The 217,990-nt window shown below is 42.7% G+C and overlaps 2 protein-coding genes across 9 annotated transcripts; one reads left to right on the top strand and one right to left on the bottom strand.

Moving 5' to 3' along the window:
- Window positions 1-21,647: 21,647 nt before the first annotated feature.
- Window positions 21,648-167,295, bottom strand: ZDHHC14 (zDHHC palmitoyltransferase 14). Of its 4 annotated transcripts, none has more exons than XM_006114986.4 (9): window positions 165,892-167,295; window positions 80,808-80,980; window positions 69,364-69,522; window positions 52,222-52,359; window positions 46,451-46,499; window positions 37,233-37,335; window positions 35,228-35,337; window positions 33,811-33,913; window positions 21,648-22,886 (listed from the first exon to the last, which is right to left on the bottom strand). In XM_006114986.4, the coding sequence occupies exons 1-9, from the start codon at window positions 166,140-166,142 to the stop codon at window positions 22,485-22,487; spliced, it is 1,488 nt and encodes a 495-aa protein (XP_006115048.1). In that variant the 5' UTR covers window positions 166,143-167,295; the 3' UTR covers window positions 21,648-22,484. The 4 variants fall into 4 exon arrangements, with proteins under 4 accessions (XP_006115048.1, XP_006115050.1, XP_006115049.1 ...); XM_006114988.4 differs by having other exon boundaries at window positions 21,648-22,841; XM_006114987.4 differs by having other exon boundaries at window positions 80,820-80,980.
- Window positions 167,295-216,036, top strand: TMEM242 (transmembrane protein 242). Of its 5 annotated transcripts, none has more exons than XM_075924517.1 (5): window positions 167,407-167,425; window positions 168,382-168,553; window positions 173,043-173,143; window positions 180,214-180,351; window positions 214,820-216,036. In XM_075924517.1, the coding sequence occupies exons 2-5, from the start codon at window positions 168,409-168,411 to the stop codon at window positions 214,916-214,918; spliced, it is 483 nt and encodes a 160-aa protein (XP_075780632.1). In that variant the 5' UTR covers window positions 167,407-167,425; window positions 168,382-168,408; the 3' UTR covers window positions 214,919-216,036. The 5 variants fall into 5 exon arrangements, with proteins under 5 accessions (XP_075780635.1, XP_075780632.1, XP_075780634.1 ...); XM_075924519.1 differs by lacking the exons at window positions 167,407-167,425; window positions 214,820-216,036 and adding exons at window positions 188,106-188,153; window positions 189,079-189,566 and having other exon boundaries at window positions 168,260-168,553; XM_075924520.1 differs by lacking the exon at window positions 168,382-168,553 and having other exon boundaries at window positions 167,295-167,425.
- Window positions 216,037-217,990: the final 1,954 nt, after the last annotated feature.

Below are 217,990 nucleotides of genomic sequence, written 5' to 3'. Positions count from 1 at the left end.
CCCTTATCTTGATTGAGAAGGCCATCAGCCTGAGAACTGAACTTGTGGATGAATTGTAATTCCAACACCTTTCCATGTATTTGACTAGTAGAACTGGTTTGTGACAAGACAGCCACCTGGAGATCTTTTAAAGAGTGATTAGGGTAGACTGAAGTGCTTTCCAACAGGTTTCTGCATGTTCCCTTTACGTATATCTGATTTGTGTCCATTTCTTCTTTTCCGTAGGGATAGTCCAGTTTGTCCAATATATATAGCAGTGGGGCATTCCTGGCATTTGATGGCATAGATCAGCTGTGGCCAACCCATGGCTCTTCTCCCCCCCCCCCCCAAGAGTGTGGCTCATGAAGCCTTCCTGTGGCTCGTAAAGCTGCCCCCGCGCTGCCAAAAATGGTCCTCTTCTCCCGGCTCCCTGTGCTGACCTGGGCAGGGGAGCCATTCAGTATGGCCATTTAAGATGGAGAATTAAAGATAGCATCTGTCGGTGGGAGCCTGATGTGGCCAAAAAGCCTCTAAATGCATTTTCCTAAAGGGGCAGATCTTTTTTTTTTTTTTAATCTCGACAACTTTGCCTCAGCTCTTCACGCAGGATCCACTAATATCTTGGCTTTTTGCCCAGAATGGGTTGGCCACCCTAGGCATAGATCAAATTACTGGATGTGCAGTTGAATGATCCTCTCATTTGGCAGCTCATGTTGTTGGCTCCAGTAATGACTTCGCTTGTATAGATATGTGGGTAGAGTTGGCAGGGTATGGATATGTGGGTAGAGTTGGATATGTGGCTGATTGCAGGGCTGGATTCCTGGATGCTTATGATGTGGTTGTATAGCATTGTTATCTGAAAGAAACGAATTCTAATCAGAAGCCTATTCCGATGTTTGGTCTTGGTAGCAGTCATTGCAGAAAAACCCATTTCACAAAGGCATGTAGATGGAAACGGCAGCAAGGTCTTCAGAGTGCTGAGTTCTGAATAGTCACACTTTACTTTACTCCAGAAAGACGACAGAGATGAGGATGCATTAAACAAATTTTTAAGTTCTCTGTCACTTGCCAGCTCAATCAACTGATCCTCTTGTACCGGTGGCAAGGATGACTCCTTGTTGGCAGGAAGAAATGGATCAAGGATTCATGGATCCATTCTTTCCTGACTTTCGGATCTTTTGAATTTGGGAAATACCAGTCAAATGCAACCAAGAGCGACATCAGGTGCTCACTTAGTAGCTTGGAAAGCCCAACAGCTTCTGAAAAATCCACAAAAGTATGAAACATGTCAAAAATTCCTCCATCCACGTGTTTCCCTCAGCTTTCCAGCTTTGTTTTGAAGGCTGTGATTTTATCTGCCATTTTAAAAACGGATGCTATTCTCTCTTGTAGTGAGAGACTGAGTTTGTTCAGTGCAGTGAATCTGTTACTCAAACACAAACGTTTAGCGAGCCAAATCTTGTCATTAAAATGTGCAGCTAATGGTGAGTTTTTATCTGCGAGAAACCACTGCGGCTGTTCTCTTAACTTAAAGACTTTGGTCAGGACTTTCCCTCTCAACAGCCAATGAACTTCTGTGTGCAGGAGAAGCTGCTTGTGTTCGGCATCCATATCCTTGCACAAGAATTCAAATAAACATGAATTTAGTGGATGTGTTTTGATATAATTAACAATACGGATCACATCATGCAAAACATCAAGAAGTTCACGACAAAGTTTTCGGCTTGCCAAAATTTTGCAATGAATGACACAGTGGGTAGAGTCACATTCAGGCACCACTTCTTGCACGCTAGTTGTGAAACCAGAAAGCCTTCCAGTCATCATGGCAGTGCCATCAGTACAAACTCCAACACAGTAAGTCCAGTTGAGCTTGGCTGAAATGTAACCGATCAAAACTCTGAAAATTTCTGCCCCTGTTGTGTTGTTAAGGTAGGAGAAACACACACAGTAAATCTTCATGCATGTCATCTTCAAAACACACACACACACACACACACACACACACACACACACACACACACACACACACACACACACACACACACACACACCATTGCCTTGTTTTCAATATTGGTTGATTCATCCACCTGAACGGAAAAGGAGATCCATTTATCCTATCCAGCAACTGCTCCTCGATGTCCTCAGCTATTTTATCGATCATCTTGGAAACAGTGTTATCGGAAACAGAGACTTGTCCTACCTTGCAAGCTTACACTTCCCGAAACAACTCACTACAGATACCTTTTGCAGCAAGAAGAATCAGCTCTTTGGCAATTGTAAACGGCTTTTTAGCTTTGGCAATTTGATGAGCTACTAGAAATGATGCCTTCAAAGCAGCCACATTAGAGGACACACATGTGGTGTTGCGAAATAATTGTTTTTGTCCTTCAAATTCTTTTTTTTGTTAAAAAAAAAACCCTTTTTTTTTGAGAGCGGGATGTTTAGACTCTGAGTGCTGAAGGTTTGAAGGTTTCATTGCTTCATTGGACAACATTTTGGCACATAACACACACATTGTTTTTGGAGCCTGTGACTCGCCGCATGCAATAAAACCATATTTTAAATACAGGGAGTCGTACTTGCGATTGAACGTTGCTCTTTTTAGTTTTTTCTCATTTTCTTGGCATTGTATATCCTCTATATTGTACACAGAGTATACAACGTTCTCCTATTTATTCTTCGGAACAGCAGTGTCTTTTTTTGTATAAGCACTCTCTAAAAAAAATTTCATGGAAGTTTGCTTGATCATCTTTTAGCCATTGTATTTGACGGAAGTGACTAGACACAGTTACCGCTGTCCAATTTAAAGAGCTAATAGCACAGTCATTGGCTAAGCGAGGACATTCTTGCTGAGCCAATCATCAAGGCATGGGTGTGGCCCGTTATTATGCCATGGCCTGGCACCGTCCATGGACCAATGGTTGGGAACCACTACCCTAGTTTATCTGGCTAATAAAGCTCAGAGATTCCTTCATATTGCAGAGCAGCTATACTAAAAGAGGAGTGATAGCCATGGTCACCTTTGAAGGGCACATGGTCCCAGAGGTGTTCTGAAGGGTCTACCTCTGCAATATTCAGTGATTGGGAAGGAAGAGAAAATGTTTTGCTCAGCAACTGATTTGATGTGAATTCTAGAGAAAAAGTTCATGCAGCTGCTTTTGGGCTAAGGGCATCAGTGCCTGACCTGAGGTTTCTGCAAGGGGAAGTTGCATGTACGCAATCTGTTAGTACCCATTTTAAGGAATAGAATTTGTGCGCTGTACATAAGCAAATCACACTAAGCAAATGCCTGACTCTGCATCACTGCCTGCTATGTACAAGATTAGTATCAAGGGGCCTACCTGCCCTGTGAAATACCCTGCCTCAAATTTCCCTTCATACATTCTCAAGAATAATTCAGAGACTCACAGCCAATAACAAACCAGTTTCCATGGAAGGGGTTTATCATCATAACAGAAACCAAAAGTAAAGTCAAACCAAAGCCCAGTCTCTTCCGTTCTCACCTCTGACTGGTCACAGTCCTCTTCCCTGAGGGTCTGTCTGGCTCAAAGGTTCCCCACTTGGCACAATTTCCATTCCTCCTAGGCTCTACTGAGTCTCTCCACACAGCTCATCCTGAGCACATCCATTCCTAGGCCTGCAGTCTTTCTCCTTTGCAGTCAGAGGATAGCCTAAGTCTCTTGCCTGGGCCAGGGCTTCAGGAGTCTCACCATTCCTCAAAGCAGTCCCTTCTGCCTCCCTCCACTCATAGGTCTACCATCTACTGTCTCTCCCTTTACAAGGTTCAGGTACCTTCCCTAAAGCCCACCTGTAACTAATTGTCACAAGTGCACTAGACCTTGCTTTCTGTTAAAGGGGCCAGTCACCCTGTGATACTGATCACTTTAATTATGTACTCAGACACATCCAATTTGTCCCCAAACAGTTCAGTTCTTCAGGGCCAGCTGATCCACTGCTGAAATATCTAACAATACTTATAGCAGCAGACATGCTAAACAGTCAATTCTTTACTGTGTGAAGCTGGTCAATTAAAACTAACACTGTATTGGGGGGCTACACTAAATCAAGACCGTAATTTATCAAATAAAACATTATGCTCCAGATGTCCCCTCAAGCAAACCTGAAGGGACATGTTTCAGTAGGGTAGCCATGTTAGTTTGTTTCAGCAAAAACAATGGGAAATCCTGTAGCACCGTAAAAACGAACACATTTATTTGAGCATAATCTTTTGTGGGCTAGAACACACTTGTTGGATGCATGAAGTGAAAATTCAGTTTGGCAGGTATATATACACATACAAAGATGGATGTGTTCCATCACGATGCAGAGGATCAGTGTTAATGAGTTCTATTAAATCAGGGTGGTATTTTCAAATTTCTGCTGGCTGAAGTAAATGCTCACCCCCAAATGCCTCTGACTTTTAGGAAGTTTAGATGCTCAATCTCTACACAGTGGATTGAGGACCACATCCAGATGTGAAATTAAACCATAAAGAAACCTGGGGTACATTTTGTATCTCTTTATCCCTTCTCTCAAAACAGAAACAAGGAAAAAACTAATAGACAACAAATGTAAAACTGACAAAAGAATCCTTTTAAATGCAATATTAGACAGTGGAATTTACTGCCATGAGATATCATTGAAGCCAAGAGTCCTTGCAGGGATCAAAACCAGAATGGACATGTATAGGGCTAAAAATAATGTCCAGGTTATAATGGCAAGAGGAGTGGAACAGGGGGACCATCACACTACCACACACACAATCCAAGAGATTTGAAAAGTATATAAATCTTCATATTTTAAGGCTTATGGACTGCTGAAGCTAAGAGAAAACTTTCCTTGGGACAAGTATTCCATCCTATTGCATAATTTCTTGCACCATTCTCGGAATGATCTGTTGTACCCCCTCACTGACAGGATAATGACACCTAAAAGCAGGCATTTTTTATATGTCTAGCTTTTGTAGAATTTCCATGCAACTCTACTTTCAAGCTGTCTGTGCTGATTTTATGTTTTATAAAATGCACTGAGTGATTTCAAATGAAACACTAATTAAAAGTCTTCTGATTACTTTAATCAGAAAAATAAAGAAATTAAACTGTCTCCAGAAATCTCTTTATGCAATCTCCAGTGAGCTTGGGGCTAGCCTTGATTAAATGAGTCTGAATGATTTATTTGGCCAGTATGAATGCCACCTTCTGGCTCTGAGGGAATTGAATTAGAAGAAATAAATTTTTAAACCAGATTCCCTAGGAAAGAATTGGAGCCATTAGTTGATTACTAACAGAAGCAAACTTACAGCCTCACTCAAGTTTCTCTGCAAAATAGATTTTTTTTTCTGGCTTTCTACTAGTAACAGAAAAGGATGTAAAAAGGTAAAGGCTAATTCTTCCTGAAATTACATCCTAGATTAATCTAGAAAAGGGCATTGTTTTTCCTACCTTTTGATAGAATAATGTGATCAAAATTCATATTATTTCTAAAACGAATGTCTGTAGAGCTGGTGCTTCAGAACTCAATGGTAATTTAGTTATGGGACTTAGAAGATTACTCTCAAGAGAAATTCTGTAGTCCATACTGGAAAAGTTTGGGCCTAAACCTCAAGGACAAAGATTTAAAAGAGTCTCCTAATTTCTTTCCTTTTCAGTACATATTTGGTAAGGAAAATCTTGGGAATTCAGTAGCACTTGATTACTGCTGAGCAACTGTGGGACTCTTTCAACTTCTTCTCTTACCAGCCAACAGTAAATGTAATCGAAAATATCGCTGCCTTAAACCAATGTTGAGATTCATTTGACCGTGGCTTGACTCAAGGTAAAATGTTCCTGCATTTTGGTCTTGTGTTCCAGCCCAATGCATGGAAAAAGGTTTGCTGATTCTAGGCTGTGTTGAGGCTGCTTTGAGCTGTACCTAAGCAGAGCACTATTGGCTGTTGGAGGATCTCCACACTTCACAATGAAGAATAATTGTCCAGTGGCATAATGATGCTGGAAGGTCTCCTACACCAGTGGTTCTCAAACTTTTTTCTTCTGGTGACCCAGTTGGGAAAAATCATTTATACCCACGGCCCAATAATTATATCTTTTTAGAGTTTTCATAAATATTGCAATACATTCCAGTTCCCATACAGCTGCCAGGGAACTCCCCCTGCACAGAGAGCTCCCCAGTAGTTGCCAACCCAGTGCCTCGCATCCTGCAACCCAGTACTGAGTCGCAACCCATACTTTAGGAATCACTGTCCTACACCACACTCCCCTTTCTATGACCAGAGAATTGCACCCGGGCAATCCTCAGCGGCTATATCAGGCTCTTGAAGATACTGGCAGCTAGTGGTGGATAGAACAGCCTAAATGCCCATAGCTCTTACACATACAGAGAAGCACAGAATACAGCCAGCAGAGGCTGGAGGAGTGCAAAGAACGTTTAAAGTCACCTTTGCGCACCCTCCCTCCAGAGTAGTATGGGGAGGATTCTATTCAAATTCTTCTAAGAATGTGAGTTTCAAGTCCTCATAGCTGGTGTCAATTTGCCTCAGGGAACTCCTCAATTGCCACTGAGGAATAGTTACGAAGAGAGTCTCAGAATGTTTAAGCTCCTTGTGCACCTCTCAGACTCAAAGAAATATGTACAGTGGAGCAGATACCATTGTAGACTTTGCAAGTTCTGGGACTAAGAACACAATAGCTTTCTGTCCCCAAGGGACGCTGAAAGAACAGAGAATTGGGTTCAGTTAAATTTCAAAATGATCTGATTCAGAAGCATCACTCCCTGCATCAGACCCAGAGATACTCAATATTATCAAACCACATTTTATGGAACTGTTGTTGATGCAACCCTGGGGCACTCAATCCTTTACATAATACAGGGCATACCTTAATAGCAAGTCCCAGATTGTATTAGAGCAGTGGCTCCCAACCTATGGTCGGCACACTGCTGGTGGTCCGCGGTGGTAATATAGGGGGCCCGCAGAAAGTTTAAAATATTAAAATAAATGTAAGGAGCTTCTCACAGCCAGCACATCTTTCAACCTGCATTTAGCTGAGGGATGTACTGGCTGCCAGCAACCAGCAAGTCCCTCAGCCCATGCTGCTTCCCAAGTGGGCTGAGGGACACAGCTCGGGAAGCAGAGTGGGCTGAGGGACATGCAGGCTACAGGCACAGCTATATTGTTTGGGCAGTCCGTAACATTTTAATAGATTGAAAAGGGGTCCGTATGCTCAAAAAGGTTGGGAGCCACTGTATTAGAGACTGCCTCCCTTCCACTGGGGATTCAATAACATCGCTGGGGCAATTAATGCTACTGCTTGCTGGGAATAAAAGGAAACATTTCTTTTAGTTCAGTGGAGCAGCTGAAAACAATGCAAAGGGTCAGCCACCATGCACTCAACCAGCAGTCTATGGACAACCGGCACATGGTACAAGAACCACTGGTGGTCTACATCCGACAGTTTGAAAGCCACTGGAATTTACTCTTCTGACATTTTAGATTTGAGGCTACTGTATCTAATTAAGAGTCATGCCCCACTTAACCACACATTGTAATGAATCAAGGGAATGCATTCCATTTGTGTAGAGAAATGTCATTTCAGGTTAGTTAAGTGAACACTGATTTAATGTAAACTAATCAAGTTTTTGCTTCTAACAGTTTTCTGTTCTACACAATCCTACTTAACAGGAACAGTTTAACTATAGCCTCAACTATTCATGGCAGTGAGTTTCTTCTCTTTTGGGACTTTAACTACTGATTGAACCTCTAAAAACCCAGGACTCTCTGGTCCGGAAACATCCATGGTTCGACAGGACCACAGATGTTCCTGGGCAAGCGAGCCCCAGTGGCTGGAAGTAGGACACAGGAGGGCCTGCAGCTAGCAGCCCTCCTAGGGTGGTGGTGCTGGGGGCATCAGCCCCCGTCGGGCCAGGAGTCCGTCCAGAGGAGGCGGCTGCAGCAGGAGCAACAGCAGCCCCACTGGGGCCAGGAATTCAACAGCCATGTTGTGGTGGCATTGCCAGGGCCAGGAGTCTGGCTGGGGACAGCAGCCCGGCTGGGGATGACAGTCCCAACTGGGCCAGTGGTTGGGACCGCAAAGTGGGGCGGGTGGCAGTGGCCAGCCTGGGGGGCTGGCAGACAGAATGGGTGGCAGCTAGGGCCAGAAGCAGAGCTGGGCAGTGGGGCCAGAAAAGACCTCTCCTGGTCTGGCAAATTCCCTTGTTTGGGTCCAGTCATGTTCCAAGGGTGCTGGACCAGAGAGGTCCAACATATATTAGTTATTATTTAAATACAAACATTCTTTATTTGCATATTTATGTAATTGTATAGGATAGTTATAGTATCTGTGTTGTGTATGGAGACCCTAAAAAAACCAACCCAACCCTCCCCCCAAAAAACCCCCACAACTTTCTTAAGCATTGTAGACCAGAACTGCACACAGTATTCCAGATAAAGACACTCAATAATTGACAGATTTTCCTCAAATCTGGAAGAAACCTCCATAGACCAGGACTTAAATGGAGGACCAGGACATTAACACAGAGGTTTTTTGATGCAAAGTCCCACTACTTCCAGAACTCATATTGTGAAGTACAGCACCATGGAGGATAATGCTGACAGCATCAGACTCATCTTCCATCAGGCAAACCCTAGAAGGTGAGGAAAGAGGAAATGACATGGCTGCTACTGTCCATCATTGAGGCACCAATTCCAGCACATCCCTAAGAGCTACAGAGCATAAAGTTCTGTGGTCTTGGAGAGGGAGTAAAGGGTTCTGCAGAACTAGGAAAGGCTGATGCTGTTTCCTCTCCTGCATGCTCCACCTCCTCTGTTTTCTTCCAGAGTTGGCTTCTCTTTACTCCACTAGTATGATGTAAAAGATCAGGCAGTATCAACACAAATCAGTTGGAACTGGTCAAGTAGTTTTTCAGAGGCAGGTTTACATTTTGACTGGTGAGCTCCCTAACATCTCCATTATACTTTATTCACCAAAGGAGGAAAGCTGTCAGGGCACCTAGTATTTGTGATTTTTTTAAAAAAGTTGTATTTAGATTAACATTAAATAATATAAACAAGCACTGTCTGGAAATCACATCCCAGGATTTATTAACATTGTCACATTGTTGGTGCAATGTAATTATCACTACTAGTCTCTGGAGTCAGTAGCTCAGGGATTTACACTAAGTGTGGCAGTTCTTACTATTTGGAGCAACTGCAAATAGTACAGATTCTTCTGAGATAGATGTCAACATGCAATGCCTGTATTATTATTATAATTGCTTGTATTTAACCAACAACAGAAGGCATTCTAAAAACAGATAAATGGATAATTTTCCAATCCAAAGAGTTTTCAGTTCAACAAGACAGTGAAAAAACAAAAGTAAAGAGAACAAGAAGTAATGTAAAAACAGATAAAATAAAGAAGGTATTGCTGGATGAGCAAGTTTTAAAAAATTCAACTTAATAATTATGATTTTCTGTTATTCAGAAGAGTGGGAGGTAAAGATAGAGAGGGCGGGAAAAGTGCTAGAGGTTTATAAGGCAGGACTAAGAGAAGAAACAAAAGACAGACTGGACATAGAATGATTTCTCCATCTGTGTCAGGCAGTGTATTAGGAGGTTGGAGATAAGAGCAAGAGAAGGTCATTCAAAGGAGCAGTTAGTCTTACAGTTTGATCAGGAGACAAGAATAGAGACATATGTGGGAACACAGTTGTGCAGTCTCAAAAGTGAGGAAAAGGGATCTAGATTTACTCCTTCCTTTTCTGGCTTTGATCTAAAACTGACTAGTTTCTATACTCTATGCAGGTCTTAGCAGATAAGATGAAGATACCATGATTGTCGTGGTGGAGGCGACTGACCTTTTAATGCAGGGAGCAAATGTGGCTGGGGTAGGAAAGGTGACTATGTCAAAACAGAACCTCTGAATACAATAGAGGTGCTCTGAGTTAAGTTTATTACACTTCACTCCTCTTAGCCCCACAAAGCCAATCTCGCTAAGTCAGAGCTACCTGAACTCTGTTTTGGCTCATGAATTACTAACATAATTACTGATTAAATTCCACCTACAGAATCATAGGCCTGTTGTACACTAGAAAATTAGGTTGGGATAACTACGTTGCTCAGAGATGTGAAAACTCCGTATCTCTGAGTGGCATAGTTAAGCCAACCTAAGTCCCAGAGTAGACAGCGCTATAGGTCAATGGAAGAATTTTTCTGCCAACTAGCAATCACCAGCTAAGGAGATGGATGCAGCAGTGTCACTGTACCATTTTAAGCGTAAACAAGCTCTTAGTCTGGGACTGTATATATCAACAGCGCCCTGTAGGCCAAAGATACACAAGCCCAAAAGAAAACAAGACAGACATTCTGATCTCCATAGGATGTTGCAGCAGGATAGTTATTAGAAAACATTTTGTTTTACTTCTGATTTGATCTGAACTTTATTCAGATGCAATAAATATATGGGAACCTCACAAACCCTTTTTCACAGTTACTTTTTAGTGTACAAATGCACTCTAAGCCTCTTTGTACCATCTTCAGTAAATACATAAATACAGCTCAAACAAAGATTAGTGCAATTAACAGTCATCTACATTTTTTACGAGCAATATTATTCAGGCATATTCATGGTATATATATATATATATATATATATATAGGCAGTCCCCGGGTTACGTACAAGATAGGGACTGTAGGTTTGTTCTTAAGTTGAATCTGTATCTAAGTCGGAACTGGCGTCCAGATTCAGCCGCTGCTGAAACTGACCGCCAGTTCTGACTTACATACAGAATCAACTTAAGAACCCCAAGCTTCCCCAAGTCAGCTGCTGCTGAAACTGATCAGCAGCTGATTCCAGGAAGCCTGGGGCAGTGCAACTCTGCCTCGGGCTTCCTGTAGTCAGCGCTGGTCAGTTTCAGTAGCGGCTAAATCAGGACGCCTGGGGCAGAGCAGCTGGGGTGCTGCTGGGTTGCTCCAGTAGCGCCGCTCCTCGGCGCTACTGGACCAACCCAGCAGCACCCCATCTGCTCTGCCCCAGGCGTCCTGATTCAGTCGCTGCTGAAACTGACCAGCAGCGGCTGAATCAGGACCAGAGCAGCTGGGGTGCTGCTGGGTTGGTCCAGTAGCGCCCAGAGCGGCGCTGTAGGACCAACCGGCAGCGCCCCAGCTGCTCTGCCACAGGCGTCCGGAGAAAAGCCTAGTCTGCTGGGGGAGGGGGGCGTACTAGCTGCGCCCCCCCCACCCCAGCAGACCAGGAAGACGCGGGCGGCGGACCGAGACGCACCGCGGTCCCGCCGCCTGGGTCCTCCGCGGCTTTGCTCCCAGTCTCCCTGACGGGGAGCAAAGACTCTGAGGACGCCGGCAGCGGGACAGCCCAGGCGCACCTGGGTTGCCCCGCTGCCCGAGCCCCGCTCGGGGAAGCCGGCAGCGGAGCAGCCCAGGCGCGCTTGGGCTGCCTCGCTGCCCGAGCCCCCCCCGCGGCTTTGCAAAGTCTGGGGAAGCCGGCAGCGGAGCAGCCCAGGTGCGCTTGGGCTGCCTCGCTGCCTGAGCCCCCCCGCGGCTTTGCAAAGTCTGGGGAAGCCGGCAGCGGAGCAGCCCAGGTGCGCTTGGGCTGCCTCGCTGCCTGAGCCCCCCCGCGGCTTTGCAAAGCCGCGGGGGGGGGGGGGGGGGGGAGACTCGGGCAGCGGCTTTGCTCCGCGTCTTCCTGGTCTGCAGCTTTTCTCGCCCGGAGTACACGGGCGGCGGGACCTCCGGGGCGTGTACTCCGGGGCAGCCCCGTTCGTAACATAAGTCGGATCCGCGTAAGTCGGAGACTGCCTGTATATATTTAGATAGTCAGTTAATGAGATTTGCCTATGCTAAGTTGGTCAAGGTTTGTTTGTGTCCTCTGACCCACATGGAATTTCTGCTAGGAAAATAGCTTGGCAAAAAAATCTTTAGAGCCCTGAAGACAAATACAAAGGTTTGGTTTCATACAAAATTATTGTACATGCACTTAAGATTTTAAAAATTCATTGCAAGTTATGAGTCATCTTAAAAAGGAAAGATTTTATTTGATACTGTGTTCTTTATTATTGTTTGCTATAAATACATTAAAGTACTTACAAAGTCCTGTTTGGAGATTTATTTCAAGAGGCTATTTGCCTTACTTTTTTTTTCCCTTGTAGCTACAAAACAGCCAAGTATTATTTTGCAAGAATATGGTAATGCTCAGACAGAAATCCAGAACAGTGACTAATATTTCCTGTTTTCCTTAACATAGATTCAGCTGATCTCTCAGTTTCTCTAGTTACTGAGAACAGAAATATTTCTCTCAAAAGACATTTTATATCTATACTCTGATTACTGACCAGTTCTAGATTTTTCAGTTATAGTTTGCAAAAACCAAATCTTAGGGCATCTCTGCCTCAAAATGTAATTTTACAAAAATCAAGAAATTCTTATAAAACCTTTTTGCACACAGCTGGGACTCAAACTATGACTCTTTGTTGTTCCCCATGTGATCTCAGTTGCTCACCATTCATCTCATTAGTCCATAGCTACCACTCACAATTTCTTGATATGGGGAAGCAAAACCAAAAATATGTTAAAGGAAGAATTTAGCTATCCATAGAACACTATGTGCTAAAACTCAAGAGCCAATGAGATTGCAATGCTCATATGTAGCAAACCTAGGCAATAGCTTCCAGCGAACCCATTATCAGAGTAACTGGGTGGAGCTCAAGAAGATGTGCTGCAGCTGTTGAACTTAAGAACACTCGTACACTATAGGGATGCGAATGGTTAACTGGCAGGGGCCGGAACAGCTCCTTGCCTGATTCAGCTACATAGCCAATTTCCCCTGCCTTTGACATTCTCATTTTCACATCAAAAGCTATGAATGGGACACATCCAGTCCACTTAATTAGCTTCATTAACACAGATCCTACAATTGACAGGTAACTGTTTTCTGTACACATTTTTAAGGTTACAGACAAACACGGCTACCCCTCCGATACTTTTAAATGGATAATCCCTTTCTAAGAGGTAGTGCTTTCATGGGACCAGAGGGGAGGGCTAGCTCATAGTTCGACACTGTGACATGGACCACAACTATCTTTTCATTTTTAGATCTGTTGGCAACTCTGCCCTCCAAAAATCAAAAAGCACCATAATTGCCATTGCACCATAAGAACATGAACAGCAGGGGGTATGACGGGACAAGAATCTCTTAGCATCCTTTATAATTACCTACTCACAGTTGCACCTCAACTTTGAACCCAGGTGATTACTATAGCTGTCTGGTTAACACTGTCTCCTACAAATAACATTACTCTTTTGATAAAAAACTAGGATATTACCCCACAAAAAGACTACACAATGTAGAGCCAAGATTACACAGGGGTATCTTGTGTCATTCTAGAACATCAAGTTCAGCTACATTCAAACCTCTGAAAGCCAGGAAACACAGTGATTCTCCCAAACATTGTAACACACATATTAACACACTGCTTTTTCAGTGCAGAAAGGAACACAAAGGAAATAGGCAAATGACCTCTGTAGGACACAGTCTAACATGAGTTCTTTGCTAAGGCAAAACTAGTGTTAGGTGTATGAATAGGAACTACCTACACCTGGCCTATCCTTAAACACTTAGCCTAGCTCAGGGACACCACCATATTTTCCACCCTTTAATACCTTTTATAGTGCCCACAAGTTTACAGAGTGGATGGGATTTAACAATACTTTCCACTTACCTACCATTAAATCCACAGACCACTCTCATATCCCTGACTGCTGACAAACTCCATAGAAAGACACTTGTGCACCATTATTGACAAAACCCACAGAACTGAGCACCAGAATGATATGGGATCTCTCAAGTTACACCTGCACTTCTTTCTTTCACTCACTCACGCACATGAAGGGGAGACATCAGAGCAAAGTAGCTGCCTCCAATACCTCCACCCCACATAGGCAGTTTCTTCAGATCTTTTCAAATCACAGTGAACACTCTGCTAAGCTGCTCCAACCAATGCCCCTTATATTCCTTAAAGCTAGAGCTAACTCACTAATACAACTGCAGGATATGCAGATCACCCACCAGTGGCTATTGCCAGCTCCAAAGGATTAGAGTTAATGTCGTGTTGGCATGTACTTTATTTCCTGATTTTCAGAAGATAGACTTGAGGTAACTGAACTCAACCTTTTGGAAGGGCAAAAGTAAACTAGTGAACAACCTTAACTGTGGGTTAACTAGGCATCTTTTTGGTGAATTTTACTTTTTTTTAATATAGCAGAGCAATCAGAGAGTGACTCAGATTCTTATTATTTGTGCATCATCAGTAGAACAGTTAACCAAAATCCCATCAGTAGATTTTTTACTCCTGATTATGCTCAATCCAGAGAAACTAAACTTGAACTACAGAGCCCAAGCTGAGTTTGTAAGAATTGGTAAGGGAAAAAGTTTTCCTAAATACCAATGAGCAAATTTTATCTAGGAGACACGTAGGGGAAATTAAGAAGCAAATATGAAACATCATTATGCCAATGTAACAGTAGTTCATGATACAAAATATAAAATATCTATATAAAACTATTGTCTAATAATCACAGGATGAAATCTTGGCTATATTAGGGTACGTCTACACTAGCCCCCTAGTTCGAACTAGGGAGGCTAATGAAGGCAACCAAAATTGCAAATGAAGCGCAGGATTTAAATATCCCACGCTTCATTAGCATGTTCCCGGCCGGTCGCCATTTTGGAAATTGACTAGCCCGGAAGAACTGCCCGCGTCTACATGCGGCAGAGAAGGGCGATTCCAAAATAAACCCCTTACTTTGAATTAACAGTTAATGAGGCTCAGCAGATTTAAAAAATGAAAAAGGTATGAGAAGGGTGGTGATAGGGAGGACTACTGCAGGGGGGACAGGTCAGAGTTGTCTTAATGGGAGGATGTTAGTTCTCCTTTTCCTCTCCCTTCATGTGTCCTCTCCTCCAAGTCTGACCTTATTTGGTCCTCTTTTTTCTATATTTATAGTTGTTTCCACATTACTGATTCATGTTAGTATCAGAATACCTTTGTGCTCACTGTCTCCTGCAGTTCCATATTCTATTTTCTAGACTTTGCCTTCTGTTATTCTTCCTCACTTTCTCCTTTGTACATTCCATCTGTCTCCAGTTCACTCCTCCCTCCTCCCATTGTTATCTTCTTTCTTTTTCCATTTATTCACTACTATGTTCTCTCTTCTCTCAATCATCCCCTTACGTTCACTCTTTTCCTTCTTTGTTTTACCCCAGAATCACACACTATTTCATCCTTCGTGCCCTGATGCAAGCTTCTGTTCATATCTGTTGCAGGACAAATGCAAGAAATGAAACTAAATCTGATATAAGCTTTCCACTTGCAACAGAGTCAGAATTAATCTTTTCTATATTGGTTTGGTTTTGTGCAAGCTCAAGATGTTGTTAGGTGGGTTCACTCACAATAGGTCTGATGGCAGTCCTTGAGGTGCACATGTGTGCAGCCATTCAGCTGTCAACTGCAGTTTTAGCTGGCTGATTTCTCCTTCAGGCGGTCAAAGGGATAACCAAAAACTGAGACAGAAAACAAGTTTTTGTAAAGCTGATCAGCTAGGTCTTGAAAACAGGGACACATCCACTGCAAATGGTTTATGCATGCATAATAGAACCTAAATGTACTTATTTAAGGCCCAACTGTACCTGATTGAAATATCCTCTCCTTCCACTTGTGCTTTTTGAAAAATCAGTTGTTCAATAACTGATGTTAAAAATAACACTCAAAGTGGGGCTTACAGATAAATATATTTCTGTTCAAGATATAGATCCTGTTGAGTTTGTTCCCCCCGGCCCCCCATTACTAACATGGTGATAGTTGTTCCCTTCCACACTCCAAACTAGAAGTAGAATGAGGTACATGTTTTCCTATGTGAAACATCCAAGTTGTGTTGATTTTAGAGCCTAAATACATTGACAGATGAGAAATGGAGCTTTCAGTAGTCCCACCTTACTGGTTACTAGAGTGCTCCTCCTGAAGTTAGTAATGTGGTGTCAAGAACAATTAAGACAATTGTTCTTTTAAAGCCTAAAGTATTGTATAATGCATCTATTGTAAGATTTATGTAGGGAAAAATCTTTGTAGCATCACAAGTTTGTCATCTGCCTTATAACTCATGCTGCATGTAATTCCTTAGGTTTATGAGATCTAAAAATAATTGCAATTTGCCTGACCCACTCATCTATTAAGATCATCTGAAAAACATCTAATCTCTCTACACAAATTTTAATAACTTAATTAACATAGCAATCACTTGGATTTGGAAATACATCTTGCTTGTATTATTGGTAAAATGCACAATGTGCAAGTTGATAAAGGATTCGCTGATTTACAAAATGCAATCATCTCTGACATTTATTACAATGAGAACAACATTACTGTTTAATCATTAGTAACATAAAATTACTTTAAAAATAGAGAAGTTGTTGAGAAAACAAGAAAAAGGAGCCTAAAAACAGAGCTTTCATTGTACACAGTCTTGTACTGTATACCCACCTAGAGGGGAAAAACCCAAAGGAAGGAAGGGAAATTGCTGTCAGGTTAACAAGTATAGTGAATTTCTACACATATATAGGTACTTTAGTAAAAACACATGTTTACTTTTCTGTAAACATCAACTTCCATTTAAATTCTGCATTTATACAAATCAGAAGATATTAGTATGAAGAACGTTCATACTTTTTTATAAGATTAATTCAATATAATGTATTAAAGAGAAGGAAGATAAATGTAAGAAAATATAGCAAGTATGACTGGGAATATCAGTTTGAATCTCTGGTCCATGTGCTCTGCAATGCAAAGAAAATACAATCTAAGCTAAGACTCCTGCAAAACAATGAACGGTTGGTTACTTTGCTGAATAGTGCCATATATGTATGTGATTTCCATCTGAGGGAACTCACATGATGGAAAGCAGTTGTTGCTGGGGAAAAGTAAAACAGAAGAGATGCCCTATACAGGAACTTCAGTCATTTTGATGAGAGTCACTGATTTAAACCTGTTAATTGAGAACTGTTACTACAGAAACAATTAATTCAATTCCAGTATTTTCCAGCAGATGTCCTCACAAGTCAGTACTGTCAGAGAGACCAGAGATGCCACCATAACAAATTCTGGGGTGGGGAATGAAAGGAGAATAGATTTAAATGGAAGTGGTATGAAAAACCTTTAAACAAAAACAAGGTAATTGCAAAAATACACCATTTTATTTATCATTCTTAAATATAATATGGAAAGACTATAAAGGAAAAGTAAAAAACATATGGCCTATCACTGAAATATGAATGAATAAACAGCTCTAAAATGGGCATTCATGGTACTTCAGTTCTCTTGTTAGATTTTCTATCTCCTTCTCCAGCACTGAAAAAGCCAAAGGTTCTAAAGGCGATTTTCTATCATTTTAAACATTGACATGTGAAGAATGAACAGCATATTTCAGTTGAGGAACAGTATAAAACTCTGCACAATAATCCCCTTCTCCCAGGTAAGAATGTCAGTATAAACCTTGTTACAGGCACACAGTTCATGTTATTCTGCCTGCACTATTTGTTAGTAGTGGCAAGGACATACAAACGTTGTCACCAAACAGTTTCCTGTAAGCACAAGATGCCTTGGGTATTCTTGTAAAATTCCAAGCAGATGAATTTATAAACAAAGATGATCCCCAGAGCTAGCTCAATAACTGCGAAGTTTTAATACCACAGTAAAATATTTATCTTACTTGTTCTTTCACAAAGTGAACAATCAATTCTCGGTACATTGATATCTGTATAATTCTACAATAAAATATTAAGATCTGCTTAGCTACAGATTCACTGACTCAATCATGTATTGTTTCTGGAAAGTTATAAGTAATTTCCCAAGGGGGTATCTGATTACAAAGAACTTGACCTTCTATTAACAAAAAACAAAAACCAACCAAACCAGAAGTATTTCAGATTGTCATTATAGCCGCTCCCCGAGTTACAACCACCTCTACTTACGACCATCTGCACTTACAACCAAAGAGGTTGTAAATGCGGATCCGAGTTACAAACGGCGATCCGTGCTTACGAACAGCGTGGTCGCCATGTAACTCTATGGGATGTGAGTTATGAACACTTCGAGTTACAGACCAACTGTTGGTCCGTAACTTGTTCGTAACTCGGGGAGTGGCTGTACTATGAGGCCAGCTCCTCAAGCCACATACACAGGGAAAGCTTGGAATTACAATACATATGCAAATTCAATTCAATTACTAATGGACATAATCAAGATATGGGATGGTGGACCCTTTATCACTGAAGGTGCTAACAGCTTTCTGAATGAAACAAAAAACAGGACTATGTAGCACTTTAAAGACTAACAAGATGGTTTATTAGGTGATGAGCTTTCGTGGGCCAGACCTACTTCCTCAGATCAAATTGTGGAAGAAAATTGGCACGACCATATATACCAAAGGATACAATAAAAAAAATGAACACATATGAAAAGGACAAATCAAATTTCAGAACAGAAGGGGGATGGGGGGGAGGTAAATGTCTGTGAGCTAATGATATTAGAGGTGATAATTGGGGAAGCTATCTTTGTAATGGGTAAGGTAATTAGGGTCCTTGTTAAGACCTAGGTGTAAGGTGTCAAATTTTAGCATGAATGACAGTTCAGAGGATTCTCTTTCAAGTCTGGTGTTAAAAGGTCTTTGAAGCAGGATGCAGGTAATCAGGTTGTTGAGACAAAGCCCTTTCTGGTTGAAATGGCAAGAAACTGTTTTTTCTTTCTGATCCTGTCTAATATCTGTTTTGTGGGCATTGATTCTTTGGTGAAGTGTCTGAGACGTTTGTCCAATGTACATAGCAGATGGACATTGCCGGCACATGATAGGATAAATTATATTTCTGGATGAGCAGGAATATGTGTACTTGATCTTATAACTCACTTGGTTAGGTCCAATAATGGTATCAGCAGAGTGAATATGTGGACAAAGCTGGCAACAGGGCTTGTTGCAAGGGAAAGTTCCAGGGTTGGTGTTAGTGGGGTATGTCCTGTGGTTGTTGGTAAGAATCATCTTGAGGTTAGGTGGTTGTCTATAGGAGACTATGGGTCTGTCTCCCAGAGCCTCTCGGAGTTTAGTATCCTGTTCCAGTATAGGTTGTAGTTTATTGATAATGTGTTGGATGGGTTTAAGTTGGGGGCTGTAGGTGTTGACAAGTGGTGTTCTATTGTTGGTTTTCTTGGGTCTGTCTTGAAGTAGATGGTTTCTGGGTATTCGTCTGGCTCTTTCAATTTGTTTTTTTATTTCTCCAGGTGGGTAGTTGGGGTTTATAAATGCTTGGTAGAGATTGCTTCAAAGACCTTTTAAACCAAACTTTAAAGAGAATCCTCTGAACTGTCATTCATGCTAAAATTTGACACTTTATACCTAGGTCTTAACAAGGACCCTAATTACCTTACCCATTACCAAGATAGCTTCCCTAATTATCACCTCTAATATCATTAGCTCACAGACATTTACCTCCCCCCCCATCCCGCTTCTGTTCTGAAATTTGATTTGTTCTTTTCATATGTGTTCATTTTTTAAATTGTATCCTTTGGTATATATGGTCGTGCCAATTTTTTTCCACAATTTGATCCGAGGAAGTGGGTCTGGCCCACGAAAGCTCATCACCTAATAAACCATCTTGTTAGTCTTTAAAGTGCTACATAGTCCTGTTTTTTGTTTCAGCTACACCAGACTAACACGGCTACATATCTATTAGCTTTCTGAATGGTAACCTTCCTGCCTTACCAATCTATCCACTGACTTCGATCTTTACCTACTCAGATTCAGCAACCCTGTCTCCTGATACTTTATGTATAGAGGTAGAGGGGTGGGCGACAAAGCATCTTTCTCCCCCCCCTTCCTTCTCCTATTTATTTCGAGTTTTCTTATCCCCTAGTCATAACTCCAGTCATCTGAAGAAGTGGGCTGTGCCCACGAAAGCTCATGATACCATCTACATGTTTTGTTAGTCTATAAAGTGCTACCAGACAATTTGCTTGCTGTTTTTTTCTGTAAACTAAGTCGGCTACCCCCTGAAGCACTATGAGTAAAGGATATCCAATTAAATTTTAGTGCTTATGTAAGGGAAAGTTAACACTAACCAAAGCAAATTAAACGTTACAAAGTGGTGTGAATGTTTCACCCCAAACCTCACTTCATCCAAATTATAATCTTGATACAACCACTGCAGTGTTCTATTAAGCATTCATCACGAGCTAGGTTTAGAATACAAACTTTGCTGTTTCTGAACTGTTTTGTGTTTATCATGATTATTTGGGTGTTCTCAAATCACTCTGACATTCAATGTGCTTTGAGCACCTGATTCCCTTAGGCTTCTTTAAAAATCCTGCCTATAAGTAATAACGTTCTCCTTCCTCGCTATCAGAGCTACTGCTGTTAGTTTTGTGGAAATGCATGTATATCCATCTTCCTGAGTTTTTCTGTGGGCCCCATCTGCATAGTACCTGACTTTCTAGTTGTGGATTAGAATCTGCACAAAAGAAGTACTTCTTTGGAGAGGCCGTTTTCTCAAAGGAGAGAAAACATCTGATGAAAAATTTCTGAACCACCTTGTGAAAATGAATAGGAAAACAAATTGAGATGCTTTATCCTCTTGTGTGAAAGCTTGCAAACATTTTAATGGATCACTGTCTCTGATAATGGTGGAGCATACATAGGCTTGTTGAAATTTAGGGGATGAAGGGACTTCAAGAAGTCATTTAGTCCATCCATAGCCAACTGTTAAATGAAACTCAAGAAATCAGTTGATGTTGTCAACGTTCTCTCTTTTATATTTTCTATACCTACAACTATGTGAAAGTTGATGCTCTTGTCAGTATGTCATCTGACATTTCAATAGCATAGATGGCTGTATTCCAGGAGGCTTATTGTGCTTTTTAAAAAAATGGCAATTTTTTCACTTGATGTCCATGAATTACCTTGTTTTAATGAGGCAGAAATGTCATGCATCTTGAGCAATTAATAAAACATTTTACATAACAGCAGTTTGAAGTTGAAATAATATCCTTGGCTTGCTGGAGAGACTCTGAATATAATTTATCCTGAGAAGCTATTATTGCGGGTTCTAGAATCTGAAAAGCAAGTCAGAAATAGTAAATTACAATGTTTGAGTATTCTTAGCTTATGCACAGGGTCCTCTTCAATTGTCCCTGAGTGGACATATTCTTATTTTCCTTAATCACAGACTGAAGCCCAGAACAATTTGGTAATATAAATATTTCCAGTTTAAATAATGGATGAAAATACATGCATGAAAACTTACAACTAGATGGCAGCTACAGTTTATCGCTTGTTTGTTCAGATTTAACCCCTTGATTTCTCTCTTCCTTCTGAAGCAGATATTAAGAATGTTGTTTCCAAACACAGATCTGCTCTAGAAACACTATCACCAAAATATACAACTATACAAAGCCATACATAATACTAAAGCAAAATAATTCATGGTCAGATTTTCCTTGTGGTTCTGGGCTCATTATGCAAATGTGTCAAAGTAAAAAAAACATAACCCACTGATAGACTATGTCACCAAAATGTGACTGTTTCCCAGTAACTGTGTAAGGATAACTGTACGCATCTCCAAAGAAACAGAGGATGTTATTTTATTGGATGTCTGCAGGTAACCTTATCACACAAAGGAGCGGAAGAATCTGTGGTATGGCACAACACAATATCTTATTCTAAACAACTGAACAGAAGTTTAAATGATATGTAGCATGATAAAAATCAGCAGCCCTTCATATTTTAGGTACCACTGATTCATTTAAAATAAAATTTAATACATTGAAAAAATAACATTGACCATTGGTTAGTCTGTTGCACCATCTTTAAATGAAACAGTACTTTGAAATTCACAAATAAAAAAGCAGCACTCTCTTTTAATACCAACACCACTGTAACACATACCTTAGCGTGGCATGCAAATCCACATCTGCAGTCATTTTTTGTATTAACAAATGGAATGGATATTTTCTATTTCAATATTAGTAGCATAACATGTAAGTGCAGATCATTCTGGCCACAAGAGTGGTAAGCCTTAACAAGTGTGTATTACAAGAGCATAAAACACATAGCATGACACTTACATCCAAGAATCTCTCTTTTTTTATACTGTAACAAAGGCCATCCTACAGGAAGAATTCCAAGTTGCTGGACCCCGACCTTCAGTTAAGAGGATTACTGACCATTCCTGGTTTTATTTAAAAATAGAAGCAGTCATCAAAGCAGAACCACTAACAATCCAGTCAAAAGAATGCCATAGTTCCATTGAAAAAATAATGTGTCCATTTAGCAAACTCCATTACATGGGAAAGTTTTCATTATATAGGCATGTTAAAGTCTTACAGTGGTACTGTAAAGTCTTTCCTGTTGCATAAATGTTTGTACAACCACTATGATATGGTATAATAGCAATAAAAATTGGTCAAACTGAGCTAAGTTTCACAAGACCACGCACTGAGTCTTCATGCAATGAATCTTGGCTGGCTAGACTCAGGACGTGCATTGTATGGCTGTGAGTTATAGGGCTCCCTGCAGGCAGCATACCAGGAGGTGATGGAGCTTCTTCAGGAGTGAGAAACTGATGACCTTCATGTTCCTCTTTTAATGGTATCATGTCTGTCAAACCTGTTTCTGATGAGAGATTTGGCATGGAGGACGGTGGTGTCGGCTGCCCTAGGGTTAGCGTGGCACAAGGAGCACCGATAGTGGTCTTTCCTGGTAAAGACAGCTCTTCGCTAGTTATGCTGTGTTCACTCTGTAGTAGTGGTGTGGCAGCAGCCTGTAAAACGAATTTAGTGCTCTGAATGCACTGATCTTGATCACACTGAAGAGGGTCAAAACCCATATAGGGCAAACAAAACAGAAATGGGAGGATGTGGACAGAAGAGGCATGGAAAAAAAATGGGATGTGAGAAGAAAGAAGAGAGTCATTAGTATCATTCCATGGTTAGACAGCTGACAAAAAAAGAGCATGCATAATTAAACCAGCTGCATTCTAGGATAAAAATTAGAATAGATTACGATAAACATTACAGTATATGAGAGTCAGGTACTTCTATTAACTAAAGCGGTATTTTCTGAATAATTATTCCCATTTGAAAATCTTGGTAACGCCTACCGATCAGGTTTTGCTTGGTTCACTGCATATTTGGACAAAAGTGGCAAATCAAATGTCGCTGACTCCAAAAACACTTCAGCATGCAACAGGACAACTTTAACACAGCTCCTGTTACTTTAGGAAGCCAAGAAGTCAGACAAAAAATCCTAAGCCGTATTTCAAATATCTTTTTGAGTTTTAGAGCAGTAGGTTAGTCTCCTTTCTATTTATTCAATCAGTCCTAACATAACCTAAGAACTATTGTGCTATAGAAGAGTTTCTTCAGGGCAAACATCTCATTGCATGCAATCAGTTTTGTAAAAATTCAGCAAGTAACACTGTCTCATTGCCCAAGATTTTGCTTCCCAGGTTGTGTAAGTCATTAATATTCTTCAGCCAGGGGTTATGTACAAAACAATTATCAACCTGCAGCTTCACTACATGGACCCGATAGAAAAGTACATCTCCATGATTTGTTATGCTGCTTATTCATATGTTTAATTTTGACACTGTATAGGACCAAAATGTACCCGATTAAACCATTTTTTTCTTGCAAGCATTTCATATTTTTATAAACCTAATGGGCCAAATTCACACAGACGTAACCCTATCTAAGCCAGTCAAATTACACCAGGAATTAATGTAACCTAGAATACTTTACCAGCAGGGCATTTTTACAAAATTAGTAAGTGAATTGGGTGGCTGAGTGGTAAACCACAAAACTGGAATATTTCTAACTGAAAACTGAAACGCATTAATGGGCAAACCATTGATTGGCAAAGATATTGTCCCTTCTTCAAAAAATCTATATCAAGGCATCAGTTTTGATGTATATGCCTATTAAGAAGTATACTACCACTTACAGTCTAAGGGTAATCAAGGGAGCTCTGCCCAACTTAGCGCTTGGCTATGTAAACAAGAGGAGGTAGATGAGAGAGAGAGAGAGAGGCAGGAGAGGAAGCCATGTATGCTGTAGTGAGTGGTGATTTCTCTGTCTCCAGGAGACTAATTAAACTCAGATACTTGGTGTTATGTCAGGGACTTCTGAAAGAGTTCTGAGGTGACGGCCTTATGAACTGTTTGTTGTAATTGCTCCTTTCCCTATGATTTATTTAAGAGGACATGCTATTTTATTGTCCTAATCAGAGGAAATTAAGGTGGAGCATAGCACTATACTCACACTCCTGAGTGTAAGCTTTGCCAACATAAGCTATAGTGTAAACATAGCCTTAATTGCCTGCCACTACAATGGTCTTGGGCATTGGTATACCACTCAGATCCCCCACCAAGCAAAATGGTTCCACAGAAGCTACAATAAAATGTAGTGTATAATAACCATATAATCATGGTACAAATATTGTAAGTGGCTTAGGAGCATAACTCCCTTATTCTTTAGTATGACTTAGGCAATATTGAAACTTTCACTCATCCTTTAGTTTGTATACTCCTTATATAGTTTCATCTTCCAGAATGATGTTTCCATTGATTTTAAAATACATTCTTTTCTTTCTTACATTCTTCTTATTCAAGGCTTTATGGTGAGTATTCTGGCCTAGATCAAGCAAAGCACTGAAGCATTTAATTTGTGCCATATGACTTCAAAAGCTTAAACATGCTTCAGAGCTCTGCTGGGCAGGCACAAAGTGCTTATCACCTTGCAGGGTCAAATCCTTGGATTGATTATTCATAATGGCTCTTTTACCCCATCTCAAGTAATTAACTGAGTTATAACCCCTGCATCAATCTTATTACAAATTCCCAGCACAAATGGGATCAGCATTCTAATCCTTCCAAAGAGATATCAAATTCCATCTCCTCTGAGAAGTGCTTATCAAAGACTATATTGTGACACGAAGCCTATAACCACCAGAGCATATTCATAATAAAAAAAATTAGTAGCTGATTTATTGCCTTAGTGATGTTTCAGCATTTATCTTGAAAAGCAGAGCATTGCCTAATGTGTTCCAGCACCATAAGTATACAATTTAAAATAGCATGAAGGTAATTTATTTTGATTTATATAATAGTCTGTATTAAACCATTTTATTGAATTCTAATTCATTTTAACTGAATGTACACCTCAATGATACTAAGAAAATAGATTAATAAAGCTCCATTAAAAATAAAGGCATACACCTATCAGAGTTTCATGTGAGTAAAACAGAATTCTCTTTTTTTCCTTGTCTTCTATGGGTCCTCCCCTTATTTAAAACCACCTCCATCTTCTTTCAAGTCCCTCTTTAAAAAATACTCCTTCCAACAAGCCTACACACCCAAGACCTCCCTTCAGGGGAGCATTCATAACAATTATTGGGGAAAAAAAAAGGAATCTAACAAGATGCATATTATACTTCACTATTCATTCACACTGCTTTTGTTGATTCCTTGACTTTGTGTACTGTCTACTACCCTAGATTTCAAACTCTTCATGGCAGGCACTATGCCTTTTTACATGTTTGTAAGTCCCCTTGCTCATTGTTGGTGCTATATACAAAATATTACTAAAAACCAGTGTACTGCACTCACTTCTTACTCTGTTTTAAGATGGTTTCCTAGTGTAGTTAGGCCAGTTCATATATACACTACAATAATTATTAAAGATCTATACACTGTCCACTTGTGATAGCAATACATTATTTTCATGGGTTAACTAAAGGAAAGAGAACAGCTAGAACAGATCAATTAATCTATAGAGCTTTTTTGTTGTTCAGATGTGCCATTTCTTTACATGGCCTCTGTTCAGGTTTCCATTATTCTGTATGTCAATCAAATATGCAACTTCATTAGTAAAATATAACAGTAAACAGTTTTCCATAATCTCAAGCATACAAATCTTGGGACACACTAGTTTTTAAATTTTTCTCAGAATGGACTGTAGTGGGATTTATATTATAAAAGATAAATGCATGAAATGAATCTCTCCATTTTATAGCATTTTTATGCAAATATAGCACTCTGATTTGTGATATACACAAGCTACTAATCCTCTCACCCCCCCCAAAAAAGAAAAAGATTTGTCTATAAAGATATTATGATGGTGTTCCCTGATTACACGATACGTTTCCTGGGTTACACAAAGTACAGGGGGAAAATGTTAGTAGACAGTGCCCTCAAAGATATTTAATTTAATTTTTCAAAGTTAAAATTTTAGATGACCCCCCCCAAGAAACAGTAGCAATGGGGAATTAAACTATTTATAGCTCAATTTTCAAACAGATTCAAGTTAACCCCTTGACTGCTTCTTCCTCTAGATCCTATCATCTGAGTCTGTTTGCTTTACACATCTCCCCCCTTTTTACTGGAGCAGCTAACTGAGCATGAAAAATACTGGATTGAAGTGCTTGTAAGTACACAAGTTCAATTGTGTACATTATTTAAACACATCTATATGGAAATCTGTCATTTTGATATTTATTATACACCAACAGCCATGTACCAAATGCAAATTAGACAACATAAAAAAGCTAATTCTTTATTTTACAAATAATTGATACAAAGTATATAAACACAGCTTTTCTGAAGAAAATGTGATTTTTACGCCATACAATATTAGAATTCTTGTTCATATTAATACAGCTCTCACACTAATACCACCACCAGAAATTCTATTTGTTTTAAATGCAAAATTAACTTAATAGCTAAATTTCTCTAACAGCAATAATAGCTTTAAAAATGTTACAATTCTTGATTTACAAAAAGGCTGCACAAAAGAGTTCTCTAATGAGTTACAAGTAAAACACAACAATAACAAATGGTTAAGAGAAGGACTGATTGAACTGAATGGTGGAATTATAACCTAGTGGGCACTACTGAAACCTGGTGAGATTCAACACATAACTGGCATATCAGTTTAGATGGGCACAATCTATATATGAAAGATGGCGGGATGGAAGATGAAACTGTAAATCAATACATATAATGCCAGCAAGCTATATTTTGACAATAGGATGATGATACACTTGGTAAGATGGAAGGAATTGTGTTCCTGCAGTGCCCAGTACAGTGGGGCACCAATCTGATGCTATCATAACAGAAATATTTACTACTACTACTACTACTACTAATTATAATGATGGAAGAATGAAAAGCGAAGGGGGAAGTATAATGCTACAAATGGAGTAAGAATTACATTTTCATGGATCAAGTCTCAAAGTGCTAAAAAACATAAATCCTTTCATGACTATCCTTATCCAAACATCTTGAGGGAAACAAACAACTGTATATGTATAAAAATTATTCCTAGGATTTTTGGAGGGCAGCTTTATGACTCTAATCAGAGGCTCCATATCTTGCAAAAAGTAAGATAACAGAGGACTGAGAATAATAAAGGAACTTGGCACCAGTGATTGTAAACAGCCAAGGTACCAAAGAACAGATGCCTACAATGCAATAGTATCAATGTTAGATTTCAAAAAAGGAAGTTTTAGGGAAATTAAGAAATGGACCAACAATGATGTGAACAGTGGAAATGTTAAGATTTATAATTGGTAACAAGGTGTAGAATCGTAAGAGACACCATTTTTAACAACAAACCGCTATTCCTTGGGGAGGAGGCAGGTAAATGCACAGAATGAAAGTATTAAATGTTGCTTTATAATGGATTGCCAAAAGAACAGAAGCTAAAAATTCCCTGTATTAGATATCAAATAAGAAAACAAAGACTCAATTCAGGCTCATAAGGAAAAGAATAAAGACAAGAAAATGCAGACTGACTTAGTTGCAACCACAAATAGTAAGGAGAATAAAGAGCTTTTATAAATGTATGAGGGGAAAAAAGAGCTAACTAGAAAGTAGCAGGGCTGATGAGAGACTTTGCAGGGTGCTGGGGGGAGCTGGCTCTGGGACCCCTGGAATGGGCGAGTCCTTGGACAGAAAGGGTGACGCTGGGGGCTAGTCATCACCTTTACCCCCCTGCCCTCCAAGGCCCACAGGGGGCTCTGGCAGTGATTTAGAGGGCCCAGGTCTCTGGTCATTGCTGCTGCTCAGATAGCCCCCAGTACCCAGCTCTGGAAAGTAGAAATAAATGAGGAGAGGGGGTAACAGATGATTCCATCATGGCTGAGATACTGGAGTCTTTGCTTAAAAAATATAAGGAAAAGAAACATACCAAAGGAGAAAATGGATGAACTGCTGTTGGCTTGTCCCAGGCAGCGGGGTCAAGATCAGGAAATCAAATGTGATACCAACAGAAAAGAGTGAACCTGATAGTTACCATCTTTACTTTGTAACCATCTAGAAAATAATGGTGCCATACATTTGTGAAGAACAAATTACACCATTCTCAATGGTTTGAGAGGACTGCAAAATTAGTGAAGGGAATGCAGATGTAATTTATCAAGGTTTATTAAGGTTTAAGTAAATCTTTCAATTGATTACTATACAAAATCTCAATGGCAAAATTATTGCAAAAGCCCTTAAATATAAAAACAATGCCATAGACTGTAAGCAGAGTGAAGGATCGCAAACGAGGAGTGATAAAAGGCATTGTTTTGCATTGGAAAGAGATGTGTAGTGGGTTGGCGTGGAGACTGGTCTTAAAGTTATCTTAAAATCTTCAGTGATGATCCAGAAGAGGGGAAACACCACATTAATTTCACAGAAGATACTGAAGAAGATATGAAAAATGAGGATATAAAACAAAGCAGCCTAGACAGAATCAAAGATGGTAACTGGAATTAAAATGAGATTCTGCCTGTAAAGATGCAAGTCAATGGAGATATTATTCTAAATTCATATTGGAAAAAAATGAGGGAGACATAAAAGTGATAATGCAGAGGAAATTAGATGAGTGATCACTGAATTATGGCAGATAATTATTCACTGTGTGGTTTGCTGGGACTGCCTCTGGAATTCTACATCCACTTCTGGGATCACGGTCAACAACAGGAAAACAAAACAGACCAGGGAAAAATGGTAAGTGGGTACAAGGGCTTGACTTATGTGGAAAGATTTATGGCCTACTTCTACAAATTAACACAAGCGGTTAACTTTACGTGCTATGATTAGTCCTGCTGAGTTCAATGGGACTACTCAGGGTACATAAAAGTGAAGCCCACAGAAGTCTTTGAAGGGTTGAGGAATAAGAGAGCAAAATGTGCAGATAAATGCGAATAAAGAGGGTCATTAAAAAACCTGCCCATAAATGTTCAAGAACAGAGAAGAATATTTAGGTCAGTACGTGGATTAATTAGAATGTATACCCTGAAATTAATGCAAATTCAGAATGATATTGGGGCAAAGAGATACACTAGATACAGGTTTCTACCAAATAACCTCTTAAAAATGGCACCTGTAATTATTCTAAAATAGCACAATGATCCATGGCTGTATGTATATGAGCTTAACTGAACTCTCTGATGCAGAGCTAGTGCCCAAACATAACCTCAAGTCCTAAAGTAGGGCCTTAAAAAAATAAACTAACATCTCCACTACAACATGTGACTGAGCCTAAGCATCTTCTTTCAGCGTGGTTATTCCTTCAGAACCACCTGGTTGTCGTGCTGTGGAGAGAAACTCTTTCCATATTTAGTATATAGACATGTCTTTGGTCATCTCTATAAAGGGTCTTTTTTCTAATCTTCTTGCTGATCATAGCTTTTCCTAGTAAGGACAACTAGTGCTCAAAATCTGGTGCAATGAAATCTGTACCCTCCCAGGAAGACTTTCCATGTAATGTTCTAATATTATCAAATTCGCTAATTCTATTAACATCTGTGTCTTGAATTCAGTCCATAAATCACCAGATAAAGGCTGAAGTACCTAACTTCTTCTCCAAAACCCACAATCCATTCAAGGTAGCAGCCTTCAAACTAGAGATGTGAATGACTAGTTGACTATCCAATAAACAAATGCTTATTAGATAGTTGACAGTCTAGTCGACTAGTCATCTGCCCCCCCCCCCCTTGCTGACTATCAGAAAGAGGCAACAAAAGGGGGAGGAGAAGTGCAGGTGCTTCAAAGAGGCAGCGCCATGTGGAGCCTGGGGTTAGATCCTGGGCTACAGGGGGTGCTGCCGCTTTGAAACACCATGTGTAGCCTGGAGCAGCTGGGGTGTCCCCAGGCTGCTCACAGTGTTTCAAAGTGGCGGCGCCCTCTGGAGCATGGGAGCAGCTGGGGACTCCCCCGCTAATCCTGGGCTCCATGCAGCGCTGCCGCTTTGAAATACTGTGGGGAACCTGATGCCAGGATTCCCGCAGCATTTCAAAGTGGCAGCACCGCATGGAGTCCGGGGTTAGTGGGGGAGTCCCCAGCTGACCCCAGGCTCCATGCAATGCTTCCGCTTTGAAACACCATGGGGAGCATAGGGACAGCAGGAGATTGCCCCTCTGCGCTTTCATCTTTGAAGTGTAGCAAAGGTTGTTGCTATACTTCAAAGGCGGAGGCGCCATATTGACTAATTGAATAATCAATGCAAATTGCATCGACTATTTGATTAGTCAATTAATTGAAATTTAACATCCCTACTTCAAACAGTCCCAAAATCATTAGCACATTCTGATTTAAGAACTCACTATGTGTCTTTTCTGTTTGTCAAAAACACATAGGTCAGGATCACTTCTCTTACTGAGCTGCAGCAGCTATATATTCAAGAGTGATCAGAAAAGGCTCTGCATCATTATGCTCTTGGATTGCTTAGGAAAGTCTGAGGTTTACTAGTAGGTTGGCTGGATAAAGCTGGGTCAATAAACCCCTGAAACAGTTGTCCCAGGATCTACATTTGTTGTTGAGTTGCAAACCAGATTCGATCTGGACTGCAGTCTGAGTTTGTTGTTCCTGCAGCTGTAGTTCCACCAGCACCTACAGGCCTTTTTTCATTTCCTATTTTGCAGAGGGCACCTGGAGACAGATTCTGTTATGAAAGGGGAGCAGATTAACTCCATAACATCATTGTCTAAAAAGCATAGAGACCTAACTCCAGGCAGGAGATGAGTTTGGTGAGCAAACTCACCTCCTTGCTGGGATTAGGCTTCATAGAAGCATTGAATAACTGTCAAGTAAGCAGGGCTTACCCAAGGAGGAGACTGAGGTCAAGAATGGGGTCCATTGGAAGGTATGAGAGCATGCAGCGGAGGACAAGGAATATGATGGGTAAACGAAGGGTGGAAAAGGAGCTGTGAGAAGCAACAAATATATACTATTCTGTCTCTAGCCTATGAGACTGGCTACAGAAAGGAAGTTAAAACCCCTCTTCTAAACAATTTTGGATAGGTGAGGGTACATCTAGACAGCTGAGCAATTTCGGGATACCTCTGGTATCCCGAGATAGCTATCTTTTACACGTGTATTTTATTTCAAAATAGATTTCAAAATAACAGGCATGTTATTCCGGCATCCCTGAAACCCTCGTTCCCCGAGGGTTAAGGAATGTCTTAAAACCCCGTGTTATTTTGAAATTTGGTGCTAAATTTCAAAATAAGCTATTTTGAAATACATTTGAAATAAGCTATGCTGTCTAGACACACCCTAAGAGATATTACAGTGTGCTAAAGATCAGGATACTGAATAGCTCAACAAAAGCCAGAGAAGATTTTTGGAAGTTCAAACTTTGCTTAAGTAATTAACTCTCACTATAAGCCAATGAAAGGCAGGCACTTTACTCCCATTTGTGCATTTGAAAATCTTCCCATAACTTGTATATGATACATAGGTCTTTGACCTTTAAGTTCTAGGACTTGAAGGTATAGCATCTTCAGAAACAAGATGTCAGAGACTCTAAAAATATTTCTGTGTGTAAACGCATATCGTATTCAATTTTCCAAGTGACCCCTGTGAAGTCATTTTCAAGCATGAAGGCTGGACAGCTGTCATTAAGTGTTCTAAGTGACTATGCTCCCTTCTGTGGCTTATTTTCATCACATGTATTTCACATTTCAGATCCACTGAAATTCATTCCACCATAAAGAAAGTCCTAGAGCATTTGCTGATCTAATTCCAGTCCCTCACACTATAATATTATGTTTGCTATCACTCGTTAGACAGCAGCATTTATTGATTTGACTCAATTCCCTTTTTACATTTGATCATCTTAGTTTATTTCATGATCAGCGTTACAAGATCTTTCCACTTTTTCAAAAATATGAAAGCTGCAAAGTCACTTTGTTGACACTATTTGATCACAAATATCTGGTAGGTGATGAGTATTCTATTTTTATAAAACCTGTGTGTCTTAGCAACTTCACCAGCTTCAGAGGTCCTGAGTGCACAAATACGACTGTATTAGTTAATTGAATTAGGCATGAATTGAAGCATATAAACTATATTATGGGCATGTCTATGTCATAGAGAGTTCTAACAACTTGATGTTGAAAGCAAAGCCTAAATGCATAGATGGACTAGGATGATCAAAGAGATCTGCTGGAAGAGTCTCCACATTATGCCCATACAGTTGTTACAAAATAACAGTACAATATGACAGATCTATTGTAACTAATTTGTCTCCGTACATAAGAGTACTCGATGGAGTCTAAGGAAAGATATATTAAATTACTCCTGAAATTTGGCTGAGGCCATCCTGAAATAGTTTAATATATTCCCAGGATTTTACAATTTGAGGTAATTGTCTTGAATAGAACTTGTACTGAGACCTAGCATGGCCTGCCCTGTAGGTAGCTGACAAAAAGTTTAAGATTAAATACTGTGATTATTCTTGAAGTCACTCAGAGACTTTTTGTTAAAACTGTAAGGAATACTAAAACCTATTAAAATTAACATAAAGAAAACTGATAACCATTCCACTAAACATGTGCAGCAGTAAATGGAAACGATTTGAAAATCTTACAGCAGAATCTTTATAAAAGTTTAAGTGATAGTAAGGCTCAGAAAGTAATGAAAAATGTGCCTTCTCCAGTTAAAAAGGCAGACTGAAATTATGCTAGAAGGCTGGGTTAGAATTTATTTATCTCCCTTCCCTTTGAGGAAAGGGAAAAGTGCATTGAGTCCATACATTTAATGAATCCTCACAATCTACATACTGGAAGAACTACAGGTCAGAAGTAGACATCTTTGCTAATTATTCTCTTCTCCTTGGCGCTGGAAGTCATATTTTCCTGATGTGAGGTCCTTTGCCATCAAGGGGCACAACAGAAACCATTGGCACATTTTTGGAAGATTTTTTAAAGTTTTGAATATGGTATTGAGGTTGCCTGTTGTTCATTAGAAGTTCAATATCCCTCTCCTCCTCAAAATGCACCCCTACTCCATCTTAAACACCTTGTCTTTTTAACCTGTACTCTATTACATACGTGTCTGTCTAGACAAATCTGCACTGCACAGGCAAAGGAAGAAATAGTATGTGAGACGAATACGAAACCAAATGATACTCTCTTCTGAAAAACTGATGAATTAGGGTACATCCGTGATAATTGATTAGTCCAGTTCAAAGCAAGGCAGGTATCAACAGGATATGTCAAAGTGACACTCTATATTCAATAGCCAATGGATTTCACTTGTAGTAAAAACTATCATTATATAAATATTGATAAAAACTTGATTTTTTAACAGTATAAGCCTATTGCAGTTAATAATGAATAATTCCTCCTAAATGAGTGGTAGCTGTATCCAGTTAGTTTATTACTTGATTAGTTCACATGAAAGCAGAGAAGGGAAACATTCACAAGGATCCTGATGAACAACACTATGGGATGGTTCCTACCATGTTGCTCTGAGACTGTGTTGCCCCATACATAGTAATGCCATTTGATGGTGCTGTTGGCTGTGGTGTATCTGGCTGTATAAATCCTCTTCTGTCAATTAGACTACAGAATAATAAAAAAACCCACAAGATTGTTAGAAATTTCTGATTAGTAATACCCCCTCCCAATAAAAATAGGTTTCAACATTACATCAAATCTTAATGCATCATCACTACAGTCAAATATAACCTGTAACTCAGATCTGAGAAATGTGACTTCACGTCAACTTACCAATACCAAAAGAAAATGTTTTACTTGTAATTGCTTTCCTCCGTGGATTACGAGAAAAGAACATTTTTGGGTTTCTGCCTCAAATTTTATAAAATGCTGTAAAATTTGGATGCTGACAAGCAAATGAAAAAAGAATTTGGAACCCTTGAGGGAAAGACAAATTGCAAGACCCCCATAGTGCACTCTGCATCTGTGTCTCTTCTGAAGTGTCTACGTTATCTTCTCTTCATTTCAGAATCTGAATTTGTTGCCAAAGGCTGATACCCAGAAGTATGAATCTATTATAATTTATTTAACAACGAATTACCTTGAAAGAAATAGAAAGGAACACTAGTGTAGGAAATTTACCAGTAGTTTTAACAATCTACTTTATCTCTGTCCACATCAGAGCCTTCACTCTAGGGATCACAGACATTGCTGAACCCAGAGGAATAAGTAGGAAATTTTAAAAACTGAAGTCTAGCGTAGACACTGCCCTCAATTCAGATAGGTTTGTATAGAAACTGAACACAGATAGGTAAAAATAGAGGAAACTGCGTGAGTGACACACAACTTGAACAAAATGCTCTTTGCTGGAAAGCTGAGAAGAGCATCATCACGCTGTGTATTATAGGCTGCACTTTGATTTTGCCAGCTAATATCTATGTACATGACTCTATATACTTCTAAATAAACTAGACTTAAAACTCGCTGACATTGCCCAGTAGTTTGGACTAAAGGAGAGTGAACAGCAGTGTGCACTAATGTGCTGTGCTGCAACTCTGCTGTGTGGATGCTGTGAGCTCAAAGTAAAAGGGATATAACATAAAAGTGAAAGAATAATTACATTTTTCTGCTTAGTGTTCCTCACATCTAACAGCTATAAAGGCTGCAATGAAAAATTAAACAACCACCAAACAAGTTTATGTTTCCAGTGTGTGAACCTATAGTTTAACTGTTGTACGAGATCTAATTGCCTACTCACCCACAAAATAGAATCAGCAAGTTGCTGATAACCTTCATCTTAAAAAAGATCAGTTTCACTAAATCGTACAATGAAGCCCTGTTTTAGTTGAGCAAACTTAAGTAAGATATCACAAGCCAAATTTAGATCAGTAATTCTGTGGTCTCATCCTACACAAAACCAATACTTTTAGTTACTCTTACCTTGGAGAGATTGGCCCGCAAAGCGCAGCACAACAATTAGTAAAGATGTTGCCATAACTGTACGGATTGTAGTTCTCTTTTCCTCTTTTATTTGACCAAGATCCTTTAATCTGAAGAGACATGAACATAAAGTATCACATACTATGTCACATACAATTGCTCGGGCAAATTAAGGGTAATCATAGCAACAACAAATATGCTAATCATGATTTATGATTTGGAGAAGAAAAGAGGAAAAGCATATTTTAATTTTTTCTGTATCATCTGCATTCAGCAAAATACATGTCTATACTAACCTCATAGTCCAGAAAGGGCTTTGGGAGAATCTCTACGACATAACCACATACACTATTTCAATGTCAGCCCAGTAATTTCAATTTAGTGATTACTTAGCAAACCTGTAGCCCGTACATGGGTGGGAGAATGAATTTCATGTCTCCTGCTGTCTAGGGAGTTCCATGAATACAGACTGAATAATTCAGGCTTTTCATGGGAAAGAGGCAAGTTAAATTTTGTTAGTAACTCTGAGGAAGGGTCCTGACTATTTTGCCTTGAAAAAAATGATACCTTTGCTTAAAATAACTAATTAGTTTACTTAAGCACAGGCATGTTGCACTGTCATAATTCCCTGTTATCTTAGGGTTTTCCATGGAAAGTATTTTATTTAACAAAATGGAAGAACAATTAGTTCTGTTTAGATAGCCAAAGTTGACCCCAATGCAGAAACAGATAAGGACTGCTATTTCATCTCACCTGTCTTATTTAAAAAATATGGTGCATATTCTTCAGTCTCTGGCTATTTGCAAATATATTTATTACTGAAGAATGCTCTGCCCTGCAGCTTTATTCATTGTATTTTGTAAAATACACCATTACAACTTAGCCAATAATAAAAATATATTGGACAGACATAAAAGAGCTAGGTTTGGGGTGATCAATCAATCATGAAAATCTACAAAAATAAATAAAAATAAAAAGTAAATTTGGAGTAATTCCTTCAAAAAGCTTAAGTCAGTAAGTATATTGTGATTAAATGGCAAAACTAAAGAACTTATATCACCTGCTAGTCAGCTTTATTCTACCCTTTTGTCTCAAAAATTCATAATCGTTTTGTTAGGAGAGACATTAAATATCTGACCCCACAGTTAGTTAAATCAACTTTTGTGACACTGGAGCCAATGAAATAATTCCCTATACGGAACAGAGAATCTAAAAGTCGATAAGACTGATCTCTGAACTAATGATCTCTTCCTTACTGGGAGAACCTGTCCTCATTTGCCAGAGCACATTTTAGTTTAAAGAGCAGAAAGCCAAAGACAGAGAAGACACATGAAGGAACTTGTTTTCAAAACTAGACTGATGCTGATTGATATTTTTTGAAATTTTGTTCAAATCTGAGTTGGTTTTGAATGATAGATTATGTAGTGTTCCAGTGGAAAACATTGGAAAAAGGATGCTAAAGTCAGCTGGATACTTTTTCATGGAACAGAAGGGTATAAAATACAGAAACTTTGAAGGCTTGGCTTTCACTTGCATTGTGTTGTTTTTGTTTTGTTTCTCGTGTCTGTTTTGTGTTCCAAGAAACTCGTCCAATGGGCTGTATTGAACTTTGGGTTTAATAACCCAATCAATATTTTCCCAACAAATGTCAACAAGGATTACAATTATTTTTATAACTTACAATTCCCCTGCAAGTTTGAAGTGGATGGTTATTAAGTAGCTAAGCTTCATACTATGTGAAAACATTCTCAAGTTTTTAGAACTAAGGGCAGGTGCACTAAACATCTAATGAATAACAAAAAAACAGTAGTCACTGCATCAAGTGTTACCAGGTCACCTCCTTTCTCACCAATAAAAACCCATACAAATATGCACAGAGGGTTTTTTTCAGGGGCTACTCAGTGGGATCTACAAGAAAAACTGAAAAATTAGACAACAATTCTTTAATATTTACAAAATGAAAACAGGTATGCAACTACTGTACATCATGCAGTGAAGAACTTACATCTTCATTTGTTGTTTGATTGGAGCTGATCAAATATGTATGAAAACCTGAGAGACCAACAATAGACCAAACGGAAAAAAAACACACAACAGCCTCCAGCACAGTGATTAATAGTCAAGGAAGTACAAACATCTGTTTGAAATCTAACAATAATTAATAATAGTCCTCACACAGTGATCTGTGTCTTTAAAGTACTGCACTTTGAATTCTGCACAAACATTTGCTGAGTCATCCTCACAACACTCATAGTAGGAAATTATGTAAGTAAACAGGAGTACACAATTGCACTTATTAAGATCCTGACACAAAAAATGGTCATCTATGATTTAGGGATGTTAACTAGTGATTAATTTACTAGTCGAGTACTAGATGGAATTTCCACTGACTACTCGACTAACTGATAGGCACTTCCATGTTCCACCTTTGAAATGTACAAGAACCCCAGGAGGCGCTCTTGTGCATTTCAAAGTTGGAATGCTGTGTGGAGCCGAGGGCCAACAGGGGACTCAGAGTCCAGTGCTGGCCCCAGGCTCCATGCTGCACTCCCTTTTTGAAATGCACAACCACCACCGCTGGGGACTCTTGTACATTTCAAAGCTGGCATGCAGCACAGAGCCTGTGGTCAACTGAGCAGTCCCCAGCTGATCCCAGGCCCCAAGCGGCGCTGCCATTTTGAAATACCACACAGAGCCCGGAAGTCAGGTGGGGAGCTGACCCTCGGCTCAGTGCGGAGCTGCTGCTTTGAAATGCCAGTGGGAACCAGGATCAGCTAGGGACTCTCCAGCTGACCCCGGGCTCCAACTCGCATTTCAAAGTGGCTTGGAGCCTGGGATCAGCTGGGGATTCCCCAGCTGACCCTAAGCTCCACACGGCATTGCTGCTTTGAAACGCTGCAGCAGTGTTTCAAGGGGGCAGCGCCGCACAGAGCCTGGGGTCGGGATCAGCTATGTGGTGCTGCCCTTTTGAAATGCTGCTGTGATGTTTCAAAGTGGCAGCGCCACATGGAGCCCAGGGTCGGGATCAGTTGTGCGGCGCTGCCTCTTTGAAGTATCCCCCCTTTCCTCCCTCTTGCTGCCTCTGATAGAGGCAGCAAGAGGGGGAGGGGGGAGCGACTAGTTGACTATCCTGTAGACTAGTCTTTAACATCCCTACTATTATTAGGATTTCAAGGAGCTACAATAATTCAAATAAATAACAATGTTTAGGAGTTCCAGTGATACTCAGACTGAGACTTGGAAAGCCACAAGTGGCTCTTTAATGTGTTTCCTGAGACTCTTTGCAGCACATGATATTAAAACATGGCATGATTTAACTATTAACCAACCAGGATGCTTTTACTATGTTATTATCACCTGTGGTTGATAAAATAAAAAATATCGGTCAGTTCTATTCCTGTGAGAATAATATATACAAACTTCCCCACCATACTGTTTCTATATGAATATATAACATTATATTACATAAAACAATGAAGTCACACTACCGGGGCTTTTCTGGGTAATGCTGATTATTAAATTGAACCACTGAGGTCTGAGTGTAAACCATGCTGTCTGTCCTCTGTAACTGAAGCAGAGATGCTGATTATATGCATCCTACAAAATCATAATGACAGTGTATTTATCCAGGTATAGTACAAATTCTACTTGCTCTCCATTACCATCATTGAATTCACTTCTCTATTATAAACAAGCACACACTTGCCACAGGCAAGTAAAGTGACAGAGAAATTTACACTTTTACTTTTGTGAATTTTCCTATTGGAAACAATGCAGCTCAAAAGGACCACAAACTTTCTATTCATTACTACAGAATGAACATAAGAAAGATAACAAATGGTCTGGTAGCACTTTATAGACTAACAAAACATGTAGATGGTATCACGAGCATTCGTGGGCACAGCCCGCTTCTTCAGATGACTGGAGTTTCAATAGGAAATAAGAAAGATATTTCACTAGTCAACTGTGCCTCAACATTATTTTTAAGCTTTTATCTTATTAATGTTTCCTCTTTTTCTTTCCAATTTACCTTCCCATTCTTCCTTCCCCAGAGGCCTTATTAATTGAACTACGACCCCCAAAATCAGTAACTAGCCTTTTCCAGGACTGAAATCTCAATGAAAAGGCATCATATTTTGCTACTAAACCTTGTTTATTTCAGTAAGATGACAACCTACTACAACCAAAAGAACCAAATACAGCTGCTATTTATTCCAGTTTATGTACAACAGCTAAGAACTTGGAACTCTTGTCTTATTCTATATTAATATATTTATGTTTGATTGTCTATATATACATTACAGAGGAGGAAAAGCTTGGTCTCCTACCAAAATATAACATGGCAATTGGAAAAGAACATGATGACAATTCATCTATACAAGTCATTTTCCAAAATGACTGTTTCTCAGAATATTCACCAACAGGGTCACTGTAGGTCACAAAATGCACTATTCATATCCTCATGAATACCTGCATACATTAGAGAAAGAAATATGCACGGCTTCTTTGTACTACGAAAATAAAGAAGCCAGAAAAAGCAAATCCAGGAATGCCCTGGTCTCTTACCATTTAAAAATTACAACAAACATGCAGGCTGTGTCTACATTGGCACCCTTTTCCGGAAAAGGGATGCTAATGAGACAAGTCGGAATTGCAAATGCCGCGGGAGATTTAAATATCCCCCACGGCATTTGCATGAACATGGCTGCCGCTTTTTTCCGACTCGGGGCTTTGCCGGAGAAAAGCGCCAGTCTAGACGGGATCTTTCGGAAAATAAAGCCTTTTCCGGAAGATCCCTTATTCCTGATTTTAAGAGGAATAAGGGATCTTCTGGAAAAGGCTTTATTTTCTGAAAGATCCCGTCTAGACTGGCGCTTTTCTCCGGCAAAGCCCCGAGCCGGAAAAAAGCAGCAGCCATGTTCATGCAAATGCCGTGGGGGATATTTAAATCCCCCGCGGCATTTGCAATTCTGACTTGTCTCATTAGCATCCCTTATCCGGAAAAGGGTGCCAATGTAGACACAGCTGCAGAGTACAGTACTATAACACTTCCATGATCCAACAAACTCAAGAACTATACACTATATAACTGCATAAATAACTCTTTAAAATATTGCTGAAGTTGCAAAGTCATTAAAATGCCTGCTAGCCACCGGGAGTATCTTCACTCAAACACAACTACGTTTAAATGGCAGAAATTTCCAGAGCCAAGCAGAAATGGAAATGAGCCAACAATTCATTAGTATTGCTTAGGGTTTAAAATATTTATAATATGCAGCTCTTTAGAACTATCTCTTGCAGAAATAGGATGGACCATAATGTATTCCTGAGCAGCGGGTTAGCTACTTTTCTTCCTTTCCCTCAGGAGGGACTTGAAAGGTCACAGATGAGCAGCAGAGGAGCTTGCACTAGGGACGAAGCAGTAAGGGCAGCAGCAGGCAGCCTGTGAACTAAGACAAGGAAGCTAATGTGTAGAGGCTGGCAGGAGTTTGGCAGCAGCATGATACTGGCAGAAGAATCAGAGAACAGGAGGCAGAAGGCTGAAATTGACTGCTACAGGATAGCATGGTAGACTCTCTTAAATGAAACTGCCAACAGCACAACTGAACACTGGTTAACAGGATCTACAGACCAATATTTAAACTCTCCTCCGAGGCAGGGTTGGACTAGAAGACACCCCAGGTATCACTATGATGGACCCCTCCCCATGCTTTATGAAATGGACTTATGGACACAAGTGCACATAACTCAAAAGTTCTTGGGACAAATTGCTTCCTGTAACCTATCTTCATTTCGTAATCTGCTGGATCTGTCTTATTTTTGTATGTGTATCATTCTCGTGTGTAAAATTAGACATATGGAGTATGCAGTGCTTTATGGTTTTTACGTGTAAATGAACACCGTCATTGGTGTTACCCTCCAAGTCTTGATGACCAACTGTTAATCTCTTCTGTCCTTCAAGTCTTAGCACTAGTTAGTCTGGGGAAGTCACATGTCCACCCCAACCATGGAAGTTGACTTCCCATGCAAAAAGAGAATCTTTAAAAACAATAGGAAAGAGGAATGTGGGTCTTTTGGCTGGCTGGTGTGGAACACCCTAGGGAAAGAACCAGACCCCCCAGAGAGAAGGAGACTTCCCTGGTTTGGAAGGTTTGGCCAGGAAATAAACATTTTTAGAGTGAGTTTGTAGTAAGTTTGTCCTGAAGTTTTAGTGTACAGGCAGTCCCCGAGTTACGCGGATCTGACTTATGTCGGATCCGCAGTTACAAATGGGGCTTTTCTCGCCCTGAAGGATGGGAGCGGCGGAAGGCCCAGATGCGCCGCGGTCCGCCACCCCATCCTCCGGGGCGAGAAAAGCTCTCTGGTCTGCAGGGAGACGGGAAGCTAAGCCTTGGAGCACGCCCACAACGGGACAACCCGGGCACGCTTGAGCTATCCCCCTGTGGGCGTGCTCCGCGGCTTTGCTCCCCGTCCCCCGACCAGCAGACCAGGGAGATGGGGAGCAAAGCCTCGGAGCACACCAGCAGTGGGACAGCTGTGGCGTGACTTGACTGTCCCGCTGCCCGCGTGCTCTGCGGCTTTGCTCCGCGTCTCCCAGGTCAGCAGACTAGGGAGACGGAGCAAAGCCGTGGAGGACTTGGACGGTCCTGCCACCCCCGTCTCCCTCGTCTGCTGGGGTGGGGGGTGCAGCTAGTGCCCCCCCCAGCAGACCAGGCTTTTCTTGCCTACCCCTGGGGTAGAGCAGCTGGGGGCTGCCAGGTTGGTCCCGCAGCGCCGCTCTGGACCAACCCGGCAGCACCCCAGCTGATCTGCCCCAGGCATCCTGATTCAGCCGCTGCTGGTCAGCCACGCTACTGGAGCAACCCAGCAGCACCCCAGCTGCTCTGCCCCAGGCGTCCCCAAGTAAGCCGCTGCTGAAACTGACCAGCGGCTGACTACAAGAAGCCCGAGGCAGAGTTGCTCTGCCCCAGGCTTCCTGGAATCAGCCGCTGATCAGTTTCAGCAGCAGCTGACTTGGGGACGCCTGGGTTTCTTAAGTTGAATCTGTATGCAAGTCAGAACTGGCGTCCAGATTCAGCTGCGGTTGAAACTGATCATTTCAGCAGCGGCTGACGCTAGTTCCGACTTACATACAGATTCAACTTAAGAACAAACCTACAGTCCCTATCTTGTACGTAACCCGGGGACTGCCTGTATTAGTACCAAACTGTTTTCTGTCATTTTGAGTTTGTAATCTACTTTGCTCTGTCTGTTCTCACCTATTACCACCTTAATCCTACCGCTTGTACTTAATAAAATCACTTTTATTTTCTATTAAGCCGAGTGTAAATAATTCCTGGGGGAGCAATCAGTGTGTACATTCCCCCTTTCATTGTTAAAGGAGACTTACCCAAATAATTTATTGGAGGCTTTGATCCCATTCAGGGAGTGGTATTCCAGGAAGCTGGGTGCAAAACTGCATTTTTCTTCGACCTGAAGAGATTCAGTATCTGCATTGCTTCTTGGCGAGAAATGGGGGGTGGGAAAGAAGGGATTCTCAGTTCTGTGGCTTGGTTGTGAGAGACCAGGGTGCTTGCCCAGCAGGACAGGGTGGCGAGAAGCCCCAGAAAGCAAAAAGGAGAGAGGCAGTGGCCTTGTCAACACTCCAGGAATCACCCCCAAGAGATCATCTGTGACCTTACTCTGTCACAATCATGTCTGAGGAAATCAGTTATGCTCCTATCCTTATAGCAGACTGTTTCCTTGGGACAGAGTTAGGAAAAAATGTATTTGTCTTTTATTTCAACTGAAGACAAAGCCATTGTACCTAAAATATTTTCAGTCTTTTCTTTGTCAGCCCTACTGAATAATCCCTTTTAACAATGCATTGGAGGGTTAGGGTTAGGGTTTTTCAGGAAGTTAGCAGATTCTAGATCTCAAAGGGTCAGTGACTAAGTGCTCATAAGTACTCCCTTCTGAGTCTATTCTATACCTGGTATACCATCAAGTGTATGGAAAGTTTTGGAGCACAGTATCTCCCAGAGCAACCTACTGGGATGGGACCAATTACAGAACATTTCCTTATTAACTGTTGGTCATGGTTAATTAAGCAAACTGTTTTGCAACATCTCATATTGTAGGTATTCTTGAATAAGGTTTTCTAAGGTTTTTGCTATGTAGTTTCTGAGGACCTTAAGTTCATGGATGAATTTATGCTCATAGGACCTGAGTAAGGCAAGGAAGCATTAGGTCATCCTGACAGGCTTCACTATCTGTACCTGCCAGGGCTTCTGACTGAGGGAGAGAGACCTACCATTCTGGGCATATGTTAGCTTCTCACTTTCCAAGTGCCAGAGTGAACTGCTGAGCCTTGTGCTGGAGGACTCACTGAGCGTGAACTTAAGTTTTTTTTTTTATTCAAGTGATTTGGAATTTGCCTCTTTAGACAGTAAAAGGAATGAAGATAATTCACTTAAATAAGTGGTGTTTAAATGAAAATGCAGGAATTGTGAGGAAAACAGAGATATGGTGTAAAAGATTTGTCTTCAGTTTAATTTGTCAGGAACTCCCCATTCATCAAGATGAGCAAATAAAAAGGAAGCTCATTAGTTACTAAAATGTAATGGATTTATAACATTATGGTTCTGTGCAGTTAGGCTCTGTTACTGAATGATATTGATAATAATGTTGTCTACTACCACTAGATACCTGTAAAACTCGGTTTCTCACATAGTATTATTAGCAAGATATGAGTTGAATAGCACGGTTTCCTCTATTCACAAACCATCTTGCCCCAAGAAAAAATTCCCAGTACTGCTGATGCAATTTATTTTTTGGGGTTTAGGAATTGCAACCAATCTATTAAACTGTCCAACATGTCACATTCTAAAAGAGCTGCTTCTATAAAACACTCTATTGAGCCTCTCAAACTGGCATGACTTCGAATGCAAATTATGAATAAAAAGCCTATTGTTCCTGTACAAGATCCACAAGTATGGAATCAATTACCTTTTGATGTAAGAACAATTGAAAGCTTTTCCCATTTTGAGAGAACTGAAAGACCTATCTATTATTAGAAGTGACTAATTTTTTTAGGTGGAAATTACTGTTGTGCTATTTAGGATAGATTGCTTGTTTGTGCTTCCTAAAAATGTGGCTTAGCTTAAAAATTGGCTATGGCTCAAAGATTCTACCTCATGAATACACAAATCAATGAACATGATAGAAGTTATATCTGCAGAATTTAGCTAACTTGATATTTTAGATATATTCAGGTGACAATGCTCAGGGATCAAATCTTGTCACTTTAGCCTTTTACTTATTCTTCAGCAAAAATTATAAAATTCTGTCAATTAATAAACTGAAGCTTTTCCACAAATCCATCCCAACCGGTGTGTGTGGTGTGGTTGGTTTTTTGTTTTTAATAGGCAAAACTGTCATTTTTGTGTACTTCTGGGCAAAAATCTAGGCTTGTGCACAAAAGTAAGTTATCTATGGCAAAATAGAAAAAAGGCTTTTCTTCTACAGAACCAATGAAAGAATGATTTTTGCACTGGCTTTGTGAGTGATGCAAATTGTTTTATGTATCTATATATCAGTCATCTACACATGCAAATGGGGAATTGGAAAGGCTTCATACAGAAATGTAAGTAGGAAGTTATGGCAGCTTCCTAATCATTTCTGTCTTATCTGTTCTTAATTGGGAGCAGAAGTCCTATTTCACTTGTAGTTGAGAGGTTGTGAAAATGGCAAGAATCTGATGGTAAATACTAAAATAGCACAGCGATGATGATGGAATGTCTACACCAGCCTGGCACTTCAGATAAAAGGGGTGAAAACAACGGTGCATATGGAAGTGTTGCACTGCAACTCTCCTGTAAGATGCTGCATATGCAAATTTCAAAGTCCTGAGCTCACACTAATGTAGTCCTGGGATGTTAAAACTGTTAATTGTTTTAACTTAGGGACTGCTGCCTCTCCCCAAATGGCTGTGAGGATCTGCTGCCAGTCCTCTGCAGCTGGGGTTGCTCTGGCCCAATTTGGCTGTCCGCTGCTGGAGTTCACTGGCAATGTCAGTTAACCAGTTAACATATCACTAAGCCTCATGCTTACAAGTTAATTGTTTAACATACCTAATGCAATCCTCTTCAAAGAGAACTATATTAGTGCAAACTCAGGACCATTACATTCACACACACTGCCCACAAAAGTGAATTACAGCACAGCTCTTCAGTGCACTTTGCTATTTGTACCCTCTTAGTCCAAACTACAGGTCAGGGTAGAAATGTCTTGAGCTACATATATAAAGATAGTGGGTGGGTGGGGAAAGGAAATCTAACAAACAATTAGTTACCTGAATGTTATATAAGACAGTAAAATCTGTCTTAAAGGACAGACAAAATCAACATAAGAAATATTGTTCTGTTTGGTGCCTGTTAATATTTCAGTTATGTATTTTATAGTTAATTGGCTTTTTCTATCCCACCAAAAGTCAACAAATATCAAATATTTTCCTCTCATGAGAGTGTATGTGTTATTTACCAAATGCATCTCTTGAACGTGTGTGTGATTTCAATAAATGTTAAATGGACATTACATACGTTTACTTAGAAAATAATATACCACCCAAAAGATGAAAAATGGTAAAAAATGAGCTCTTTTCTTTCCTAGATTCAACACTGAGGCTATGTCTACACTGAGAACTTTTGTGGCAGAAAATATGCTGAGGGACTCCTTAGCATAAGTCACGATATCATTAGCATATTTTCTGTCATTTCTTTTTGTGCGAGGGGTTTTTGCACATAAAGAAGCAGTGGAGCTGCTTCCATTTTGCACAAAAACCCCATTTTGTGCAAGATCCTTATGCCTCTCCCAGACAGGCATAAGGATCTTGCGCAAAACAGAGTTTTTGTGCAAAAAGGAAACATCCACACTGCTTCTTTTTGTGTAAAAACGCTTGGGTAAAAAGAAACGACAGAAAATATGCTCATGATGTTGCGACTTATGTTCATGAGTCCCTCATTAGCATATTTTCTGCTGTAAAAACTCGTAGTATAGACAAAGCCTAAATGAGAAATGATGCAGAAATGCAAGACCAAGTGGTGAAACCTCTCCTAAGAATATCCCAATTCCATAATCCAAGAACTGTAAAAAGAAAAAAAACCACACACACCCAAAAACCCAGATACACCTTCCTTAATATGAATGTAACAAAATCTACAGTGTATTTTAATGAAAGGATATCTTGCTGGACTGTCTTTGAGGGCATTTAAGAATCCTGCTTGCTGTGATCCTGTGGAAACAAAAACCAAATTTTAAAAATGAGTAAGAATTTTCAGTATAGGCTGCTTTCATCATAGATCACATCCATAGCTCAAAAACTGTGGAGCCTGAAGACCAATTGCATGATTATATTTTGAAAGTACTATAGCATACAAATTACTAAGGTGAATTTGAGATTTTGCTGAAGTTATTCAACAAAAAAGTGGCAGAATTATAAATATATCTAACATCTGCAGGTTATTTCTCAATAATACCAGATTGATATCTGCATAATTTCTTATGAATAAATTTCTAATTATCCTTTTGTTCTTTTTCCATCCTAATATGGAAAAGAAAAGATTTTAAGTTATATTTTCTTGAGACTTTTTAAAAGTTACTTTTGGACTTGAAAATCCTATACAATATACACCTTGCTATGACCCAAATTTCAGTTGCCCCTAGTTTACACTGTGTGCAACCAGGCAAGAACGTGCAAAGGAGGCAAGTACAGCTTTCTGGTCCTTGGGCTAGTTCAATGCCACCTCCTGCCCTTTATCTACATTAGGGCAACTTGAGAAGAGCTCCAATGTATGCTGATTGGCTATGGCCACCAGGGAAACATCTACTAATTGGGAAGAGCCTGAGAACAGCATGTTCTACACTCACTCCCTACACCAAAAATTAAATTCCTGAAAGGTGCTGAAAGCGATAGCTATGCCAGCTCCATGATCATTAGGGATTCCCACACCGGGCACATCTGTCTTCTTTCCAGGTCCTATGCATTGAAATGATACCAAGGCAATAAAGAAAACTGAAGAGAGTGGCCCTTAATATGACACAAATTATAAATAAGTTTGCATTCTTCTGTATCATTTAGCCATCATTCATTTAATACTTTTTTTAAAATTTCCCTTTTAAGAAAACCCTCCCTCTTTACCCAAAGAAGATCTGATGGGGAAAAAAATAATCTTGATCATTTTTTTAAGAGACACCATTTCCATTGGCCACACCAGTGGTTTACAGTGGTCACTATTAAAAGAAGAAAAAATTACTTGCCTTATATTTTTCATTCTTGATTATTTTTGCAGGATTCTCACACTTTGGTGTTAGATTCCTGGCACAAGACTGGTATAATTGCCCAACTTCTCCAAGGCTTTGGGCCCTTAAGGATACCAGTAGCAGGTAGGTGTGTAACACTCCTTGTTGGTGGTCACATCCCTGTAGTGACTTCCTCCCAGAAACTGAAGGTTTCTCAAACCAAAAAAGTCAATCTCAAAAACAAAATACCTGAAAAATGAGTGCCTAAAAATGAATGACTATAAAGATAAAGTCCATATTGTAAAGGGTTTCCTGTCTGAAACTGAAAGAAGGTAGGTGGTTGAGCAAGAATCCTGCAAGAGGATGTCTTTGGAGGAGAAGAATTGCTAAGGAAGTAATTTTCTGTTCTCCAAAGATACTCATTATATAGAATTCTCACTCCAGGAGAGAAAACAGCGCACAGATGTTTATTTAAAAAGGCATCATCAAACAACTACAGCAGGCAGAAAGAACCAAGCCAAAGTTGCTAATGTATATTCTTTTTAAAGTATAAAGGTAAGACAGCTCTCCTTCAAAAAAGTGCACCTATGACAGCCTAAAGGATTATTAACAATAATAATAATTATTATTTTAAAAAAGAGAAAACTAACTTCACACCTTTGGCCAACTCAAGGGATATGCCCACAAAGTCACAACACTTTAGGTGCTAGAAATTTGGACTTCAAGGGAGGTTCTGAAGCATTGAGGGACTGAGGCAAGATTTCTCCAATGCTTTGTATATATATATATATATATGGAATAAGGACCATCTGACTATTTTGCATAAGCCTATAATGAAATTTTTCATGAGGTAGGCAGTGAAGGCTGAGGAAAATATTGTCAAGATAAATTAGCTCACGAAGGTAGAACTCCATAACTAACTTGCAAAAGCATCTCAGATGAGTCCAGAGCTCCTTATTCTTTTAAAATTGGCAAAGACTGATCAATCTAAAGAGCCTGAAGATAGCTCACTATAAGATAAAGTCAGTAACACTAGGAAAACCACCTTCCATATTAGAAACCTTGAACTAACAGATATGGAGTGGCTCAAAAAGAGCATTCCTGGAGCACATTAATATTCCATGACATCAGCAGCTTTTTAAATACCAGTTTCAAAAGCATCAGTCCACTGAGAACCACACAACAAATGGATAGACACATCTTTGACTAGCTCCTGACGGGTTGCTGCTAAATGAACCAAATGGGGTTATTCTTTAAATTAGATTAACACAGGAGAAGAAGATAAACAGTTTTTGAAAATCTTTATAAACCTTCAATATTAAGTCATTCTCTTAGCTTCCAAGATGGTAAGAAAACAAACCATTGGATCAAAACACTAATTCTACTGTGCTTTGTGCTCATCACACACAGAGCTTTCAGACTGGGATACAGAGAAGTATTATGGTTCTGAGTGATCTGTCGTGGCTAGGACTCTGAACTTGCTGAGAGAAGTTTGGCCATCCTTCTCAGTGCCTTCAGTAAAAGATGAGTGATTTCTCATTGGGGTGAATGGTGAAGGGAATCATGTTGACTATCCCATTGTGATAAAAGATTTGATTCACTACTTCCTGATCCAAGAGACCACTCATGAGGCTCTCACATATCTACTATGGAATATTTTTGGGTATCAGAGCGCTCTCTCTCTCATTGGAATGTCTTTCTGACACAAGAGACACAAACTTCTGCTGACTTGTTTATGTAAAACATGGTAGCCTGATTTTCCATTTGAATCAGTATAATCACAAGAGATATCAAAGAAATAGCCGTGTTTATCTTATCTTGGTAAAACAAAACCAACAGTCGCGTAGCACTTTAGAGACTAACAAGATGGCTTATTAGGTGATGAGCTTTCATGGGGCAGACCTGATCTGAAGAAGTGGGTCTACCCCACAAAAGCTTACAGCTAATAAATCATCTTGTTAGTCTTTAAAGTGCTATATGACTGTTGCTTTTTTTTTGTTTTACCAAGGGATATCAAGTCTCTTAAGCTCTTCATTGAGTTCAGAACCTTCCATGTGCAGTTGTTGCTCTTGGAGAGTTCAAGTTCCTAGATAGTGGCCTTGTCATTAGATGAAAACATCTGAGGTCACCGCTATCTGACTAGGATGATTTTTTATTCAGATTCCATTTTCTAGTTGAAGACTGTTTCTGGAGTATCAGGGAGGCCTAGAGGTTTGTAGTCCTCTGGGCCAGATGTAACATTCTTTCACTAGGCTCTCAGGGTATACTAGAAATAGTCTTTTGTGTAGACAGATCATGGGTTTTACGGCTACAGTTGTGGCCAGGAAAGTCAACAACTGTAGCATGGCAAAAGTGTCACCCACTATTCCTTGCATATCCTTTCTGCCAAACTGGCATTGTCCTGGATCCTACCACAGGGATAAGGCAGTGGAGAAACAGCCTGAAAAAAACAGAGGAAAGTATCTTTGAAGTTGCATGAATTCCAAAACACTGTAGAAAATCTAAAATTGCAAGGAAATGAACAGAAGCTTAGAAACACCAAAATTCAGAGATGCTTAAGTGAAGCACTCAGTGCCAAATACAAAGACAAGGATTAGGGAACTGAGATTCCTGGAGACTTCTCCTCTATCAACATTCATTGGCAAGCAGCAGCTAAACAACTGCAGGATTAAAAGAAGACAAAGATGATGATGAAAAAAAAATGGCTCTCGGAGGTAAGAAATACAGAAAAAATACCTGAAGCAGGACAGGCACTAAGGGAGCTGAAGAGTTGCAGCTGCAGTTAGATACAATTTTGGCAGAAAGCTCCTTCAAAGACTGCTGTCAGGAAAGGACTAGATACATCCAAAAGCTAAGGTTAAAGCAGTGGTGTAGCAATCAATCTTCAGTGCGGAGGTTGCTCAAATGCTTACCTGCTACCACTGCCTTTGGGGACCAAAAAAACTTTTGGTGTCTCATACTAGGGTGATGAAACTCCAGAGCAAGAATCCTGCACAGATGGTTCTTAATAAATGTCAGCATCTAATGTTTACTGAACAATATCTGCAACATCCAGAACGTGTTATGTGCTGTTCAAGCATATAGTGTGAAAATATCTGCCCCAATCTTAATCTATTTACCATGACTGTGGTAAATATTTTTTTTTCCCAATGGTGACCACTGTAAAGTAATAGTAAACTGGTAAATTCACCTGCTGTGTTGAAATCAAATACATGAGTTATCTCAGGGATTTCATGTTCTTTACAAAAAACACCCCAGTCTTTAGGAAGGAAAGGGAAATCAATTCATAACTGCAAAGGGTTTATACTCTCAGATAAGTCAGGTTTTAAAATACATTTAAAAAGGCAAACCAGAATAAGGGCATGGATAAAAACATTCCTCCTCATAACATGCTTTCCCTAAACATGCAAAATAAATGCCTCACAGGTTTAAATAATAAACAATAAAAATAATTCCAATAATTAATGTTTCCTTATTTAGGACTATGAATGCTTTTCTAATTATAATATTCCAAGTATTATTAATATAGAACTGATGCGCCTAGCAGAAAGGACACACTATAAAAGTAAGTGCTCCATATTTCAAACTGATCTTGGTTTTAGTCTATGCTATACATTTGAAAGGATCTTAAATACTGTACATTTTTAGGTATCTTGTGAAAAGTCTTTGATTCTTCCTCTAAAGTGCACATGCTGAGGCAGGTTTTGTTTTTGAAAGGAAAGCAGCTTCATTTTTGTAGGATTCAAATAATTAAAAAAATTATATGTAGGCAGGTTTTTCTGTAGAACCATGTCTGTGAGCAATGCCATTAAGAGGCTAGCTGTAAAATGTGTTACACCAAAAGCTGGAATGAACTATGTATAATGTTTGAACTAATACGCAGCATAAAGCAACCTTACCAAAAAGGCCCAATTTTGAAAGTGGCCTTAAAAAGAAAAAAAGGCAGTTCAAGGGAGGCTATCCTTCTCTCCCACAGATGATACCAGTAGTTTTTGAAAATGTACTGGAGTTTGAAACACTTTTTCAATTATAGGAAGCTGAGATATATATTGGGATTATTAGGATTTATCAGCAATAGAAACTCCCTCCCCACCCAAAATACCTCTAAACACAATCCAGCATATATATAAAAACCAGTATCAAACTCATGATTATAACACTCACACTATCTTATCACATACACCCTATAATGTGCAGGGATGTTTTAAGAATGTCTATCCATTCAAGAATCTCTATGCATGTCTATGTCTAGGCAAACTATCTGGAAAAAAAATGCAGAATAGAGGGAGATGTAAAACTAGAGAGGAAATCAACAGAGGTTGTAAAACAGTTAAAACATATTCCCTAATTACACTTTTTGAATGGATGGCAGGTCCTTACTGTGGAAGAGCACGCTTAAAAAATCCTCTTTGTCCAAATGGAATTAGCTGCAGTATAATATTGTGGGCACAAAGCATATGGCCTAGTCCTCAAGGGAACTGCCCACTAGATGACAAAGCTGAAAGAAAATTAAAAGTTGCTTTATAAGCTCTGCTACAGGAAGCCTAGCATAGGAATTCAGATTGCCATATCATGGCATATCACTGGAGGCTCTGAAATTTCAGAGAAATGATAGAAAAACAAACCCCAAACCCTAGATGATCAAAAGATTAAATTAAAAATAAAAACTCAAGCAAATGGCTACATACATAATCTGATTTCGCCAGCATACTTACGAAGGATGATGTGGGTGATAACGAATGCAAATATAAAGACTGTCAGAAAGGACAGAGATAAAATAAACATATAAAAAAATCTGTAGTTTCTTTTCCCCACACAGTTGCCTACCCAGGGACAATGGTGATCAAACCGTTCTGAAATGAGAGGTAGAAAAAAATGGAATATAATTAATAAAGTGCTACTTTAGACAAGAAAAGTCCTCTAAATAGTGTAAAACAAATTGTGATTTAATTGGTATATGCAAACTAGTCAGAGAATTTTTTTAGAAAATAAACATATTTTAATGCAATGTTACAACTATTTAAGGAATTAATGCATGACAGAGGTGCTTTTCTGTTAAAGTTCATGAACGTATGCTTAATACAACTAGAGAAATAAGCATACACATTATCACTATCACATATACAGTACAAGTTTAATTACTTGGATTTGATTTGGTCTTCAATGTAGTCTCTCTTCTACTAAAAGCTGTAAACTCTACCTACTACTGTAATTTTGTGCTATAATTTTAGATTATACGTTTGAGATTTCCCTGTGACCATTACCACCCATCAATTACAGTGCATAAAATATTTTATCTTCTGTTATTCAGTTAATAGTATCTTCCACCTTGCTGTTAGAACCAACACTTCTACATGAAATCCCTCCTATGACAAAAGAATGATACTGATTGATGGAAAAGGGTTACACTTAAGACTTCGTTTTTCTTTCTTTTTTCTTTTGTCTTAGTTATTTTACCTATTGTGTTCTATGACATGATCCACTTCTCTGGCGGGCTGTCCTTGTTTGGTAAAGGTGGTTCTGTATGTGTCTATCCCGGAATTTCTCCTTGGAGCAAATTCTATGATATCTGAACACTTGGCTCTGGATTACTCATTTCTTGTTATATTTGGGGTAGTTACTGGATCACTGAAGATAGGCATGATTATATGTGGGTTTCTTGGATATAGTTGTCTGTAGGGTTCCATTGCTGAAGCTGATTGGGATTCCCAGGAATTTGACGCTAGTGTGGGAGCTTTCCAGAAAGAGTTTAATGAATAGTGCAGTCATGATGGTAGAAATCTACTAGCGTTTGGTTCCCTGCCTCCCCTTTCCTTTCTCCCCTATGACTGGAGGCATATTAATAGGCTACTTCATCTTGAATGGTACCTTGAATATGCATTCATTCTTTAGAATAATGTTCCACCTTCCATTTATTTAGCTGTGACATTCTGAGTATGTTTCTCAGATCTGAAGGAGATCTCTGTGTAAGTTGGAAGTTTGTCTATCTTTACAATAGAAGTTGGTTCAATTAAAAAAATTGCCTCTCCCACATGGTGTCTCTAAAATTTTTAAATTGTAATGGAATCCAAGATTAGAAAATAACATACATGCTTTTATGCCTTCTCCCTCTCTCAGTCTAACTCCTATCCAGACCTGTTTGGTTTTCCCTAACTTTTCTGTCTCTGTTGACACATGCTAACCAACTATTTGTAGTTATACAGGAAAGGCTTGCAATAAATCTGAAACTTCAACGTCTATGCCAAAAAAAAAAAAAAAAAACCCAATCAAACAAACCAAAAAAAGAACATCTGTCCAAACACACTAGTTTGTTCTTATTGTGTTTTTATGTTTAAGACTTACATATCAGAATTTCCTTGAAGAATGTATTAGGATTTTCTTGATTTAGAAAGTTCAACAGCATGCACAACAGACATCTGAGTTTACTAGATTATTAGCTTTTTCAAGGTTTTGTGTGACAGTTGTTTGGACCATATATTTCTGCTATAAATCTATTTCAAATTCCTGAGTGGCTATTTAGGGTAAAGTTACTGAACCTTCTTGGGAATGAGGAAAATTCAGAACCAGCATCTTCAATCTTATCAAGCTACCGATAAATATTTCAGGTGTTTAAAATGTTGGGTGCTGTAAGCTTCTTTGCTGTCGTGGAATACACATTGAGCTCTTAAAATGATTAGAAGAGAGGATTACTCACCTCGTGCAGTAAGGGAGGTTTTTTGACAGTGGTGCTCCCTAAGGCTGTGTCTAGACTACATGGATCTGTCGGCAGAGGCATGTAGATTAGACACATAGGCAAAGGCAAATGAAGCCGCGATTTAAATGATCGCGGCTTCATTTACATTTACATGGCTGCCGCGCTGAGCCGACAAACAGCTGATCAGCTGTTTGTCCGCTCAGCGCGCTAGTCTGGACGCTCCCCTGCCGACATCAAAGCCCTTTGTCGGCAGCCCCGTTATTCCTCGTGGGATGAGGTTTACCGGGGCTGCCGATCAGCTGTTTGTCAGCTCAGCGCGGCAGCCATGTAAATTTAAATGAAGCCGCGATCATTTAAATCGCGACTTCATTTGACTTTGCCAAACAAACAAATCTACATGGCTCCATTGACGGAGCCATGTAGTTTAGACGTACCCTAAGTGTCTAGAGCACCACTGCATCTCTAGTCAGAGAATTTAGGTAGCAGTGCCCTCGGTAGGCTGCGCACAGGGGGCACCCAGCATGCACCGGTGCAGCTACTCCACATGCACAGCCAACTTCAGTTCTGTCTAGATGGTTCCAAAGCAGAGGAGAAGAAGGGGAGGTGCAGCAGCACCTACAGGGACAACGATTTAGAAGAACCTTCCTTACTGCACAAGGTAAGTAACCCTCTCTTCTTCGAAAAGTGTCCTGGTGGGTGCTCCACCTTAGGTGACGATGAAGCAGTACTCATGCTTGGAGGATTGAGCTTCAGCTGATCATTAGTATGCATGGTAGCTAATATTGTCTGGCCAAAGTGAGTGTCATGAGACAGATAAGATTCAAGAGCCCAGTGTTTTGTAAAGGCATGAGCAAAAGACTGTGGAAGATCTGCAAATGTTCATGAGAGGTATGTTATTCAGGTAAGCTGTAGACATCGCCATTGCTCTTGTGGAATGAGCACGTAGCTGTAGCGGAGGGTCCCATCCAAAGGTACAGTAAGCCAATCTAATACAGGCCATGATCCATATGGGCAGCCTCTGTTTGGAGATTGGTATGCCCATGGATCTTTCTGTAGTCGACACAAATAACCTGTGGAGATTATAATATGGAGATCTGCATATCTGTCTTGTTCTGTCCAAATAAAATGCGACTGCTCCAGGGATGTTAAGAGTGTGCCACATAGCCTCTCTGCTACCTGCATGGAGTTTTATGAAGACAACAGGTAAGTAAATAGGTTAATTACAATGAAAAGTATTTGGGACTTTTGGGAGGAATTTCAGGTGTGGGCATAGAATAACATTGTGCTTGTGGAATATTGTGAAAGGTGGATTTGCCACGAGAGCGTCACATTCTCCTACTCTTCTGGCAGAAGTGAAGGTGACTAAAATAACCAGCTTCATGGATAGGTGTAGCATCGAACAGGTGGTGAGAAGTTTAAAAGGCTTGCGGGTGAGTGCCCTAAGTACTACATTGAGATCCCAAGTGTCGTTGGGTTCTTTGTTGGTGGGTAAGTATTTTGGATTCCCTTTTGAAAACGTTTAGTGATAGGGTGAGTAAAAAGAGACTTATCTATTGAGAGGTGAAATGCAGTTACCACAGCCAAGTGAACCTTTAATGAGTTAAATGAGAGCTCTGAGGTTTTGAGAGATAACAAGTACTTTAGGTCTAAAGGTAGGGAGGCAGTCACAGGAGCCATTTGCTTCTGTTGGTACCACATAGAGAATCTTCACCACTTATAAATGTGACTTTTTCCTAGTTATTCTGTGTCTGTTGAGAAGAATCTCTTGTACCGGTCCAGGACATGTTGCCTCTACTGAGATGAGCCAGTCAGAAACCATACCTGCAGATGGAGAGTATGGACTTGTGGATGGTGTATGTGACCTCAGTTCTGAGTCAGGAGATGAGGGAGCATGGGGAAATGCCCTGGCTTCTTTGTAGACATATGCATCAGGTAAGGCATGTCTGTCTGGGGTAACAGTGAATGATTAATATTACTGTGGACCTGTCCTGCTTTATCTTGTTGATTACTCGATGGAGAAGTGGGATTGGGGGGAGCGCGTATGATAGTGGTGCGCTTCATGTTATTGTGAACGCATCCCCTAGAAAGCATGCATGACAATGCCCAAACGAGAACAGTACTGTGAACACTTCTTGTTGGCACTGGTTGCAAACAAGTCCACAACAGGGAATCCCCACTGACTGAACACTTGTAATAGGAGATTGGTATTGCTCTCCTATTCATGATTTGAACTGAAGTTCCTGCTGAGGGTGTCTGCCGTGGTATTATCCTTGTCCTGCAAATAGGTGGCTCAAAGATGTATGTGGTATGGGTTACACCATCTGCATAGCTGGACTGCTTCCATACAGAAGTGTTATGATCTGGCTCTGCCTTGGAAGTTTATGTAGTAAATGGCTGTCTGATTGTCTGCAGAAACTTGTACTGTTTTATTGCAGATTAGATATAAAAAGTGTTGGCAAGCATTGTTTACTGCCCTGAACTCTAATACGTTTATGTGTAACTTGAATTCCTTTGGGGATCATCGACCTTGCACCTTGAGTTTGCCGGTGTGTGCATCTCAACCCAGGAGAGATGCGTCTGAGGTGACAGTTATGGATGGTGGTTGTGGGTGGAAAAGTACTCTCTTGTACACATTGCCTGGATTTGTCCACCAAGCTAAGGACTATTTCACTTTGATAGGAATTGATGCTGTGGAAATCTGGCTTGTAAATAGCCCTTAGCCACAGCTGCATGAGTCTCATGTGTAATCTGGCATATTATACCACAAAGGTAGCTGTGACCGTGTGACCCAACAGTTGAAGTGACCTGGGGACTACTCTGAGCGATTTCTACCAGTTCTGTGATTGTCTGGAAACATTGTTGTGGAATACAGTCTATTACATTACCACTGTGCAGTCCAGGTGGGCTCCTATGAACTCTAATTTTTGTGTTGGTTTTGGTTTGCATTTTTGTAGGTTTATTTGCAAATGTAGGCTCTGAAACGTTGACATAGTCAACATGACTGCGTCTTCTGCCTCCTGATATGTTTGTGCTTTTAAAAGGCAGTTGTCGAGGCATGGAAATATAGTGACTCCTCACCTATGAAGGTATGCTACCATGAAAGCTAGCAGATTGGAAAAAGACCCTCTGGAGCTGTGGACAGAAGGAGAGCATGTTATATTGAAAATGTCCATTGTTGACTGTGAATTAAAGGTGTTTTCTGTGTGCTGTCTGAATTGACACATGGAAGTACAGGCTGCCCCCGACTTGTGACGCGATCGGCTTTGAGGATAGCGTCGCAAGTCGGGAGCATCTTAACTCCAGCTTGCATTTATGACAGGCATCGTACACCATCATAAATATGGGGCTGAGGACGTAAATTGGGGGATTTCGGCCCCTTCCACACTTACGGAAAAGGTTGTAAGTGAGGGGAGGTTGTAAATTGGGCCATCGTAAAGCCGGGGCCTCTGGTACACATCTTGACGATCGATACCCAATCTCCTTTCTCTAAGGCAGGGATTACTGTTGATAGGGCAACCATCTTGAACCCTTGCAGATGATGTTGTATAAACAAGCCTCTGCCTGAGCTTACTTGATTTTACTCATGCATTTTCTGAAACGACACTAACTGTAAGGTCTAAGGTTTTAAACTGCAACTCATTGTAATCTTTGTCAAACCTTGCAACTTGCTGTAATCTTTGTCAACCTTTGTAACTCTCAAACTTACTGTAAGTTGCAACTTAGTAAACTTTGTAACTCTCAGCCACTTTGCTTGTAACTTGCTCTAAACTGCATTCTCCCCTGAGTGAATGGAGAGAGTGAGTGTGTGTGTTTTTGAAGCTGCAATGTAAGACTGGAGCACATGGTAATGAGTCATCACAGACTGCTGCTTTTGCTGGATAAATGGAAGTCTGGGCATGCTCCCTGATGACAAGGTGAATGAGTCACAGGAGCCAGACACTATATAAGGAGAGGGAGCATATGTGAGACTCTTTCTTCCCCTGCTCCTGAGAAACTCCTCTCTATAGCCAGTGTCTCTCCTCCTGACCAGCTTCCCCAGCCATGATGAGCAGACAGACCCTCCAGGATCTACATGCCTTTGCTCCTTCTGCAACCCATATGCCTGTGTAAGTATGAGAGTGCCTGAGGGCAGGAATGAATGTGTGTGAATGAGTGAAGAGGGGTGTGTGTATGTGTGTGTGTGTGTGTGTGAGAGAGAGAGAGAGTGAGAGAGCTCTGTATCTTCTTTAGTTTAAACACCTTTGGTAGCAGCTCTATCTTGTTTAGTTTATACCTTTAGTGGCAGCTCTATTTTCTTTAGTTTAATCTTGTAGTGCAAATAGTGGAGTGCTAATTCCTCAAACAGTAAACCCATACTAGTGTAACCCTGCGTGGTCTCCAGTGAGAATATATTTGGAGTAAAAGATGTATGTAGTGATTGAGCCTTCTTAAATTGAAAACTGGCCTCTATCCTCCCATTTTCTTTGTTATAAGGAAATACTGAGAGTAGAAACCCTTCCCTCTGTGATGTTGGAGCATGGGTTCAATCGCTCCCAGATGGAGCTGGTGGTTGAGCTCCTGGATTAGAATGTTCTCATGAGATGGGTCCCTGAAGAGGGAAGGGTAGGGTATGAATTGGAGGAATAAAACGAAAAGGGGATGCAGTAACTGTTCTTGACAGTGTCCAATACCCATCTGTCCATGGTGGTGAAGTCCAGTTTGGGTAGAAGGGTGTCAGATGATTGTGGATAGGATGTCCGGTTGCCTTACAGGTAAGTGGCCTATCACACCCTCAACCTGACCTTCAAAATGTTTGCCTGGAGCTCAAAGGTTGAGAAGTTGAGGGCTGGTTGGTGCAAACCAGACAAATAAAAAAACAGTAATCTTTCTTTTGACTATTCCTAGACACCATACTCGAGACTCAATAAAAATGTTAATCGAGGCCTTTAGCGGGTAAATAATATGCTGTGTAAAAATTCTGTTTTGACTATGTTATTATCACCTTCCATGGTGTAATCCCGACTAGTGAGGGGTTGTGTCATCAAATGACCTGCAACCACAGTGTTCTGCTACTGTTGCTCACAACCTGGGCCCCTAACAAACAGCTAACCAGTATGCAGGTCACACCTGAACATCTGTATAGAGCTGCAGTCTGCCAGAAATGCTCTAGTCAACACTCTGACTTTCACCAGCCTTGATTACCACTTGCAGAGTGACCCTGACACACTTCCAGTCCTGGATTTTCCCCAAAAATGTGTGTTCTGCACTGTTCAGTGCTCTTCCTGACAGTTCAAATATTAAGAGGTCTGTTGCTTCCGTAAGGTGTCAGTATTCAACAGTTTGCTACTTTAATTAGATCAATCAAACAATTCAGTTTAAACTCTACACTGGATAAAGAATAAACCAGGTTTTGTTTAACTACAAAGATACAGAGTTTAAGTGAACAGAAGGCATTAAAGTCAGAAATGACTGTAAGAGAAATAAAGATAAAATGCTGTCTAGTGCTAAAACTTAAAACTAGATTTTGTTCAAGGTAAAATCCTTACCACATGTTCCTATCAACATAGCTGACCAAATTCTCAAGTCAGCATCTGCCCTCAAAGCTCAAAAGGTTGACTTCTGTGTGTATCTTACATGAAAAAACAAGCAAAAGAGATGATATCTGGGGTGTTTTTGTCCTTCACTACCATAGTCCGTTCTCTCTTTCAAGTGATTCTTCTGAGAATTATTCCTTAAAGCAAGGTTTATTTAAACAGTAAGAGTGCTGGTGCTGTGGAATCTGAGAGTGAAGGTGCTCCAAAGCTCACTTTTCTCCCCGTGTATGCTGAAATGCAGATTTGCCTTGTCTCCCTCTTGTCTCAAAACCTTGTTTACTACTATATGTAAGATGAGGTAAGCACATATTCTTTTGTTTGAGCTAGAGCTGCTTAGCCACCCCTGCCTAATTGGGGCTCCCTAGGCTCAACACCAAAAGTTAATCTGTACTGCACTAATAACTATAGATCTATGGGCAAAGAGTCTATATCATGCAGTGCAATATTAGTGACCACAAAAGAATACTGAAATATTTTTTGGAATAATAAAAATATGTATGGTATGTACAGGTAACTTTATAATCACTTTCCAAATAAGATTTCTTTTTTTTGTAATTCCTTAACTACTTTTGCATAATGACAGTGAGTATCTAGAGAAGTAGTTTTGTTCATGCTTGGACCCAAAAGCATTAATGCCTGAAAAAAGTGACATCTTTCAAGATGGGAAGGAGAACTTTAGTGCCTAAGTTGGTACTTCTTAAATGGAAAATCTAACTTTTGAGGTCAAGCTTTATAAATATGGCACAATAGGTTGTGAACTATAACAAGGATTGATCGTACAGGGGACCCAAGACTTAAGCAAGAGACTGGCAAAATCATCATGGATCGTGAGACTCTGTCACTGATTCTAGGAAACACCGTGCTGTGTTTCATCACAATGTTCCACTGAGTCCATTAGACATTTATGAATTTTAAACATGCTTGTTAAGTTGTTAATTATAGTTTCATAGATTTAAATAATCCTTATGATTAATTATTTTCACTAGAAAACCAAGTTTAGAATAAATTCCATCATTTAAACAGCAGAACAAAAAGCTGCAGCAGGAGGCAGCTTTCATTTACAACTGCATTTTTTAAAAGCAATACACTATGTAATACTGAGAGAGTGATTGTTTTTACCATTTTTTTTCAAGGCTTAGATTAGACAGTAAAGGGTTATGAATGCCATTCTCTGCAATGACCACAGCTTCAGAGTTATGCCTTGTGAAATGAGGTTTACCGGAGCTGTTGACAAAAGCTTCCCTTGTCGACTGTGCCACATCTAGACTGCTATGCTGTACTGGATCAGCTGATCATCGCCACAGCGCGGCGGCCATTTTTATTTTAATGCAGCGGGGATTATTTAAATCCCTGCTTCTTTGACTATGCCGAATAAACTATTTTACATGGCTACGTCGACGGAGCCATGTAGTCTAGACATAGCCTTACAGAAACAATTGAGTCAGCACGAAGTGCTCATACAGTAGAATACTTCAAAAGCAGCAGCAGTAAAAGCTACAACCATTGTGAACAAAAATTCAAGTGAATAATTTTGTCACAGACAATGCTTCAAGTGTAGCAAAGATGGGAGGAAATCTAGAAGAAAATAATTAAAAGAGTCTGAAATTTACACTAGTTTTCATTTGATGCATCGTTTAGCCAAAGACTTTAATCAAACTCCAGAAATAAAGGAAAACGTTGCTGAAATTACACAATACTTCTCTCAAGTGTCACTGAAAAAAGGAGGAAGACCCAAACTAATTCTCCCCTAAGATGTATAATGGAATTCAGTGGTTGACTGATTTGAACGACATATTAATAACTCGTCTATTTTGATGACTATATGTGAATAATATCATGATAAAGAAGATGGAACTATCACAGGTAAACTAGTCAACAAGGAACTAACAAGAAATATAGAAAATAAGTTCAGCATATTTCCATAGCATAGGACAAACTGCAGAAAGATTGTTGCTATATTACTGAAGCTGTTGAAAACAACACAGAACTTCAAGAGACACTGAAGAAAAAAATTCTCAACAAAATTAAAGAAGCATCTAATAATCATCCATTGATTTTGTCAGCCATAATAAATTTCAGGGCTGATGGAAAACCATTGAAGCAGTACATGTTTACTGATATTTTAAAGAAAGTCGCACCACTGAACTGGTGGAAGTCATTAGCTAAGCACCAGATACCAGAGATTGGTGAATTGGCAAAACACCCTTTTGAAAAGCAATACTCTTTTCTGTCAGCACTGAAAGAATATTTTCTAAATTCAGACTGATTCATTCAAAAAACTGAGAAACTGACCTGGAGTTGAACAACAGGTAGAAAAATGTGTCTGATTCTTCCACTTTATACATAAGTCTCCGTCATCATTTTTTTAAATCTAATTTTTAAGAGACAGAATCAGCATATTTGAAAATTTTCCCAGGCTGATCTGAAATAATTTAATTCACTAACCACAGTTAATCCCTCTATTCCTTTAGCAAATCATTTAGTTGTAAATGTGAAACATGGTTGATAAGAGAAGTTTATGTATATATATTAAAAGTACACTAAGACCCTGAAAATATTAAGCTTTATAATTGCTTCAATAAATGCATAGTGTACCCTTCTAGGCAGCTAAAAGATGAGCAAAATCTAGTGCAGTGGTCTTCAAACTGTGGTCCATGACTGCCTTGCAGGTGGGCCATGACTTGAGCTCAATGTCCTGCCTCTTCCCCCTCCCTCCCACACAGCAGGGAGCCCACACTGGTGCTCCTGCCTTGAGCCTCTGCCCCTGCGAAGTTTCACTGCCAGTGTCAGCTTCCCATGGGGTGAAAGCCCCAAACCTCACCACTGGAGCCAGTTCGCAGCATGTTGCCACTGCCCCTCCCCCTGATAGGGTAATAGCAGCACACAGACATGGTGCCTGGAGGCTTTCCTCATTGCTCCCATTGGCTGGAGTCATGGCCAATGGGAGCAGCATGAGGATGTGCCTAGGACACAGTGCCTGGAAGTGGAGAGGGTGCAAAGGCATTTAAGTGCTTCCCCTATCTCTCATGCCCAGACCCCACACCGGCAGCTCCCTCACACACCCCTCTGCCAAGACCCCTACATCCTCAGCCCACTCCTGCACCCGTCCCCCGGCCAGACACCCTAACCCCAGCATGCTCCTGCATCTTCCTCTCTGGCCAGACACTTTACACACCTCCATCCTGTTCCTGCTCCCTCCCTCCCGGCCAGACAACCTACTCCCAGCCAGCTCCTGGCCCCAACCTCCCACCCTGACTTTGGACCCTCATCCCCACCTGCTCGCATAAGAACATAAGAGCGGCCGTATTGGGTCAGACCAAAGGTCCATCTAGCCCAGTATCCTGTCTGCCGACAGTGGCCAGCACTCCACCTCCTACTCATATCGTGCACACCAAACCCTATCTCATTCGCTAGCAGCCCCATCCCTCACATGGAAACCCTCATTTTTGGCCCCACTCCAAAGTGGGAGAGGAGAATTTACAAAATCCACTAATCCTGGAACCCTAGAAGTTTTAATTTGGCCTATGGGGAACCCTAAGTCTCAGTCCTCCCTGTCCCTCTTTCTTCCCTCCCCCCACAGGTGGGCCTGGAGCACTAGGGAAGTGAGGTGTCTCAGCTGGGGTTTTTTGGAGGTTTGTTGGGTTTTTTTTTGTTTTGCTTCTCACTTGTGTGGTCCCCAACTGATTTTTCTGTGGGTATGTAGCCCGCGACCCAAAAAAATGGTTCCCCATCCCTGCCATAAACACACACAATGTTGAGATCTTTTGTGTTGGACATACATTCATATTTTACTTTATTTAAAATGAATGCCCATTGTCCTGGATATCAAGCTAGCTAATTATTTTGAGATCCAAGACATCTGTGCATGCTTTGTAATATTTACAACTGTGGCTCTTTGTAGGATTCTGATGTCATAGTGTATGACTACATCTATTCAGGATTACAGATTTTGTACTTTGCATGGAAATTTGTACTTTTGGCTTTTATTTCTTCTTGAAATATCAATAACAGTAGTAAAATAAAAAGCCCTAAATAAATACTCTTTGTAAGCTACCAATAAATACATTTTGTAAGCTCTTTTTAAAAACAGAATGTGTCTATTTTCTCCAAGATCCTAATGAGAGAGATGTACACAAAGGAAAATAAACACAATAGTGCTGAATTAAATCCAGTCTAACAATTTCATAAGTCTTTAAAATTTAGAATATTATTATTAAAATCTTTGTATTTGATCCTTCATTCCTTACTCCGAATAGCTATTCTTATCGCATGTGATTAGTCCCATTTACTTCAAAATTACAATGCACCCAAAGAAGTCATTGTCTTGACAAAATTTTAACTGTTATTCTTTTGTAATGAAATTAGTGTAGAAACCAGAAATAAATTAAACAAAGGAGTGATTGCTAATTATATTTCTATAGATGCTGATACTGATTTGCAACATCTGTGGGGGACAACAGATAAAAGATCTTTGGCTATGTCTACAATGGCAGATGTTAATAGGGTTGCCAGCTGTCTGGTTTTCGCTGGGACAGCCATTTTTTCTGGCCCCTGTCCAGTAAAACCCCCCAGAAAATACCAGATTTTTTTTTTGTGCACTCAACAAGTTTGGTCTCCCATAGGAGTAGGTTTCCCCCCCCCCCCCCCCCATGTTTGGGATTTTTGGAGAAAGCATCTGGCAAGGCTAGATATTAAGTGCTGGCAGTTACAGTGTTGCTCAAAGAGCATAGCAGGAAAACTGCTGCGTGTGTCCACACTGAGGTCCCTGTGATGGTGGAGTGCATTCGCCTTAGCAGCTCTTTCAATGCCACAGAGAGTAGTGCATTGTGGTAAGTATCCTACTGTGCAAATGGCTATAGGATGCTTTGGGAAGGGTTTGCAATGCCACATGGGAAAGTCAGTGTCACATGATGCAGGTTTCTCAATCCCATTGCTCCATGGTCATCCTGTTGTATTGACAGCTGCTTTTCAACTGAGGTTCAGGGGAAGGAAGATAGTGACAGAGTGTTTTGGGAGACATCAGCATGCTGTCTTGTAAGTTCAGACAGTGACAGGAAACAACCTATCCTGAGGCAGGAGGAGGGGTAACCTTGACAGCTCTCTCACAGACATCTGCCTCTGTGTTCAAAAGCACCAGCATGCCACTGGAATGATCAGCTCTAGGATGCAGAACAAATCAGCATAGTATGCAAGCTGTCCAAAATAAAGCTCTGAAAGGGGATATGTGCATGCCAGTAAGGCAGATAGCTGAGTCTGAAACAATGAGCAGAGTGATCACTGGAAGGCTTACTGGCCATTTCCGGAGGTCAGGCACAACACAGCAAGTTATAGCACTGGAAGCTGATTTAATGTGCTATAACTTGCCAATGTATATTTGGCCTTTAAAGCTACTGACTTTGGGCATCTCTGTATGTTTAGTATGGACAAAGAGAAACTAATTCAGCCTTTGGGCCTCTACAATAGATAGAGTGAATAAATAAAGTAATAATTTCATTGATAAAACCTCCCCTGCAAAAGTGGTCAGGATGCTGAACTTTCATTAAAAGAATTTCTGATAGCTGCAAGAGATAAATATCTATGATAGCCTCTGTGTGATTTAGCAAGTCTACATCACATTAAAAAGTGATGTGAACTAAAATAGCACAGTAATTTTGTGAAAAATGGGATTCTGTTTTTGAAAATATATTAGGGTGTTTTGCATGACTACAGCAGTAATTCAGAAAAAGCAACATGGGAATAGATATTTTAAAACTAGGAGCAACTGAGACATAAGTCAGTGTTCCATTCAACAGAAATAAGCCACACACACAGCAAATGTATTAAGATTACTTGTGGAGTAAATAGAAAATGGCAGAAAGTTATCTTACTGAATAATGCCTTTTTGCACAAATCACATTTTAAAAACCCAACCTAGATGAAGATGTTTAATTTTATGAATAAATATATTTATTGGGGAAACACCCCAATAAATCCCATATCATTGTTCAGGGTAGTTACACAGAAATTAATTGTTAACATACATCAAATATAATACATAACATTTTACACTTTCCAACACTACTGCTACTAACAAATACCTGCCAATTAATAACCAAAATTGTCTTATTTGCAAGTACGTTAAGAGTAAAGTTTCCCAAGGAACTAATGGTAATTAGGAGCCTACCCTACTGGGCAGCCAGCAGGAGTTGAAAAGCAGCTAGGTGCCTACCCCTGTGTCTTTGAAAATCACCCAACATACACACCATTACAAGTCCAAATATGCATGTGCACATCTCCCAATACAGCTTCCAACTACAACATGCACCATAGCCAAAACCCAAATGAGGTGGAGGAGAGGTGGGGGATAAGAAGGAGAAAGAGGAAGTCTAGAGAAATGGGGTATTCCTGCAACACACGACAGCCACTCTCAATAATGAAGGGCTCTGTTCCTCCGCATTCCTTACAAAAAGTCCTCCTCATTGCCTACTGAGATGCTCACATCACTTCTCTTTTTCAAGCTCTCCATTGTCATCCCAGCAGCAACTGTATAAAATGTAAACATTTGGTCACCACCTCCAAAACTCAATAAAACATGCTATCCCTTCCTAATGATCTTTTCTTATCAAGGTTTCTGTTACCTCTTCCACACACCCTTTGCTGCACCATCTTTCCTAACCCAGTCCACACACATGAGCCTCTCCTAAGATTATAGTTGTACTTTCTTTGACATGGTCTCCTCTATACATGATATGGCCTTCTTGAGTTAAATGTAAAGGAACACTATTCTCTTTTAAATCCCTCATAAAGAGGGTCTTCTGATGTGTTACTGATAGTCAATCTTATTAATTTGTATAAAAATACCTTTTTGTTGCTCCTCTTCTTTAACCTATTGTTTTTGTCTATCTTTCTCTAGATTGCAAATTCTGGACAGAGAGGATAGTTCCTGCCTCAAAGAAAGTGCTTAGTTGCAGTGGATACCACCATTAAAAATTAATAATAAAAGGGAGTTTGATTCATTTGTGCATCTAGTAGTTTGCATTATCTACAGTTTTTCCGTGAGGGCCTCAAACAACAGCACATCAACGGCTGCAAACGCTGCATGGATAACATCCGTTTAAAGTGTTTCAATTCTAATTTAAAACCCAGAGAAATATTCTTATTTGATCTATAATCAATAAAAAAACTGATTTCTATAAAAAACAGACTTTGGCTTACATTTGACCTATGTTGGTTTAAGAATTCTAATTATAATACAGGAGAAAAACATTTCCTGACCAACAGATAGAATTTTTACCATAACATCTAACACTTGATTTATTTACCAAAGAAACTGTCTACATGCATCTACTTGTTCTAACAACAAGAAGTCCTGTGGCACCTTATAGACTAACAGATTTATTGGAGCATAAGCTTTCGTGGGCAAAGACTCACTTTGTCAGATGCATGTATACCTGCCTCTGGAATTTCCACTACATGCATCTGACCAGGGCTCGCCGAACCGCAGCAAGCCCCGCTCGCCAGCTGCGCTGTCCGCCCGAACCCGGCTCTTCCGGGTTACAATCTACTCGCCATGGGTGAGTAGGTTGTATTATTTGTCGAGCTCTGCATCTGACTAAGTGGATCTCTGCCCATGAAAGTGTATGCTCCAATAAATCTGTTAGTTAGTGCCACAGGACTTCTCGTTACTGCAGATTCAGACTAACACGGCTACCCCTCTGATACTTGTTCTAAGACCACCAAAGGCTACCTTTCCACATTCAACGTAGAATTCAATATATGGATATTCCCTAACTGTGAATCTATAATTCTTCCAATGTCTGCTTTATACCTAAAAAGATCATTGCAGCATACTGCAATTGCATTTCGGAGCTGGAGACATCTACTTTCTACATTATTTTCTTGACTGCAAAAGGTTCAGGATCACCAGTGTGTTAATCATTCATATTAATCCCCAAAAGTGTTGTAATTACACTGGAAAACTACATGAGTTCAAATTACCACACTTTAATTATCCTACTTACCCTCCAAAGAACAATCTTCAGGAAAAAGGCAAAAAAAGGATCTAAATGCTATTTCAGTTAACTATCTTAAAATAAAATCAGGGCCGGACAGCACTCATTTGCCAATGGCAAGTAAAACTTTCTTTGAGCAAAGACTTAATCATCAAATTTCTGTAGCTTTTAAAGTGAAATTAATTTTCCAGCCATTACATCAGAAGAGACAAATTTCCAAACATAAACTGGGTGTGAATGATATTGTATAATCTTTTTGAGTCTGCAGATGGCTGGAACTGACTGAAGATGTGAACTGTCTACAAACTATATCCTGATTGCAGAGCATAGCACAAGCCAATTATTCTGGAACTGTGATAGGAAAAGACTAACTTCTCCCACTCATTACAGCTTAGCCAAGACAGCTGAGCTACTCTGTGGCAGCTTCTCCAAACTCAAGGCTTGAGCACACTGCAATGCTTGCACCTGTTACATAAGCAGACTAACTATAGCAGCAGATCAAGCTATCTACCCCATGTAGTACTGTTGAGTTGGATGCAGGGGGTTTCCTGACTATCTTAGCTCTCTGCTAGCCAAGGGCCCCCAAAAATTGCTGCATTCCTTTTGCTGTGGAATGTCAGTGGTTCTCTCTTGATGGGTGGCAAGAAAGGACCAGGATTTGCCTTCAAAGAATGTGTGGATCACTTAATTTCATTTTCATGGGGGGCTAACTCCAAAGGTTTGTATACACTTTTTCCCCCTCCCACCAGCGCATATACACTGATGCAAACCGCAAAAGTAGTTGCACTGTCCAGTGTAAGAAGTGATCTGCACCCCAGATACTAACTAGAGTAAGATGCACTCCATATAATGTTTTGCTTTGTTGCACTGTATTTGAACTAGGGGAACGCATTTGCACAGCAATACTAGTGTAACTATAGCAGTGTGCATTGTAATCTCACTCAAGTTTATATCAACATAGCTCTTGCACTCAGAAGTACAAACCCCCGTGCAGATGCAGCTACCTAGACAGAAGAATACTTCAGTTGACCTAACTACTGCCACTCAGGAAGGAGGATTACCTATGACAGAAAAACCCCTTCCATTGCTGAAGAATGTATGTTATAGTGCTACACTGGCATAGCTACAGAGCTTTAGTTGTGCTACAGTGCAGACAAGTCTTTACAATGGGATTTTATCCTCCATTTTAGCTCTACCTCTAGTGTAGATGTAATGTACACTGGTGCAATGTGAACTGCACTTGCATAATTTACCTTAGATGAGACACCATGTCTTTAAAACTAGAGGTTTGACTAGCTATAGCTAAATAGCAATGTATATAGGCCCTAGTCTTAAACCCACCCTTCCCTGCCTTAAAACTGTTAAACGGCAGAATCTTCCAGGAGGCTGCATCTACCCTTCTCCAAAATCCTCACTGTCTGGTAGGAAGCAGGACAACTTTGTTAGCTAGTGATCATCTGGATGATTTTATAATCATGTGAGAGGCTGGTTCCTGTAAGCACAACAACATATGCATTCACAGCAAGACAATCCTGCCTTCTGAAAGTGCTCTAATAAAAAATTACAAAAAATGAGCATGTAAGTTTTCTTTATACTCACCTACGCAGTTATCACAAAGGCTACAATGAGAGGCACGAGGTGGGCGGAAAATCTTGCAAGTGAAACAGTATTTTAATTTCACTGTCTGTCCATTGATGATTACTTCTTTTGTTCTGGGAGGTGGACGGTATCCTCCTGAACTGGAACCATTTGCAATATCTAACACGGAAATAATTTAACAATAGAACAATAATTTTAATTCACTTAGATATTTGATAGGCACATTGCTATCATTTTATATCTAGTTTCTTTAACAGTGACATGTATTTTATATATCGTTTTGAATATTTAGAATACTTAAATAAGTTTTTCTCCATCACAGATTCTAAATATCTAGACAAATAACTCAATGCAATTAATCATCACAAAAAATGAAAGAAAACCAAAGCTAATTGTTTCCCTGCAAAAAAATCCACAAACTAATAAGCATAAATATACAAGTAGTGAAAAACCTAGCCATCTCAGCTTTTATACCACAAAAAGCAAAGTCTCACACTCTTCAACCTATCCAGAACCTTTACTATTTATTTACTTCATATATGATATATAATGACAGCTGTGACTATTAACATTCAGTAACACAGAAATCTGTTCAAAAACAGATTACATGTAGCTGGCCCTTCAAAAATATGCTTGCTCTTCAAGGAGTTTTACATTTGCGCTCTAAGAACTGGACTAACCAACTCATTTAAAAAAAGATGACTAAAGGCATTTTCAATTGGGGCAAGAGCACTTGAGGATTTTTGTTTTTGTACCTCGCATCTATAAATCAAAATGTCTTTTAGCAAATTGCTGTAATTATTTTACAAAGGTGGTTTTGCTTTTGGAAGCACTTTAAAGGTGTTTAATTAATAAGACAAAGAAATACAGTGTTCAAACTGAATGTAATGGCCAAACCAGACATTTATTTAATGCTCACCAACATTCTATTATCAGAGCCCTTGGCACATATGGCAAATAAGATAATCGTTCACTGTTCTGAGACCTCTTAAATACCATGATATAATGGATTACATTCAAGATAGTATTTCACTCATCTGCTTTTTGTAAATTTAAAATTGAACATCTACTGATATTTTAATACAGCTGTTGTAGCTAAAAGTTGGTTATAATAAAAGTCTCTGCCTGCTATCTGGCAAAGTGATAGCTGAGATTATTTAGGACTTGAACATTTATTATTCCAGACCCAAAGCACTGGCTAGGTTAATCATTTTTAAAGATTGATGTTGTATTTTAAAAGCTTCTGGAGTGCAGAGAGACTCCAACAAGCACATGTATAAAAATGCTACCTTCTTACTCAAAGAACTACCCTCATTGTGTATTCATAATAAAATTGGATAATTTAGTAAGAATATGCAAGTTTTACTATCAGCCAAGCAGAACTAAGAGAGCTATGGTAGAATGAAGCAGATTATTTTCTGAATCTTGTATCAAACAGAATTGTTAATTAAGTTTCAGTGTCAGGATCACCTGAGCAACCATGTTTTTTCCCCCTCCAAATGATGGCTGTAGATATAAACTCAGATGAGCATACACAGATGTCATGGAATAAAAAAAGGTCCATGACTTGTTTACACTGCAGTCTGACACAGTAATATTATTACAGTTGCAAATAAGCTATCCATCTGAAAAACAGGGTACTGACAAACTTACATTTTAGCACCCACTTCTGAGAGAACACAAAAATGATGTATAAAAATAGTTACTATATATCTGCATGTTTAGGTAAAATAAGTTATAAATATACTGAGCAAGTATTTTTAGTTAATTTTCAGATTTAAAACTAATTTTTTCTCAACATAATTTATAATCTCCTGCCTTAATTAAAAAAACCCAACATGACAACATTCTAACACCATGGCATCCAAACCACTAGCCACATGTGGCTATTTGGCCAGTTGAGTGTGGCTAGTTCACAACAGAAGTAGGTACTGGTTCAAAACTGGTTAGCACCATGGTTCTAACAGGTTTTTACTCTTAGAGATATATATATTTACGAACTTCACAAAACCTTGAAGTTTTTCATTTAGAAATAGAAAGCTCTGATTGAGCTGGATTTGTCATAGCTCAAGAATAAGAGACTATTCATAAAACAGATGGAGCTTCTTTAACAGCAATGGATAATTATTAGATTTAATATTATAGCAACACACCTCTGATACTCTAAGAGTATGTCTACAGGACAACATAAGCCCATGTTATGAATCCAGGCTCAAGTCTAACTTCCCTTCCCTTTCATGCTAAATCAGGGCTCAGATCTAGAGTCTTGGGATCCCATAGGGTGGATGGTCTACGCCTGAGTCAAGAAAGGAGCCACTGGACTTGTACCCTTGGAGTTTGTCAAAAATGTTCTATGATCTCACAAGCTGACTTTCTTTGTCCCCTGGACAATCAAGTTTGGTGACTGTCAGGTTTTCCTACACTGCATCATGAAGAAAAAGCTAGAGAGACCACATATTGGGAGGGCACTAGAAGTCTGGGCTATGGAGTGGTTGATCTCAGGCCCATGTAATGCAGTGTAGATGCAGAAGCCCTAGGCTGAGACCAAACAGTTCAACAATTCCTAACCTGGAGTTAGAAATAAGTGCAGACCTTCAAGCCCTATATTAACAAATCCTGGGTCTGCTAACTCAAGTTCTACTAAGCCTGGGCTTACTTTGCTGTGTAGACACAATCTAAGGCTCTGCATAGTATTTAGGTTTCTAGCAATACTGAATTATAAAATGCTGAAGTATTTTCACCTTGTAATGTAATTAGACAATTTTGCTTAAGATGGAATGTAGTATATATGGCCTTTAAATCAATCACTCTTACTTTAAATACATAAAAGTTTAATTTTAAAATCACAAATGTGAGAAAATTTGTAAATGTAAGGAATTTTGGCAGTGATTAGACTGCATTGATTTGGCAGTGATTACAACAATTTAAGCTTTTTCAGTTTCTTGAGTTGAGATGGGAAAGACTTCCAAGCCTATTTTATTGTTCACATATCAAGCTAAATGTCTTAATATAACCTATGAATATGATTAAGATGATTAAAGAGGATAGAAACAATAATCTTTGATCTTTAGATTCCTTTTTATTTAGAACTAAGCTAAGCTAACATTGTGCCAGGCAGTAAGCAGACATTCACACATAAGGTATTACAGACAGAACATCACAAGTACCAGGAGTGATTCCAGCTCCAAAATTTAAAATGAAGAAAGGTAAGGGTTACTTTTTGTCTTGGGTTAAAAATTAAAAATCTACAGAGAATATTTTACAAATTTGCTATACAAAAGACACCATTTATCTTAGGCTGCAGGATCCATAACCATAAAAAGCTTTATCACAGAGCAACAAAAATAAAGTACTTAAGCCCAAAAGAGATTATTTACAGAATATATATACACAATATTTTTTGTTATAAAAAGATACTGGTCTCATTTATTTTTGTTGTTACAATTCAGCCCGTTAAGCACACTTATCATACTTTGAATGACATTACCATTAATATACTAGCACTACATTTTAATAATAAAAAAATAAAAATAATCCTTGGTGGAATTCCATTGACCTTAATGAAGTTATAATCAGGGATGAGTTTGACTTAAGGTGTCAAGGACAGACTAATAGACTGCAGTAGAAAATGTAACACTCTGAATTTGTGAGCCCTAATCAGGCTCCAATGCAGCAAGTTTCTAAATTCAAGCATGTTACTTTTATTTACACAGTACCTTTATTTACACAGCTTTGAATATTATTAGCTACTGTAAAATTATCAGACCTTCTTTCTTTCCTTCCATTATACACTTGCGCCTTGTCTACACTATGTGGTTAGTGTAGTCTTATTGACTTTTAACTAAATAACTAGCATGCTCAAAATTAGACATATAATTAAGTACATCACAGAAGTGGGGCTTTATTCTAGAATACCTTATTCATTTATTTTACCAATTAATGTTGGAGGACTGGCTAACACAATACTGAATGTGATTTTTCTGCAATGACTACTAAGTAATGATCAGCATAATATGATCTTTTAAAAAAAGTTTTGTTTACAGCTATACCAAATATCCATGGTATAAGCAGCTAAGCATGGGTCTGGTTTAAAAGTCATGCTATATACCAGAGTTGAGCACATATTTTTCTAGCATAGTTCAAGCTACAGTATGGATAAGGCCTTCAGTAAATAGATCATCTTACCCTAAAGCAAGAGTTGATAATCCTCAGTACTTTTATTTACACAGCTTTGAATATTATTAGCTACTGTAAAATTATCAGACCTTCTTTCTTTCCTTCCATTATACACTTGCGCCTTGTCTACACTATGTGGTTAGTGTTATGTCAATTTTATAATGAACTCATCCACATCACTGGGCCCTTTCCACCAACTTTAAGGATTGAGGGGTTTTAAAGTTTATTTTGGTACGCCCCTTGATGAGAGGAGTAGTGCTAAATCTGACCTTCCAGGGTTGAGGTTGGAATAGTGCAGACACAGTGCTGTTCAATTTGACTTTGGAAAATGGGAGGTGCCCTAACGTGACCACACTGGCCAGCACTTTCAACTCTGCCGCACTCTTAGGTACAGAGGAAAAGCCCTGGGAAGGTTTGAATTTCCTGTTTGACCAGTATAGTGAATCCAGCAGCACACATGACCATCAATGCCCAGGGTCGCAAACAAGCTCTAACATGAAGCATGCACGAAATACTGAATGTGACTGCTATGTAGGGAGAGGAATCTGTGCAGGCAGAACTCCAAAGCAGCAGAAGAAAAGCTACGATCTATGCCAAAATTGCATACGGCCTGCTGGAAAAAGGACAGAACAAGAGTATACAGCAGTGCTGTGTGAAAAGGAGATCAAGCAGGCGTACCAGAAGACAATGGAGTTGGTTTGGGTCAGAGCCTCAGACATGTCACTTCTATTAGTGGCTACACAGGATTCAGAGAAAGAGAAAGAAGAAAGGAGAAAGGAGAAAGGAGAAAGAGAAAGAGAAAGAGAAAGAGAAAGAGAAAGAGAAAGAGAAAGAGAAAGAGAAAGAGAAAGAGAAAGAGAAAGAGAAAGGAGAAAGGAGAAAGAGAGCCACGATTCCAAAACCAACCGTAGATACCTTCCAAGCAATTCTTCAGGCAGCCTCTGGCAACAAACAGGAGGTCACTGTAGATGAGGAAAAGGAAGAGGAGAAGAATGCTCAACAAGCAAGCGGAGGATCTGATCTCACCAGCAATCAGGACCTTTTTCTAACTTTGGAGCCAATCTCCTCCTGGGACTTATTGTTGCTGACCCCGATGGCAGGGAGGGCACCTCTGGCGAGTTCACATTTGTAATCACACTACAGTGGCTAAATGTGAATTTAATCTTTGATCTGATGTGAGCAATTGGTATTCAGTGACATCTAGTTCACCTTCACAGAAGGAGCTTCCAAGAAAAAAAATGATTAAAGCGTCTGGAGTTGGAGCAGGAATCCTCCCTTCACATCTCTACAAAGCTCTTAGAGGTACTCTGCAGTCCTTCTCATAAGGTTTCTGGGGAGGGCCGTCTTATTCTGTCCTCCATGGTAGGACGCCGTAGTATGCCAAGTAAGTGATCTGGCATCATTGCAGCACAAAGCATAGTGGCATAAGGGTTAGGTTTCTGGCCACATTCATGCAGCATTCACTCCCTATCATGCTCTGTGAGTCAGAGAAGATTGGTATCATGCATGGTGATCTGGGAGAAGCTCTGTAATTGATAGCACTGCGGGAATTCACCTCTGTTTGCTCGTCCACAACAATTTGACCCTGGGTTTGCTGCCCTGTTTGCAGTGGGCTTGAAGAGATCATCTTGGAGAACAGCCTTGCTCTGCATGGGGGTGTGTGTGCGTGACTACATGTTGACTATCCACATCTGAGCCCCTGTATCCCTCCCCTCATATGACAAAGGAGGCCTGCAGTTTTCAAGCATGCTGTGCAGAGGGAGAGGAGGTCTTGCAAATGTGGTCTCCCTTTACAAATGCAAATGTATAAACAACAAGGACTATAGTTTGCAAGCACCTTTTCCCACATGTTTTCAAAGTGGAAGCAAAAAAGTCTGCCTAACATATCTGCCTAACATTACCGTATCTACCTACAAAATGAATTTAGCTGCCCAGCACTCTGCCATTCATTATACAGGACAGGGGAGCATGCAGGAAACATCAGTGTAAGACCCAGAATGAGATGTTGAGGCTCATGGGGGAGCAAAACAGAGCCGACAAGGTGCCCGGTAAAAGTGCAGGAAAAGCAAATGGAGCATAGAGCCCCCTGCACTCATTGATAAACCACCTGTCCTTACCAAATTCCACATTCTCCTCTCCCAGGGTACATCTACACAGCAGGGCTAATGTCAAATTAAGCTACACAACTTAAGCTGTGCAATTGGTGTAGCTGAAGTTGAATAGCTTAACTCAGCGTTAGGTAAGGTCTATACAGCAGGAAGTTGAAAGAAGAACACTCTTCTTTGGACTTCCCTTAGCCCTCATGAAATCAGGGCTACCATGAGTCAGTAAGAAGTCCTCCAGCTCGACATTATATTGAAATAAAGGCTTGTAGTGTAGACATGCTCTTTGTTATTTTGGAATAATATTATTCTGAAATTATGCTGCTGGGTAGACGTACCCCCAAACATCCTAGAATGTGTGGGGAAGGCCCATGAAGACTTTAAATCAACTCTCAGGGATGGCTCTTGGAGTAGAATGCTGCCATTCCCACAGCTGTGATTGCTACACAGCTGTAATAAGCCATATGTCCTTGTGCTTCCCCTCCTTCTCAGAGTCTAGGGATACCTACTACTCCTTTTCTGTTCAGTTACATCTGTGTTCCCCATGTTTACTAAATAAGAAACACATGATTTCAGAACAACGAGGTCTTTATTCATTTTGCCATTTCTGTTGGTTGGTTGGGGGAGGCAGCACTAGTTGTATAGGGAAGTACCTGTGCAACAGGGAGAAGCTTGGTAATGAGCAACATATGAAACTGTCACATCGTCTCATCATTCATTCAACTAGTTTTCAAAGCCTATCTGATGTGCAATGTGCCTCAATGTGCTCTCCTTATTACCGTGGTGCCTGGCTGCTCATTATTAGCTACCAAGCCATCTGCCTCAATTCTCTACGCCCTCTCCCCAAGCTCCCCCCCCCCCCACACTTTTACAGATATTATATAGCACACAGCAAGCAGCAACAACGGGAATATTGCTTTTGCTGGGGTCTAACCTAGTCAATAAGCTTCACTAACATACTTTTAAATGGTCAAAGGCACATTACCACCACTTGTACATGCTCAGCCTATAATTGAACTGCTCTTTACTGCTGTCCAGGTTGCCTGTGTATGACTTCATGAGCCACAGGAACGAGGAGTAGGCTGGGTCTCCAAAGACTGGCATTTCAGAGTTTCCAATGGTAACTTTCCAGTCTGAGGGAAAAAAAGTTCCATTTTGCACCCCTGATACCAAAGTGTGTGTCTAATTCCCTCTTAAGTGCCTTATTCTTATGGAGGACAACTACCTACTACTGCTACTAGTTATTGTTTAGGGTGAGTCTACACAGCACCTAAAATAAGATACGCAACGTGTGCTTCGCAAACTGTGTAGCTTATTTTGAATCTATTTTGAAATAGCTTATTTCGTCATTTGGTGCAGTCTACACAGCACCAAATTTCGAAATACAGCGCTATTTTGAGCCATCCCATACTCACACAATGAAGTTAAAGGGATGGCAAAATACTGCGTCCGCTCTATTTTGAAATAGTGGATGCATTCAAAAAATGTGGGGTAGCTATTTTGGGATACCTCCGGTATCCCTCTGATATCCTGAAATAACTTTGCTGAATAAACATGCCCTTAGTTCAAAAGGCAGACACCCTGAAGGTCCAAACGCTGCTTATAATCCAAGCTGGGAGTTAATATGGTTCCACATGGTGGAATTTCTATATTTTTTTAAACTTAGTATTAGGAATTGATTTAAAGAACATTAAAGGTTGCACAATCAATGACTCAAAAGTTAGGAAATATCAAATGTAAGTTTGCCTATGCAACCTTCACTTGATCCCATGATAGAGTGGTAGAGAGACTGTTTTAATTCTGTATTTGACATTGGTAGGACTGCTTCTGGAATACAGTGTCCAGTTCTAGTGTCCACAGTTCAAAAACAAGTTGATAAATTAGAAAGCTTTCAGAGAAGAGACAAGAATGATTACAGGATTTGACAACATGTATTGAAGAAGGGGTGACTTGATTATATTTTATGTACCTAGAGAGTGAACAAAATTTTTATATAGGGATCTTCAGTCTAGCAGGGAAAGTTATAACACAACCCAATGGCTGGACGTTAAAGCCAGATAAATTCAGACTGAAAATAAGGCGTCAATTTTGTTTTTAAACAGTGAAGGTAATAATAAATCATTGGACCACTTAACCCATTTTTTGGTGGAGTCTCAATCACTGGCTATTTTTAACTGCACATGGATGTTTTTCTTAAAGCTATATTCTAAGGATTTCTTCAAGGAAACACTATGACCTATTCTGTAGAAATGGTCTGATTAGATTATCACAATGGACCCCATTAGTCTTGGAATCTATTAATTATACATGATCAGCTACTATTTTTTTTTCAGTGTGATGCAAATGCCTGACACGTTTTCAGCCAGAATACGTAAAAATTTGGGAAAGTTTAAACAATTGAAAAAAGGGTCTCAATGGGTAGTTTCAGACAATAGTAATTAGTAATAGGCAGCACTCGCAGAGATGACTATAATGTTGTCTGATTTCCACCACCATGGCTGTTAGGATTTTTTAGTCATGCAGGCCAGTTTTATTTCTTGTATTCTTTCTGAATTTTACATCTTGTTTCCAGAGAATGGAAATGACAATGAGAATGCTAAGCTATTCTCTTCACCAATTAGGCAGGATTTTAAAATAAACACTGCATCTTTCAGTAGGAGCCAAGAGCTGCTTAGATTGACATCCAAAGGCTATGCTCCACTCACTTTGTTCGGTAAAAATAGGAACAATCACATTACATAAATATCTCCTAAAACTGACTATTATCACAACCAACTTAAAAACATGGGTACAAGTAAATGTCCACATATTAGGGATGTTAAATATCGATTAACTGAATAGTCGATTAACCTCAGGAATTCTTATCAGTTACTTGACTATTGGGTGAGGCTGGCAGCCAGTGCGCTCTGGCCCCACTCCCAAGGGGATTTCACCCACTCTGTGCTGCTGCCTCTGAATCAGAGGCAGCAGCCTGGTTTGCCAGGTGGGAGCGGGTCCACGAGCGGAGCCACAAGCGGAGCTCCCTTTGTGGATCAGCTGCCTATTGCGCTGCTGCCTCTGATACTGCTGAGCTCCCAGACCCGGCACGAGCCAGAATTGAGCCAGGCTGCCTGCCCACCTGACTCCTAATATACTTTAAATACAGAACTATAGCAGGGGTAGGTCCCAGATACACCATAAGCCAGGACTAAGCCAGGCTGCTGGCCAGCCTCCTAAAAAATTTATTGGGTTGGGAGGAATGCACGTAGTCTATAGCAGACGTGGCCAACCCGCGGCTCATGAGCTCTTGCCCCCCAAAAGTGCAGTTCCCAAAGCTGCTCTTGCGCCCCCCCCCCCCGAAATAGTCCCCTCTCACCTGGCTTCCCTGTGCTTACTGGGTTGGAGCTCTGGAATTTTAAAAATGATGCCCAAGATAGCGGCCATCTTAAATGGGCAGCCTCTTTTTAAAAAATTTTTTTTGCTCGACAATTCTGTTCCGGGTTTTTGGGTTTATTTGGTTTGACAATTCTGTTGCGGATCTCACATTTTTCCACTGTTGTTTCAGCTCTTTTTGTTAAATGGGTTGGCCACTCCTGGTCTATAGCATTAACTTACAAGCTTTTGTTTATTGGTTAATTGATTACACTATTACATCCCTCTGTAAACCCTCCATATTTGCTGAAAGAGGACAGGCATTTATCACTACCACAACACTGACGAATGAACTGATTGATATATTTTGAAATGTAATTGTATCTGTAGAATAAATACAAGCCAATGACAACCTGTATATCCCTCTGTAAAACATAGCTAGTTTTCTTCCAATTGAACAGTTCTGAAACTAAGTCCTTCAATCAAAACTTGTGTTAGGATTTCAATCATACTGCAACCTCAAGGATCAAACACCACAAAAATTACAACTATTACAATATACCGGGCTATTATGTGGTTCTGTAAGATATTAAAAATGAACTCTTTCTGCCAAAGGCTTTGAAAAGGCATTCTAAGTAATGAATGTGAAAGGTGATAAAAATGCCAATTTTTGATTCACAAAATCCACAATGTGGAAAAGCCTGCAGATTTTATAATTTATTTTTGTGTTTTCACGGCTGTCGTTACAGAAAGAAAAGCCAACTATGGCATCAAAAGAGGAAGTCATAATTTGTATCAGATAGAAGACTCCTTTATGAACAGTTCTGCTGTAGCTTAACATTTAATTGAAATCGTTTTTATCTTTTTTGTTCTTACAAGTGTGTAGCATGCACTGAAAACTGACTATTGAAGTTACATTGTGGGGTTTCATGTACATTTCTCAAGAAATTCTGTATCTAATTAATATAGCATTGTGAGAGCTTTTTTGTTTGCTCTTTTTGCTATAGCAAAAAAAAAGATTTTTTTTTAGCATCTCTCTTAGATGTGACACATGCAATTATAACAACCCTGCAATTAGGACTTAGTAAATAATTGTGTTAAATGTTTGAGCCATATCAGAATCTGGCTCATTCTTCCATAGTTATGTTGGTTCTGTGTGAATAAAATTGAACTATTGTAATTGATATGCAACCTTCCATGGATTCGGTCTTCCTATGTACTTGTATGCCTCCTAATACAAATCAGAAGGAGCCCTGTAAGGATAAAAAACGTGTATCTGCAACCAATCCCTGATCCAAAAATATGGATACAAAACAGATACTCACAGACTTGGAGGGCTCTAGAAATCAGACCCTGTTCCTACTAGAGGCCCTTTGACAATATAAACAAACAACATCAATGCCATAATTAGATGTGACAAAAGACAAAGTATGTTGCTTAAGAAGTTGCAGAATTTTAAGAATTTAAGATTGATTGTATGCCAGTGTCACTTTTCTTCCGGTAAACACTTTAAAAAATACAGAAGTATTTTCCCTATGCATTAGGGAATCTTCCATTATACATAGAGAAGTGGCCACTAACATACTATAGCAGTATACAGTCATTCTCCAAGCTTACAACTATGGTCAGCAACTTCTGACTGAAAAATTTCTCAGACCCATTTCTGGGAGAGTCATACTATTTGCTGAATGAAATAGTATTATTTCAGAGTGATTACGGCTGAGATGGGAGTCTGTTATCCCACAAGTTGAGCAGCATTCTACCTCCATACAGTACATAAACACTTGGAAGGAAAGCAAAGGGACAATGACAGACCTTCTGTGTTACCTATTTGTCTTTCCAGGTCTGCAGCTTCATCTGGTGTTGCACGTGGGAGGACTCCAGGATCACTGAAACTAGTACGCAGCAGCGTCCCCATCACGAAAAAGAATAGAATTCCACCTACTGCAGGTATAGCAGGTGTAATCTTCTCTGACAAATATGGACAACTACAAGGGAGGAGGAAAAAGAAATAATTGTTATACTTCTATTATCATTAAATGTTCTCAGAAACTATTAAGTTACTTGCCATTAAAGATCTGTCTAGGTTAAGATTTTTCATACTATTAAGTTTATATTGGTTCAATATACTAAAAATTCAAAAAGCGTGACAACCACTGCACTGTTAAGTAATATTTTCTCTAATATAAGAAACACAGCCTTTGTTGCAGGCTATTATTGGTTCTTATACTGTCTCTTAGCATAAACTTTGTTTTAGAGTCTGATAATCAGTTGTAAGGCCCCTCTAGACTGTCTGTGCATGCCATGTACAGGAGTCGCTCCCAGCTCATGGTGTGGCATTTTGGGCCTGGCCCAGCTAGAGCAGCCCTCCACTGCAGTGTGGTGTGACAGGTTCAGCCCAAACAGCTGCTGCCTGTGGTACAGCATACTTGGCTTGGCCTGGCCAAAGCAGATCATGGTGCCCTGGGCCTGGCTGGAGAATCCCTACACCCACGGCGCAACATGGGCGAGGGGTTGCTTCAGCATGGCTGGGCCCAATGTGCTGTGCCAAGTGCGGGGGGGAAGAGCACCACATCATGCTGCAGGCGGGGGAAGCATTCTACAGCTAACCAGTTAACCACAGTGTTTAACCAGTTAACTTTTTAAAAGGAAGTTTACATCCCTATGTAATACATTGTAAGAAATGCAATGAATTCTACACAATGAATTACACTCTGCTATGCGAGGAAATACACAAGGAAATACATAAATAGCACATGCTTCCCCGCGGTATTTAAATAAAAATGTCCGCCGCTTTTTTCCGGCTTTTAAAAAAGCCGGAAAAGAGCGTCTAGACTGGCCCCGATCCTCCGGAAAAAGTGCCCTTTTCCGGAGGCTCTTATTCTTACTTTGAAGTAAGACATTTTCTCTAATATTTAAATACCGCGGGGGATATTTAAATCCCCCGCGGATTTCCCTACGACGACTCGTGAAATTTACATGCCCCTTCCGGAAAAGGGGCCAGTGTAGACGTAGCCTGGTTGATCTTAGAACAACACTGGGTATTGATGGATCATTGTGGCATATCATCATCAACAACCGTGGACTCAATGCCCATTGGTGTACGATGCCTCCCACACTATTTCCTTCCATCTTTCCCTTTCCAGTGAGGAGTGGCTTAGTTTCTGTAGACTAGCTCCACATCAATCTACTATATCATCTACCCATTCTCTGTGGGGTCTGCCTCTCCTATTCGGATCACCCATTATGCAGACCAGGGAGACGGGGAGCAGCTTTTCTCGCCCCGGAGGACGGGGGCGGCGGACCGCGGCGCATCTGGGCGTCCCGCCGCTCCCATCGTCCGGGGCGAGAAAAGCCCCGTTCGTAACTGCGGATCCGACATAAGTCGGATCCGCGTAACTCAGGGACTGCCTGTACTGTCAAATGCTTTCTGAAAATTGACATAGAAATTGTAGATGTTCTTCTTTCGCTGAACTTTCTCCACTATCAATCTTAGTTTGATAGGACTTAGTTGGATAGGACGGGGGAAGGTGGAAATAATAACTGAAAGTTCAGTTATTGTATAAAGACCATATTTCACCATGTGCAAACTCCTGTTGACACTCATGAGGTTCAGCTGTGGCTGGACAGCACGATGTAGTCCTAAATTTTTACTCCAGCTCATGACACACAATTCTATTAATAAGGGAATATGGCCCCCTGAGACACAGTATTTGACACTGCTGTTATAGCATTATGTTGGGGAAGGAATGTTAAAGTACTGCCAAAAATATTATGAATAAAATAACATGGTTGAAAGGTCCTAAAAAATCTAATACATCTGCAATTATTTAAATTGTATTTCACAAAGTTTTAGAAATCAGTTAACTTGTTTAATATAAAAAAAAACAGCTAAAACCAACAACCTGAAAGAATCATTTATCAAATCTGGAACTATTATTATGGTCAATGTAAGTCTTGTGTATGCAGAATTATTTAAAAACACAACAACAATCTACTACATTAGAGTCTGAAACATTGCAAGTCTACTCTAAAGATACATTCTGAACTGAATAGTTGGGAAGACAAGACCTTACCAATTACACATTATTTTTGGTTGAATTATTTACATTATACTCCAAAGAAACTGGAACTTTTAAGTCAGTGAATCTGGAAGGTGACTTGAGGGATATCTGTGGAACTGTAATACGTTATAAAGATTTAGAGTAAATGCCAAAGCTGCATTGCTGACAACGTTTAGATACAGGCTTCATCTAGAATTAGCATTCATTCTAGGAATAATACTTTAAGCATTCATTTTTCATGATCACTATAACCATAAAATATGCAATCACTTGTTATTGATAAGATTAGCATTCCATGATATCAACAAAAATACATCCAACTTTCTATATCAAAAGATTAAAAGATTAAAAAGACAAAGGAGAGGATGCACTCTAGGATGAGCAAGAAAATGATCTATAACAAAAATATTAAAATCTCTTGATAAATATCTAGCTGAAACACAATCACAAACTCTGAAGAAAATCAGACTCATCAAAATAAGAAGATATAATTTAACTCCTTACAAAAGTCTAAAGTTTGTCTAAACTTAAAACTAGGGCTGTCAAGCGATTAAAAAAAAAATCACAATCAACAGTAAGATATATAAAATAGTCATGATTAATCAAATGAATATTGCTTAAACAGCAACAATGCCAGTTTAAATTTATTTTAAATATTTTGGATGTTTTTCTACACTTTCAAATATCTTTATTTAACTTACAACAAGCATACAAAGTGTGTAGTAGGGATGTTAAATATCAGTTAATTGAATAGTCAATTAAACTCACAAATTCTCATCGGTGACTCAACTATTCTATAGTCCCGGGGGTGGGGCCGGCAGCCAGTGCACTCCGGCCCCACTCCCAAGGAGCCCCCCCCCCACCACTTCATGCTGCTGCCTTCAAGCGGGAGCCGGTCCGCAAGAGGAGCCAGTTTAAAAACCGCTTGCAGACCGGCGGCCTGTCGCCCCACAATTCTGCCTCTGATACAGAGGTAGCAGCACAGGATGGCAGCAGCTCCTGTCTGGGGTGGGGGGGGGGGGGGGGAAGCGGGTGGAACTGAGCTGGGCTGCCTGCACACCTGTCTGGCTCCTAAAACACTTTAAATGCAGAGCCGCAGCAGGGGTAGGCCCCTGTAGCCAGACAGACCAACCCCCCATATCATCCATCTTATTTGCCTCTCTGAAGCATACAGGGCAGAGAAGGAGCAGTACAATCAGCATAGTCTATGCTGGCTCATCTGATCCTGAGAAGCTGAAAAAAAAACAGATATGTGGAGAGAGAGCGATTAAGTCAATAAGCTGGCCTCGAGGCTGTGAGAACTTCCCCGGCTGGCACCCATGTTGATTCGAACACACACAGTCCCTGGGAGAGAATTTCCCACTGAGAAAAGAATCCCCACTAATTCCAATTTAGTTATCTCTCTTACAAGTGTAAATTAAGTTCACAACTCCCTTGTAAGAACTGGTCTCACAAAAGTCAGACCAGCCCCATTTGGCATGACAGATAAGAAAGAGAAATACGTGACCCCATGAGTATAAAGGTGGTACAGCAGCACACTCTCTTTTGAGTGTCATTCTACCCTCTACCTGCTGGTTGGGTTAGGTGTTTGACCTCCCGAGGTTCTATGGGGACGCCCACCTCGTATTTTCGTCTTTCCTAGGAATTGAGGGACTGGCCCTGGTCTGACATGCTGGAGTCAAGAGGCACAGAAGGGGGTAAAAATTGTACCTGGATGTGGTCCTCTGTCTTAAGTGTACACATAGAAAGAGTAAGCTGTTACTTGGTACCATTATTTCTATTTTTCTATCTTTATCTTCTTTGTAACCATTTTTAAGATCTATATTTTGCTAGCAGTTAAGAAATAGAACAATAGCCATTGCAACCATATGATTTATAAGCTTCCTCAATAAACCTGTAACTGTTTAAGTTTTAACCTGACTCCTTCAGTTGCTGTAACAGAACCAGGCACAATTTAAAAGAACTTCAGCCGGTCATTAGGGACAGATATAGGGAGAGCTTGGGCGTTTGGATTTGTGTCACACCCAGGTGGCAGAATCCACTGGGGCACCTTTCAGTCTTTCCCCAAGGCTGCCCGCTGCGAAGGAATTACTAATTCTAGCAGCTGAAATCTAAGGTGTAATAAGCTCTTCCTATAAACTCGGGGCGTCAGAGCCTGTTGGCTGCCCTCTGCGACGGGACCCCGGTCCTAGCAGTAAAGTCACAGACGTTAAACTATTTTTCGGGGTGCCCTCCAGTCTCCTAGGCTGCCCACTGAAACGAGACTTTGTGTCTCAGCAGTTGAAGACTTGGGTGTAACACACACGCACACACTGCCCTGACCGTCGGCTGACAGCCCCAGACCTGGTGCAAGCCAGGACTGAGGTGGGCTGTTAGCCAGCAAGCCAGCCTGCTAAAAAGTTTACTATTGGGGGTAGGGGGAGGAGGGAAAATGCGCATACTCTATAGCATTACCCGAGAAGCTTTTACTTATTGGTTAATTCAGTGGTCCCCAACCTTTAGAGGCTGCCGGGTGCCAGAGGGCGTGGCTGTTCGCCAGAGCCGGGTGCCAGAGCCGGGTGCCAACCTTTAGAGGCTGCCGGGTGCCAGAGGGCGGGGACACATGCATGCCCGGGGGCGCCCCCCCATAGCCGCCTGCTTGGGGGCAGGGCCCCCCGCAAGCGCCCCGCTCCAGGGCTGGTGCTCCTCCCAAGCACCGCGCGCCGGGGGCCGGCGCCCCCTCCAAATGCTGCACGCCTGGGGCCGGCGCCGCCCTCCCAAGCTCCTCCCAAGCACCGCGCGCCCAGAGCCGGCCCCCCCGCAAGCGCCGCGCGCCCGGAGCCGGCCCCCCCCCCCCCCCGCAAGCGCCGCGCACCCGGAGCCGGCACCCCCCCCAAGCGCCGCGTGCCCGGAGCTGGCGCCTCACCCACAAGCGGTGCGCGCCCGGGGCGCAAGCGGCCAATTCGCGGCGCTCCCGGGGCCAGCGCTTACCATGCGCCCGGGCCGGCTCCGGCCCCAATGAATGCACCATGTCCCTGGGGCCAGGCCAGCCCCGAGCACTTGGCGGGCGCACACAAATGGCACCGTGTTGGGGACCACTGGATTAACTGGTTGACTGTCTACACTATTACATCCCTAGAGTGTAGTACTCACTTTATTTTTTTAATACAAGTATTTGAACTGTAAAAAGATAAAAGAAATAGACTTTTCCATTCACCACATACAAGTACTGTAATGCAATCTCTTTCATGATAAAGTGCAACTTCCAAATGTAGACTTTTTTTTTTAACCTGAGAGAAATTTGTTAGTACTTGTGAAGACACTTTGAAGATTCAAAGCACTACAGAAATGATACTTTGTAATAACCTGGAAACTGGAATCAACTGCTCTGATGTTCTATGAAAGGGACATAATCTATTTAATCATTTCCACCTGAGAATTTGATCCCTATCAGCTCAGTTAACATGGCCTCCAGAAAAGTATCCCGAGCTTAAACTTACTTAAGGACTTTGGTCCAATTCCTGATCTAAAGACAAAAAACTGATATCGACTTGCTAACAACAAGGAAAACCTGTTTATGGGGTTTGAAGAACTGACACTATCACGTAAGAGTGACATCTGGTAAGCTATTTAGCATGCATGTAGGTTTCTTATTGTTTGTATATGTTTTCACCTTCAGAATAAATGTGTTTGTTTAGAAGGTGCCATCTGTAAAATCCTGCTCGATCAATTAACAGGTTAAACGTTATGAATCACCTACTAAGGGCAATGCTTACTAGTTAACCATTCACATCCCTATGCAGCAATACACTTTTTATAGCCCTTGAAAAGTCAAACATAGGCAGCGTCTTTAAGTAGATGGAGATGAAAATCAGATTCCTCCAGTTGCTCAAATGTATGAAAGCCTTTCTTTGTTGTTTGGTCTATAGAAACTGGCTGTATTTGTTTGCTATTAAGTATTTTATAGCTACAGAAGTAAGCCTGCAGAATCAATATTGGATTTGTCAGGCACTGCATCTCCATACCAGACCATAGTTGTCAGTGAGGTCTGTTCAGAAATGCCTTGATTTTTCTGGCATTGGTCTGCAATCTGCTTCTCTCTTCATCCCTTTTCTTGCAAAAATCTCAAAGGCTGAACGGTTCTTGCTGTGCTCGATTCACTGCTTTTGTTTCATGCCCTTACTTTTCTGCAGAACTCAGTGCCCTATCCAAGCATGGTTACACAGCTGAAAGAGTTATTGGATGTTAAGAAGAGACTTTTATCATTCTTTAGGCATCCTTAGTTCAGGGGACAGTGCTTGGTAATTATCGCTCTTCAACACCAATGTGTTTTATTTTTATCCAGCAGTGACAGACTAGTCCTCCCACACTCAGGTTATTCTTCAAACAGATTCTAAAAATGATTTGAGAAAAGCAAACTAGTTTAAAACTGCACTCTGCCCTTACCCTTTGGGCTCTTTTATTTTGGGGAGATACAGATTCAAGCTATGGTGAAAACTCAGAAACTGAAGACAGCTAATTTAGCTATGTTGAGTAGAATTTGTCAATGATACTTCCTAAAAATTTGCCAATCATTAATCTTTGTTCTCTGCCATCAAGCTGGTAGTTAGAGACAGTTGTTCTGTGATATATCTAGGAGATGCGCTGATTTCATCAGCACACTTCCCACAGGCCATCAAATAACTGTTACAAGGAAATGATTTCTTTGGACCTCAGGTTTTTCCATTGTTGCTCTTTGGTTGCATCTGATTCACCAACTACTTATTTAAATGCTAGATAGAGTACGCAGCTGAATAGAAATTCATGCTATGAAAAATTTATTTATTTGAAGAGGAAATCATATGTCAAAGCAGTGATTCTGTCTGCAGATCTAGCCCTGGAAAACAGGTTTCGTCAATAGTTCCAGAAAAACTGAAGGCATAAAAATGGATGGAAGGATCTCCATTGTGGCTGAGAGGTATGTAAATCAAGGTGGTAGCAAGGTTTACAAATATATGGGAGCGAGGGAAATAAGGGATAACAGAGTACAAGAAATTTGGGACCCACTGGGTTAAGCAACATATCTCATTCAGACAGTGAAGCAGTGACAGATGAAAGTAAAATATAGGAGTTTCAGTCTTATTTTACCATTAGAACACTTTTTACCCCATAGTTATTGAAGATGCATCTGTTGCAGATAGTTTAACATATTTGTTAAATAAACAGCATCTATGTAACTAAAGGGATGTCTGATTGATAATGTAGATCAGAGAGAACAATTTGTAATTTTTATTATACCTTTTAAATTTTTCTCTATTTATTAAACTATTAATAATTACTGTGGCATTTGACCTGGTGGAACAAAATGCAGCTTTAAGTGCTCTCCTTTCACAGGGCACCTCCCCTCTGTATGATCGAATCCTACAAGATTCCATGATGGACACAACTACAGAAGTCATGCTTTTTGATGATCCCTTGAACACTGAAGTTAAGTGAAGCGTAAAGCAGGGGGATGTTTGTTCACCCAAGTTGTTTGCCAGTGCCCCGGAAGACATCCTGCAGAAGATCGAAGTGAAAGATGGATTTTTGATTGATAGCGAGGTTCTTCAGATGCTTATTTTCACAGATGATATTGTCCTAATTGTGTCAAAATCTAAAACACTGCAAACCCTCCTCAATTACATTGGTAAGAACGTGAAGGAGATTTTCCATCCTCTAGGGGCTCTTGTACATTTCAAAGGAGGAATGTGGAACTCTGCCTACAGCTTGGGGCCAGTGGGAAGTCCCGCTGACTATGGGCTGCACGTGGGTGCCTGCTTTGAAATGTACAAGAGCCCCAGTGGGCTCTTGTACATTTCAAAGCCATGGAGCCCAGGATCAGCGGGGGACTCCCCACCTGACCCCAGGTTCTTGGGAAATGCCACGCGGAGCTGGAGTCGGCTGGGAAGTACCCAGCTGACCCCAGACTCCACGGCTGCCCCTTTGAAATGTGCAGTGGAGGCATTTCAAAGAGGCAGCCGCTGCACAGCTGATTCCCAAGTTATGTACAATCAGATATCATCCAAGTTATGTACAATCAGAAAAAGATATGGGCTGGTCATGTAGCGAGACAGAGAGAGAACAGATGGACAGCACATATACTCCACTGGTCTCCACGAGATGTAAAAAAACAAGAGGAAGGCCTCTAGCATGTTGAGTAGATCCTTTATGGAAAATTCATGGAAGGAAATGGACAAGAACTGCACAAAACAGGATGTCATGGAAAAGTTGTGATCTGCATTGGCAGTGAGGCTACTAACATCGATGAAATCACAGATCTTCCAAGTAGTATTCCAAGTAAGTATTAAACTTATTAGAAGATTTACCTGGTGTTGCTTGGATCCTTCAGGTAAAGGGGCCTGGGACTGTAGGAGAGAGGGGGGAATGAGGATGTGCAGGGATGTGCAAGAGTCAAGGTTGGAGGGTAAGGCAGGGTTCAGGATAGAGGACCTGGGGGTGCAGGAGTCAGGGCAGGGGGTGAGGTGCTCAGGGAAGAGGAGGGCACATGGCCGGCTACTCCCCTGGGCCGGCCCGGGTGGCAGGAGCCATATGTCCAGTTGCAAATTACCGTCTTCTGTATAGTATCTCTCTTCTTCCCATGTGCCAAAGAAATTTATCAATGAAAAGCAAGTAAGAAACTATTTTACTTCAGATGACACCATGTATGTAAGTCATAGTATCTTTTATGATTTTAAAAAAGTTTCCATGTGAAGCTACACCTTTGATTTTTGTGTCATACCTCTTCCATAAAATCCAGATTCTTCAATTATGGGGGTGTTTGATTTCCCTGGCTCTGTGAGAGTTCAAACATCAAAGAGATAAAAATAATTGATGTAAAGATCTTCAGCATTCAAAGCAACAGGACATGGCCTTCTCTACATATGTCTCCATGGGTGGACAAAACAATTAACACAGCTTTTGTCTATTAATAACCCACTTATATGTTGACAATCCTCCTGGATGGATAGGTGCAATGATTCCCTGCCTGGGTTCACAAGCTCAGAGCAAATGTTTTCAGTGTTACAAAGCACAACTTACATATTTTCCTATAGCATGGAATACAGACATTATAATTGAGATTACATGCATTTCATAGAGCTTAAACATTAAATACATTCTTAGAAAACTAGTACCTATTCCGGGCTAAATTAAAGAGTTGAACTGTCAGCTCTCCAGCTTAAAGTTTGTCAGCTCCTAGTTACAGACTTGGGAAGTTCTGACATCGGTTTTACCAACATCACAGATACAATATAATATTTATATGCATACAACTATCACTACAATATTCCCAACAGCCCCCAAAACTTCATGGCCAAAGCATAGTCGAGCACAGAATATGAATGTGACTGATCATGAGAGTGCTCTTTCAAGGACTTCATCAACTTTGCAGCATCATGTTGTAAGGGCTCCTGTTCCTGGCAGTTTAAGGTCACCGGACAGTCACTCCACCTCTGCCCATTTGCCTCACAAATAATACGCAGGGCAACAGGCAATTGTATCTATTGGGATATTTTTCTCCCTGGGTTCCAATGCAGGAAGTAAACACCACCTGAGCCCCTTCAAATAATGAAAGCACATTCAACTGTCCTTCTGCAACTGCTGAGCCAACAATGGAATCTTGCCTTGGTGCAGTAAAGACAGCCAGCATCAGGGCTGGCCCGAGCCATTTTGGTGCCCCGGGCCTGGGTGCGCGGCGCCGCCCCTGGGGCGCACGCATTGGCTCACCCCCCGGGGCGCACGGCGCATGCGCTGCCCAGGCTGGCCCGGCCACCGCTGCTGGTGTGCAGCCCGGGGCGGGCCGTGCCTGGTAGTGCAGGGCCCCACGGCCATGGGGGGAAGGGCACTGCTGGCCGGTGTCACGGGGATGGGGGGGCCGGCGCCGCAGGAGATATGGCAGGTTCCAGGGCGAACCCTCTTCTGAGACAAAGGCATTATACCACCATTACAGATCAAGCCCTATATTTAATAAATTCTGTTCTGTTAGTGTGCCTTTGCTAAAACCACCCCTGCTCTAATGCTTGCAAGAACATAGAAAATAAACCATTTCTATCAATGTGCTCTGGGCCAAGGTGGCCCAGTGTCAAAATAGGGATGTGTGTGCTATCTATGGCTCCACCACAGTTCAGCCTATCCATTACATTCTGCACATTGCTGAGAATCAAAATTCTGAATTCTGCGTATTAGTAGATGATCAGTGGCCACACACATCTGTAGGACAACCACCCCCACTGCAGATTTTCCAACTACAAAATGATTTCCCACTGACCAGTACCAATTCAGCACTGCAGACAGACAGAGCCATCCCTAGGGGAGCTCTCGGGCCAAAGCAGCCCACCGCCCCATTTCAGGCCATGCTCCACCTCTTTCTGCTCCTGCTCCCGCTCCCATGGCACACCCCCCCAAGCCCTCTCCCAGCGTGATGCTAGATGGGGAATAACTGGAGGATCTGGTGCAGGGTGGCAGCAGGGGTTGTCCTCCTGCCACCACGGCAGCGGGAGATGAAGCTATCCGGCAGTCCACTGCTCTCTGTTTCCTGCTGCTGTGGTGAAGCAAAGTGCAACAGGCTGGGAAATGCACAGTAGAGTAGAGCAGGCTGTTGGGTCGCTCCAGCTCTTCCTGCCATGATAAGTTCAGAGGGGCCTGAAGCCTCCTCATGCCAGCTCCCCACTCCTGCCAAATAACCTTCAGACTGAAGCCAACATGGGAACCAAAACCATTTAGATAGTTTCCTGGGCCACCCCACGGCGCAGTGTCTAGAGTGGCTACCCTGAACCGTTCTATGGACAGGACTGCTCTGAACACATCCAGGAACAGGGCCTTTTGCATCTGAGAGCTCTGCAGGCCACTGGTTATTATCTCAAACTTGTGCTATACTACAATCACATCAGTCAGTGCTCATTTCTCAAGTCAAAACAGGGCTCCTCTGTTGCAGCTGCTCAATGAATGCCACCAACAACCTTGACTTAGTTTTCATTATGTCCATCAACACTGTCCTTGATGGTATCTTCATGTCCCCTGTGTTATGATTCTTTCTGTGAGTCTTCAAATGCCAGAGGACTGTGAGTCCTGTATTTGCAGAGTTCTGCAGGTTTCTTTCTGTGAGAGATGGTGCACATTGAAAAGTTCCACACAGGTTTGAGGGATTTTAAAAAGCAGAAAAAAAAATTGAACCTATATGGTATCATGAAATGGAGAAAGTTGTGTGATGGAAACTTGACTATTTACCCTCAGGCATCCCTACACGACTCACTTCTATCCCAAAACGCACTGTGAAAGTTTCCTAAAAGGCAGTGTACCATGCAGAGGCTCATGGATACCTATCCATGGTGCATCTCTCTTACACTGACATGCACTTCTGGTGAGAATTCACACTGACAATGCAAGCAGTGAAACTATGCAGGTACACAAGTGATCTACTAACTGTGACAGCTGTACAGCAATGTAACTTGCATTGACCAAAGTTTGTTGTGTAGAAGATTGAAACAGAGTGGATTCATTTCACATAATTGGATCCTTCTCTATACACTCTGGTCAGCAATATTTCCTCTCTTTTTTGTGCAGATTTTTTTCATCCATGCGCAGAATAAATTTTAAGTGTACCAAGGCAAGAGCAAATGCGCAGCATCAGAATAAATAAAATACGTAGATGTGGACACTACTAATCAGCTGGGCAACATCTGAATCTCAAGTGGCTGCAGAAATGCATAGCTTACTGGGAACACTGATGGCCAACCTCCCCACCACATCGAAGAGTGATATGTACCTTAACTATCCATTTTCTTGATGTCAGATGTTCAAATCTGTGTACCTTCAGTTCCATCACTCTAGACCCCTGCTCTCATGAGAGGGGGACTCAGGCACTCCAAGAGAAGCAGGGTGCCCCAGACTCCAGTGCACACACAGCAGGCAAGGAGAAGGGCTCAGACTCCTGAAAAAGGACAGAGCTCCCCCAGATGCCAGCACACATACAGAAAGGGAGAATTTAGGGCTAACAGGACCCTTCCCTTCAAATTCCCAACTCTTCCTACTGTCCTCCATCTTCTCCCCTCCCACTTCCCCACTTTACTGACCTAGCACTCCCTCCCCGCACTTTTTAGGGAGGCTGAGGGGGTTCCCTAATAGTCAGTGAAAGGAGAAGAACAGCAGCAACCCAGTATATGCGACTGCAGCCCTCCCCCATCCCATGCACTCACCCTTCCACCCCCAGCCGTCTACCCTGAGCCCCCCCAGATTCCCAGACTCCTGCCCCGATTCCTAAACCATCCAAACCCTCCTGCCCTGACTCTAACTACTGCATCCCCCACAGCCCTGAGCCCCCCACCCTTTGCCCTGAGCCCCTCCACACCTTCCAACCCTGATACCTGAACCCCCCCCAGTGCCTTGATCATAGCTCCTCCTCACTCCCTAGCTCCTGCCCTGCCTCCTGCACCCTCCACATAAAAACGGCCATATTGAGTCAGACCAATGGTCCATCCAGTCCAGTATCCTATCTGCCGATAGTGGCCAATACCAGATATCCCAGAAGGAGGGAACACAACTGGTAATCCTCATGTGATCATTCCCCTGTCACCCATTTCCCAACAAACAGAAGCTAGGGACATCAGGCCTACCTATTCTAGCTAATAGCCATTGATGAACCTAACCTGCATGAATCTATCTAGCTCTTTTTTGAACCCTGTTAAAGTCCTAGCCTTCACCACATCTTCTGGCAAGGAGTTCCAGAGGTTGACTGTGTGCTGAGTGAAGAAAAACTTCCTTTTGTCTGTTTTAAACCTGCTGCCTAGTAATTTCATTTGGTGACGTCTAGGTCTTATATTGTGGAAATAAGTAAATAACTTTTCCTTATTCACTTTTTCCACACCAGTCATGATTTTATAGACCTCCATCACACCCCCTCTCAGTCTCCTCTTTTCTAAGCTGCAAAGTCCAAGTCTTTTTAATCTCTCTTCATATGGGACCTGTTCCAAACCCCTAATCATTTTTTGAGATGAGGTGGCCACATCTGTATGTAGTATTCAAGATGTGGGCATACCATGGTTTTATATAGAGGCAATAAGATATTTTCTGTCTTATTCTCTATCCCCTTTTTAATGATTCCTAACATTCTATTCGCTTTTTTGACTGCCGTTGCATCCCACACATTCCCACCCTCTGCTCTGAGCCACCCTCACCCATTTACATTTCATTCAGGTAATGTCTTATTGTACCCTCCCTATGCCGTGCCTTGAATCCTCCCCGCCCTCCGCAGGGATGTGTTATGACGTACCTGTAAGAAACTTAAGTTACTACCATCCCTGGTTATCTCAGTATAATCTGTTAGGTGCATGAATAGGCACATAAGCCTTAAACTGTTTGGCATATGATTAACTAAGGCAGCAAACTCTTTTTAAAACAAATTAATTTGATTCCCCCAAGTGCACTCTGTTGAGGTAACTCAAGCATTTGTGACCCTTGTTTAATCTTTATCTGTGAGGGAGAAAAACGTTACTAGACTAAGTCAACTTTAAGAAAAATTTCCTCCTCCACGTCTCCCTGTGGGGTGTACCTCTGGAACCCCTGTATCACTGGAACACTGAATGACCATCCCATATTCCCCCATGGGGCACAAATTTCCAACCATATTTCAAGGCAATCCAATCAACCATAATTAGAGAGTTTAGAACAGCTGAGCTTTAGACAGAAAGCTGTGTACAGTGTACCTCTTACTTTGCTAAAATTATAATTGTAGTATTGCTTATTGCATGGTTACACAACAAGACAACTGAGGTTTTGTGGTGCCTTAACAATGCATATCATTTCCTAAAGTTTCTACATTTATTTTAAGTTGAACCTTAACTCTGAATTTCACGGCTTGTAATGTTTGATTTTGGGAAATACTCAATCTTAATCCTAGTTTAATATACATTTCATCTGGAAACAGCTGTATATAAATTTTGTTGTATTATTCTATACAACAATGTACTACCACTGTTCAATATTAAAAAGTCATTACACAAAGGAACAGAGGGAACAGCTAAATGAACTCTTGGACCATACAGATTAGAGGGGGGAAATATTTCTTAAATCCAACAGCATAAGGAAGCAGATCACTGAAATCCAGTAGTGCAGGTCATTAACTAAACATTGAGGGGCAAAGTTCAAATATTATTGACATAACAATGACTAGCTTCCAAAAATGTGTGAAAATTTGGCAAAGACTGATTCTGTAACACCAACAAAAAACAATGACGAAAAGCAAGGGAGACTGCAGGGCCTTTCTTTAGTAGACCACCCAATATGCAAGGGACCCCGTAACAAGAATGGCTAAATTCAGCTGTCATGTAATTCCACTGAAGCAGAGATACAGAAAAGATGGATTTGGACTTAATGTACCTGAATGTTAGGCAGCAGTACTGAACAGGACAAAGCACAAGATAACCATAAATTACTCCATCATGATTCAACTATGAGCATGCACATTTTCTGAGGTTCACTGTAATAGAGGCATTACAATCAGGTAACAACATGGTTATGATCCTCCTCTCTTATATTGCTACGGTAATTAACTCTAATGATCAAATGAAAAGCTGAAAGTACTGGACAGATATAATAAATAATGCAAAATCTCTCAAAAATAGTCGCTATTATTATAGCTCCAAATCTACTAAACACTTTTTTTTTAAATCAAAGCAAATTGATATATAAAATCACCTTTGTTAGTAGAAAATTTCAAAAGTGATGTAGTAGATAACAAAAAGTTATCTACTTTTTAGCTTCTTTATTGAAGTCCAACAGATATGATATGTCCTTGAAAAACAAAAGGCTTTCAAAGTTACTCCCTCAAAAACAGCAAGACAATCGTAGTCTTTTCAAGTTCAAGTTCCGTTTAGGGACTAATTTCTGCCCCCTTTGAAATTATAAATAAATTTCTTTTTCTTTCCATATTGAACAAATAAAGCTGATAAACAAATTTCTCTCTCACACATGTCATTTGCAGTGTTTCAAATAATTCACAAAGAAGGGTTAAGGGGAAATATTTGTTCTAACTGTAAATGCAATACACCACTATTTAGGTAATCCTAACTAGTTATCACAAAACAGAGACAAGATAAAAAAATCCCACAATTTGAGAAAATACTTAATATCGCTAGGTCTATCTCCTGAGTTTTTTTTAATGAATAAGAATTTCCAAACCTGATTCTCCACTGCTTGCATCTTAAGAAGTTTTAAATCAAAACTAAGTGCACAATGGGTGCAGAAAGCCACCCTTCTAATTTAGTAGAGTTTTGTGTACATGTTCATAGGCACATTATATTCAGCATATGAATCAGGGCCTGATTCTGCAAATAGGCCCTTTTATTGGGAAGGGAGAGGCTCACAAAAAATCTTTTTCTTGCCATAAAGTGACCTGCAGAATGAAAAAAATTGGTGAACCAGAGGGATTAATGCAAAGATAAGAGCTGCTTCAATTTAAAAAAAGAACTCAAGAATTTTATCCATATTGTACATTAATAACATATAACATTTTATTGTTAAAAATTAAGCACAGTGAGCTAGAGACTCTTCTCTGTGATACCGAGAGGAACACAGAAGAATAAAATGAGACCATACTTCCTTCCTTCTAAAAGGAAAAGAGCAAAAAAAGAGAGTTACTCACCTGGTGCAGTAACATCTGTTCTTCGAGATGTGTGTCCCCGGGGGTGCTCCACTCGAGGTGCTGGGCTCGTCCCGGCGCCGCAAACCAGAGGAATTTTCACTAGCAGTAGTCCCCCTACCGGACCGCGCATGCGCGAGTGCCCCTTCGCGCCTTTCATCTGAGCGCGGACAGTTTCCTCCCAACCGGAAGCATCTGGAAGACATAAATAGAAGCTCCGAAGCAGAGAGGAGGGTGGGTCGTGGAGCACCCACGGGGGGACACATCTCGAAGAACAGACGTTACTGCACCAGGTGAGTAACTCTCTTTTCTTCATCGAGTAGTGTCCCCGAGGGTGCTCCACTCGAGGTGAGTACACAGCAGTGGTCCAACGATACATGAGTGCTTCGGTCCTACCGCCTTCAGGCTGTAGACAAGACAGCCTGGGCTACCCTCGAATCGGAGGTAAGTATGTTCGCAAGGGCATAGTGTTTAGTGAATGTGAGGGTAGACGACCAGGTTGCTGCACGGCATATGTCCTGCAACGGTACTCCATGAAGATAGGCCACAGATGTTGCTATGCCCCGGGTGGAATGAGCACGCAGACCGCTCGGAAGAGATTTGTTGCACAATGCGTAACATTGTGTGATGCAAGCAATGACCAAACGGGAAATACGCTGTGCAGAAAGTAGTTTGCCCTTGGAGCGTTCGGCTGTAGACAGGAAAAACCGCTGAGACTTCCTAAAGACCCGAGTTCTGTCAAGGTAAAAGGCCAGTGCTTGCCTGACATCTAGGGTGTGTAGACGTGCATCTTCCAATGAGGAGAGAGGCTTTGGATGGAAAGTCGGTAGAATTATGGGCTCATTTATATGGAAAGCAGAGTTGACCTTTGGCAAAAACGCTGGTTGGACACGCAGTACTGCCACATGACTGAAGAATTGAGTATACGGCGGGTCGGCGGAAAGAGCTGCTAATTCGCTTACTCAACGCGCCGACATGATGGCAAGGAGAAACACCGTTTTCATCGTGAGCATCCGTAGACCGCCCGTTGCAAGCGGCTCAAAGGGCGAGCAAGTCAGAGTGTCTTATACTAGAGGCAAGTCCCAAGGCTCTGGTGGGATCCTGTGGGCCGGATACAGGTTGCCTAACCCCTTCAGAAATCTTTTGGTGATAGGGTGGGCGAACACTGAATAACCGTCAACGGGAAGACGGAAGGCTGAAATCGCTGCTAGATGTACTCTTAGGGAAGAAATAGTTAATCCCGCCATCTTTAGATGCATCACATAATCTAGTATCTGTTGTATAGACGATGAGTGAGGCTCAAGATCCCTTGCCAAGCACCACGAATGGAAACGGCGCCATTTATAGAGATAGGATTTTCGCGTTGTACTGCGCCTACTGTTAATCAACACTCGTCTCACTTCTTGGGAACAGGAGAGTTCAGAAGCTTGAAGCCAGCTAGGAGCCACGCCGTGAGGTGCATGCGGTCGATGGCTGGGTGAAGAATCATGCCGTGTTTCTGAGATAGCAAGTTGGGCAGTTCCGGTAGTCGTCGTGGGTAGGCCACTGACATTCTCGAGAGCTGTGTTAGCACCTTTCTGGCCCAGGCAGATCTGGGTATCAGAATCACTGTTGCGCCGCCCAGTGCTATCTTCTCCAGAACCCTCGGAATGAGTGGAAGAGGAGGAAAGGCGTATAGCAATCGGTGACGATCCCAGTCCAGGAGGAAGACATCCCTGAGAGAGTCCGTGCCGATGCCTGCTCGTGAGCAATACTGAGGACATTTCCTGTTGTGTCGAGTAGTGAACAAGTCCACCTTGGGAAAACCCCATTGCAAGAAGTTGTCGCGGAGCACCTCAGGATGCAATTCCCACTCGTGCTGTGAGAGGAAGTGCCTGCTCAGAGTATCGGCGATTACATTGTCCTTGCCAGGAAGGTATGCTGCAGTTATGGTGATACCTTGTTGAATAGCCCAATTCCAGAGGCGCACAGCCTCCGCACATAGGGAGCGGGAATGCGACCCCCCTCACCCCCCCCGCTTGTTGATGTAATATACCGTGCATATGTTGTCGGTGAGAATCTGTATGGAGTGACCTCGGATGATGGGCAGGAAGTGCTTGCAGGCCTTGAAGACTGCTCTTAGCTCGAGAAAATTTATATGCTGTAGCGATTCCTGGGGTGTCCAGAGACCCTGCGCACGGTGCTCCTGAAGGTGGGCACCCCCGCCGAGCAGAGAGGCATCGGTAGTGATCTGTAGAGATGGTTTTCGGGCATGAAAGGGGACCCCCGTTAGCATGTTGTTGGGGCTGTCCCACCATGTCAGAGAAGTCCGCACCTGGCTGGGCAGAGAAACCACCCTGTTCGTACTGCGCACCCGGGGCATGTACATGGTGAACAGTCAATGCTGAAGACTGCGCACATGGAGTCTGGCATGCGGAACCACATATGTGGTGGCTGCCATGTGTCCCAATAGCTGCAGGCAGGTAAGTATTCAGGACTTTGGAGAAATTGATATTGATTTTACCAGGTCCTGTATGAGTTGGAACCTCTTTACCGGCAAGTATGCCCTCGCAGTTAGGGAGTCGAGTCTTGCTCCGATAAACTCCAGGTCGCGAGCAGGTATTAGGAAGGACTTCTCGAGATTGATTATGAGTCCGAGGGCTGTGAACAGAGGGGTAGTTATAGACACTGCCCTCGTAGCCTCGTCGAGTGTGAAAGCCTTCAGCAGGCAATCGTCCAGGTATGGAATATCGAGGCGTCGCAGGTAGGCCGCCACTACCGCCAGGGTCTTGGAGAAAAACCGTGGGGCCGCCGATAGTCCGAAAGGCAGTACGCGATATTGATAGTGGTCGGACCCCACTGTGAACTGAAGGAATCTTCTGTGCGCTGGGTGTATCGTTACATGAAAGTAGGCGCCCTGAAGATCGAGGGACGCGAACCAATCCCCTTTGTCGAGAGCCGGAATGATCGATGATAGCGTGACCATCTTGAATTTCTGCCTTCTCAGATGATGGTTGAGCCGACGTAGGCCCAGGATAGGCCTCCAACCCCCTGATTTTTTCTGGGTGAGGAAATAGCGAGAGTAGAATCCTCTCCCCAAGAAGGGTGTCGGCACCCTTTCCACTGCCCCTAATACGAGAAAGCGCGACACCTCTTGATGTAGAAGAGTCTTGTGAGAGGGGTCCCTGAAAAGGGACGGGGCAGGGAGGGAGGGAGGGGGAAGAGAGGTGAAGGGAATGACATATCCTGAAGTGATTACGTCGTTAACCCACCGGTCGGTGGATATGAGAGCCCAAAGGTGCTGATAAGGCCTGAGACGATGATGGAATACTCCTTTTGTGATGTCTGGAGTCTCTGTTAACGGGGTGGTCCGAAGTCCCTCGATCAACCCATCAAACCTGCTGTCGGTCCTGCTGCTGGACAGACATCTTGTTAGTTTGCTGGCGACACTTCTAGGGACGTTATCTTGGCCTCTGTTGCTCGTATGGCTTGGTGCGCGGCGTCGCATACGAGAATGGTCTTTGCCTATTGTAGGGTATATATTTCCTACGTTTGTAGGGGGGGGTGTACATTCCTAGTGTTCTTAAGGTTGTCCGTGTATCCTTGCCCGAGTGGAAAACCTGATCTGTTGACTGAGCAAATAGCGACTTGCGATCAAAGGGCAAATCCTCCACCTTGGCCTGCAACTCCTTTGGGACAGTGGCCTGGTGTAGCCAAAACGCCCGATGCATGACTATGGCCGAAGCTGTGGATCTAGCAGCTGCATCTGCCATGTCATGGGCGATCTGCAAGACTGTTCGAGCAACCGTATAGCCCTCTTGTATCACCGCCTTGAGAATCTGACGTTTGGAATCTGACAAGTGCTCAAATAGAGGGACCAGTTTCGAATAATTGTCGAAATCGTGGTTTGCTAGCTGTGCCGCGAAGTTACACATCCTCAGAGCAGAAGTGGAGGAGGAATATACTTTCCTGCCCAAGATATCCAGTCGTTTGGCCTCCTTGTCGTTTGAAGAATTCTTGGTCTGAGACGTTCTTGTTCTCTGCTGTGCAGCATCCACAACAAGGGAGTTAGGCTGAGGATGTGTAAACAGAAACTCCATATCCTTCTGAGTTATGAAGTACTTCTTGTCCGACCGCTTATTAGTTGGTAGCGATGTGGCCGGCGTCTGCCAGATGTCATTGCCGACCTCCAGTATAGCGTCATCAAAGGGAAAAGCGAGCTTTGACTTCTGGGAAGGTTGTAGATTCTTAAGCAACCGATGTTGTTTCTGTTGCACATCCGTGGTCTGAATGTCCTGGGATTGTGCAACCCTCATGAAGAGCTCCTGGAACTGCTTGTGGTCCTCCGTAGGAGACAAATCCGCAGGGATAACTGTGTCATCCGGCGAGGATGAGGAACGCTGCGCCGGGGAATCAGGGCTCTGCTGTCCCTGAAGAGGAGTGTGGTCCTGCTTATCCCCCTGATATTGTGAATCCAAATCCAAATCCCCAGCCGAGGATGGTGGGACAACATAAAAGGTAGACTCGTCCAGACCATGTGGAGATTCATGCCGAGAAGATTGTGGTGACCGCGATCGCGAATATCTTCTGCGGTGGGATGAATGAGAAGAGCACTCGTGATAACATCGGTCATCCCTCCGGCTGTGGCAGGAAGAACGGCTGTATCTTCTCACCGTGTTATACCGACGAGGGCACTGTGTACGTCTTGGGGACCTTGGTGAAAGGGCTCTCCTATAGTAGTGTGAAGGAGACCGAGAGTAGTGGCTCCGATAGTACCGACGTGGCGGTGAATGATGAGGTGACCTATAGTAGGGTTCCCTAGAGGCTGTGTAACGGTGAACACGACGACGGCAATCAGCATGGGACGAGGCAGGTGAATCAGGTCCAGGAGAGAAGGTGACACTGTCCAGTGTCAGTAACGGTGTCCGGACCCTTGCAGATTTTTGCTGCGCTTTAGTTGGCCCCAAGGAATTGAAGGCAGGCTGAGGAGGTGCTTGTGGCTGAACAGCAGGCAGCAAAGAAGCCTGTGTCACTTGATCTTCGGCAGAGTGAAGGCTCGGTGCTGCTGGATCAGCCGGGGATGACGTGAGAGCTGAGGGCTGGGCTGGCAGAGACTCCTGCTGCGGTGCCACATCCGGTGCCGATGCGCCCGGCACCGAGGAGCACGGAACAGCACTCAGAGAAGGAACTGTAGGTGCCGACACAGCTGGTTCTAGCCGCGCATGCGCAGGAACTCCCGGTGCCGGGGCTTCTCTTGCCAGCTCCGCGAAAGCCGTTGAAGCCGCTGCCGGCACTGACTCCGCCCGCAAACCCTTTGTGGGTGCCGAAGCGGAGCTCTTGTGGCGGGCTGCCGTTGGGGCAGAGGAGCTACGGCCCTTGCCCGACTTGTCTGCGGGGAGTCTTGGCGCACAGCCAGAGCTCCCCGGTTTGTCCGAACTGCCGCCCGGCGTCCTATGGGTCCTGCTGGAGATCTCTTGCCCAGCGTGATCTTTGGGTGCCGAGCAGGGCTTGGAGACTTCTGGAACTTGTAGGGCCTTATTAAAAAAAAGGACCCTCAGTCTCAGCTCCCGATCTCTTCTGGCGCGAGCTGTCAGCTTTGTGCAATGGCTATACTTCGCTGGGACGTGAGCATCCCCGAGACACCTTACACAGCGGGAGTGTCCATCGGAGACAGGGATAGCCTCCTGGCACTGAAGGCACTTCTTGAAGCCAGGTGATCCTGGCATCCTGATTTATTTCTTTGTCAATTTCAGTCAGAAAGGCTCTGACTGACCGCTGAAGGAAAAACGGTTTTCTTTTCTCTTTTTTTTTTTTTAAAACAGGGGACTACAACTACTAACACTATAACTGGTAACTATCTATGTAGTAACAAGAAAACTAAAACTAACTAACTAACTAACTAACTAAGAGATTTCCCTTTTCCCTCAGAGAGGGGAAGGGAGCTTAATCTAACTCTGTCTGCGGCTGCGGACAGTTGGAGAGAAACTGACAAGACTGGACCGCGCTCAGATGAAAGGCGCGAAGGGGCACTCGCGCATGCGCGGTCCGGTAGGGGGGCTACTGCTAGTGAAAATTCCTCCGGTTTGCGGCGCCGGGACGAGCCCAGCACCTCGAGTGGAGCACCCTCGGGGACACTACTTGATGAAGAACAGTGGCAACTCAACACATGCTCCTCTTTCACTAGAGCTTTTGAAAGCACTTGGTGTAAAATGTGTAGGGTTAGAGCTCCACAGATCTTGAGAAAGTTATGCCAGAACTGAGTAGGGTTGCCAGATAGTCTGTACGTGTTTGGTATTGTCTGACTTTTTTTTTTTTTTTTTTAACCAGGCAGAGGGCTCAAATACCAGACTGTCTGGTAGGATACCGGACACCTGGCAACCCTACACACTCAAGCCATGTGTTTTAACTGCTTCCTAGATTGACTACTGCAACATCTCTATGTTGGGTCCAGCACAATCACCATATAAAAAAGGTTGAGAGCTGTCTCATTAAAAACTTAGGCTGACATGAACAAATAATGCTATGGTACTGCAAGCCCCAAATGTTCAAAAAAATGATGAGATTGGTTTAAGCATGACATTTTAAAAAAATCATCTTGTTTGTCTTCTAGGTTTTGAGCCTGGACTACATTTAAAATAGGGTTGCCAGGTGTCTGGTTTTGAACCGGACAGTCCAGTATTTGAGCTTTCTGTTCCGGGAAACAAACTGAGAAAATATAAATGTCTAGTAGTTTCTAAATAAGATGCAATGTAGATTGTGATGTAATGTCAAGCGTGTCCAGTATTTTTGTTGAAACCATCTGGCAACCCTAATTTAAAAGCTTTTACTAATGTTGGTTATTAGTATATTTTAGGAGGGAGTGGATAACAGGCTAGCTGTTGCATCTGCTGTAACAAAAAAAAGCGAAGGGCAGATTTTAAAAGAGATTGTGGAACACAGAATCTAATCTCTTAGCATAAAAGAACATCTATCTAACACAGTGGTATCTAACCTTTTTTTTAACCACAAGATCACTTTTTCAATTTAAGTGCAATGTAAGATCAACCTCAAACCCAAATACCCTTGCCCTGCTTTCTTCCCGCCTCTTTTCTGAAATCCTGCCCCCTGCTCAACCTCTTCTCTGAGGACTCATCCTGCTCACTCCATCCCCCTTCCACCCCAAACCTCACTCACTTTCACCAGGCTGTGGTAGCAGCTGGGGTGCAGGCTTTGGTCTTGGGCCAAAGGGTTCACAGTGTGGGAGGGGCTCCGAGATTAGCTCGTGGGTGACTGAGGTCCAGGAGGGTGTTCAGGGTTCAAGCTCTAGGAAGGAATTCGGGTGCAGGGGGACTCACGTTTGGGGCAGAAGGCTGGGTGCAGGAGGGATTCAGGGCTGGGACAGGGATTCAGGAAGCAGGTTCTGGCTGGGCACCACTTAAATGAGATGGCTTCTGGGTGGTGGAGCAGAGGAATTAAGTCAGGCTTACTCCTGCTCTGGCCCTGCACTGCTCCTGAAAGCAGCTGGCATGTACAGCAGTGGCTCCATGTGCTGCCCCTCATCAATAGGCACTGACTCCACAGCTTCTATTGGTCATGGTTCCCCATTATTGATCAATGGGAGCTGCAGGCATGGTGTCCGCAGGCAAGGGGAGCATGTGGAGATCCCCCGCTCTGTCTTTCTCAGGGGCTGCAGGGACATGCCAGCCCCTTCCAGGAGCAGCAATTACCACAGGGATAATGACTCCAGCCACGCCAAGTTAGGCATTTTAGAACTCACTGCTCAAAGAATTAAATTTAAGTGTGAGAGAGAAATGAAAATTACAAAATTCACAAACCAGTCAAAACCAAAAATAACCTACTTTGCAAGCAGTAAAAGAAGTAACACCTCCCCACACACATATCTGTTGGGTTGGGAGATGAGAGTGAAGGACAGTGTGTGAGAGAGAATGACAGACACACAGAGTGTGTGAATGACAGAGATTTTCATTGCCAAGCTCCCTCGATCCCCTTCTCTCTGTGTGGAGATAGGATACAGAAGTGGGGGGGAGGAGGGACACCCTGACATCAGCACCCCTCCCTTCTCCCTCCTACACCTTGCACAGCAAGCAGGAGGCTCCCAGGGGAGCAGCTCCAAGGCAGAGGGCAGGAGCAGCCTGATGGTGCCAGTGCTTGATAGCTTCCCAGCCAAACCAGTCAAGATCACCTGTCAGCAGCTCCAAGATCTACCAGTAGATCTACTGGTTGGTGACCACTGATCTAATCGTTACCTACCAGCCCTGTGCTTTTGGGGAGCCAGGGAGTGACATTCATGAAAAACCATTCTCCCCGCCCCCTTCCCATAGGCCTCTGCAAAAATCAGACAAAACAATGAAAAGGCCAGGGAAGACACAACTAAACTAATTAAGGAAATACCTCAGCCTCATCTGCATTGAAGATAGAACAGAGGGACAGCTCATTAGCATACAGAATGGAGACCTGCTCTTCCAAGGCAGGAACCACAGTGAACTATGGGATACCGAAAGCAGAGAAGCACTGCCTGATGGGAAATCTCTGCTCCAGATGCTAATGAACCCAGGCCTGCTCACACCCAAATTAGTCATTATCAGACCACTTCTAGTAATGATCCTACTGACATCCAAAATACTGAAACTGCCCAGTTGCATTGTGAGCTCCTTCAAGGAACATCACCCATAACCAGGTGTGATCAGTCTCTATTGTCTCGCCTCTGTTTCTCTTTGAACTATTGTCCTATCTCTATAAAAACGCCTATCCTTGTCCAAGAAAAACTGTTCTGATACCTGGATTTAAACTGCATCAGTTCCACTGAGACTTCTTCATCTCATGTCTGATTGTGCGGGGGGGCTCTACTCTGCTTGTCTCCTGCCCTCTGGACCCCAAGCTCCCATTACCATCTGGGAATCCTGATCAATGCAAGCTCCACAGAGTGGTGAGATCTCTCTCTTTCTCCCCTTTCCCTCCACTCCCCGCAGCATAGCCTCCTGACACAGTCCTATGTAAACTGTTAAATGGTTAGCTAGCCCTAACATTTGTCATCAGTTTCAATTTAGATTTAATATTGTAACTGTTAGATTTAACATTGTAACTGTTATGTGTGTTTGGCTTTCTATCACTACCCAGAAATAAATAACTTTCATTGTTAAGATGGTGCTTCTCTCTCTTTCTCTTTCACTCACTCTTCCTCAAGCAATGTTGTTTTGGCTTCCCCATTTGCTCTGCAACAACACTTCTTGTATCCAAGCTAAAGATCCCTGTAGTGCCCAAAATCCTGTGGGGTTTGCTCATCGAGTGGTTTACCAGTGAATGACTGTGGTGTGGAAGTGGGGATAGAGGGTGCTGAACCTGGGGGCATATGACGATGGCAGGTTAAGTGCTTTTTAATCCAGCCCACTGAGTCCAAAGGCTCATGAGGGTGCAGTGTGGCATTGCTGTTAAACCCAGCCTGCTGAATCCATGGACATATGAGGGGTCAGCTTGTGAGTGCTGATTACCCAGTCCTCTCAGACATGCTCTGTTAGAGGGTGTGAGTATCTGAGGAACATAGTTCCTGCAGGAGAGCTCCAGTGGGAGGGGGAATTGGCAGCAGGGAGAATTCAGCTCCATATGAGAGCACAAGTAAGCACCAACAGCACACTGATAGAATTGTTAACCTGCTCCCAGCCCCATAAGGGTAACCCTAATAAATGAGCATACTCCAGGATATTGGGCAAATCTTGTAACATACCACAAGAGGCAGGTGTTTTGTGCCAGGCCAATGAACGTTATGCTTTTAAGTACCCATTATATAACAGGTACACTACAAAGATCTTAAGGGAGCAGATGGACTCTTTGGTGGCAGGCATGGGAAGAGACAGGTCAGGACTTGCTCTTTGGCTTCCACTTTGAAAGCATGTGCAGCACAATGCTTGCAAATAGCAGAGCCTGCTGCTAGTCAAGCATCTGGACTTGCCCAAGGGGGCCATGACGGTAAGGTAGCAGGACAGGAGCTCCTGCAGCAACTAGGTGTTCGGCCTGCCCCTGTATGCTGTGAGAGTGCAACTTTCCTTTCCCTTAAGAGCCTGTAGGTTGGAAGGGATTTGGACATGGCACGCAGCACAGGGGCTCCCACAATGACCATGTTTTGCACCCTCCATTTGCTGGGAAAGTTGCTTTCCCTTCCCACAGGAGTCTGTGGGTGGGACGAGGAGGGAGGCTGGGTGTAGGCAGAGTCTCAAACCATGCTTTGTTGGGGATGAATAAATGCAGGTACACAGCTGAAGTACCGGTTAACAGAGCTTCTCCTGCTTTGTCCAGGTTGCCATGTGCGATATCAGTCTTCTCCAAATCACTGGAGATAGGGAGTGAATGCTGACTGAATGTGGCTCCCGGCGGGCTGCAGTGGCCGCCTGGGGTGGGGGCTGCGTTAACCCCCACAGTGCCCTTCCCCCTGCAGCCGCAAGGCCCTGCACATCCATGCGCCGTATGCCCAGAGGTGGGCCCACACACCCAAGGCAGCCTCGCATATGCGCTGTGCGTCCAGAGGCGGGCCTGCACGCCCTGGGGGAGCAGGCTTAGGCTTGCGCATGCGCCGTGCGCCCGGGGGCTTGCCCACGCGCCCTGGGGGTGGGCCCACGCATGCACCGTGCACCCAGGGCAGCACTGCCCACCCGGGGCACCAAAATGGCTCACGCCAGCCCTGGTCCGGTCCCTCCCTAGAATACCATGCAGCTGCTCATAGAAGCAGCATATTTGCAGCACAGACCCAGACTGTCCATTTGCCTCCTTTGTCTTGTGGTATATCTGCCGGAGTTCCTTTATTTTCATGTGGCACTGCTGGGTGTTTATGGCATATCCTTTTTCCACCATTCCCTGTGTGACCTTGGCACAGATAGTGTTTCTTTTGCTATTTTGTAGTTCTGCCTGAACTAATTCCTCTCCACACACAGCAATCTGGTCTAGGATCTGCTGCACGCTACATGCTAGAGCTCATTTTGACCCTGGGCATTCATGATCACGTGTGCTGCCTGCTCTGTTGTCTGCATGCTACTCTAGCCAAAAGGAAATTCAAATTTTTCCAGGCCTTTTTCTGTGCACCTGGAGAGCAGAGTTGAAAATGCTGGCCAAAGCGTTCACACTGGGGCACTGTGGGACACCTCACAGAAGCCAAGAACACTGACTTTCACATTGCTGCCTCTGCACTAGCCTAAAGTTGACTATGCAAGGTTGAATTTACTCCTTGTGAAAAGCAGGAGTACCAAAATTGACTTTAATAGCCCTTAAAGTCAATGAAACGGGTTTGGTGGTATGCACTCATTGTTTAGAAAATTGACTTAATGTAGCTAAGTTCGACCTAAACTCTGAGCGTAGACCAAGACTAATTTACAAAGCTCTTAACTGTTTGGGACTGTGATCGCTCAAGCCTCACTTGGTTGGCACAGAGTCTTAGGAAAACAACTTAAACACAGCTGAAAGTGGAAACTAACTGTTGGAGTTGTGTTGTTGCATCGGTTCCCTGCCCCCCAAGCTGTATCACCACCAGGTAACACATTTTAAAGATGTTAGACTGCTTCTTAAGGAGTGCTTTTAAATTTCAGACTAGACTTCAGGATTCTCTCCCCCCTCCCATCTTGAAGCACAGGAATTTCTTGCCAGAGGAGGGCCAGATCAAGTCCAAGCCAAGCTTGTGTCAAAAACAGTAAACAAAAAACTCAAATCACAATTTGATAAAGCCTTTCCCCATCTCACCTTTTTCAATCTCTAGGTCTTGGCAGCATGCTCTCCCTTGATTTTGAAATTCACTCCTCATGGTGGTCTATAACTGTCCAAAAGTGTTGACTTTATGGGAATGTTGGAAAGCTCATTTCATTGAGGTTTTGGGAAGGCCAAAATGGCTGGAGAGATTTTAACAGTAGATTTTTTTTGAATTTTAATATTTTTTGCTTACTGAAGGGTGGTAAGCATGTGTCTGGACACAAGGAAAGAAAGTAAGTGCTGCTATTTTACTTTTGCAATATTTTAGCTGTATTTTTCAATTAACTCCAGGGCCAACGAAAGTTCAAGATAAAAGCACATACTTTCCTAGATGTGTTAGCAGAGGGAACTGACATTTTAGTACTGGCTTAATCATCTTATCTTCTAATATTCTGATATGATACAGCATGAACAGGAATGATCATCTTGGAAAATGCTACTGACTGAAATGACAATTGCCCCTACTAATAGTATATAGTGGAAACAATTATCACTAGAATAAATAAATGTCTATCTAAATTGCCCTATTCAAATACAGGGCATACTCACAAATATTGTCTTGTGGACTATGCTATTCTGAGATATACCTGTTATACAAATATACAATATTCAGTACAGGCAGTCCCCGAGTTACGTGGATCCGCAGTTACGAACGGGGACCTCTCCCTGGTCTCCAGCAGACCAGGGAGAGGAAGCAAAGCGGCGGAACACGCGGGCAGCGGACAGCCCAGAGGCGTCTGGGCTGTCCACTGCCCGCGTGCTCCAGGGCTTTGCTCTGCAGACCAGGGGGACGGGGAGCAAAGCAGAGCAAAGCCCCGGAGCCCGAGGGCAGCAGGACAGCTACGGCGCATCTGGGCTGTCCCACTGCCCCCGTGCTCCCCGGCTTTGCTCCGGACGCCTGTGGTACAGCAGCTGGGGCGCTGCCGGTTGGTCCCGTAGCGCCGCTCTGGGCGCTACTGGACCTACCTGGCAGCACCCCAGCTGCTCTGCCCCAGGCGTGCTGATTCAGCCACTGCTGGTCAGTTTCAGCAGCGGCTGAATCAGGACACCTGGGGCAGAGCAGCTTGGGGGCTGCTGGGTTGGTCCAGCGGCAGCGCTACTGGACCAACCCAGCAGCACCCCAGCTGCTCTGCCCCAGGTGTCCCCAAGTCAGCTGCTGCTGAAACTGACCAGTGGCTGACTACAGGAAGCCCGTGCCCCGGGCTTCCTGGAATCAGCTGCTGATCAGTTTCAGCAGCAGCTGACTTGGGGACCCTTGGGGTTAAGTTGATTCTGTATGTAAGTCAGAACTGGCGTCCAGATTCAGCCGCGGTTGAAACTGATCAGTTTCAGCAGCGGCTGACGCCAGTTCCGACTTACATACAGATTCAACTTAAGAACAAACCTACAGTCCCTATCTGTACGTAACCCGGGGACTGCCTGTACTTATTTCTTTACAACGGAAGAAAAAAAATAAACATCTTGAATGGAAAATCTCCTTATCAAAGGTTAAATGTTTAGAGTGTCAACATTTATCAAGGATAACAACAGGAATAAGAAGAAAACAATATGGCATCTATATAACTGTTTAATATTTGCTTATGAATAGTATATTCTTCAGACTGTCATTTAAGTAATGTCCTAGAAAACAACATAAGACTGGTCAGTTTACGTAAATTCTGATGATGAGTTAATTATTTTCCCTGATATTTTACATACAGGACTTGAAGGGAAGGAAAAGCAAACAAGAAAAAGCAAATATTAAATGCTTGTTCAACCAACTCTTTATGCAAACACTGTTTCAGCACAAAAGAAATTTACATTTAAAAACCACTGAGTTGAGTAAAATATTTCAAAAGATATTTATATCCAATTTTGGCTTCTAATATTTCATTGTAATCCCACTCTTTACACAGTGGAGTTATTACTATAATTTTGTTCAGCAATTACCATAGCACACAAAATATGGTGCAAACTAAACCAATATTTTAGGGAGTGATGAAAAATGAACATGGCATATTACAGCTCTTTCCTAGAAAGTGTAATTTATTTCTTCGATTTAAAATTTCTCTGGCTTTGTCAGCCTAGAAGTGTCACAAGAAGGTGAAATAGCAAATAAAACTTTTATCCTATTTATCTTAATTTTAACTTTAAACACTTTAACATTTTGAATTATGTAATTGGCTACTGTATGTATGATACCATTATTTAAAAAAACGACACTGAAGAAATCAATATAAATCGTGACAAAAGTAGTATATTTTCTAGATGATTTTGCTAAAAGAATAATGTGATCTCATTTACCTCTCCAGCAACCCTGTCACTCAGTTACTCCACTGTTTCCAGACTATTCTCTCTGGAATTACAGCAAGAGATACTTGGTATATAAAATGAAAAAGTAACTTTCCCAAGGTGATCTCAGCCATATAAATACACTTCAATTCTTGCCTGAAATTTTGTAAGTTTCTTAAAACAGGAAACTGATAACATATGCATAAAACCACAAAGGGAAGTTTCATGTGTATGCACATAATCCCACACACCACTACCACCATCATAGAAGTTAACAAACTTGGACCACAGGAACATACCAGATGCAACCAGAAAAATCATTATGTGGCAAATTCCTACCAAAAAAACACCCCAAAAAAACAGGGTGGGGGGAAGCATTACAGAATGTAAATGGCATATCCTATTGTTAGTGACTCTCCCAAACTTCATATCATAGATTAGCACATAAACTGGATGTGGTGAAGTGGGACACACATCCACTGATCCATTTTATGTCAGGGGTGGGAAACCTTTTTTGGGTTGGAGGCCGCTGACCCACAGAAAAAAAAAATCAGTCGGGGGCTGCACAAAAGTGAGAACCCCCGCCCCCCAACAGAGAAGGAGAAAGACAAAAGCTTGGACCCCCCCCCATGGACAGGAGCTTCTGCCAGGGACCAACCTATGTCTGCACCTCTGTCTGCAAGGAGTTTGGCCCCCCCACGGACAGTGGCTGCTGCTGCGAAGCAGCCTCCTCTGCCCCGCCCCTGCACTTCTGCCTCTGATAGAGGTAGGAGGCACTGTGGAGCTGGTGCTGGGGGAAACCAGCTTTTAAGCTGTCTCCCCCCAGCAGCGGCTCCTGCTTCTCTCCCCCCCGCCTTGCTGCTTCTGATGCAGAGGCAGTGGGGGAGGGGGAATGTGAGTAGCTGACTAGATTAACTGATAAGCCTAGAGTTTATTGGTTAATCGTCTAGTCTACTGCTCGTTCGCATCCCTAACACATACACACTTATACATGCACATTTTTTGAGTCTCAGAGGTGAACATGAATACATTAAAAATCCTGGACAATAAAAGATTATCTATCCATAAAACAGGGTTCAATATATGCAACAGTAGCACAGCTTCCCATTTCTGTACCACTCTGCTTTAATCCTTATCTAGAGAAAGAGCTGAAGTACATAAAAACTCTACTCTGAAATGCAAGCAGCATTTTTTTCAGCACTCCGTTTTCTCTGATAAAACAAAGCAGAAGAATGGATGAATTAGATCATGCAAGAACCCTGAAAAACAAAACACAGCTGCAGGTCTAATTTTAGGACTACCACATTTGACATTGTGAACTTAAAGAATATTATGTACACCAATTCCCTAAAAGAGCACTTACATTGTCTTCTGACAAAGCTTCATTTTGAGTAATCATTACATAGCACTGTATGACATAGTTGCTGACTACCATTTAGAAGATCAAAACATTGATGGGTTCACTGGCACTGAAAGTCCACCAATTAAATCAAAATTTAATTCTCAACAGTTTGTTAATCAAAATCTTAAAGCAGTGCCAAATATGTAACAGAACTATTTTTTTGATCAAGTGAAGAGTGATAAGTTACATTTGGGCTGTGTCTACACTGCACCCCTTTTCCAGAAAAGGGATGCAGATGAGACAAGTCGGAATTGCAAATGAAGCGGGGGATTTAAATATCCCCCGCTTCATTTGTATAAACACGGCTGCCGCTTTTTTCCGGCTTGGGGCTTTGCCGGAGAAAGGCGCCAGTCTAGACGGGATCTTTCGGAAAATAAACCCTTTTCCGAAAGATCCTTTATTCCTCTTAAAATCAGGAATAAGGGATCTTTCGGAAAAGGGTTTATTTTCCAAAAGATCACGTCTAGACTGGCGCTTTTCTCCGGCAAAGCCCCGAGTCGGAAAAAAGCGGCAGCCGTGTTTATACAAATGAAGTGGGGGATATTTAAATCCCCCGCCTCATTTGCAATTCCGACTTGTCTCATCTGCATCCCTTTTCTGGAAAAGGGGTGCAGTGTAGACACAGCCTTGGTGTTCTGATAAAGTTATTCAGATAGTGAACTAAATTATCCTCATTCAGTTGCTGTTATTGTTTCCATCTCCTCATGTTAGATTTTGTTCCGAGACAGTCATTTCCACTTTGTCTTTATAGTCAAATGCTGTTTTGTAGCTGGCTGGTAGGAGGTTCTAATAAGATCTGGCTGGAAGGATCACCCTCTCCCACCCCAAAAAAAGACCAAAGGAACTGTAATTTACAGACAGAAGGCTTTCAACTGTATTTTTTACAATCTTGAGGCAGATTCAACATTTCACATTTTGTATCTTAATTAGCTCTTAATCTTTTATCCATGAGGTCCAAAAATTACTTAACACGGCATTTTATTCTGTGTTAAGTTCCACCCACCCCTGTAAGCCAAACAGTTTACTATTAATGCATTGTGCAATAATAAACAATCAATGGAAAAAAGAAATTAACAGTGGTCAGGGTTGTAGAAGGGGAAGTTGGCTAGTTTATGTATTTAGAAAACAAAAAAAACCAGATACAGGCAGTCCCCGAGTTACGCGGATCCGATTTCAAAATCAAGGGAGAGCATGCTGCCAAGACCTAGAGATTGAAAAAGGTGAGATGGGGAAAGGCTTTATCAAATTGTGATTTGAGTTTTTTGTTTAATGTTTGACACAAGCTTGGCTTGGACTTGATCTGGCCCTCCACTGGCAAGAAATTCCTGTGCTTCAAGATGGGAGGGGAGAGAGAATCCTGAAGTCTAGTCTGAAATTTAAAAGCACTCCTTAAGAAGCAGTCTAACATCTTTAAAATGTGTTACCTGGTGGTGATACAGCTTGGGGGGCAGGGAACCGATGCAACAACACAACTCCAACAGTTAGTTTCCACTTTCAGCTGTGTTTTAAGTTGTTTTCCTAAGACTCTGTGCCAACCAAGTGAGGCTGGAGCGATCACGGTCCCAAACAGTTAAGAGCTTTGTAAATTAGTCTTGGTCTACGCTCAGAGTTTAGGTCGAACTTAGCTACATTAAGTCAATTTTCTAAACAATGAGTGCATACCACCAAACCCGTTTCATTGACTTTAAGGGCTATTAAAGTCAATTTTGGTACTCCTGCTTTTCACAAGGAGTAAATTCAACCTTGCATAGTCAACTTTAGGCTAGTGCAGAGGCAGTACTGTGAAAGTCAGCGTTCTTGGCTTCTGTGAGGTGTCCCACAGTGCCCCAGTGTGAACGCTTTGGCCAGCATTTTCAACTCTGCTCTCCAGGTGCACAGAAAAAGGCCTGGAAGACCAGAGAGATGGGGAGCAAAGCCTTGGAGCACGCCCGCAGCGGGACAGCCCGGGCACGCTTGGGCTGTCCCGCTGCGGGCGTGCTCTGCGCCTTTGCTCCGCGTCTCCCAGGTCAGCAGACCAGGGAGACAGAGCAAAGCCGTGGAGGACTTGGGCGGTCCCGCCACCCCCGTCTCCCTGGTTTGCTGGGGGGGGCAGCTAGTGCCCCCCCCCCCCCCCAGCAGACCAGGTTTTTCTTGCCTACCCCTGGGGTAGAGCAGCTGGGGGCTGCCGGATTGGTCCCGCAGCGCCGCTCCGGACCAACCCAGCAGCACCCCAGCTGATCTGCCCCAGGCATCCCCAAGTCAGCTGCTGCTGAAACTGACCAGCGGCTGACTACTGGAAGCCCAAGGCAGAGTTGCTCTGCCCCAGGCTTCCTGGAATCAGCCGCTGATCAGTTTCAGCAGCAGCTGACTTGGGGACGCCTGGGTTTCTTAAGTTGAATCTGTATGTAAGTCAGAACTGGCGTCCAGATTCAGCTGCGGTTGAAACTGATCAGTTTCAGCAGCGGCTGAATCTGGACGCCAGTTCCGACTTACATACAGATTCAACTTAAGAACAAACCTACAGTCCCTATCTTGTACGTAACCCGGGGACTGCCTGTATAGCAAAGTAAACAACAATCATTACAATCCAAATGTCAGGTTATGGTTGCATTCCTTTCCCCAATCCTTTAACTGTCTGACCTCCCCATCCAACTTCCTGAGTGTGCATGAAAGATTGCTGGCGTGCATGGATATCAGGCCTCCTGTTAGTGTAAGTGTGATCTTCATAACTGTTGGAATCAGGCCCCTTAGACTAACTTTTAAGTTATATGGACACTTGGCAGTCAGATTTATATGGCACCATATCTAGGACCCCTAAATGCTACAATAATATTTACACACATTTATTTTGGGTCCAGAGTTTTTAATCAATAAATTCAAAATGTACACAACTGTTCATCAAGAATATAAAAAAAAATCTACTCAAATAAAAATATCAAAGATTTTACAAGTTCATCTTCCCTCCAAATACCAGCATACCATTACTATGAAAACCACTCCAGCAGCTTAAGTCCACAACATGGCCTCTCAAATTGTCTACTATAGTCTAACTGTAATATTACAGAAACAAAAGATAGCAGTCATTATTACATGGAGTCTGAAACTGAAAAAAAACAAGTGTGCTGCCTCTACTGGCTGTGAAGCAAGTATGGTAATGAACACCGCTCTCTATTCTATGGCTCTGATCCACAATGTTGGCACACAAAGGAGGAAATAAACAGAAAAGCCACATTAATTGAAGCTCTATACAAACAAATAAAAATGCTCAGTGTTTAAACAGAGGTCAGCATTGACAGAAAAGAAAGTTATTCTCAGGAGAATCTAAGAGTGACCACAAACAATGGCTAGGGTGACCATGCTTACCATTTTAGCCGGGACAGTCCCCTTTTTAAGCCCAGTCACAACTATCCTGAAACTTTGACAAAAGAGAACATTTGTCTCATTTGCTTTTGACAAGTTGATCAGTTGGGAAGAGCAAACAGGACAATAGCCACTTTTATTTAAAAAAGGGAGTGTGGCAGAATAGGGCGACAAGTGGGGTTGCCAATCCCACACATTGGGGAGACAGGGCTTGGGTGAAGGCATGCAGGGCTCAAGTGTGCAACAAAGCCAGTCCAAGCCTCATGCAGGTGAAGCTAAGACTCCAGCAAATAGCAATATCAGCCCTACGCTATCGGGAAATGTGGTCACCCTACCTAATAGGTGTATTGCTGCTTGCCAAGCCCTGCCTGTCCCTTGTGCAAGCAAATCTAGCCATACCTGTTCAAAGTCTGCCCCACGTGATGTCCCATTTTCCCTTTCAGAAATATTGTCACCTTAAAGGCAAGTAAAATAAATACTGTAATGTAAGATATAATTTGATATTGTTCTTATCAATAAAATTCAGATAAATACATAGGAGCATTCTTTTCTCTGCTAGTCTCTCTACATTGTCACTTATCTTGCAACTTGCTGACTTGACAAGAACCCCGAAGGTACTACTTGTCAAGGGAATGACCTATTGTTGGAGTTCCCTTGAGTCACATTCCCTTTGCTAGGGGCAATACTGCCTAGTAGCCCTAGCCCATATGCAAGCCCCTTTACTAGGGGTAATATGGCATAGCGGCCAGAGTCTATACACAAGCCTCTGTACTAGGGATAATATGGTCTAACAGGCCTACTCCAGTGGCCTGTTGAAAAAACTTTACCTCCACAGGTTAGCTATGGAGGGTGTAAGGGGACCCAGGCCCTCCTACTCCACTGGGTCCCAGCCCAGGGTCTTGTTGGCAGTGGTGCAATCCGCTGCCTGCTCAGCAGGGAATCCTGCCACAACACAGGGTGCTCAGGGAGCAATTCCCTGCCCTGGGCTATTTCCTACCAGCACCTGGCAGAGGTCCTCCCTATAGTTCCGCGGCTTCTCTGGTAACCTCTCTCAGCCTGGCTGCTGCAGCTTGATCTGGCTGTGCTTCCTCCCCAGGTGCTCCTGCAGCACCTCCTTCCCCTGTGGCAGTCTGCTCTGACTGAGCTGCTCCAGAGACTTTTATAGTCTGTCTCCAATGGGAGCATGCCCAGCAGGGCTGTGGAGGCAGGACCTTCTCAGCCAGCTGGGCCAAGGCCACTCTCTTAGCTTCAGTGCAGGGCTGGGGTGCCCTGTCACACTACTGGGCAAGATTAAGCTTGAAAACACAAAAAAGCAGTAAAGTTGGACTTACTACCTGAAGCAAAACGGTATATAAAAGAATGAGAAGTACCACTTTACTGGAGACAGCACAACATAAATAAAATGCAAATACAACATCAACAACAGAGAAAAGCCCTTTTTTGCGGATGGGGGGGGGGGAGGGAAGGGGAATGATTCCCCCAGTTGGTAGGAGATTAGCTATCAGAGTAAGACTGGTCCAGGAATTTTTTGGAACAGAAAAAAATGTATAGAAAAAAGATTCCTTAAAAGTAACAGCTAATGTACTTGTGCAGGTACAAACTGCATTAGTGTTCACGTGAGTGAATTCCAGAAATACATACTGGGAGAGTCTGTTGAGAAAGATTTTCTTTAAAAAATATTCCAAGGATAGAAGGGATCACTATGATCTAGTCCAAGGCTACTCAACTTTGGAAGCCCTAGGGGCCACAATAATACACACAGCACATGCTGAGGGCCGCAACTTAAGTGTGGTTGCATATACAGGCAAATATATATGCAAATAGCTTATTTCACACAGATGGGCCTGAATACAAAGCTTAAGGCAAGACTACACAACACGCTGGTCCCATTTAAGTCAGTTCTGCTGATATTAATAAAATACAATATTTACCCTATTTCCACCCATATGACAGCACTTTTAATGAGCAATGACAATCCAGAAATTTAACCACTAAAATACATATAAACAGAAGACCATTATATTGACTACTTTTTTGTTTTGGCTCCCACCCACAGGCTGTGTGTTGAGCCCCGCATAAACCCTGCACTACGGGCCGCAAACAAACGGCCGCATGTTGTGTAGCCCTGATCTAGTATGAACTTCTGCATGACACAGGCCATACAAATCCCCCAAAATAAATTAATTTGAAATAGAGCATTATCTTTTAAAAACCAATCCTGATTTTAAAGTTGTCAGTAGATGAAAAACAAGCCATGATCCTCAGTAAACTTTTCCGACGCTTAATTATCTTCTTCATTGTTAAAAATTTACAACTTTTTTCCAGTCTGAATTCATATAGTTCCCCTTTACCACCATTAGATCTTGTTATATCTCTATTTAATAGAATGAAGAGTCCATTATCAAATATTTGTTCCCCATGTACATAGTTTATCAAACTTGTTAGCTCAACCAAGGAAAAAAAAAGATCATGATAGTCTGACCAGATCTATTTCCCATCAACCCATGTTGATTAGTATTATATTATCTTCCTTCAATTCTTTATTAAAGGAATCCCTTATCAGCTGGTTCTGAGCAAATAACGGAGCAATGCCAGACTGATAGGACTATAATTATCTGGATCATCCTCTTCACACTTTTTAAATATTTGAGTTATAGCAACAGTTTAGAGGTCAGAGTACTGTTTGTGCAATAACCCTCTCATAAGGCAATAACCCTCTCATAAAGGCATTCTTTCCTAATCATAGGAAGGCTGGGGAAGTGGGCTTGTTGGCACAACTTCAAAACAGCTGGGGGAGATTAAGTTACAAGGAGTGAACACAGTAGAGAGGGATGACTGTCTTTTTAAGTATTGGTGGAACATTAGCTTTCTTCCTGTCTCCTGGAACTTCCACAGGGTTCCAAAACATATTGAAAATCAACATCAACAGTCAAGCAGGCAATTCAGCCAGCTTTTTAAAAAATCTTGGATGCAAGTTAGCTGGAACTGATTATTTTAGAATGTGATTCAGGGCTTGTCTATCAAACATTTTACCAACATCTGAGGAAATTAAGTTTCATATTCTAATAAAACAATCTTTTATGGAAGTTATTAGAAATTAGAATGAAAATGAATGAAAGAAATTCTTTAGTGTTCAAATTCTGTAATAAACAAGACATTTCCAGGGCGATTTAATGAAGTCTAAATAATTTAATCAGGGAGCAACTATAGGATCCGCTCCAAGAAATCATATTAGTCAAGCCTATACCAATGGCTTTCAAACTACAGGTCACGATGCACTGGCTCTCCTTGCTACAGGGTGATCAGTGGGGGTGTTAAGGCAGGTTACCTGCCTGTCCTGACACTACAGACTGCATTGCACCCCAGAAGGGTTAGCAGCAGGCCTGGCTCCTATGTAGTGGTGAGGGACAACTCACAGGGCAACACACACTGCCCCTGCCCCAAGCACTAGCTCTGTACTCCCATTGGCTGGGAACCTGCTCATGGCTGCTTCTGGGGCACAGCATGGTCTGCAGTGTCAGGAGAGGCAGGAAGCCTGCCTTAGCGCCCCTGCTGTGCTGCCCAGGAGCCGTTTAAGGTAAGCACCACCTGCCCCAGCCCTGCGCCACCCCCAAGCTGGAGTCCCCTCCTACACTGAAAGCTCTCATCCTCAGTCCCACCCCAGAGCCCACACCCTAGTCAAATTATGTGGAGTCATGGACATCAACAATTTTTTTCAACTGGGTCATGAGACCCACTGGATTGTCAAGATCTGACATTAAAATCTTTCATGTCAGATCTTGACAATCCAGTGGGTCAATTCAAAATTGGTCTTGATGGTCTTGATCCTATTAAAGTACTGTTCTATGGGAGTGGAGCACAAATGCTGTGATCAAAGAAACACTTCAATTATTTTACGCGCGAATCAAAGCAAGTGGAGAAATAATCAAGCCTCCAATAGTGATACACAGGATTTTCCAACACATACGTCAAACAGTACAAAACTTTGTTATGCACAATTCCACAGTTAAGGCTGCTACACACACTCTCTTCAATATAATGGAATTTTGGACATCCTCTAACTATCTGAAAGACTTATTTACAACTGGAATTTCTTAATGGGTGTGGTCTCTAGTCTGCAATATGTTTTTAATTTGACATTAAGTGTGCAAAGCATTTTGAGGATATCAAGTCTTGTGAATAAAATAAAACCAAGGTCGTTTGGGAGGGATTTGTTTTCCTTTTTTGAATGGTGGGAAGAAGAGAGAGATTGCTTTCTTTTAAGTCTCAAATTTTTTATAACATCCTTGGTAAGTGGTTGATTACTGTTGTCTGGAAATATCTGCAACCACCTTCAATTAAAGACTAAGGAACTACAAGCCATGCTTGAGATGGGAAAAGTTCAGAAGAAAGGACAAAGGTGTCCATTTAAGCTTGGGCTTGTTACTGAATTAACTAAGGCTTTGATTGTGCAACAGGATCAGTCTAGCAAATCTCATTACACACAGAAAAAAGAAATAATCACTTGGAGAATTTCAACCAAATATTGAACCTGCAAATGCAAAATAATCTAATCATAAGAGACTTAGGAACCTAGAGCCCATGTCACTTAGGTGCTTTTGAAAATTCTACTCCTGGTTTCCACCCAGAATTTTACAGCTTAAAAGAAATTGCTACAAGTTGTAATTTTCCTTATTTTCCTTCTGGCCCAGTATATTAATATTACAAAAGCACTTCAGCCAGCTTCTATAATGTTCATACAAAGCCAAACAATTTCTAATTTCTTTTAAACCCTAAACATTGATATTAAATGGCTTTCTTCAAGATGGAAGCAAGCCACCATACATAAACTAGCAACCCAGAAAGTTTCTTCAATCAATCAGTGAGGCTGACATCCATAATTAGAATTACCTAAGTTACTGCACAAATGCCTATTTCATTTATTTTATTTTATTTATCACCGAACAAATTTTATTTATCACTGAACAAATTATGAGACTTTGGAATTTTTGTTTTACTTTGAGACATTTTGGACTGTGATCTCTATTCTGCAGTAGAAAAAATTTAACAACTATTCTATAGTCTTGTATAACCAATATCCACAAAGGCAAGGTAGTTCATCTATCAGTCTGTTATGAACAGAATGAGTTGAACATCTGAATGTTCAACTCAAACGGATAAATGAGGATGCATAGAAAGTTTTGGGAAATTAGTAAATAAATTATTTGTATGTTGTGATGGTGTGTGTTCAGATCTTACTGTGCCCTTTCTCGCCACAGTACTATAGGTTGGACCTGCCTGATCCGGCGCCATCGAGACCTGAGTGGTCCAGAACAAGATAGTTTGCCGGACCAGGGGAGGTCAGGTCTCTTGACTCTCCTGCAGTTCCCCTCCTGGCCACCAGCCTCAGATAGTGCACTGATCCAGGCCCAATGGCTGGCTCCTGGCCACCAGGTTCTGTGTTCCCATGGGCTCTTGGGTGGGCTCCCTACGCCCAGGCCACTGGCCCTGGAGACTGCCAGCCTTCCAGACTGGCTCTGCTCCCAGCTGCTGGCAACCTCTGTGGCTGGGGCTCTCTGGTACAGCAATATCCGTGGTCCTGCCAAACCAAGAAAGTTTCAACCTAGGGATGTTAAAAAGCGGTTAATTAGGTAACCTTATAACTGCTGAAAATCTCAGCGATTACACGTTGTGGGCTTTGCAGTATAAAGCTTATATTGCAGAGCCCACAGTGCAACCATCTCCCCAGAATCAGAGCGGGCTGCGCTACAGGCACTGCAGTATAAGCATTATATAGCAGAGCCTTCAGCATGGGGTGGCGCCAGGCTCCTGCCTGCTGCCCTTCTTCTGGGCACTGCAGCACAGGGAGGCAGCTGGCTCACAGCCCTGTTCCCAGGGAGCTGGCACCTGCCCTGTGCTGCCGGGCTTTGATACCAAGCCAGCAGTGCGGGGTGGCAGCCAGCTCCCCAAGAGCAGGACTGGAGCCTGCATGTAACCGTTAATGGTAATAGATAAGCCCAGGCTTATTGCTTAACCATTTAAACGGTTATACTATTACATCCCTATTTCAAGTGGTAGAAAACAAGTTGAACAGTAGCATAGCCTACCTATGAAATTCCTGAAAGAGCACAGAAACTCAGTAGGACATGAAATTACCATAAATTAGTGTATATAACCTGCGGGTTATACACATGGTTACCAACCCCCACCCCGCGGGGTATACACGTTTATTTTTACTCACAAGCCTGAGCTGCGCTCGCCATTCCCCGGCCCAGAGGAGGGTGGGTTGCACCTGGCTGTGGCTGCGCAGGGCCTGGGGGCAAGTGCAGCTCCCCTCCCGCAGGTGTGCTCTCCATTTCCCCTGCTGGCAGCTGGTATGTGCAATCATCGTGAATTAGCACATAGAACTCGCAGGTTATATTTGTCTGTGGGTTATCTAAGACTTTTTCTACACAATCAGGAAAAGCCGCGGGTTATACACGAGTGCAGGTTATACTCGAGTGCGGGTTATATACACTAATTCACGGTAACTATAGATCATAACCTGCAAGTTGAACCTTCATCAGTGCATCCTCTAGTGCAGAGATGGGGAACCTTTAGCATGCAAGCTGGATCTAGCCCACAGGCTATGCCTGGCAAGGGAGAGAAAGTGGCTCTGGAAACAGCAGCGCAGGAAAATGCTGTCCTTGCACTCACTTGCAGGCTACATCGCCAGCGCTCCCACTGGCTGAGAATCATGGCCAATGGGAGCGGTAGGGTGTTGTGCTTGGGAGAGCAAGGCAGTGTGGAGCCATCTGTGCTCCCCTGGAGCCTTATCCCCTGACTCTTACTGCCCAGATACCCAACCCAAGCATACTGCTGTACCCTATTTCCCACCGAGATCCCATACCCCTAGCCATCTCCCACACACTGAACCCAAACTCATTTTGACCCCATCCCAGAGCCTAGGAGACCCCTCAAAATCTCTGAGCCTCGGGCCCCCAGGAGAGTTAATGTGGCCCTGGGCAGGGAGCTGGACTTGAAGGCCTCCTGAGGTCTCTTCCAGCTCTATGATTCTATAAGCCCTGAGCATCAGCCAGTGGGGGGGTGCATATTCATGAGAAGTTTTTTTTTCTCCTTTTCAGACCAGATCAGGAAGGGGTTTTTTTGGGCGAGCAGGGGTTTGCTCCTCACTTGTGTGTGACCCCCAGCCCATAAAAGGTTCCTCATCCCTGCTCTAAGGTACCACAGGGCTGCCAATTCACCTTCTGTACAGCAAGACGTTAACTGTGTGCAACAGTAGTGAGGAATGAGAGATGAAGCTTACATCTCAACATGCTGTAGAGCATGGGTTCCCAAACTGGGGGCCGTGAAGAAATTCCGGGGGGGGAGGGGTGCGAGGCAACCCTGCCCACCTCCCTTCCCAAGTTGTGCTGCTATTTTTGTTTTTTGGCCCCATCAGTTCCTTTTTTTTTTTCCCAACAAGTTTTGCTGCTATGGGGGAACAGGGGGATGTGAGGGTTTCTCAAAAATCAAAAAGGGGGCGTGATGCCAAAACGTTTGGGAACCACTGCTGTAGAGTTTCGTGGCCATCCAAATGTACAATCTTCCCCATAGTTCAGTTTTAATAAACCAAGTCCCAAGTAGCAACTCTGAATCACCAACAGCTAAGCACCTTTTTGCTTCTGTGGGTGTCAGACATGGAAATGGGTTTGACTGTGGCTGTTAGCAACTAGAATTACAGTCTGCTCTATGTGGGTGCCGGAACTCTAGGAATGGTGATGCCTCTGGTGCAAGCTCTAACTATAAAACTACATAAAAGAGGGCCCTGACTATATCAGCCTGAAACAAATCTAAGTTTCTGCTCTTTCCTTGTGGTTGATTGACAGTCTTAGCTTGCTCTTGAGAAACTGTTGGATTCTTTTAGAAGGGCAGCCTCCAGACAGCTAGGGAACTGAGCCATCTGCTCAGGAGAGAAATAATTAAGGAGTGAGTGAGTGAGGCTCCTTACACATAGACAAATGTCATAATTTGAGTTCAAGTGATCTGTCTCTGACAGGGACTGGAAAGAGAAGAACTGTTTCTATTAAGAAAGCATTTGGGATTCAGTATTGAATGCTTCATTTTCTTCCCTTTGAATATCGCTGCATTTTTCAATAATAACAAATCTTGAGTGACAGAAAAATACATTTCTCTATCTGCCCCGCAGCTCCCTCAGACTATGCAATCATTGATAAAGTCCTAAATCAGGAAAAAATATAAAGGCTGTATAGTGAATACGAATATCCTACAAAAATGTATGTCCTTGCCTAGCCTCCAGCTGCAAAAATAGAAAAATAAGAGCCATGAACAAATGCAAACTCTTGAAGTCAGAGAATAGTCCTTTGTTGCCGAGCTTGTTTTTTCACCTACCAACCCTGCTGATTATTTGCATTCCACCTCTGGAATTTTATTAAATGACATGATATTCAGTCACCAATAAAAAAGTAACCATCAGTGAATTTAAATATTTCATAAAATACCTCAATTTATAGAAACAAAGAATTTATAAAATCTAGTTTATTTTTCTTTTTTGCATTTCTCTGTATGGAGAATGGGAATGTACTGGTCATTTATGACTTTGTTTTTCAGTGTAAAGTTGCACTGTTTCATTAGACAAATTGGAATTATAGAAGAATGATAGGCTAGCAGCTCTAGAAAGCAGTGTGGAACATAAAGGAAGAAAACATCTGAAAATAAGTACCAAATGCCACAGAGATGATTGCGGGATAGCTATGGAATGGTGATATACACAGAGAATTGTACTGATGGATGAGTGTATTAGAGACTGATGTCTTTTCTATATTAGGGATATTAGATACCAGGTATTTGAATAGTCATGAAACTGCATAAAATTTTATTGGTTACACAATTAGTCTATAGTCCCCGGAGGCGGGGCTAGCAGCCAGTGCACTCCAGGCCCCACTCCCAGGGAGTCCCGTTACCGTGCACTGCTGCCTGTGTATCAGAGGCAGCAGTGCGGGGTGGCAGGAGAAGCCAGTCTGCAAGGGGAGCCAATTTAAAAGCCAGCTCCCTAGTGGACTGGCTGCCCGCTGCCCTGTGCTGCTGCCTCTGATACACAGACAATAGTTCACCCAAGTTTACCATGGACAGAGGCTGCTCCAGGAGATGGAGAACAGCTGCTGTCCATGGGGAGCTTGGATACGGTCAGGGGCTGATACCATGAAGTAGCGTTTGTCCGCAGCGGGCCCAAGGCCCACTATGGACAAAGGCTGCCTTGCTGCCTCTGATAGAAGCAGCAGTGGGTGAGATGGGGCAAGTGGCACCGCAGAGCTGGTGCTGGGGGAGACAAGCTTTTAAACCAGCTCCTCTCAGCACTAACTCCTGCTTCCCATTCCTTGCTGCCTCTGATACAAAGGCAGCTGGGAGGGAGGATGCAAGTAGCTGACAAGATTAACCAATAAGCCTGGGCTTATTGGTTAATCATCTAGTCAACTAGCTGTTGACATCCCTATTCTATTACAAATTTCCAGGTGCTGCATGGTATTTCTTCTATCTAACATGTTATGTTCAGTGTGTCATCTTTCTCTCATCTACTATATGTTTTAAAAAGAGTCTGTGAATGTGCCCATCTGTTCAAGAACTCCTCCTAAACAGTAAGAGCTAAGACCACTAAATTTGGTATGGAGCTCCCTCTTATCATAACTTAAAGCAAGATTAGGGTTTGGTTGTGACAAGAAAATAAGATATGCCTGGAAAGGGATTATTTCCTCATAAAATGGAAAGGGAGGGCTCTGCTACTTAATGACCACATGGGAACAACAGGGTATACAGAATGGATAGCAGGGACAATTATACCGTATAATGACCACAAAAGGGCAGCGAGGAGAGGCCAGAAATGGGGACTGGAACAACTATAACCCCATTGGGGCAGCAGGGGCCGGGGTGAAGGGACATCTATCTACTATATATTTCAGAGTTTGTCCCTCTGTCCTCCAGCCATGGGACATGCATCCCTACACTGGCTGTGCTCACTGGAGGTGCAACAACCATGGAGAGACATTTCTCACATGGCCCCAACTAGGGATGTTAATGGTTAACCTGTTAACTGGTAAGCTTCACTCTTAATAGGTGAGGCTTACTGGTTATGGTTAACTGGTAGAGACTGGAGCAGCCCCCTGCAGGCAAAGGGGCTGTTCCTGCCCCACAGGGCCCACTGCAGGCAGGAGGGACTGTTCTAGCCCAGCCATGGTGGGCAGTGGGAGCAGCTCCAGCCTGGCCGGGCTGGAACTGCCCTCCCACCCAGACCCATTTAATAGTTAACCAGTTAACTAATTAAATGGGATTTTACAAGCCTAGCCCCAACCTGTTGCAGTGAGAGAGGGTTGGGATAGTCCTCTCACCCCATTTGAGCCTGCATAATGAGCACCTCATCTCCAGCCCCACCCTAGAGTAATGATTTAAATGATGAAAAATAAAAATTAATTAAAGACCTGAATACCACTGGGTAAATCTAGTTTCCTATAGTTTGTTTCTATTTCATCTATGTTGAGGTTCTTTTCTGAGCTCTTACAACATAAAACAACAAACAACTAGGTCTTATACAGTGCATTTTATCTATAGACCTCAACATGTTTTGCAAAGGAGACAATTTAAATTAATACCATTTTACAAATGGGGAAGCCAAGGCACAGGGATGAAATTGATTTTCCCAAAGTTACCCAGCAGGCAAGTGGCAGAGTGATGAATAAAGTCCAAGTTTCCCCAAGTTCAGTGCTCTATCTTCAAGGCCACACTGCGCCTCTCTAGAAATAAATGCAGCCTTGGGTCTGGCTTCATACTGCACGTTTCTTTCCCTCCCCCACAATTTAATTGCAATTCTTAATGCATTTTTTCTTCATATAAGAAAAAATAAAGTGACATTTAATTATGCATCTTCCTGCAAGTGGCTAGGATTGATTAAAGAATTAATGTCACCACTGTGTGAAGATACTGATTGCTTTGGGAAGCAAAAGTAGCAGACTAGAGTCAGGCAGGTGTACAGCAGGATAGGAAAAAAGAAAGTATTAAAGAGGCAGACAGAAATCCTATCTGATCAACACTATAATCAATAACCTATATGATGTGTACCTGATGTTGGTGATTTCAAGTAATATTTTCAACTGATTTAGAAGACTAAGTTCCAAGTACAAGGGGGATCCAGTAGATATAGTATACTTGGATTTTCAGAAAGCCTTTGACAAGATCCCTCACCAAAGGCTCTTGTGTAAATTACATGGCCATGGGATAAGAAGGAAGGTCCTTTCTTGGATTGAGAACTGGTTAAAAGACAGGAAACAAAGGGTAGGAATAAATGGTAAATTTTCAGATTGGAGAGGGGTAACTAGTGGTGTACCCCAAGGGTCAGTCCTGGGACCAATCCTTTTCAACTTATTCATAAATGATCTGGAGAAAGGGGTAAGCAGTGAGGTAGTAAAGTTTGCAGATGATACCAAACTGTTTAGGATAGTCAAGACAGAAGCAGACTGTGAGGGACTCCAAGAAGATCTCACCAAACTGAGTGATTGGGCAACAAAATGGCAAATGAAATTTAATGTGGATAAGTGTAAAGTAATGCACATCGGGAAAAATAACCCCACCTATACGTACAGTATGATGGGGGCTAATTTGGCTACGACAAATCAGGAAAGAGATCTTGGAGTTATCGTGGACAGTTCTCTGAAAACTTCCACACAGAGTACAGCGGCGGTCAAAAAGGCAAATAGGATGCTAGGAATTATTAGGAAAGGGATAGAAAATAAGACCCAGAATATCTTACTGCCCCTGTATAAAACTATGGTATGCCCACATCTTGAATACTGTGTACAGATGTGGTCTCCTCACCTCAAAAAAGATATTTTGGCCTTGGAAAGGGTTCAGAAAAGGGCAACTAAAATGATTAGGGGTTTGGAACGGGTCCCATATGAGGAGAGGCTAAAGAGACTGGGACTTTTCAGTTTAGAAAAGAGGAGACTGAGGGGGGATATGATAGAGGTCTATAAAATCATGAGTGGTGTGGAGAGGGCTGATAAAGAAAAGTTATTTATTAGTTCCCATAATAGAAGAACTAGAGGACACCAAATGAAATTAATGGGTAGCAGGTTTAAAACTAATAAAAGGAAGTTCTTCTTCACACAGCGTGTAGTCAACCTGTGGAACTCCTTGCCAGAGGAGGCTGTGAAGGCTAGGACTATAATAGAGTTTAAAGAGAAGCTAGATAATTTCATGGAGGTTAGGTCCATAAAAGGCTATTAGCCAGGGGATAAAATGGTGTCCTTGACCTCTGTTTGTCAGAGGCTGGAGAAGGATGGCAGGAGACAAATCGCTTGATCATTGTCTTCAGTCCACCCTCTCTGGGGCACCTGGTGCTGGCCACTGTCAGTAGACAGGATACTGGGCTAGATGGACCTTTGGTCTGACCCAGTACTGCCGTTCTTATGTTCTTATGTTCAAGTGACTTCAATACAGGCAGTCCCCGACTTACGCGGATCCGACTTATGTCGGATCCGCACTTACGAACGGAGCTTTTCTCGCCCCGGACCTCACGGGCGGTGGGTCGCCGCCCGTGTCCTCCGGGGTGAGAAAAGCTTCTCCCGGTCTCCCTAGTCTGCTGTGGGGGGTCCAGCAAAGCCGCTGGACCCCCCCCAGCAGACCAGGGGGACAGGAGCAAAGCTGCCCAGGCGGCGGGGGTCCCGCTGCCTGGGCGGCTTTGCTCCCGAGCAAACGAGCAAAGCCGCCCAGGCGGTGGCTTTGCTCGGGTGTCCCTGGTCTGCTGGGGGGGTCCAGCGGCTTTGCTGGACCCCCCCAGCAGACCAGGGAGACAAGAGCAAAGCCACACGGGCGGCGGGTGTCCCTCCGCCTGTGCGGCTTTGCTCGGGTCTCCCTAGTCTGCTGGGGGGGGAGAGGGCGCAGCTAGTGCGCCCCCCCCCCCAGCAGACCAGGCTTTTGTTGCGGGACACCTCGGATAGAGCAGCTGGGGTACTGCCGGGTTGGTCCTGTGGGAACCTACCGGGCAGGGCCCCAGCTGTTCTGTCCCAGGCTCCAGATTCAGCAGCTGTTGAAACTGATCAGGCTGATTCCAGGAAGCTGGGGGGAGAGCAACTCTGCCTCTGGCTTCCTGTAGTCAGCCCCTGGTCAGTTTCAGTGGCAGCAGCTGAATCTGGAGCCAGTTCCGACTTACATACAAATTCAACTTAAGAACAAACCTATAGTCCCTATCTTGTACGTAACCCGGGGACTGCCTGTACTTAGAAGCCTAACTCTCATTTTCAATAAGATTATGGTCTGAAGTGTCTGTATCACTTTTTAAAGTTTTACCCTTCATTTTAAATATTTCCTGTAACAATTTTTTATTTAAGATTTCTCACTAGGTATAGAAACATACAAGACTGTTATCAAGGAGTAAACTGAGATTTAGACATAAAACTCAAAGTACAATTTGTACAACAATCTGAAAATATAATGTACCATACCTGTTATAGGTAAATGGTGCTAGACATCCTATTGCATTTTAAGGTTTATAAATACTGGAGGCAAGTAGGGATTGGCGGAGAGGTTGACAGCTCATGACCCCCCATATAATAACCCTGCTACTCCCAGAGGGGTCCTGGTTTACAAGGTTTCAAAAATATATTTGATATTAAGCTCAACCAGTCAAGTAATATTAGCACACTTTTTATAACATGCAATAGCTAAACAGCAAATCTTCCTGCTTGGTTAGGAGGAGTGGTTTGTCACAAATCCAGCCTATTCCTACAGAGCACAGGAGAGGGTGCTGGAGATGCTGTCAAGTTATTAAAAACATGTTTTTTTCACCTTGTACTGTTGTTACCAAGAAGTTGTAATCCCAAAGCAGCTGAAATTTATTTATTTCAGACTTGCAACTTGATGACATATGCTCATTTATATGGAAATAGGTTCAGTTTGTTAACAAGTCCTTGCACTCTGAGCACACAGACCAGTGTTACATTATGCTGATGGGTTTACTTTAGAAGATGTGATTTCTTCTCTACTTTAAAGAATAGTAACATTTGAATAGTCAGTCTATATTCAAGAGATGTGACTATGGACAGAGAGAGAAATAACCTGTTTGTGTTTCTTTTTCTCCTGATTCTAGTGTTTCCTAATATTATTGAGGATATTTTCCTTGTTTTATTACTGGGAGACAATCCAGTCCCATCAGTCAACAGTTAATAACTAACTCCCTACCTTCTGAGTAAATGAAGCACTCTAAAAGTTTTAACAATAATCAAGACGAATTAAAACTTCATAAACAAATAACCATGACATTGACAAACGGTAACTAGCAAAACCATTAAATACAGCTTTCTGTGTTTTTTATATTTAGAGAGAACATGAAAGGACAAAGGCCAGTAGATAATGCTGATGTTGTTCAGCGAACAACTAAATTTGTAGCAAGGTGGGCACTAAACCCTGCTTTGAAGTTTTTTGGACATCAGTTCCCTCCAGTTGCACAGGGTTAGCCACAAAATCTTTGCCTACAGGACCTGGATTTAAGATTTGCTTTTAGAATTTTAATTTGTTGTACTTTTAAGAAAATCACTAAAAAGCCAATGCAAATTGCGGCCCACCTATTTTACAGGATGATTTAAAGTAATGGAGAATGCCTATCTCCTAGAACTGGAAGGGACCTTGAAAGGTCATCCAGTCCAGTCCCCTGCCTTCACAGCAGGACCAAGTACCATCCCTGAAATTTTTTTGCCCCAAATCCCTAAATGGCCTCTGCAAAGATTGAACTCACAGCTCTGGGTTTAGCAGGCCACTGTTCAAACCACTGAGCTATCCCTCCAAATGAGAGAATGAGAAATGCTAATGAGCACTTCATTTGCATTTCCTCTGATGACAAACTGATACTATGTAGACTTAGGGTATGCTGGGCTTGAACCGCTGACCCTGTGCTCTCTAAGAAAATGGCCTATCCCCTAAGCCACTCCAAAGCCCAGATTTGCTCCAGATCAGTACACTTTCCTGTAGTAGGTGACTAATCCCAGCTGAGCCAGATTATTAGGGCTATCTTCACTGATTTGAAATAGCTATTTTAACAGATACATGCATTAACATCACTATAAACATCTGTGTGACTTCAATTGTTTTTAGAAAAAAAAATTAATATACCGTATACTGTATATTCAAACATAAGCCCGTTCGTTCATAAGCCAACCCTTCCCAATTTACAGAAAAAAATGTTCAAAGAAAGTTTATAAGCTTACTCTACCATCAGCAGTGTACAAACTTCTAGTCCCATCTCATCAGCAGCCCACGCTGCTTCTTGCAGCTCCCTTTGACTAGGAACAGCAGCCAGTGGGAGCCATTGGAAGCAGCGTGGGCTGAAGATGTGCTGGCTGCCATTTCCCGCCACTCCCATTGACTCAGAACAGTGAACAGCAGTGACTGGGAGTTGACAGGCTCTGTGCCTATAGACATTCCATGTAGATAAAATGTCCCAGTGCACCAGCGGTTTTCCCTATTGGGCTGGAAATTGATGTTTGCCGACCTCTCCCACCCAGTGCCAAAAAACGTGAAGCACTCTGACCCAATCCTAACCTGATCTTCATGGCATGAATTTTACCAAAAAAATTCAGCTTATAAACGAATATATATAGTAATAAATAGAAAGATACACAGAGCAACCCTACTGTACGATAATATATCCTTTTTTTTAAAAAGAGCGATTCATTATATGGTATGCTATAAACTAAGAGGCTTAGTTTAAAAAGAAACTTGTTTATGAAAATAAGAAGGTTGAGAAATGCAGATTCAATATAAAATAGCATTTTAAATAATTGAACCACAGAGCAGTTGAAATATAAGCAAAAGCAGAGGTTTTAGAATTTGGACATCCTAAGAAAGCCAAAGAGAGGCTAAACAGAGCACAAATAGGACATGCTTAATCTCTGCAGAAGGGAAGAAACTTTCTGTTTTATAACTAGGGCACTACCAAATTCATGGAGGTGAAAAACACATCACAGTCCATATAACCTGATCTCCCTTGTGAAAGCTGGCTGTTGTACGGAGTTTGCTATATTGCCACCTTTACTTCCATGCTACCTTTAGAAGTGGCTGGCCAGAGAGCGGCAACTTTTGGCAAAGTACCCACTTGTGAAGGCAGCACCACTGTTCATTGCAGTGCAGAAGTGAGTATGACAACGTATGGAATAGCTGGTACAAATGTGAGGGAAGCAATGCCTTACTATGCCACTCTCCCTTCAGTGCTACTGCTGATGGGTAAGGATGTTAGGAAGCGGGATGTATCAGAGGCAGCAGCACTGGGTGCGAGGGGAGCCAGTTTAAAAATCAGCTCCCCAAACAGACCCGTTTCCTACCTCCCCGCGCTGTTGCCTCTGATACATATGCAACTGTGCAAGGGTGCAACAGCCCCTCTCTGTGGGGGGGTGTCCGAGCTTCCCAAGGATAGAGCTTGGATCCCCCGCGGACAGGGGCTGTTGCTGGGACCCAGCCTATGTCCATAGCAGGCCCAAACTCTGTTTGCAGCGCAGCCTCCCCCCACCCCAATGCTGCTGCCTTTGATAGAGGCAGTAGCGCGGGTCAGGTGGCACTGTAGAGCTGGTGCTGGGGGAGAGAACAGGCTTTTAAGCTGGCCCCCCCCACTCCAGCTCCTGCTTCCCCCCCTTGTTGCTTCTGATACAGAGGCAGTGGAGGCAGGGGAAAAGCGAGTAGTCAACTAGATTATCTGATAAATCTAGGCTTATCGGTTAATCATATAATTGACTACTCCTTTACATCGCTACTGATGGTGGTACTGTTTTCAGAGCTGGGCATCTGAGTAGAAGCCACAGAGCTTCCTGCAGTTGGGGGGACATTTTTGCAAGTGGGTCTGACTAGGAATTGTAACAGGGCAGCTGCCCTGTACTGGCCCTTTAAGAGCCAAACCCCAGCCTGGAGCAGGCCCGGGGAGTTCAGCCCAGCTGGGCGGCGTTGGCCAATTAAGGCCCAGCTGGGGGCTATAAAAGGGAAGGGCTGCTTCAGCCAAGAAGTGTGAGCCTGGCTGCCGACGGAGCAGGACGCTCTCTGGAGCTAGGGCAGGGCTAGAGAGTCAGGCTGGGGCAGGGCGCTTGGACAGCCAACCGGACAGCCTGCTAGGCCTGCGGCAAGGCCGTGAGCCTGGCTGCCAAGGGAGCAGGACGCTCTCTGGAGCTAGGGCAGGGCTAGAGAGTTAGGCTGGGCCAGGGCGCTCGGACAGCCAACCGGACAGCCTGCTAGGCCTGCGGACAGGCCTGCTGGAGAGACACCAAACCCCCGGAAGGGGGGGCTCAGAGCGAGTGACTTGGGCACTGCCAGAGGGCAGTGTGGTGAAGAGACATACGTGACTGGAAGGGGTCCAGAGGGGAAATGCCCATGAGCGGAGGCCTGGCCAGACGGAATGGACTGATTCCGGGGACAGATGACGGACCCCCGCTACGGTGGTGAGTGACCCCCTGGTGACCCCCTCACAGGAATATATGCGACTAGTCAACGACCCGATAAGCATAGGCTTATCGGGTAGTCGAGTTGACTAGTTGCCTTCCCCGCACCTTGCTGCTTCTGATACACACCTAGCAAGGGTAGGAAGAGCAGAAGTCAGTGCTAGCGGGAACTGTCTTAAAAGATGGTTCCCCCTCAGCACCGTCTCCATGTGGGGGGAGGGGAGGCAGAGGTGCAATGGCAAATGGCACGAGTGGGGACTGAAGCAGTCTAGGGATATAATAGTGTAGTTGATTAACTGATAAGAAAACCTTATAGGTTAATGCAATAGACTACACTCATTTCCTGCCTTCCCCCAACCCCATACCTGCCAGTCAATTTTTTAGAAAGCTGGCCAGCAGCCCAGCTCAATCCTGGCTCGCGCCAGATCTGGGACCTACCAGATCCGGGACCTACCCCTGCTGTGGCTCTGAATTTAAAGCATATCAGGAGCCAGGAGGGCAGGCAGCCCAGTTCATCTCTTAGTCGTGCTGGGTCCGGGAGCTCAGCCCCTCCCCTGGACAGAGGCTGCTGCCATCCTGTACTGCTGCCTCTGTAGCAGAGGCAGCAGTGCGGAGTGACAGGCAGCCAGTCTGCAAAGGGAGCTGTTTTTTAAATTGGCTCCCCTTGTGGACCAACTCCCACATGGAACCACACACTGCTGGCTCTGATACAGAGGCAACAGCATGGAGTAGTAGGGGGCTCCTCGGAAGTGGGGCCGCAGTGCACCGGCTTCTGGCCCCACTCCTGGGGGCTATAGAATAATCGAGTAACCTATAATCGAGTAAGAATTCATGAGGTTAATCTACTATTCAATTAACCGATATTTAACATCCCTAAAGCCGTCTCCACTTGCATTGTTCCGACTGCTATGCCTCTACCTTTTACACGTAGCAAAAGCCCACGGGGCTCTTGCTGCATTTCAAAGGCAGAGGCACAGCAGGGAACCCTAGGGCAAGCAGGGATTGTTTGAATCCCCATTCGCCCCGGGGCTCCCCACTGTGCCTCTGCCTTTTAAGTGTAGTAAGGGCTACAGGCAACTCACTACATTTTAAAAAGTAGAAGCATAGCTGATACCGAAGCATAGGGGACCGTCTCCAGCAGACCAGGGACACCGGGAGCAAAGCTGCAGCAGCAGCGGAGTCCCGCGCCTCTGAGGCTTTGCCACAGCAAAGTCTCAGAGGCGTGGGACCCCTCCGCCTCCCTGGCTTTGCTCCAGGTGTCCCTGGTCTGCTGGAGACGGTCCCCAGCAGACCAGGGGCACCCGGAGCAGCTTTTCTCGCCCCGGAGGTCGAGGTGGCGGGACCGCTGCACTCTGGGTGGTCCCGCTGCCTGCAAGCTCCGGGGCGAGAGCCCCGTTCGTAAGTGCGGATCCGACATAAGTCGGATCCGTGTAACTCGGGGACTGCCTGTACTCTATTAGCTCATTAATCAAAATTTAACATCCCTTTCTCTGACACAGTCCTGGGAGTGCCTGTGCAAGGAAAGAACCACAGTGTTCTGGGTGGTCACCCCCAAAAGCAAAGGCCCCTCCATACTATGCCCCCTTCAGTTCTACACTGTGGCAGGTGGTCAGCCACCCAGCTCTGAAGGCAGTGCAAAAATAAGGCTGACAATACAAAATCTGGCTATTGTAGGGCATCACCACAGTTCATGATTCATTTTTCATGGCTGTGAAATTTGGGAGAGCCCTAACTAAACGAAGGTTTATTATGCAATAATGAAAAAGTGACATATCTGCTTCAAACCACTCTCTCAAATCAAGGGCCAATAATTTCATTGCCACTAGCTGGCCTAGTGATCTATATTCCAGTTCTATCCTTTTGAATTTTTTTCCCAATTCTACAGCCTGATCTCCATTACAAAATTAGATTGAAGTAAATAGCCTTGTATGGACATATTTGTGCATTTGTTTATATTTCTACTTGTCCAGGCAAGGTAAATGCCCTCTCTCAGGGATACAGTAAAATTACCTCACCGAAAAGTGCAAAGCCATGATCAACTTGCTGAGGTGAACAAGGGAGAATGACCTGTGCTGACCCTAACAGTTCTTCAACACATGTCCCACCATGCCACATTCTCTACACAGCCGAAACCTCTGCCTTGAGCCCTTCCTCACACTCCCCAACCCTGACTCCTGGATCAGTCACATATCCCCAGTCCCTTGCTCTAACTCCTGCACCACACCACACCCCCACCTCCTGCCCTGAGCCCCCAGATACTTGCCAACCTCCTGCTTTGAGCCTGCCATACTCCACTCCACATTTAAATTGCTTACTGGTACTATTGTATCATAACTCCCCCTTCCCTAACCTCCTGCCCTAGGGGCCTCCCCCTAGGGTGTGTGTGTTGTGATACAACAGTACCTGTAAGCCATTTAAGTTACCTTCACCCCTGCTTAGGCTATGAAAAACAGGATCATGGTTAGGAATGTATCAAGAGTAGTGGGGAGAAGTCTTTTTTGTGTGTATCATATTCCACAGTTCACCATAAGAAATGGGTGCATAAGATGTTCCTCTCTCCCCTTTCATGGTGACAGAACAGAAATTTTATTTGCCCCGTGCATGAAGCACTTCTGCCAAGGATTGCTAGACACAATAGGGTTCCTTTCTATATCCTTCAAGTTTTCTATTTGAGGGGGAAGGAGTTATTTCTGGAATTATGAAAATTTCACAAATCTTTTCCCATGACCCTTTTTTGACATTCAAACTGTAATGAATCTCTCCCACAATGGATTGCTAATTCAGGAAGGAAGTTTTGTGTCCCTTTCCCTTAACAGCAGATAAATTATAAAGACTGCAAATGAGTTAAATTAACCAGTTGAGGGCAAACACATGTGCACAATAAACATTTGTTCCTGATTCTAAGAGAGACTAGAGATCATTTTCTTCTATGAACCATTATTTGATTTAGCTTGCCATTTTTATCCATGCACATAACATAAATAAGACTGAAATAATGGCCAAGTAACATTTATGGAAACTTAAAAATCCACAAAAATGTATAAAAAAATCAGTAATGTGAGGTAGGAACTTCAGCCAATTTATAGAAAACAAATTCTTAAAGACAAATGTGAAGATTGAGCCATTGGTTCCTGGATCTAAACAGTTAGACATACACACAAGACTACATAGAAAAAACAAACATTATCAAGTCCTAGAAAACTAGGTTCTATTCCTTGCTCTGTCAGAGCACACATGTGCAGCCAGGAAAGTCACTTATACCAAACTTTCACATTTGGTCACTAATTCTGTGTTTTGAGTGCCCAATTTGAGATTTAGGAGAACTACTTTACAGAATATCACAGCAAATGGGAGCTGAGCTTGAATACATAAATGCTACATAATGCTAAGTATTCTGAAAAAAATTAGTCTGAGATCTCTACAACTGGATGCTCAGAATTTGATACTTTTTCACCTAAGTGAAAAACAGGCTCACATGGGGATCTGTGAAGATCATTATTGTTTGTGACACACATACTATAGCGATGAATGTCATAGAAAAACCTAAGGAAAATGTTAACTTCGAAGCACAATTACTCTTTCTTGTGGAAGCAGGACTAAGGGAGAGGGGATTTGGGTGGCCATTCCAGAGTTTGTCAGTAGCAGGAGTCAGAGTGAACCAGACTCTTCCACATTCTTGCTGAACAGTACTGTATGTAGCAAATAAGGTGTAGAGCCACACACTGAACAATGAGGAGAAAACAACATATTGAACATCTGATGTGTACCGTCCATACTAGGCGTCGCAAAACAACAAAAAATGAATGTGATCATATAAATTAAATGCTACCATAATGCACATGGCAATCTTAATTCTGGCATTCCCTAACTTCTGAATGATTGCTTTTTTTAAAAAAAAAAAATCTAGCAATGTTACATTGAGGTATCAAAATCAAACAGGAGACATAAATTCCATGGTGTGACATCATGTTGTCATGCACACAGTTCACTAGCAGGGTTGGAACCTTTAAATCCAGCTCACAGACCGCTTACCCTTTCATCTAATAGAAAAAACTGTCACTCATCTTCTCAACACTTGTAAGATATGTTGCATATGTCCATTACATTGTAGTTGTGTGCACAGCTTGTGTAGTGGTACCAAAGAGAGATTTCCTTAGTAGTAGTTGTGGGGGTTGCCACACATGTTCCCACCCCCTTTCCCATACATCCCTCCTCACAATGATGCAGCCCAGGGGACTAGATGGTGGCCTGGCACAGTCTGTGAGGGTTGCTGCCCTTCCTCCCCCTTGCACTCACAAGCAGCAGGAAGTGGAGTAACCAAGCCCCAATCTATTCTGCTCCCTGAGGTCCCAGGCACATCACTTGAGGAACGGGACTAGAGGAAAGAGTGGAACTGCCTCTTGCACCCACTGGTGGAAAAAACTGGAGCAATGCAGCTGGAAGCCAGGCAAGTGGAGCAGGTTAGGACCATGTTGCTCCATTTCCCCCCTGCTGCCGGTGAGTGTGGAGGGGAGGGGGGGAAGAGAAGGGGTGACCTCTGCAGCCTACACCCGTCCCATGGGCTGCATTGCTTGGGGGGGAAGAGGTGAAGTCTGACATGGATTGGGGGCAGAAAGAGGTGGGGTCCTCCCCCATGCTAGAGGTGGCACTAATGGCTTGGACAGTGGAGTGCAGCATGTGTGCACAAACAGTCTTCATATATTTCAACTGATTTGTCTTGCACACCTGAAGTTTCACTCATTTAAAAAATACTTGCTAACATACATAAAATACAAAAGTGTCACAAAACACTATTAGTGAAAACTAACTTGCTTTTTCATTTTTTACCATATATATAGACAGTGAGTAATAAAGGCAAGGGAAGGCACTGCCTTCCCAAATAACCAGGGGCTTCAGTTGATGGGATGCTGAAGTTGGCAGCTGTTCTTTGGGGGGGGGGGGTCGGGCCAGCACAAAGTGGAGCTGGGGTCACATGGCTGTCCAGCTGCTCTGGGGGCTGCCTAGCACGGGGCAGGGAGAGGAGAGGTGCTAGACTTCATAGAATACTAGAACTGGAAAGGAACTTGAGAGGTCTTTGAGTCTAATCCTCTGCCCTCCCAGCAGGACCAAACACCATCTAGATTAGTGGTTCCCAAACTTTTTGGCATCATGCCCCCTTTTTGATTTTTGAGAAACCCTCACTCCCCCTCCCAAAAAAATAGCAGCAAAACTCGAGGTGGGATTGACGAGCATGTGTGTGGCTGGGTCACCTTGCGCTCCCCCCTGGAATTTATTCACGCTCCCCAGTTTGGGAACCTATGATCTAGATCATCCCTGATAGGCCAGGAGCAAGTGGCCACAATGCAGAGTGGGCTCTGCTGGGCACAGAAGGAGCAGGAATGAGGCTTGCTTTCCCAAACTAGACATTCACCCACCACCCATGACCATATAGTTATCAAGCAAATCAACTGAAATATTAATATTGCACCTACATTTAAGTGTACAGTATATAGAGCAGTATATACAGGTCACTGTATGAAATTGTAGTTTGTATCAACTTGACTAGTGCATTTTATGTAGCCTGCTGTAAAATTAGACTTATACAGGCAGTCCCCGGGTTACGTACAAGATAGGGACTGTAGGTTTGTTCTTAAATTGAATCTGTATGTAAGTCAGAACTGGCGTCCAGATTCAGCCGCTGCTGAAACTGACCGCCAGTTCTGACTTACATACAGATTCAACTTAAGAACCCCAAGCGTCCCCAAGTCAGCTGCAGCTGAAACTGATCAGCGGCTGATTCCAGGAAGCCTGGGGCAGAGCAACTCTGCCTCGGGCTTCCTGTAGTCAGCGCTGGTCAGTTTCAGCAGCGGCTGACTTGGGGACGCCTGGGGCAGAGCAGCTGGGGTGCTGCTGGGTTGCTCCAGTAGCACCGCTCCTCGGCGCTACTGGACCAACCCAGCAGCGGCTGAATCAGGACACCTGGGGCAGAGCAGCTGGGGTGCTGCCGGGTTGGTCCAGTAGTGCCCAGAGCGGCGCTGCAGGACCAACCAGCAGCGCCCCAGCTGCTCTGCCCCAGGGTCCACAACAAAAGCCTGGTCTGCTGGGGGGGCGGGGCACACTAGCTGCGCCCCCCCCCAGCAGACCAGGGACACGGGGAGCAAAGCCGCAGCAGCAGCGGGGTGCCGCGCCTCTGAGGCTTTGCTCTGGCAAAGCCTCAGAGGCGTGGGACCCCGCCGCGGCTGCGGCTTCGCTCCCGGTGTCCCTGATCTGCTGGAGACGGTCCCCAGCAGACCAGAGACACCGAGAGCGAAGCCACAGCAGCGGCGGGTTCCCGCGCTTCTGAGGCTTTGCTCTGGCAAAGCCTCAGAAGCGCGGGAACCCGCTGCTGCTGCGGCTTCGCTCCCAGTACCCCTGGTCTGCTGGGGACGGTCTCCAGCAGACCAGGGGCACCGGGAGCAGCTTTTCTCGCCCCGGAGGTCGAGGCGGCGGATCGCTGCCTGCGAGCTCCGGGGCAAGAAAGCCCCGTTCGTAAGTGCGGATTCGACATAAGTCGGATCCGCGTAAGTCGGGGACTGCCTGTATATGAGTTTGATGTTCCCCCTGGAAAATCTCTGCATACCCCAAGGAGTTACCTCTGTTCTCTGGTTGAGAACACTAATTTAGCATATCTTTTCCACCTTGTATAATGACACTCCTGAGTCATTTTCCCAGACCTGAAGAACTCTGAAAGCTCAAAAGTCTGTATTGCTGACTAAGAGAAGTTGGTCCACTAAAATATCTCTTATCTTCCTCGTCTCTAATATTCTGAGACCAGCAAGGCTACAACCATCACTGCATAGAAGGCGGTAGAGAAATTAGGAAGGGGGTAGAGAAATGAGTTACAAATTTGTGAAATTAATTATTATTCAGTTGTCTGACCTTAGGCCCCAGAAGGACATTTTCTCATTGAAATTAAAACTATTTGACTGATCACGATAGAAATAATTGATTTTTGTGCTGAAAAGCAACATTGATTCGCTACCAATGCTAAAAGTTACAATCCCCTTTACAAATAAAAAATAATGTTTCATTAGTTATACAGTACACAATAAAGAAGCAGCTAGAAATAAGTTATTTTTCTAGGATTTTTTGACATCTCAAAATAGTAATATTGACTTTACAGCAATTACAAGGCTTCAGATTTTAAATACAGGCAGTCCCCGGGTTACGTCAGTCCGACTTAAGTCGGACCCCTAGTTACAAACCGGCGGGGGGCCCCACTAGTGCAGGGTGCCTCCCCCACTGTCGCCGCCTCTGGCGGCGCGGGGGGCGCTTCACCCCAGCAGACCAGGGAGACGCGGAGCTAGCGCCCCCCCCAGCAGACCAGGGAGACGCGGAGCGGCTTTTCTCGCCGCGGAGGACGCGGGTGGTGGGACCGCGGCACGTCTCGGCAGTCCCGCCGCCCGCGTCCTCCGCGGCGAGAAAAGCCGCTCCGCGTCTCCCTGGGCTGTTGGGGGGGGGGGGGGGGGGGGGAGGCCCAGCAGACCAGGCTTTTCTCGCCGACGCCTGGGGTAGAGCAGCTGGGGGGCTGCCGGGTTGGTCCCACAGCGCCGAGGTGTGGCGCTACTGGACCAATCCAGCAGCACGCCAGCTGCTTTGTCCCAGGCGTCCCCAAGTCAGCCGCTGCTGAAACTGATCAGTGGCTGACTACAGGAAGCCCGAGGCAGAGATACGGCGCTGCGGGACCAACCCAGCAGCACCCCAGCTGCTCTGCCCCAGGCGTGTCCGATTCAGCCGCTGCTGGTCAGTTTCAACAGTGGCTGAATCTGGACGCCAGTTCCGACTTACATACAAATTCAACTTAAGAACAAACTTACAGTCCCTATCTTGTACATAACCCAGGGACTGCCTGTATCTAGCAACACTGCAACAATTGGTGTGCATTTTTCTTTGAGTACAGTAATTCTTTTGATCAATAAGTTGTACTGAAGTAATTCAGTCAAAAGCCTTCCTAAAACTGCCTTTTATTTTTAAAAAGGTTAACAATATTGAAGATAGAGTAGAATAACCTGCCACCTCAATAAAATGTGGTGATTTCAGAATCAGGGCTGATATGCGCCAAATGGAAGTAGTCAATAAAAATAAGAGCTGCTTACTTTGCTTAAGATCGAGGCCAAAATTTGTCTGAACACAAATCCTGTTTTTTATGGAGTCCAAATTCCATTACTCATTGTTAAATTCTACTATAGAGGCATAGATTCCAAGGTCAGAAGGGACAAGTGCTCATTCAGTCAGACCTCCTATAAATGACAGGCCAGAGAATTTCCCGCAAAATAATTCCTATTTTTTTATAAAAACATCCAATATTGATTTAAAAGTTCTCAGTGATGGAAAATCTACCACAATTCTTGGTAAATTGTCCTCATAGTTAATTACTCTCACTTAAAAATGTACACCTTATTTCCACTCTGATTTTGTCCAGCTTCAACTTCCAGCCACTGAAACATGTTATACATTCTCTGCTAAACTGAAGAGCTCGTCATTAAATATTTGTTCATGGAAATACCTTATAAATTTAATATAACAACTTCTGATGGAATTGACTTGCTAGCATTCATGTGATATTATGAGTAAACAATGTGGCACTGGTTGTACTGTATCTTTTCACAAAACAGGAACTGTGATTATAAAAGACACCTCCCGCCTCCCAAAAAAAGATATAATCTAGTTTCATAAAATATCCACCAACAATTTGTGTTTAAAAATAGGGAAAAAGTAAACCACTGTATGTTGCTTTTAAGTGTCATTTAGCTATGTTGCTGGTTTTCATACACTAAAATCAAGTACAGTAAAACTCCATTGGTCTGGCATCCAATGCTCCAGCACTCCTTATGGTCCGGCACCATCGGGAATCCAGAAGTGCTCGGGGCAGCTGGACGTTTGGAGCTGCTCTGCGCCCGGCTTCCCCGATTCAGCTGGTCTGCCCCAGGTGTCCCCAAGAGCAGCTGGGGTGCTGCTGGGTTGGTCCCGTAGTGCTGAGGAGTGGCACTATGGGACCAACCCGGCAGCATCCCAGCTGCTCTGCCCCAGGCGTCCCCGATTCAGCTGCTGCTGAATCTGACCAGCGGCTGATTCCGGGAAGCCCGGGGCAGAGCTGCTCTGCCCCTGGCTTCCTGGAGTCAGCCGCTGATCAGTTTCAGCAGCGGCTGACTTGGGGACGCCTGGGGCAGAGCAGCTGGAGCGCTGCCGGGTTGATCTTGCAGCACCAAGGGGCGGCGCTACCAGACCAACCCGGCAGCACCCCAGCTGCTCTACTGCAGGCATCCCCGATTCAGCTGCTGCTGAAACTGACCAGCAGCGGCTGAATCGGGTACGCCTGGGGCAGAGCCGGGCTATCGGAAGGGGGGGCTATGAGGGGTCTGGGGTGGTATCCCTCCAACCCACCCCAGACCCTTCATAGCCCCCCCTTCTGATAGTCCGGCATATCTCATAATCCAGCACCCCCTGGGTCCTAAAGGTGCCGTATTATCGGAAGTTTACTGTACTTCAAAGGTTGCCAAAGCACGGAAGTAAAAAACAAAAGCAACCCCCATACTGATAACAGTGTTTTCAGTCTAAACTAACTAAAGATGTAATTCTGTCAATATTAAGTGACATGCCAGAAGCAGGCTTTCTTACTGAATAATTTGCAGTGATAGTGTGTGCTTCATAATGCTGGGATAAATTTAAGCCATAGATCAGATTTGAAACAACTGAGTTAGCCAGGATAAATCAAGTACCATTGGTCTTATGCATTTTTCTCTTTGAATAAAACCTAAATATGTATGGGTCTTAACATCCTGACATTTGGTTCGGAGCATTAGTCTTCATCCGATTTAAATCTTGTATAACAAAAAGCTGATAGATATACACATACATACAGCTTTTTGTAATACTAGATTTATACATGGAGTATAGGAAGATATATATATATATAGATATATATGTATGTTTGGGCTTCATAAATTTATGAACAGTTTATTGATTTTTGTTTGCTCTGGTTTGAAAGTATCATGAGAAATTTGGCTCTTTAGGAAGGAGATTGCCACTGCCAATACACTTTACACATGTAAAACGTCATTATAAAAGCTAAAAATATGCATTATTTTACTTTGAAATTTAGATTAGTTGTGAATTCTTTATTTACTGAAGAGAGAGTCCCCTGTTCAAAATGCCTTTTATATTTCTAAAGTATTGTCCCTTTTTCTATTCTGTTAAAGAATATGAATAGCTTCTGATTTCATGGAAGATTAAGGCATTACATAGCTCCTTCTGAGGCACGAGTCAGGGCATTACAAATGGAGGTAAGATCAGATTTTTCTAGCTTCCGAGGGGCGGGGAAGTGAATGTAAGGCTCTGGAAGTAGTCACAGGGTGACCAAACTAAATGTAATCATGACTTTAGTATATAGCTTTAATTCAAGCAACCTGAATAAATTATCCTTTCATAAAGTAAGCTGAGTGTGGTATTTGTTTTCTTTTTTGTAAAACTATCAATGAGGGAGACTGGCAGGAATGGTTGTACACTAATATTTGAGTATGGAAAGTATTTGTTTATCAGTAAACTGCAGCAATGAACTGCTGCATCTCCCTTACTCTTAGGGGACATTTTTTAGAGAGCAAGGAGTCACAGTGGTAGGAATCCCACACTATACTGATTGTGTTTGACAGTAAGTGGCAAGACATTTGATTGTGGAATAATTAAAAGGTCTATTAGGATATGTCTGCACAGCAGGGCTTGACTCGAAATAAAATACACACACACGAAATAAATTGAGCTATGTCAATTGCGTAGCTTATTTTGAGTTTTGGTGCTGTCTATGCTGCACTTATTTCAAAACAGAGCACTCTTCCTCCGACTTTCCTTACTGCTCATAAAATGAGGGTTACAGGAGTCAGAGTAAGAAGTCCTCCAGCTTGATAGTATTTTGACATGTCAAAATAACTGCTAGCTGTGTAGACACAGACTACATTATTTCAAAATAATGCTAGTTATTTTGAAATAATGTTGCTGTGTAGACATAGCCTTAGTTTCTCAAGGGTGCTCAGAGCATTGAATGAATAATCTTACCACAAAAGAAAATAAAATCTAAGTAAAACATAAAGAATAATCTCTGAAAAAAAATATCAAACTGGGGCTGTATACAGATCTCATTAACACAAACTGTTTGGCAATTACAGTTCTCTCTCAAGATTCTAAAATTTACATTACATTTGTTATGAAGTTGCTCCAACTAAGACAAATTATTCCCCAAAGCTCTAGTATTTAGGTTCCTAAAATTCCTAAAATTGAAAGATGGGCTAACTCCCATTTTCTTTTTGATATCTCCATCCCAATCCGGTTTTCTATTTTCTTCCAAATCAATTCTATTCTCAAATAGTTTTCAAATTAACACTAATTTTATTTTAACAAGTTAGGTTTTCTGCCAGTCTCACTATAAGAATAATAGCATTAGTCTGGAAGTATTTGCTTAAATATGGTAAAAACCTGTAAATGGCAGGAAATCATATGCGTGATTTTTAGCGCTAAATACATGAGATCAGAGGTGAACTCCCCAATACTTTTTAATGTTATTCCTAGACACCTGCAAATCAGAACTTTTTAAAATATTCAATTGTTGACAGTTTAAAAAAAATAAAATTCTCCATCTCCAGGTGTAATTCTTCCTACTTACTGTAGCTCTGTCTACTCTCCTGCTCCTGTCATTGTCCAGAAATGGTTATAACATTTTGTAATTGATGTAGGGTCAGGAGATTTCATGTTGGACAGAATGGAATTCAGTTTGGCAGCTTTTAGGATAACTTTAAAGCAAGTCTGGCAGCAGGGCATTTGTAGTATGGTAGCACTAGAGTCCCCAACTTAGGCCTTGTCTACACAGAGATATGGTTGAATTTATTGAGACTGATTTTCTAACATTTAATTTTGTAAAATCAAAGGTGCATGTCCCCCACTCTGCATAATAATTTCACATAGTGTGTCTCCAGTAGGGTAACTACCATCGACTTTGAGAGCGATGCACTGTGTGTAGCTATCCTAGAGTTCCTGCTGCACCTTTGCATTTTGGGTTATGCTTCCACTGCCTGATGGGACCAAAACAGTGCAGCATGTGGTTCATGTCATCATCAGCCCATAGCGCAATCATCTTCATAGCACGCACACCTCCCCCCAGCCTGAAAATGATGGCAAACAATCTTTTCACGCCCTTTTGTCCCCTAGTTATGTGTGCAGACACCATAACAGAATAAGCATAGAACTAGTTCAACAGCAAAGGACTATAGCATCATATTAACGATCTTGTGCCTTCTGTTGCAGTATGTCCAAAGGGACCCAGAGCCTGCCGGAATGAGGAAATACCTTGGGAGGCCTTGAATATACTCTTCTGAGAAGCACTTGAGTTGAGCAATTGGCAAATGCTGCTGGCATTATATCCTATTGACACAGTAGAACGCCAGTTCTGGTGCCGTGAGACAAGCAGACTGGGGGGAATGGCACTGTTATGCAACTATGAAACCATCAGAAGTAGCTGCAAAACTTTCTCATGCTTAAGGCCACTTTCATGGAAGTTTGTGAATGCTTTCACCCCACTCTGAATTGCAGCAATATTGGAATGAGACCTGCTGTGACAATTGAGAAGTGCGTGGCCATAGCCCTGTGAAATCTTGCAACTTCAGATAGCTACCAGTCAGTTGGGAATCAATTTGGAGTGGGGAAATATACAGTGGGGGGTATTGTGATCCAAGTAGCCAAGCTAATTAATACCCTTCTGCTATGAAGGACAGTGACTCTGCGAAACATGCAGGACAGTGGATAGCTTTGCCATGATGGGGTTCCTTAATTGTGATGGGACAACAGATGGAACCCACATTCTACCCAACCGTCTTGCCAAAAGAGTACATAAACCTCAAGGACTCTTCTTGCTTGTGCTGCAGATGCTGATGGATCACAAGGACTGTTTCAACAATGTTTATGTGGGATGGGCAAGAAAGATCCATGACACATACATCTTTAAGAACTTCAGTCTCTTCACAAAACTGCAAGCTGGAACTGTCTTCCCAGACCAGAAAATTAGCATAGGTATTGAAATGCCAAAAGTGATCCTTGCTCCTGTGATTTATAAAGCCGTACACAGGTATCCTGAACCACAATAATTAACAGTTCTACTACAGGCTGAGCAGATGCAGAATAGGGATGTTAAATTTAGATTAACTGGCTAATCGAATAGTCGATGCAATATTAAATTAATTGATAAGGGTGCCTCTGCCTTTGAAGTGTAGCAACAGCCCTCCCCCCCTACAGTGTCACTGTCCTTTTTGGCATGGAGTTTGAAGCCCCTGCACATCTAGCACTCTTGATGTGAAACTCCCTCATATATTATAGACAATTAGCATATGAATCACTAGCTGGCATGGGCTTACTGTATACATCTTGAAGCCCAGAGACACCCAGCCCTTAGGCAAAATGACGCAGAGACTGCTATTAAACACAACTATAATAAAACTATACAGAATATTAATAGAGAAAGAAAACTTGCCACAGTATGGGTCATTCCATCAACCATCATAGGTTGTAAGAAGGAACTAAAAAGGTGCAGAGCTGGCAGTGCCCCTGATATTGGTGCATATGCACATGGCTCCACAGGACACTAGAGCCAGTCCTAAGGATATCACTGAGGGAAAAATCTCCTGCAACTGTGTATGGGGCATGCACACACGTAGCATGGAATGGACATGCTCTAGCACACTCAAAACACGGTCTCCTGCCACTGGTTATTTCATGCTCCCCCTTACCTCCTCGCAGCCAGTGGATCCTGAAGATATGCTAGAGGAACAACTTAGAAGCAGTCTTCTAGATAACTATGTACAAAAATACACACTAATATCACCTGGTGGAATCCTAATTCACCTCTTGTATATATGCATTATAATACAGTTTTCAATTATAGGGATGTGAAGGATTAACTGGTAAGCATCACCCAGTAAGATTACGGTTACCTGGTATCCTAGCAGAGGGCCGCTCCAGCCCGTGTGGCCCACTGCGCCACTCTGCAGCCTCCCTCCCATCCCTGTTTAACTGGTTAACCGGTTAACTGATTAAATGGGATTTTACATCCCTATTCAATTATATTATCACATACATGTTTTTCCGCCAAGTTACATGCAAGTGAAAATGGGGTCTTCTAACAGGATCTGTCCAGGAATCTCAATAAACTGTGCTACTCTGCTCTATATAGGCTTTTATTCAAAGCTCATCGCTATAATATTTAAGTGCCTTCTGGTAGTGCACTAAGCAACATGACTAACATTTGCCACACGATTGTTCTCTCATGCTCTCCTACAGGGGAAAAGCCTGTGCAGTAGTATCAGAGGCAGCAGTGCGCGGAGGGGTTGGGGGAGCAGGCAGGATGTTGAAGCAGCTTCTGTTGGTAGAGCTCAGGCTCCCTGTGAACAGTGGCTACTCTGTGGGATGCTGGACTGACAGCTTCTGAAAACAAAACTGTCATCTTTCTCATCCTAAAGAATAACAACCATATAGGCATCTGCATTGCTAGCTTGCCCATGCTGCCCAACTAACATGCCTCAATAATGACCTGAAAGGATCAACTCCAAAAACAAATTTCTATGCCCATTAAATATTTGACCTTTAAGTCCACATTAGAATTAAATATTTATGTTAAAGCTCGTATTGGAAGCCTATGACTATTCTAATTGTCAAATACCTGATCAGCAGATGTTGCTTGAATTAATCTAATATATAAAGGAGAATGTTTGTGCTCTAATAACAGACACTGTAAGACCTACCGCAACCAAACTTTCCACGGGATAACCTTTCCTCCAGGAGAAGGTTTTCAGGTACTGTGGGAAGGAAGAGATGAGAAACCAACGCCTCTCCCCGGTTAAACCTCATTCCACGAGGAGAAACAGATAATTTGAATTAGGGATTTACTTCGAACTCCCGTTTCACTGCCGCATGTAGATGCGGGCAGTTATTCTGGGCTAGTCAGTTTCCAAAATGGCGACCGCCCGGGAACAGGCTAATGAAGCACGGGATATTTAAATCTCACGCTTCATTTGCAATTTCGGTCGCCCTCATTGGCCTCCCTAGTTCGAACTAGGGGGCTAGTGTAGACGTACCCTATGTTTCATTAATCCCTCTTATGCACTCAATGCATAACTATTTTGAACTCATTTATATTTTAAAAAATTGCAGTCCACACTTACAAACAAAAGCATCCCCCCAGAATTTCCTTCATATGGGCCTGATTTTACAAAGGGAATTTACTAGAGCCTGTTGCAGGCTCTACTGCAGCTATCCTTGCTCCCAAGCTGCCCCCGCTATGGCTATACATTAGGAACTGGAAGTCTCCCTGGGTGCACTGGCTTCCTGCAGCCAGCCAAGCTTTTTAAAATACAGAGTCCCAGCAGGGGCACTCGGGAGTGGGGGTATTTTCCAGGACCTGACATGTGGGAAGACTGAGCCTTATAGCTACAAATTTATTTGCAAAGCCACAGTGGGTACGGGACCAGGGGGGAAGTGGCCAAGGGGGCTGTGGATAACTGTTAACTTTAACCAATAACTGGGCGCTTATTGGTTAACTGGTTACACTCTAACACCCCTGATTTAAATTAATTTTTAACTGTTAACAACTGATAAGCCCAAGCTTATCAGTTAACACTCATGGTTACAGGCAAGCCTTTCTCTTCCCCTACTGCCTCTATATCAGAGGCAGCGGGGGCAGGGGAGCAAGCTGTAGCTGGTGCTTGTGGCCAGCAGGCTTTTAAGAAGGCTCCCCGTGAGCCCCTGTTCCTGTGATACAGAGGCAGCAGTGTGGGAGAGCAGGTGGAAGCCACCCCCTCCATTGTGCATTGCTGCTACAGCAGCAGCACAGGGGGACGGGGCTCTGGCCACTGTGTGCAAACGTGTACCTGCTGAAAATTTTTGCAGGTACACATTTATCAAAAAACCCTACTTTTTAACATCCCTAATTTAAATAACTGCTTCTGTTTCCTCCTAATACGTGATTAAAGATATTAAAGTGACAATGTGATCAAAAATAAAATGTTAGAAAAGGGTGTCAAATATTTGTAGGAACAATGGAAATCAAATAAGTGTTTAAATCCCATTTTTCTCCCTGTATGGAGTACTCCCTTATGCGTCTAATATTCAGTGGTACATTTCACACTTCTGAACTGTTAACTGGAATTCCTACTGGCTAAAAATAAATCTTTGTATTTTAGATAACATGACAAAATCAGATGTTCTTTCCCCCTATTCCACAGGAGCAAAGACACTAATATTATATTGCAGGGGTTCCCAAACTTTTTGACACGGGGACCAGTAAATCCGTTCACGAACTTTTGGAGGACCAGTAATGTTCATTTGCATATTTGCATATTCATTAATCAAATGATGAATATTCAAATAAGTTGTTTCTGGTCCTCCCAAAACCTCCAGTGCCAGCTTTAGCAAAGCTTTTGATTACGGTCGCCCACAATATTCTTGCCAGCAAGTTAAGGAATATGGATTGGATAAATGGACCGTAAGACAGACAGAAAGCTGGTTAGACCAGGGTTTCCCAAACTTTTTACTTTAGTTGGAACCCTTTTTTTTCCAATACTGCTTTTTGCAGCCCAAAAATATAAACACATAAAAAACAAACTGAGAAAATACCAGACATATAATATGTCTGGTATTTTCTCAGTAGGTAAGTTGTATTATTATTAGATGTATCAGTTTGTAGTTTCGAACTGCCTGGCTGGTAAATGTGCTCAGGCTGCATGAGTGTGTCTACCAGCCAGACAGTTCGCAACTACTCGAGGGGGGGTTTGTATGAGGGGACAATAGAATCCCCAGGCTGGACTAACTCATGCGGGGGGTAAGGAGGGGAACAGGGGCAGCATCCCAAGATCTACATATGGCCAGGTCAGTCCCACTCCCCGCAGGCCGATTCATTCCTCCCCGCTGCGCCACTGGCCAGCCCCACTTCCCTCAACCCCCTCCCGGGCAGCCAGGTCCACTTCTCCTCCCAATCTCCAGTGGCCAGCCCCACTGCCTGTATCCAGCTCTCCTTCCAGAGGCCGCTTCTTCTCCCCGCCCCCATCTTCCCCGGCCAGCTCCCTGCCCCCAACAGCCCTGATTCCACCAGCCCTCCAATCTCCCCAGCCTGCCCCGATTCCCCTGTCCAGTGCTGCTTCCGGTGGCCAGCTCTCCCCTCCTCCTCACCCCAGAATCCCCTGGCACCTACACCTTCCCTTAGCCCTGCACTCTCCTGGTGCCTCCCCCTTCCCTTATTGCCCCTGCCCCCTTTGTCCTCTCTTTCCCTGATACCTACCCACTCAGCACTCTCTGTCCCATCCCCTCCTGCCCCTCTGTGCCCTCACACATCACTTGCTCCATCCCCACCTCTCTCATGCCCACCCCTTCTTTCAAGCCTTCTCCCAGCACCTCCTCCTCCAGCCCCCAATGCCCTTCCCCTCTCCTCTCCTCTCCCCTCCCAGCATAACCCTGTCCCCCCTCCCACTGACACCTCCCCTCCTGCCCTTTCCCTCATTGTCTGCACTTGGCCCCCTGGCATTTGTCTCTCTCTCCTGCACCCTGTCCCTTGGTGCCTTCCCCTCCCAAGCCCCTTCTCCTTTCACTCCTCCCCCTCCGCACAAGCCCGCCGCCGCCGCCGCCTCCTCCGCCTCCGCCCAAGCCCGTTCCCTACCTTCTGCCTTCCACATTGCGGGGCCGGAAGCCGCCCGAGCCAGCGTGGCCCTGCCACATGCCTCCGAAGACTTTTAAAATCTCGGGCCGTGACGTCACGTCAAGCCCTGGCGTGCTCCTCGCCCACGTGCAACACCGCACATGGGCAGCAGCAGGTGGTGAGGAGGAGCCGCGCACAGCGGGGACGCTCTGGGGGTAGGGTGGGAGGACACGCGAGGGGGCCCGCGCCAGGCAGAACCGGGGGAGAGACCCAGCTGGCACTTCCGGGTTCAGGGGCGCGGGGCACGAATCGGCCTGAGGCCGGCCCTGCTGGAAGTCACCAGCCATGCTGAAGCCCGGTATTTTTTTCCCGCGGCCCATCGTTTGGGAAACGCTGTTATATTGTATTGCATATTATATCAGTCTTAGTATTATTAACTGTGGAGATTACTAAACCACATCTTATTTAATAGCAAATGTTACCTGTGCTGACTTTAATGGTTAAGACTGGTATAACATACTGCATATAGCACTTATCCTTGAAGGTCCAGATTGGACCCTCCCTGGTCCCTCATGCTCGGGACCTGACTGATCCCAAATGAAGGATTGTGCTGGACCAGGGAAAGTCAATTCTGACCGCTCTTTTGATTAACTCTGGTGTCCACTTGGCCCTCTGCCGGGCTCCCCTCCTCTTTCTCTGCGCCCCCAGCAAGATTGTGTTGCTAGGTCTGGTCCTGGCTGGCCAACTGTTGGCCTTGGCCACCAGGCTCCGCATTGCCAGCTCCCTATTCGGGGCCCCACAGCCTGCCCCGACACTGGGCTCTCGGCTCCTTTCCCAGCTGGGACTCTGGTCCCGCACCATCCGCCGGACCACAGAGATTCATCCTGTGCCAACAGGTATTTTAGAGTAGACATTTAGGATACACAAATGGATGAAATTATTTCACCCACCCAGCTGAAATGTAGTAGCTGCTTGTAGAGATAACTTTTAAAGAATTAAAAATAGTCTAGGATCATTTATTTTTACGGCTTATGGCTAAGTAAGGAAAAGGCGCCAATCAGGAAATAAAATAAGGCCATAAGAAGAAGAATTATTATTTATTTGTAGTGTGGGCAGGATGGATGGTTCAGAAAGTAACTGATAAAATAAAATGCTGTAGTAAAAAGACAAATGGTCTTAAAAAGAAAGGAGGACAGCTCTTTCCACTGTTCTGCTAGCAAGCAAGCTGGGTGAAGAGACAGGGAGGAAGGACCTTGGAAAGAAAGGAGGTTGTAAATCTTATCTGGATTAAAACTGAAAACAAGGGTGAAGTTTTTAGCTGGAGTTGGTAATTGGCAATGACATCACTTGTTTATTAAAGGATATAAAAAAGTACATTCTTAAAAGATTCATTGCTAATACCTGTCTGACCACACGGGAGCCAAACAATCTAGTTCTAAACATCCCTGAATTTAGCTGTTTTATATGCATTTGATCAATATACTTAAAATGTTTTGTTATTGTTGGATATAATACATTGCTAATTTTTAGAGCAATTGTATAAATACCATTTGGCCTTTGAATGTAATAAAGAAATTAATAGTTAAATTAATGTAACTGAATTACCCTGAGTAAATTAGAATTCAACACTGCATTAATAATGCATAGGCACGTAAAAGATGCCATGGTGTACTGAAGGGTTAATCCTTGATAATTCTTCCATCACACTGAAGGTAGAATAAAAATAATGCCTCTGCCTGCGGAGGAATTGACTTCCTTAAATTCTGATTAAAGCATCCACGTGAGACACCTCTTCCCACCAGAATTTATTTAAAAAAATCAACCTCTCAACTAGGGATGTTAGATATCGGGTAATAGAATAGTCAAGTAACCACATAAAATATTATCTGTTACTCAACTATTCTATAGTACCTGGGGACGGGGCCAACAGCCAGTGCAATCCGGCCCCACTCCCAGGGAGGGCCCCGCCACCCTGCGCTGCAGCCTCTGACTCAGAGGCAGCAGGTGGGGTGGCAGCAGCCCCTGTCCATGAGGTTCCAAGCTCCCCACAGACAGAGGCTGCTGTGAGGAGGGGAGAAGCTGCCACGAAGCAGCCTCTGTCCATGGTGGCCTGGGCTGGCTGTGAACAGAGGCTGATTCAGGAGCAGCCCTTGTCCACAGGGGGTTCCAGTTCCTGCAGATAGAGGCTGCTCTAGCAGGAAGCTTTGAATCCTGGTGGAGAGGGGCTGCTGCAGTGAAGCAGCCTCTGCCTTCAGCAGGCCCAGGCTCACCATGGATAGAGGCTGCTCCATGGCATGCAGAACAGCCTTTGTCCATGGCGAGCCTGGCCCCGCCTCCAGCAGAGGCTGTTTCATGGTAGCTTCCCCGGCCTCCTCCCCCCTGCGCTGCTGCATTTGATAGAGGCAGCAGCAGCGATGGGAGAAACAGGTGACACCATGGAGCTGGTGTGGGGGGGGGAACTGGCTTTTAAGGCCCCCCCTCCCCACAGCTTCTGCTGCTGCCTGGGTTTATCAGTTAATTGTATACTGGACTACTCATTTACCTCCCTATTCTGAACAACCCTTTCTGTATTTAGACTATGCCAGATTGCAACAAGTGTTCGTTTTCCTGGAGGGTGATATCCATTTCCTGACCCTCCCACCAATGTCTTTATCTTCTTCATCACCAGCCCAAGTTGAAAAATAGTCACTATCAATGAGCTCTGTGTATCTTTGAGGCACTAAGTGTATTTAATGTAAGTTTTCTTTTTGGAGGACTTTGCTTGATTATGAGAGTGGTTTATACATGTAAATCAATTAGTACATTTGTTCCCCTCATTCCTGAAAGTATGTACCCTAGAGGTTATCATGGGCTAAAGGGAAATTTGTTTTGGTCTAGCCCCTTTTTCAAAATATATGTCACGCTTGTACACTCATCAGCTTTTGGATCGTTCCTTGGGTGCATTATAAGATACTAGCAGATGAGGCTTGTCATTGACCAGGCAAAGTCATTTTGCATAGATTACACTTACAGGAAAGTTCAAGAAATTAAATATATGAAACAGAATTGTTTATTAATATGCTTGCAAAAGGGAAGTAAAAGAACAGTTTTAAATTGGTAGGATTTCAACTTTCAAACATTATTCATTTTGACCATATATAGCAAATTTGAATCAGAAACTTACAAAGCTTCCATTATTTTTTCTGTAACTAATTTGAATTGTTGGAATTTGTAACAGTAAAAAAATTTCTTTGCATTAAAATGACAGTTGAATATGTGACAATTTTAATTTTTATAGTATTTTTTAATTTACTCTAATCATAATAGTCGTGACTTTTTTCCAATGAAAAATAAAAATAATTATTTAAGCCAATGTTCCTCAAAGCAGTCTGCAGACCCACTCTGAGAAAGCTGCCACTGGGCTGCTCCAGTTTAGTAACCTATCGGCTCTGCAGCCACGGAGGCTCGCGGCTCCCACTGGCCACGGTTTGACACATGCAGCCAAAGGGAGCCGCAGGAAGCAGCAGGACCATTTTTCCGGAAAAACTTCACTTACGTCCACACTGCAATCGCATTCTTTCAAAAAAATTGGTAAACATCTTTCTATGAAGAAGCAGCTTTGATCTCTACTTATCCATTTTAGTGGTAGTCTAGATGGCTTCTATCATGAAAAGTATCACCTTGTTGGTGGTAATAGAGATGTAGCCGTGTTAGTCTGGTCTTGCTGAAACAAAAGACAGGACTATGCAGCACTTAAGTGCTGCATAGTCCTTTCCTTGTTGAAGAGACTGAATCATTCTGACATAGGGTCTGAATAGTTAATGGGAGAGTCCATACCTGATTTTTTTTCTGACAAGTTTGCTCTTTCCTTGCTAGAGAAATTTACACCTGCAGTTTTCTGAATCACTTTTATGGTTTCAAGGAATAAATGAAACTTCTTACAGCCTAAATAAATTAGGAAATCTAGGGATTTTTTTGCTTTTGTTTTTTGCATAACTTTTATTACAGTTTATCTTAAGTCCCAGATAATAAAATCTGTAGAAATATTGGTGGTTCTAAACTATCTGTAGTATTCAAAAGGTCTTCCATAGTCTAATAACCGATTAGGATCAATATATTTTTCTAAATTTTGAAAGTTAAGGGCCTCTGACGCTATACTCAAACATTAACTACTACAATTGCTCATAATTGTAAACTTTGCCCAATAGTAAACTTGAAGGAATGGATGCTCAAAGTTGTCAGCATGACTAGAACACATGGGAATTGCTATACTGGGTCAGATATGAGGCCATCTAGTCCAGGATTGCAGTGCTGGTCACTGTCAGAAACAGATGCTTCAGAGGAAAGAGTAAGAATCCTGCAGTAAGCAGATGTGGGATAAACTGCCTCCCACATCAGGTCCCATCCTAATCTCTAGTAATTTTAGAGATTGTCTTGAGCCCAGAAGCACGAGGTTTAATATCCCTTGCAAAAAAAAATAAAATGGCTATAATTCAGGGTGTTTTTCTTGTATCAGTAATGGGTTTTTGCCTCTTCAAAACCAAAGAATTACAATGACTATGATCTTTTGAAGTTTTGAAGTTTCTAGCTAGTGAAATAGTGTTCTTGGTTTACTAGTTAAAATTTTGAGGTTTTCATTCTTCATATAAATACTTCATTATTAAGCATACTTGGCTTTTTTTCTGCTTATAATCTTCTTGAATTGTGTTGAGGTAGTTTTTTAAATTAATTTTAGCTGTACTGAAAGGGAGGAAAGAAGTTGAGTTTTTAATTGGGCACTTGATGTAATGGAATGTAAGTACTTATCTGACCTGAAAACAATGTCGTGTCTCTAATAGTTAAGGCCTCTAATTTGGGTCCTGTATTTATAAAGTAAAATAAAAATTAGCAAAATGTTAAACTAATGTTTACATGGAAACTTCCTCGGAAAAAACAAGTCCGGGGTATTAGAGCATAAGCTTTGATAAACTGCAACTCACTTCCTTAAAACTGAAGAAAGAAAGATGGAAGGGAGAGAAGGATACAGAGATGGGAATAATTAACCATAACAAAAGTTGCTAAATACTTTGTGTAATTGCATCCTACCCACACCCTCCCTTTTTCAAGTTTCAGTGCAAAAGTAAAAAATTCAAAACAAGATATCTTCTAATGATGTGAAGCTCAGTAGATTCAGCACACTTTTTTCGTTTTGGCTTCAAAGTAAATATGCAGCTTTTTAGACCAAGCCTTTTTTCAAGGCAAAGTAGTAGGAGGGAAGCTAAAACTGGGCTTTAAATTAAGCTGGTTGATTTTTTTTAACAGTGTACAGGTACTGCCTCTCTGTGATTTAGCTTTTGGTATATGGCCCGATTCTAAAAAGTTTTGAACAATCTGAAACTTCCATTGGTTTGGGTGCTAGGTATGTCTCAATCTGCCCCATAGCTTTGAAAACTGTGGAATTTTTACAACACTTACTGCATTATTTTCTGAAGCTTCAATTATTAGATTTGTCTGTTGTAAAATAACTGTGATTCGGCTTCCATGTCCCTGCTCCTTTTCATTTTTTATTAGTGACTGTAATGACGACGGACATTATTGAGTCACAATAGCTAATGAGATCTTACATAATGAATTGAACTAATGAGCTCTCGGCTGCTTTTATTATTTTACTTTCCCCAATTTAAATCTCATATTGCAGTAAGTTCTGTTAGTATATTTACTGTGTTCCTTTTTTTTTTCTTAATAAAAAAAATTGCTATAAAGTACAACTCTAATGTACCATTGAGAGTTAGAACTCAGAGAAGTTTGGCCATAGAAAAGTTTCCACAACAAGCTGCAACTTGTAAATTGTGTGGTTTAAATTCTTAAGTAAAACATGGAGTATATTTTGTAATGAATGTAAATCATAGTAGATGAGCTAATTCTTTTAACCATTCAAGAATGAGAAACCACATCTATTTGGTGCTACTTTACTATTTTATCAAGTTAGTTGAAAAATGGTTTACTGCTGTTTACACATTAATCATTGGTAGCCCTCTTGATCAACAGTACAGTCTGCTTTCTTCAAGCAAACAAAATGATTCAGTTTAAAAATTGTTAGTAGCAGAGCCATGTTGATCAAGGGGTGTGAATTTTTTTAAATTACATAGCTATTCCAGCACAAGCCTTACAGTAGATTAAGTTGGACTAGCAAAGTATTTACTAATATGGAACTATAAATTAGTCTAAATATCCTAATGTGAAATTATTTCATACATTTAAAAGCACTTTAAGAAAAAAGAGAATTAGAATGGCGGTGACTTCAGCATAAGTGTAGTATCACTACTGCAGCTGTGTAATAAACCAGAGGTAGTGTATTAGCTTCAGAAACCAACACAAAGCTAACAGAACGATTGTGAAATTGCACTCCAATGATGGAGAATAACTTATGGCAGCCTTTATTATTGGTTTGAACTTTCCCCAAGGCTAAACAAACTTTGGATGCTGAACCAGTCAGAGTAAACTTTTTATCATTATTTGTCAAGACCAGAACATAAAATATCCATTGTATGAAAGCGTATTATGTGAAAGGTTGGAACACACTGTGTAAAGTATGTATCCATTCCCAATTGGCTTCAGTGAATTCTAACATTTTCCCCGCAAAATCAATGGAAGCTATTGTCTGCATTCAACTGAGATTTCTTATAAAATGTATTCCAGTTCTAGTGTCATACTAGGTACGTATAATAGCAGGAGAAGGTTTATTTGGCCATTTTTAGCTGAAGAATTAACCCTACTTATTTTAAAACCCTTGAGTGCTACATATTACTTGATTGCAAGTGATTATTCTAGAATAAAGTCACTCTTACTCTAGGTTAGTTTCCACATGCAGAGTTATTCTGCTACAGATATGTATGTGGATTACCCCTGCAACTAGAGTAGACCTTCAATTTTTATTTTTTAGCTTTTCCTTTCTCTGCTACTTCCCTTCTTAGTAGTGCCAGAGCTGGATTATCTGTTAAGCACAATGCCTAGAGCCTATGAAAAAGTTTATGCCCTACAAAAAATGTAGAGCCTGCAAAAAATTTATAATTGACTTGAAAGTAAGATGCTAAATCGGGGTGGGCAAAAGCCTCTCAGCGGGCCGCATCCGGCACACAAGGCAATTACAAGCCCCAACCTCTAACTACAGGCCACACTGAAGGGGAAAGGAGCTCAGCCCCATCCCTCCACCTCCCACACTGCCGCTGGAGAGGAGGCAGCGCTGTGGCTGAGGCTCCTGAACAGGACTAGCGCTTCCGCGGCCACACAGTCTGGGGCGAGCCCTGGAGGCTGGACGCACTGCTGCCACGGCACCTCCGGGACCGGCCCCAGGCAGCCTGGCTACAGTAGTGGCGCCTGGGGGGCCCCGGCGCCTGTGGGGGCGGCCTCTGGGACCTGCCCCAAGCCGTGTAGCCACAGCAGTATCACCTCTGGGTCCGGCCCTGGACCACAGCACCTCTGGGGCAGGGCAGCCTGTGGCCACTGGCCCCAGAGGCCAGCCCCAGGCCATGGCAGAAACGCCTCCAGCCTCCCAGGCGCCCTGTGGCCAGGGTGACTTGCGATTGGCTATGGCAGTGGAATCTCTGGTGTCTAGAGCAGCCTGTAGCTATGGTGCATCAGGACCAGCCCTGGATCGCGTGACCATGGCAGCAGTATCTCCGGCCTCCGGGACTGTGTGGCTGTGGCAACAGGGCCTCCCTCCGGGGTGACCGGAACCTCATGGCTGCAGCTGTTGCTGCAAGGGAGCACGAAGTTAGGTAAGGTTCCCCCTCATGTCCAGAGCCCCCCACCCCACCCTAATCCCGTCACTTCCCTCCGCCACCAAGACCCAGCACCCTGAGCTTGCTCTGAAACCCTTCCTTGTTCTTGCATCCTGTCTCCTGGCCATGCACTGCACCCTCCATTGTTCCTGCTCCCTCCACCTGGCAAGACACCCTATTCCCAGCCTGCTTCTGCACCCCAGCTCCCTCCCAGATACTGCATCCCATCCCTATCCTACTTGCTGGCAGCCTTGACTCTCGCACTGTACCCCTAATATTTGTTCGTACCCCAGAGCCTAAGGTGGTCCATAAAATCCACTAACTCCAGAACCCCAGAAAAATAAATCTGATCTATGGGAAGCCCTGAAACTCAAATTTCCCCACTTCCCTTACCCTCACCCCATGAGGTTGTGGCATTAGAGGAGTGAGGTGTCTTCGGGCCACATCAGTGAGCGTTGTGAGGTTTTGGAGGAGCTTTTTTGCTTCTCACTTGTGTGGTCCCCAAATGATTTTTTTTGTGGGTCAGTGACCCCAGACCCAAAAAGCCCCTACCCTTCCCATATATAAAACATCAAAATCTTGTGTTGGACATAATATTTTATTTTATTTAAAATGAAGTTTGATAAGCTAACATGAGAAAGTTAAATCAATCTGTTTCATAATTTAAATTAAACTGTTCTTACTAGCTGCAGGTGGTTCAGAAAATAAGGTCACCATACCCAGCAGGGTAGTTCTCAACCCCACCCCTTCCGACCAAGGCCCCTACTCTTCCGGGTCGGCCCACGGTCACTTCTGAAATATGTGAGGTGGCCTCCCTTCCAAAATTATTGCCCACCCCTGTATTAGGCATATAGGCGAGAGGGCATTTCTCGCTTATATACAATATAATTTAAAGGCCTATGATTATGAGAGCCTAGAGCCCACAAAGACCTTAATTCAGCCCCTGAATAGGGCTGTGGTCTCTAGGCTGTTTTGGAACTGTTTGGAAGTGTTTAAGTCTTTTAAAGCATTTCACCAGCAGTCATGTAACCATATATTCTTGCTTTGTGGTATTTTTCTACTTCTATCATGTACATTTTTTTACTTCAGCCAAAAAAATGGGGGAGGAAGAGGAAGGAGAAATTTAGATAGTATTTGTTGCCAGCAACCTGAGTGTAGCTGTCAGTACATCTACACTATGCAAAAGACCCCAAAACCCATGGCAGCAAGTCTCAGAGCCCAGATCAGGGGACTTAGACTATGAAGTTAAGAATAGCAGTGTAGATGTTTTCCCTGTGGACTGGAGCCAGTGCTATGAGCCCCATCTTCTCACTGGGTCTCAGAGCCTGGGCTCTAGCCTGAGCAGAAATGTGTAGGCTAGTGAGGGCAACTTAGGCTAGTGAATGGGCCACAAGAGTGGCCTTCCATCTCAATGGGCCACAAGATTGTCATAACCAAGATGGTCTCATGGGGTGGGCAGTTTTGCTAACTGCACTTGCATACTACAATTTAGTATGAACCATAGTTTGAACCGTAACAGCATTTTGATTGGATGTAGAGGGTGGACATATTGCACACAACACTGTGAGAACGAAGTGCACACCTCATTTCACATGCCCTTGCTTTAAGTGTGTGTCACTTCAGTAATACAGTGAGGAAAAAAATTAAACAGATGAAAACTAGCAGAATCTGGCAACAGTACATGGGCAATGGTAAGCACAGCATCTCAGGCCACACAGAATGCCAATGGGCTACAGGTAACCCACCACTGGTCTGGGCTAGGGATTTTAAAGTGTGCACAGCCAACCATTTAACTAATAATCAGATGCTTATCAGTTAATCATGTCAGTTACACTCAGCCTCCCATGGTGGTGGGCTTTACTGTGGTAGGGCAGTGAAGCCTCCTCCCCAGGAGCTAGGCGGTCAAGAGCTGCTGGGAAGGAGGCTTTGCTGTGGGTTCACTTTATGCTGCAGAGCTCGCAGCACATGTAACCGCTGAGATTTTCAGCAATTACATGGTTACCCTTGTACATGATTTTTAACGCCCCTAATCTGGGCTATTCCTTTTAGCCTCATAGTTCAAGCCCAAATCTGTAGAATTGAGCTGTGAGACTCTCTGCCACTGGGTGTCTCACTGCATTGTAGACATATCCTTAGACTAGAAACTTTAATGTACTGCGTATATGGGAGAGTTAGCCTTTTACAATTATTGTATAACTTGGACACTTCCAAGTATGTGGAGCATAAGGAATTGCCTGCAGAGCTAGAGAAAAGGGAAAGAATTATGCATTGCATGGTCCTGCACTCTGGATGAGACAAATCACTTTCAGGATAATAACTTGGGGTTGATCCCTTTTTACAAGGCAAACTCCAAAGGTTCTCTATGCCTCCAGACAGTTCTGGTGACTGTTTTTTGCACTCATCTTCTAAATAAAATCAAAGAATTATTTGTCTTGAACACAAAGGCCCCTTGTTCCTCTTGAGGTCAAACTGTATTTTGGTTTTTTTAAAAAAATAGGGATTGAGGTTTCAGTATCAAGGAAAGTGTCTGATTCTCCCTCCCATTCCTATAAAAAAAAAATCGAAGTTTGTGTGAGTTAAGGTGGGGCATAATAGAGTCTACCATTTCCTTTGCTTCTGATTCTTGGTTGAGGTTTCAGGGTCGGGCAGTTGGCTGTGAACTGGAAAAAAGTCTGACCTTAAAATAGCAACTGATGTACTTTGATCCTTGACTGCAAAACTGTTATGGGCTAGCTTCCAGCTTAATTGAAAAGTAAATACACCCTCCCAAATGCACACTTTTCTATTAGTATTCCACAGAAAACTTTGATTAATAGTTAAAGTTGATGAGTGGTAGTCCAAAGGTGTAAAACAGTCATCTGAAAATAACCTTATTTTTCCTATGAATAGACTTAGACATGTTTTTCTACAGAGACATTTTTAAAAAAAAAAAGTTGTAATCTCTAATTTTTCTTGATTTGTGTCAAGAAAATAATGCTTATTATTTAAGAAAAGGGAACATGAGTTCCTATGTTAAGTCTTGTGTATAGTAAACTAGCTGGACTTACCCAGCGTTGCCCGGGAAAGTAGCGGAACAAAATTTAGAAAAAAACAGAAGCTGGTCCTGACAGCCTCCAGCCACACCGCAGCTGCCAGTGCATGACATCTGGCCATTATGGCAGACCACCATGCTTTTCTACTGCTGCATAAAGCAAAATCTCTGACTCAAAAAGGAGGCATTGCAATGTTGCGAATCAGAGCTATTTGACTTGGCAAACTTAGATACAAAAGTCACAGTAGAAACTGTCTGTTTTCTTCCCATGTCACGAGTCTTGGAGCCATTAAAAGCACAGTGGAAGGGAGAGCCCCCAAATCACAATGGCTTGTTTCCCCACCATTGCTGGAAGCATATGAAGGCCCCTCTTTGATAGGAAGCAAAACATTGCACTTTCAGATGGTATTTTTGCTAATTATCCTTGTAGAAGCTAATGTTTTTTTGGTAGGGGATAGGCATGCTGGGTCTGCAAATTCTCATTCAAGAATGGAGAATAGGGATGCCTCAATCTGAATAGGGATGCCACCTACTGAATCTGAGAGATTTCAAGGTGACACCTCAAACTCTTCTCCCATCTTTTTTGATGAAATTATGAGTCAGCTACCTGAGCCTGCTGGCACCTCTATAGTCCCTCCTCCAGCACCACCCTCTTGACCAGCTGCTCCTCCCATGGACTGCATCTTTCACCCTCCCCCCCCCCCCACCCCAGGATCATCCAGTATCAAACCAAGGACCAGTGCCCAGATTTGAGGGAATCTTCCCCCCCCCCCCGCCGCCTTAGATTAATTTCTCACCTACCCAGCATCATCCAGTGCTGCCCCTCGGGCCAGTGCCCCTCAAAGGAGATCTCCTCCTCCCCCTCCCACGGGCTTCATTTCTCACTCACTCCCTGCAGGATTGTCCAGCCCCACTTCCTACATCCCCCCCAATCCTGCCCTCCTCTCCCCACGGTCCTGTCCCCCCCCGACCAGTCCTACCCCATTCAATCCCTTCCCCCTGCTGTCCCTGGTCTCACCTCAGGGTCCCTGATGCACCTCCTTCTGGACATTTTTTCTAAGTGGCAGCTGAGCGGTAACAGCAGCCCTGCAGCCTCCACCTAGAGCGAGCCCCGGCAGCAACCCGCCTGCCCATTGGTTGACCGCCAGGCTCCGGGCCAATTGCAGTATTGAAGAGGAGCCTCCATATGCTTCCAGGAATGGCGGGGAAGCTGCTTCTCCCCACACTGCCAAGCTCCATGCAGCCCCAAGGAGAGGCGTTGGTCTCTCATCTCTTCCCTCCCTCAGTACCTTAAAACCTTCTCCTGGAGGAAAGGTTATCCCATGGAAAGTTTGGTTCCAGTAGGTCTTATAGCGTCCAAATTATTAGAGCACAAACATACGAACATTCTCCTTTATATATTAGATTAGTGATTTGGAGCTTACATTATTACTATCTAAATTAACTAAAATGTTACGAGTTTTTCAGGGCACCTCTGACAAATTCCACTTTTTTTAAATCAAAACACTAGAAGTGTTCTGAAATACTAATAAAAAAAGACATTGGCACAGATTTGTAAAGGAAGTTAGACATTGCTTTGCTCAAGGATTCGAAGCCTACATGACAAACTTAAGTTTTATTTACAAATGCAATTTAAGAGGCTAAGAGATAAAGTGGGTGAGATAACACCTTTGATTCTCACCAACTGAAGAGGGTCCAGAGACACAATTTCAACCTACACAGAGCTTTTCTTCATGTCTTCTTAAGAGCCTAAGTCATTTCCAAAAATGAAAAACTTAGGCTCTGCAATGATGAATGAAGCAACACACACACAAAAACTGGACTAAAGCACCTGCCTGCATCCACTAGCTTAATCTTGTTTAATATTCTGTTTTATATATAGCTAGTACGCTAACTTATCTAATCAAACAGGCATGAACACACATTTTTGTGCATGGACTGCCAGGGAAGTAAAAATGTAAACAAGATACTTGTCTTTAAAAAAGGCTAAAGTTATCAAATAATCTGATATCAATTCACTGATTGCTATGATCTCACACAAAACAATCCAGCTCCCTAAATAGAATAAAACATAATTTTGTCCCGAAACTAAAGCAATGTTTAATTACGCAAGTGAAATCACTTAGCTTGCTAACATGAGTGTTTATTCATCAAAGTTTTGTCATAGGGAGTGAAAAGAATACCACTTCAGTATGTTTATTACTACTTTCACCTTACAATCTTAAATTCTAGACAAAAAAAGCGTAAGTCAGAAATAGTTATCCTAGTCACGAGCAATGCTCAAAGAGAGAAGGCACAGATCGAGTCACCAACAGCTACTATACCAATAGACGGGGTTTGTCAACACACACGAGCTGCATCCGTTTAACTAAAAAATTTTTATATCGAACTAAACCAGTGCAATCCATGTGAAGTGTGCAGTGACTTGGAACCAAATCCTGTCAATTTGCACTGCAGACTCAGCTTAATCCATGGATTAAGCCAAAGGTCTGATTACCACAGTATGGCGGTGGGACCCACGAGAGCCCAGGTTTACATTCAGTGTGGATACTTGAGTGGATACTTGAGTATGTGCTTAGAAAAGTCCACAGACCCAGATTCACAATGCAGCATGGACACACTCAGTGAGGCTCTGCAGAGACTAAAGAATCTGTGCATATGGGGCTGCCTGCAGAATCTGGACCTAACTCGGTACATCTAGACTGCCCTTCCCTACTCTCCCCACCCCCCACATAAAAAAGCCCCCCATACACTACAATAGCAAGTCTCAGAACTTGGGTCAACTGCCAAACTCACAGGGCTAAAACATCAGCATAGACATTCTTGCTCAGGCTGGAGCCTGGGCTCTGGGACTCTCCACCTTCACTGGATTTCAACCAGGCATGCCTATTCTTAGCCCTCAGTTGATGTCACCACAGTTGATCCAGGCTCCAAGACTCACTGCTGAGGTTTTTTTTTCCTTTCAGTCCAGATGTACCACTCACACCTTCAACAATGTCAGTTACAAATTAATTGTACTGAAGAGAGACATTCTTTGTACCTGCTTAAAACTGTAAGAGAAAACATATGCAATAACTGTCATTCGTGGACAGATTTACCATCATTGACTATGTTAGCTTAACTAGTCACAGAGATTCAACAAGTTTTACAATATCTACAGTAAGATTTACAGTAAATAGCTCCCTCTGGAAAGTAATACCTTTAATGTATTCCAGATTTATTTAAAAATCAACTAAAGCTTTCAGAGAGTTAGATATAAACCCCTTCTGATTATCTGCTGAATGTATCTTCCTAAATGCTACCATTAAATTAGGATTTCTGCATTTAGCTGGTCCAATTCTGAGACTATTAATGCTACTAAAGTTAATCAATATGCACTGTATCCTGGACCATTTTACAAGCTTTAGAAAATGATATATAGCAATAACAGCAAAGTTTACATATAAAAATGGTTCTTATGGAATTAAGAAGGCCAGAAGCCTGTGTCCATTTGTGAAAAAGATTTCTTGTAACCACAGATGAAAATTTCATCTACACTATATTTGAACTAATACTGGTTTGAAACCAATACAAACAAGCAACACAACCTTTTAGTGTGAATGTAGTTATACCAGCACAATGTAGCTTATTCCCAGAAATGTAAGAAAATAAGTTATGCAGATATAACTGTGTTCATTTTAAGGGAATTGTAGTGATTTAATTAGTCCAGTAAATAGAGAGTCATCTCTGACACAATAAAATTGGTATAAAAACTGTGTTTAGATCAGACCCCAGTGTCCAATTATCCACTGTCCTGCATCTTGCACAGTTTATTTCACCACCACAAAACAGGAGAAATTGTAGAACCTTCTGATTTGACAATACTTTGCACTCACTTTGCCCTGCATATAGCATAGTCATTTACATCATTGCAAAGGAGAATTAGACTCTAAAAATTGATGTAAAGACAGTTTACAAAAATCTCAGTAAAACAAAATATTGTGAATCACAGATGGAGCTCCCTCAGACACAGATTTAGAACAAGAAAATGTACACAGGTAAATGCTGATAGAATGATAAATTATATTTGGAGTCTCCACTGAAACATGCACATTCTTCAAGCATGAACACCCTGTATGGACCTTTTATGCACAGACGACCAATAGTCTAACAGTTACTACAGCTAACTGCCTAAGAGTTAAAAAAGTAACTTTAAGTAGACAGGTCAAATGAAGGATACCTTTCTGTGCTCAACTCTGACAAAGTAGATGGCAATTTTGTTTGTCAGTTCTGTTCTTGAGAAATTGATAGACAAGCATCTACATTAGCTCCTGCACATCCTAACGCCTACTGTTAGGCATTCTTATTACTATATATCTAAATGACAGAATAATTACACTTTGAAAGCAACGACAATCCATCATTGATTATCTAACTCCAGTTACCAAGAACATTCTGATACCGCACTTAATTTTCTCTGTTATACATCTGAATTCATTTTACTGTCCTCTATGACACTTCTATGAATTCAGCCTCATTGTATCTAGTTTTCTTGCAGAAGATTTAATATATGTACTAAGAGGGTAGTTAAAGAATGAAGGCTTTAACATTACTTACTCAAATGCAAAGAAGAGTCCACTGGTCACCAAGATGAGAACTAGAGTCAGGTAAAAGACTCCAGTCTGCCGGGCCATCATGATCCTTCCGTTGCAAAAGAATTTGTTTCTTCCAGGGAAAATCTCCCATTTTCTCTTGGGAGCTGCTTTCTTTTTCTTATGGGGAGACTCCATGGGAGATGAGGAGCTATGTGTGCTGATCTGACTGTACTCACAGTCTTTCATGGGCCCACTACCACCTCCAGGAGTCATCAAGGGAGTGTAATGAGGGAAACCCCACAAAACAAAGATTCTTCCGACCAAGATAATCCTCCCCACTAGCCCCAATTTAAAAAATAAAGGGCAAGTTTGTTACCAGAATGGTGGTAAAATGTATTAGCCAAGCCCCGATTAACCCTTGAAAAACTAAAGCTGTCATACTAGAAATGCTTGGGAGGTATTCCTTTGCTCTCCACCAAAATTATACACTAATTTAAAAGAGTCTTTTATGGTTATAAGAGCAATTTATCACAAAACAGGAACAAAAATTACAAAATAGACTGGTTGACCACAAAACTTAAAAAGCGTTAGTCTGTAATGGAGTCTTGTTCTTTCCTCAAAAGAACACGCCCCCCAGATCATACTGGAGATCAAAATTTTGGGTAAAAAGAGGTTCTGCAGTTGAATCTCTCCCATTCACAAGGTTTTATTAATACTCCCCATGCAGCAAGTTTCATCACAAAAGAAAAATGCATATTCCTAAGAGAAAATCCTTCTCTCCCTGTCCAGAAGGCACCACACCAGGCAAGCACACACCAATCTAGCTGCAACTCCAGTTCTTAAGAAACACCCCGTATAGGGATTTCTTCCTCCTGGTTCAATGCAAAGTGGCGACAGTTTTTTCTTATTTGTCTGAGGCGGTGAATAGTTATGGTTGATCTGAGAAGATAAATATTTATTATAGTCTATTTTCTCCCTCTATCAAATTAAAAATTGTTTCAGTAGAGAGAAAGCAGAATCAGTGCCTGTCCTTGACAGCCATGGACACTGTTGGAGCCAATCCTCATTCTTTTCGTACACACACAAGAGGAGAAATTTCTCCTCCTCACCCCGTCTTCTGGGCAGTGTCAGGGTCTGGAAGTGTGTGGGTGGCTGTTATCAAACCCAAGTCCTCTAGACAACAGGTCTCCGTCGCTTCCTCGTGCCCGTTGCTCCGGATCAATCCCGCGTGGCAGCCGGTTTCCTGCTCCCTCCTCGGCCCCGAAAAAAGGATTCACGGCGTGTAGGTGGATGTGTCTCTCCGCCGAGGGCGCTTCCTCCCCATCGTCTCCTCCACACGACGCCCCTCCCTGCTCGCCACCTTCCCCCTCCGCCTAGGAAGTGGCAGCGGCTCCGTCAGACGCTGCGGGGGCCCGGGCTGCTTCTCGCAGGGCAGCGGGACTGGCGGGTCCCACCCCGCATCCTGCCACCTCCGCGCCGAGGGGCGGGCCCGGGTTCACACCCACATCGCCCAGGAGCCAACGGCGCCCGGCAGCTGCCGCGGTGGCTGAGCCCAGGTGAGCGGAGCCCTGCGCACGGCACTGCGCAGCGCGGGGGGCCCCTCCCTCTCCCCCGGCTCTGCCCTTAGCCCGGCTTGGCCCCGGCAGCCAGACCCGGCGGCGGCAGCAGCCCCCTCGTCATCTTCGGCCGGGGCACAACGGCCACGGGTGCCGGGGGGCACCCCCCCCCAGCCGCTCACGCCGCCTGCAGCGGAGGGAAGGAGCCCGGCCCGGCCCTGCTGCCCCGCCGCTCGCTCGCTCGCTTCCCCGCCCGGCAGCCCCCGGCTGGGTCCCTGCGCTCCCGCCGCCTGCTCCGTCCGCAGCCCCCGGCGCGATCCCAGACCCCGGTGCCCAGCAGCGTCTCCAGGCGGCAGCCCCGCCCCTCTCCCGGCTGCCAGCCGCAGGGGCCAATCAGAGGCGACAGCGAAAAGGACCCGCCGCCAATGCGCGGCCGGCTCCGAAGGGAAAGGCTCCGGCCCTCTGGGAGCTGTAGTCCCGCCCCCCATCCCTCCGCGCCGCCCGACACCGGGGAAGGAAGCGGAGGGAACACGGGGAGGAGGGAGGCAAAAAGGACTACAACTCCCAGCATGCCGTGCGGCTGCCCTGTGCCGCTTCTGAGAAGCCAGCCGGGGGGGGGGTAATCCTCGTTCTCCATCCGCCCCTCTCTCCATGCGCGCGGCCCGCCTGGTGCAGCAGGACGGGAACTGGTGCCCCGCGCTGCTTGCAGCTCGCCCCTTCCGCCGAGTGTCTGGGCAGCACCCTCTGACCCCCCCCCCCCCCCGCTGCCGCCTCGCACGTGGGGCAGCGCTGTGAGGCCGTTTCGGCACGTGGCCCCGCTGGGGGGGTTGCGAGGGGAGCGTGGCCCGGGTGTGAGCGGGGCGAGGGGCTGCGCGCCGAGCCCAGCGCTGCCGGGTGCACTGGCGGGGGCTGAGCGAGAACGTCCCTGCCCAGCTCCGTTTCCATCCGGGTTGCAGGGCGGGGCCTGGCTCCCAGACCCGAGCATGGGGCAGCCTCCGGCGGCGACTGACGCGGGGGGTCTAGAGGGCGTCGCTGCCTGCGCGGAGAGGACACCGGGGCTGGAGGCGTCCGTTGTGCGGGCGGGGCGTCCCCCTGCTGCAGCCCCGGACAAGCTCTTCTTCATCAAAGGTGCTAATAAGTCCTTGCGGGGGAGAGGGGTCGCTGCTCTTCTAAGTGTCCCCCTAACCGCAGAGAGAGCCTCTTGTCCGCGGGGCAGACAAGCTAAGCCCCAGGACGGGCGGGGGGACTGGCGGGGGTGCCGCTGGCTGTGGCAGGAAGGGCCCAAAAGTGTAATTCCCCCCCGCAGCTGAAGTGAGTGCCCTACTCCTCGCCCTTTGTGCCTGTCTATATAGGAGTGGCTGCAGGAGAGGCTATTGCTGCTCTAGCACGTTCTGTTGCTCTGCCAGACCTTGGTACTGGCAACTTTTGCCCATCACCCCGACTTCTGAAGGGTAATTTCCCCTTCGCTGCTGTCACCGCAGTCCCACATTCTCGTCCTGTAGGAAATTAGGAGATCATCCCTTCGGGTAGCACCTGATTCTGTTGCAGCTTGTTCAGAGGGGGAAAAGAGGGTAGGAGCAGGTTTGGAAATGCCTCGGAAGCTACTACACTTTTCACAAAGATATCTCTCTGTATCTAACGCCTCAGGCCTCACTCTCAGAGGAAACCTGCACAACCGCTTCAAAAGATGAGATTAGGAGCTTAAATTCATACCTTTGGTAGACCTACTAAATATAGGCTGAACAGAAACTGAACATGAGCCAGGATGGGTAGGAATGGTGTCCCTAGTGTAACATGCAGTTGCCTCAGACAAGTTTGCTGAGGTACTATCTTCTATAGATTTCTCTGGAAGGGGGAGATGAGAAGGATCATGTGAGGGTTACCTCTTGTGATCCCTCCCTCTGGGGCATTTGGTATTGGCAACTGTTGTCAGACAGGATACTGGGCTATATTGACCTTTGGTCTGACCCAGTATGGACATTTTGATGTTCAGAACAACAGTCTGTGACCCTCTTAACTAGCCAATGACTGGGGAGTTGTAAAGGGGTCACTTCACCGTAATTGGTCCTTTGAAAAATGTGTTAACTATTTATTTTAAACCATGTGTTCCATCTTATCATTGACAGTGACACTGAGTATATTTCCCAGACCTGAAGAAGAGCTCTGTGTAGCTTGAAAGCTTGTCTCTCATCAACTCAGATTGGTCCAATACAATTTAAGGATGTTAAGTAACAGTTAATTGAGTAGTTGATGGGCACTTCCACTGGGGCTCTTGTACATTTCAAAAGAGGAATGAAGAACTCTGTGTGCAGCCCAAGGCCCACGGAAAGTCCCCTTGACTCTGGGCTGCACGCAGTGTGTCAACTTTGAATTGTGCAAAGCCCCCAATGGGGGCTGTTGTGCATTTCAAAGAAGCAGCGCAGCATGGAGCCAGGGTCAGCAGGGGACTCAAAGTCCCCCGCTGACCATGGCCTCCATGCTGCGCTGCCACTTTGAAATACCATACGGAGCAAGGGACGTGGCTTCACGCCGTGGCAGCCCTGCACAGCTGATCCCCGAAGCGGCGTTTAAAAGGGGCAGTGCCGCACAGTTGAGCCGGGGTTCAGCGATGTAGCGCTGCTGCTTTGAAGTACTCCCTCTTCTCCCCCCCCCCATGCTGCCTCTGATAGAAGCAGCAAGGGGAGGGGGGCGGCGGAATCGACTAGTCCTAGTATTTGCTTATCAGATAGTCAACTAGTCCTTAACATCCCTAATACAATTTATAGAAGATAGTATCTCAGCAAACTTGTCTCTCTGAGGCAACTGCATGTTACACTTCCCCTTCTCACCAAAACTTGTGAAAGCCCCTCAGCTACCAGCATGGGGATAGAACAGGACACAACAGGGTCGAAGCCGGAGAACAGCTGCTGAATGTGGCTTCACATCCTGGCAGATTCCGAGTTAGCAAGTTGAACTGATGAATGCTGCAAGAAGCAGAGTTGTAGTAACAGCTCTTGAGAGATCCATGCTGCTATGGGGAGATGTTGCTTAGCGATCACTGTAAAGCTGAAGGAGCTTGCTGCAAAAATCCTGGAATCTGGTTTTATCTGACTTTCCTATTGATGTGTAGTTGTAGCTGTCAGTCCCAGAATATTAGAGACAAGATGATATCTTCCATTGGTCCAACTTCTGTTGGTGAGACAAGCTTTTGAACCATACAGACCTGACCAGAAGAAGGGTTCTGAGTGTCTTGAAAGAGTATTTCTCTCAGGAGTAGAAATTTGTCCAATGAAAGGTATTGCCTCCCCACCCTTCCTTTAAACGTTCAGTCTCCACATGGATTTATGGGCCATGTGCATGCTTTCTCCTCAGCAGGGGTGTGTTTAGACTACATGGCTCCATCAACGGAGCCATGTAAACTAGTTTACCCGACATAGTCAATGAAGTGAGGATTTAAATAATCCCCGCTTTATTAAAATAAAAATGGCTGCCGTGCTGTGCCAACAATCAGCTGATCCAGCACAGCGCAGCAGTCTAGACGCAGACAGGTTGACAAGAGAAGCCTTTGTTGAACGCTCCTGTAAACCTCAGGCATAAGGGAGTGGTCAATAAAAGCTTCCCTTGTCGACCGATCAGCGTCTAGACTGCTGCGCTGTGCCAGATCAGCTGATTGTGGGCAAAGCGCGGCGGCCATTTTTATTTTAATGAAGTGGGGATTATTTAAATCCTTGTTTTATTGACTATATCGGGTAAACTAGTTTACATGGCTTCGTCGACGGAGACATGTAGTCTAAACACACCCCTGGAGTGTGAAATAGCAAATCAGAGTTTTCATTTGCTGATTGTCAGCCGACGGTCAGGGCAGTGTGTGTGTGTATGTTTCCGAGAAAAGGTTTAACGTCCGTGCCTTTACTGCTAGGACCGGGGTCCCATTGCAGAGGGTGGCCAGCAGGCCAACAGACGCCCCGTTATATAGGAAGAGCTTATTACATCTTAGATTTCAGCTGCTAGAATTTCATAATTCCTTCGCAGCGGGCAGCCTTGGGGAAAGACTGAAAGATGCCCCAGTGGATCCTGTCACCTGGGAGTGACACAGATCCAAACGCCCAAGCTCTTCCTATAACTGTCCCTTTAGACTGGCTGAAGTTCTTTTAAATTGTGCTTGGTTTTGTTACAGCAACTGAAGGAGTCAGGTTAAAGCTTAAAACAGTTACAGGTTTATTGAGGAAGCTTATAAATCATATGGTTGCAATGGCTATTGTTCTATTTCTTAACTATTAGCAAAATATAGGTCTTAAAAATGGTTACAAAGAAGATAAAGATAGAAAAATAGAAATAATGGTACCAAGTAACAGCTTACTCTTTCTATGTGTACACTTAAGACAGAGGACCACGTCCAGGTACCATTTTTACCCCCTTCTGTGCCTCTCGACTCCAGCATGTCAGGCCAGGGCCGGTCCCTCAATTCCTAGGAAAGACGAAAATACGAGGTGGGCGTCCCCATAGAACCTCGGGAGGTCAAACACCTAACCCGACCAGCAGGTAGAGGGTAGAATGACACTCAAAGTGAGTGTATGCTGGGCCCATCTTATATACCCATGGGGTCACGTATTTCTCTTTCTTATCTGTAATGCCAATTGATGCTGGTCTGTCTACTGTGAGACCAGTTCTTACAAGGGAGTTGTGAACTTAATTTACACTTGCAAGAGAGATTTGAGATGATTAAATTGGAAGTACGGGACATTGTTTTCTCAGTGGGAAATTCCCCTTCCAGGGACTGTGTGTGTTCGAATCAACATAGGTGCCAGCCGCAGCCTCCAGGCCAGCTTATTGACTTAACTGCTCTCTATCCACATATCTGTGTTTCAGCTTCTCAGGATCAGATGAGCCAGCATAGACTATGCTGATATTATTGCTCCTTCTCTGCCCTGTGCTTCAGAGAGGCAAATAAGATGGATGATATGGGGTTAGTCTGTCTGGCCACACTGATATAAACTAATAATTGATTTTTAAAGTACTGTACTATATTACTAAACATTCCGGCTGTGTCTACACTGGCATGAATTTCCGGAACTGCTTAAAACAGAATACTATTCCGTTTTCAGTTTTTCCGGAAAAGGAGCGTCTACATTGGCAGGCTGCTTTTCCGGAAAAGCCCTTTTTTCCGGAAAAGCGTCTGTGGCCAATGTAGACGCGCTTTTCCGGAAAAGAGCCCCGATCGCCATTTTCGCGATCGGGGCTTTTTTCCGGAAAAGACTACTGGGCTGTCTACACTGGCCCTTTTCCGGAACAGTGTTCCGGAATAAGGACTTATGCCCGAGTGGGAGCAGAATAGTTTTTCCGGAATAGTGGCTGATTTTGTACAGTAGAGCATTGTTGCTTTTCCGGAAATTTAAGGGCCAGTGTAGACAGCTCACAGCTTATTCTGGAAAAGCGGCAGATTTTCCGGAATAAGTGGCCCAGTGTAGACACAGCCTCCTTGTAATTCACTAGATTGAGAAAATGAACAGTTTGACAACTTTCCTTTCCCTTGGACATTTCCTTATGGATTTGCACTTCGGATTTTTTTAAATGCTTAAACGTTATTGTTTTCTAGGAAATAAATTCACTATTTTAATTCCTTTAATTTTGTTGGCAGGTGGACTATTTCTAGGTACTGTTGCTACTGCAGGAATGATAGCTGGTTTTGGTACAACACTTGCTATGGCTAAAAAGAAAAATCCCAACTGGTTCAATAAGGTTTGTCTCTTTTAAAGTAATCTGTCACAAAATGATTGAAACATAAAGCTGTTAAACATTAAATTTGCCCTTTAAGTTCTTGATTCTGTGTTCACGCATCAACTTATATGAGTAGTCCCATTGACACGTTTAAAGTTAAGCACGAATATTTGCAAGATTACAACCTATAAGGTTAAATGAATATCGTATCAATCAATATGCTGTCAAAGATAAACCTAGTGATGATCACTGTAACAAATAAATATGCAGAAAACTGTTTTAGTAAGATTATACAGAGAAAAACATAGACACACAAACTTAGTGTTCATTCTGTCTAACTTTTTCCATGCTGCCCAAGTATTACAACACATGGCACATGTACCAGTCTGTGAATCACTTGTATACACACTTGTAATAAGATAAATGAAAAATACTGCTAGATTAGTCATAAAGCTTCCAACATTTATTCAAGTTGATGACATTCAGTGTGAATCATTAATCTTTATTTAAAATTTTCTTTTTACATTATGTAAATACATAATATTGACCTAGTAGGACGTATGTGGGATAAACATTAAGACCTGGAAACTTTGAAATATTTTGCATTTTTAACTGTAAGGACAAACCTAATGATGAGACTATGCAAATACAGCTAATCTTGGAACAGAATACAACTATTCACAAAGAGGTTTTAATGAATTAGCATTTGTAATAAACACCCCTTGTTTTGCCCCTCTCAATCCAGCTGAGCCAGCACGACCCCCTCACCCACAGTCTAGCTGAGCTGCACACTGGCTCCCGGCCTCCCTCCTCCCCCAGCCTAGCTGAGCTGGGCACCCGGCTCCCACCCCTCTCTCCCTGAAGCCCAGCTGAGTCACACATCCCCTTCTCCCCTGCAGCACACTGGGACTCTGTAATCCTGGAACATATGTGGTCTTGTTGGACCATGGATGTTGCCAGACCAGAGAGTTCCAGTTTATAGAGGTGCAACCTGTATCTATCGCACCTGACAGATACCTCATCTAAATTCTTTTGATCTGCCATATGAAATCATTTTATTCATTGTTCTTTCCATTACATTTATCATACCCTTTATTCTGAACCCTCACTTTTTTTTTGGCGGAGGAAATATCTGAGATCATCCTTCATTTTGCAAAACTCTACTTTATTCTGGTGCACAACACTCTGTGGCTGCTCTATGTGCTTCCACGTCTCCCTCTAATAGATTATCTAGCAAAAAAGTCAAACACCCTCTAACTTCAGGTAGGTGAACATTAAGATGCAGTATGCACAATTTTTTCTGTGCATAATGTATTCATTAGGGATGTTGAATAGTGGGTAATAGAATAGTCAACTAACTGCATGAATTCTTAGTGGTTAGTCAACTATTCTATAGTCCCCTGGGGTGGGGCCAGCAGCAGTGTGCTACAGACCCACTCCCAGGGAGCCCCCTGTCACCCTGTGCTGCCAGGTCGCAGGAGGGAGCCGGTCCGCAAGAGGAGTCAGTTTAAAAACCAGCTCCCTTTGAGGGCTGGCTGTCTGCCACCTGCACTGCTTCCTCTGATACCCCTTTACATTAAAATAGCAACTCATAGCAATCAGTATTTTTTTAATTAATGAAACTTTTTCTATGCCATTGCATTATGATCTCAGCAGCATTTCTCCTAACAATTCATTCATCACTTCTCTTGATGACAAAGATTTCTGTGAACACCACAATCTATTTGGATACCTAATACCCCAGAGGAGTCAGCTTCTGATTGAATCAGCTTCTGATTGAACTCTCTTGAACTACAGTTTCTTCCATTATCACTTTTTTGTGGTGCAATGAAGCATTTAAATAGCATTCATTTTTGCCAGCCTTTTTCATAAATAACACTCGTTATTAAAGACTCAATAAAGAGGATATTTTTTGCCCATGGATTTTCTTGTTCCAAATCAGAGAAATTATCAGATAATGTTGTTGTTAGAAAAATTTAGCTAGGAAAAATGTCAGACAAAAGTTTTATAGGATTTCTAAAAGTAATGGAATCATTGTTATGAACATTTCTTAGCTACTGTAAAGAGATCATAGGATGTTTATATAAAGGAATTAGTCCTAATATTTGTCTTTGTGTACATATATATGCATTTACACTTGCATGCCACTCAGATTTTAAATTATATGCACCAGTAATTCTAAGGTGAGAACTGAGCCAACAGTGTTTGAGTTGCCCCTAGCTTAATAGCATTTTATTGATGACTTCTCTTGAATTAGACTATGTCTACACTTTCCAGTTTTAGTACAAAACATCAGGGTTTTGCAGAAAAACTACACTAGTGTCTTCACTGGAAATCCACATTTGCACTGAAAATGCTGCATTTCAGTGCAAAAATAGAACCATCCCAACAAGAGGCTTTTTGTGCTGATGTGCCAGTAAAGACTCTGTTGCTTTTACCCATCTAATTGCCCTCCAGAGCTGTCTGACAATGCGGAACAAGAATGGCCGCTCTTTGAAACTCAGCAGTCCTGCTTGCAGTAGGGATGTGAACCAGTAGTTGACTAATTGATTAACTGATAAGGCTAGGCTTATTGGTTAATCTAGTCTACTGCTCGCATTTCTCCCCCTCATCCTTGCTGCCTCTGTATCAGAGGCAACAAGGGGGGCAGGGAGCTGGAGCTGGTGTTAGAACAGCAGAGGCAGCAGTGTGGGGGGGAGGGCAGGAGAGGTTGCCATGAAGCCGCCTCTGTCCATGCTGCTGCCTCCCTGCGCTGCTGGCAGCCAGTCCGCAAGGGGCTCCCCGCTTGTTATCCCGTGCAGCTGCCTCAAACACTGGATTGCACTGGCTGCCAGTCCTGCTCCTGGGGACTATAGAATAGTCTACTAACCACTAAGAATTAATGTGGTTAGTCGACTGTTCTATTACCCGCTGTCTAACATCCCTAGTTTGCAGGTATGGGCTCCTCTCCTTTAGCTCCATTCTGTCACTGCTCCAGAACACAAAATAAATTATTATTGTGCCTCCCACAATGTGAATAGAGGCAGGCAGACAGAATGTGCTGTGCCGAGTCAGGAAGGGAGGCAGAGACTCAGCTCAGGGTTTCCTTTTCCCCCTTCCTTAGGGATGGTTGCTTCTTGGGGCTGTCACACACTCATATCCACCCATGTCACAGTAATGATTTCCTTTGTGTCCCAGGACAAAGCATAGTGGGATAGCTAGATGTGCTCCTCTAATCTGTGATGCAAGTGCTGCATATGTAAACACGTTCTGATGCCTATGGAAAACAGTGTAAACACAAAACTTAGATTAGGCTATGTGAGAGCTAGATTGCTACTGAACATATCCTTTGTGAACATATTCTTCAGCAGAATAATCATGCCTAGAACAAAATACTAGAAATCTAAAAAAGTGAATGAAAGTGGTTAATGTTTATGATTGTCTTTGGAGTTATTTAAATATATAGTTCTTTATCTTATTCCACTGTCCAAATATAGAGTGGTAAGTAATCTACATATGCTTAAATAGATAGAAATGCAATTCAGGAGGGCAAATAGCAGAATCAGTATTAAAATCTTCAGGAAAACTATTTAAAAGTGACCTGCAAATGGAAAAAATTGGGTTTGTGCACTTATTCTTTTGCACTTTTTAAAGATGTATACTACAGGCTTAACCAGTGGGTAGGGGAGGGGTTCATGTTTAGATTTTTTTCTGCTGATTTACATTAGAAATATCAATTGTGTCAAAGCCTGTCTTTTCTGATTTTGCTAGAGGGTGGCATTGGAGAGCCAAAGAACTGATACAGGAGTTTTCCTACCCTAAAGCTAAGGATGTTGTTGATCCCTCACCACTGTTTTGTACATGTTTACTCAAACATGTACAAAACAGTTGTGAGAGAACAGGTACTAATGAAAACCAACAAAACTGTAACATTTCTGAAGGCTGTGACTCTCTCAGCAGTTAAGGGTTTATTTTGCTGGTAACTGTGAAGACATAATCCTAGTTCATTATGTCATCCATCATCATCAGGGGATTTATAAAGTCAACAAACATTTTAATAATAAATAAATAAAACAAACCATCAGGCACTTTCAGAATTTTCTGTATATATTGTACAAGACCATAAACCTAAGGATTTTTCTTCTTAGGTTACTTTTTTGAAAGCAAAAATCCAAGAGCTAAAATTCTTTAAGCAAGTTTGGAAACGAAGCTAATCCTGATACATAGTTTTAACCACATATTTGTTTTTGGTATTCTTTGGAATGCCCGAAAAACTTTTTAAATTTTCTCTCAAATGAATTTTCTCTGTCAAATTTAATATTATTGACGACATAATTTTGCATATGAACCTATGTTTGCATGTTTACATTTCTAATTACTGTGGGTACAGCTATACAGCAGTGTTATTTCGGAATAACTGGCGTTATTCCGAAATAACGTAATCCAAGTCTACTCCACAAACAGTTATTAAGACAATGTCAAAATAATGTTAAGCTGGAGGACTTCTTACTCCTGACTCCTGTATCCCTCATTTTACGAGGAGTAAGGGAAGTCGGAGGAAGAGTGCTCTTTCTTGGATTTCCTGCTGTGCAGTCAGCACTAAAAGCCGAAATAAGCTATTTTGACTTGAGCTACATAATTGACGTAGCTCAAGTTGTGTAGCTTATTTCAGCTATAGCCTGCTGTGTAAACGTGCCCTAAGTTACCTTTGTATAGTAGTTTCTTACCTTTTTGTTTTTGATGAGCATTTTTTATTCTCCCAGAATTTTCTGAATCCTCAGAAATGAACCTTGAGGATTCATTTCTTCTATTTTAATCAGTTATTTCAGAATTCTGAATACAAAACGAAATTACTGTTATACAATGTGTGTGCCGATATTGTTTATTTTATTGTTCAGGTTTGAAATTTAATATTTCCTAGAATAGTTTTCTTTAATCTAAGGGCTATATATAGCAGTATGTTCATTGTCCTCTGTCCTGCAAGCTCTTGCATGCTTATCAGTCCCATTGAGTTCAAAGGAAAAACTCAGGTATATACATGTAAGCACATGAAAGCGTTTCTAGAATTGACCTGAATGGGAGCATTTTCAGGATAAGTAAACTTTGGCACTTGCTGAGGTTTATCATGAACCTTTTCTGTGGTCTGACCAACAATTTCACCTCATGTAATGATACCAATAATGGTATCAGCAGAGTGAATATGTGCACAAAGCTGGCAACGGGGTTTGTTGCAAGGGAAGGTACCAGGGTTGGTATTAGTGTGGTATGTCCTGTGGTTGTTGGTAAGAATCATCTTGAGGTTAGGATACAACCTACACCCCACCATCAACCTCAGCCTGGACCATTCTAGACGAGAGATCCATTTCCTGGACACCACAGTACAAATCAACAATTGAAAATTAGACACCACCCTCTACAGAAAACCCACTGACTCAGACAGTTACCTACATGCTTCCAGCTCCCATCCAACACACACCATACAATCCATCATCTATAGCCAAGCCCTTCGATACAACCGCATCTGCTCTAATCCCATTGACAGAGACCAGAAACTTCAGGATCTCTACCAAGCATTTATAAACCTCAACTACCCACCTGGAGAAATAAAAAAGCAAATTGAAAGAGCCAGACGAATACCTAGAAACCATCTACTTCAAGACAGACCCAAGAAAACCAACAATAGAACACCACTTGTCATCACCTACAGCCTCCAACTTAAACCCGTCCAACACATCATCAATAAACTACAGCCTATACTGGAACAGGATACTAAACTCCCAAGAGGCTCTGGGAGACAGACCCATAGTCTCCTATAGACAACCACCTAACCTCAAGATGATTCTTACCAACAACCACAGGACATACCACACTAATACCAACCCTGGTACCTTCCCTTGCAACAAACCCCGTTGCCAGCTTTGTCCACATATTCACTCTGCTGATACCATTATTGGACCTAACCAAGTGAGCTATAAGATCAAGAACACATATTCCTGCGCATCCAGAAATATAATTTATGCTGTCATGTGCCGAAAGTGTCTGTCTGCTTTGTACATTGGACAAACGTCTCAGACACTTCGCCAAAGAATCAATGCCCACAAAACAGATATTAGACAGGATCACAAAGAAAAAACAGTTTCTTGCCATTTCAACCAGAAAGGACACAGTTTCAATGACTTAATTACCTGCATCCTGCTTCAGAAGCCTTTTAAATCTGCACTTGGAAGGCAATCCTCTGAACTGTCATTCATGCTAAAATTCGACACTCTACGCGGGGGGCTCAACAAAGATGCTAGCTATCTTACCCCTTACAAAGATAGCTTCCCCAATTATCACCTCTAATACCATTAGCTCACAGACATTTACCTCCCCCCCCCCCCCCCGCATCACCCTTCTGTTCTAAAATTTGATTTGTCCTTTTCATATGTGTTCATTTTTTAAAATTGTATCCTTTGGTATATATGGTTGTGACTATTTTCTTCCACTATTTGATCTGAGGAGGTGGGTCTGGCCCACGAAAGCTCATCATCTAATAAACCATTTTGTTAGTCTTTAAAGAGCTACATAGTCCTGTATTTTGTTTCTGTTTTTCCTGATTCCTACTCACTTACCACATCTTCTGCCCCTGGGACTGGTCAGTCAGTCATCCCTGCATTGCAACTGACATTAGGGTTCTGGATGCAGCAAGTGTGCTACCCACCTAAGTTCCCTCTAAGCTGCATGGCCACACAGCAGCCTATCAAGGGCTGTGCTGGCACCCAGGTCTGCAGTGGAGAGAGGCACCTCTTTTCCAACCCCAACTTAAGAGCTGCTGTAGCAGGAAGAGGGCTGGGGGGTTTCCTCTCTATCTACGCCACAGCCCTGGGGCAGCCTACACCCCAAACACATCTTCCCTGCCCTCCCCAGAAATTGGTGGGGGTTGGGGGGAGGGAGACAGGAAGGGATTCAATTTACACTCTTGGCTCTGCCCTGTGGTGCTACTGTCAAATGCTGCTGAGTGTTCAGAAGTAGATTTGCTAAAGTGACAAGTGCCTAGAGCTATATTCTTTCTTAGCTTAGATATTTTAAAATCCTTTTTTTATTGAAACTTGATCTTTTTATCTGGATTCTAGGGTATCACTGCCACAGCTGCATTACCAGAGAATGGCTCATCGCTGGCCTTACGAGCCTTGGGATGGGGGTCACTGTATGCCTGGTGTGGAGTTGGGCTGATTAGTTTTGCCATCTGGAAGGCTTTGGGAGTTCACAGTGTGAGTACCATGCATGCTTCATTTCTTCACAAATTGTGATGTAGGTGCAGAATGCCTTTCATGGGTCCTCCACACCACTTGAGCCCGCAGAGTGCCATTTGCAGGGGTGTAGAGTTAGAGAGAATGGCTGGTCTGTGACCTCTGTACACCGGAAAGGAGGGCTTCATACTGGCCACAAATACGTTGTTGTGGGTGATATGGAAGAGGAACTATTCAGATGGTACTTACGTGAATCAGTATTCCAGAGTCTTCATAAGAGCCACTATTTCAGCCAGAAGATTAGAATAGTAGTCCCATTTTCTGCGTGCTGGGAATGTGAATTCCAAGTAATCCTTTGCTTAGCTCCCCCCACAGTCTGAGTTTCGCCTTTATCGCAATCTGTTTATTGTGAGGTGTCCAAATACTAATGCAAAAGTTGGAATCTCAGCGATTTAAGAGCCATCTGTTTTCCTTTCAGATATCAATTTCCCCATTGGTGTGTTCCAGTAGATAGTAAGTGGGAGAATAGATTGAGTTTTCATGTGAAATAGGAGGGGGAATATTTTGATGTCATCAGTCAGGGTCAAGGCATGGTCACTGATTCTGTGGGTACTCTGAGTCTGGAGGACCCATGAGGAAAAATGAGTGGGTGCTGAACACCCACTAGCAGCCAAGATCCTTCTCTATCCTCCCCTCCCCCCATACCTCTCGCCCACGAGTGGCCCTGCGTGCCAGCTCCTCCTCTGCCCTCCCAGCACTTCTGGAGCCCTGCAGACAGCTGATTTGTGGTGTTCAGAAAGCTCTGGGAGAGAGGGAGAGGAGCGTGGACGGGGCGCACTCGGGGAAAAGGTGAGGCAGGGGCAAGGATTTGGGGAAAGTGGGGGTAGGATCTGGAATAGAGAGGAGGCTGAGTTTCCCATGGCCAGAGGGGAAGCTGGAGCCTATGGTAGGAACATGATCCACAGGTCACACCTGGTTCCCCTTGTCCATGAGGTTCCCATAGGAAGCTAACTGCCTGAACTAAACCTGGTGACAATATTTTTTTCTTTTGTAAAAGAAGGGAAAAGCTGTGAGAGCAGAAAGTATTCTACAGTAATATAAACGATTTGGGACAGGGAATGTCTTTTTGTTCTGTGTTTGCATCGTCTTTTGACAATACATGTAATTTTACAGTAGGAATGCTATAGTGTGTCTTCCATTACTGCAAGATAGCATTTTTAATAAAGGAAAAGTGTTTTATTCTGTGTTTTGTAAAGCATAGAGTGTTTCAAAAGAGGAAGTTCACATTGGTCTTGCGAGTTATATCATGCATGTGACTTCCTACATCTAAATAGAGCCCTGCTAACATCAGCGATCCACCCTGCTGGGCCTAAGGGCTTGTCTATACTTACTGGAGGATCAACACTCCAGCAGTCAATCTTCTGGGGTTGAATTTAGTAGGACTAGTAAAGACCTGCTAGATTGAACGCTGAAGGCACGCGCGTTGATCATGGTACTAGTAAGTGAAGTTAATGGGAGAAGTTTCTCCCGTCGACCTCCCACTGTGAGGGCACCCCAGAAAATCAATGTAAGGTACATCCACTCCAGCTACGCAATTGTCATGGCTGGAATTGTGCATCTTACTTCAATTTTCTTCACCAGTGTAGACCTGGTCTTAGATAGCTTGATAACACATAATTAACATTCAGTCTGATCTCTCTCTTCTGTTTTTTTGTTTTCTCCAGCAGTGGTTTATTTGCAAACTACTTAGGACAGGCAGATGGAAAGTCATACCAAGATCTGTACTCTGCAAAGCAAAGTAAATAATGCCATAATATACTTAGCACAGTACGAAAGAAATATGCAGCAGAGGAGAGAACTGCATTTCCTGAGGGTATGGGAAGTCACTGAATGATTAGTCAGGGAATGACTCGTTTAGAATATACATTTCTCAAGACTTCCCACAAGTCTCAACTTCCATATGTCCCCAACATGCAAGTCATGGTAAATGGACAAGCTGTTGTCACTAACACCCCAAGTCAGCAAAATTAATGTGCTGAAATCCCTTACTGGAGGATCAACACTCCAGCAGTCAATCTTCTGGGGTTGAATTTAGTAGGACTAGTAAAGACTAAAGTTAATGGGAATAAAGCACATACCTAAGCATGTGTGTAATGCTTTGCTGAAGGAGTCCATTTATCTGTGTGACACATATTGCTGTGCATTATCTTAGAATATGAGTACCTCTTATGCAAAAAATCAATAGCAAATTTGCTAGTGGAAATCAAGGAGCCTCTGGGTCTCTCACTTCTGTTTAGGATTTGTTTTCTGTTTGTTTGCATGTTACAGATATTATTTTTTTATTTGTGGATGGTCTTATATCTATCATTCCCATCCCAAAATCACATAGGTTACTAATGTGGTCAGCTATAATGTTTTGGAAAGTTGTAAGTTATTCTGTTGAAAAAAGATCAATAATTTTAAAATGACTCATTTTGAAATATGTTACTGCTTTTATGCAGTTAGGATTCTCAGATTTTAGTACTGTCGAATATATTTAAATATATATTTTGTAAATGTGGGTCCATCCATCCACGTGTCTGTTTGTTCAAGAACTCCTAAATGGAAAGAGCTAGGAACACCAAATTTGGTATGCAGTTCCCTCTTATCATAACTTAAAGCAAGGTCAGATTTGTACAGGGACATTGCTGGCTGTTCCTCTTTGTCAGGGAGTGAGGGAAAACTGCACAGTTTTCTGCATTCCTGACTCTGGCTAGGGAGTGTAGGGGCAGATATGCTATGCACTTTACCCTAGCCACAAAAATTATTTCACTTCATTTTAAAATTATTTCATAACATACATAGGAATCTAGTTCATGAGAGGAGAAAAAGGTAGTGTGTAAACCCACAAAACAACAAGAAAAATACAATTAGTCAATATATTACTAATTTATCTAACTGGCTATTTGCATACATAGATAACTGATTTGTGAGTGCAACCACAATAATTGTAGCCAAAAAAAAATAGCCTACAACAACAGAAGCTGGTTATATAAATACTTTCAGGAGGGAGCCAAAGACATATTTTGAAAGGGAGAGAATATAGCAGTTAAGCCAGAGTAAAACTGATGAGACCTAGGGCATGTCTAGACTGTTTTTTCCCGAAAGGAGATATGCAAATTATGTGTGAATTTGCATATCTTCTGATTCCATTTTCGAAAGAGGGTCTTTCGAAAGAGAAAGTAGTCTGGATGTGGCTGGGGGGTTTGGAAAAAACCCTTTTTCGAAAAACCGCCTCTTTTTTTTAAGAGACGAATTTGCATATCTCCTTTCGGGAAAAAAAACTTAGTCTAGACATGCAGTAGGCTGATTGTCATATGTTGGTTTTATAAAATCAGTCTTTGATGGGCAATATGGTCTTCACCTGGTACCTTAATATTTTTGAAAATACAGTACAGCCACCCTTATAAAACTTTGGACAGATGGAGATATGAACAAGCTACTATATAATCTCCCTCAAATTTCAAGTATTGGTATTCTCTGAGTGACAGTTAAATGCATTTAAAGAGTTGTTTTGGTTTTGTTGGGCAAGAATTGAAAAAAAGAATAAGAATTCATTAAGATTTCTACACCACCTCCAGGGTTTTAATGGAAGAACTGGTGAGAACAGTGCCTTTCTTATAAAAATCCAGAAATAAGAATCTATTGATTGCAATTCACATGTGAAGAACAGGTCCTCAGGTCACTGAACTTTTGCAATATCCATTGCAGAACAAGACTCTCATTCTTTGAATAATTATTTACCACATTGTACCCTGGACGGAATGGATTTGTAGGGATTCAAGGCACTCTTCAAATAGTCATTAAATTAGCTTCACAGATTCAGTGTTTTAGGGTATTTTCTTCATTTACAGATAAGGAAACCAAGGCCCAAATAAATTAAACAACTTGCAAAGAGTCATACTGGAGATGTTTAGCAAAGCCATGAGTAGAAGAGGCCTGGATTCCTAATTCCAAGTCCTCTCCCTTAAACACAAATCTATTCTCCCTAAATTATAGGATAGTTCTTTAGAGGATTAAATTTATCTTTACTTTAATTTTGTCACCAGTTACTTAGTAAGCTATTGTGGAATTGGAATATGACATGCTTGTCATTGTTTACATATTACAGCAACTGGCACCATATTGACACTGTCTTAGATACACTAAGTAAGATACTGATCCCATTGAAGTCAGTGGCAAAAATATTGTCAGTTGGGATACAACTTCACTCATATAATAAGTTAGCACTGCTATATCATTAGGATGTGGTTTGCAGGAGGATAACTAAGGATTTCACAACATTTGACCATACAGATGATTCAGGTTGCCGGCTGTCCCATTGCCACATTATGGAAAACTGTCCCATCAATTAACTTGGATTAAAATAGTTAGTTTAAATGGCTGTCATTGAAGGCTATATGTTGGGAACCTGTGTTGTGGAGTGAGGTCAAGATTGCCTTTATCTTGCTCTGCTGGCAGTAGGACACCTGGCAAGAGGTGATTAACATTTTCATTGATGTTGCCGAAGCCAGGCACATATTCTGATAAGATTAGAACCCAATATCTAAAGGCTATTTCTCATTATCAAATTTCTTTTGTCCATTGCTAAACTATACATTTCTAAAAGTTTCATAATATTGTTCCTGACCAGTACTTAAAATATTCACCTTTTACAGTTGATCTTTATACAATAATTGCTTGGGCCTGCCCATGTTCTTTGCTTATATAAGGAAGGCAAATTGCAAACCCTTCACCAAGTGATTACTTTTGTGATTAGTGAGCCAGCAAATACATTTCCCAAATGCTGTCCTATTTTCCCATTGGCTACGCAGTAGAACCAGGGCCGGCCCACAACATTTTGGCACCTGAGGCGGGGAGCTCAAATGATGCCCCCATGCTTCCTCACTTGGACCAAAACTTTGAAAGGTCTCAATTCTGCCTTCTTCCTGTTCTACTCTTCTCATGGCACTCCACTATCTCTGTGCATCTAGAGCAGAGAGAATACATATGCACCAGCAGCAGACACAATTTTCTACACTCTGGGTCCTAGTGGCGCCCTCCCCCTCCCCCCCCACAATCTGACACCTGAGGTGACCGCCTCAGATTGCCTCATGGTAAGGCCAGCCCTGAGAAGAACTTTGGAGTTACAAACCTAAGCACCAAATATCATATTTTTAAAGACATAGGTCCTTGAATCTTTCACAATGCTGAAGAATTGGATATGTGTCTGGATTGTTGTATTTGCATTTCATTTTTAGTTGCTGGATGATGAAAATAGCACGAGGAAACTTCCATTATTTCCATTCCATAAATGGTTTCATATTTTTATTCATTAGTGGTATGGCAGCCCCTAATGACTACAATTAGGGTATGGGCCATATTGTGCTAGACACTAGGAAACAAACAGGAAGATGTGTGTCTTTCCCTACAGAACTCACGATCAGAACCTGAATTAAGAAAAAAGATGGAAAAATATAAGTAAGACTGGCATTGGTTTATCTAGCTTCCTTTGGGGCATAAGCCCAAACTTTCCAAAAGAATTTTTAAAAGTTAGATTGTAAAAGACAATGGTGGATTAATGGTCACATTTCCTTTTTGTTTAAACTACAAAAGGACATATTACATAGGAGGTTTAGTCAACAAAAGATATTGATCCCGAGCTGGCTTCAAAAAACCTAATTGTTCATTTTACAAATGCAAAAGAAACTCTGATAGTAAATTTGGTCTGTTTGTGGCTAACATCTACAGATGACAGAATATTGGACGGCACTGGAACACATTTTGAAACCATTGCATGTGGTTTTAGCCATTCAACAACTATAACTTTTCTCTAAGTAAACTGTAACCTAGATCTTTGGCTTAATTTGAGGATAAAATAGTACAAGGAGAGAGGCTGAACAATAGGGATGTCAATGTATAGTTGACTACATGATTAACTGATAAGCCTGGGCAGTAGCGGGGAGGAGGAGGGAAGCAAGAACTGGTGCCTATGGGGAATCAGCTTTTATGCCAGCTCCCCATGAGCACCTGATTCTGTGAAGCCACCTCCCACCCTCATCCCAGTGCTGCAGCCTCTGATATAGAGGCAGCAGCATGGAGGGTGAGGGGGGCAGGGAGGAGCTGGTACATGCAGGAAGTCGGCTTTCACGCCAGCTCCCCTCATGTATCGGCTCCCGCAGAGCTGCTTCCTCCTCTCCTCCACCATCAGAGGCAGTCATAGTCAGAGGCTACTCCATGGGATGCAAGTGCAGCCCCTGTCCATGGGGAGCTTGTGCTCCTCACAGACAGGGACTGCTGCTGCTCCTCCATGCTGCTGCCTCTATATCAGAGGCAGCAGTGCAGAGCAGCAGGGCAGGAGACAGTTTGCATGGCTCCCATCTGCCATCCCTCTCTGCTGCCTCTCATACAGAAACAGCAGTGCAGGATGGCAGGGCACATGATTTTGTGTGGTTACATGATTATTGAATTACATGGTACCTAATATCCCTACTGAACAAATATGGGTTTAAGCTGGATTTGCTATCCTCTGATTCTGACCCGGTGCACTAATACTGGCTATCAAATGCACTAAAGGGCTGTTACAGCATGATGCGAACATCATAGAGAAAGTATGTCCTGCCTTTTAATACTCTGCTATGTTGGTTGCTGGGATGGGACATATAGGAGCTGCTTTGCCACCTAAGGAGTCCTTCCATAGCTGGCTAAATTGCTTTGGGGTCCATTTACCACTGGCAATGTGTTGCAAATTAGCCCAGAGATAGAAGAAACTGGCCCAATTCATTCACGAATAGGAAGTATTCACATTTAATACAGAGCATTATGTACTTGAAACAGCAAAGTATCAAAATAATTACCATGAATGTAAAAGGTATCCATCTCCTAAACAGCTTCAGTGAACATTTTATTTAATTCTAAAGCATCTTCTTGTGGTCATTTTTGCAGCTTAATTACTGTGGCTAATATTACAATTAAAAAAGGCCTGGAAGGAGTAGTTGAGTCACAGGCTCATACTGAAAGATAATTAGCACTTTGGGTATATAGAGAAAAAGCACCTCTAATTAAATGATTCATGTAACATAAATTAATACTGCGATCTGAATAAAGTGCTTCTGATTTTCTATTTATACCATTTCCTATTTATATTGTTTATGAGAGCAGCAAGCTGCATACTGAAATTTCAATGTGCATGTTAAATCATCTTTTTAAAATACTGATTTTCATTGTGTTATCAGTTTGACATTTCTCTAGGGCAGAAATACGGCAATATTGGATTGGCTCAAGCCCATGAGCAATAGCTTAAAGAAAAAGGGCACTGAGTATAACCTTGAACTTCATCATCATGAAAAGGGTGTTCTGGCAAGGATTCATATTGAACACTCGGATTTTATTCCTGTGTTAATTTCATCTCAGTCTCTATGAGGATTTTTGACAGGACATTAACCAATGCCTTGGAAAACAAGAAAGCTTATTAGCAGCTTGAGACATCCAGGGAAAGGGGGTAAGGTGGGCAATTAATATTTAACTGTGTGAGATTGGTAGTATCCTTTGAGCAAGAGAAGAAAGTACAAAAATTACTGGTGTGAATTACCATGTCTATGAATTGTCTGGACTCTTTAGAAAATGCAGTTATTTTCTGTGCATTGTATTTGTTTTAAAGAATCCCATTAATGGGACAATATAGTGAATCAAGTAAACAAGAAAATTAGAAAATCTGAACTGAAAACATCAAGAAATTATCACGTTATATTTTTCAGGAAACAGGATAAAGAGAGTCAACCCACCATTTCCTAGAGCAGCCTGATGTATGTATGCTGAATATGTTTGGAGTTGCTCTCAGGCATCTCCAAAAGAGCAGTTTATGTAACTACCTATACACAGCTGACAGAGGACGTAAGTGGGAGATAGATAACAAGCTCCCATTGACAAACTATGGGAGTTGATTACCTAACGTTCCTTATGCCTTTGAAAATCTCCTCCTGCAATATCTTAGTCCTCTGAAAAATTTGGCTCTCCTGTAAATATTAAGTGTCCCATCTAACTTATCCATGTACTTCTAATCTCGTCATCATAGTAACGAGGCTCTTTATCAATGAACTAAACCACTGTTTCTAACTGTATATGGTTAAAAATTAAATTTGTGCAAGCTACATACTCTGAACAGCACCCCTGAGACTACCATGTAGTAATAATAAAATATTCTCAGACTAATATCTGTTTTCTGTGGATCATCTTCATTCACGGTCATAGAGCTGAGCTGAAATTACTCACTCAGTTGATCTCAGACTGAGATTTTCTTTGGTTTGCTCATATCTGACAGTTAGGTATTCTATACATCTCAATATGCAAAACATATACAAGTTGAACCTCATCCGTGGTCTAGCATGATTTTCTAGTTAGCCAAATGCCCACTTGCCATGAGGTGGCCAAGTTTCCCGTGGTCTCATAAAGTTTGGTTACAGCCACCAGACCTGGCTCTCAGTGTTCTGTGCTGTTATTTAGCTCTAATGAATCCATAAATGTCTTCTAAGAGCCCAGTAAGCAGTGGAAGTGATAGTAACGCTGCTAGATAATACTGACCTCGCATGGTTCCACAGATTCAGCACTGGTCACGTCCCAAGAATGCCAGACTAGAGAGGTTCAATCTGTATAATTATTTCATGGCAAGTTTACATGAAGTTTGTTCCATGTTCCATGGTCCTTTTTTTAATTTTTTTTTTTTTTTTTTAGGGGAGAGGGTTTGTTCTAAAGAGGAGGCAAAGGGGAGAAGAAAATAATATTAGAAAGATCCCAAGTATGAAGCAGATTGGAATTGTTCATTAATATTTCATCACCTATAATCTCTTTTTCTGACTCTTGAAACCTTGCCAAAATAAATCAGTAAAGGGAAAGTGCACTAGTACATTAAAGGATCAATGACTAACTGAATATTGTTAGTAATCTTGATCAGGTATTTTTAGAGCACCATCATGTTTGAAAACTTATAGAGACACGAAGTACTGCCTTTTGTAAATCATACTTAAGAAATTAATTTCAGTTTTTCATTACAGTGGCGCCAACTCATGTTGTTGTCATTAAAGCAAGTCTGTAATTCCATTATGCTGTAAATGGGGTTTCATTTTTAGATCAGAAGTAAAGTTTAAAACTAACCACTGGTATTGTATCCACATCTGTATTTAGCGGTCAATTCTAGTCTCTAGAAAAATGGTATAAATTCTCTTGACTGTGTACAGCTTTTATTTTAAACCTTTTTTGCTCTGGTAGTTGGTTTGCACTAACTGATATACAGTGGACAAAATGAGGCAAATACACACGAGCATGAACCCTTTACTTTAGAATGCTTTGTTATACTCACAGAACTAAAATATGCTTAATTTTTCATCAAAGTTTATAGTTCCTTGATACTTGGAACAAACATGTCCCACGTCCTGTAATGAGCTCAGTGTAAGTACAGAGGTCTGACTAGGGATGTTAAATTGTATTTAATCAGCTAATTGAGTAGTCAGTAGAATGTCTGTTGACTATTCAATTAGTTGATAAGGGGGGAAACTGCAGAGCTGCAGCAGGGTTAGCTACTGGCCCCAAGAGCTAGCCCCTTTTAAATTTAAAAGGCAGAGGCATACCCGGGAGACTGAGTGCAAACCAGGAATCAGCTGTCCCGGCTTGCACAGACAATGTGCCTCTGCTTTTTAAATGTATTAAGCGCCTAGCGGTGCTTAGTACATTTAAAAAGTAGAGGCGCAGCGACTGGGACCTGGCATGGTCAGGAATCAACTGATGCCCAGTCCCCCACTAGTCTGCCTCTCCTACCCCCTATGGACACAGTGCTGGGGGGAACCAGCTTTTAAGCCAGCTTCTCCCAGCACCAACTCCTGCTCGCCCACTTGTTGCCTCTCTCTGATAGAAGTAGAAAGGGGGGAGCGACTAGTTGAGTCACTACTCAACTGCCTGATAGGCATATGCAGGGCTTGACAAGCAGCGGTGAGCCCCGCTCACCAGCCGTGCGGTTCGGCATGCTACGCATGCGCTTACTGCGCTGCGCAGCTGTGCCGGCTTCTAATCTGCTCACCACGGGCAAGTAGATTACACTGATTGTCGAGCCCTGGGCATATGCATATCGAGTAGTCAACTAGTCGCTTACATCCCTAGGTCTGACTAGGCAGTGCTTGTTCAGGCCTGTAAGTGTTGCCCACATTGTGTTGCCTGTCATCTTTTCATATTTAGTCCTATGCTGCATTCATCATTTTAGATCAGCTAGGCCTCCTCAGACACTCAGAATTTGTAGCCACAAATTCAGTTTCCCAACCTTCCTGCGGCTAGGTAAAATTGAGATCTTAAGAGAATGTTGCTGTACAAAACAATTCATTCTGCTGTCCTAGTATTAAGAAAAGACAATATTTACAGTGTTCCGTGCTCCTTTGACAAAGTACATTTCATTCTTAATCAATTGAATGCAGGGTCTGATAGTATTTTTATCTATTTAATGGAATAGTTTTGTCAAACAAGGTTATGTTGTTTATTGTAAAAATAAAAAGTACTAACATAGGAATATCTTTTTAAATATTACATCTCTAGCTTAAATCTTAAAATGAAAATAGTTACAAAAATACAGATAAGGAAGAAATCACAAAATCTCTCCTTGTGACAAAACATCTCTCGATTTATCTTTGCAAGAGCAAGACATATTCTTTCCATCAGTTATTTCCTTCCCCTGAAAATTTAATATTTTAAAGAATACTAGGGGGCTGCTCCCTCTACTCACCTATTCCCTTCTCTCTGGCTGCTTTCGCTTCATTGAGAGAGCCTGTTGATGCTGATGACATCATTCTGTCACCTGGCAGGAACATTCTGTCATCCATCAGGAAAAACCTTTTTATACATAGATTCTATTTTGCCTAAGAAGTATGTATATTTATTTTTAAAGGGCTTTAAATTCGGGGTTTAAATTCAGACCCGATACAAGAAGTAAGTTAGGTCTGAATTTGACCTAGTATGTTCTCCCTTATTTCATTTTCTTCTAAGTTAAGAAATAGATTTTTTTTCAGTTGTGCTCCTACTACTCTCCTAATCTTAAATGTCTTTTAATAAATTGTATATGCCAATATACAACACCTCCCAGACTAATTTATTCAATATTACCTATTTACTGAATAATATCTTTTATTACTTCCAAAAGATTTCCTGGTCTCTTTGATGATAATTTTATCGTGTTTAAGTTGTAATTAAGTTACAGGCAACCATTTTCTCATTTGAATACATTTACATGGAAATTACCGTATTCATAAATCAACTCTTGCAGAATCCAGACAAACAAGCTATTCTCCTAGTCTGGTATGAAAGGCTAATGTTCTGAAGCCTTTAAAATCATTCAGGCTTATGATTAATTCTATCACTTTTGGTCAAATCCATTTTCCCTCACTCACACATTGTCCCATTTGGCCCTGTGCCTGTAGCTAATACTCAGGGAAATGGCTGTCAAATGTTAACAAGATCACTACTATTCAATGGTGTTATAGAAAAACTAGAAATAAATTTCACACTAGGTGTGTCTGATATATTTTACAGTGTAAAATGACTGAGACCAGTGTTCCCTCTAACTTTCCCTCCCCTGAGCATAATTAATTTTATTTTGTGCACCAATGTGGAGGTGATCTGTGACATATCACTTTCATATTGGTGCATATAACACAATTCATGTGGCAGGAGTGAGGGCAAAGAGTTCAGAATGCAGGTGAGGGCCCAGGCTTTGTGGGGAGGGTTAGAGTGCAGGAATGTGAGGGCTCTGGCTGAGGATGTAGGCTCTGGGATGGGGCTGAGGTTGAGAGGTTCAGGGCTGGCACAGAGGGTTGGAGTGCAAGGATTCTGACTGGGGATGAGGGGCTTGGGGTATAGGAGATGTTCAAGTTTGGGGAGGGGCTCAGTGTTGGGGTACAGGAGGGTACAGCCTCTGAGGGTATGGGCTTCAGGCTGAGGCCAGGTATGAGGGGTTTGGGGTGTAGGAGGTGTCTCTGGGCTGGGGGTTAGGGCTCGGGCTTACTTGTGCAGCTCCTGGTCAGCGACACTCAGGTAGGCTACCTGGTGCCTGCCTGTCCTAGGGCAGCTAGCTGTGTCCCAGAAGCAGCCAGCAGGTATCCTGGAGGCATATAGTCAGGTAATTTGAATGTGTTGAAGTGTGCTAATTAGTAAGTATTAGTAGATGAGGAGATTTGTCACCTTAAGGAAATTAGTTTCCCTTTTATTTCATGACCTGCCCTTCTGACAGCTCTGCATTCCAGACTGGGTAATATATTAGTGACTAGTAACATTTGTATTTTTCCAACACTGAAATGATATAGTGTAATTTTTTTGTAAACCAGGTATGTCTGTGCTACGGGCTTACCTTTCACATGGCATCAACCTGTGTGAAAACTGAGAGTTAAATATTTTTAAAATATTGTAGCATACAGACATGCAATGTTCTATCAAAAAAGAATAAATCATTCCTATCTTTCTGGTTAATTTTATAATTAATATTTGTGGTTTAATCAATGCAATGTTTTGCACCTGTTTTAATTAATGTAAAAAACCCACATGCTTCCAAAATGTTGAATTAGTTAGAATATGAACTGTACAAATAATTTTTTGAGCAAATTCTCAAATGCTTGTTTGAAGGTAAACTTTTTGAGGAAAATTTAGACAGGCCCTACAGTATTGCAAAAAGATATTACAGTATGAAGTTGGGTATGAAAATGGATTAAACTGGAAAAAGAAAATTGGTAGCTTTTTCAAGCTCTACCCACAAAATAAGCTCCAGCAATTGTAGTTTTCAAAAGGAGACACTACAAACAGTATATTTTTCTGTTTAAACATAGTTGTGTGTGTTCTTCAACTCCAGTGTGTGTGTGTGTGTGTGTGTGTGTGTGTGTGTGTGTGTGTGTTTCTTTGAGCTCTTGAACTTGGCTCCTTTTTTTGGCAAGGCTTAAATAGCTTCTGCTAGGCAATTTGTGATTAACATCTTTTCAAGTGAGTTAAAAACATTAGTCGTATCTTGAAATACCACACACTTGTGAATACAAAATTATACATTTGTAGTAGATTATTTTATTCCTCACATAAGAAAGGAGAGGGATGACCAAAGATCTGCACAATGTTGACATTAGGGATGTTAAATTGCAAGTAATTGACTAATTGAATAATCGATGCATTTTGCATCAGCTATTCGATTAGTTGATAGGGCGCCTCTGCCTTTGAAGTATAGCAACAGCCCTGGCTGTTGCTACGCTTCAAAAGCAAAAGCGATGTTCGGAGCCCGGGATCAGTGGGGGACTCCCCCCGCTGAACCCAGCCTCCATGAGGTGCTGCCACTTTGAAACACCGCAGGGAGCCCGGCATCAGGCTCCTAGCAGTGTTTCAATGCGGCAGCACTGCATGGAGCCCAGGGTCTGCGGGAAAGTCCTCAGCTGATCCCGGGTTCTATGCAGAACTGCCACTTTGAAACACCATATGCAGCATTTGAAAGCTGGCCCCGGGCTGCATGCGCCGGTTCAAAGTGGCAGCACCGTGTGGATCCCAGGATCTAGCCCAGGGCTCCACACGGCGCTGCCTCTTTGAAGTATTCCCGCCTCTTCCCCCCCCTTGCTGCCTCTTTGTGATAGCGGCAGCAAGGAGTGGAGGGAGGAAGTAACTAGTCAACTAGTCCTTCACATCCCTAGTTGACATCTTAAATTATTATCACTAGTAATCTGAATCAACGCCTCACTAAGATGAATGGGGCTATTGTTACAGATTCTCTGTAGACTTGGGTGGCTCTTGTTTTATGTATTTGAGCTTTTCTTTCCAACCATAAGAGTTGAAGAAATGATTAAGAAAAAAATGAAAGCTGAGATTCTGTAGAACAAGACAGCAACTTCAGAGAGGCACCAGTGTGGCGTATGGGCTTGCGTGCGAAGACACAGCTAACAATCTGTACATACGTTAGCTGTTCTTTCCACTGTGCCTGTGATATTATACAACTCTCCCAAGAGATTATCTGATTGTTAATATTGTCAAAGCAGTCAAGACAGCTCTCCAGCCGTGCGCTAATAAAGGCCTGATGAATAAAAATGCTTGTCAGTATGTTGCCTCCACATTAGTGCTTGCATATGCTTGGGCTGAGATCAAGAAGAAAAGAAGGGAAGCACCCACAGTTCGTGATGGAGGTTTAGAACAATAATAATGCAGCTGCAGCAGGGGTTGCAAAGTAAACTTCTGATAATCCGGCCCCTTTAGGACCCAGGGGGTGCCGGATTATCAGATATGCCAGACTATCGGAAGAGGGGGTATGAGGAATCTGGGGAGGGGTGGGATGCCACCCCAGACCCTTCATAGCCCCCCCCTTCCGATAGTCCGGCTCTGCCCCAGGCGTCTCCGATTCAGCCGCTGCTGGTCAGTTTCAGCAGAGGCTGAATCCGGGACGCCTGGGGCAGAGCAGCTGGGGTGTTGCCCTTCGGCACTGCGAGACCAACCCAGCAGCACCCCAGCTGCTCTTGGGCTCTGCCCCGGGCTTCCTGGAGTCAGCCACTGATCAGTTTCAGCAGCGGCTGACTTGGGGACGCCTGGGACAGAGTAGCTGGGGTGCTGTCCGGTTGGTCCCGCAGCGCCACACCTCGGCGCTGTGGGACCAACCCAGCAGCACTCCAGCTGCTCCTCCCCAGGCGTCCCCAAGAGCAGCTGGGGTGCTGCCGGGTTGGTCCCACATTCCCGAGGGGTAGCACTACGGGACCAACCCAGCAGCACCCCAGCTGCCCTGCCCCCAGCTTTCCCGATTCAGCTGCTGGTCAGTTTCAGCAGCGGCTGAATCGGGGTAGCCGGGCGCAAAGCAGCTCCAGTTGTCCAGCAGCCAGAGATCAGGTATTTTGGAAATGCTATTCATTTAGGATCCAACTTCCTTGCTTTTGGGAGCAGTTTCAGTGTCTAGTGAAAACAAAAGAGAGGAGTATGCAGCACTTTAAAGACTAATAAGATGGTTTATTAGGTGATGAGCTTTCATCATCTAATAAACCATCTTGTTAGTCTTTAAAGTGCTGCATAGTCCTCTCTTTTGTTTCAGCAAGATCAGACTAACACAGCTACATCTCTATTACTAGTGAAAACAAGTCAGCATAAAGGGATTTAAAATGTAAGTCCTTTATAATGGTCAGATTGGCTGAGTGAACTCTTACTGCCAGTCTGACAAGGAATGCCAGCCAGTGCAGTGCTTAGTGACAGCTGTGAAACAACATTTGTGGAAAGGAAGAATAGGGAAGGGCCTCTTCTGGTTCCTTTAGTCATTGCTTGAGACTGTTGGGTACTGTTCAGTGTTTCTTCCAAAGATAGGAAGTAACTAATGCAAGTGCAAGGAAAGAAGATAGAGTTATTAGCTCTTTTTACATTGTTGTATAGTACCTAGCACAATGAGTTTTCACATATAGTCAAGGTCCTCCTTCTCTTATTCAAATACAAATATTAAATAACAATTGCAAGCTGCAACAGGCCATCTAAATGGAGAGAAAACCAGGAAGATAGCACAGAGTTCAGTCTAGAAACAGAATATGATTAGTGAGAGGTAGACACAAGGCATGACTGGGTGGGAACATGCCATCAGGGTTCAGGTTAGAAGACTTTTATTTTACAAGTTCTAAATCGGGGAAGTGGTATTTGCTGAGAGAGTCTTTTCAGGGCGAATTGCTCCAAACCAGGGCCACTTACAGCCCACAACTGGGGTTCTCCTCTATAAGACACCAAACCAATCAGACAGAGCACTTCAGCTGCCAATCTGGCCAGCAGGAAGCCTCACAGCAAAGCCCCTCAGACACTCCAGCTTTCTCTGTGCCAGAACCAGACCTGGACCTTACACAGGTGAGAGGTTATAAAACCCAGCCTCTCCAACTCCGAACAGATTCTCCCAGTCCCACAGACCCAGGCCAATTTGTACCTCAGATCTTACCCACAAGAGTACGCTGGGCCAATCCTTTAGAATCTAAAATCTAAAGGTTTATTAATAAAAGAAAGAAAAGGGCTGAGTGTGAGACTGTTAAAGAGAATGGATTACATACATCAATCAAATGCTTGATGCAGGCTCTTAGCAGCTGGCTAAAAAGTCTCTGGTGTAAATCCTGTATCAGGATGGGTTAGCAAATCCTTCCCGGCTCTCTGTCCCTAGCAAGGATGCATCTGGAATCAGGAGCAGGAGTGAAGACAAATGGAGGCAGCTTCACTACATTTTTAAATTTCTCTTGCCTCCCAAACTAGAGCTGGGTCACATGATCAAGTGACCTGTCTGTTTCATATGCAAGTAGCCATGATGCACTGGCCGATTTGCATGTTTCCAGGTGCATTCCTCAGGTGTGTATTGGCAAGTCTGAGCGCCATTGTCCATGAAGCATCGCTAATTAGCACAGCCATTCACCGAATAATAATTCCTCACAATAGGTGGTCCAGGCCCATTGCTCCCTCCCACACAGAGAACATTTAAAATACAAGAATAGAACCCATATTCATAACTGCACATACAAACCTCATACAAGTATATGAGTAGCATACATGGAATCAGCAGAGCATAAACTTTCATTTGACACCTCACATGACCCACTTTGTACAGAATTAGGAGCAAACACCATCCATGGGTGCAGCAGTGATCTGCCTGTTCACATTAAAATCCAATAAAATGACAAGTGATAATTGTAAGAGGGCGAGGCTATGTCTACACTATGGGGGGTTACCGGGATAGCAGAGGTAACCTGGAAAAACTCCGCCGCATCCAGGGAACTCTGCTTTTTTTTGCAGAAGAGCTGACACGCTCTTTTGGCAGCCCTGTCTTCCTCCTCCCATGAGGAAGAAGGGCTCTTCCGAAAGAGGAAGCTTTTCTGAAATTTGGCTCAGTGTAATAAACAGGCCACATTTCGGAAAAGCTCCTTCTGAAAAAACTATTGGAAAAAGGAACACAAATTGCAGAGCGCAATTTGCATACCTTTTTCTGATAGCTTGGTTACGTCTACACTTCAGTGATCTACCTTCAGCACAGAGAGGCATATGTTCCAGTGACTCTCAGGATTGAATACGAACAGTAAAGACCATACAAGCATTTCGTTTTGTCCCTTGTAGTGGGACATGCCCTCTGGGCTCCCTATGACTACAGATTTGGTGGAGTTGTCTGCTTCCCAAGATGATATATTAATGAAAAGATCATTATCTTGGTCTCTTTAACAAACTATATAAATCTCTATAGCCAGCATGAGCTTTTCTCTGAGCTCCCAAATGGAAAAAATACTCCAGTGTGATATTTCCCTTATTAAGCAACTCCCCTATCGCCACTCCTCCTTCAGACCCTACTGTGAACTACTTCAAAACTCTTCTTCTACTGGTAAGTCCTGTGTGTCATGCCCCTACTTCTCCTGGGTTTTTTTCTAGCAGAACATTTGACTCCAACATAGTGTTCCATACACAGATCCCTTCATTCTTAATAGGAGCAATTGAAGGCAGGCAGAGCTTTCAGTTAGGACATGAGACAAATGCAAATGCAATTTCGTTTAAACTCAGTTTATCGGGCTATAGTGGGGTCTAATGGGGGATCTACATGGGTGTTCTCATCCTCTTTTCTTTATATGCTGAGCTCCAGCACATTGCTTAGTAGTCAAAATCGTGCTTTTCACAGCATAGTGCTGGTTTTAATTCAGTCAAAGCAGTGCCAAACAATGGCAGGATTTGGCTTTAGTCAGTAATTTCTGATAATTATGTTTTATTAAGTGGAGAAATAGAGATCTACGGTGACACTGGCCCAATAGTCTACCTTTTCCCACACTAATGTATACTGTTCTGTTTATATTATATCATTAGATTTTTAATTCTTCAGATATTAATGAAACTGATATATCCCACATATCATCATGTGGATTAGCACTGATTATTGAGCAGGTCTTACCCACATGTCCAGGGTCATCATATTTGCCGTCAGCAAGGAATTTTCTCCCAGATCAGATATGTGGAGACTCCAGGGTTGTGGGTTTTTTCCCCTTCCTCTGCTGCATGGGGAATGGGTCAGTTTAGGGGTGGGCAATTATATTTGACCAGGGGGCACTTCAGAAATTTTTGAAGTGGCTCTGGGCCATGCCAGAAGGGCAGGACCAGGATACTTCCCTGAAGTCTTTGTCCCCCCCACTCTCAGAGAGAACCACCAGCTGTTCTGAACAGCTGGCAGATCCCTCTAGGTGCTGAGGTGGGAGGAGACTTCGCATGCTTCCCCATCCACTCCCAGGCCAATCGGGGTAGGAAGGTGAAGTATACAAAGTCTTCTCCTGCCCTGCCCCCATCCTGCAAGGACACTGCAGGGCAGAAGGACATTTTGCATGCTCCTCCCACACCCAAGCCACAATTGGCCTGGGGGTGTGGAGAGCATGCGAAGTACCTCACCCCCTGCCCTCAGACACATGGTGCTTAGAGTCAGCTGTAGACTCTAAGCCAGGATTTATTCTTAAGTGCCATATGCTCTCTGGCCCCTAGGCCCTGATTGGCCTGGGGGTGGGGGAGTGGCAGGAACTCCGCAGGCTGGATCAACCCACTTGGCGGGCTGAATCCGGCCCACAGAGGCCCTTTTGCCCATCCCTGGGTCAGTTGCCCGTTTGAACTAGAGTAAATGATGGACTCTCTGACGAATTGGAGCCAATGGGAGCTGCAAGGCTCTGTGGCCTTTAGATAAACACACTGGAGCAGCCTGCTGGCAGCTTTCTCAAAGTGGCTCTGTAGGCACAGAGCCTGGTGGCTTCCATTGGCTCCACTTTGTCATTTACAGCCAAGGGGAGCGGTGGGAATCTGCATAGCCTGGAATCTGCATCACTTTGAGAAACAGAGCTCTAGAGAGTTAAATATTTGCATTTAAGTTCAGTAAGTACATGATAAGATCAGGAGAGGAGAAACAAAAACAGGACAGTGGTTAGTATTCACCAGTGGCAGTTTTCGTTTGTACAGAATGTAAAGCAAAGAAGTTCATCTGAATACATTTATGATGCAAGTCATTTTTTATTTTTGTATTATTTCAGTGGGTTCTTTGGCAAACCCTTTAACATAATACACAGAAAAGGGCTGAATATCAAAACAGCATCATCTAGGGTTTAATAATTAGTTTCCAGAGATCGCTCCCAAGTATCTCAGTCTCTAGAAACTCATATTGTAACATTGCTATCCTTCCCTTAGTCGAGTATTGCATGTTTTAGACATAATTGTTTTGACCAGGAGTTTCTGATATTTTTTTCCTGTTTCCAGGGAAACAAGTACATGCATTTTGGAAAGTTATCAATTACCATAATGTGAGCAGAGGCACAGACCTGCAAAATGTTCTGTTAAAAATATATTAGTTTGTTTAATATGTAATAGAGGAATGATTAAGTACCAGGCCAAAAAAAAATCAACTTTAATTGGCTGTCTACTAATTGGTTGTCTACTAACTGTTAACTTTTAAGAGTGAACTTAAAGTTCCTTTGCACATAAAAATGTTAAGGCTGCAATAGTGATTCTAGTTTGTTTCAGACTTGTGTGCCTAAACTTAGATCCCTCCTTGCATACTTAGGTACCTAAATAAAAATGTGCCTGCATCCCCTATTGGCTTCAGTAGTATTTGTGATACTCAGATCTTAAAGCTTTTGAACTTCATTGATCTGACCCTGGTAGCAATGTACTAGCCATAAAACTAATCTAATTCTGACATGCGAAAATATGTGGGGAGGAAATGGTGAGCAACTCACGTAACTTGTCTTCTGCATACATGGAAGTAGATCCCTGCAATGGGATTGGGATCCCACAGGACCTGCTTCAATAATAGCAGGAATGTGGGAGTGGGTACTGCCTAGCAGGATGGGAATGGCTTTAAATATTCCTGTGCTGGGCCCTACCTGGAACTATAGAATTAAAACCATAGGCTGCTATGATATTTAAAAGCTATTTAAGGGTTAACAGAGGTGGTTCAAGGAAAGGACAGTGATGCTTGAGTTGTTTTTACAGTTTTGGTATAATTAAGGGTGAAAATGATGTCTGCAGTTATTGTGATCTATTATAGTGCACAGCTATAAAGGCAGAGGTGTTTATTAGCCCGGGTTATTAATACTGGTAAAAAATCAAGGTTGTACTTAATTCTATGCAAAACAAAATCTTCCCTAGGAGACTAGGCAGCAGAGCAGGAGCATGCTTATCTAACATCCACCATCTAGCGACAGAGCTAGCTAATGACCAAATTGGAGAGAACAGCATCTGCATTGTGTGTTGCACCACAGCTACATCTGCTGGCAGGAGATAAAATAAACACACTTATAATTACATTTTAGTTTTACTTGGATTCTTTTTGTAAGTTTACACAAAGACATTTAATACACATTTACCTTGAGTATTTGTGTTTTGTGGTGTCTGCAGTTATTGTGACATTTTAGCAAGTATTGTAGTAATGATAGGATAGTACTGGTACTGGCAAGTGTCTTTCTTGAATTACTGCCAGAGAATCTTCATCGGTACCACGTTTCTTTGGAATGCATTGCCAGATATATTGAATTGTGTGATGGGAACAGGTGTCTGTCACAGTAAGGTTTATGACCTTTCAATGCATTGTATCACATACAGGAAGTCAGAATGTAAACTAATGAAAAATCTAGCACATTTACTTCTGCATTTTATAGTGTAATTTTTCCAATCATTTGGTTTCATTAACATGTTCATGTGATTCAAAAGCAGCTGCAAAGCATTAATCTGCAGCTTGGGTGGTGAAGTTTCTTTACTGGCTTGAAAACAAAGGGTAGGACATAGTCTGAATGTTATGTCCCTAAGCCTTCATTAACAAGACCAGAGGTGAGCAATCATTTTTGAAGGGGGGGCCACGTCACAAATGTCTGAAATGGCTCTGGGTTGCCGCAGAAGGGGCGGGGCCTCAGGCAAAAAGGGCAGGGCCAGAACTCTTCCTGTGCTCCCCCCACAAACCCTGATTGACCTGCGGGTGGGGGAGCGTGTGAAGTCTTTGCCTCCTACCCCCGGGCTCCTAGAGGGTACCGCCAGCTGTTTTGAACAGCTGTCGGTTCCCTCTAGGTTCCGCCCACCTGTGGAGGTGGGAGGAGACTTTGTGCACATCCCCTGACCCAGGCCAATCAAGATGTGAAGTCTTTACCCTCCCCCCCCCACGCTGCAAGGGGCGCACGGCACCTACAGCGAACAGCCAGCTGTTAAAAACAGCTGGCGGTTCCCTCTGGTGCTGCATGCCCTTAGCAGAAGGAAGAGACTGTGTGCTCCTCCATCCCTAGGTCTTGATTAGCCTAGGGATGGTGGTGCGGCAGGGTAGCCATGAGCCGGATCAACCAGCTTGGCAGGCAGGATGCAGCCCATGGAGGTTCTTTTGCCCACCCCTGAACAAGACTGTGCACTACCAAGACTCTGCACTACTTGTGCCTGATGTTGGAGCAACCATAGAATAGTTATTGACTTGCTAATATTGCAGCTGTATGCTGGTGGCCCAAGTCACCAGCTGGGGACAGACAATCAGCCATGCCCATATTAGGCATTTTGTCCTTTTCTTTAGGGCTCTGTTTACTGTAGGTAGAAAGAATGTGCACAAAGTAACTCAAATAGTCTATTTAGGAGTTAAGATTGGGGTTCTCTGACCTCCAGCTAGGACCCTTTCCAATTCTTGGGACCTCCACAGGGCCTGTCTGCCTACAGCTCCTGCTCTGGTAACCTGAGCATATCTTCTCTTTTGGTTGTGTCTTCTGCGTCCCGCCTTCACTCTTCTAACCCCCAGCACTGAAAGCCCACAGAAGACAGCAGGATTTATCTGATCCCAATCCAGAGACAGGATAACATCTCATCCAAGTTCCATGACATGATAGTTTTAAATTTTCATAGCATTCCTTTTGACATGCAGTTAAGTCCTTCTACCAACACACCTGTTTGCAGGTGGCAGACAGAGGTTCTTACCAAGTGGACCTTCAGAAGGGAGCACACCTCCTGCATTAGCCATGCACTCATCTGCCAGGATGATTTTTAGGATCTCTCCTTGGAGAATACTTTCAGTTACTGTTGCCTGTGTGGTTGCAGTTATCCCCCGTCAATGATGTCCAGTTGACAAAATGCATAACTGATTTTCTTTTTTAAATTAACTTTTTAATTAATCATCTAAATTTTAAAAATGTATTAAAAAAGTTTGTGGGCTCCGTTCTGTTCATGGCTATACTGGAGTAAATGCCATTAAAGACAATGGGAATGGTGTCCATGTAACTGAGAATAAAATTTGGCTCGCTGTCAGGATATTTTACCATTACTATGGAGAGTAAGTCATCATAGAAAATACTTGAAAACTTGAAACAAACTTAGTATCTTACCAACTGGGGTCAAATTGTGCAGTTTTATTCTTTAAGCATTACCTCATATTGTAACCCTTCAATTAAACTAAGTTACTTGTAATATACTAATTTTTAAAACGTGAAAATCCTAAGCTGATTTGTTAGAACTAACATGACTTGTCAAACATATCTGACCAGTCATTTTACTTTCCCTTATCTGTTTTTAGATTATCAACACTTGGAAGCAGAAACCTGTTTTCTTACATGTTTTTATAGCACAGGGGTTCTCAGTCTATTTACCTGTGTAGCCCACAGTGTATTATGTGAGGATGTCACATGGGCTATGGGCTGTGGGTTGAAAACCACTGGCTAGTGTCATACACATCACATAGCTCCAACCTCAGTTTAAAGGCTGATATAGACTAGGAATTGCTTTGAAGAAGAAATAATTTCCTCTAATTTTGAAGAGGTCCTCCAGGACCCATCCTTCCATCCAAGCATTCTTCTTACTCCATTCTTTGTGCTCCTGCAACATTGGAAAGCTTGCTAGACTCACAAGTCTGACTCCTATGTGTCAAACTGCCTGGCTGCCCCATTTAAACTTCCTCTTGTACTGTACTCAAAATAAATACTTAACCAGAAACATTCATATGGTGACATTTGAGTAGAATTATTATGTTTTAGCAGAGATTATTACATCAAGAGAGAGCACTGTCACATAAGAGTCCTTGTGTCTTGAGCCAGCATATGGAACAAAGAAAAAATTTATACATAATTGTAAGCTAATTCCAAGCACCATCACCAGTGAGTTATTCTAAGTGAACATACAGTATGTGATGACAACATCTTTTCTATTAGCTTTAATTCAAGCTCCCTTACTATTATAACAGCTACAATGTGTCAATAGCACAAAACACTAGAAAGAATGTTTAATGGCTTAGGAGTTTTCCAGCAGTTATGGTTGAGTTGTGGTCACATATTTTAAACCAGATAAGCAATATATGTTTGTTTTAATTTAAGGTTCAGGCAGGGCAGTCAATAGACTTTCTGCACTCTGAGGAAGGCAGGGGCGGTCTCACTCTTGGCCTCTGGAAGTGGGGGGGAGAGCGATTTAAAGGACCTGGGGCTCTGGTTGCTGCTGTTGCCAGGCCCTTTTAAATTGCCAGACCCTGGGGCAGCTTCCCCTTTGACTCCTCCCCCAATCAGTGAGCCCTGGGGCAGCTATAGCATTTGATAAGTATCAAAACATACCCTTGAATGCCTATTTTCTACCACCAGTTGATTATGATTCTTCTTCTAAAACCAAACCAAAACAGTGCCCCAGCATTTGTAGAGCTGAAATGTACAACAAATAACAGTCAAGATAAACTGAGTCATAAGACTTTTTGCTTGTGCTGCTTTCAATAAATCAGTTTTTTATCACCTTAGAAAGAGAGATGTTCTTTTTTCTGCTAGGAAGAAAGGCAAGGATGATTTATGAAGGATATTTGTGGTGCCTTTTTTACACATCTATTGTATGGGAAGCAGGGAAAATAACATGGTAATTTATGACCAATATAATTATTAACTAGAGCTTGTCATTTCTGTGACAAATTCTAACACAACATTCTGTTTTTCATTTATCTTAGCCTTTAGAAAGTGTTAACAGTACATAACCACTGCACAGCTGCATACATACAGCTAAAATAATTAAAACACAAAAGACTTAACATGCCATTGTTTGTTAATGAGAGCACTTCCACTGTTTTGCTGTGTGGCCTAGAGTAGGTAGTTTAACCTCTGTAACTGCATTTAACTCTCTGTAGAACAGCAATAATATTTTCGCTCTTTAGGGATCCAGGTGTTTGGTTTAATTCTAGAAGACCTATAAATGTAAGTACAAAGTAAAAGGAACATTAAATATGGATACATTTCAAAAAGGAAATGCAAAGAAACAGGACCTCAAAGAAAGCATGCCTTGGGCGTCCATAAGGCTACATCTACACTACAAGCTAGAGGTGTAATTTACCTGTTTATGTACAAAGACTCCTCACACTAGCTTGCTGAGAGGTATCATGTGTGTAAATAGCAGCATAGCCACAACAGCATAGGTAGTAGCAGCACAGCCAGCCATGCTGCTATTTATACTCATGTTAATTAACTGAGAGCTAGCATGAGTATGTGTACACAAACTGGGGATTCGAATCCCAAACTCATAGTGTGTAGACGTACACTAACTGGCACTAAGATTTAGAGCTATGAATCAAGAACAAGCATGTCTTGTGAAAAGGGCCGAATTTCAATGGTAAAATGAACAATTGCCGTTATCAAAACAGCGAGTTACTTTGGACATAATGATCCTTTCTGTTTTGTTTGAATCCTCACCGAAGTTAAAGTGGTACCATTTATTTTCTCTGATCATGCTTCTGGATGAAGAATACAAAAACGATACAGGACTACTTGTTATTCTACTACTTTTGTTTTTTGCTGTTTCTTGATCAAATAATGAAACAAAATACAGGACTATGTAGCACTTTAAAGACTAACAAGATGGTTTATTAGATGATGAGCTTTCGTGGGCCAGACCCACTTCCTCAGATCAAATAGTGGAAAGCTCGTCATCTAATAAACCATCTTGTTAGTCTTTAAAGTGCTACATAGTCCTGTCTTTTGTTTCAGCTACACCAGACTAACACGGCTACATTTCTATCACTTGAACAAATAATGTAATTCAAATCCGGCACCCTCAGGACCTGAGTGGTCCTGAACCAGGGAGTTTGCCAGACCAGAGGAGGTCAATGCTCCCAGGCTCTCCTCCTGGCCGTGGGGCTCCCCTCTCTGCTTCAGGCCCAGCTGAGGCTCCCTGTAGCCGGGGCTTCCCACCCTTCCACTGGCCAGGCAAGGGCTCCCAACCCCATCACTGGCCCATCCAGGACTCACCAACTTGCTGCTGGCCCTGCTGTAGCTGGGGCTCGCTCCCTGGACCATGGATGTTGTCAGACCAGAGAGTTCTGGATTTGAGAGTTTCAACCTGTATTATCATATATATAATTTTAAAAATAAGGCAGCTTTATTGATATAGTTTAGCAATTCATTATCTTCCTTTTAACTCTCAGGATTTTGCTACAGTACTTAAGCTGTCTGTTTAGAATTTATGTTGAGAAACCTTGCCATCTTCGTATATGGATTGCTAGTACTGCTCCCAAGAAGTAAACAAATGGTCCATAAGCTTCACTCATACATCTTCCAAATAATAGAGCACAACGGGATGTTTGCTGAAGAAATGAGCTCTGAATCCTATTCTGATGGATTTTATTAGGGCTGTTATCTCTGCCATTGACAGCAGAAGAAACTGTAGCAAATGGAAATACAGGAAAAAGCTCTTTTATCCCACATTTTTGGGTATTATCACAGGTGCCAGTTAATCAATATTTTTGTTTAACAGAGTTATACTTTACCAATGGAACATCAATTTTTGAACCATTAGAATACAATTGCACTAATGCAGTTGTACAGGTTGTAACTACGAAATCCAGCAATCTCTGGTCACATCCGTGATCTGACAGAACCACAGATATTGCTGGATCAGAGTCTGTGACTGGGGCCAAGTGTGGCAAGGGTCAGGAGTGAAGACCATGCCAGCAGCAGCATGTCCTGTGGCTGGGTGCAAAGCCCAGGCTGGCATGGTGGGGAATGCAGCCCTGGCCAGGGCTGGCAGCAGTAGGGCCAGTGCAGCCCCAGCTGGGCCAGTGTAGCCCCAGCTGGGCCAGTGTGGCGAGGAGGATAGCCCCAGCCAGGGCTAGGAGTGGACAGGGCTGGGAGCAGAGTCTAATGGCTGGGACTGATACCCTAGAGGGGCCGGCAGTGATGGGGGAGCCTTGCTCTTCCCTGGCCTGGTAGACTCCCTGGTTCGGGACCACTCAGGTCCTGAGAGTGCCGGACAAGGGAAGTCCAACCTATAGAATGGTGGGTTTCTTGAAACACTTAGCTGTATACAGGTAATGTTCTCTTTACAGTACGTTATCTTATTACACTGCATATCACTATGGGCAGTGCATAGCATACACCCGGATCACTAAAAATACACTTAACACTGAGACTGAACTGAACATAACTTAATCTTTCTTTGCTGACTCAGAAGGCACTTCAGGGTCTTGCAGTGCCTCAGGGTCATCCTTATCAACATCAATTATCATTGTAGCTGTAGGAGGTGTAGGTGATTAGGCTGGCGCTGTGATGACCCTGCGACATACCCTGGAAACTGCTTTTTTGAAAAAAATCCCTGATTTCAGCTGGCTTGTCTTCTGCCTTTTTTTGCATAAAAGCAGAGTGCAGAATATGCTGGGCAGCACACTAATTCTGGTTACTAGATTGAAAATTTGTTTTGGGAGATATCAGAAATGCTGGTTAATGGCGCTTTTTAGCTAATTGAGTGCCATATCGCAGAGCTTTTACTGTATGGTAGGAATATAGGAGGGTAGTAATATGATTATATATTGAAATTTTTGTAACATTCCAAAAGAGACTGTAATGTCTTTGGAGGAGGTTAGCTATGTTACCAATGACTGAAGACAAATAGCAGTCAATTTGTATAGCAGTTCAGGTACTTGAGCCAGTTCCTTGGCTGAGGATTTGGGCCTTAGGTCTGAGCCTACCTTATCAAATACATCAAGGGTGGGCAAAAGCCTCTCAGTGGGCCAGACCCTGACAGCCTAGGGGAGCTTTTGCTTATCAGACAGTCAACTAGTCGCTTACATCCCTCGTATGATGTGTATGTGTGTACACACGCATACCTTGCCTTGTGTATGATATATAAATGTATCATTATGAACAATGTGGATGAGATTCTGGAAACATTCGTGCTCAACTTTATGCATTGAGTTCCATTGATTTCAGTGACTAATCATACTGCATAAAGTTAACCACACATGCAAGTCTTTGCAGAGTCAGTACACAGTATGGCATTATTCCCTCTTGAAAGTTAGGATTCTTTGTTTCTCTGCATAAGACTGGAATACACAATCCAGAAGACAAGTGTGATGACATGTTGGGGTTCCCCCGCCTCCTGCACCCCCGAAATGGCACAAACAGACTCCACCAGCCAGTAGAATAGAGGTGGTTTATTGCTTCGCCAGCATACAGCACAGCACAGATGTCATCAGGTTACAGGGCAGCATTCACCTTCCTTTGTTTCTCTCCATGGGGGTTAGCTGGTCAGACCCGTTGATAGATCCCTTTGCATAATGATCCATCCCTGTCCTTCTGGGCTGTGGTACCGGCGGCAGCCAGTGGGGTTACCACAGACCCATAGAAACCAGCAAGTTCCCCCCCACTACGTCACACAAGTTAATAAACATTCCTATGACAATGCGGAGTAGAATAGTTAAGCTGAAGTATGATGTGCTGCCTAGACTAACCTTTGAAATGCTATTTTCTTATACCTGTAATTTTTAAATAATTAGTGAATATTTATGATACTTTTACAATTCAGCGAGAGCTGAGACTTTGAAAAAAGGGCATTTTTTCCCATGCTCCTTTTAGAGGTCATTTTGCACATTAGCAAAAAATCACTCACAACACGTGTTCCACTTTACCTAGAGGATCAGAATTATCTTGAGCTAACAGGCTGTCCACTCTGCTTTTAGAATATTTGAAGGGGCTGCATGCTTGCCATTTTCTAAGAATAACTCACTATTTCTGTATGCTCATCAAGATCCACATTTTCTAATTGGTATGGCAGCAATAATTTTGAGATTTGGGAAGAGGTAGGAAGAATAATATCCCTCTGGGATGCTCTTAACAAATCCAAAACTTTTTAATTCAGTATTGGGCCACCTCTCTCGTCTGTGTCATATAAAATTGAGTAAGGCTGATTAGAATATAAGATGTATGAATACTGTACACTGTGCCCAGTCTCTACTCCATTTCAGAGCATCTAACTTCATTTGACATGGAAGCTAATGTAAGCAATTTTTACTGGCACAAGTACTAAAATAGAAAACCTAGTAATCCTTAGAATCTTGGTTGCCTATTATGAATATCAAACATTAAAGAGAACATTCCTTTGAAAAGCTTTCATTATGGGATTCATATCACTCCACCTCCACCCTCTTTCCATTAATTTTAATATGAACGGACCTATAAGTGCTCTCTGTAATAGTGTGATCCCAATTTTTGTGTGACATTCTGTCAACATTGTACATTAAAAAGACATTATTGAATGAAAGATGCTTTTAGGTTCCCTCCATTTCTACCTGATGTGGGATCATGAGGTTAAGATAAAAAATAAGTAATATCTGTAGTTATTAGAGATTATTTAATGCCGTAAGGGAGATAAGACCCTTTTAGAAAGAAGTCTGACAGTCAGAAGTGGAACAGTCAGAGCAATTTATTTGGTAAGAAAAAACAGCATCAAGTTTTGCAGTACCTATAATAAAAAATCAAGTTCAGTTAAGTGAAATTCACTTCAGAGAGCTGTCTCCAGGAATTAAGCATACTAAGATGTTGAACCAGGGCATGTGGTACAAGTTGTTTAAGTAAGCTTAAGGTTAGAAAGAGTATGTTAGAGAGGGGCCTGTAATAGCGAAGCCAGCAGAGAAATGTATAATACATTCAAATGGCGTTCATTTTATTAGACTTAATTGAAAGTATTATTGCAATTGTACTATGTACCTTGGTATTGCTGACAATAGTAAAAGAAAGGGCCATTTCAAAACATTGCATAACTCAGTACATTGCACATTAGCTTTTATTATTAAATTACTTTGGGTTTAGGCTATTGGCATATACTGTGGGACTATGGAGGCTAAAGATCACTATATAATTTGTGCTCATAAAAAAGGCTTTGTTAGGCAAGGTTCCACCTGAGGAGCAATGATTTTTAAATAATCAGAACAGGGTTTAGATGTAGAGTAAAAAGGATACTAGTCACCTCAAACAAGTAAGTAAAACCATAGGGCCTAATTTTTGAATCTGACATGAGTGGTACAAACATTCCAGCATAGAAAGAGCATAGAAGTGGAAGTGGGAAGCATTATGCATGGCATCTGTGGTGGCTGACAGGAACAAAGGGAAATACATTGTTAAGTAAAGAACCCCAAAACACAACACAACACACCCATTTTTCTCCCCAGGAAGGAAAGAGCAAAAATGAACTACTCATGACAAATGTTAGCTATGTTGCTTAATGCTCTACTGAAAGGTGCTCCAATAGTATGGTGATAAAGGTGGTTTGGGAAATCATATAGTATACTATCTTGTGAGAAATACAGATATGAAAACGTCCCAATAGAAGTGAATAGCAAGGACACCTCTACTTCAAGCAAGATGATGCTCTTTAGAAATGCTGTAACAACATATACTGTTTATTATTGGACACTGTACCAGTCACAGAATGTTGTGGACAATTCTTCCTTTGAAGGGCTGATAATTTAAAGAGAAAATGTAGTAGGAGAGATAATTTGTGGTTATAATTTATTTATTATTTTTATTATTATTAATTGTTGTTATTATCATCATCACCACCACCACGAATGGCATCACAGAATAATTGAGTTTATAGAAGGGATTTGAAAATAGAGCAACTGGTCATTTTGGCTACATCTAGACTGCATCCCTCTGCTGACAGAGGGATGCAAATCAAGCACTTCGGAAGTGCAAATGATCCCGGGATTTAAATATCCCGGGCTGCATTTGCATACTCACATTCCGATGCTGTGCCAATCAGGCTCAGTGTTGAAAGTGAAAGTAAAGTGTAGCCGCGGTTCTGCCAACAGCGGGGGCTTTTCCGGCAGATCCTATACTCCGACTGCAACCCAGTCTCCTGCCCCAGCTCACAATCCCCTCCTTCACCCAAACTTCTTCCCAGAGCTCACACTCCCTCCTATTCCCCAATACCCTAGTTCCCTTCTGCACCCAACCTCCGTCCCAGAACTCACACCTCCTCCATTAATATCATGGAAGAGTGCAGCCCTTGACCACTTACCAAATTATTGGAATGGGCCCCATAAAAAATTATTGCCTACCCCAGGTTGATTGACTGGGTTGAAATATACCTAAAATCAGGGCTCGCCGAACCACAGTGAGCCCCGCTCGCCAGCCGCGCTGTCCTGCGATCTGCGCATGCGCAGATTGCCCGAACCCAGCTCTTCCGGGTTGCAATCTACTTGCCACGGGCGAGTAGATTGCATTATTTGTCAAGCCCTGCCTAAAATACATCAGAGCAGTAGGGAGGCTGAATTACAGGACAGGAAAACAGCTGAGCCACGAAGGTCCAATGGGCATTTCCTGCTGCAAGTACAGGCAGTCCCCGACTTACGCGGATCCGACTTATGTCGGATCCGCACTGACGAACGGGGCTTTCTCGCCCTGGAGGTCGAGGTAGCGGATTGTTACCTGCGAACTCCGGGGCGAGAAAGCCCCGTTCGTAAGCTGCTCCGGTGCCCCTGGTCTGCTGGAGACCGTCTCCAGCAGACCAGGGGCACCGGGCGGGTTCCCGCGCTTCTGAGGCTTTGCTCTGGCAAAGCCTCAGAAGCGCGGGAACCCGCCGCGGCTGCCGCTTCAGTCGCAGTGCCTGTGGTCTGCTGGGGACGGTCCCCAGCAGACCATAGGCACGGGGACTGAAGCGGCAGCAGCTGCGGTTCCCCGCACTTCTGAGACTTTGCTTTGGCAAAGCCTCAGAAGCGGGGGAACCCACCCGCTGCTGCCGCTTCAGTCGCGGTGCCTGTGGTCTGCTGGGGACGGTCCCCAGCAGACCACAGGCACCGTGACTGAAGCCGCAGCCGCGGGGGGTCCCGCACCTCTGAGGCTTTTCCAGAGCAAAGCCTCAGAGGCGCGGCACCCCGCTGCCGCTGCGGCTCTGCTCCTGTATCCCTAGTCTGCTGGGGGGGGGGGGGGGGGGGGGCGCGGCTAGTGTGCCCCCCCCCCCCAGCAGACCAGGTTTTGTTTTGGACCCTGGAGCAGAGCAGCTGGGGCGCTGCCGATTGGTCCTGCAGCGCCCTCTGGGCACTACTGGACCAACCCGGCAGCACCCCAGCTGCTCTGCCCCAGGTCCTGATTCAGCCGCTGCTGGTCAGTTTCAGCAGTGGCTGAATCAGGACGCCTGGGGCAGAGCAGCTGGGGTGCTGCTGGGTTGGTCCAGTAACGCCGAGGAGCGGTGCTACTGGAGCAACCCAGCAGCACCCCAGCTGCTCTGCCCCAGGCGTCCCCAAGTCAGCCGCTGCTGAAACTGACCAGCGCTGACTACAGGAAGCCCGAGGCAGAGTTGCTCTGCCCCGGGCTTCCTGGAATCAGCTGCTGATCAGTTTCAGCAGCAGCTGACTTGGCGACGCTTGGGGTTCTTAAGTTGAATCTGTATGTAAGTCAGAACTGGCGGTCAGTTTCAGCAGCGGCTGAATCTGGACGCCAGTTCCGACTTACATACAGATTCAACTTAAGAACAAACCTACAGTCCCTATCTTGTATGTAACCCGGGGACTGCCTGTACTTGCATTTAATTGTTGGCTGTTATTTAATGAAATGTGGGTTGTCCCTTATGTCACCTCCGACACTTGTATGCAATATCTTTAAAATATATTAACACTCTTTCATCTATGCTTACCTGTGATTAAATAATGTGATCAATTAATATGATATGTGGGGATTAAGAAATGTATTTGGTGATAAAATAATTTTGTATTTAAATCTCTCAAAAAGGATCATATAATTCATTTTTCCTCTTATTTCTGCATATATTCACTTGAGCAGTAGTGCACAGGGAAGATTTTTTTCAGTTAAGGTCCTAACATGCTTTCTGGCACTGAGTTTTTTAAATTTGGGGGTCTCTAAAAAAACTTTGTAATTTCTTTGTCTCATTTCTTCATTTCTTTTTCAGCAAAAAAATCTTTTGTTTCTAGTTTCTGTATTTAGGCTGCATTCCAGCAACATTTTTATAAGAAACTTTAGATTCTCTGTCAGAATTTCTCTTTTACTGAAGAATTTAATTAAGATATACTCGGAGATATTTGTAATTTTTATCTTTTAACACATAATGCTACCTTTAATATGCTATGGGGATGGCCTAGTGGCCAAGAAGCATTACTTTTGAAATATCTAGGCTTCCTGGAACCAGAGTTCAGAGCAGGACTGAGTGAGCGCTTTACCCATGGGATGTAGAGAAATTGAATTTGAATGTAGTTTCTTGTCCTTGAATACCATAAGATTCCCTGCTACTTCCTGAAAGTAAGAGTTGGCTAAAACATTTTCTTCAGGTCACCCTTTTCTCTGTTTTTCATCAAGATTTGAACTGGTTTCCTTGGTTTCCAATTGTGACTACTTCAATTGTGCTCTATGTGAAATAGTTTAGGATGAAAAGTGCTATATAAATATACATTTTCTACAGTTAGATAAGGATGTTAAGGACTAGTCTGTCAACTAGTCGATTCCCCCCCCCCTTGCTGCCTCTATAAGATAGGGGCAGCATGGGGGGGAGGGAGGGGTATTTCAAAGCAGCAGCGCCGCATAGCTGAGCCGGGGATCAGCTATGCAGCGGCTGTCCCTTTGAAATGCCACTTCCATATTTCAAAGGGGCAGCCATGGAGCCCGGGGTAAGCGGGGGACTTCCCAGCTGACCCTGGGCTCTGCATGGCATGCAGTGCAGCATGGAGCCCAGGGTCATTGGGGGATTCTGAGTCTCCTGCTAACCTTGGGCTCCATGGCTTTGAAATGCACAAGAGTCCCCAGAAGGGACATTTCAAAGCAGGCATGCTGTGTGCAGCCCAAAGTTGGAGGGACTTCCCGCCTGGGTTCTACGCCCTGGGTTCTACGCAGAATTCCGCATTCCTCCTTTGAAAGGAAGGGGCTCTTGTACATTTTAAAGGAAGTACCTATCGACTAGTCGAGTAGTGGATGGAAATTCCATCGACTACTCAACTAGTCAGTTAACCACAATTTAACATCCTTGCACTGAGAAGTCTTCTTTAAAGAAATAGGACATAGCTACTATCTTGTAAAATTTGCCATTAAATTAGACCAGTGATTTTCAATCTTTTTTTCATTTGTGGAATCTTTAAAAGGTTTCGAATGGTGATGTAGACCCCTTTGGAAATCTTGAGCCATGTCTATACTTATGCAGCAGTTTGAATTAAGATATGCAACTCCCAACTACGTTAATTGCGTAGCTGAAGTCGATGTATCTTAATTCAAACTTTGGCGCCATCTCCACAGCGGGAGGTTAACAAGAGCAAATGTTTCCATCAACTTCCCTTACTCCTTGCAATTCGAGAGGTACTGGAATCAACTGGGGAGCCCTCAGCATTTGATTTAGCGGGTCTTTATTTAGACCTGCTAAATTGAACTCAGGAAGATCGACTATCACAGAGTAGATCTTTAAGGAAGTGAACACATGACCTTGGGCTGAGGACACCCAGGGATCTGTGGATCACAAGTGGAAAATCACCAAACTAGACTATCTCTGAATGGTGACAACAGGATTACCACAAATACAGATTTGATGATACTTACATTACATATTAAAATAACAGCATGATACCAATTTCAGTCTTGTAGCGGACATTTTTATCCAGTGAAACTTCACTCTGTGGACAGAGATAGGAATTTCAGATCTCATTTTCCTTGCTGTTGCTGTAGACTTTACAGGCTTCCCTTAAAAATATCAAAAGTAGGCTTCCTATATATTCACATCATAGAAGCAAACAGAATTAAGTTATGTAATATAGTTGAGGGATTTTGCATTCCCTTTTTAGAGTCCCCGATTCAGAATTGCATTGCCTTTCTCCCTTTTAAAATATTCTTAATCTTTCTTTAGGAGGAATATGCATTACAGTCAAAATCTGTACTCCTGCCATGGAGGTAATTTCCCTTGCTCCCCCAAGTAAAAATTTGTAGATATATTATATCTCTGTACTGAATCAGTTGGAAGCACAGGATTCAAGGGAGAGAACCTAGATAGTCTTGCAGTGTTATGAATTGGCAGGGCTGTCCTTATATATGTTTGTTTTCTGATTGGTTGAGATAAAATCTCCACAGGTGGAAAGTCTTTGATTTTAATTGCTTTCAGGGTGTCTCTCTCTTTTCCTCACCTCAGGCAACCATATTTTGTCAGGTAACCCAAGGATGTGAGGTGTATCTGCTTTGATTTGTTTCCTCTATAACAATTGTTGATTAATTTATTTTTTTAAACTCCCTTTCAGATAAAAGAATTTCGCATTAAAATGCAATCAGTATTTCCAGCGATTCCTAAAAGTGCAGAGCAGTCAGTCGAATGGGAAGACTTACTGAAATCCAAATGAAAGGAGAAGAAAGGATTCGGAATCAGGAGGACTGCAGAACTTGTGGAAAAATCCCATCTAAAAAAATAAGAACGAAAATCAGACTGATTTGAATGCATGGAAGTGAGCAAATTAGTGATTGCAGTTGGTAAGCATGGGGACAGAAGTTATTATTTTAACAGCAAGAAAACTTACGTTTTTGCTGATAGTTTTTCAGCATTGTCATTAGAGTTGAATTGTGGAGAAAAGAACCTTACAGGATAACTCGGGCTGAACTAGAAAGAAGACTATAGCTGTATGAAAACATGATTCAGGAAAACAAAACAAAAATAAAACATGAAACTTAAGTAGATATTTACCATAAAATATAGTTGCAGCTCTTAACCTCTCTTTCTTCTTTGAGAAAATTCTAGGTGGTTTGGAAAATAAGGAACAACAGTAATTTCACTGACATTGACCTGTCTTATTAGGAATCATGGTGGCTGAGTCCATCGCATTAGATCAATTAATATAGTATGCAGGAAAGGCATGTAATGAGTTACTCAGTTATTGAGGACAAAGGAGATGTCTGAACATCACCTATGGAGGGAGGGCTGAAAACATCCAACATACTAGGGATGTGCAGGAAAGACCTATCTGCTTTTCTCTATAAAGTGAAGGATAGTCTTTCTATAAAATGCACTTCTGACCCATTGGCTATTTTTTGGGGATGCTGTAACAGTGGGGTCTGATAGCTTGTACAAGAATCTTTCATGAAAATTAAAATCCTATAAAATAGTGCAACATCTGGTCTGCCCTACGCCACAAACACTTTTCAGCTAAGAAACCACGTGGGCAGGTATAGTTTTCAGTATTTGTATGGTTCCTATGGCTCTGCTACCTGGTGAGTCCTAAGTAATGTGTCATTTTTCACGCTGAAATTATCTCATTGTGTGGGTGTAAGCAAAGGAAGAAAAAATGTCTAATTCAAATGTATTTGCAGAAATGTAGATTTAAAACAGTTGTAAAAATATTTTAATATGTAAATTCTTCCAGTGAAACAATCTCATGCTGAATGCTCAATTATCAGATTTTTTAAATTAATTGCTCAAAGTCCAATTAGTCAGCCATTAAGTTTAATAAAGTGTTCTTGAAGTATAGCCTTTGTGTTTAAACCTTTTCATTTTGAGGAAAGAATATTTTTTCAAAAATCTTAAAGGTCAAATGAATCATAGAGTAGCAGGGTTTCTTGCTGTAATATACCACAAGGATATTATCTTTGAAGCAACTGAAGTGTAATAATTGACATAATTTAAATAGTTTATCCCATGCTGTGCAGTATTAAACAAATCATGGTGAATCTATTCTTTAGCACACAAAGATGGCATTCTTTCAGAATATGGCGTCTTGGTGCTGAGTTGCCAAGATTTAACAAAATGGATGCGCCATTTGCAAAGCCAAAGACAATCACGTTCTTAAGATGGCTACGCTCTGGCTAAAGTACATTCTTGCTCTTGCTTCCACACAGCTAATGACATTCTTAGGAATAGCTCATATGTGCTAGCACCTCTAAAAGGACCGGATTCTATCACACTTAAGAATCACCTACACTAGATTGATTTCTTTGGTGTTTCTAAATTCCATAGCAGTTACTAATTTTCTCTTTCTAAGCCCCTATGAGTAACCACTGTTATTCTAAAGCCTGGTCTACACTTTAGAGTTAGGTCAACACAAGCTTCCTTGTGTCTATTTAGCTGTGAACTGCTTTCACTTAAATTTGACTTCCACAGACATAAGTGCCTCTCTAGTCCAATTTAGGTCTTGTCTACACTTCCACAGGCTGGTGATCTAAGTTATGCAATTTCAGCTATATGAATAACAAAGCTAAAATTGTTGTACTTAGTTCTGTTTACCAGGGTGTAACATTCTCCCATTGACTCTGCTTGCTTTTCACATTCTGGTGGAGTACCAGAGTGGATGGGAGAGCACTCAGCGGTCAATTTATCACCTCTTTAGTAGAGAAGATAAATTGACCCTCCCCCACTGGATCGATTGCTGCCTGTCGATCCAGCCATGTTACTGACTGCCCATGGCCATGGGGCAGAAAGACTAAGAAAAGAGGTACCTTGCCACAGTACCTAATGGTGTAAAAACAAACAAGAAGTCCTTTGAGTCTCTCAGAATCAGGAAGCCTGTACAAGAATTGGTGGATCTGGTAGCTCATTGCTTTCCCACTTTTAAAAAAGTTATTTGCTTTAGACTACTCTCTGTATCAAAACCATAGTCAGGATGGAGAATAAAATCCAAGAAAGAGATGTAGGCCATTTATAATATCAATTCCTCCAATGTAAGGGGCTATAGCAATATAAAGTCATCTGGATTAGCTATGGAAAGATTCAGCCTGCCTCAAGGCTTCTTCACTTTTATGTAAGGGTATGTCTATCCCACACAGCTTTTAGCAACAAGACTCTGTCAACACAGCCTTGTTGCTAAACGTCAGTGTGTGTGAATGCTTTTTGTCGACACTTTTGCCAACAAAATACTTCTGCCACCTACGAGGATGTTTTGCTTTGTCTGCAGGAGAGTGTTCCTGCCAACAAAGCAGCGTTCACGCTTTTGCTTGCTGTGGCAAAGCTTTGTTGTTCATAGAGAGCGAGGGGAGTTAAGCAATCCCATTTGGTAATAAATGAGACAAGCTCTCTCATTAACAGACGTCAGTCCAATAAAAGTTATTACCTTACCCACCTTGCCTCTGATACCCTGGGACCAACAAGGCTACCACAACACTGCATGCACCTTCAGTAATAAGTCATGCAAGCCTTATGAATTACATATGAAGTCTGTCTGTAAAACTATTATTCACAATCCCGTGTTCCTATGAAGGTGTGGTTGGCCTCACTTTTCCTCAGCTACTCATTTTGTAAAAAAACAGGGCATGTGGGTTTATAGGGATGCAAAAAACCGAGAACAGGTAATGTACATGGGAAAATAATGTACATATTGCACATTCATTCTGAAGGATTCTGAAGTGCTTCCCAAGAGATATATATAGCACTCAGGACCGTCAACTCTCCCTGCAGTAGAGGGTCCAAATGAACATGAAGCCCGGTGCTT

The sequence above is a fragment of the Pelodiscus sinensis genome, chromosome 3 (genome assembly GCF_049634645.1).
Source record: "Pelodiscus sinensis isolate JC-2024 chromosome 3, ASM4963464v1, whole genome shotgun sequence".
Classification (NCBI taxonomy): Eukaryota; Metazoa; Chordata; order Testudines; family Trionychidae; genus Pelodiscus; species Pelodiscus sinensis.
The sequence above is the reverse complement of the archived record's forward strand: the minus strand, read 5'-3'. Positions and strand labels throughout refer to the sequence as shown.

Excerpts from the sequence above, each read along its gene's own strand:
- TMEM242 (XM_075924517.1), top strand. The coding sequence starts at position 168,409 with ATGGGGCAGCCTCCGGCGGCGACTGACGCGGGGGGTCTAGAGGGCGTC. Across the intron at positions 168,554-173,042 it reads CAAGCTCTTCTTCATCAAAG|GTGGACTATTTCTAGGTACT; the intron begins GTGCTAATAAGT and ends TTTTGTTGGCAG. Across the intron at positions 173,144-180,213 it reads ATCCCAACTGGTTCAATAAG|GGTATCACTGCCACAGCTGC; the intron begins GTTTGTCTCTTT and ends TCTGGATTCTAG.
- ZDHHC14 (XM_006114986.4), bottom strand. The coding sequence starts at position 166,142 with ATGACTCCTGGAGGTGGTAGTGGGCCCATGAAAGACTGTGAGTACAGT. Across the intron at positions 52,360-69,363 it reads CCTTTGTGATAACTGCGTAG|AACGGTTTGATCACCATTGT; the intron begins GTGAGTATAAAG and ends CTCTCATTTCAG. Across the intron at positions 37,336-46,450 it reads CTCAAAGACAGTCCAGCAAG|TGTGCTGGAGGCTGTTGTGT; the intron begins ATATCCTTTCAT and ends ACTATTAATCAC.